Source organism: Zophobas morio, unplaced genomic scaffold (genome assembly GCF_036711695.1).
Source record: "Zophobas morio isolate AGI-343-1 ecotype UQ-CSIRO unplaced genomic scaffold, CSIRO_AGI_Zmor_V1 ptg000005l, whole genome shotgun sequence".
In the NCBI taxonomy this organism is placed as follows: Eukaryota; Metazoa; Arthropoda; class Insecta; order Coleoptera; family Tenebrionidae; genus Zophobas; species Zophobas morio.
In genome coordinates this window covers 98,555-341,177 of record NW_026972110.1, presented here as the reverse complement: position 1 = coordinate 341,177, position 242,623 = coordinate 98,555, and the positions used below count along the sequence as shown (strand labels likewise).

Genomic DNA, 242,623 nt, shown 5'->3' with positions numbered 1-242,623 from the left:
ACAATAGTCCTTATGTACTGCGCCCCAAACCTACTGTGCCCAAACCATCACTTTCGGGCGCGCTATTTAAATTTGAGTGAAACTTTCGTAGCGCGGCTATTTGATTACCAGGGATATTACCAATCGTAAGACTATACCAAAATTGGTATATGGTTCTTCCAAAAATACTAGATTCCTGATAAATGGAAAAAGACAAGATTAAAAAAATTACAATTATTAAGTTTATTCGAAAAATGATTGTATTATATCTAACATTTTTTGGTACTTTTGTAATGTTTACATCCTGATTAATAGTAAATTGTCCTAATACTGTTATCATCACCTGACATGTAACAACTCAATATATGGATAAAAAAACATTAAATTACTCAAAATGCTTGTATTAACTTTTCTTATCCTTTAAAACTGTAAAATGTGCATATACAACTCAAACTGTACAATTTTATAGCGAGGATAATAATAAAAGCACCCTCTAGCTCATTAGACGATTGTTTATTACAACCCAACGTTGAAATTCAAGGAGGACACTTTAAGGGGTATAAATACAGTTATAATATTGAATGTTACCTTTTCATTGCCAAGATAACTTTAGTTCTGTGAGGGTGTTAATAAATTTATTTTTATCCTGATGTTATTAATAGTTATTTACATCACACTTTATATATGCAGCACAACCCAACTGGTAATTGTACTATTGATTTAGCAACATTTTGTGGGGGCTAGCAAGTCCCACAAAATTGTGCAACATGTAATATTTGTATATAGTCTGTATTTATTGACTTCCAACCACTATCACCCTGAAACTTTCTCTTCGTCCACCTGCATGTCGTAAAACGTATCTTTTGTTAACCCTTCCCAATAATTCTTATCCTTCGAAGATTTCGAGTATACTTTCGAATAACCCTTTCGACACAACCGTTTCACTGCTCTCTACCGACCCGTCTTTTCATTTTCAAAATCACAAACTCTAACACTCTTCCCTTATCTACTAAACCAACAACATAAAAAATAAATACATCACGAACGCAAGTCCTGTTTTAATCATCTGATCACACAACAAATCTTATCTGCTAATGAAGATATAACCAATTTAAGTGAGAGGTACAACATCGCCGCCATAATTAATAATTCCCAACCACCTCATAATGCCCTAAAAATAGATAAGATAGAGTACAAAGAGTTTGATTTATCTGAACAAAATATCTTACGATAAATATGTGGATACTCAGTGGATGCATGCGAGAACGCTAGACGAGAGACAAGTTTGAATTGGGCGCAATTTGTTGCCTTAAACGCAACCAGCAATTCTTCTTTAAATCTACCTGACGCGCTGGGATAGACGACTACCGGACGTGGGTCATAAAAACATCGTAAGCCGATAATCAGGAATAATGATAATTTATGACAGGCGGCCCACAATATACCTTCAGCACAGAATAATCATTTCTCGTATTCTTTTGACATATTAATTTTAATATTCGAGATAATTATTTTATTATTCAAACACAATTTAGACACTGTAGAGCAAACGAGGCTTATCAAGCCCGTCTACTAGTTTATTCGACTAAATGTATTATAGTTGGATTCATGTATCTTTTGACACACGTGATCGAAGTATCATACAAGCTCAGACAGCACCTACCATAAGAATCTTTGTTTTAAGGATTACAAAAACGAAGAGCCAGACAAATAGTATGTCTACCGAAATTAGGCCAAATTACGCTCTATATACGTCAGTTATTCTCTTTCACAAAGTTCCTTGAATTAGAAAAAGATGAAATACGTAATAAATGCGTCCACATAGTGCGATAGGCACAGATGTAGTCAATCTAGTGACTGATAATAATTCATCGATTTTTCAAAAATTTTTCCAAAATTAATGATTACCAAAATTAGTTTTTGAGAATTTGTTGAAAGCAATATTTTGAAATTTGTTAAATATAAATCGTGTTTATTAAAACTAGCCTATGTAACCAACATTACACATCGATAATGATTGTGCCTATATAAATTATGTTTAAATTTAGTTCTCATAGATGGAGATCCATTATCCATTACTCTAGAGACCCTAAATCTGATTTAGGGTCTCTACATTACTCCCAATTTACGTCATTTAACATAAACGGACACATGATACGGACATTTTACCGACGCGGCGGGTCGGATACACTGAAAGCAGTGGCTATGTATTTATATCTATATATACAGTTTCCGACAAAAAATTTCAAACATCACTTTTCTGTCATGTCAAAAATTTTAATATAGTCTATGCTTTATTGTCATTATGTCGGACAGCTGGAATGTCAAACTTTCAAAATACCTAAACATCTAAAGATTGCTTTACACTATCTGACGACTGAATGACATTGACGTCTGAAATTTTTTGGCGGCAACTGTATACAGAGTGTCTCAGAAATAAGTACATTAATTTTAATCAGTTATAGAGCTCATTGAACTCAACAACTTTTTTTAGTAGAGTTTTGTCAAGAACTTTTTAATTATCAAGTTAAAAATTGTTAAAGTTATACCCCAATTAAGGTTACCCGCCCATGGATTCTCAGTTACCCATGGTCACTAATAATTATTATAATTAATAATTTATGGTCAAAAACAGTTACTAGGATACGTATTTTCCTAATCTTGGTCAATGTGACAAACATTTAGAGAGAAACTGAAAATCCTGCTCCCTAATGGCGTACGAAATTTCAACGGCCCAAATGTGGGTGTTGAACACCTTCCCTCGTGTAACCGACCTCATCAGTTGATGGTATAAGAGATACAAAATTTGCTTGTTCGTTTGTTTTTCTATTAACCCACTCACAAAAGTTTTGCCTACGTGGTAAGTCTGTTAGTTTCAATAACTGAACTTTCTGGTCCTGAAAGGGGTACATTTGTTCTCTGAGTATCCTCCAAATACTACTCTCCGATACATCACACTAGACAGTGATACGTGCTAGTGCTCGGTCGAGCTTCAACACTCTTCAAAACAGCCTCTTCAATATTAGCAATTCTATTACTACGTAACTTACCCCGATCCTGAGGTGCAGGTTTAAAAGATCCGTACTCTCGAAAATGCTGCAACGTTCTTAAAAGTGCGCACATTTGGCAGACGACGATTTGGGAGGTTTTCTGAAAAAATTCGTTGGGCGCGAGTGCCGTTTCCCCGAGCTTCACCGTACGTTAAAACCAGAGATTTCTTAGTAACCTAGATACGGCTATGGGCAGCAGAGAGTGGAACAACATGTATGAAAATAGTGTCGACATATTTTCAGTTCTCTGTCTTTCTCTTACTCGTTGTAATGTGCACTACATACTAGTGTTATCTTCGTCTAATTCTAGCGACTGTTAACATTGGTTGATAATTTGGCGCACTGATTTAAAATGGTATAAATGAGAATCATAACTCGAGTTTTTTAACAAGTGGCAAACGAAAAGTTTCTAAGCAATCTCCAAAATGATTTGTAATGTTAAGATTAAAATATTACAAGGACAAGATCGTTGGAATAAATTTGACTGTCGACTTCCCTTTTTTCGTACTTTTTCTTTATCATTCACACCGGCGAAACTCTTGAAAAATGACATAATACAATTTTCTTATAGTCAAAAGTTTTTGTTGCCACGAACGTTTCTAACATAAATAGAGAATCGTATTGTATTTATTTGCATGCACAATGTTGAGAGCTTAAAACGAAAAAGAAAAAAGACGTACAGCTGTGGTATAAATTTATTAACATTATTATTAAATATTGGTGATTTAATGTAATCTTAGTTACTCATTATTAAATAAAATGTATTTTACTAATTTACTTCTTATTTTCGCCTGTTTTGAAGCAAAATTTACCAGTTTTGCTTCGTGTTGCAAGCGAACTTTTAAATTAATAATTTTAAATTTGCGCTATTGCCTTCATCAATTGTATTTTGTGATTATCTAGTAATCCCTGAGAAATGCACTGATTGTTCATGTCGGGATTATTAAAAATCTTTGTAATATTTTTGCGAAACAAAAGAATTATTAGATGTTTCTTTGCATACAACACACACTCTGTAACCCATTTTTAGAAATTCTATGCAGTTTAAACTTATAACCGTAATATAAATCTTATAACCTAAGAAATCTCTTAGAACAAACTAACAAACACACAAACACCGGCCATTGTATGAATTAAGAACCGACTTGCGCTAGCAGAATTTAAGGGTTTACTGCGCAAAATCGTAAATTGCTAGGTTTAAACAAAGACCTACAAAATCATACTCCTGCGTTCCCATGCTGTAAAAGAAGATGGAAAGCAAAACGCATAGTGTACATGTTGGCCAAGAACGTATGTTCGCTTTTGCATAGGATCACCGTATCTAGGTTACTAAGAAATCTCTGGAACAAACTAACAAACACACAAACACCGGCCATTGTATGAATTAAGAACCGACTTGCGCTAGCAGAATTTAAGGGTTTACTGCGCAAAATCGTAAATTGCTAGGTTTAAACAAAGACCTACAAAATCATACTCCTGCGTTCCCATGCTGTAAAAGAAGATGGAAAGCAAAACGCATAGTGTACATGTTGGCCAAGAACGTATGTTCGCTTTTGCATAGGATCACCGTATCTAGGTTACTAAGAAATCTCTGGTTAAAACGATATCGGTGCATTCCAAATTTGAAAACAAAGCCATTTCAACACATTTCGTCTATAAATTAGAAATCTGTGCCACACAAACTTTAAAGAGACAACGTTTAATAAAAACATTGACATTAAAATGATTGTCAGTGTCAAAACGGTTGCTACGGTACCTTCTTCATTGTTGTAGTGTTGCTATTATTTAAGTTATTATTTAAGGTGAACATAGACGGCTCGTGAATATATGGGTGGGAAAATTCGAAATTCGACTTGAGTTTTCGAAAAAATGCTAGATAAAAAAGTTGTTCCGTTTCACGAGTTCTGTTACTGGTTAAAATTAATGTACTTATTTCTGAGACACCCTGTATATATATGTTACAGTCAAAATGTTCATTCCGTCAATGTATACACTGACTAGCCAATGTATGCATTGATTGATTTGCTCAGTAAATGTGTTCACAATGGACGATGTGTAAGCTTACTGTTGACTGTCAAATATTTATTTAGGTTAGAAACATCTAAAGGTTGCTTTACATTATCTGACGACTGAATGACATTGACGTCTGAAATAATATATATGTTACAGTCAAAGCGTACATTTCAGCGAATGTATACACTGACTAGTCAATGTGTACATTGACGTACGGTTTTAGCCAAAGTATTCACTGCGCATGGAAATGGATACTTTTACTAGTAAATATGTATTGTAGTGGCCTACTTTGTATTTAAATTTTGAAGAAAAGCGCGCCCAACCGACGTCGGCGACGAAGACGCTGTGTAAGCAAGGAGGTGGGGAGATTGTGGCGTGGACGGCGCGAAGAGCCGGTGGCGGCAGTGAGTTTTTTAACACCCATCAGACAAGAGGTGGTATTTACAATTTAGTACCGAGCGCTTTCTGTCTGTGTTTTATTGTTTCAGTTTATCAATTGTGTTTTCACCCCGATTGTCACCTGGACTTTTCCCCCTTGTCGTTGGAGCCGCCAACCACCGCTGCCGTCTTCCGTGGGGCTGAGAATCGCTTCTTTGCTCGCGGAGGGAGGAACGTTTTGGGGCGGTAAGAACGCTGGGCGTGTGGTCGAATTGGACAGGTATGTGCTTATTTTAATTATCTTTCTTTGGATGCAAGCTGGTGCTCTTGAGTGCATGGTTCTTTAGTTGAACATTGTTGCGAGATTATTCTAACGCGAATCTCCGCTTCTTTATGTACCCGGTGCGAACCACCCAGAATGCCGTTTTGGTGTGGAAATCGCCGAGCTACGACCCGGGGCCCGCTGTAGAAGATCTCCAGACGTTCGTCGCACGTAATCGTCGTTTTCTTAGTTTTGTTTTCAGTATCAGTAAATCGTTGTCGCAGGGCTTTTCAGGCAATTCATTAGTTAGGATGCAATTCAATTTCATTAATTTTATATCTAAGGTTTTTGGATGGTGTAAGGATCCAATTCGAATTTTTAAATTTCAAACGAATTCCGCGCGCACAAGAAACGGTTGGTGAGAAGAAGAGGTTGGCAATCAACCACACCAAGAGAGAGGCATGCGCAAATGTTAGGGTGGTTTTGTTTTCTGGTAAAATGAGTCACTTCCCTCTGATCGCTTCGAACAAACGGTCGACTTCCTTCGAGCGCTTCGAGCAACAGGTTGTATTTTTATCTGTGAGTTATTCTGTGCCTTTTGCTGTTGTTTTTGCGTTTCCAGTGTTGATCCGTTCCATTGGGAAACCTAGCAGCCCCCGTTGAGCCATTGGGTGTTCCTGATTTCTCATCGTTCTTACGACGAGGTTTTGTGTTCCTGTTGGCGGTAAGCCGTGTCGAAATCTTCGCATCTTTGGAGAGGTATGTTTTGACCCCATGTTTTGGACTGGATCCTGTTTCGCGGCGAGTTTTCAAGCCCCGCCGGTGCTTCTGACCTCGTGACACAGCGACGCGTGCGCTTTTTTTCCACTAATCTCGTTTTTTTATCTTTCATTTAAAATCCATCGCAGTAGGGCTTTACAGGAAGTGATTTTTATTTCGGGCCATGCTTTATTTAGCTATATTTGTGAAATCTGTATTTTGGATGGCGGCAAACGAGTTGTTATTTTCACCGTTCTTTGTTCAGGCAGCGGCCATTTTGAAGCGTCCATTTCTTTCTTTTAATCGAGCACATGTTTTAACTGAATCTACTGAACAAAATAACAACATTGTGGGTCATGGGGGGACGTGCCTTTCAGGCGCGGATACAGGATTTCGTTCAGGGGGGGGCAATTTTTGTGTGATTTTACCTATCTACCAGAAATTCGTTCTAAACAAAAAAATTTATAAAACTTTAGCTAGTATACTCTTTTTCACATAACATGGGTGACATTTGGTTCTTTTCATTGCACGTATAGTGTACAGTAGAACCTCGATAATCCTAATTCCTAATTGGGAAAAAGGTGTGTTCGGATTAACGATTTGTTCGGATCAGCAATTTTCCCAAAAATCTGAAAGGGAATTGAATAACAACTTCATACACAACTGAAAACAAACTTCAAGAGATAAACCTAAATTTTATTAAACAAAAATTAAATAATTCTTAAGCAACAATGGATAATAGATACATTCTAAAAAAATATTACTCCGTGACCATAAACACGCTATCTTTTTGGAATAAACACCCCGGGATCTATACCCTGAAATTTTTCAGAATTTTTAGATGAATTTTTCAAAAATAAAATTTTCCATTATGTATTCGTATTATCTCCATTATGCAAATTTCGACCAATTCTCGACGATTTTCGAAATTTAACTAAATATATTTTCTTGTAGATTTTGGACCTCAGAAGTCACTGCTGGCTTCATTTCTTCGATAACTTAAACCTTTTTTCCAGAATCGTCCAGTTGAAATATCGCAATTTTAAAAAAATTCGAAAAATTCGAATTTTCCGAAAATATTGCTCCGTTACCATAAATATGGTATATTTTTGGAATCAGCACGTCGGGATATATATCCCTGAATTTTTTCAGAATTTTTAGGAAAACTTTTCAAAAATGAAATTTTTCTCATGCAAATTTCGACCCATTTTCGACGATTTTCGAAATTTAACCAAATACTTTCTCTTGTAGATTTCGGGTCTCCGATAACTTCATCCGTTTCTCCAGAATTAGTTAATTAATTCAGTGCTTTGAAATATCGAAATTTTTAAAAATTTCAAAATATTCCATATAACAAATGCAGAAAGACCTTGCGTCATTTTTGGAAGTAGGTAGATCATGTTTTCAAGTTCAGTTCGGATTGCAGAGTTTTTGTTCGGATTAAAGAGGCATCGACTTCAAATAGCCTCTGTTCGGATTACTGGATGTTGAGACAATCGTGAGTTCGGATTGTAAAGGTTGTACTGTATTTACAAAATGAAATATGATTTCAAAATTTTGAAATTGGTCAAAATAAAGTACCTCGGTCGTGTGTCAGGGGGGGGCAATTGCACCCATTGCCCCCCCCCTGGATCCGCACCTGGTGCCTTTATTCTTTGGATTTAGCACATCGTTTATACAACGCCACAGGATTCATCGTATTTTTGCATCGCATATTTTCGACGCCTATTATTTGGAATGACGAATTCGTCCAACGCCATTTTGCAACTGCCGCTTGTCTGCCATGTTTGTTTATGTGTTTTGTTTGGGGAAATGTATGTGTAATAATGGCCCACAATGCAGCTAAATAATTTCACGTTTGAATTTTAACCAATAACTTGACTGGACACGAATTAATATTAATCACATGTAAATCTGTTAACTTTACAATCTTTCACCTCATGCAATTTGTCTTTGTCTCACAGTTTTAGCTTCAGTAATTTTCTTTGCTGTATAATTTGAAGTGAACGTAAATTTCCATGCTCTGCAGTTCTGACCTAACATGATATTTAATTTGTACAAGCTTATTTCACACCAGATCTTGTTTTTTTAAATCTTTGCTAAGTTTTGCTCATGTAAATATTTTGTTGATGAATGTCTCTGTCCTGCAAATTATCTGATGTCCAAATTTAATCTCAATTAAGAATTATTTGTTGTTGAATTTTCGTAAGAGTGTGTGGCGAATTTAAATGTTGTTTATTGCTCTTTGCTGAAACTTTAACACTTGTTCGGTTGTCATTTAATATTAGAGTCATAGAGATTGAACATTTAAATGAAATTAAGGTAAATAACACATAACTCGTAGTGTACGTGGGCCGCGCGACTCCTTCTCAAACTGACGGGATTAATCGCGTCACCTGCACAAGTCCGCGGGTTTTGTATAGCTTCAGGGGGCGATCGCGGGTTTTTAACGCTGTCGGCTTCTGTCCATAGCCGGGACCCCACTACGGATCTGCGATCGTAACCGCCTCGTTTCGCAGGGCACGTTCGTAATGGAGAGATGCGTGTGAGCAGGCGTTGGTGTAGATAGAATCACCGTCGTGGGGGAGAACAGTGACGATCAGGAGTCCCAACCTCTACCTGCGCTACAACGCCCCCTCTGGGTATTTTGCTGTGCTCGTAAATGAAATTGATATATTTTGTTCTATATTTTGTTCGATCGCCACACTCTCATAATGATTCGGGTTCTGCCATCCAATTTACATATGTGTAGGTCTTGTGTTTGTTCGGTTTTCATATGTGTATGTCTGTCAATTCGCGAGTGTTTTTCTTTCACATATCTTAAGGTGTTTGACATGTAATATGTCGGTGAATAAAACCCCAGGGGGTTTTGGGGAATGAAGACCGATGACACCTTGGCCCTGCGGACTCGCCAGAAGGGCAAATTGAGCCGTTGTCGTTCTTCGTTTCTTTTTCCCCCTTAGGAAGGCTTTTGACCAACCTAATTTTGTCTATTATTTCTTGCGCTCTCGACAGTGTATGCACTTGTATGAAAGAACGTCTTCCCGCCATTTTTTTCAAAAAAAAAACAAAAAAAAACACACAACGTAGGTTCCCATTTGTTAGACAATCACAGCCAAGGCCAAACTTTGAATTTTTGAATTTTTCGCGGGCCTTTCAAACTGTTTCGAGGTCAAATTTTAAGGCGGGAAGTTTGGGTTATCACAATGGTTTTTCCCCAGTTGTCACTTTTTTCCAAATTTTCATGTTCGGACAATTTCAAATCAAAATTTAATCGTTAAGAGAGTGAGGGGGCGGGGCGAGCGTGCAGGTGGCCCGCTCAAGATTATCAATGTTTCGGCTAGACGTTTTTAATGGGCGCTAATCTGGAAAATCCGCGCTCCCAGATCATTTTTGCATTAGTCAGCAGAGAAATGTCGATTGACCTCAATAATTATTACTCAATTAGTAACGGAAAGCTGGACCACTGTTTTATGTTTATGACTTATGTGTTACCATGTGAATTCTATATTTACCATTTTGAAAAGCACACATTCAAAGCGCAATGTGTACCAAACGTTATATTTTATTGTGATGTTTTGACATGTTTGTATGTATTTTTGTCGACATTATTTTATGTGCAGTTTTCCGTTTCATTCACATTTTAACGAATTAATTCTCGATTGGGTAAAAGTTTTTAGCAAATGTGGCGTACTTAAACTTTGTTGCAATATCCACAATTTTAGTTTGGGTTTGATAGTTCGTCAAGTTTCAAAATTATTAAAACTCAAATTTGTCTAATTAGAAAATGTACGGGGTTGTTTAGCGAGAGCGGGGAGCGGCCTAAATTCAAATTGATGATTTTTCTTTCATTCGTATGACTGTTTATTCGCAATACCAAATGCCGCCAACACGGGATATGCGGAGGGTGTCTTGCTGGTAAAGGAAACTTTAGTGGTGGGAGCCAGTGCCGTGTGTCCCGCGGTGGATGGAGTAAAGTTACGGGATAATACTTGCCGCCGTTGCCTCGGGCGCCGGCGAACACAGGATGGAGATAGCGTGACGTTTGAGGTGGCACAGTGGCTTGGTTGTACGTAGCTGGTTAGAGCGAAAAGACAGTTAAAAGACAAGGTCTAGAACCGCTAGCGCTACACACCCCCTGTTTTGAAATTTATTGAATTAAATTATATTTTTGTTATCTGCTGACTAAAAAAAGAAAGAATTTCTAACACGCCACAATGACAGCTGTGGCAATGCCATCCAATTACTTTAGCTAGAGCTTTCGCGAACTGTTGTTTTTTTTTTCATTGTATGTCACTGTTAGGATTTTGGAAATATTATAACTAAATTTATAACTGTTTTCATAAAAGATGGAGGGGTTTTGCAGCTGGGAAAATATGCTCATCAAGTTTATTTCACAGCTTTTGTCCTCTCTCTTAAGAGGAACCAATTTTCCGCCAATTGTTTTGTTATATGTGTAAACTTAAATATTTCATTTCAGTTCAAATCTCTTTTTACAAAAATTGAATAAAAGATGTTCCTTTTCAGCGCTGACTTTGACTTCCTACACTCTTCCCGCTCCGCATTGCGCTAATTTGTATCCGAACGCATTCCGCCATTCAAAACACAACGTAGGGTCCCCATTTTGTTGACGATCACAGTTCATGGCCACTTTTCGAATTTTTCGCGGGTTTTCAAATTTTGTGCGCATGTCTCAAATTTTGGCGGAATGTTTGGGTTATTACAGTATACATTCACTAGACAGTGTATGCATTTACTGCAGTCTGTTAGTCAAAGCTTCAATAAAAAGAAATACTTAAATATCACAATTGAGGAGCTCAGAGAAATAGTACAAGTGCCATTTTTATTAAAAATGAGTTAAGTGCTGAACAGTATATTCACTAATGCTTATGGAGAAATAGAAATAACATAAAAAGTTAAACTTTCTATGTTGTTCTCTAAACCTGTACAGATAAGATAGGATAAATGAAAAAACTTCCCGGAATTACTCCCACATATAGCTAGTTTTTTTTTTAAGTTTGCAGATGATAATAAATTAATAAAAGAAAGGGTTAGCATGTCGAAATTGATAACGAAGAAGACAACAAACTTTGTTTTTATTGCAGTTTTATCCATTGTAGATAATATTAAACTAACACTTAATATGTACTACACACCACACAAAAACAATAAATCACAAATACCGCTAAAACATCAGTAGGTACAATGTGAGGTTATGTCACCATGTATTATTTGGTGCATACTTTGACTAAGCGGGAACCGTTAATGTATACATTGACTAGTTAAAGCTTACACATCGTCCATTGTGAACACATTTACTGAGCAAATCAGTCAATGCATACATTGGCTAGTCAGTGTATACATTGACGGAATGAACATTTTGACTGTAACATATATATACAGTTGCCGCCAAAAAATTTCAGACGTCAATGTCATTCAGTCGGCAGATAGTGTAAAGCAACCTTCAGATGTTTAGGTATTTTGAAAGTTTGACATTCCAGCTGTCCGAAATAATGACAATAAAGCATAGACTACATTAAAATTTTTGACATGACAGAAAAGTGATGTTTGAAATTTTTTGTCGGAAACTGTATATATATTATTTTTCAAAATGGGCGCGAAGGTCAAGGACACGCAAAACCCAAAAATTTACTCTTAACTGTGTAGTTTAGTATTTTTTTACACCTCCTTATTTTACTTTATCGACAACGCAATAGTGACTGATCTGTCAGTTAAGACATCAAGAACCGCATTACATTTGAATCGTTTCTATGAGCGCGTTCTATCGCAATATTTATGATAGATTATGTTCTTACGGAGTGGAGAAGTTAGAAGAACAACTTAAAAGCACCCAGGAGAGATCCTAAAAGAACAGATTTATAAATATGTCTAGGGTAAATGCTATGGCAGTGACGAGAGCAAGAGGAATTATCCATCTATTTTTCAATATTCCTACCACTGTCAGTAGTTTCCAATTGAACTGGCGTGAGGACAGTGTAAACTATATTACAATAAACATATTTGGGAACACGGTGTTGTACAGTAGGTGCAGACAAATGGCAAAATATTATTAGGCATTGTGAACGGCTGATCAGGGATGATTGGAAGCGTTTAATGGGATAGTGCGCCATATGAAGACATACCCCCCAATCATAATTTCTCTCGATTCTGATTCTGAATCAGAATGTTTTTCTAGTAACTTGTCAACTTGTCACTTTTTCATTTGGCATTTAATGTCAACAACAATCAGCATTAAGCCCTCAATGCAAACGGCTCTAAAATCCTTGCTATGTACAGCAGCAGTGTTGAAACATGAGAGTGAAAGCAATATAAATTCTGTGTTTTCTGTTATATAACATATTATTTAGTTACATTTTCTTTTGTTTACAATATTATAGACGAGTACAACACAGATGTACAACAAAACGTGTTGTTTACTGTAACGTCCGCGACCCTACAGTTTTGCGAGGGTTGTGATCTCCGCTAACTACACTGGTAAGTTGTCGACCTTGAAATTTGCTTAAATTTTGAAAAATAATATAAAGTCGCGATCTTTTCTATAGAACCACTCCCTAGTGTAAATTTTCAAAATTTGTTTGGTGTAAGTGACCTTGACGGGTTTCTGGGGGAAAACATATGTGTCAAAAATTTGACAGATTAGATGGCCCCATTGTCAATGTGGATATTTTATTTTAATAAATAGATGAACAGAACATACAGTCTGCACGGGATACAGTGCGGCATAGCTGAGGGCAACCGAAATATTCGTGTTGTGCTATACAACCGCGTTCGGCGTAAAGTACTAGATGACAGGGCTACCAACTTGACTTTTTATCGAGTGGTTCCGTAGAAATGACCGCTACTATATATTATATCTATACTCACTGCTGAAAGTCTATCTTTCTATCAAGGAGGTCGTGAATTTCGATATTCGGCCATGGCTTTGTCAATCCAACTATCAACGCAGGCGACGCCATGAATATTTGAACGCACTCCTGGTAGTGACGCAAGAAATCGATTTTATTTACATCCTCCTGTCATCTGTCATTTATCATTTAACTGTCACTCTTAACCCTCTTTAATTTTTGTGTTCGGTATACGGGTTGCCAGCTTCGCATAAGTTACCGGAAAAATAGAAAAGGGTCGTAACGGTAACAAGAAAAAAACCTGTACTTAACACCACTATCATAACCGTTATTTATTACGTTATTATAGAAGGTAGTAAAAAAGTTGTTTGTGTTTAAATTTAAATTAGTTGTGTCGTAATTTGTGCCCTTTTGATCATGCTGCGGAATGATGCAATTTCTTACCAAGTTTGAATTCGTGGAGCGCTCGTAATAGGCAGTCGATGTTTTAACAGCAAAATAATGCAACATGCACACAAACACTTGTATAATTTAGGAAAAAAATTCAAGAATTGCTGAAGAACTTTGTCATTGGTGAGTATGTTTCTTAAAATACAGTAAATGTAATGTGGGTTTAGAAGTTAGGGACACAGTCGCATAGTGTATTTATGTATGTATCAAGTTTGACAAGTAGATTTTACAGTTTTATTTTAAGGTGTTAGTTTAGAGCGGCATTTTCATTAACAGTACTTTTTCCTTAAGATGCAGTCTCACCTCGAGGTGGCCCTCTTAGGGCACAACTCTAATCTAAATACTTCTACCAATGTAGATGATGATGAAAACAATTACCATGATGAAGATGGAGACGACATAGAAGATTATATTGACGAGGTCTATTTTTGTTCCCTTGCACAAATAATGATTATACATCATTCAATAATGTAGTGAAAATTCACGTATGGAGTAGGCATTTGATTTAATTGAAATGTGAAAATAATACAGTAATAACTTACATATTAATTTTCTCATTATACGTCAGTTGGTAGGTGTTAATATTAACAATACTGTATAGCTATCTTGTCAACAATTCGTTCGTTTAGAATTACAGTGTAGTAAACGCCATTTTTTAAGAAATTGAGATTCTTCACTTTACAGTTTGTTTTAAACTTGAATATGTAAAAACTACTATTTTTTCGTATTATTTTGAATTTATTTAATTATTAGAAGAAGAAATACGAAGTCGTATCTTGTCAACTCAATATGTTTCGGAATAACAAAGTCGTATGTGCGTTTTCATTTGAAATTGTAATACCAAAATATAGCATTACACTTTTATTCAAATAGTAAAATATAACAACGCGCCAACAAAAAATCCCAAGTAAAGAAAAAACATTAAAAAAAATAAAATCTCAGTTCTGATGATTTTTTTTTATTCATCGTAAGCCGAGGGGCGGAGCTTAATTGTTAAATGCTTATTTTTCTATGAGAAATAACCATGTGAAATATGTTCTTAAGTAATCGTAACGTTTCCAAATTTTCAGGGCAGTTTCAAAATTAAATTGCAAGATCTTGTAATTTTGATTTTTTTCAAAAATCTGGATGTCTAGGATAAAAATTTAACAGGGGTTTATAAACAACATGTGCAGGAGTATCTTATGTTATAAAATTTAAATAATATTTACTGCTGTAAATTTTGAAAATGACCTTGTAATCTATTTCGAATTTTTTTTTGAAAGCGATAAGAGGAAAAGGTTGGCAACGAAAAAAAACCCCAGCACAAAGGGTGACATGAGCCGAAGAGTGGGTGGAAGTGGACAGCGGTCATTTTTGCCTCCCTCGTGTTGTTCAAAGAATATTATGTATATTAAGAAAAAAAAAAAACAAAACATAAATGATAAAAAACGTAGCAGTTTTTTAAATAAAAAATAAAGTGCGTAAAACCCGAGCGGATTTTTAGCGAAAACTATAACTCGATGTGCTTTTAAAAAATATCGAGGTGAATTTGCGCCATTTTTCGTTTTCTGTTAAAATTTTACTTTTAGTTATTGTAAAAAAACTGCAAATCATTTAGGGCAAATTTTGGTAAGTTAGGCAACCCAAAATATTAGCTGAGGCGGTAAGCTGTAATTTATGGCCCACACAGTAGAGCACCTTTTAAATACCTAAAGCTTATTTGACCACCCCTTGAAGTATGTACGTTGGCTCCGACCGTACGAAAGGGAGAGATACATTTTATGATACCAAAGAATTTTCAAGCAGAAATTTATAGATATAGATAGCAAAAAGGTGTAATCGTTTTGCGTTTTGTGAGTTTGGTAAACAGAGTGCTGACATCCCTGCCTCTATACACTGCATTTAAATATTAAACAATCACAGGAAAATATCATCATCAATAAAATCATATTAATAAAATAAAAATAATAACAAAAAAAGCAAAGACCCCTTCAAAGCATAAAACTCAACATTTTACACTTATTGCCAAAAAAAACTTGGCATTTTTCTATAAATTTTTTTCAATATATTTCGGAGTTGCTGATTTCGACTCCACCGCGAGTCAATAATTTCTGGTAGCATGGCATTTAAATAAAATTTTTCTAATTCATTTGCCATATGTTTATACCAGAAGTCATCATTTCTTTCAATCAAAAAATATTCTAAATCTACGTTAGTGTAGATGATAAAATAACACCATTTTCTTTTAGTTATATGCAGTTGACCCTGCACCTGATACATATAGTTATGGTTAGGGTTCAAAATAATTTTATTATCTGCATTTATTGTACAATAATTAATGATTTTATTTTTAATAGCTTCTTTAGTATTTTTATCGCAAACCGCATATGAAGATTTAATCTCTGCAAGCCATCTGGAGAAGTTCTTAAAAATTTCTTTTCGTTATCTGTAAATAATCCACAGGAGACAACTTTTCTTCATTCTCAATACCAAACTGTATAGACTTGGGCAATTTTTTCATTAAAGTTTTATCGGAATGCACAATACTTTTAACGGTATTTGCGGTGTTAATTCCGTCTCTCATTTTGTCCTTTCTTTACTCCATTCACATTCAATAGCGTTTACGTTACTCTGTGACAGCTTTATTAATAAATCCGATTTTTTTCTTTCATACACTTCGGGTAATATATCTGCAGTTTTCGTTTGTTCATCGTCGACGATATTATTTTTGCTGGAATTCGCACTTCGGATACGCAACTTTTTAATAGAGATTTTAATTTTATGAATCGTTTTTATTTTTTTTTTAATTTTTTTTTTCGCAAACGCCTTCGTATACTACATTGGTCTCCTCAAAAATTTTTTTGAATAACGGAATTAGGAACGTACGCTTATTATTATAACTTATTGCCGCAGCAAAGCATCGCCCTTGATACGATGGTTAAACGCTAACTCTTAAAATTTGGCAAATCATCTCCACCACCAATGGATGACGTCATCTCCAAAATTAATAATACAAAGTTTTTAAAATTTTATAAAATAAGATACTCCTGCACTTGTGGTGTGTAAATCCGTGTAGAATTTTCACCCTAGACATCTAGAATTTTTGGAAAAAATTTTAACATATCCGGGTTCTCATAAAAAAATAAAATTCGCATAAGCAAGTTTTATAATTTTTCGAAAAAGCTGGGTTTGTTTTATTGTATTTCAGACGCGAGAGAAGTTCTGTCGAAATAACCTTCCACCAATTTGCTTCATTCAAAATACATTCCCAGAGTTAACTAGGTATAGTGGCCGTCAAATGTTACCGAATGGTGCCTGGGGCGCGGTCGTGCTGCCACTTATTGAAGTGATTAGGATGGTTGTAATTTTTATTACTCTCCACTGTTTGGGTACAGCATATTTCTTATTTGAGTAGTAACTGAATGATACGCGGCATTCGGCCCAAATTTATGGCATCTATAAGCTGTGGTTGGGGGTTTATTGAGGGCTTGAGGCGTTCAGCTTATTGTGACGGCCACTTTATGTACCTACCTAAATTTCTAAGATTTTGGGTTGAAAAATTCCAAGATTACTAAGAAATTCTCACAAAAACGTATCTCCCTACCTACAATAAAATATTTTTGGAAATTTAATTTTACTTTTCTACCTAAAGACTGAACGAAAAAAATTGGCCACATAAAAATAATAATACAAAATAGCATTTTGTCGTATAAATTGAAAAATTTTCATAACTACAAAATATTAAATTGCTGCCCCAATTAGGTAAGCAGTTTAGCCCGTTGCTTACGCGGGTCAGCATAATAAGTTAGAATATAATTTAGGTACGATTTTAAAAGTTCAAAATCTCGAAATACTGTTCGGTGTACATACGACAGTGTAATTCTAAACGAACGAATTGTAACAGGAATTTTTATTACTTGAATACAATGTATGTATTATTGAATGCGGCCAAAAATTTTATAAATTCTTATCATTGTTTGTTGAGCAGATATTTTAGAAACTGCAGAAAAGAGTAACAGTAATAATTTATTTATACATAACCCAATGCTTGGTATAATTATGTCATTTAAAGGAATACATAAATATAAAACCAGCTACTTCAGAACATATAACTCACAAACACACATACTTGTATAACTATATACTTAACTCTTACCACCTTTGTCTGTAATCGAAAAAGCTGATGCAATATGCTAGTATGGCCCCACAATAGTAATCACTATACCAGATGTGATTCACATAATGCAAAATAAATATTACGCAAATAGATGTCAGGCATTTGAATGTTTAGGTTTCTCAATATGACTTTTCTGAAGAAAATGTCAGGCAATGGAATTGGTAGAATTTTCAAATTTTGGCGAATCCATGGCGACTTCACGAACATTTTTGGGAGCCGGAAACTTATCGATCGATAAGTTCCCTGCATGAACCAATGATACCAAAGTTCTAAAGCGCAATTTTCCCGCATGAACCAACCAAAAAAATAGATATTTTTATTAATGAATGCAATAACAATGGTGAAACAACAAATTTTCTTTATTGTAATAATCTATATTAATAAAAATGAATCGCCGAAATGTATGTACGCCCATAACTTGAGAACGGCTGCACCGAATCGGACGATTCTTTTTTTTACGTGTTCCTTATCGTCAGGAGAAGGTTTATATGTAAGAAAATTTAGCAAAAATGAGACCGGTTAAAGATAAAAAAAAAATTAAAATTTTGCACGGGAATCGCCATTTCGCATCAATTTGAATAGTTGGCCATTCCTGGCGGACCTGTCGCCTGACTGACGTGTCACACAAAACTATTTCTTCCGTGCGATTGTGAAAAGTATTATTGCATTTCAAGTCATTGTTTGTTTCTTCGTAACAAAAAACGTCGTTTATTTCAAGAAAAGTGTTCGTTAAAGTGAATTCAGTTACGCATTGCCAAAGTTTCTCATTAATTTTGATCTGCCATTCTATTTACCTTTGTTCACTTTGTTGGTTTCGACAAAACCTCAAACTTTACCGTTATTCGAGAATTTGATTTGAAGTTTTCAGTATTTTAAAATTCTCAAGACAAAATTTACAGATTAGATTGACTGCGAAAATAATTCTGTGTCGTTTTATGAAGTTCATTACAACGCCGAGAAGACGACAAGCTGACATAGGTCCACGAAGTCAATCAAATGTGCGACGAACTACTTCAGGTGCAAACCGCAATAATTTATTTCATGGGTAATTCGGATACGGAAGTTGATCAGCGTTGTGCTCATAATCAACATAATCAAACATTGAAGCGAGACATTGGGTGGTATGAATAAAAGTGAGTATACTATCCTCAAACATATTTGGCGTTTATGACTTCACACCAATTTGACTCCCATTATAATTCAATAAGCCGTCACAACCGGATGTCTTAAACCCGCTCATCGATACCTACCTGAAAAGACCTTTTCTGGTAAAAGCACAGGCCAGGACTGAGTTTTGCATTTACCGACAACTGCACCTTTCGAGTTTTTTATTTTAAGTAAAAACAAAGTAACTTTGTACTCAATCATTTTTTATTACAGCACAACTATTTACTTATTAACTACTACTGCTTATTTATTGATCGAAATAGTCACTGTCATCATCACTCGACTCTTCTAAATTAATAATTAACGGTGTTATCAACCGTGCCCTGTACTGGTCTTCTTCTTTTGTGGAATGTCGTACACAATTGGCCCACATTTCGGCAGTTATTTTGGAAGCTTCTTCCCTAATTATGTCAATTGTTGCACTACTAAATTTTGGTGCCGTATTATTCCTTCTTATATTATTTTTCATTTGCGACCAGATTAGTTCGATGGGGTTAAATATACAATGGTACGGCGGAAGTCTAATCACCCTAAATCCACGATCTCGCGCCATAGCATCTATTTTATATTGTTTCTCAAATTTTCGAGTGTGTGACACTTCTAATAATTGTGTCTTTGTGTAATTTTCTTCAAAGTATAAATCATGTTCTGTAAGGAAATTTTGAAATTTGAAAATTTTAACAAACAAAATTACTCTGAGTCCGGTCCTTCGCGTCTCGACCGTCCCTGGCACGTCGAAAAGGTCTTTTCAGGTAGGTATCGGTGAGCGGGTTTAAGACATCCGGTTGTGACGGTCTATTGAATTATAATGGGAGTCAAATTGGTGTGAAGTCATAAACGCCAAATATGTTTGAGGATAGTATACATACTCATATTCGAAGTACAAAGTACCTAGAAAGAGTAATAATCTTATATACCTGAGCATCTACTCTATGTACTGAGTACCTACTTGGAAACATTGTATCTCCCCGGACACAAATTGAACATCTACCTACGCGTTTTGTGAGCATTTAATCTAAAAATGAGCATCGGCGTGGCTAATGACTGAACTGTCTGTAAAGCAGCTTAGAAAACGAGTAGGATCGTTGTAAAAGTGATTTTGACTAAACATGGATACTTTCATGAACGTGGAGCGTCGTCAAAAGGTGCATTCAGTTTGAAAAACACATTAGCAGCGGGAATATCGAAAACTTTTCAGGTAATTAACTTTTATTTATGCATAAATTGTGCAGTACGTTTTTTCTAACACTGGCCATAGAGATTCCCATCTCAAGGTGTCTACCCCATACTGACTTATATTTTGGTGGCCCGATTTTTGCCTTGATGGTTGAACACTGTCACTGTTTTCCTTTTTTGTTGTATCGAGATGCTACTTGAGCATCAACTGGTACCTATTGAAGTATTAGCATCATCTAGAAAAACTAGAAACATTTGGATTTGATATTCGAGTAGATGCTTCGTATTTCGAGTATGAGCATCTACTCAGTTTTATTTATACCAACCATTGTCAAACAACTGATCGAATGTTTTTTCGATAGAACTTCCTTCGCACCAAAAGTATAATGTAACATATTCATATTGTATCTCCAAAATTATCTGCGAAAATCGAGTGAGCCGTCCCATCAATTTTTAATGAATAACAATTTACCATGCTTACAATAACTTTAAAACGTCTGCAAGATCTCAAAGTATTCATTTCTGCAACTCTTGAGTTATTTAATAAAATAAATTGTCTGATCCATACATTTTTTTAAGTCACTGTAAAAGCAAATCTAAAAAATTGGTCTAAAGAGTTTAGACAGTACTTCCCTCGCTGTCGGAAACGTGACGACTGCATGTCTATTATGTTTTTTTTGCAGTGGATTTCAAAGCATTCGGTTTTGTAGTTCCTGAGTAAACCAATAAAATAAATTTACGCATTCATTATTTTCTTGAGTCACTCGGTATATGCAAATTCAAAAAATGTGAATGGAATGATAAATTACAAGTAGGTACAGACTTATCATATTTTGTATATTCTAGATAGGATTTATTCGGCAAACTTTTGAACTGACGTCATCAGTTTTTTGGAGAAGATAACCACATATATTTTGACTAAAAATTTATTATGCTCTTTATAACCTTAAAACATTTGCAAGATTTCAAAACATTCGGTTCTGTAGTTCCTGATTAAATCAATAAAATAAATTTACGCAATCATTGATTTTTTTGGGTCACCTTGTATATGCAAATCCAAAAAATATGAATGGAATGATAAATCACAAGAAGAGACTCATCATATTTTGTACATTTTAGATAGGATTTATTCAGCGAAATTTTGTGGTGACGTCATAAATTTTTTAGGGGGGATGAGCAAATACATTTTGATCTAAAACTTACCATGCTTATGACAACTTTAAAGAATCATCAAGATTTCAAAGCATTCGGTTTTGTAGTTCCTGAATAAATCAATAAAATAAATTTACGCATTCATTAATTTTTTTGGCGTCAGCCTGTATAAGCAAATCCAAAAAAATTTTAATAGAATGCTAAATCACAAGTATAAACTCTTCATATTTTAGACATTTTAGATGGGCTTTATTCGGCAAAATTTCGAGCTGACGTCATCAATTTTTTGAAGAGGATAAGCAAATATATTTTGACTAAACATTTATTATGCTCTTTATAACCTTAAAACATCTGCAAGATTTCAAAGCATTCGGTTTTGTTTTTCCTGATTAACTTAATAAAATAAATTCACGCATTCATTAATTTTTTTGAGTCACTCTGTATATGGAAATCGAAAAAATTTGAATGGAATGATAAATGACAAGAAGAAACTCACCATATTTTGTACATTTTAGGTAGAATTTATTCAACAAAATTTTGTGGTGACGTCATAAATTTTTTTAGGGGGGACGACCAAATACATTTTGATAAAAAATTTACCATGCTTATGATAATTTTAAAACATCTTTAAGATTTCAAAGCATTCGGTTTTGTAATTCCTGAATAAATCTGTAAAATACATTTACGCATGCATTAATTTTTTTGAGTCACCCTGTATATGCAAATCCAAAAAATATTAATGGAGTGATATATCACAAGTACATACTCATCATATTTTGCACATTTTAGATAGGATTTATTCGGTAAACTTTTGAACTGATGTCATCAACTTTTTGGAGGGGATAACCAAATATATTTTGACTAAAGATTTATGATGCTCTTTATAGCCTTAAAACATCTGCAACATTTCAAGACATTCAAGTTAGCAGATTCAAAATTAAATTTCAAAATGTTGTTTTATAATTTTGATTTTTTTCCAAAAATCTGGACGTTTCGGGTAAAAACTCAATTCGGAGTCGTAAACCACATGTGTAGGACTATGTTATTTTATACAATTTAAAACCGATTTACTATGTACAATTTTGAAGTGACGTCATCGCATTAGTGGTGGGGATGATTAGACAAATTTTGGTTAGCGTTTTACCATCTACATGATATTCCTAATATAAGTACAAAATTTCACAACAATCGGTCCAGTACTTTCGGACAGACAAACGGAAATGGGAAACCTATTTCTTCGTCTTCTAGGGATCATGAAAGATCGAGAAAAGGTATAAGTAGAGAGTTGGCCGACGGACTCGATTACAATACTTTGCTTACTCTCGGGAAGTAAAAATATGAATGCAATGATAAATTACGAATATATACTGATGATATTTTGCACATTTTAGATAGGATTTATTCGGCAAAATTTTGAGATGAATTCATCAAGTTTTTGGGGTTGATAAACAGATATATTTTGAAAAGCTACCATGCTTACAGTAACTTCAAAACGTCTGCAATATTTCAAAATATTCAGTTTTGCAATTCTTGATTCAGTCAATAAAATAAATTGACCCAGTGATTAATTGTTTTGGGACACCCCGTTTAAGCAAAACTAAAAAAATATTAATGCAGTGATAAATCACAAGAAAAAACTCATCATATTTTGCACATTTCAGATTGGATTTATTCAGCAAAATTTTCAGGTGACGTCATCAATTTTTTAGGGAGAATGAATAAATACATTTTAATAAAAAAATTGCCATGCTTATGATAACATGAAAGCATCTCCAAGATTTCAGAGCATTCGGTTTTGCAGTTCCTGATTAAATCAATAAAATTAATTCACCCATTCATTAATTTTTTTGAGTCACCCTATATAAGCAAATCTAAAAAATATGAATGGAATAATAAATCACAAGTATAGACTCATCATATTTTGGACATTTTAGATAGGATTCATTTGGCAAATTTTGGGCTGACGTCATCAATTTTTTGGAGAGGATAAGTAAATATATTCTGAAGAAAAATTTATTATGCTTATCATGTGTTTAAAACATCTGCAAGTTTTCAAAGCATTCGGTTTTGCAGATTCAAAATTAAATTGTAGGTGAAACGAAGTTCACCGGGTCAGCTAGTTATTTGTAAAAGTGCAATTTTCATAAACAGTTCTTGATTCGTTGTTCATTTCACTTAGCATATTAACATCGACTTCTGTTGATTGTCGCGTTTTATCAGCTATAGCCGCATGGTGCATCGAGTTTAATTGCAGGTAGAATTTTATAGAAGACACACTGTCGTGTCCATTCATTTTCGTAATTTGATGTTCCCCAATTTCATCCGCAGCCAAATGTGAAATTGCAGCTGATCGATGTGAACGATTCGTAATTTTCCTTTTTAAAAGTCCGGGTCAATTTCTTTCGCTGTCTGAGACGTCTATTTTGAGATTTCGTTTTTTCTAATGAGCAGTTTTTAAGAAAACGGAACAGATTCTTTTTGAGTGAGCTTATTGGGTAAAAACTACCGGACTGATTGTATTTTATACGTATGTTAGGAATAACGTGTAGTAGGTAAAACGCTAACCAAAATTTGCCGAATCACACTATCAATGTCATGACATCTCAAAAATGTTTATAATACATTTTATAAAATAGGATACACTTGAATACAAATTCGCAAAATCAAATTTTTTAATTTTTCAAAGAAGCGGGATTTGTGGCATTGCACTTTGGGGGCGAGGGATGTCCTGTCGAAATAACTTTCGACCAATTTTTTTTATTTTATCGTTATTCGCAGAATTTAGATATTAAAAAAAAAAGTGATACAACACGTTTACAATGTTCTTTTGCTGCTGCCGTATCAGCACAGTCACTGCACGCCACTGTATTTTATACAATTTAAAACCCATTTACTATGTGGAATTTTGAAGTGACGTCATCACATTATTGGTGGTGGTGTTTAGACAAATTTTGGTTAACGTTTTATCATCTACATGTTATTCCTAATATAAATACAAAATTTGACAACAATCAGCCAAGTACTTTCGCAAATTGACCCTTTTCCTGTAAGATCGTAAAACTTTCATAGTGACTTTCCGTGCGCCCGCATCTTCAGAACCACGTTGGCATTCCGGTAGCAGAGCAAAGGCCTGTCACAACAAACCGTTTTGACAGAATGCAGCCGGAGACAATCGGACTTCGCTTGCGCGATATTGTCTCACTCTATATCATTAGAATGTATACAATGTCTACTCACTTTGCTTACACCAAAAGGGTCAATTATCTATCTAATAAAAATCCGGGGCGGCATCGGCAGACAGACGGACAGATCGACACACGTACAGACAGACAGACAGACAGACAGACAAACAAACAAACAGACGGAAACGGGAGATCTATTTCTTCGTACTCTAGGGATCATGAAAGGTCGAGAAAATCTAAAAGCAGAGAGTCGATCGACGGACTCGATTACAATACTTCCTTTGCTTACGCTCGGGAAGTAAAAAGGTGATATAAGTAATCCTGCTAATTTCCGCTCTATGTAACTTTTACCTGTTTTTTCGAAGGTCCTTGAAAAAGTACCATTCTTACAGCTAAACAACTACTTAGAAAACAATCAATTGCTTAATACAAGTCCGTCAGGGTTTCGAAAAGAACTGTCAACAGTGATGCTGCACTGAAATTATAAAATTTAATAACATCATGTTGTGAAGCTGAAGAATCAAGAATTGTGATTTTTGTAGATCTATCCACACTTACGATAGTGTGTCTCACAATTTTATGATTAAAAAGTTGCCCGCATATAATGTTACCAAAAAAATTGTATTTTCTTAAAATCATATTTAGAAAACTGAAAACAAATTATAAAATTTGACAATACTTTTTCAGAATTTTTACCAATAAATCAAGAGTTCCCCAAGATTTTTTTAATTTTTGTTAATGAGTAATGACATATCAGTCTCTACACATTCAAATTCAGTACTGTAGTTAGTTCCCCAAGATTTTTTTAATTTTTGTTAATGACATACCAGTCTCTATAAATTCAAATTCAATACTGTATTTAGATGATACAAGTCCACTAAATAGAACAAAATCCACCACAACAACGTTGAAAACCATTGAGACAGCAGAATCGGAAGCTTAGAACAGTTCGCAGCTAACAACCTTCACCTAAATGTGACAAGTTGTTTGAAAAGCATTAAAATCTCAGGTAACTTCCATAACGCTACAAATTTTTTGGGTTTCCATCTTAATTCAAAGCTTTTCTGGTATATTCATGGAGAAGAAAACAGTTCAAAAAATTGGCCGACAGTTGTTTCGACATAACTTCCCTCGCTCCTAAAGTACAATAAAACATCATTGATTAAATACATACAGATATGTATTTAATCAATGATGTTTGGAGCGAACAGGCCGAAGGCCGCCGAATAAGAGATGGAAGACCAATATTTGGCAGTCAAACGCCGGCGAATAGCTTGGACAATGCTTGGACCCCAATCGCGCGCATAGGCAAGACCGATAACAGCAACAGTACTGTTTTTAAATCTACCACTCGATAGACGGCGACGAAAAATAGATTGAATAAATCTCATAGTAAGCATTAAGATAATTTACAACGTTGCCAAATGAGCCTAACACTTTGCCGTTATTTCTAGTCAATTAGATTTTATTTCGTTTAGAAGTTTCTGATAAATAAATGGGATTATTATAATGAATAAATAATACAAACAAATTATTACTTGTTGTTTTAAATATCGTTAGTGCTATTGAAAACGTAAAAATAAATATAAATAACACATTGGAATTTTTTTTACGCTTTCTTGAGCTCGCTTTTGTTACTAATAAATACAAAGGAAAATGACTTTAAATACGTTTTCTCAAAATTTACTATGTTTTTTTAGAAAACTTATTAAAATAGAGACAAGCAGATTAGACTAAAGGCAAAACATATGCATTAATATATGTTTTAAACAACGGGTCAAATATGCCGCCTAAACTCGAAAATAAGTCATTTTCTTCCACATTTTATGATGTTAAGTACAATTATATCGATAACTCGTTGCTGAAAATTTATTGAATTTTTTTTCACGTCACTTAGAAATTAGTTTAATTTGAATGAGTTCGTCTTCTTAAAACACAGGACTAAAATTGCTAATTAATCCATAATCGAATAAAATGTTCTGAATATTATAATTCTTATTTTATCGTTATTATGTATAAAGACGTGCGTATTCTTCACATTTTCGAGGACATGGGGTGACACGTTCTTAATTTGACCAATAAAAAATTTGGGACGACGTCATCAACATAGACAATACTAGTCATAGCACAAAAGAAAAATCTATATCAACTTAGATTGGTGCAGTGTAATACTAAAAATAGCAGTATTGTATTCCCAAAATTTTCTGAGAAAATGGAGTGAGCCGTTCCTGATTTAATCCATAAAATAACGTGACTCATTCATTAATTATTTTGACCCACCTGTTTAAGCAAAACTAGAAAATATGAATACAATAATAAATCACAAGTAAAAACTCATATTTTGCACATTTTGGGCAGAATTTATTATTCGGCAAAATTTTGAGGTGACGTCATCAATTTTTAGGAGGGAAAAAACAGGTATGTTTTGATTGATAATTTACCAGGCCTGCAACAACTTTAACACGTCTGCAAGATTTCAAAGTATTGATTTATTCAATAAAATAAGTTGACTGATTGACTATAAGAACTTTAAAAACTTTTAATGCAATGATAAATCACAAGTATAGACTTTGGATATTGTGCACATTTTGGACAGGATTTACTCGGCAAAATTTTAAGATGACGTCATCAATTTTTTGGGAGGAGATAAATGAATAAATTTTGCTTAATGATTTACCATGAGTACGATATCATTAAAATAAAGGATGTTTCAAAATGATTTTCATCTAGTCAGCTTTGAAATCGCTACAACTCCTATCTGCAACTATGTATATCATTCCATTAATATTTTTTGCATTTAAATATAGAGGGTGACTCAAAAAAATTATTGAATGCGTAAATGTATTTTATTGATTTACTCAGGAACTACAAAACCGAATGCTTGAAGTCTTGGACATGTTTTACAGTTATCATAATTATGGTAAATTTTTGGTCAAAATGTATTTGCTCAACCCCTTAATCATCCCAAAAAGTTGCTGAATAAATCCTATCTAAAATGTACAAAATATGATGAGTCTACTTGTGATTTAACATTCCATTAATATTTTTTGGATTTGCGTATACAGGTTGACTCAAAAAAAATATATATCATTGTATTTCAGGAGCGAGGGAAGTTTTGTCGAAACAACTTTCGACTAATTTTTTGAGTTTATTTTCTTGATTATATGAGCAGAAAAAGTATAGTATCAAACTCGTGAGAAATTGGTCATTCCACTAGGTATCTCAACTGCTATCGTCCAATTAGAAAGCGACAATCTCATTTCTCCATCGTTGTCCATCGTTGTTATGGTCCGTTGCTATGAAAACAATTTGACAGTTGATAGTTGTTTAGATTCGAGAATAAGTGCTCATTCACAATGGGCACAAAGCATAAACATGTCCTAAGCATAGTGTTTCGGCTAGCTTAAATTAGTTTTTTTTATACATCTAACCCTCCAATTATGTTTACGACCGTGCCTCCGGTCCAGCCAGACGTTCGGGATCACCACGTCTGTGACCCTCACACGTGTGTGGGAAAAGGGGATGAAAGTGCCAAAGGAACCACCAGCGGCATTCAGTAGCATTTCGATCTCCAAATCGATCAGTTCGATAAAACACCCCTGCGTGTCCTTTCGTGTCGCAATTGACTTTCTTCGTACTCGTTATCGCTTAGTGCCTATACGGTACTCATTTCGTCGCCTGTCGCTACTCATCACCTTCTTCGTTACATCGCTCACAGTCGCATCACCAGGTAAGTCGTAACTTATTGGAGGCAATTATTTTTCTTATTTAATAAATTTTCGCGAACATTTTTTGGTCCTTCGAGCCGGATTTATTCCGCAAAAATTTCGAATTGCAAACCCACCAAGTTACGCCCATCGATCGTTATCGCCATCGTCATTAGTTACCGTTTGTTTTGCTAACATACTCTTCGTTTTATCGCCTATCGTTTTTCGTTTTATCGCCTACTGTTTTTCGTTTCGTCGTCTATCGTTTTTCGTTTTATCGCCCATCGTTTTTCGTTTTATCGTTTTTTCGTTTTATCGCCTATCGTTTTTCGTTTTATCGCCCATCGTTTTTCGTTTTATCGCTTATCGTTTTTTTTCGTTTTATCGCCTATCGTTTTTCGTTTTATCGCCTATCGTTTTTCGTTTTATCGCCCATCGTTTTGTCGCTTTATCGTTTTACCCTTTCGCGTTACTCGTTTTTGTTATTTGCACTTTATCGTATATTCTCGCTCATTGAACAATTATGGCCACTATGGATAAAGTCGTGATTAGTGCTAGGCAAATTTTAAAACGGCTCAAAATCGTAGCCAATGTCGAATTCGAGAATTTCTCCTGTCCGGAGTCACAAGCCAACATTATCGCCGCCTTTGGATTTGCGGAAGAACTTCGATCCGATTCGCGCCGTTTATTTTCGAATTATCTTGTGGACGCAAAAGAGAATGAATTGCTCGAAGAAATCGAAAATTTGCAAATTGAGATCGACAGCGTTTTTTTGAAGTTAAAAGCATCGTATGTGAGAGTTCAACAAGTTTTAGAAACTGCTAAAGCTGCGCCGGTGCTAAACACCACAGTAGTTTCGGCTCCCACTTCGATGCATTCGAATATTAAATTAGCACCAATTAATTTGATGAGATTTGACGGAAACCTAAAAACGTGGCCGACTTTTCGTGATTTGTACAAAGTCTCGGTCCATGCAAATCCCAGTTATTCGGATATTGAAAAATTTCACGTGTTAATAACACACCTCTCGGGCGAACCGTTGTCCATCGCTAAATCGCTCCCGATAAGTGAGGCAAATTATTCCATTATTTATAATACTTTAATATGTCGATACGAAGATAAGCGATTACAAATCACCACATACTGGCGGACTATCGCGAACGCTAGTAAAGTGAATTCTGACTCTCCCCAAGCTCTTCGGGCGCTAGTGAATTGTTTCACCGAGAATTTGGCAGCGCTAAACCAAATACGGGACTCACTTATCGACGGTAATGACAACCTGGGGGAAGACCCATTTCGGAACTCGTTAGATTTTTGGGACTTTACCCTATTTAATTGGCTTTTACAAAAAATTGATCCATCTACTCGAAAACGCTTCGAAATTGAAAACAGTACCACAGAGCTGCCGACATTCGATATGCTGAAGGAGTTTGTGTTGCGCCAATGTAGGGCTCTGGAGGTAGACGGATCCACCCATCATGTACAAAAAACATTCCCGCGGACAGCGCAATTTGAAACTTTTCGCCGTGGAGCTCCTCATGTCTTCCCTACTTCGGCGGAACGGCTAGAAGGGGTTTGTTGGATGTGTAAAGGTGGGCATTCAATAAATCAGTGCCCCAATTTCTTACAAAAATCTCCCCAAGAACGTTATGATATTGTCAAAGACAAGAAAATCTGCCTCAATTGCTTAAGATCTGTCCATTTGCTGAAGGATTGCCCGTCGAAGAATGTATGTCGAAAATGCCACGTTCGACATCATACGTTATTACATTTTGAGCCCGCGAGACGCACAAACAGTTTCGTGCAATTGACAAATAACACGTCTACAAGCCAACCATCATCATCATCGAACTTATGACTAGCTGGGTTTACCTCAGTCCACACGTCGCTGCCTTTGATGTCCCGTAACGTACTACTTGCGACACTGTTAGTAGGAATTTATGATAACCTGGGTGAATTACATCTACTTCGTGCTGTACTGGATAGTGGTAGTCAAGCATCTTTTATCACCGAAAAATGTCAGCGCCGACTCGGACTCTCCTCAGTGTCAACCTCGATGCCAATAATCGGTTTGAACGGCATGTCTTCCCAATCATCTAAGGTGACAGCTTGCACAGCTCGGCCACATTTTAAAGAAACCCCACAAATTACATTTGACGCCATTATAGTTCCAAAAATCTGTGATCAATTGCCATCAATTTCTTCGTCAGTAAGTACGTGGAAACATATTGAAAATTTGCAATTAGCTGACCCAAACTTTCACAAGTCGTCAAGCGTCGAGATACTTCTCGGCGCGGATATCTTCGCCAAAATATTTGTTGGTAATAAGCGAAGCGGCAATCCATATGATCCATACGCCTTCCAAACAAGTTTCGGTTGGATCATTTTGGGCAATTGCAAGAGTCCAAACATTGGCCCACAGCATTCGTTATTCTCTTCGATCGCGCCTTCACCTTCTTTATTAGACACAATTATACGGCGAGTTGGGGAAGTCGAGGAAGTACCTGACGTTCAAACGCAATCTTCAGAGGACGTACAGTGCGAAGAACATTTCATGAACAACTATCAGCGTACCGAGTCGGGCCGGTTTGTGGTAGCGCTACCGTTCAAAGGTCCTGAGCCACAGTTTACAAATTCGCGGGAAGTTGCGGAGAGACGGTTCCTCAATCTGGAACGACGCTTAATTCGAGATCCTGCGCTACATGCAAGCTACAAGGACTTCATGCGGGATTATTTGGAAACTGGACATATGGAGATACTCACTGTATCTCCTCCAGCCCGAAACGAGCAAGCCAAAGTGTTTTATATTCCGCACCATTGCGTCATAAAGCCAGAAAGTACGTCGACGAAGTTGAGAGTCGTGTTCGACGCCTCAGCCGCAACTTCCACGGAAACCTCGTTAAACTCAACATTATTAACTGGCCCAAAATTGCAGAAAGATATTTTTAATTTGTTGCTGGAAGTTCGCCTTCATCGGTTTGTTATCACAATAGATATAAAAGACACCGAAAAATCAGCAAAAATTGAACAAATCCTAGTGGTTATTGACACTATTTTTTTTAAACTCAAAGCGAAGCATATTCTTATCACGAGGTTTGTAGATGTCGGCAAATCATCGTCGGTACCTCACAGTAGATCGCCGATTCTCGATCAGCCGGATATTGAACTCACGTCAGTTAATTCGGTCGAAGATTGTGCTGGTCGCGAACACATGGCCCTCGAAGTTAATGATACTTCGACAGGGTCAACTCCACAAAGGGCGGCTTCTGTGGTAAAGCCATTCGACACGCCTAATGGGGGCGTACCAGAGGCTTTATTTATAATTGCCGAGAAACGGGTAAAGACACCAACAGCTCTTGAACTAACATCCCCGTACAACTCGGTTTACGCTGATATTTCTGTTCCTGCAGAATTTAATACCACTCTTGTCGCGAGTTCTTTCGTACTCACTCAGGACAGTAAATTTGAAGTATCATTTAATACGAAGAAGTGTCAACGAAAACTGAATCTCGACCCAGTAAAATCGCGTGACCAAATCAATGGGCCCAACGGGTTGAGGGTCAAAACTAGCAGTATGAAAGCGTGCCTCGTGCAGCCATATTTCCGCGAAACACCAAATCCTTGTCCGTTGTCCACAATTGCTAGGTGGTGGATCAAAGCAGTACTTCGTCGGTGGAAATGTTTTGTAGCTATTCGCGTCGCGGAAATTAAAAATTTGCTACTTAGTAGTCTCATCGACATTGGTATACCCTACCCTATGGTGGGCGGATTCCCACCTAGTTGCTCCCAGAAGATAAATGTATATTCCACAATTGTTTGGTGGTGGATCGAAGCAGTACATCGTCGGTGTCACGCAAATTCAAAATTTACTATCTCGTATTATTCCTATCGATGGTACTCCACCATGCCCTATGGTGGGCGGGGCCTACCTAGTTGCTTCCAGAAAATTTATATGTTTCTTATTCGCAAGTCCAGCATCTATTTAGTTTAGTTACCTTCCTTTTTTTGTCGTAGATTAATACTATAGTTAGCTAGAGCTTAATTCATAGATTTAGAAATTTCATTTAACACATCGCGCAGTAGACGCTTAACCTTACTGCGATATATCTTCACATTAGTTATAGTTGTTGTCTTTTTGTTTTTTCCTTTCCTCGTAGATTAGTTATATAAGTACATAGTTAACTGTAAGTGATAGATTAAAAAAAATATCGCTAAGGCGTATTTTGGTGGGCGGTATGTTTCGGCTAGCTTAAATTAGTTTTTTTTATACATCTAACCCTCCAATTATGTTTACGACCGTGCCTCCGGTCCAGCCAGACGTTCGGGATCACCACGTCTGTGACCCTCACACGTGTGTGGGAAAAGGGGATGAAAGTGCCAAAGGAACCACCAGCGGCATTCAGTAGCATTTCGATCTCCAAATCGATCAGTTCGATAAAACACCCCTGCGTGTCCTTTCGTGTCGCAATTGACTTTCTTCGTACTCGTTATCGCTTAGTGCCTATACGGTACTCATTTCGTCGCCTGTCGCTACTCATCCCCTTCTTCGTTACATCGCTCACAGTCGCATCACCAGGTAAGTCGTAACTTATTGGAGGCAATTATTTTTCTTATTTAATAAATTTTCGCGAACACATAGCATCATTGTGAAGCTTAGAGCACTAAACAAAAATTTTTATGCATTAATGCTTATGACATCCTTATGCTTTATGCAGTGGCGGCTCCTCGGGGTGGTTGTTTACGATACGAAGTAAAATATTGATTTTTTCTTTTTTAAATTATTTTATATGTATATACAAATAATTATCGTCATAACATCATTTAAGCCAACGGATTTTCTTCATTACATCCCGCAGTTTCCGCAACTGAGAAGTTTCAGTTGCAAAAGAGTGCGTCAGATCTCGGCGTTATACGGTTCATGTGAGGATGGGCTAGTCCACCCTGGGGTCGACTCTCGAACTCGTTCGCAAAGATGCAAGTACGAATAGATGCGCATGCCAAGATGCTATTCGAAACGAAAATCCGTCTTCTTGAACGAGATTCAATGCGAATAGCAACTCGATGCGCATACGAAGGCCTCTGTTCGAGTGAGGATATGGGAACAGCGGCAAAATACAGAGGATATTTAAATGCGATGGTTGGCAGAACTCACGGGAGGTGAGTTTGAATCCAAGAAGGACTATTTTAATCTATTACCTTCAAATTTATTAAGCACCAAAACACGTATTAGCAGGATTGGCTCGATTTAAATTATTGCTTTAAAGTATTGTTGTTTTTTTTAAGTTTTCTTTACAGTTTGGAATATGCAATGCATATTACAGCCCTTTTAATGCAAATTTATATCAAAATAAGTTGAACTTTAACTAGAATACAATATTTCCAACAAAATGGAACGATAATAATTCTTTTAAATTGTATTTTAAAGCTTACAGGAGTAAATATTATAAATAACACTATCAATTCCTTTTTTGCAATGTAAATTACAATAAATTCTCTTTATTGTTCAAAACTAAGAAGTACGACTCAAGGATGACATTAAGTCGGATACTTACTATTTTAATTAGGATTTTAATCCCAAATAATTGACAGACTAAAAAAACATAAAAAAATCGTGATTAAAAAAAATGTTGATTTTAGAATTTTATGCAACCCTACGTGTTTAATACAAATTCTTGTGATTTTTTTACAATGATGCAGATTCAAACTTAATGATGTTTATTTTTGAGTGGGACCACCGCAGCCAGCAGGTATTTGCATATTAATACCTTTATTACTGCGTGTACTCTCCTAGTTTATAGAAAATTCTTAGCGTTTGGTTACCCGATGTTTATTCAGGTATACTTATGCATACCATTACAACCCTTTTGTACAGTAAAGCAGTAGCGGCTCGCGACTATTTGAGTCCGTGAGGCTCATCCAAGATGGTTATTGGGGTACCGCCGAATACTATTTAATATATAGGTATTCCTACATTATTATAATTTGTCGCGATCAATTGAGGCTTTTAACAATTAAAGTAACTAATAATAAATTAATTCGGAACTGTTGTTGAAAACTTAATTTTTGTATATTAAATCTATACGTCTATCTTTTAATGTGGCATATTTATTTATGATTTCGTCATAAAAGTCAGGTCTTCTGCTCAATTCATTTACTAAGCATTTTTCTATTGACATTAGTGCGAGTCCAGATAAACGTTCTTGTGACATGGTGCTTCTTAAATAAGTTTTAATACGTTTTAGACAGGAAAAATTTCTTTCTGCAACTACGCTGGTTGCTGGAATTGTTACTATTAAAGATAGTTTATTAACTTCAGGAAAAACGTCTTCGAACTCTTTATTAATAATATTTAAATTACGTTGTATATCACTATTTTGGAATTGATCATCATAATATATATTTGATAATTCATTTAATAAACGATCTTTTTGAAAAATTTTTGGATAAGTTTTCATTAATGAGTTCAGTGCTTCATACGGAAACTCGTTGCGATAATCAGTATATTTGGCAGAATCCACAAGAGTCAAAAATTCTAATTTATTTAGGTCTGTAAATCGCACGTCTAACTGAAATGTGATACAATCTAAAATTTCATAAAATAAAATGCGGTAAGTTATAATTAACTCTGCTTCATCAGTTACTTTCCCACGTTTGTTTGGAATACCAGTCCTCAACTTAGCACACTCAAAAATTGTTGTAAAAGTTATCTCGTTCCTCAGTGATTTAATGGGTGAAACAGCCATATTTATCTGAGAAAAACAGTATTTCACATCTAAAACTTTTTTCTGCAGAATTCTGAACAAGGGATCAGTTATTATAAAAATGTTATTATAAATTACAGTAAAAATAGCAAAATCAAAGTCCTCAAAACATTTCAAGAAACCCTGAGCCTTTGTAATAGACTCTATTCCAGAGGACTTGTCATTAACAATCGTTTCAAAAACAACCTTAAGCTTATCCCACTCTTGATGAACCAAGTTAACAACTTTTGAACGTGTACACCAACGGGTTTCATTAGCCTGCGGTATACTTCTTTTTAAAATGTTATTTAAAGTAAATGTTCTTTTTGGAGATTGATTAAAAAAAGCCGGAATACCTAAAACTGTTGCAAAAAAAATTCTAGCTTTGGAAATTCCATTAGTCCCTTGCTGCAACACTAAATTTAATCTATGGGCCGCACAGTGAGTAAACAAAGCCGAAGGAACCAGAGATTTAATTTTACTTTGGAGACCGTTTAATTCACCCGACATCACACTAGCTCCATCATAACATTGAGCAATTAATTTATTTTCAAAATCAAATGGTTTCAAAACGTTTATTAACAGTTCAAATAAAGCATTGGCCGCCCGGTCAGCACTTACATCATGGAATCCTAAAAACCTGTAATTGTCGTCGTCGTATTACTAACGGAAACGGGTTTTAGTAAAGATTTATTTACAACAATACCAACTACAAAGTGATAATACAGCCCAAGGTTGTAGGTGTATATCCACGTGGAGGTCTTGAAGAGAAGGGGACGTCTGCACACGAAGAGTAGTCGGAGAAGAAGAGAGTTTTTTTGTTCTACGTTTCGGCCATGGCGTTTCCTGTTTGGGCTTGCGCGTTGTAACTGCCAATCCGGTGGCTGCATTCTGTGTGTATAACTGGTTGCCTACTTCCAGGCGGCCACAGTAGTCCCCTCCCAGTGACTATGTTTCGTAGTCGCGGAATTTCACTGGTGGCCTGGCTGTTCTTCCTGACCTTGTGGTGGTGCTCGTCGACGCAGGTGTTGTGGGGACCTGTTGCGTTGGGGGCTGCACATGAGGCGGAGTGCAGGACTCTGCCGATATGAAAGCCGGTTTTACTCGGTTCAGGCTCACTGTGGTTTCCCTTCCATTCATGCTTGTGACTATCACCTTGTCTCTACGTCGCAATACGTGGTGTGGTCCGGTGTATGGTGGTTGTAACGGCTTCCTGACTGAGTCATCTCTGAGGAAGATGTGGGAACAGTCAGACAGCTCTGGGTGGACAAAAGTCTTGTGACGGCCATGGTGGGTTGCTGGTCTTGGTCGGACGTTGCGCATGTGGAGCCTCAACTTGTCGACGAAATTGTTGGGGTCGACTTCTGGCTCGTCGTTTGCGAAGAAAAATTCCCCCGGGATTCGTAGTTGCGTGCCGTAAGTCAGCTCGGCTGGGGAACACTGAAGGTCATCCTTGATTGTTGTCCTTAAACCTAACAGCACCGTAGGGAGGATGTCGTACCAGTCACTGGTCTCGTGGCACATGATGGCGGCTTTGATCGTTCTGTGCCACCTCTCGATCATCCCGTTGCACTGTGGTCGGTATGGCGTGGTTCGGCAACGTTTAGTGCCCAAAAGGTCTGTGAGGGCAGACATCAGTGTGGCCTCGAACTGCCGGCCTTGGTCAGTTGTAATACGGTGGGGGCAACCAAACCGCGCAACCCAGGTTGCGTAAAAGGTTTTCGCCACCGTCTCCGCCGTCATGTCCGTCATTGGAATTACTTCTGGCCATCGGGTAAACCTGTCTGTCATCGTGAGGCAGTACCGGTGTTCCTGTGATGGTGGTAATGGCCCAACGATGTCCATGTGTACATGTTCGAATCGGCATTCTGTAAGCTCAAAATGTTTTAGGGGTGTTCTAGTATGCCTACTCACCTTTGACCGCTGGCAAGGAAGGCATTCGCGCGCCCATTTTTTTATGTTCCGTTCCATGTATGGCCACACGAAACTTTTATGTACCGCCTTGAATGTGGCTTTGCCGCCTGGGTGTGATTTAGAATGTACCATGTCAAATACCCTTTTTCGTAAGTGGAGGGGTATGTAGGGGCGAATTCTCCCTGTGGCCGTGTCGCACCAGATCGCTGTATCCGAATTCATGGGTGTGAGATTCTGTAGCTTCAAACCGGTACTGGAGTTCAGCAGGTTTCTCAACTCCAGGTCTTGTTCTTGGGCGGAGGCGAGTTCGTCCGGGTCGATCACTGCTGCCGTGTGAACTTCGCTGATTCGGGATAATGCGTCCGCCACCATGTTGTTTTCGCCCGGAATGTGTTCTATCTCAGTAGTGAACTGACTGATGAAGTCGAGTTGGCGTAGCTGCCTCGGGGAAGCTTTCTCTGAGTTCTGTTTCGCGATTAGCCGAATGGGTGGATTCATCATGTCCACGAAATGACAGTTCTTGTTTTCAGTGGCGGCTCGTGACTTTTTCTGTTGGGGGGGCAAAATTAATACACAGTATTATGCTAAATTTAAAATTTATGCTAGGTAAAAATTATTGTTTCTTTTTATTAAAAATTTAGAAAAATGTCAAGTTAGAGGTCCGTTAGCCAGAAATTATTGATTGAAAATTGATAATTGAAAATCGATAATTTCTGTTTACCATCTGGAACCACGAGGAGGTGGACCTAATTCCAGACTTCCCCAACGGTGATGGGGCGAACTCAAAGTTCCTTTTAAATTTGTTGCCATAAGAAATATAAATAAAATTTTGTTAATCGCGTGTCCAGTAGATGCAATAGGTATCCCCCACTTTAAATTATTTTCAATTTTTTTAATTAATGTTTCTATATATAAAATCCATACGTCTTTCTTTGTTACGAACAAAATGTTCTATAACTAGTTCATTGAAATTCGTGGTTTCTTGCACTAGTTTTTTTTCTATTGAACACATTGCCAAGGCACACAATCTTTCTTGACACATTGTATTTCGTAAAAATGTCTTTATACGTTTTAACGTCGAAAAACATCGTTCGCATTCACTTGTCACCATCGGTAATGTGCAAATAATTTTCAATAATTTTTTTGTTTCTGAAAATACGTCTAATAAATTGTTTTCATACATAAACTTCAAGAATGTTAAGGCACCATTTGCTGTCGAAAAATCGGGATGATTATAAATAACGTTTAACTCATTTTTTAACACATTAAAATTTAAATCATATTTTGTAGCACATAATTCAACTTCTTTTGATGGAAAATTTAGTTGAAAATATGAAAATAAGCTAGTCTGAAACAAATTTGCTGCTGTAATATAATCTGCTTCTAAAAATCGATCATTTATACTAAATTTAATATTGTCACAAATTTCTTTAGCAATTGCAATTTTATTATCATTAAAACGAGACCGCTTTTTTGAAGATTCACCCTCTTCGTTTTCTTCTCGGTAATAATCGTAGTCGATAGAATCTGTTACATGTTGTATGGCAAGTTTAAAAGAAGTAATGTTTTTCTGAAGTTTAATTAAGTCCATTTCGCGAATTTGAAGTTGGTTGAAAAGTATCTCGGTACTAGGCATGATTCTGTGAAAGAAGTATAACCAAAAATTAAAATCGTAATCTTCTAATGTTTTCCGTAAACTACTTGCCTTGGCAATTGTTAATTTATCACTATTTTTATCTTCCATTATAATTTGAAAGCAGTTAATCAAATCATTTTTAAAACTATGTACAGTATTAACTATTCGTGACTTAAAGTTCCATCTAGTCGGATAATTTCTTGGTAATCTTTTAGAAACGATATTATCAAGTATTTTTATACGTTTAGGAGATCTTGAAAAAAACGAGGAAAATGATTCTAAATTTGAAAAAAAAATTCTTACTTGGCTGTGTGCTGATGCCGCCTTTTCTATAATTAAATTCAACTGGTGAGCATAGCAGTGAATAAACTGAGCTTTAGGGTAATGTTCCTTGATTTTTGCTTGTACCCCATTTTGTCTTCCACTCATAACCGAAGCACCATCATAAGACTGAGATATGAGTTTCTTTGGATTTTGATTGATTTCAAGTTTTTCGAGCTCATTTAAAATAATACTAGAAATACAATCAGCTGTGTGATCTGTTGGATTAATGAATCCTAAAAATCTTTCAAATATTTTACCTTTCAATTCATATCTAACGACAAAAACCAGCTGCGACTGTGAAGCTACATCTGTAGTTTCATCAGCTAAAATAGATATATAGTCCGCTTCCAAAATTTCATCTTTGATTAAATTAATACAAACAGCATAAATTGAATCAAGTAGTTCGTTTTGTATGGTTTTTGAAAGACCCATAAAAACGCGATTGTTCGTTTTTTCTATATGAGATTTTAATGTAGTGTCAAGCTCTGCCATTAAATTAATTAAACCTCTGAAAATTCCCGGATTTGCAGAATCATGCGTTTCATCATGCCCCCTTAAAGCCAACTCAAAGACTCCACAAAATTTTATACCGTCAATCAGTTTACTTAAAATGTATCTATTCTGTTTTACCTGATCATTATGTTTCTCGACGTTCTCTCTATAAGCACTATTTAACTGATTTCTTATGTCTACTTTACCTAAGACTGCGAACGATACGTTGAGATTTAAGTGTTTTTTACTCGAGCGATGCTTTTTTACTTTTTCTCCCAAATGTTTTAAATCCGTGATTCCGGTTTCAGTCCAAGCTTTATCAACATCTCCGTTATTCATAAGGGTACATACAAAACAGAAAAGGGCGTTTTTCGCGTTGCAACCACATAACCACCACTCACTTTGATACATAGTCTTATTAAATTTTCGATGCACGAGTTTGTCTTTAACTTTAGACGACACAGCAATGTCCAAATCGGGTCTTGGCGGTCCAACGTTTTTTATTAATAGTTTTTCATCATGGCTTAATTTATTTTCAGATTGTAGCCGCAAAATTCTCTCAATCGAATTCATATTGATATTATTGACAACTCTACAACACAGTTTTTTAAGTTTCTTAAAATCACTGCAAACGCACAGAAAACTAAAACTGACGAAGTTAGCAAATTTCACTCGACCGTTTTGTTTCAAAATCGATGACTAAATCGATAAAAGTGTATGCAATCGTATATGCATTTAAGTACTTAAGTTGCAGTACATAATTAAGACGAAGCGATTACTATGCCCTGCCGAGATGTTGCAATATCGTGCATTTGTGCATATAATCGCGAAGATTGCCAAGTACGGGTCAATGAAAATATTCACAATTTGGCAACATGCAGGACGGGCAAAGGTGTATGATACCCCGCCGAGATGATGCCAGATTGTGTTCTGAACATAGGCAACTCGTAGGTTTCCTAATTAAATGCATTTTGATAATTAATAGCGCGAAATTCTCAGATTTAAAAATGTGCTTTCATTTTGGTGGGGCATTGCCCGTTTGCCCTTCCTGCACCAGCCGCCACTGCTTGTTTTCCTAATAGCAAAGTTACATCAATTAGGTAAGTTAGCAGCTGCCGATTTTTCCTAACGTTTTCGTTGTATAAAATTTTATTTATGCTTGCATGTTCTTGCAAAGCATCGGATATTGTCGACGTGTTTCGTTCCACGCGCTTAAGGCCCATACAAATTTTTAATGTGCTCTTTGGAATCATTATGCAGCTTTGTACTTCGCGAGATGTTTTTTAAATCAAAATAACCAGTGGTATTCCATACATTTTTAACATTACCTAATAATAAACAAGGCCAACAGTACAGTCTGTTAGTGCATCTACTACCGCAAAACCACTTGTGGCTTTCGTACCATGAAAGCTGAAATGTTCGGCAACAGGTACGTTTTTGAGTTGCGTTTTTCTCTGGACAATTAATTTCGATCTTATGCGTGGGCCGATACTGTAAAATTTCCCGTTTCTCACTTTCACTTCGCCTTGAAAAAGGCGTTTCGAGCAGAGACATAACAATGTCGCATGGGGGATTCATTTCAAACTAAACGAATAGTATACACTGGAAAGATCCTACCTTTGGTTTAAATGCCTTGACTTTGGACAACCTGTATCTACCTGAGTACACCGTTCACCTGTGTAAACCTGTTAGTTCGAAAATAGCGACCAACACAGAACACACGCACAGCACCGTAAAATAAGCGGGAGAATGCTTTAGAATCTTGCAAAGATGCAACTTGCTCGTGATAATCACGAATGGTTTTAGAACTGACGATGGAGTGGCCGAACATTTCCGAACAAGTTTTGTCTTGTTTTTAAGCTCAAAGACGACAGCCTCATTTCAGCATACTAAAACATATCTGCGCTTGCGTCACCAATGTACGCTGCATGCTAAAATAAAGGTAGAACTGAACCGCAAAATTCTGAGCCTCTCGTATCAATAATTTCGAATTTGCGGGACAAAAATCAGTGAAAAATATATATTTTTTTGTACAATACGTGACTTTATTAATATTACGAAGCTGTATCTGAATTTTGGATACTGATAATTATGATGTCTTGTTGCCTCACCTGGCGAGCCGCCTCTGCAGTAAAGGATCTTTCAGAATTCATTTTAGTTTTTATTTTTGAAACAACTGCACGTATATTTGAAATGTTCGCAGTGGCTAGTCAGAGTCACCTAAAAATTATTGTTACAACCATAATAAGAACGTGTTAATGTATTATTAGAAATTACCCAAAATATCGCAATAGTCCGTTGTTTCTTCATACATATTTCATTCTCTATGATGCCGTCAAAGTGCTAACACGTGTCTAAGTTCGCTCTGCTAAATATAAGTTCTCGATTCTTGTGGTAAAAAATGGGTGGTCCACGCAAAAATGATAACAGTGACATAGCTGAATCTGTCAAAGCAGTGTGTGAGAAAATTCTTAGTGCTGATGAGTTTTTGGACAAGCTTGTTAATGCAATAGTTCGTAAATTGGAGAACACTTGGAAGCAAGAAAAGCAAGAGTATTAAGCGAAGGTGGACTTATTGCACTCTGAACTTTGTGAAGCTAAGAATAAAATTGTGGATCTCGAGCAGCAACATCGATTGCCTTTTCTTCGTTTTTATGGACTTCCATTGAGTGAGGATGATAGTAGTGATCTTCAGGAGGCTGTAAAAGTTTGCAAAAAAATACACTCTTTGGTTGTTGAGTTGGATATCGATTATGTTTACCGAGGACGTAAATCTAAAAAGGGTGAACAGCCACTTATTGTGAAATTTGCTAGGTCTAAAATTAGAAATGCCATATTTTATAACAAATCAAAGCTGAAGGGATCATTGATTGTGGTTAAAGAAGATCTTGTACCGGCCAAAAACAAACTTCTGTTGGAAGCTGAAAATGAATTTGGAAGGGGCAGGGCCTGGACTAACCAAGGAAGGATAATGGTGCGTGATGGTGATCAGGTGAAAATTTTCCACAAGTCCGAACGTTTACCGCAGGTCAAGTCATAAGCAGGCATGGGCGTACCTTTTCGTTAAGCCATTAATCTAGGTATCAAGAAACACAACTTTTTGTTCGCTTTTTATCTTATTTTTAATACCATTTCTTTTGTAGTTATAGCGTGCAGGAAAATTGGATGTACCTTATATGAAATTTAATAAAAGTAAACTCGAATTTGGCCATCTAAATATTAGATCATTAACGGCACATTTTTATGACTTTGAACACTTTTTATTAAATAAAAATTATGATCTTATAGGAATCACAGAGACGTGGCTTGATCCCAGTCAACCGGATTTGCATCTTCAAATTCCAGGGTATAGATTTTTGCATTGTGACAGAGATGGTCGGGGTGGAGGTGTTGGTATTTATCTTAAATCATCTTTTCAATATTCTGTTATTGACGTTAATTACGGTTATGAACAATTATGGATTAATGTTAATATTGAACATCTAAAGGTTGCGTTTGGAGTAATTTATAAACCACCTAGCAAAAATTCGCTTAATTTTTTACAGAACTTTGAATCCACCTTGATTGAACTTGTTCCCGTAACTGATAAAATAATTTGTGTCGGAGATTTTAATATTGATTTATTACATTGTGATAGTAGAGATTCGATTTGTTTTAATGATATTTTAGAAAGTTTAAATCTTAAACAAATTATTTCAGAACCAACCAGAGTTACTAAACATTCGTCCACCTTGTTAGATGTAATTGTAGTACCAGAAATGTTTGAGGTATTGGATGAAGGAGTTCTAGCAGTACCTGAGATGAGTGATCATGAACATGTTTTTTGTAGACTAAAACTTGAGGTAAGCATTCAACCAGTAAAATATAAAATAATTAGGGAATTTCATAAAATGGATATTGATTGGTTTGAATCTGATCTAAGATCAATCCCTTGGCGCAATATTTATGAAGTAGACTCAATAGACAGAAAAATTTCATTTATTAATGACAATTTAAATATTTTATTCAACATACATGCTCCTCAAAAGGTCATACGTATAACTAGGCGATATGCACCATGGCTTACAGATACTCTTCGTGCAATAATGAAAGACAGAGATCTGCAATTAAAAAAATTTAAAATAACCAAAGATAACTGCGACTGGTAATTATATAAATCTTTTAGAAACCAGATTACAGCTATGATACGTAGAGAAAAAAAAATACTATTCAAAACTATTAGGTAAAAAGAATCCAAAAGATAAATGGCGCCTTCTAAAAGAACTAACCTCCAACTATAATAGAAGCAAGTGTGAGTTACCTGCTGATTTGTCTGATGTTAATTTGATTAATAATTACTTCACTGACTCTATACCGAAAATTGAACCTGATAACAGCCTCTTATCTTTTTATAATTCTAATGTGAAAATCCGTGCTAGGTTCAGTTTTTGCTTGGTGAGTGAAATAGATATCTTAAAAATAATTTCCAATATTAAAAGCAGTGCAACTGGAACAGATGGAATTAATATTACAATGATTCGACTTTGCTTACCTTACTTACTTCCATTTATTACTCATATTATTAATTTTTGCTTAAAGAATTCTGGTTTTCCCTCATCTTAGAAAGAAGCAATTGTGCATCCAATAAATAAAATAACCAATCCTGTATCATTAAATCAGTTGCGACCGATTAGTATTTTGCCTACTTTGTCTAAAATTCTTGAAAAAGTCATGGTTTTTCAAATGGAGCGACATTTATATCACAATAGAATTATACCCATCAACTAATCAGGCTTTAGGTCAGGATATGGTTGTCAGACACCGTTAACTAAGATTACTGATGATATTATTTCTGCATGTGACGTCAACAAGGTTACTGTACTTATACTTTTAGATTATTCCAAAGCATTCGATACTCTAAATCACAAACTCCTATGTGCTGTCTTACACCACGTTGGATTTGATGCATTCGCTTGTAAACTCGTGCAGAACTATCTCAGTGGTAGATGTCAGAAGGTTGTTTACCGAAATAATGTTTCAAATTCTATTAATATACATACTGGTGTTCCTCAAGGATCAATTTTAGGACCCTTATTGTTTTTAGTATATACATTTAATTTTCCATCTCTCTTCTTGTCTTGTGAACAACATTACTATGCTGATGACACACAATTGTACTTGTCCTGTCCTTTAAATGAAAGCCATCAAGCTGTTGCTGCTATTAATTATGATCTAGAAAACCTCTTTGACTATTCTTCCAAGAGTGGTTTAATCGTCAATTTCAATAAATCCATGATAACAGTTTTTGGTAATAAATGCGATAGACTTGCATTTGTCGAAGCTTATGAGGGCAAAATTAAAATATGTAACAAGCCACTGCCATTCAAAAGCAAAGTAAAAAATTTAGGATTATTTTTGGATGCTGAACTGAGATTTTCACACCATATCAATAAATGTCTTCAAAAGGCATTCATCAATTTAAAATTAATATATCACAACAGACATATTTTAGAGAAAAAAACGAAATCTTTATTATGTGAAGCTTTGGTGTTATCTCATTTGAATTTCTGCGACTCTATTTACGGTCCATGCCTTACTTACTATAACGCTTTACGAGTTCAGAAATTACAAAATTCATGTTTAAGACTTATCTATGGTATCAAAAAATTTGATCATATTAGTCCTACACTACAGCTTAATGGGTGGTTGAATATGAAAAACCGACGATATATTCACTCTGCTTGCTTCCATCGAAATATTATCTTGTATAAATCTCCGCCATATTTATTCTCTTAAAATACGATTTCGCACTGATGTTCATAATATTAATGTTCGGTTCCGAGGTAAATTGACTCCTCCTACTCATAGGTCTCAGTTATATAAAAGGACCTTTTCCTATAACATCTACTCTGTTATGAATAATTTACCCATTGATTATACATTAAATGCATGCAAATTCAAAAAACAGTTATTTAAAATCATCTTAGATGACCAGATTGAAAAATAAGGTACTGTAAAATTTTATTCTTATTAAATATTGTTATTGATTAATTTTATTTTTTGTATTTACTTAGGTGCTTGGTTTTATATATATATATTTTCCTTCTTTTTTTTTTCTTTTCTTTCGTATCAATGAGAAATCTGAGGTTAGGTGGAAGAACAGAGTTACATTTTGAATGTCTCTCTGAACCTCGCCTTAAAGGATATTATGTTTTTTATGTGTAGAATACTATTAATTTGAATAAAGACCATATTATTATTATTAATATTATTATTATATGTAGCTATTATGTGTACTACACAGAAATCGGCGGTTTCAATTTAAAATTTTTAAATTTGCATCACAAATATCAAAATTGTAAATGAAATTATAAAATTCCCACAATCAAATTGATACATTACAATTAGTGCATCTACCTACTCGTAACTTGGCGTTCGTATACGCTCGAACATTTGGGTATACCAACGTTCGAGAATACCGAATCTTCAAAACCGTTCGGAAGTTGGCCACTTGCGTATGTGGAACTTATTCGAACGAGTTCGAGAATCGACCCCCTGGAATGTATTATACTTATAACATAAATAATATCGATGAAGCTTGTAAATACTTCTATGATGAACTGGATAAGATAATTTAATTTAATTTAATTTATTTACTTTACGGGATACCCCCTATATTACACATAAAGTATTTATCCAATGAGTGCTAAGAAATTCTTACATTGAAATATAAATAATATAGATAAGAATTAATTAAAAAAATAAATACATAAAAAGAGATTATTAAAAAAAAAAATATTAAATAAAAATAAAAATACTAATATAATATTAAAACAGCTTAGAAGTCTTCAGTTGGCTTTTAAAACGATTTCTTGATGTCCCAAACAATTCCACTTCATCACTATATGTATTTGCCAATCTTGACAATCTAGCAATAGGAGAAAAAAAACCATAATTTGTTTTATGAAAATCCACCTTAAATACGGGATGGTTACGAGTAGATCTTGAAGGACAACGTAACTTGAACTTTTCCAAAAGTGAGGAACAATCTATTTCACCTGAAATCAAATTATGTAAAAATAGTAGATCATTTTTCGTTCTTCTCAGTTCCAACGAATCCAACTTCAATACTTTCCTAAGTTCTTGATAATTATATTGATAACCCTGATGCCCAATCCCTAACTTAGATGAACAGATGCGCAAAAATTTATTTTGCACACCCTCCAACGTTTTAATATGGGCAGTTTCACAAATTTGTCAACTTCACACCAACAAAATTAATTGCAAATTTATACAATTAAATTTACTTCCACCACTGGAGTAAATATTCATTAGTTTCATACTAGTATCGATTTTTGAAAAGATTTTGAAATTATTTAATTTTTGAGTGCTTTTTATAAGATGACCGAATACTTAATTATTCTCATATTACATGGTGACTTCGTAATTTAAACAAAAATAATTATTACGCTTTATAATCAAGACAAATTGTAATCTTGCTCTTAATAATGAGTGTCAGGTGTTACTTTACCCGAATTTAATCAATACAATTTGGGGTAGTTATTACAAAAGGAATAAAATAAATACACTTACTGAAAGCGTTTACGTCCGACACCAAAAAAATACAAAATATCTTTGCCACATGTAAATTTGAAATAATAATTAATCAGTTTATCGGATATAATGCAACCTTTAGATGATACAACTCTTGAGATAATTAAGTTCAAGTATACTCTGACGGTCTTTAGTAAAATAGTAGTGTCGGACGTAAAATATTTCTATTTCTAAACTTCGAAAGTCTCGTCACGCAGAACATAGAAACCTACGCAAGCCTAGGCGGGTTTGAAATTATTTTTTTGATGTATCTAGGTTTCGAATTTGTGTTGTATTGAGAGTGTTTGTGTCATTACCGTGTATTTTTGAAATTGTTGCATACGCGTGTTAAATAATGGCGTTAACAAATCAGCAAAAAATGGCAAGAAGAAGGGCAAAATTAAACAGCAATCCTGAATTGAAAAAAGCATACCTGGAAAAGGACAGATTAAGGAAAATTGAGTACCGGACCAAGCGTAATCAAAAAATGACAGCATACCAGCTAAAACAATTTAAATTAAAGGAATGCGAAAGAATGAAAAACTGGTATAAAATGAAGAAGCAAAAAAGTAAAGAAAATGTAGAGTCTAGTTCTTCTACTGAACAATTATTATCAACCGTCTACAAAAGTCGACAAGCATTGGGAAAAGCTTTAAAAAAGGTAACTAATAATTTGCCAAAGTCAACTGAAAGACGTAAGGAAGTGATTTGTCAGTTGGCTTTACAGTACAAAATAGATGTTAACGACGGTCCGCCTATTTCCCCGTTACAAAAGGACAATCATTCAGATATTGTGAAAAACTTTTACGAACAAGACGAAGTCAGTTGGCAAGCTCCTGGAAAAAAAGATAAAGTTGTATATAAAGAAAATGGGAAAAAGGTGGAAAAACAAGCAAGATATTTATTGTCGTCATTAAAAGAAACGTACTCACATTTTCAGACTGTACATTCAGATATAAAGATAGGATTTACAAAGTTTACTCTTTTACGACCAAAACACTGCAAACTCTTCCGATCTCTTCCACATACGGTATGTGTTTGTATATACCATCCATGGGCAACCTACGGCCCGCGGGCCGAATGCGGCCCGCCGACCGGAAACTTCCGGCCCGCCAAAGATTTTTTGATTGGTGTAACTTTGACTCGCAATGTGTACAATTCAATTCCTCAATTAAAATTAACGTTTTCAAATTTACAAATTACATTTTCAATTAAAAAAAAAACTAAGTTTGAGAAGATAAATTCTAATAATAATTCTTATTGAAACATAGCCATGTGAATTTTTTGCAAGTCGTAAAAGGCCCCCCGACAAAACAACTGTTTCACGCATAGCAGGGTAGGGTAAGGTGAAATCAAAAACAATTCGAAGAAATGTGTTTTGTTAACCAAATGATTGCAAAACATTCAAAACCATTTTCTGAAGGAGAATTTGTTAAACAGTGTCTAACTTCTGTGGCTCACATTCTTTGTCCGGACAAAGAGAAGAAATTTGCTGAAGTCAGTTTAACTAGAAGAACCGTGACTAGAAGGATTGAAATGATGGGTGAAAACATTAAATTTAACTTGGCTGAAATCTTCAAAAAAGGTGTTGCATTTTCCATAGCACTCGATGATAGTACTGACATAACGGACACAGCACAATTAGCTATATATTTTTGTTCGTGTTGTTGACGAAAACTTTGTCATAACGGAAGAGTTGCTAGCACTTGAACCAATGAAGGATACGATGACAGGCGAAGACATTTTTCAAAAGGTGGTAAAAGTTTTCAACTAAATACAATGCGAAAAATTAAGTGGAGTATCTCCAGACGGTGCTCGTGCAATGGGAAGTGTAGTACCAAGAATTGCATCTGGATTGCGTGATAGAAATGTAAATATAGAGACTTTTTTTGCATTTAATTGTATTATACATCAAGAAAATCTATGCGCAAAATCAATTAAATTTCGTAATGTAATGGAGGAGAATTTTTGGAAGATCTTGAGTCAGAATGTGGAGACGTTCTTTATTATACCGAAGTACACTGGCTAAGTAGAGGGAAGATGTTACAGCGCTTCTACAATTTGAAAGGTGAAACCCAAATTTTCATGGAAATGAAAGGGGTCAATTCGTCAGTTAACGGACGAGGTATGGCTCTCCGAACTTGCATTTTTAGTTGCCGTTACCGGGTACTTAAATTATCTTAATGGAAATTGACAAAAAAGGGGACAATTTATACATGAAATGTTCGGACACATCAAGTTGTTCCGAACTAAACTTCACCTATGGGAAACTCAATTACGTGCAGAAAATACTTACCATTTTCCTATATTTGCTAATTACAAAAATTTTGATTCTGCCACTTTGGCAAATGAACTAAACGTATTAAAAAAAGAATTTTCAAGGCGCTTCCAGGATTTCAGTAAACATGAAGAATATTTTCATATATTTTTTAATCCTTTTGGCGTGGACGTAGAAATCATGCCAGAAAGCCATCTTTAATAGAGATATGATTTTGATTGATTTTTATCAAAAATACTTTTCCAAAGATAAATACCCAAATTTTAAAGTTTTTGTGTGTAAAATAATGTATTTCTTTGGTAGTACATATTGCTGTGAACAGTTTTTTACTCAAATGAACTATACAAAATCCAAAAATCGATCGAGAATCACGTACCAAAATTTAGAACACACCTTACGAATTACGTCGACTTCTCTTAGTGCTGATATTGACGGGATGATAAAAAACATTCAATAGCAGAAATCCCACTAGTATACTTGAATAACTATTTTTAATAATTTCACATCACTATGTGATCACATATATTATGTTGAAGTGTCTTTTTGAATAAAAATTTGTTTTAATTTTATAGTGTATTTGTATTTTATTGTTTACAGTACGTTTCTCCTATATTAAGGGTGCTATTATTTTTATTATAATATATAAAAATTATTATGTATTATTATTTATTTGGTGGCCCGCGGTTGCCCGATATTTTTTCCGTTAGGCCCGTCATACAGAAAAGGTTGCCCATGGATGGTATATACCACGAAAATATCAAACTTTTACTCGATACACTTGCAAAGTGCACAGATCTAAAAACAAATACTGGAGAATTTATTTCTCAAATCGTTTGCGACGATTCTTCGAAAGATTGTATGTTACAACTCTGTGATTTATGCCATAATAAAATAGATGCGTTTACTCCAACTGAAGAAATAGTGCTAGAGTACTGTCAGTGGCAAAGTATCAATGGACGCACAGACAAAGTCAATTTATCTGAAACATCTTTACAAATATTTCAAAAACTGAAGACTAAACTGAAACAGTTTTTCTGGCACACATTTATTAAACGACACCAATCGAAAATTTTCGAAAATTTGAAGAACATTGTGAACGTCAAAGAAATTGTAGTGCAAGTAGATTTTTCGGAAAATGCAACACTTTTACATCAAAATGAAATCCAGTCTGCACATTGGAATCACAAGCAGGCAACTTTATTCACAGCTTACGCCTGGATTTCTCAAAATCTTGGGAAAAGTTTCGTCGTCGTTTCTGATGACTTGGAACACACCAAACTACGTGTTTTTATTTACTTGGAAAAAATTATTTCAACTTTAAAAACAAATCATTCAGAAATTAGAACAGTTAACATTTTCTCTGATGGGGCAACGTCACAGTTCAAACAACGATTCATGTTTTCCGCTCTACACATTTTTGAAGAAAAGTATGATATCGTTCTGAAGTGGAACTTCTTCGCAACGTCCCATGGCAAAGGTGTTGTGGATGGTATTGGAGGCACGGTGAAAAGAAGTGTTTGGAACTATGTGAAAAGTGGACAGGCGGTCGCAACAAACGCAGAACAATTTGCAACGATTGCGCGAATGAGGAACGTAAATGTATCCATTTTTTACATTTCGGCACGAGATATTAAGAATTACCATCGTGCACAAGAATTGGAAAATATATGGAAAACGGCAAAGTCTATTACTGGTTGTCAATCTCTTCATTTTGTGCAGCCTTGTGGAAAAGGCGATTTGCTCATAAGTGAGTTGTCTGGTGATACTCCTCGGGGAGTAAAAATAAATGTTTAGTCCTATTAGTTTGTTTTCAATAAGAATTAAATGTTGTTCTAGTTAAATATACCTTTAAACCATTTTATTTGCATAATTTTATTTGATAAGTTTACGTCCGACACCATAAATTTACGTCCGACACCAAACTTAAATTATTTTAAAATATAAAAATTAAATTGTTAACTATGGTTTGACGTTATAGGTGTATTCTAAACATATCATTTCATAGTATGATTTCTCTCAATACTTCGAATATTTCCAAAATTCGCAGAAAATTACGTTCATACAACTCACTGTTTGGTTATGGTTTTGTGTGAATACGTCCGACACCAAAATGTGTAAGATTCTCGCTTAAACATGTGGGAACTATTTGCTGCAAATATATTATTTTTATAATCTATGATGTCTTATTAGATGTTTCATTAACAATAATAATATCAAAATTATTATGAATTGATGCAGGAGGCTTTTACATTGTATTTTGTGTTCCAAATTTTACGTCCGACACCATGAAATTGCCCATATCTATTTGGTAAAAAGGAAACCAAACGGTACAGTTATATTCTAAAATGGAACGAACCAAAGATATATACGCCAATTTAAACGTATCAATTGGAAACTCTTTTAGATGTCTATTAATAAACCCAAGGATTTTGTAAGATTTGCATGAAACAAGTTGAACATGTTCAGTAAATGTTAGTTTTTGGTCCATCATCACACCAAGATCTTTTATCTTCGAAACTCGTGACACTTTGTGATGAAATAACGAATACTGATAATCAACTGCAGTTGTATTTCTGGAAAAAGATATAATGAAACACTTCTTTGTATTAACCTCCATCAAATTTGTCTCACACCATACACCAACCTTTTCAATATCCTCTTGGAGAAGTACAGTCTTCGTAAGACCTTATGTCTTTATATATTTTGAGGTCGTCCGCAAATAAAAGTATATTAGAATTCCGTACTACTTGATTAATATCATTTATAAAAAGCAAAAATAACAAAGGACCACAATGTGACCCTTGTGGAACACCCGAAGGAACAAGGATCTGTTTAGATATAAAATTACCGAATTTAATATACTGAATGCGATCCCTAACAAAACTACCGATCCAGCTAATCAACCTGCTATCCAAATTCATTTTCTCCAGTTTATACATCAAGATATTGTGATTGACTCTGTCAAATACTTTGGACAGGTCACCATAAAAGGAGTCAACTTGAGAATCGTTTTCAAAAGAGTTTATTATAAAATCTTGATATTCTAATAAATTTGTTAAAGACGAACGCCCTTCAATAAATCCATGTTGAAATGATGATAACGATTGTTTAGCTATATATCTAAGCTGCTGAGTAATTAAGAAATCTAATAATTTAGGTAAAGCTGACTGAATGCACACCCCCCGATAATTAGTAACCTCAGAACGATCCCCTGATTTGTATATGGGTGTAACATAACTATTCTTCCAATAAGAAGGGAAAACCCCTGAAGATAGAGTTAAATTGAAGATGTATTGAATGGGTTTACTTAATGAGTACACACATTGTTTTATGAAATAAGCTGGTATGCCATCAGGTCCACAATTAAAGGAACTTTTAAGATCCACAATAGCACTAAATACTTCACCTAATGAAAAAAGATGACTATTAAATTCTGAATTGGAGTTTATTGAATACGACATGTCAAAATTTGGATTATGATTCTGGCTGTATACAGATGAAAAAAAATCAGCGAACAAGTTAACCGTAGTAGCTGCACTATTACTTGTTACATCATTGTATTTCATAGTAATTGGTAGATTAAAATTCTTTCTTTTTCCATTAATAAATTTCCAAAAAGCTGAAGAATTGCAATGCATTTCATTATTTATTTTGCTTATGTAGCTATTATAACACTGCTTAGTCAATATTTTGCACTGTGACCTTAAATTGGAAAATGTGTTATAATCTTCAAACTGACCATCCTGTTTGAATTTTTTATGAGCCTGCTTTTTTGCTATAATTATGTTTTTTAATTCAGGGGAAAACCATTTAGGAAAAGTAGAACTTCTATATCTTTTTACTGGTATGAATTCACTAATAATGGTATATAGATATTGGTAAAATAAATGTATGCAGTGGTCGACGTCTTTTTGATTAAATAACTTTTCCCAATTTATTTCAAGTAAAGAGATATTAATTGCGGAATAATTTGCTACACGAAAATCATAAAAGAATGAATCATCATTTAGATAAATGATATTATTAAAGATATTATTAAGATTAATTTGGTATCCATTATGATGAATTGAATTATTAAGAAGATTATCCACTGAGTAAGATACTGAAGTATTTACGATATTTGAAAAAAACAGATCTAGGAAAACGCCCATACTGTTCGAGAAGTTATTAGCTTGATACATATTCATAAAAGAGAAACATTCAGCTATCGGGATCGCTTTATAATTAGGATGACATGCTACCGTTAAAGAATCTTCAACAAAATCCCATGTAGCTTCCGGTAGATTGAAGCCACCACATATGATGAACTTGGAATTTAAGTTTTTCTGATACACATTACTTAAGGTTAAACACAAATTTTTGTAAACAAGAATATCAGAATCTGGAGGAATGTATGTAGCACCAATAATGAAATTATTTCCAAAACCATCGACCACTTTAACCAAAATCAATTCATAAAGATTGGAGTGAGATAATAATAAGGAACAATTAAAATTATTTCTGACACCCACCAGGACACCACCATCTCTTTTTTTACCAGTTATTTCAACATTTCTATCGGCTCTAAATAAAATATACTCATTTGAGCAAATTTCCGAATCTGATACATCTGTAGATAACCATGTTTCTATTAATATAAATATGTCATATATGGAAGTAATTAAATTAGTATTGAATTCTTTTAACTTAGTTTTCATCCCACCAACATTGTGAAAATAAAGAGTAAGAGGGTAATTATTTAGTTTTTCTAACACTGACATTTTAAATCGCTTCTAAGATTCATTCAAGCTCGACCAAAAAGGTATCTATAAACCCACTGTTCTTTATAAAGTACGTCGTCAATGGTAACGTCCTTTATCTAATACTATTAAACGAGCAAAGTTTGTATATATATATATATACAGGGTGTCTCAGAAATAAGTACATTAATTTTAATCAGTTATAGAGCTCATTGAACTCAACAACTTTTTTTAGTAGAGTTTTGTCAAGAACTTTTTAATTATCAAGTTAAAAATTGTTAAAGGTATATCCCAATTAAGGTTACCCGCCCGTGGATCCTCAGTCACCCATGGACACTAATAATTATTATAATTAATAATTTATGGTCAAAAACAGTTACTAGGATACGTATTTTCTTAATCTTGTCAATGTGACAAACATTTAGAGAGAATTTGAAAATTCAGCTCCCTAATGGCGTACGGAATTTCATCGGCCCAAATGTGGGTGTTGAACACCTTCCCTCGTGTAACCGACCTCATCAGTTGATGGTATAAGAGATACAAAATTTGCTTGTCCGTTTATTTTTCTATTAACCCACTCACAAAAGTCTTGCCTACGTGGTAAGTCTGTTAGTTTCAATAACTGTAGTTTCTGGTCCTGAAAGGGGTACATTTGTTCTCTGAGTATCCTCCAAATACTACTCTCCGATACATCACACTAGACAGTGATACGTGCTAGTGCCCGGTCGAGCTTCGACACTCTTCAAAACAGCCTCTTCAATATTAGCAATATTACTACGTAACTTATCCCGATCCTGAAGTGCAGGTTTAAAAGATCCGTACTCTCGAAAATGCTCCAACGTTCTTAAAACTGCGCACATTTGGTAGACGACGATTTGGGAGGTTTTCTGAAAAAATTCGTTGGGCGCGAGTGCCGTTTCCCCGAGCTTCACCGTACGTTAAAACGATATCGGTGCATTCCAGATTTGAAAACAAAGGCATTTCAACACATTTCGTCTATAAATTAGAAATCTGTGCCAAACAAACTTTAAAGAGACAACCTTTAATAAAAAGATTGACATAAAAGTGATTGTCACTGTCAAAACGGTTGCTAGGGTACCTTCTTCATTGTTGGAGTGTTGTTATTATTTAAGTTATTATTTAAGATGAACATAGACGGCTCGTGAATATATGGGTGGGAAAATTCGAAAATCGACTTTGAGTTTTCGAAAAAATGCTAGATAAAAAATTTGTTCCGTTTCGCGAGTTCTGTTACTGGTTAAAATTAATGTACTTATTTCTGAGACACCCTGTATATACAGGGTGACTGCGAAATAAGTGCAAATATTTTAACCACGGCATCCCCCACCCTAGTAGAGTCGAAATATAGAAAAAACAAATTAAAAATCGAATGGGGCAAAACCCCCATGAACCACCCTCGATTCGAAGGCACTGAGCCACTTTGTAAATAGAGTTGGAAAAACGTTCGAATAAAAACGACCTAAACACTTTCAGTTTCAATTAAAAGTAAAACCGACTTTTTGCTGCTTATCATTCGTTCATTCATTTATTCATTCATCGTTAAAGGTCAGTGCGAAAATTTTTTGGTAATGCTTCATGATGATCAACTTTTGATTCTGACGGATGTTTGGTCCTTGCCACAACGATTTTGCATTGTTTATTGGAACAAAAATAAGAGCAACTTAAAATGTTACTACCTTTTTATAAGAAATGTTGAAAATGTTGTCCTTGACTAGCCATACAGGCGTCAGAGCGTCGCAAGATGTTTGTTGATAGGTAAAAAAGACCGGAGTAGCGGCTGCCACTTTCACTTGTTGTTGAAGCTCTTCGATAATTTCTGGACACTGTTGATTTTCACAAACTAACTGTTTCATCCAACCGATACACATTTATCGAAAACCGTCTCTTGCAATCGTACTTGTTGACGAGCATGTGGAGTTTGATCGGACAAAAAGTGAGTTACACAACGTGGACAATCAGCGGGCTCCAAACCCTGTACTTTGTCAACATGGTATGGTTGTGGCCGTATTCTTTTAATGTAGGATGCACTACAAGCTGTGAAAATCAAACTTCTTCTTTCTGTCCTATCACGGCCACGATCGTGAGTTTGAGGTTGAAGGTACCATGATCTCGAAGATGCTGTACCACTGATGCACCAATTACCATATCGACACAATCTGCATGGGAAAACTCCACCATAAACCGATTACACCGACCGCTCGATGCTAACTGGCCCTTTTCGTATTTTTCACGTTGCGATTAAAAAAGTGCCTGATAAAGTCACTTTTTTGGTTCTTAATCCGACTCACTCTGTTCCATTCATTGTAGTAATTATGTAGGTCACAAAACACTCCAGCGCGTACAACAATTTACATTTAATTTCAAATATTTTTTTCTAGACACTGCTACTACTTAGGACTGTGAATTTTACCCAGTGACATAATCATATTGTGAGCTATTCCCCATTTTTTTTTTGCATGTATTTCGCAATCACCTTGTATATAAAATGGGTTTCTCGAAAACGGCTCTAACGATTTCGATGAAATTTACAGGTTAGGGGTTTTTTGGGTCAAAAAATCGATTGATCATAGTTTTAACTTCTGAAAATTACAGCTTCATGCATTTTCAGCAATTTTCAGGCAGTGAATTATATTTGTTGCTAGGCAACTTCAGATGACACTACACGAACACGAGATTGTTTTATAAGAGAAGTTTGGGTGACAGTCTGACAGTACGTTTGACGTACCTTTTTATCTTCAATTGTACGTACCGAAACATACTCCACTGTATAGAGGACGTTAAAATTCACCTTCTGAAGTGAGAAAATTTACCGAAAACTGAACAGTGAGCGGATAAAAGGCACACGAAAGTGCGTTGAATTGAGATTATTTTGTCAAGCATTCATTTCAGAGGTTCCCCGGTCGGAGTCAATGTGTGATCGTTTTTCGGGATGGGACCGTGTTATTTGAGTTTTTGGGCTCAACGTTTCGCACACTTTCGTAAGTGGCATCTTCGGGAGCAGGGTTGAGATTGAGAAATTAGGAACAACGCAAAAGAGCGTAACTCAGTATGATAACCACACCAGAGGCGAAACTCTTCTGGCAGTAAGAATGTAGTTGTGACCTTTTTCTAGAGTCGAGAGAGAGAACTAAGAAAAAAAAAGAACGACAGAGAGAAAACTTGGGTAACAAATGAGATTGTAATAAATGTCAAACAATAATTTCAGTTTTCTGCTCTTTAATCTCTACATGTCACTTATCACTGTTTAAAACAAAGACTGCTTATGGAATTTCTTTTTTAATGTGTATTTTTAATTAGCGCGTCTACTTCAAAATGCATACTATACGCATATTTATCTGTCCTAATCTGATCTAATACTACCAAACGAGCCGAGTGAAGCTCGGTCAACCAGATATTACTATTTAAAGTACGCTGCTTCATTTTTCGTAACATTTTATTGAATACAAAACTACAATTATTAAAATATAAATTTCCATTACTCTTGAAGGGTGAATTCTTGTTGTTGATGTTGGTTGTCTCTGCTACTTTCGAAGGCGGAATCCAGCTTTGTACATCTAATCTGGTTGCTGAGCTCTACATTGGAATCGTCGCTACTACAGTTTAAAAAATTTAAAAATGCTAAATGTATAGGTGATATATGATAGATGAGCATAAACCCAGCCTAAAACTGGTACTTACGCTTGCATCAAGGAAAGTCCGAATAACGTCTTCCGTCACTTCTTTTACACCTTTTTCTGACGTCCACTGATTAAAAGCCACGTACACCTTCTCATAAGCGTTTTTTGATTTTGCGGGTAATAATTTGGTGCGTAATTCATTGGCTTTTTCTAATATTCCGATTGAAAGGCGTTCACACATTTTAACGAACAAAATTTTTTTTCAAAATTTGTTGATACTATTACCATGACTACTACCCACGGCAGTCTCAAGAAACATTTTGCCTCACTAAAAATCTCCCGATAAAATATTAATAACAGACGATTTCGGATCAAATAAGCTTCAGTGTTAGAAAAAATATTGAATATAACACGGTGTTTTATAGTTGAAAGGACTCGGTCCCATTAAAACCTCGCTCCCTTCGGTCGCTCGGATTTAAACTGGGACCGCGTCCTTTAAAGCACCTATAAAACACCTAGTTATCTTAATAGCTATTTTTTTGTTAGATTTTGAAATAATCTTAGGTTCCCCACGAATGTACCTTATGGCTAAATTTTGTTCCCCATTACTTAATCTAGTTTGTAATTCTTGGCGAACCATTTTATATTTTTCTCTTTGCAGGATGGTTTGGTCATAGTTTAATTTAATATCATTTGGCGCCTTTCTTCTATCTTTTAAAACTTCCATTGCTTCATTAGCATTTTTAAATATTAGTTTTAATGGTCTGGGTTTAGAGTTCTGCTTGGCTGTACCCAATCTTATTGACTTAAATTCATATAATGGCAAATTCATGCTGTTTAATATATTTGAAACAGACTCCTTATCTTTATTTATCCTGGTGTTTAAATCATCACTTTGAAATTCAGAAAGATTGTACACTATAACATTTTTAGAACGGTGTAACCGATCATTTATCTCAGCAAAGATCTCCTCCTCGCTCGTTATTTTATTGCTAGTGTTTGCTTTAATATTAGATTTTAATTCATTAATTTGGGTTTGTAAGCTGTTAACCAGTGCTACCAATTGAGGAATAAGGGTTATAGCGCCGTCACATTTTTTACAATAGAATCGCATTCTTCGATTTTTGAGTTCAAATGCCCTTATTTCAGTTTCTGTTAATTCAGCGCACTCTTTACAGAGGGACTGTTTACATGCATCACAGTTGAAGGTTTTACCAGTTTTTTTACAATGATAACAAGACGACATTCTAGAAAGATTATAGATATAAGTGCGTGATGGAGAACTTTTTTATATATTGATTATTAGAAATTTACTGTTTTTAATATTTTGTTAATTAGGAGTCTATACTATAGAGTACTATTTTTATAACTGTGCCTTACGGCAGAAAGACCTCTTAATAACAATCTGTGAAAATACCAAACATCAATTCTTAATCTTTACCACTTAAAACCAGATCCAACGCACTGCGAAGTTAATGAACACCCGAGCACTCCGCACACCTTTAGAGAATTGCACCATATGTACCATTAGTGCAGCCTAGAATGTCTACTTTTCCCAAGTGGTATTCTAAAGAATTAGTTAACATGATAAATAAAAAGAAAAACACTTTAGGAAAATGCTTAAGAAAACCAAATACGATTATTCTGGAGACAGGCCAACAAACTTCGCAGAGATATCAAGTTGATGATGAAAAGAGATTACAGCAGATATATTGAAGTTGTTGAACGCAGTATTCGCACTGATCCATGTAAATTTTGGTCATATATTAATCTAAAGAAAAACTCGTCTAGAATCCCTAGAAGAATGACCTAGGGAGATCAAGGGTGAGATTTTGTTTCTATAACGATAAAATATCGGTACCGATAAAATCTCGTCGTCTTTTTCTTTCGCATCTGAAATTTATATTTTCGTCCTTATCATTTATCGCTTCGTTTTCGCTTCGTATCGTATCTGTAGAAACAGAATCCCACCCCAAGAACTACTATCGCCAGTAGAAATCGTCAATGGTTTTGCTAAACATTTTGGGAATGTATACATCTCAAATTCGTTATGCCATGTTAAAGAAAATGATACGCCCTCTAATAGTAAGGAATGTGTTGTGACGTATGACAGTCAGAACGTAACCACCTGTGATATAAAGAATTCAACGTATGATAACAAATGTTCTATTGCCTATGGATGTGTTTTGCACTTGTTTAAAGTGTCTTCCAAAGATGTATTCAAGGATGTCAGAAAATTTAAGGCGAACTTTACAGCGGGACCCGAGAGAACTCCGTCATTTTTGGTTAAGGACACCATCTTTTGTTTAATTGAGCCACTCTGCTATCTTTATAACTTACCTAATAATACGCAGTTCGACTTTTCCTGGATGTTGGAAATAAGGAAAAATCACAAATTTTAGACCTATCGCTATTATAAACAATTTTGCCAAGATTTTTGATAGTATTCTAGCCGATGCCTTGCGTAGTCAAACATCATCTTTAATTATTGACGAACAACACGGTTTCATCAAAGGAAAATCTACCTGTACGAACCTCTGCGAATTTATTCAGTTCATATCGGATGCAATGAACAAATTTTTGCAGGTTGATGTAATTTTTACAGACCTTTCGAAGGCTTTCGATGTTGTGAATATAGTTACTCTGCGAAAAGTTCAATCATTTTGGTTTATGTAATGGTCTGATTACACTTTTTAAGTCTTTGCTTACCGATACTAATCAATATGTGGAATATAGAGGATGTAAATCTGCACATTTTGCTACAGCTAGTGGGGTCACTCAGGGATCCACACTGAGTCCATTATCATTTACTCCTTTTGTAGATCATGTAACAAAGTATGTAGACAGTACAATTTTTCTTTATGCGGATAACTTGAAAATAGAGTAATTAAAGACATTAATGACTGAGTTGCACTAGAGGGAGATATAAATAATTTTACACTTATAGTGGACAGAACAAATTAAAAGTTAACCATAAAAAGTGTTTTTCAATGACTTTTACAGCCAAACAAAATCCAATTACTTATGACTATACTGTAAATGGTGTTGTAATAAAGAACTGTACCGAAATTCGTGACTTAGGTGTTATTCTGGACTCGTCATTGTCGTTTGTTCCACGCGTGAATAAAATTTGTAACGATGCCAACAAATCATTAGGACTAATAAAAAAAAAATACGTCTAGTTTTAAAAATGTAGATTGCTTTATTACCTTGTTTAATTCATTGGTTAGGCCTAAATTAGAATAATGTTCTAATGTGTGTTATCCTTTTTATCAAATTCATATTGCCGATTTGGAAAAAATATAGCGCAAATTTTGCAAATTTCTTTACTTTAAAATATATGGAGTTTATCCTTGCCAGGGTTATCCAAATACAAAGCTGCTACAGGAATTTAATTTGTACACCTTAAGATCTAGAAGAAATTATGCCGCACTTATATTTTTATATAAGATCCTTAATGGAATCATTAACTCTCCGTCATTATTGAACTATGTTAAATTGAGTGTGCCGCAGATTAGTTTAAGACGGTTTCCATTATTTTATTGTGAAGTTGCATGTACTAATCAACACATGTATTCTCCAATGTTTAATCTGTTCAAAACATACAATGAACTTAGTAAGGGACATACTGATCTCGATATATTTGGTAATAATTTTAGTACATTTTAAAATAATTGTAAACGCTTAATCTTAAAATTTTAAATCATACATACAGGGCATTACACGAATGAGTACGAGCCTGCAAGAATTAAAAATGCAACCCAAAATACAAATTCAAAACTTACTTGGATGCCTTTTTTAAATTTCAAATAGCGCTAAACATACTTATCCGGGCGTTAGAAATTTGTCACTGTTTGTCAGTATTTGAAATTTATTCAGATAACGATAAAACGGATCTATCATTTATGGGGATTGTAAAAAGAACGCTTTTTTGGCAGCTAGAATGTATGTAAAAGCTTATCTGCAGAGAAAAGCATCTACCAACAAAATCTTTAAAAAGCTGTAAATCTCGTTTCGGAACAGTGACCACCAATTAAAAAACTTAAGGCGGAGAACAGCTACCGGCCCAGAAAATGAGTTTGCTGTCTTAGGAATGGTGGAAAATGACCCTCAAAAAACAGTGACAGCCGCAGTACGTGTTAGTGTAGCCTCTGTTAACAGAATTTTGAAATTCAACAAATTTAATCCCTACCTGACTTGACCTGACCTAGTGTAAGAATTAATGCCCGCAGATTATAGACAACGATCAGCTCTTTGCAATTTTTTGATGTTAATAAAAATCTTTTTGAAATTTCAAATCAATTGACGTTTTTTGTCAAAAATTAATAAAAGTCAAAATTGCCCACTATGTCTATTTTTGAAAAAAGAATTGATATAATTTAAAAAAATATCCATGTAAGCTTGGACGGTGTATTGTGGGTTGCAATTCAAATTCAGTCAGGCTCGTACTCATTCGTGTAATACCCTGTATAGTGATTCGGCGACTGTTAACTTACTATTTAATTAATTACTTATTCATTTAGTTTTTATTTGTCTATAACTACATACTATTTAAGAGATATTGATTAAGTTGTCATGATGTATATACATAGTTAAAAACTAACTGTTATGTTATACTTTACTCTGTGAGAAATCCTTTTTGTTTATATTATAATATTATATGTAATAATGGCAACACGACTACTATATGGCCACTTATATCAAAGATGTGGCGTTTTTCAGTTATTTACGTTTTAAGAAATGCAAATAATCTGATTTTATAATCTTGTAACGTTTACAACCATGTCTTTTTTTCCAATTAAGAATTTCTGATGTTAACAAAACTTGATATAACAGTACCAACTCATATAATGAGAAAAAATAATTATTCTTACCGACCTTTAGGTTTAGTTTATGTTATTTAGTGCTAAAAATTTAAACCAAATCAACTAATCTCCACACGCGATTTATCACTTTTATGGAATGACTTATGCAAAAAGACCTAATAATAATTGTTTTTGCTTGGATTCTTTTTTGCGTATGTGTTTTATTTTAGTATGCATGATAGATAATTGTTTAGATTTAGTAGCGATCTTATTGTTAATATTGTAAATATAATATATCATGACTGTAGGATGTAGAAGGGGACAATGGTTCCCGTTGTGGAAAACAATCTGTTGCGAGTTCTGCAACTCCTCGCACTGTAACACTTCAAATGTTATTGTCAGCTGATATCTTACAACCCGGTAACGGAACTATGACTATAGAATATTTGGTACGTCACTTATTAAATCATTTAAAATAATACATTTATTATTCCAGGGACAGAGATTTGTGGGAGACTTGTTAGAAGACGGTAAGATACGAAGTCAAGAAACTGACATTGTTTTTGCGTCACCGAGTGCATGGGCTATTGCGTGTAAAAGGTTTATCAATCCAGATAAAAAATCCGGATGCGGCTGGGCTTCTGTTAAATATCGTGGAAGAAAATTGGATGCTTATAAAAACATATGGTACAGAAAAAAGAAAGAAAAACGAAGCCAAGAAATTGACAGTGTGGTAGAATTTTCCACTACGATACAGAAAAATTTACAAATAAACATGCAGTACCACAGGGTTATTGTGAAACATAATACCATAGCTAACCGGACTTTGACACAGTAAGTTGAAAAAGATTACTTCTTTCTACTTTAAATAGAATAATGATTTCAGTTCATAGCAATATACGATGTAAAGGTTTGTCTAGACTTTTCAGCATACAATATGTTGTACTAAAATTTGTGGTATTATGGAATTATGTATCCACAACTATCTGTAATACATTTCTTTTGTATAGTTATCATAATGTCGTAAACGCCACTTTTGGTTATCCTATTTTTGATTTTCATATGTATGAAGATCAAAATAGTACATTAAAAAACAAGTTTCATAAGACGGTATTTTAGTGTACGAATTCCAAAATTAGAAAACGAATCGGTAGACGAGTTTTCTAAAGGATGGGTGCTCTAAAACGTCTCGATCAAACCTGTGTTTTATACTATTTTTTCTACTTCCTACTTTTTTCCGTTTTAAAATAAACATTAGAATTTTGGGGAATTTTAGGAAATTTTATCGTAATTGGTACGACCCATGCCAGATTGTGACACTGGAAGTTTAAATTTTCACATCAATGCATATATTATTGTTAACAATGAAGGCGTCGTCTTCGTTGATTCGCTATCGAAGTCTTTCTAATTGGTTACAATCCTCCCACTTAACCAGGAACCTGTAATCCCTTTTGTCACCGCTGAAACAAAGCTTGATGTGTCTGAATTAATAATGATACCTAAACGTCCGAAAAGTACTGCTCTGCGTCTGCTTTTATATGTTTGCTAGCATGGAATTAAAATCGTCCTATTTAGTCTTTGTAAATAGTGTACCACCACCGTCGTCTTCGTTGATTTATTAAAATCTCCAAACCCTTAAAACTGAGACATGGTGGTGCTTACATTAGGAGGTAAGGGAATCGGTAATGCTGGCTGAATATGTGACTATTTGATACTATTTGACATAATTTGCATAACCACCGGTAATGTAACGACTTAGTAATGTTACCGAGCGTAATGCAATGTATACTGTTTACAGTGAATAAATAAGATTATTTGAATTCCATGCTATCAAACATATAAAAGAAGACACAGACCAGTACTTTCGGACTTTTTGGTAATGTTATTACTTCAGACACATCCATGGAGGTAATATCACAGGTGGAAGCGTTCCTCATTTAAGCCTCCGTTAGTCGCGCGTAAGTCCAGTGGACCGACATGGTTTTGATTTGTTCATATTTCAGAATTCCAGTGTGATAGCTACCTGTACTGTTATGACATCCCAGAAGGATGCATTTACATTTATTTACCAAAACCATTACCTTGGACCTATTACATTTTTCAAGTAACAAGTGATTAAGCGGATCAGGTACATATTTTCGGTCCATTAGACCAGTGCTCCCAACCATCTGATGTTTATTCTGCTCAGTGCCGGTTAGTTATGGACCACGTTACGATTGTATTTGTGCCTTATTTAATTTTTGTTTATATTCTGATTTGTTTGTAAAACTGAAAAAATTGGTCTAAAGAGTTTAGACAGTACTTCCCTCGCTGTCGGAAACGTGACGACTGCATGCCTATTATGTTTTTTTTCGCAGTAGATTTCAAAGCATTCGGTTTTGTAGTTCCTGAGTAAACCAATAAAATAAATTTACGCATTCATTAATTTTTTTGAGTCACCCTGTATATGCAAATCCAAAAAAAAATCAATGGAGTGATAAATCACAAGTACAGACTCATCATATTTTGTATATTCTAGATAGGATTTATTCGGCAAACTTTTGAGCTGACGTCATCAGTTTTTTGGAGAAGATAACAAGATATATTTTGACTAAAAATTTATTATACTCTTTATAACCTTAAAACATCTGCAAGATTTCAAAACATTCGGTTCTGTAGTTCTTGATTAAATCAATAAAATATATTTACGCATTCATTAATTTTTTTGGGTCACCTGTATATGCAAATCCAAAAAATATGAATGGAATTATAAATCACAAGAAGGGACTCATCACATTTTGTATATTCTAGATAGGGTTTATTCGGCACACTTTTGAGCTAACGTCATCAAGTTTTTGGAGGCGTTCACCAAATATATTTTGACTAAAGATTTATGGTGCTCTTTATAGCCTTAAAACATCTGCAACATTTCAAAACATTCGGGTTAGCAGATTCAAAATTAAATATCAAAATGTTGTTTTATAATTTTGATTTTTTTTCCAAAAATCTGGACGTTTCGGGTAAAAACTCAATTCGGAGTCGTAAACTACATGTGTAGGACTATGTTATTTTATACAATTTAAAACCCATTTACTATGTACAATTTTGAAGTGACGTCATCGCATTAGTGGTGGGTATGATTAGACAAATTTTGGTTAGCGTTTTACCATCTACATGATATTCCTAATACATATAAGTACAAAATTTCACAACAATCGGTCCAGTACTTTCGGAGATTATCTGTCTAATAAAAATCCGGGACGGCAGACAGACGGACAGACGAACAGACAGACGGAAATGGGAGACCTATTTCTTCGTCTTCTAGGGGTCATGAAAAATCGAGAAAACGTAAAAGTAGAGAGTCGGCCGACGGACTCGATTACAATACTTCCTTTGCTTACGCTCGGGAAGTAAAAATTGGTTGCTTCCAGTTGGCATTATAGTTTGACAGCTTTTGTGAGGGCCTATCACTTTTTGTTGCTTTTACTTCCCGAGCGTAAGCAAAGGAAGTATTGTAATCGAGTCCGTCGGCCGACTCTCTACTTTTACGTTTTCTCGATCTTTCATGACCCCTAGAAGACGAAGAAATAGGTCTCCCATTTCCGTCTGTCTGTCCGTCTGTCCGTCCGTCTGTCCGTCTGTCTGCCGTCCCGGATTTTTATTAGACAGATAATCTCCGAAAGTACTAGACCGATTGTTGTGAAATTTTGTACTTATATTAGGAATATCATCTAGATGGTAAAACGCTAACCAAAATTTGTCTAATCATCCCCACCACTAATGCGATGACGTCACTTCAAAATTGTACATAGTAAATGGGTCTTAAATGGTATAAAATAACATAGTCCTACACATGTAGTTTACGACCCCGAATTGAGTTTTTACCCGAAACGTCCAGATTTTTGGAAAAAAAAATCAAAATTATAAAACAACATTTTGCAATTTAATTTTGAATCTGCTAACCCGAATGTTTTGAAATGTTGCAGATGTTTTAAGGCTCTAAAGAGCATCATAAATCTTGAGTCAAAATATATTTGGTTATCCCCTCCAAAAACTTGATGACGTCACCCTAAAATTTGGTGAATAAATCCTATCTAAAATATGAAAAATATGATGAGTCTGTACTTGTGATTTATCATTCCAATCATATTTTTTGGATTTGCATATACAGGGTGACTCAAAAAAATTAATGAATGCATGAATTTATTTTACTGATTTACTCACAAAACCGAATGCTTTGAAATCTTGAAGATGTTTTAAAATTATCATAAGCATGGTAAATTTTTGATCAAAATGTATTTGGTCGTCCCTCCTAAAAAATTTATGACGTCACCACAAAATTTTGCTGAATAAATCCTATCTAAAATGTACAAAATATGGTGAGTCGCTTCTTGTGATTTATCATTCCATTCAAATTTTTTCGATTTGGAATTACAGCATCGAATGCTTTGAAATCTTGGAGATGTTTTAAAGTTACCATAAGCATGGTAAATTTTTTATCAAAATGTATTTGCTCTTCCCCCCTAAAAAATTGATGACGTCACTCTAAAATTTTGCTGAATAAATCCTATCTAAAATGTACAAAATATGATGAGTCTGTACTTGTGACTTATCATTCCAATCATATCTTTTGGATTTGCATATACAGGGTGACTCAAAAAAATTAATGAATGCGTCAATTTATTTTATTGATTTAATCAGGAATTACAGAACCGAATGCTGTGAAATCTTGGAGATATTTTAAAGTTATCATAAGCATGGTAAATTTTTTATCAAAATTTATTTGTTCATCCCCCCTAAAAAAATTGATGACGTCACTCTAAAATTTGGTGAATAAATCCTATCTAAAATATGAAAAATATGATGAGTCTGTACTTGCGATTTATCATTCCAATCATATTTTTTGGATTTGCGTATACAGGGTGACTCAAAAAAATTAATGAATGCATGAATTTATTTTATTGGTTTAATCAGGATTTACAGAACCGAATGCTTTGATATCTTGGAGATGTTTTAAAGTTATTATAAGCATGGTAAATTTTTTATCAAAATGTATTTGCTCATCCCCCTTAAAAAATTGATGACGTCACCCCAAAATTTTGCTGAATAAATCCTATCTAAAATGTACAAAATATGATGAGTCTGTACTTGTGATTTATCATTCCATTCATATTTTTGGATTTGCATATGCAGGGTGACTCAAAAAAATTAATGAATGCGTGAATTTATTTTATCGATTTAATCAGGAATTACAAAACCGAATGCTTTGAAATCTTGGAGATATTTTAAAGTTATTATAAACATGGTAAACTTTTGTTCAAAATGTATTTGTTCATCCCTCCTAAAAAAATTGATGACGTCACCCTTAAATTTTGCTGAATAAATCCTATCTAAATTGCAAAAAATATGATGAGTTTGTACTTGTGATTTATCATTCCATTCATATTTTTTAGATTTTCTTAAGAGGTGGCTCAAAAAAATTAATGAAGTCAATTTATTTTATTGATTAAATTAAAGGCAACACTTATTATTAGTATTACATTGGACCAACCCAATTTGGTAGACACAAAATTTTTTAAAGTAAAAACTCGGTTGAAACATAAGGGTAGCACGCTTATTTACATCGACTTTAACATTACAGACGTGCATTTGTTTTGTGCGCTGTCTAGGTTCCGCGAATGTGGAATAGACATGTTTATAATCAACCAATTGTGAATTCCACCGTCAAAAATTAAAATAAAACCCAATGTTTTATATAATAAGCGGAAGTCGAAGCAATAAAACCGATGGTCGTTTTGTTTACAGTTTCTCTGTTTGACTTTCACGTATACTGTTACGCTTGTCATCTTAAATTAAGAATATTTATACATAAACGATTTTCAGTTGCCTCTCATATTACACTGATATTACTAAACAGCGGATTTCTGTCGGGCGACGTCACGATTATAGGTGGGGACGCGCTGGATCGCCGGATTTAATCGGTACTAATTCCATAAATATAATTAACGATTTATTAATCAAACGGCTAAGTAAATGAGAACGGGAATTAACAGCAGAGTGCAACGAAACAGTGTTATTCTAATCTCAAATAAACGAAGTGCAGTCCGTAACCGCAATGAATTCGCATCCCGTACGAGCCGTACCGAGTTTGCGCTTGCCTAGCCCGACAGTGAGTAAATTGTTTCGTTATTTTATTGATTATAACAAATCAATATTCAAACGACCCAATTCATTTTCCCGAAAATTTGGAATACAATAATTTTATTCTTAGTATTACACTACATCTATCCCAACTGATATTTGTCCTTGCAAAAATGTTGATGACGTCATCGCATCTTTTTTTTAAATTCCCACTACAGAAATGTAATGAGAAAAAAACACAATAAGCATGCAGTCGTCAAGTTTCCGACAGCGAGGGAAGTACTGTCTAAACTCTTTAGACCAATTTTTTATCTATATCAATTCTATTGGATAAATAGATTTCGTCAAATGATAAGATGCATAATTTTTCTGATTCTTTTAACTGATGTGATTGCGTTTTCATTAAATTCATAACTTCTTTTAAAATACCTTTATCAAGAGTTAATGATGACGCCCACTTTCGCAGGGTAGAAAGAGCAGGTAAAGGATATCCATTGCTAACGATAAGTCTTTGAGCTCACACTCCGCAAGTATATTGCTGAAGCGATGTCATCGCCAGACCATCGTAGGATTCAAAACGCGTTTCAGTTGACCGGGTGTCAAACATTTTTTGAGTTTTGCTTCCATATTTATACGCTCTTTTTCCATTTCCTCTACTTGTATTATTAAGTCGTTCTTTTCTTTACGGGGTTCATTAATTTCTTGCTTTAAATGCAAAATTTCTTGTTTTTCTGATTCATTCCTAAAATATACATTGAGTAGGATGTCATTTTTATTATAGCATTTAAACAAACAAACCCTGTTTCACACGAATTTGCTACAAGTGCGCCCATCCTTAAACTAATACTTCCCGTAAATTGTAAACTCGATATATTCAGTTCCTTTTAGCGATTGAGACGATGTGGCCGAAGTAAAAGTCACCGTTTCTGGTAAATTATTGTCAGTATCATTTTTAACTTTTCTTCGTTTAAGCCGTTGTGACCTCTCAGAATCGGATGATGATGCTTTTTTTTTGTTTTTGGGAGATATAAGGTAGGAACCGCGTCAGATTTAAGATTTCTAGTATTTTTAGGCAATCCCATTAATTTCTACTTAATTGTCAAGTCTTCAAAACATTTTGGTTCAAAATGAATTGAACAAATACAAGCTAAAAAAATTACGAATGATTTCACTCCAAAATATTTGTCATGCAATAAAAAATATATATTTACCATTTTAAAAATTCATTTTATGTTGCCGCTTGCAGGCGTTCACCCATTGTTTTAAAAATTGAGGGTTTTTAGGGAATTTAAAATATTTTGTTCCGTTTATTTTTGTTTTTCTGTTGCAGTTATTACAGTTAAATACAGCACAACTAGGCATGCTGATCACTGAATTCAAACTGATTTTCTGCAGGGCAAATTCGTTATTTGTATTACAGCTTTTAAGAGAATGAATGGGGATGACAGTGGTCAAACAGGCAATTTTTATGTTTCCGGTGGTGCACATGTGCGGTTATATCCTCATAAAGTAAAGTCAAGTGTCCGTTTAGACATTTGTATTTGTGAAAAGATAAAAAAAAAGAAAATGCCAAGAATAAGACCTACACTATATTCGCTTAGGTATGAGAAACGGTCGAGCTGCATCGAAGTGACGTCACATGCGCTAAGTCTGTCAAATTTGGTTCAGAACGTAACATACCGGTGAAAGTGTATCGTGATTTTGGTTATAAATGTGTTCACAGCTAGCAAATAGTAACAGAATGTGACCTTTACCTATTCGTGACCCTTACCGCTAACATCGATTAAATATATATGCACTTAATTAAAGCCTTTAACTTGCAACATGTTAATTTTTGTATCGTGTATCCAGCCTCTTGACAAGCGCTTTCGAGTACGCCACTGAAACAACCAGTTCTCGGAGGAGCTGGAAGAGCCATTTATGATCCCATTCGAAAGCGCGGTATCAGGCGCTTTTTCAAACTATCTTTCCTCCTCTACCTACTACCTCCATGGACACATCAAACTTTGCTTTAGCACAGTGAAAAAAGGGATTACAGGTTGATGTAACTCCCCAAGGCAGTGAAATCTTTTGATATTTTCTCTTTTGACAACTCGGACGATTGCAACCAATTTGAGAGACTGTAATCAACGAAGTCGACGACTGCCACATTACGATCGATGACATTACTACATCGTTACATTATTGGTGGTTATCCGAAATGTCATATTATGTCAAATAGTGTCAAGTACGGTCCTCGTTATTTCGCTATTAAAGTCTCTTCTATACCTTAAAATTGACATATGGTGGCGCTTACTTCGGGAGGGAAACGAATCTGTAATGCTGCTTGAATGTCTGACTGTTTGACACAATTTTGACATATTGGATAACCACCGTCATAGCAGGGAGAATATAATTCATGTATCACGTGACCCCATTTCTTCCAAAAGAATTTATTCTTGCCCTTAGTTACATGTCTATCACAGCGATAATAATTTGATTACCTTATTGTGGTCTGTTGGTACCTAAATTTAAAAACTGTCAAATCGACAAATTTTAGAATTTTATAAATTTGTTTGTGTATTATGGCTTGCCAACGTTGGGGGCAAGCTCAAAACGACGAAATCAATTCTATTATCAAAAAATTAGTTCATTCGTTATATTCTCATATCGAATATAACTCGTGATATCATTAATAATAATCGAAGATATGGTTCGTGCAACTGAAGCAGCACTTTCAACTCGTGCTTCGCACTCGTTGAATCTGCAGCTCGGTTTCATTCGAAATATTATCAATTATAATCATATCACTTGTTATATTATAACTGATAATATAACAACGTACTAATATCACCAAGAGTAATATGGTGGTATACTAGTCCCGTCAAAATAGACATTTTAAATAACAAAAACTCCAACAGAGCTGAATTTTGGTAGTGCTAAAGGTCTTTTTTTTTATTTTTCTCGAAAACGGTAAGTTTTATCAAAAATATACGCCAGACAAAAGTTGTAGATCATAAAATTATCTACAAAAATGATCCCTATACTTTTTTTCCTAAGAATCACCATTCCTAAGATATCGCTGTTCTAAAAGTTGAAAGTTTCTTTTAATAAATTTTCAATAAATGGAACAATGGCGAAAGACAACTTAAAAAAAAATCGAAATTTTGAAAACATTTTCAAAATACTTTGATACAAAAAAATGTAATCCACAGAAGACGCTTTTTTCTTGTGAAAAGTAAGGAAAGAAAAATAAACGAGAAGAGAACAACGGAAAAACATAAGTACGAGTATATGTATATTCAGAAATTTTTAGATTGGTTAAAATATCATTAATAAAGCGGAAAAGCTTCTTGTTTGCGAAATAAATTTTTAAAAATGAGAACCATCCGACAACATAATTTTCAAAATTTTGAAATTATCAAAAGTGGAATAATTGTTCTATAGAAAATGTTCTGCAATTTTGAATCTGGACTTTTTTCGACAGACCTTGAAGAAATCGGCACAAGGAAAAATAATGATATTTTAAAATAAATAAATATAAATAATATAAAATGATACAATAAATAAAATAACATGATATGTATTTTAAAAAATCGTGATAATTTCGGGCAAAAAAATATGTATACTAATCCCAAAAATTTTAATATTTACAATTTTGGGTACAAAAAATTTCTAGTGGAGAAAATGATACGGAAACTTTTTCGGAATTTTCTAACAGTTTTTCGATGCGTTTTAAAAAAATCGTTGTTGTACTAAATGTGGCTGTAGAAGAGTAAGGTTGTTGTGTTCACCAGCATGCACTAATTGCCAAGGCCAGTCTTGCTCGAATGTTCAATTGAATCCAATAGACGAAGATTCATGTGATATCAATGAAAAGACAGCTGATTCATCTCCAATTGAACAATTTATGAACATCCAACAAGAAGAAGAGGAAGAAGAAGACATGACTCTGTCTGAGTTTTTGTTATTTGATCACTATTTTAATGTCTATTTTGACCGGACTATACTAGGTATTTGCGGTAAGTAAATAGGATGATTTGGATTCCATGCTATCAAATATGTACGGAGTGCCGCATCCAAGTTTAAACGTAGGGATTTAATATGGGGAATTGCTTTTTATTTCATAATATTTCCCCAAATCACTTTAACGCTATTATTGAGCGATGCATTTGTCGAGTAAATAGCCTTCATTTATCGGCTAGTATCTTTTCAAATTGTTGCATGGCGCAACGGAACTGGCTTTTACGTGAGGAGTTTATATTGTGACAAAAACATCACTGAGATTCTACTGGTGCCAATCAAAAAGGTTTTGTTACACCATTCCACATCAAACTAGGAATTCTTAAAAATTGCATAACAGTATTGAACCAAGAAGGAAATGCAGTCAACGATTTGTGTCGTTATTTTTCACGGTTAAGTGGGATGAAAAGAAATGAAGGTGGATGTCTGAATCTGAATGTTGAAATATTGATCGTTGATGAGGGACGAACGATTTGAAAACGCACTCATTAACATGGAGCTTGCAGCATGGGATTGTGTGAAAGCGGTTATTAACAAATGTTAGCAGAATACATCGATCCAAAAATTGACGCAACTAATTGAAGCACTGTTTTTCACAGTTTAAATATTCAAAAATAATTAAAAATTCATGTTTTGTACAACAATTCTCCGAACAATCATTAAATCAATGCGATGATCATGGCAAGCGTTTTCATCAAGTGACGACGGTGAGGTTTGAATATTGGTATAGAAGGTACAAAAAAAAGTTTTTTTTTTGCAAAGAAAAAGATCAAAAATCGACTGAATCGATTCAATTTTTTTGCAATATTTTGTAGTCGATGTATATGTCTAGTCGATCGATTTCTATGGATTTAAATTGAATAAATGGTCAAAAAATAATAAAACTATCTTTCTTTGGGAGTTTTTGGTCCTGAAATTTTTAAAATGAAATTTCTCGAAAACCCAAGCTAAGCTTTAACGATTAGCGCCCCCGGACGCCCAGTTTGTTGCAAGAAAAAAACTCGCCAATTCGAGCACAGTGATGTATTATTAACTTTCTATTAAAACAGTTTAAAAAATTCGAATATGAGCTAATTCCCTACTTCACTTTCATGATTGGAAAGTAATATGTATATGTGAGTTTCAAAACTAAAACACAAAAAGTTGTAATCCTTGTGTAGTTATAAATGTGAATTTTCGAATTTTTCAATGCTTGGTGGGTTACTTAATTTAAATTAGGAAATTTTTGTTTAAAAACAACTTAAAACTGTTGTGAATAAATATGTAGCATGCAGACCTTAGAAAAATTTCGTTCCTTTCTCGCGAAATAGTCTTTACTCTCGAAAGGGATGAAAAACTTTCCACCTCGGTATGTAATGTACTATTACAACTGCAAATATGACATGTTTCTTGCAAAGAATAGTACGATTACTAAACCCAAAAGAACACCGTTTTTAATGAAACTTTCAACATTTTTACTTCCCGAGCGTAAGCAAGCAAGTATTGTAATCGAGTCCGTTGGCCGACTCTCTACTTTTGCACTTTCTCGATCTTTCATGACCCCTAGAAGACGAAAAAATAGGTCTCCCCTTTCCGTCTGTCTGCCGTCCTGGATTTTTATTAGACAGATAATCTCCGAAAGTAGTGGACCGATTGTTATCAAATTTTGTATTTATATTAGGTATAACATGTAGATGGTAAAACGCCAACCAAAATTTGTCTGATCATCCCCACCACTAATGTGATGACGTCACTTCAAAATTGTACATAGTATTTGGGTTTTAATTTGTATCAAATAACATAGTCTTACACATGTAGTTTATGACTCCGAATTGAGATTTTACCCGAAACGTCCAGATTTTTGGAAAAAAAATCAAAATTAGGAGACAATATTTTGATATTTAATTTGAAATCTACAAAACCAAATGCTTTGAAATCTTGCAGATAGTTTACAGTTATGATAAGCATGATACAATTTTAATCACAGTATATTTAGTTATCCCCTCCAAAAAATTGAGGACGTCACCCTAAAATTTTGCTGAATAAATCCTATCTAAAATGTACAAAATATGATGAGTCTCTTCTTGTGATTTATCAATCCATTCATATTTTTTGGATATGCATATACGGGGTGACCCAAAAAATTAATGAATGGGTAAATTTATTTCATTGATTTAATCAGAAACTACAGAACCAAATGCTTTGAAATCTTGCAAATGTTTTAAGGTTATAAAGAGCATAATAAATTTTTAGTAAAAATATAATATATTTGCTTATCCCCTCCAAAAAATTGATGACGTCAGCTCAAAGGTTTGCCGAATAATCCTATCTAAAATGTACAAAATATGATGAGTCTCTTCTTGTAATTTATCATTCGATTCATATTTTTTAGATTTGGATATACAGGGTGACTCAAAAAATTTAATGAATGCGCAAATTTATTTTATTGATTTAATCAAGAACAATAAAACCGAATGCTTTGAAATTTAATGCGAAAAAAAAACATAATAGGCTTGCAGTCGTCATGTTTCCGACAGCGAGGGAAGTACTGTCTAAACTCTTTGGACCAATTTTTTAAAGTGTATTACTAATAATATATGACGGAAATATTATGATTCATTTCTGTTTCAGTGATGCCAATACATTAGTTGAGTGCATTCCATTTTCGAATTTGGGGAAAATTCAACCATTTTTGGTATCGCTGTCTACAAATGCGGCATTGTTAATGGATTTTCATTGTCATTTAACAAAGTCGGAAGTATGTGGTTATCTTGCTGGCCATTGGGATGTTAACAATCATAGTAAGTATTTACTGAATATTTTATGTTATTCTTGTTTCAATTGTGGGTTAAGATGGAGATTAAGTTCTTGAAACAGTAATTACAGAAAACAAAACTTGAGCTTTATTCGTAAAACACAGAACATAACATGCCATACGCAGTCTTACATTCTATTAGCAAGCGCGCTAAACATTCTCAACACTCCCGCTGTTTTAGTGCCTGCAACAATTTATTTATTAACCACGCTAAGTTTTGAACGCAAATAAGTGAATCTATCCTTAGTTAACGCTTTGGTGAACATATCTGATATTGTTCTTCTGTGGGAACATATACAATTTCAGTTTCTTCTTCGAAAACTTTTTCTCGCAAAAAATGATGCCTAACATCGATATGTTTAGTACGTTTGTGATACTCAGGATTTTTAGCTAATAGAATTGTACTTTGGTTACTAGTTGAATTTAATACATTAAATTCAGAACAGTACCTCACATCACGGATTAGGTTTTTCAGTCAGATTGCCTCTTTTGTTGCTGTCATGGCGGCTACATATTCAGATTCGGTTGTACTTAAGGCAACAACTTTTTGCCTTTGTGATACTCATGTTTCATTATCTACTAACAAAGTGTAGTGTGGATCGGCAGGAACAGTCAGACCTTTAGCATCGTTCATTCAAATTTATCAATAATTTTACATGTGTAAGCATACTGCTGTATAAACATTTTCTTTTTAATGTTGTCACGTTTAATTTCTACACCTACTAAACAAGGTTGATTGCCAATAGTAATGTCAAAAGTCTGTTTCATTGACTTAAGACTTTTACACAAAATTGGACTTGACTTCGACACAATAGGTCCATCATCAACAAATAATGCGAGTAGAGCACTTTCATTGTCAATAGTTCCACGAAACACACAAGGATCCGCATCACTTTCTATAAAACTAAAGTCCTTAAGAAAGTTAATAAACCTTTGGTTTGCTTGCTTCAGCCCGTACAATGATTTCTTTAATTTGCAGACTAGTGAAAGATCGATTTCCAGCCCTTTTGGCGGTTCCATAAAAATCTCTTTTTTGAGCTTTCCATGTAAAAAGGCTGTTCAAACATCAGACTGTGTCATTTCAAGGTCTTCATGGGCCACAGTTGCAAGAAATACACGAAGAGAGTCATAGCGTATGACCGGCGAAAATGTTTCCGTGTATTTGATCCCATATTGGTGCCTAAAATTTCTAGCCGTCTAGTCGTGCCTTGAACCTACGAATTTTCCTTGTCGTCTCCCACACAATTTTGAATACCCAATTTGAATCGATAGGATTTTGATTTTTCCACCTCGGAACAACAAGTGTGATGATCTTCATGAGCTTTAAGCGCCTCATCAATAGTTATCTTCAAGTGCTTTCGTACAAGACAAGAGACTGCATCCCTGTAACAACTTGGAGCATCGTATAAAATCAAATTCATACCTTGCTGGTTTTCGAAGAGTAGTACAGTCTCGTAGACACCTTCCCTCAACTTGAATTGACTGATGTACTTCTTCATCTTTCCTGTCCCTGGATAGCTGCTGTTCGATGTTAACTTCTGCCTCATCATCATCACTGTCTACTTCATGGATAGGTGGTTGTTGTATTGTATGAATCTTAAATTCCATGTTCGCATTTTCATCTACAATTGGTAGTAACGTACTGTCTTGATTGCTCTCATTGAACATGACATCTCGTGACACAAACACTGCTCGCTTTTCTGGATCATAAAGCCGATAGTTTGAAGAGTCTCCTTGATACCCGACAAAGATTGTTTTCTTGGCTTTGGCATCCGGTTTATTTCGAAGTTGTTTTGGCACATGAGGATAACCATCGCAATACAAATATGTTCTACCCGATGCGCTTTGCCCAGCTGACACGGCTCACAAAAAAACTCTTCTTTCTTCGTTATCCGCAGTCCGTCTCTTTTTATGCTATTCATTGACATACCCAAAACATGTACTTCTTCATTCATTCGAACGGTTATGTGGAATATATACCGTAAAACGAAAAGTTTACTTCATTTAGACAGAGTCAAAATTCTTAGGAAGGAAATAAGAATGTAAAGCCACATAGAATAATATAAGATTTGTTGAAAACGGCGAAAAACTCAATCAAACATGATGCTAAAAAGTTGTGGTCCTCTGTAAAAGCCAAACGAAAATCGCCTATCATACCAGCAGAATTGACCTTTGTGTCAACTTCGCAAGATATTGTCAACGCTTTTACGACTAATTTTGCGAGTGTTTTCTGTGACAATAGTGTATTTGCCTGTGATATAGTTGAATTCATGTATCTTTTGACACACGTGACCGAAGTATCATACAAGCTCAGACAGCACCTACCATAAGAATCTTTGTTTTAAGGATTACAAAAACGAAGAGCCAGACAAATAGTATGTCTACCGAAATTAGGCCAAATTACGCTCTACGTCAGTTATTCTCTTCCACAAAGTTCCTTGAATTAGAAAAAGATAAAATACGTAATAAATGCGTCCACATACCCAGGCAACATGATGTCGTCTTTTTCACGTGAATAAATGGTCATCAATTACGTCATAGTGACCAAAGATTTCACGTGATATTGACGTACCAATGACGGTCAAATGTCTCGTCCAGATGACGTCATTTTCTGACGAACTATTGACGTGATGTACTGACGTCTTAGAGTCGTCATTTTGTAACGAACTATTGACGTGATGTACTGACGTCTTATAGACGGCATTTATTGTCCATTTTAAGACGTTTTTTATATTTTGATTTTTAGAAAAAAATATGCAATAAATAAAACGCTGAAATACTTTTATATTTTTATGTTATTTACCTTAAATAAAATATTATAATTCGTTATAATCACCAGGTAAACCCCAAAACAAAATATGTATTAATTAAAGTTAAAACAAATTAGTGTAAAAAAATTAAATTTACTACAATTCTGTACAACCAACACTGACAACTTCAATAAACAAATAAAAAAATATATGTCAATTAAACAAATTAATGATAAACTACTTTTAAGAACACAAACAAATCTACATACAGGTAATTACGAGTCAAATTACTATAAACAAAAAAAAGGATAATATACAATATATAATCAAAAATAAACGTTGCAATAAAATATGTTTTAAAAACACAAAGAAATCTATTTAGTTACAAAGAATATTATAAGAAAACTATAATAAATTATAAATCAGTCTTAAAAACACAAACAAATCTATTTACAAAAAATATATATAAAAAAAAAATTAGAATAAAGGGAAAAGACAGTTGAATCGCATTGTTGAAGTTACTTGCTTTGAAAATACACTGTAAAACTTTCTAATTCACGACGACTTGACTGTCCTCAACACACAAAAAAGTACCGTTAAGAATTAATTATGTTTTAACAATCATATTAATAACCTAACTTTTTTAAGTTTGCCTTAATTTATTGCACTGAAAAGAAAAACCCATTAGAGTGCGTGGATTAATGGAAATGCAATTATTTTTTCGTCTATGGGCAATAATAGCCAAATTATTAAATTTAAGGGATTACAGCTTAAGCAGAAGACAAATTCTGCATTTTAAAAATGCTAAATTTACTGGAATCTAACGGATAATCGTAAAATGGTTGCATTGACAAAAACGTATATATATATAGCCTATCAGGAAAATCTCGTTGTCAATACTTTTTACAATGAAGCGAAATGTGCAATGTATAGTAAGTTATCAAAAATATCATAGTACCTATTACAGGCATCTACCTGTATATAATATCCAATATTATGTGTTGCATTTCCGGAAGCGGCCACTGACCCTTTTGGGTATCTTTACCTGTTTTTGTAAATAGCACTGTAACAGTAGTACTTCTGTAACCGTCCTATATTAAACATCAAAACCGAACGCTGTCCATTATTTCAATTATAACAAACAAAGGTCCTTCGAGCAATATCAAGGTACAATTCGGAAAACCATACATGGTCGTATGAACCGGATTACAAAAAACGTTGGTACTACGATTCGGATTGTACGAAACATTGGCACTTCAAGCCGGAACATTGGTCCCTCGAGCCGGAACAATTATGTTATATGTATATATGAATTCATTGTATTTTTTTAACTTACAAAGAAATCTGCTTATTCTAATAGGCAAAGATAATCTTGTAATTCGTCAAAATTTGTTTAGGTGTGGTCTTGGCGGCATAACTTCTATTTTTGTTTTCTTTTTCAGTTGTCAGATTTGATGACGTTTCCATGTTGGAGATTTTTTCACTCGTTTCCTTTAGCATTTCTTTCGTTTCGCACATGTGTTTTGTATTTGTTTCAAATCTAGAATAAAACTATGTTCATTAGCATTAGTACATAAATAATTGCAGTAATATACCTTTTTTTTATGGCGCCTCATTTTCAAAAACAATCACCGTAAGTTCTTCATAATCAGTGGGAGTATCTTCAGTGATTAATGGTGGTCTTTCTTAAAAAAACTGCTTTTGTTATCTACGTACTGTTATCAAAAATAACAGAAACATGTAAAAATTAAAATGATTACTTTATTAGATATTAACTTACCTAGTGTAAATAAGTATAACCCACACTGTACAGAAATTTTCACAAAACTGCGTTAAAAATGAAGTGAGTAACGGATACACGAGAAAGTTTCGGCAGTTGAGAACCAACTGGAAATATTGGGATGCTTCACTGTGAAGTGCAATAAACATAAATACCGAAAAAAGGGACAGTCCGAATGCACGCCTCAAACATCTGATGTATTGTATGGTAAATACGGAAGTTGAGCATTATTTTTTCATTAGATGAAATAAATTTAATAAAACTAAATATTAAATCACTCTCTAATTTTTTTGGTAACCATCATCACTTTATAAACGTCTTTATAAAATCAAAATTCGACGAAGGAATTCTTCAAAACCTTGTCCCGTTTTAGGGACAATGGACAAAGAATTTTTATGACTTTGTTTGTGTCGTGGGGTCTTTTCACTATTATACGCTCAACCCCGGAAGTTCTATTTATAATTTGCCAAGCAGGTACTTACAAAATAACACTTCCAGAGTATAAACAAGTTTTCAGAAAGAATTATTTGATTAGAAATTATTAGATGAAAAAACTTGTCTTTGGTGTATTTCTAATAAAGCCGTTGTTTTTTTTTTATCTAAAGATAATTAAGCATTATGAAGGCCACTTTTTAAAGAATACGACGATCCACATCTAACTGATCATATAATCTATAAAAAAATGACCAAGAAAGGACGGCTTTTGACGTCATTAATTGACGTCAGAAGTAAGTCATAAAAATCTCGTCATTATCACGTGATTTTTTGGGCGAATGACGTCGCCGACGAGTTATGACCAAAAATTGACGTGAATTAGACGACAGTCTGCTGCTTGGGTAGTGCGACAGGCACTGATGTAGTCAATCTAGTGACTGATAATAATTCATCGATTTTTCATCAAACGTCACTGTCATTTTTGGTTTTACTCAGAGTGGTTAATCGCAGTTTTTTGTTGTTCTATTCAAGTTTTCTATTCAGTTCTTCGTACAGTTCGTTGGTTGTTAGGATTCTTGTTTCGTTGTCCTATTTTTTATGTTTTGTTATCTTATTTCTTGTTCGTGTTTGGTCTACAACATGACGGGCCAACGTTTGAGTTCCCGTGCCCAGGACATCGTGTCCAACTTTATGGAGTATTTTGCTCTTGAGAAGGAAAACGGTGGTCCTTTAATCTCATTAAATGGTACAGAACGAGTAAGTAAGTAAAAACCACTTGAAGGTTCATGGTTAATAATTTCGCTCAAAGGACCCTATACGATAAGGCCTAGTTTTCGGCCCAGGAAAAAAACAACACATTTTTAGAATAGATACTAGCAGTTGGGAAGGGTTATTTAAATTAGAAAATAGAGCATGTACAGACTGTCTCGTGATTTTAATTCACAAGAAAATAGCATAATATTCTGCAATGTTAAAATATCTGCATGTAATGGTGATGAAATGAAAAAAAGTGCGGTGCGATAAGTTGTACTCGATATTTGGGTCTTAATTTGAGGATTAAATTCATTCTTGAACTCCAAAAAGATAATATTGAAAGTTAATTTAATAAATGCACAGAACCCAGAAGAATTCCTTCAGACTTTTTAACAGTTTTTAGACTGCTTGAAAATACAGGAATTTAAAGACGTTATGATTACTGATATGCCTAGTAAGTGATGTTAAAACAACAAGAAACAATACAAACCTGAGCTGCCCCCCTTGATTGCTGTTATTGACACTTTTTTATTAACATCTTCTGGTAAAGTTTTAACACTGTTGCTTTTTTACTTCAACCAAGCTCATTTGTTTTGAATATGGTTTATTCTGAGAAAGATTAATTTATTTCTTGTATTTGTTAACATATATATATATATATATATATATATATATTAAATAAATAAATTAATATCTGAAAACTTACGTTTGTTGACTTTTCCATAAATTCATCAGGATTGGTTTTCAGTAGATAAAATTGTAATAAGGATTTACTTTAAGTCTTTAATTGCCATTAATTGAAGCTGATAAGGTAGATTTTGGGTGTTGGTGTATATATGTTGAAGGATAAATTGTAAAACACAGAGTGTGTAGATTATTTAGCATTTTCTTACTTTACACTGACGCTTTTATTGTGTTGTAAACAATAAACACAAGATTTTATTGTCATATCTACATTTTTCTGTACCTATGCAAAATTAGAAACATTTTGAATTCTCATTTTGTTCAGTTTTATAAATACCTACGTCAAAGCTGAATATTACGTAACATCTTTAGCTTTTTGACACGAAGAAACAGCTAAAATGTTCAACTTGGCCTGAGGATGTTACTGTTTTTATAAATATTAAGTAAAAAGTAGAAATATGTACTTCAAAAGTACAGTGGAGTTTTGATTTGCCTTATTAAAAACAAAGTTGGAGATTTCAATTCGATCAAAACTGGAACCCATAAAATAGTAAACACAGTGTTACTAACAGTCGTGACCCATGTTTTAACGTTTTGTATTTGTTCGGTACGGCCTTTATTAGTTCCACGGCAGGACGAATCCGTACCCAGCTTAAGTAAAGTCCCTAGATATATATCTAGGAACTTTAAGGCTCAAGGTACTCACTCCACCCAGCCACCTACTGGATGGAGGGCGCTATCTCCAGTATACAGGACAGGCATGATTGGAAAGGGTACCGTACGCGACAGCGATATGGGCGCGACGATTCAAATATATATTTGTGACTTGTATTTACATACTTATTATTAATGTACTGATTATGATAAGAAAATCCACTCTTTTATTTACGATTACGATGGCGTGAAGCTACATTTGGTCCTACGAGTCGAATCACGGCGCAACATTTTGTTCTTTTGAGTCGCATCACGGCGCGATGCTACATTGTGGTCCTTCGAGCCGGATCATTCAACGCCACAATCTTGAAATATATTTTTTACTCCAGTATTAAAACCTACAAATCCAATATTTTATACCCACCATATGACTTACATTTTTATTTGTAAGAATTTACTTTATCGTGGTACTGATTAACTAAGATTTTAAAATACCAAGAGAGCAATAAAACACAATCAAAGATAGCCGGGATTTTTGAAGATTTGTTTTTAGTAGAATATTCAACACATTACCATCAATTTAAATGTTTGAATTGAAAATGCAAGGATTACAGACAAACAGTCAAAAATCCATGCCTGTTTTTGATCGTGTTTTATTTAAAGTATGGTACAAAATGAGATACATACATACATATATAGGTATTTGCCATCTTCGACACAATCTTTCCATACAAAAAACCAGTGTTTGTGTTTCATTATAAATAATGAAATGACATAATAATTATGCTTGTTTTTACAAAACATAATATTTCATTCCTTTTCTGTGATGTAAAAATTTTGCATTCATTTACACATTTAAATAGTTCAAATCTACACTCTCTAAAACAAGAATTAAGCCTAAGAACGTTTTTTTCTGTAGCAAACGTTAAAGAGTGCTTTATTATATTCAAAACTGCAAGTATAAATAAAACAACACTTTAGCAACGGTAGATAAAGTACTTCAATTTTTCTTTACGTCAAATACATAATTATTTTCTATTAAAAGTTAGTTTTACAATTAATGTTTCCAGAAACATACCTAGTTATATTTTTGAAATAGATGTGTTTCCGTATTGCCATAATCCCACAGATGTATTCGTACCGTGTTTTTCTCCCCTATTAAAGATTTACCTGAGAAAAACGACGATTCTCATAGTTCAGTGTCGTCAAAGTAGGTAATTCCGAGTTAATTAAATACAATAATAAAAAATGAGTTTGATTTCAATGTACTTATTTAATAATACAAAATAACACAGCACAAATTAAACACACACAGAAAAAGCACAATTAAAAATCTTTTTAAAAATGGTGGTATACAGTAACGTTAAATGTGCTAGCGTACACCCTCATTTCATTTGTGGCTGCGGTTCTACTTTGCTCCCGATCTAAGTATTCTCTCCTGCCTCTGTTTCCTCCCCTGCCCTTGTAACCTTATCTATTTCTGCATATATCCCTCGTTGCACCCCTGCCATTTCCTCACCCCTTCCAGCTTCCTTGTTTCTGTTTCCTCTCCGTCGATAGTACTCCCTACCTCTGTAACCTTCTAAACTTCCCTCACTAACTTCTTGCCTCTTTCTCTGACTGCCGTCTTTTTTGGGTATAGGTACTATCCTTTTTTATCCTTTGGCAATTTTTCTGCCGAATAAGTAGTAATGGTTGGTTATTCGAAAACATGTATTTATTTATTAGTAAAACATATTGTTTTTTTCGCATCCATTTCAATAGTAAGTACTAAGATAAATAAATAATTGACATATATTTAATTGTTACGAAAATGCGTCATGGCAAAGTAAATTATACCTGTTGGCTTTGTTGCTTAGTTTATCCATTTTATCAACTTCAATACCGTGTATTCCTGGAATAATAATAATTTGCTGGGTCAGTATTTAAATAGATGTGATTTTTGGTTATTATACAGCCTGACTGGGGTTTATTGTGACAGATTTTAAGGGGTGCTAGTTTGCATTATTTTGAGTAAAAAACCTTAATAACATTTACAGCTCAGACTTATTCCAAAAGAGTTATAGAATACACAAATTTCATAGCCCATCGGTTGGAAACCGCTGGAATTCACCTGATATATTGAAATTTTTACAGTTGTTTTATTAGAAACCATGACAATAAATTCAATAATAAAATAATACTCCTGTTTGACAATTTGTCAAAGCATCTGTGAACATGTTTTAATAAATTTAAGATGGATGTCAATGGGTATTCACTTAGAGAATTAGCGGACATTCATTTAATTTATGGAGAGGCACGCGGAGTAGCCCGTGTGGCAGTGCGTTTGTATGGCACTCGTTTCCCTCACCGACGGTTACCCTCAAGAAGAATGTTTCAAGATCTGCACCAGCGACTCCAAGAGACGGGTTCCTTGTTACCTAGAAGAGTCGAACGAGGTCCACAACTCCCTCAGCGAATTGTCAACATTGAAGAAGAGGTGTTGGATGCTGTACATGATGACCCTGGAATTAGTACAAGATGCCTTGCCAAACGATTTAATGTCTCTCAATGGACCATTTGGAGAACACTACGAGAACAGTTATTATATCCATACCACGTTCAGCGTGTAAAAGCTCTATCTCCAGCTGATTATCAACCCCGTTTTGCATTTTGTAGTTGGTTTCTACGAAAGGTAGAAGAAAATCCCGACTTTCCTCGTATTATTTTGGCATCAGACGAGGCAGGATTTACGCGTCGGGGAATTTTTAATTATCACAACGTTCACGTTTGGGCAGATGAAAATCCGCATGCCATAAGACAAACCCGTTTTCAGCAGGAGTTTTCAATTAATCTATGGGCCGGTATTGTAAACAATTATCTTATAGGACCTTTTGAACTACCCCCGCGGTTAACGGGTGCCATTTATTGGCGAAGAAGAAATTTACAAGAATTGTTGGAAGAAGTGCCGCTACATATCCGGGAAAGTATGTGGTTTCTACATGATGGGGCGCCACCTCATTTTAGCCGTCTGGTACGGCAGTTTTTAAATGTTCAATTCCCTGAAAGGTGGATCGGGCGAGGCGGGGCTCAGCGTTGGCCTGCCAGATCTCCCGATTTGAATCCACTAGATTTTTTCTTTTGGGGCCACATGAAGTCGTTGGTTTATACAGAATAGATCAGAACAGAAGATCACCTCAGACAACGAATCTATGAAGCCACCAATATCATTCGCGGGGACCCGGAAATGCTCCAACGAGTGCAGCAGCAATAGATTCGTCGTGCCAATGCTTGTGTGAGAATGAATGGAGCTCATTTTGAGCATTTGCTTTAATAAGGTGTTTAAAAATAAATAAAATTACTAACAATAGTATTTAATTTTCTCAACTTGGTAAAATTTATTATTACATAGTGCAGTGGTTCTCAAACGGTGGAGACACATAAAGTTCTGACTTAACCATAGGTTTTAGACCAAAATGTTATTAGACTTTAAGAATCAAAATAATGCATATTGTAACCCTTTAAAATCTGGCACAATATACCCCAGTCACCCTGTATATTTAGGTATCGTATCCGTGAGCGCCAATCGTCGTTGCTGGACGCATGGTTGGAATGGCTACAAGAGTTGAGTTCAGCTTGTTCAAGAGTAATTCATCTCTAAGAGCCGTTTGACACGGGACTAATTTTCGTACTAAATTGCTTGTATACAAGAATTTAGAACTGGTTCTAATTTCTCGCATACAATTTAGTACTAAAATTAGTCCCGGCTCTAAGACAGTTTAAAGTATAAATTGTACAGTGTTGATAAAAAATCTTTGAAAGTACTTACCAGTTATTTTTCTTTTCTTAATTAATAATCGTTGTTTGGTTATGAACATTGTTACGGCAACGTAACATAAACACCTGATCTTTCTCACAAAAATGACTGTCGCGATATTCTTCGCGATAATCATAAATGTAGTAGACTTTATATTAGAATAAAGTAATTAAGTACATATTTATAAAAAATTATATGACAAACAACTATGTTACAATTTTAAAATACATAGCTTTCTTTTGATGCCAAATGTGAATCTAAATTATCAAGTCACGCAGAAAATCAAAACAATAAAAATCGTCTTAACAGACACTGTGACTTAAGATAATTTTGAAAATTTTGATGTAGTCTATGCCTTATTGCCATTTCGACATTTGAAGTTTAAAAGAATTATCTTGTCGCATCTAGTGTCAGTATTCTCGCCGTGACAAAAATGCAAAAAAAAGTTACAATACTAGTGAAGGTGTTTTACACTTTGTGACAATGGAATGGCATTGACCGGTCCAGCATTTTCTGTTCGTGTCGCTAAACTACTCACTACCAAATGTTTTTTTCAATAACTAAACGTACGTCAAAAAATAAGTCCTGATAAAGTCAACCCACAATGAAAAAACCAAGAAAAAAATGACTTCTATATTGTAATGGAATACTAGTAATTTCACCTTTTTTAGGTTATTAGTCTACTAATTGTCAGCAAAGCTGACATTTGAATTTTAAACCTCAACAGATAATATATATTTCCCCGCCAACAGTTTGGGTTAATGATAATTATTGCCGATAATCACCGTAAGTTAGGATTGAGCAGTGAGTGCGCTTGTGCGTAATATCTTTTCTTTTGTTTTCTTGAAAACAATCTTAACAACGTTAAACTCAACGTGATTTGATATGTCAGAATGTTAAGTGACATAATGTTTACTAAAATAAATTACTAAAATCCATGTTTACGATTCAAAATCTATAATTACATTGTGGGTATATACGAAAACAAACTGCCAAGTAGTTTTTTTCATTGTGCGTCGACTATATTTTATCGTTCTAGTTCCTAAGTAGATTAGTTGAATGTCTAAAATATTAGTAAAACATAAGTTATACATATTTTTTCTAGTTGTTCAGTAGATTGAGAAAGATAATTTTAAAAACGAAACTTTGCAACTTTGCAACAACGCTGCCAAAATAACTAAGGACAACTTATTAGCTTATTACAAAATTGAGGACTCGCTTTGGAGATCCAGAGAGCGGTATATCAAAAATTAGCTAACCTGAAAGTGAGGTTTGGATGATTGTAGCATCATAAAACATTACACAAATCAAAAATTAAAAAACATTGAGAATTCGCCTTCTCTTCTTTTGGAGATTCAGATAGTGGTTTATCAGAAATTAACCGTCCTGAAAGTAATAACTGCAAAATCGCAGAGCGATAAAACTTCAAATATTCCCGCGGCAATGCAGAACAAATTATTAAAAAACCTAGAAATCGCCCTCTCTTGTTTTGGGGATCCAGAGAGTGGTAATTTTAAATTAAGGTCTTAGAAAATAATGAGTGCACACTCGCAGCATCATGGAACTTAATACAAATCTTCATTAGACAATTCAGCAGAAATTATAAAAAAATTGAAAATTCGTCCTCTTTTGTGATATATCAGAAGTGAGTCGTCCTGAAAGTAACGAGTGCATTTGCGGAACATTATAAAACTTTATATAAATATTGTCGAGGCAATTAAGAATAAAAAATCTAAAAAATGAGAGTTTTTCCTCTCTTGTTGGAAATCCAGAAAGTGGTATATTTCACATCAGGCGTCATGAAAGTAACGACTGCATCATCGCAGTGTAATAATATAATAAAACTTGAGACAAATGTTCCTTATAAAATATTAAAAAAGAGGGCATAAACCCTCTCCTGTTTTGGAGATCTAGAAAGTGGTAATTTCGAATTAGTCTCTTCATTTGGTCCTGAATTGCCTCCAGAACATTTGTGAAAATTTTTATGATGCTACGATTATGCAATTTCTGTTATTCCACTCTCTTTCTTCAAAGCACAAGAAGGCGAATTCTCAATTTTTTAGTATTTCGTCTTGAATTGCCTCGGCAACACTTGTGCAAAGTTTCATGATGCTGCGAGTATGCAGTAATTGTTTTCTGAGAGACTAATTCGGAATTACCACCACTTGGATCTCCAAAACAAGAGAAAGCGAATTTTCAATTTTTCAGTATTTTGTTCCGAATTGCCTCGGGAACATTTATGCAAAGTTTCATGATGCTGCGATTATGCAGTCGTTAACTGCAGGACGACTAATTTCTGATATTCCACTCTGTGTATCTTCAAAGCAAAAGATAGCGAATTCCCAATTTTTTAATATCTTGTCTTGAATTACCCAAAGAACGCTTGTGCAAACTTTCATGATGCTGCGAGTATGCAGTCATTGTATTCTGAAAGACTAATTCGGATTTACCACCTTCTGTAACTGCAAAACAATAGAAAGCGAATTCACAATTTTTCAATATTTTATCCTGAATTACTTTGGAAACATTTGTGCAAAGTTGCGATGATGCCGTCGTTAATTTCAAGACGACTAATTTCTGTTATTCCACTCTCTTTAATTCCAAAACAAGAGAGCGAATTCTCAATTTTTGAAATTTCGTCTTGAATTGCTTCCGAAGCCATTTTGTAAAATTTTTTTAGGCTGCGAGTATGCAATATCGTGTTCTGAGAAACAAATTCAGAATTACCACCCTCCGGATCTCTAAAACAAGAGAGGGCTAATCCTCAGTTTTTCAATATGTTACTGTAAACTGTCGCCCGACGACGCATTAGGGAACAAGGACTTGGAAACCATACAGTATAGAGATTGGGTTTGTTTTACAACAACTCCTGTAGGCTGAAGAGTGTTGGAGTTATTTTCTAAACGACAAATCTTTCAATCTTGCTAAATGGCAAATTAAAAGTATAGAGGCCTCGAAACATACGATGTATTCTTCAAACATGTCAACAAAGCGAAACATCTGTCACCATGTGGGCATGGATTTCTGTAGGGTCATGTTACACGTGCCAGAAAAATAGAATATTATGACTGTTGTTTTCTAAATACCTACCTGTGCTGCATGTAATAAAGTTTTTTGAGTTTTTTTTATAATTTGAAATTGTTTTCTGTTTGGTCTTGCATTGATTTCTAATCCGAGAACCAGGTATGATAGCAGGCTTAATTATCAGCAGATAATAATTAGCTTCGTTGGAGTGCATGTTTGTTAGAAGGAGTTATTTAAAGCGAAAATTTAGCTACTAAATTTAGGCCGTGTCGTACCTGTTTTACTTTAATTTTTCAACTTCTCAGAAGTGCTATGAAAGACAAATGTAAATTAGTTTGCCCCTTTATGTCAAAATGACAAAAAAAGGTTAGAAAGATCTAAGGGCTAATTTAGAGTTTTTTTCTGTCAAAGAAATTGGGTGGACTAAATTCACTGTCCACGACCATACGAGCCGTACCGAGTTTGGCCTTGCCTAGCCCGACAGAAATCCGCTCTCTAATAATCACATTCACAGACGAAGGATTTCGTAAATTATTTAAAACATTTGTTAGATTCCCTAAGCATTCCGAGTTACGAAAAAAACAGATTATTGCTACAAAAAGAGGGAATTTTATATTTATTGATTATTGTTTTAGTTATTTGTACGTGGATTTAGAAAATAGATTTTTGTAGAAAATTCCACACAATTTAATATGTTTAATTTAATTAGGCACCCTGTCACTTTTATCGAAAATGTAATTACTTTTATCCTAAAAATTTCAGAATTACCAATGAACATACACTACAAGACTTGTTAACTTGTAGAAGATTATTGTATTAAGTTACTAACTGAATTCGTAATATATTGTAGATTCTGTATACATTTCATTTTATTAAAAGACTACCTCCACCACTTAACACGATTTTTGTTGTTTTACATTACACATAATTTTAATATAAACTGTAAAAGTATAGTTTTCATTAACAGACGTTTGTTATAATTGATTGTTTGAACAAATTCGTAAGAAAACGTATTAATTCCCGTTCAAATGAAGCGTTTCTTGCCACCCAGCACGTTGTTACGACCCTGTTTTCTGATGTTTTAACAGACACTTTTGCCGACTTACCCAGAGAGGAGGGAGGGCTCTTTGTTGTAAATATTATGGGCGCCACCAGTATTGTTGAAATAGATTCAGGGCCAGGACCAACAACTACTGGAAAATGTCCCGACCCAATTCCTACTTTAATCAGTTACTAGTTAACAATCGAAATTGCGAGGAACAAATAATTAAAACGAATTAACAATTAAAATCGCGGTCCCAAAACACTTTAAGGGAACCCACGAAGTTAAAGCTTTAACTTTTACAATTTACAACTCAACTACAATAACTCAATAACTACTAACTACACTTCAGGAAAAAAAAAACTAATAACTCTCGAAGAAAAGGGAAAAGGGGGAGTCTCAAGGCTTATCTGACGAAGGTGGGTGTCGACAGGAGGTCTTCCTACAAGCCACAAGATAGGTATCGACAGGCTATCGCACCCCGGAGACGGAGTCTTGGCTCGGGCGAAGATAGGGGTATCGCCGGTCTAACGCACTTCGAAGACGGGATCTTGTCTCAGCGAAGGTAGAGGTGTCGCCGGTCTAAGGTACCCCGGAAGCGTAAACCTGGCTCGGCCAAAGAAAGACGACGGTACCCAAAAAAAAACCCTGCGTGACGAAAATGGTCAACACCCCAGAAGGAGATATTGAGCTTCATACCTGCTTCGGAGGGTTTCAGCGTACCAAAGGACCCAGTTCAGTTGTACACTTGACTTATCTGTTGTTTTTTTTTTATTATTTGAAAGTCCCGGTTCAATGTCAAGGAAACCGCCCTTACTTGGAATCCCCGGCACCACGATAAGCCGACTGATGTAACAACGTGATACGTGGTCAGCCGTCCTTTCCCCACTGATGCATAACGGCTCTAGCTATTTCTTTCTTATGTTGATTACATTCGCTCGCGTATGGAAACGTATACAAGGCTCCATCCACTCCTTTATTAGATCAATGGTTTTAACACATTTGTCATTGTTATAGATTTTAGTGGATGTTTGCAAAGACCAGATACGCGAACGTGTGGGAAGTGTATTAACCACACATTTTGTTTAAAAACCAGTATTTTTTGTTTTTCTTGAAATTGTATGAAATTGAAACTCGTCAGCCAATGTACTGCAGTATAGTAAACCTCTCGCGCCTCACTCCTCTCACCCGGGAGATGTTGGTCACACTTTGGTATATGGAAGGTACACGGCATACTCTCTCTATATATTTACACCAGTACACCATGATATAATAATTCTTTAGGTATGATACTCGTGCGGCTCAAAATTAAACCAGCTCGCGCAGTGACGTCACTCGGTGAGTAGAACTAGTGGAATTCAGCATAAAAGCACGAAGAATCGCTAATATTTTTTAATTTTATTCGTATAATTCGTGTATTTAAAAAAAATGTGTTGTACAATCTCTATATTATAATATAATAATTATAGTGCTGCATTAAACAACCTGAAAACTAAATTTACGTCAATGACCTGAATTAAATTGTAAAAACGATTTAACGGAGTTTGATACGTATTTCTATTGTGTGTAACAAATTAAAATTTCGCGTTTAATATTATTTTTCGTGTACTCAATAGGAAAGTGCGGCTTTAATGTGGAGATAATTATAAAAAAAGTGCTATTTTTCTGGTTAGTAGCGCACAGGTTATCTGAAAATGCCAAGATCTTCAGAATTATCCATTTTTTGCTTTCTTAGGTTTTTATTATTGACTAGCTGACCCGGTGAACTTCGTTTCACCTACAACTTAATTTTGAATCTGCAAAACCGAATGCTTTGAAAACTTGCAGATGTTTTAAACATATGATAAGCATAATAAATTTTTATTCAAAATATATTTACTTATCCTCTCCAAAAAATTGATGCCGTCAGCCCAAAATTTGCCAAATGAATCCTATCTAAAATGTCCAAAGTAGGATGAGTCTATACTTGTGATTTATTATTCCATTCATATTTTTTAGATTTGCTTATATAGGGTGACTCAAAAAAATTAATGAATGGGTGAATTAATTTTATTGATTTAATCAGGAACTGCAAAACCAAATGTTCTGAAATCTTGGAGATGCTTTAATGTTATCATAAGCATGGTAATTTTTTGATTAAAATGTATTTGTTCATTCTCCCTAAAAAATTGATGACGTCACCTGAAAATTTTGCTGAATAAATCCTATCTGAAATGTGCAAAATATGATTAGTTTTTACTTGTGATTTATCACTGCATTAATATTTTTTTAGTTTTGCTTAAACGGGGTGTCCCAAAACAATTAATCACTGGGTCAATTTATTTTATTGACTGAATCAAGAATTGCAAAACTGAATATTTTGAAATATCGTAGACGTTTCGAAGTTACTGTAAGCATGGTAGCTTTTCAAAATATATCTGTTTATCAAGCCCAAAAACTTGATGACGTCATCTCAAAATTTTGCCGAATAAATCCTATCTAAAATGTGCAAAATATCATCAGTATGTATTCGTAATTTATCATTGCATTCATATTTTTACTTCCCGAGCGTAAGCAAAGGAAGTATTGTAATCGAATCCGTCGGCCAACTCTCTACTTTTACGTTTTCTCGATCTTTCATGATCCCTAGAAGACGAAGAAATAGGTCTCCCATTTCCGTCTGTCTGTCCGTCTGTCCGTCTGTCTGCCATCCCGGATTTTTATTAGACAGATAATCTCCGAAAGTACTGGACCGATTGTTGTGAAATTTTGTACTTATATTAGGAATATCATGTAGATGGTAAAACCACAGCATAGATAACAATCAGTAGGGACAGCTCGTGTCGGCGCCTTTGTTCTTTCTGACCCGAATTTTAAGCCGTCATGGATGGTCGTTGCCTAAACTATTCCTAGATGTCGCCACCCAATTTAAAAAGTATCACTTCATTTAAAATTTCAAAAATTGATTCGTGTACGCAATATTGCAAACTGTGTAGTTTGCTCAAATCGTATAATCATGAATCGCAATAAGAAAAAAAAGTCGATATTTAAATTATAAACACGATGATTTGTTACAGTTTTTATTTTATTACTTATACAGTCATAAATGTTAATCCGGAAATGGTACACTTTGTAATGGACCGTAGGTAAAGGAGTATTTTATGAGGACTAAATATTTTTCGAGAATAGACTCTTTTAGTTATTAAAGAAAGTATCCATATTATTTATATATGTAGAAAGCTAAAAAAAAGTAGAGAAATAAACAGACAGGCATGATAATGTAATTATGGTAATTACTTTATACAAGAATAAATATAAAAATAAGAACAGCACCTGTTAAATTGTTTAATAATTTCAAAAATTTTACGAAAAAAACGCATTTTACCTAACAGCTTAACCCGTAAGCGTAATATCATATAAAGTAAAATTTTTATTTAAAAAAAAATATTACAAAAAAAAATACATATTTGTCGACTCGCATAAAGTGCAGGTAATTGGTATGGGTCGACGCAGGTAAGAATAATTAAGGAATTCATGAAACCGGAAGTCCATAGGGATTAAGCGAAAAAAGATATTTGACAAAATGTACGGCTTGGGTCATTTTTACCCACGCGCGACTGCTTATGGGTTAAGCAACGTCTCAAAATAAAACTCAAGATTGTGTAGGTCAAAAAAAAAAATATATATACATGATGAATAAAAAAATTGTTTATTGAGTGAAGGTCTGCTTATATAATTTTTTGTTACGTGTAGTTTGTTTCTTATTACTTTTATATTAAATTTTACAACAACGGAATCATATATAATAAATTTTTTATATTTATTTCATAACCACCGTTGTTGTTCGTTTGCGACGACTTTTTAAACAAAAAGTGTGTTATGTTTACTATCTTTTCCAAGAATTCCAAACACGAGGGAGAGAATAAGGCAGGCGCACAACAGGGATCCTGTATGAAAATTCATCGGACGAAGATTTTTACCTTTTATTGTGAAAATTACATTTTTATACTATTTGTACAATTCTACTGGAAAAGCAGTCTTAAACAAGCAAAACCGGCAAAAATATTGTAACAAAACTGCCAAATTTCAAATATTTTAGACGTCAGTTGGGCGCCCTCATTCGGTCATAAAGCGAACGACCACCAACGAAAACGGGTCACGAAAAACGGCGAGCCGTCCCTACTGATTGTTATCTATGCTGTGGTAAAACGCTAACCAAAATTTGTCTAATCATCCCCACCACTAATGCGATGACGTCACTTCAAAATTGTACATAGTAAATCGGTTTTAAATCGTATCAAATAACATAGTGTTTTACGACTCCGAATTGAGTTTCTACCCGAAACGTCCAGATTTTTGGAAAAAAATCAAAATTATTAAACAACATTTTGAAATTTAATTTTGAATCTGCTAACCTGAATGTTTTGAAATGTTGCAGATGTTTTAAGGCTATAAAGAGCATCATTATTATTATTATTATTATTATTGATTACAGTGTCCAACGGGTAATAACCCAATTACATAATAAATACATAAATCTTTAGTCAAAATATATTTGGTTATCCCCTTCAAAAACTTGATGACGTTAGTTCAAAAGTTTGCCGAATAAATTCTATCTAGAATGTGCAAAATGTGATGAGTATGTACTTGTGATATATCACTCCATTAATATTTTTTGGATTTGCATATACAGGGTGACTCAAAAAAATTAATGAATGAGTAAATGTATTTTACTGATTTACTCAGGAATTACAAAACCAATTACAAAGATGTTTTAAGGTTATAAAGAGCATAATAAATGTTTAGTCAAAATATATTTGCTTATCCCCTCAAAAAAATTGATGACGTCAGCTCGAAAGTTTGCCGACTAAATCCTATCTAAACTGTACAAAATATGATGAGTCTGTACTCGTTAGTTATCACTCCATTCATATTTTTGGGATTTGTATATACAGGGTGACTCAAAAAAATTAATGAATGCGTAAATTTATTTTATTGATTTACTCAGGAACTACAAAACCGAATGCTTTGAAATCCACTGCGAAAAAAAAACAATAGACATGCAGTCGTCACGTTTCTGACAGCGAGGGAAGTACTGTCTAAACTCTTTAGACCAATTTTTTAGATTTGCCTTTACAGTGACTTAAAAAAATATATGGATCAGTCAATTTATTTTATTGAATAACTCAAGAGTTGCAGAAATGAATACTTTGAGATCTTGCAGACGTTTTAAAGTTATTGTAAGCATGGTAAATTGTTAATCATTAAAAATTGATGGGACGGCTCACTCGATTTTCGCAGATAATTTTGGAGATACAATACAGTTATTTTTAGTATTAATTACACTGCACCAATCCAAGGTGATATACGTGTTGTTCGTAAATGTTGATTAGGTCATCACAAAATTGTGTGAAGAAAAGACTCAACTCGAAAATGCTGAATATGTTACATTATACTTTTGGTGCGAAGGAAGTTCTATCGAAAAAACGTTCGATCAGTTGTTTGACAATGGTTGATATAAATAAAACTCAGTAGATACTCATACTCGAAATACGAAGTATGTACTCGAATATCAAATCAAAATATTTCTAGTTTTTCTAGATGATGCTAATACTTCAGTAGGTAACAGTTGATGCTCAAGTAGCATCTCGATACAACAAAAAAGGAAAACAGTGACAGTCTTCAACCATCAAGGCAAAAATCGGGTCACCAAAATATAAGTCAGTATGGGGTAGACACCTCGAGATGGGAATCTCTATGGACAGTGTTAGAAAAAACGTACTGCACAATTTATGCATAAATAAAAGTTAATTACCTGAAAAGCTTTCGATATTCCCCCCGCTAATATGTTTTTCAAACTGAATGCACCTTTTGACGACGCTCCACGTTCATGAAAGTATCCATGTTTAGTCAAAATTCACTTTTACAACGATCCTACTCGTTTTCTAAGCTGCTTTACAGACAGTTCAGTCATTTGCCATGCCGATGCTCATTTTTAGATTAAATGCTCACAAAACGCGTAGGTAGATGTTCAATTTGTGCCCGGGGAGATACAATGATTCCAAGTAGGTACTCAGTACATAGAGTAGATGCTTAGGTATATAAGATTATTACTATTTCTAGGTACTTCGTACTTCGAATATGAGCATCTACTCACTTTTCAATGTTTGATTATGTTGATTATGAGCACAACGCTGATCAACTTCCGTATCCGAATTACCCATGAAATAAATCATTGCGATTTGTACCTGAGGTAGTTCGTCTCACATTTCATTGACTTCGTGGACCTATGTCAGCTTGTCGTCTTCTCGGTATTGTAATGAACTTCATAAAACGACACAGAATTATTTTCACAGTCAATCAAATCTGTAAATTTTGTCTTGAGAATTTTAAAATATCGAAAATTTCAAATTAAATCCTCGGATAACGGTAAAGGTTGAGGTTTTGTCGAAACCAACAAAGTGAATATACGTAAATAGAATGGCAGATCAAAATTAATAAGAAACTTTCGCAATGCGTAACTAAATTCACTTTAACCAACACTTTTCTTGAAATAAACGACGTTTTTTGTTACGAAAAAACAAACAACGACTTGAAATGCAATAATACTTTTCACAATCGCACGGAAGAAATAGTTTTGTGTAACACGTCAGTCAGGCGACAGCTCCGTCAGGCATGGCCAACTACTCAAATTCTTCGGAAGTGGCGATTCCCGTGCAAAATTTTTAAATTTTTTTTTATCTTTTAGCCGTCTAATTTTTTATAAATTTTCTTGCATATAAACCTTCTCCAGACGATAAGGAACACGTAAAAAAAAAGAATCGTCCGATTCGGTGTGGCCGTTCTCAAGTTATGGGCGTACATACATTTCGGCGATTCATTTTTATTAATATAGACTAGCTGACCCGGTGAACTTCGTTTCACCTGCAATTTAATTTTGAATCTGCAAAACCGAATGCTTTGAAAACTTGCAGATGTTTTAAACATATGATAAGCATAATAAGTTTTTGTTCAAAATATTTTTACTTATCCTCTCCAAAAAATTGATGACGTCAGCCCAAAATTTGCCAAATGAATCCTATCTAAAATGTCCAAAATAGGATGAGTCTATACTTGTGATTTATTATTCCATTCATATTTTTTAGATTTGCTTATATAGGGTGACTCAAAAAAATTAATGAATGGGTGAATTAATTTTATTGATTTAATCAGGAACTGCAAAACCGAATGTTCTGAAATCTTGGAGAAGCTTTAATGTTATCATAAGCATGGTAATTTTTTGATCAAAATGTATTTGTTCATTCTCCCTAAAAAATTGATGACGTCACCGGAAAATTTTGCTGAATAAATCCTATCTGAAATGTGCAAAATATGATGAGTTTTTACTTGTGATTTATCACTGCATTAATATTTTTTTAGTTTTGCTTAAACGGGGTGTCCCAAAACAATTAATCACTGGGTCAATTTATTTTATTGACTGAATCAAGAATTGCAAAACTGAATATTTTGAAATATCGCAAACGTTTTGAAGTTACTGTAAGCATGGTAGCTTTTCAAAATATATATGTTTATCAAGCCCAAAAACTTGATGACGTGATCTCAAAATTTTGCCGAATAAATCCTATCTAAAATGTGCAAAATATCATCAGTATATATTCGTAATTTATCGTTGCATTCATATTTTTACTTCCCGAGCGTAAGCAAAGGAAGTATTGTAATCGAATCCGTCGGCCGACTCTCTACTTTTACCTTTTCTCGATCTTTCATGATCCCTAGAAGACGAAGAAATAGGTCTCCCATTTCCGTTTGTCTGTCCGTCTGTCTGCCATCCCGGATTTTTATTAGACAGATAATCTCCGAAAGTACTCGACCGATTGTTGTGAAATTTTGTACTTATATTAGGAATATCATGTAGATGGTAAAACGCTAACCAAAATTTGTCTAATCATCCCCACCACTAATGCGATGACGTCACTTCAAAATTGTACATAGTAAATCGGTTTTAAATCGTATCAAATAACATAGTGTTTTACGACTCCGAATTGAGTTTCTACCCGAAACGTCCAGATTTTTGGAAAAAAATTAAAATTATTAAACAACATTTTGAAATTTAATTTTGAATCTGCTAACCTGAATGTTTTGAAATGTTGCAGATGTTTTAGGGCTATAAAGAGCATCATAAATCTTTAGTCAAAATATATTTGGTTATCCCCTCCAAAAACTTGATGACGTTAGTTCAAAAGTTTGCCGAATAAATCCTATCTAGAATGTGCAAAATATGATGAGTATGTACTTGTGATATATCACTCCATTAATATTTTTTGGATTTGCATATACAGGGTGACTCAAAAAAATTAATGAATGAGTAAATGTATTTTACTGATTTACTCAGGAATTACAAAACCGAATGCTTTGAAATCTTAAAGATGTTTTAAAATTATCATAAGCACTGTAAATTTTTTATCAAAATGTATTTGGTCGTCCTCCCTAAAAAAATTTATGACGTCACCACAAAATTTTGTTGAATAAATTCTACCTAAAATGTACAAAATATGGTGAGTTTCTTCTTGTGATTTATCATTCCATTCAAATTTTTTCATTTTCCATATACAGGGTGAATCAAAAAAATTAATGAATGCGTGAATTTATTTTATTGAGTTAATCAGGAACAACAAAACCGAATGCTTTGAAATCTTGCAGATGTTTTAAGGTTATAAAGAGCATAATAAATGTTTAGTCAAAACATATTTGCTTATCCCCTCAAAAGAATTGATGACGTCAGCTCGAAAGTTTGCCGACTAAATCCTATCTAAACTGTACAAAATATGATGAGTCTGTACTTGTTAGTTATCACTCCATTCAAATTTTTGGGATTTGTATATACAGGGTGACTCAAAAAAATTAATGAATGCGTAAATTTATTTTATTGATTTACTCAGGAACTACAAAACCGAATGCTTTGAAATCTTGATGATTCTTTAAAGTTGTCATAAGCCTGGTAAGTTTTTGATCAAAATGTATTTGCTCATCTCCCCTAAAAAAATTATGACATCACCACAAAATTTCGCTGAATAAATCCTATCTAAAATGTACAAAATATGATGAGTCTCTCCTAGTGATTTATCATTCCATTCATATTTTTTGGATTTGCATATACAGGGTGACCCAAAAAAATTAATGAATGCGTAAATATATTTTATTGGTTTAATCAGGAACTACAGAATCGAATGTTTTGAAATCTTGCAAATGTTTTAAGGTTATAAAAAGCATAATAAATTTTTAGTCAAAATATATGTGGTTATCTTCTCCAAAAAACTGATGACGTCAGCTCAAAAGTTTGCCGAATAAATCCTATCTAGAATATACAAAATATGATGAGCCTGTATTTGTAATTTATCATTCTATTCACATTTTTTGAATTTGCATAGACCGAGTGACTCAAAAAAATAATGAATGCGTAAATTTATTTTATTGGTTTACGCAGGAACTACAAAACCGAATGCTTTGAAATCCACTGCGAAAAAAAGAAAAAACATAATAGACATGCAGTCGTCACGTTTCTGACAGCGAGGGAACTACTGTCTAAACTCTTTAGAGCAATTTTTTAGATTTGCCTTTACAGTGACTTAAAAAAATATATGGATGTCAATTTATTTTATTGAATAACTCAAGAGTTGCAGAAATGAATACTTTGAGACCTTGAAGACGTTTTAAAGTTATTGTAAGCATGGTAAATTGTTAATCATTAAAAATTGATGGGACGGCTCACTCGATTTTCGCAGATAATTTTGGAGATACAATACAGTTATTTTTAGTATTAATTACACTGCACCAATCCAAGGTGATATACGTGTTGTTCGTAAATGTTGATTGGGTCATCACAAAATTGTGTGAAGAAAAGACTCAACTCGAAAATGCTGAATATGTTACATTATACTTTTGGTGCGAAGGAAGTTCTATCGAAAAAACGTTCGATCAGTTGTTTGACAATGGTTGATATAAATAAAACTCAGTAGATACTCATACTCGAAATACGAAGTATCTACTCGAATATCAAATCAAAATATTTCTAGTTTTTCTAGATGATGCTAATACTTCAGTAGGTAACAGTTGATGCTCAAGTATCATCTCGATACAACAAAAAAGGAAAACAGTGACAGTGTTCAAGCATCAAGGCAAAAATCGGGTCACCAAAATATAAGTCAGTATGGGGTAGACACCTTGAGATGGGAATCTCAATGGCCAGTGTTAGAAAAAACGTACTGCACAATTTATGCATAAATAAAAGTTAATTACTTGAAAAATTTTCGCTATTCCCGCTCCTAACGTGTTCTTCAAACTGAATGCACTTTTTGGCGACGTTCCACGTTCATGAAAGTCCCCATATTTAGTCAAAACTCACCCTTACAACGATCCTGCTCGTTTTCTAAGCTGCTTTACAGACAGCTCAGTTATTTGCCACGCCGATGCTCATTTTTAGATTAAATGCTCACAAAACGCGTAGATATTCAATTTGTGTCCGGGGAGATACAATGTTTCCAAATAGATACTCAGTACATAGAGTAGATGCTCAGGTATATAAGATTATTACTCTTTCTAGGTACTTTGTACTTCGAATATGAGTATCTACTCACTTTTATTCATACAACCCAATGTCTCGCTTCAATGTTTGATTATGTTGATTATGAGCACGACGCTGATCAACTTCCGTATCCGAATTACCCATGAAATAAATCATTGCGATTTGTACCTGAGGTAGTTCGTCGCACATTTCATTGACTTCGTGGACCTATGTCAGCTTGTCGTCTTCTCGGCGTTGTAATGAACTTCATAAAACGACACAGAATTATTTTCGCAGTCAATCAAATCTGTAAATTTTGTCTTGAGAATTTTAAAATACTGAAAACTTCAAATCAAATCCTCGAATAACGGTAAAGTTTGAGGTTTTGTCGAAACCAACAAAGTGAACATAGGTAAATAGAATGGCAGATCAAAATTAATAAGAAACTTTCGCAATGCGTAACTGAATTCACTTTAACGAACACTTTTCTTGAAATAAACGACGTTTTTTGTTACGAAAAAACAAACAACGACTTGAATTGCAATAATACTTTTCACCATCGCACGGAAGAAATAGTTTTGTGTGACACGTCAGTCAGGCGACATGTCCGTCAGGAATGGCCAACTATTCAAATTCATTGGAAGTGGCGATTCCCGTGCAAAATTTTTAAAAATTTTTTATCTTTAACCGGTCTCATTTTTCATAAATATTCTTACATATAAACCTTCTCCTGACGATAAGGAACACGTAAAAAAAAGAATCGTCCGATTCGGTGCAGTCGTTCTCAAGTTATGGGCGTACATACATTTCGGCGATTCATTTTTATGAATATAGACTAGCTGACCCGGTGAACTTCGTTTCACCTACAATTTAATTTTGAATCTGCAAAACCGAATGCTTTGAAAACTTGCAGATGTTTTAAACATATGATAAGCATAATAAATTTTTGTTCAAAATATTTTTACTTATCTTCTCCAAAAAATTGATGACGTCAGCCCAAAATTTGCCAAATGAATCCTATCTAAAATGTCCAAAATAGGATGAGTCTATACTTGTGATTTATTATTCCATTCATATTTTTTAGATTTGCTCAAAAAAATTAATGAATGGGTGAATTAATTTTATTGATTTAATCAGGAATTGCAAAACCGAATGTTCTGAAATCTTGGAGATGCTTTATTGTTATCATAAGCATGGTAATTTTTTGATTAAAATGTATTTGTTCATTCTCCCTAAAAAATTGATGACGTCACCGGAAAATTTTGCTGAATAAATCCTATCTGAAACGTGCAAAATATGATGAGTTTTTACTTGTGATTTATCACTGCATTAATATTTTTTTAGTTTTGCTTAAACGGGGTGTCCCAAAACATTATTTAATCACTGGGTCAATTTATTTTATTGACTGAATCAAGAATTGCAAAACTGCATATTTTGAAATATTGCAGACGTTTTGAAGTTACTGTAAGCATGGTAGCTTTTCAAAATATATCTGTTTATCAAGCCCAAAAACTTGATGACGTCATCTCAAAATTTTGCCGAATAAACCCTATCTAAAATGTGCAAAATATCATCAGTATATATTTGTAATTTATCATTGCATTCATATTTTTACTTCCCGAGCGTAAGCAAAGGAAGTATTGTAATCGAGTCCGTCGGCCGACTCTCTACTTTTACCTTTTCTCGATCTTTCATGATCCCTAGAAGACGAAGAAATAGGTCTCCCATTTCCGTCTGTCTGTCCGTCTGTCCGTCTATCCGTCTATCTGCCATCCCGGATTTTTATTGGACAGATAATCTCCGAAAGTACTGGACCGATTGTTGTAAAATTTTGTACTTATATTAGGAATATCATGTAGATGGTAAAACACTAACCAAAATTTGTCTAATCATCCCTACCACTAATGCGATGACGTCACTTTAAAATTGTACATAGTAAATCGGTTTTAAATTGTATAAAATAACATAGTGTTTTACGACTCCGAATTGAGTTTCTACCCGAAACGTCCAGATTTTTGGAAAAAAAATCAAAATTATAAAACAACGTTTTGAAATTTAATTTTGAATCTGCTAACCTGAATGTTTTGAAATGTTGCAAAATATATTTGGTTATCCCCTCCAAAAACTTGATGACGTCAGTTCAAAAGTTTGGCGAATAAATCCTATCTAGAATGTGCAAAATAGGATGAGTATGTACTTGTGATATATCACTCCATTAATATTTTTAGGATTTGCATATACACGGTGACTCAAAAAAATTAATGAATGAGTAAATGTATTTTACTGATTTACTCAGGAATTACAAAACCGAATGCTTTGAAATCTTAAAGATGTTTTAAAATTATCATAAACATGGTAAATTTTTTATCAAAATGTATTTGGTCGTCCCCCCTAAAAAAATGTATGACGTCACCACAAAATTTTGTTGAAGAAATTCTACCTAAAATGTACAAAATATGGTGAGTTTCTTCTTGTGATTTATCATTCCATTCATATTTTTTGGATTTGCATATACAGGGTGACCCAAAGAAATTAATGAATGCGTAAATATATTTTATTGTTTTAATCAGGAACTACAGAATCGAATGTTTTGAAATCTTGCAAATGTTTTAAGGTTATAAAGAGCATAATAAATTTTTAGTCAAAATATATGTGGTTATCTTCTCCAAAAAATTGATGACGTCAGCTCAAAAGTTTGCCGAATAAATCCTATCTAGAATATACAAAATATGATGAGTCTGTACTTGTAATTTATCATTCCATTCACATTTTTTGAATTTGCATATACCGAGTGACTCAAAAAAATAATTAATGCGTAAATTTATTTTATTGGTTTACTCAGGAACTACAAAACCGAATGCTTTGAAATCCACTGCGAAAAAAAAAACTTAATAGACATGTAGTCGTCACGTTTCCGACAGCGAGGGAAGTACTGTCTAAACTCTTTGGACCAATTTTTTAGATTTGCTTTTACAGTGACTTAAAAAAATATATGGATCAATCAATTTATTTTATTGAATAACTCAAGAGTTGCAGAAATGAATACTTTGAGATCTTGCAGACGTTTTAAAGTTATTGTAAGCATGGTAAATTGTTAATCATTAAAAATTGATGGGACGGCTCACTCGATTTTCGCAGATAATTTTGGAGATACAATACAGTTATTTTTAGTATTAGTTACACTGCACCAATCCAAGGTGATATACGTGTTGATTATAAATGTTGATTTGGTCATCAGAAAATTGTGTGAAGGAAAGACGCAACTCGAAAATGCTGAATATGTTACATTATACTTTTGGTGCGAAGGAAGTTCTATCGAAAAAACGTTCGATCAGTTGTTTGACAATGGTTGATATAAATAAAACTCAGTGGATACTCATACTCGAAATACGAAGTATCTACTCGAATATCAAACCAAAATATTTCTAGTTTTTCTAGATGATGCAAATAGGTATATAACACTTGATGCTCAAGTAGCATCTCGATACAACAAAAAAGGAAAACAGTGTTCAACCATCAAGGCAAAAATCGGGTCACCAAAATATAAGTTAGTATGGGGTAGACACCTTGAGATGGGAATCTCTATAGCCAGTGAAAGAAAAAACGCACTGCACAATTTATGCATAAATAAAAGTTAATTACCTGAAAAGTTTTCGATATTCCCGCTCCTAACGTGTTCTTCAAACTGAATGCACTTTTTGGCGACGTTCCACGTTCATGAAAGTCCCCATATTTAGTCAAAACTCACTCTTACAACGATCCTACTCGTTTTCTAAACTGCTTTACAGACAGCTCAGTCATTTGCCACGCCGATGCTCATTTTTAGATTAAATGCTCACAAAACGCGTAGATGTTCAATTTGTGTCCGGGGAGATACAATGTTTCCAAGTAAGTACTCAGTACATAGAGTAGATGCTCAGGTATATAAGATTATTACTCTTTCTAGGTATTTCGTACCTCGAATATGAGTATCTACTCACTTTTATTCATACCACCCAATGTCTCGCTTCAATGTTTGATGATGTTGATTATGAGCACAACGCTGATCAACTTCCGTATCCGAATTACCCATGAAATAAATCATTGCGATTTGCACCTGAGGTAGTTCGTCGCATATTTGATTGACTTCGTGGACCTATGTCAGCTTGTCGTCTTCTCGGCATTGTAATGAACTTCATAAAACGACACAGAATTATTTTCACATTTTCAATCAAATCCGTAAATTTTGTCTTGAGAATTTTAAAATATTGAAAATTTCAAATTAAATCCTCGCATAACGGTAAAGTTTGAGGTTTTGTCGAAACCAACAAAGTGAAGATACGTAAATAGAATGGCAGATCAAAATTAATAAGAAAATTTCGCAATGCGTAACTAAATTCACTTTAACCAACACTTTTTTTTTAAATAAACGACGTTTTTTGTTACGAAAAAACAAACAACGATTTGAAATGCAATAATACTTTTCACAATCGCAGGGAAGAAATAGTTTTGTATGACACGTCAGTCAGGCGACAGGTTCCGTCAGGACGCCAACTATTCAAATTGATACGAAATGGCGATTCCCATACAAAATTTTAAATTTTTTTTTTGGCCTCCTGACATGTAAACGTCAAATTAACATTCAAATGACATCTTCGGAAACATCAAATTTACAGTCATCCTGGATGTTTACCACCCGGCGTGCGTAAAAATTGCCCAAATTGTCCGCTCTTCCTAGACGTTTATAAATAAAAATCTCTTTACACAACGAAAATATAATGATTAAAACACCAAATACATAAGTTATTTATTGTTGAACAGCAATGTATCATATAATTTCGAATATTTTTTAGTTCAAACGGAGCTACGCCATCTTGTATATTTTTGTGCACCAGTTACAGATCACTGTAATTGACATATTCATTGACAGTTATGTTTGTTTTATTTCTGACTTTATGTGAAATTTAATAAAAAATATAAATAATTTTTAAAAATTGTCGGCCAAAAAGTTTAATACAAATCTTGTGCGTTAACCATTTTACAGCGCTCAATCATTAAAGCACTCCGGCTTCGCCGTCGTGCTTCAAATTTATTTCGCGCTGTAAAATGTAAGTTACCACACGCGAATGTAAATAACTATTTTTATCTTTTAGCCGTCTCGTTTTTTTTAAACATCAACAAGGTCGTTTTTTAATTTAAAATTTGTTACTATGGTTTCGATTAGTATAAACAACAATTTTAAAAATCAGTTTCCATTTTGACCGCTGTCGATTTAGATTTGATCTGGCTTGATTTCGAGTTCATTTTCTTTCCGCGACTATTAGTGAGTGATTTATTTGCTTAAAATATCAATCATGAGTGATTCCGAAAGCGAAAATGTTGAAGTCGAACACGCATGGAATTTAAAATAAAAAAAATCTTGAATGCATGATTACTTACCGTTCAGCTGAACAGTAAGTAATTTACTTACCGTTCGCCTCTTAGTTGTTAGTCGTAGCAACCCGTAAACTGAACTTACTTGTATGGAAACCTATACGGTAAATGATCGAAAAAGCGATGGTCGTACAAAAACAAAACATTCACACACGTTTGACATGCCGCGTAACAGTGACTTTACGCACCAAATATCAATTTACCGTCGCTTTACCGCCTTTGGGTGCCAAAGTAACTCAATATGCATTAGCCCGTAGAAGCTCTAATAAAAAAAGTTCTGTACAAATAATAAAAGAAAACATACTAGAACACTTACTTTACATCATGTTTTGTTCAATCAAAACTTTTGAATTAGAAAAAATGAATTATTTAAAAAAAAATCACATGGCGCCATCTCGTGGCTGTCGGTATTATAGATTCCTTTAGTAAACGTCAAGTCCCGAAACTGTCACGTCATTTCTTGCCATTTCGGAAAATATTTTTAAAATGAAATATTTTTTAAAATAAACTCAATGTCGGGGAAAAAATTGAATACAATTTTCGTGCGTTAGGCATTTTGCAGGTTTCGGTCCCATGCCACCCTCCGCTTCGCGTCGGGTGGCAAATTAGGACCTCAACCTGCAAAATGTTACCTACCGTACTCATAATGTAAATAACTATTTATGGTGGTTACCGCTCCCGTAAAGACAAAGAGAACGCCCATTCCGTTTCTTGGAGGTGTTACCAAAAGGGATGCAAAGGGAGATTGATAGTGTTAGAAAATTCAAATGAACCAACTCCAACAACGGCTCATAGTCACGGCTCAGATCCGGCGAAGAGAGAAGTCGGAAGGGTGAGAATTGGCAGAAACTTCTAATTTAAAACCAAGGCAGATAATTCAAAGGTCCATCGGAGGTACTTCCGAAGAAGCCGCAGTCCTCTTACCGACATACGACTCTTCCCGAAAATCGATTCAAAGAATTCGAAATAAAAATACGAGGAACTCTGGTAATTTTACCTGCCGGGAGGAAGTCATAATTGAAGAGCACCACAGGATTTCGGAGAGATGAAAATTTTCTTCTCTTACACACAGGCTTGGGAGATAACCAAAGAATTCTTGTTTTTGGCACCAGAACGAATTTGGACATATTAAAGGAGTTTCGCCACTGGGCGATCGACGGTACATTCAAGACCTCGCCTCCGTTATTTCAACAATTATTTACCGTGCACGCAATAATAGAGGGAAAAGCGATTCCTATGATATTCGGTCTATTGCCCAACAAGCAAGAACAAACTTACATGAAATTTTTTGAAAGCATACTGGAAGTGGAACCAAACTTGGGCCCAGAAACAGTTTTGGTGGACTTCGAAATAGCATCTTTGAATACAGTCAGAATGTGTTTCGGGCGAGCAAGAACCATCGGCCTTTTTTTTCATCTAAGCCAAAATTTATGACGAAAAATTCAGCAAACCCATCTAACGGACTTTTATAAAAACAACAGCGAAGTCAGAGTAGGATGTAAAATGTTGCTTGCTCTCGCATTTGTACCTGAAAGGGACGTGTAGTTTGCGTTGGAGATTATCTGTGAAATTTTCCTCATGAACTGCTACCTTTAGTAGAATATGGGGAGAAAACTTACGTCGGGCAACGAATGCATAATTTGAGGCCTAGGTACGATATCAACATCTGGAATCTGTTTGATCGAATGTCAACTGACCTACCAAGGTCGAACAACTCGTTAGAAGCTTGCCACAACTCTTTCAAACACTCTTTGGATTGCCAACACTCTCAAATCTATAAGCTTATTAGATAGTTAAAAAGGGAACAAAGTTCTACAGAGATGCATATGGCGAGGTACAGATCTGGAATAAAAGATCGAGAATCGGCCAACTGTAAATATGTTCAGCTGAGAAAGCGGCTGGAAGTATTGGTTTCGGAGTACTCATTTGCAAATGTTGAAAACTACTTGAAATCTGTGGCGTTAAACTTGTCGCTATAATCGTTTATTATTTGTTTAATTTTTGAGTAGTCTGTTTCTAGTTCTGAATTAAAGTTGAGTTGATTTTGTGTAGTTTATTCACAACCGATCTATTATGAGGCCATAGTATTACCGTTTTGAGACGTCTTATTGGACTAGTAATAGTTATGTATTATACAAGTAACAAAATAAGCCAGTATAGGTGAGTGAGTATGTATGACACGAGCACGATAGTGCGTATTATACAAGTGACAAAAATAAACCAGTATAGGTGAGTGAGTATGTATGGCACGAGCACGATAGTGCGAGTGTTATACTGACTCACGAGCCTATACTGGCATTTTTGTCATGTGTATAATATTAAATTTTCTCTTATACCTGCTTATATTCTTTAATTTCCTACATAAAATTTCAATATATTCGGAATAAAAATATGTAGTTGGCGACAGTTACTATGACAGCACTGTAAATAAACAATTGTGGAATTAAAAAAAACTGTCATCAAGTTTTATCAAAGAAAAAATGGAAATTCCGGAAGAAATCCGTAAAAAGGCATTAAGTGTGCTGCAGAATTTGCTTCCTGATACTACCAAAGAGCTATACGATCGTGAATATCAATTGTTTAAGCAATGGCTGAGGGACAGGTCAACCGACGTTGTTTGTGAGGAAGTGTTATTGGCGTATTTTGCAGACCAGGTTAAGGTTTTTAATTTTTCTTTGTACTTTTGTTAATAGTAAAATTGTTCTGACAGGCGGAAAGATACTAGTCATCTACCCTATGGTCCCAATACTTTAGGTTGAAAGGAAGCTTGAAAGCTTATGATAATGTAAACATTAGCAGTTATTGTCGGCTGACAGCGTTCTTAAAAAAGAAGCATGTTGGTTATGAAGCCAAGAAGTCAAAAGTGCTTAGGAGAGAGGAAATATTGAAATCCTTGAAAGAAGCTCCTGACGAAAAATTTCTCATGATGAAGGTACATACAGGCTTTTATGTTTTAAAACTATAACGAATATTCGAGAAGAAGGAAATGTCCTAGTTGTTATACTTCCGCATACGAAAATTCACCAGAAGCGTGTATTTACGGTTTTGTCCGAAAGCTGTGTAAATGGTGTAGAGTTATATAGAAAATATGCGGCTCTCCGACCATCGAAAGTCACACATCCCTATGTATTTTTAGGAATGCGCAATGGAAAATGTACAGTACAGCGAGTAGGCAACAATACACGGGTCATTGTTTAAGACGATCTTCAGCAACTATTTTGGCGGACCAGGGAGCTGACATGACCACGCTTAAAGGGTTTGGTGGATGGTCCTCTGATAAAGTTGCAACAGGCTACGTGGAAGATTCTTTAGAGCAGAAGATAAAAATGGCCCGAAAAATACTAATAGATTCTTCTGTCAGTGCGTCTTCATGTGATGTTGTGGAAAATGGTGTGGAAACGGCGACGAAGGAGAACCACTCCGTTGAACTTCAAGGACCATCGACTGGTTCTGCACCAGTTTTTGAATTTCATAAATGCGTTGTACATTTTCATGATAAATAGTGGTTTATTAGTAAATTCGTAAAGCAATGAAATACTGGTCTCTTAGCAATCAGTATCTCATTCGATAAGATACTGAAACAAATAACTTATTCGATGATATATTGATGTATTTTAGCAATGCCAAACAATGCTAATAATAGACTGAATATAAGCAGGTATAAGAGAAAGGTAATTTTTAACATTTACGTCAATATTCACATTAATATTCACATCAGGACATCATGCTCGCTTGTCTACCCTTTTCTGACGTGTTTTATATGCCTAGTAATAATAAGACAATACATAATACAATTAAAATGATTAATTGTCGCAGATTATTTAGTCGCATGCTAATTTGACCTAGCGCCCTTTAGACTCAAAATGATATTGTCCTACGCCATTTTTTACAGCGCTTTTTGTCTCGGCGCTTTTTTGTCGCAGCTTTTTAATCGTGCGCTATTTTGTCCAATGCTGTTTTTTGGCAGACCTGCACTTGACAGTACAGCCGACCACAAAAATCCCTATATTAATAGGCAAACATCATCGACTTGGCAACAATGTATGGCTTATGACGTCACGCCCAAAAGTGCGCGTGATTTCAAAATTAATTTTTAATAATTTATTGCCGCACTATAAATAATCACATACACTTTTTACGAGTTCTGCTGAATCATTTTCTGGCTTTACTCAAAAAGATGCAAGATGCCTATTGTCAAACTTTGCAAAACTATTTGAATGTATCTTATCTAACATTATATATTCTCATGTTATAAACTATATAGTACAAGAACAACATGGTTTTGTCAAAGGAAGATCGACTGTCACAAATCTATATGAATTTACTCAGTTTATGTCTACTGCTTTAGATGATGGTTTGCAGGTAGATGTGCTATACACGGATTTGACAAAAGCGTCATCAAAATTGATTGAGAGAGTTGGTACTCCCTGTTTTTGTCGTGAAGTTTGTCAACCTTATGACAGATTTTTTTAAGGTTATATGGCAATGAATTCAGTGGCGTCACAAAAGAACTGGGGGTTGATTGTCGAACTCACCTGAATCAGTTGCGAATACGAAAGTTACCTTCTTGGAAAGTTGCGAACGGTTTTAACGTTGGTACGAATCGCCTTGGTCGATGCGCACCCTATGCCTTATTGCTACTTGCATCCTTGAGAATAAATTCCAGAAATGAACGGATCTAAAATTCGTAACTTGAAATCTGACAACTAATATAAAAAAAAAAAAACGAAAAAAGACTCCACTGAGTTTTGAAATTTGAAAATTGAAACTTCAGATCTGACAGCTAATATTTTTATACAACTTAATAAACCAAATTATTCAAGTTCAGGTTTACCAACTCTCTCAATCAATTTTGATGACTCTGTATATGGATTTTGTGATAGTATAAGTATTACTCATATTAAAATCAATGATTATGGGAAGAAGGCAGTTCGTTGAGTATGCTGGATTTAAGTCTTTTGAGTTTATTGTAAATAGTGGGGCTGTTCAAAGCTCTAACTTGGGTCCTTTGCTGTTTGCAATTTTCTTCAATGATGTTGTAAAACAACTGCAAATGTTTCATATACGCAGACGACCTAAAGATGGTTAACATCATAAGATCTAATTGCAGTAAACACGCCCGAGTACTGTGTTGAAGTGCTTTATTTCCTAACCTACAACACAGCATAGATATCAATCAGTAGAGACGGCTCGCCGTTTTTCGTGACCCGTTTTCGTGGGTGGTCGTTCGCTTTATGACCGAATGAGGGCGCCCAACTGACGTCTAAAATATTTGAAATTTGGCAGTTTTGTTACAATATTTTTGCCGGTTTTGCTTGTTTAAGACTGCTTTTCCAGTGGAATTGTACAAATAGTATAAAAATGTAATTTTCACAATAAAAGGTAAAATCTTTGTCCGATGAATTTTCATACAGGATCCCTGTTGTGCGCCTTATTCTCTCCCTCGTCTTTGGAATTCTTGGAAAAGATAGTAAACATAACACACTTTTTGTTTAAAAAGTCGTCGCAAACGAACAACAACGGTGGTTATGAAATAAATATAAAAAATTTATTATATATGATTCCGTTGTTGTGGTAAAATTAAATATAAAAATAATAAGAAACAAACTACACGTAACAAAAAATTATATAAGCAGACCTTCACTCAATAAACAATTTTTTTATTCATCATGTATATATATATTTTTTTTGACCTACACAATCTTGAGTTTTATTTTGAGACGTTGCTTAACCCATAAGCAGTCGCACGTGGGTAAAAATGACCCAAGCCGTACATTTTGTCAAATATCTTTTTTCGCTTAATGCCTATGGACTTCCGGTTTCATGAATTCCTTAATTATTCTTACCTGCGTCGACCCATACCAATTACCTGCACTTTATGCGAGTCGACAAATATGTATTTTTTTTTGTAATATTTTTTTTTTAAATAAAAATTTTACTTTATATGATATTACGTTTACGGGTTAAGTTGTTAGGTAAAATGCGTTTTTTTCGTAAAATTTTTGAAATTATTAAACAATTTAACAGGTGCTGTTCTTATTTTTATATTTATTCTTGTATAAAGTAATTACCATAATTACATTATCATGCCTGTCTGTTTATTTCTCTTTGCCAGCATTAACTTTTTTCCTTTTTGTAATTTAATTTTTATTTTATTTATTTATTTTTTCTTAAAAACCTCTTTCTTTTTAGATGTATTTATTACATTATTTTTACAATGATAATTAAACCTCAAGTATTCAGGGAAAGAATGTGCGAATTGTCAAATTGTATAAGTACCTAATAAAATAAAAACTGTAACAAATCATCGTGTTTATAATTTAAATATCGACTTTTTTTTCTTATTGCGATTCACGATTATACGATTTGAGCAAACTACACAGTTTGCAATATTGCGTACACGAATCAATTTTTGAAATTGTAAATGAAGTGATACTTTTTACATCACCAACTCCATCGATCTCTCGAGATAAGGCCGTTTCAATTTTGTAAAAAGTTGTTCCCGCAAAGGAGGCCGCGGTGAACATACGACTGCACCATCTCCATAGCTCTACGTGAACTATCATTTTCAAATGTAAATTTGACTTTTTCAAATTCATTTGATATTTCCACGATGGGACGAAAATGTTTTGTTTGCGGAAATGCAGAAAAACCATTTTTTAGCATTCCAAATGATGTTAATGTGCGAAACAAATGGATGGAGTCGTTAAAATTAGTATTGTGGTTTGTAAAATGGAAAAAATGTAACAACTCGTTAAAACATTATTGTAGATTCGAGTAAAATAAGTGATTACACAGTGTTATGTTCCAACCATTTTGGAAGAGACTGTTTCGATGCCAAAGCAAAACGAATGCGCCTTTGCAAAAACGCAGTTCCCACTTTTAACGTAGATAAAAACAAATTTCCGTTGGCAACATACACTTTACTATAGCCTTATATATTTCAGATTACTGATTCTACTAACATCCTACCAGGTCCAAAGCCGACTGTAGTTTTAGAACAACAAAATTCTAATCAAATTTCACAAATGCAGTCTGATGAAAACAAAGAGTTTCAGGATCTCAAATATCAATGTAAGGTATTAAAGTTACAGCTTAAGAGAATGCAGGCAAAATATTCGCAATGTCTATCAAAAGTAAATCATTTGGAAGAACAGGTCACTACATTAAAAACATTAAACATTGAAATCTTTATTTATTTTAGACATTCTAAAAAATTATAATAAAAAAATACCAAGATGGTCAGAAATTACCGTCCGTATGTGTACAGTATGGAGATTCTGCAGCCCTAAAGGCTATAAATTTTGTCATAACAATTTGATTAAACTACCCTCCAAAGCCACCATTTCAAGGTACATAGGTGATTACCAGGGGCAAAATGAACTAATTAAGAAACGTTTATGTACAGAGATAGCACAACTATCTCAACCAATAGAAAGAGTCTGCTCTTTAATTCTAGATGACATGTCAATCACTGAAAAACTACATTATAGCCGATCAGAAGATAGAATTTATGGTCTTGACACATCAAAACCTGAAAAAACAATTGGTGAAAAACCTAAAGTAGCAAACAAAATGCTTTGTTTTGTGATACACGGATTGTCCACAAGGTATACCATACCTACAGGTTACTTCTTCCATTCTACGTTGACGGCAGATGAGTTATATTCACTGACTAAGAATGTGTTACAATTTGTAACAGATTGTGGATTTATTGTTCTGAGACTTGTTACAGATAACGCATCAATAAATGTTGCCCTGTTCAAAAAATTTGGTGATGACTCTCTAAAAAATTGCATTAATCATCCTATTTTAGAACAACTTCCATTATTCTTGAGTTTTGATTTCTGTCATGCCATAAAAAATACCAGAAATTTGTTTTTAGATCATAATTTATTTTCTTCAGAAGGCATGATTTCGTCAGGTTATCTCAAACAACTTTATGAATTACAGAAGGATATGCCTGTAAAACCTGTAAAATACCTACGAAAAAACATTTATTCCCATCAAATTTCGAAAAGATGAACGTACTAAGAGCAATTCAAGTATTTCATCCTACAGTTACTTCATCACTAAGATTTTTAAAAGATTCAGGTGACAGTAATTTCTCAGGAGTCTCCAGCACTGTAAACTTTATGGAAATGATGTATAATTTTTTTCAAGTGCATAATGTATCAAACAAACAACATTATATTCATTCTTTAGACAGCAGCGTTGCTCCGTTTATAAATGTTGATGATGAACGTCTCCATTGGTTAAATATCACGTTTCCAAATTATATTGAAGACATCCAGAACTGTTCAGCGCGGATTGGTTTAAAGGGACTTAGTAAAGAGACTGCCCATGCACTTCAGTTCACCTCTAAAAGTACTTACTTATGCATCAAGTTTTTGCTTACCCAAGCAGGATTTTATTACGTGTTGACACGTTCATTTAGTTCTGATGCTATAGAAGCTACATTTTCCCATATCAGATTGAGAGGTGGTTCGCAGGATCAAACAGATGCCAGGGCAGCGGAATATGCACTACGGCAAATTCTCCGTTGCGGAATTGTAAAAGTTTCTGCATCGTCAAATCCAGCAGAAAAAAGTGGTTATGTTAGTAGATCTACTATTTCAACTTTGGAAAAAAGAAATGAAGAAAACAGTGACGAAATTGACGAGGAGATACTCTTACCCATCATTATAAGAGATGAAATCTACCACTTGAGTGAATATTTCATACCTGCAAATAATATTATGTCTGCATCTGTTGCATTTTTGTCCGGATATATTATCAAGAAGGTAGAACAAAAATTTGCTTGTGATGAATGTAGCAGACAATTTTTATCCACAACAACACCAGGACCGCTTTTAAAATTAATTACTTATCAAAATCTAGGCGGACTAATAAGCCCTAACGAGCGTTTTGTTGGCGTTATTTATAAATTAACATCAACAATTCAAAATTTAGTACCTTGCCTGAAAGGGGAAAATATTTGCAAAAAATTAATTGACTGGATACATCCTCACCTTCTTAAAAACACTATATTCTCCTGCACTGAACACAGAGATGCAGTTTGCAGATTTATTATAACTACAGCTGCAAAACCTGTACTCGATAATATTTGTTTAAGAACAACGGATTCGTTAAAGAGATTAGGTTTGAAAAATAAACCTTCGAGCCGAAAAGTGTTAAAATTATAACCAGCAATTTTGGTTTAATTATTATTGTTATTTATGTGTAGAAACAAAATAAAAATTATGCTTTGTTTTTCTAAAATATTTCTTCACAACTCTAATAAACTAACGCTGTCAACCTCTGTTGTCAACACGCTGTCAGTTTAGCAGTTTACTTTAAGTATATAGTAATGTAACCGTTTGGTGGCGACACTATATGTCCATCAAACGGGAACATTTTTATCAATGGAAAATGAAAAATTGAAACGGCCTTATCTCGAGAGATTGATGGAGTTGGCGATGCTTTTTAAATTGGGTGGCGACATCTAGGAATAGTTTAGGCAACGACCACCCATGACGGCTTAAAATTCGGGTCAGAAAGAACAAAGGCGCCGACACGAGCTGTCTCTACTGATTGATATCTATGCTGTGGAATTACTTCTGAAAATTATTTTTACGCAACCCAAAATACTAATACCCTGTACCACTTGATATTATCTAAATTTAAAATGAAATGCCTAATCCATGATTGCTTTGACTTTGACGTTAATTAATTTTTAACATTTTTTTTCATCGTTGACTCGCCTCTAGAGCCCCATTGGATCGACGACATACAGTCAGATCAATCTGGGCTATACTGAAGCCGTAAGTGCTCTACCAATGTTGTTCGCCGCTAATGTGCATGTGTTAATTCGCCATCTCTGCGTCACCTAGAGCCTCTTTGAAGTGCAAATCTGCAACCTCTGGACTTCTTCAGCCATCCATTTACAAAAAAGCCCAACATTTTCAACAGATTAGTAGTTAAATTATTTACTTACCTGTTTGAGTTTGTGTTGTAACCTTTGAATAAAATGCCGTAAAAGGAATTTTTAGAAATAATTTTCTCGTGATTAATCGGTTGTAAAAGATCAAGAGGCACACTGACAAATTTATTAGCGGCGCCGGAGGAGATTTCCGACTGGCTGCGGTACCACCATGGACACTCGCGTAACCTCATTTTCCACAATTGTCAAAATGAGATTGCCAAACTCACAGCAATCATGAATTAAGCATTTCATTTTAAATTCAGTTAGTATCAAATGGTACATGGTATTCGTATTTTGGGTTGCGTAAAAATAATTTTCAGAAGTAATTCTCTCGTGACTAACCCTGTATATGTGTTCTTACAAAAATGTTGGTGTCATTATCACAAAATTTTCTGAAGTACAAATTCATTTTAAACATATGCGTAGCAGGCTTCTTTGGATTTATTTTCACATTAAATATGTGCCATGTATATAATTAATGTTAAATATGTTAATTTGGTTATTTCAACTTATGGGGGTTCTCATAAAAAGTAAAATTAGCGCAATCAAATTTTATAAATTTTGGAAATGCTGGATATGTTTTATTCTACTTCAGGGGCGAGGGAAATTCTGTCGAAACAACCTTCGACCAATTTTTAAAAACAACCTCCATGTAATCCCCAAATCATTAAAATCAATTTTAAAGAAAATTCATTATAGTTATCTAGGTTTCAACAAATTCATTAATAATAATAATAATAATAATAATAATCTTTATTTGCCCAACAGATTAGAAAATCCAATTACAGGACAAAAAAAAACAAAAATTATAATGCATCGTAATTGACCCTTTTTCTGTAAGCAAAGTGAGTAGACATTATATAAATTCCAATGATACAGAGGGAGACAACATCGCGCAGGCGAAGTCAGATTTTTGGAGCGCCAAGTTAAAATTAACCAATGAGCGACAGATTACGCATGTATAGCTGGTTGCATTCTGTCAAAGCGGTTTGTTGTCACAGGCCTTTGCTCTGCTGCTGGAGTGCCGGATACGTAGTTTTGAAGATGCGTGCGCACGGAAAGTCACTATGGAAGTTTTACGATCTTACAGGAAAAGGGTCAATACACACAATGTAACGATGTATGCACCCTATGGATAATAAAACATAACAAAAAATAAAATTCAAAGAAAAGAAAGATCAAAGTAAACTAAATAAATAATAATACTAATAATAATAATATTAAATATAAGATTAACTCAAGTTACATTATTCATTATTACTGAAAAAGTAGCTAGCTGCATGCAATATGTCAGATAGCAATGAAAAGTTAAGATCAGAAACCAAGGAAATTTGATTAAATAAATTCGACTTTACATAGATTGGTGACTTAATTAACACATTTGTTTTAGTTACTTGTAACCGAAACGTTAAGTTGGATCTAGTACTTACTCGAGGTATGTGAAAATCAAACAGTGAAATGAGATGTGCACAATCTATTTTTCCGTGCAATCTTACGTCTAAACTCTAACGTCTTAAAATCAAATTTTGACAGAAGGGTAGCGTGATCGAAGCCTCTTTGCGGATAGATACTGAAAGCCTTAAAATACAGAAATTTCAAAAATTTTCGTTGTACTCTTTCCAATGCGTTTTTTTGACAATAGTAATACGGCGTCCAAACAATACAACAATATTCTAATTTAGATCTGACATAAGAGTAGTATACTTGTTTAAGAGTTTCGATATCATCAAATACTTTACAACTGCTTATTACAAAACCCAGCATTTTTAAAGAAGAAGTAGTGATATGTGCGATATGGTCATCAAAAGTGAAACTACTGTCAAATATAACTCCTAGATCTTTAACGACGTTACATCGGATTAAAGATGTGTTACAGATACTGTAATCAAATGAACAATATTCTTTTTGCGGGTGTAACTAACCACATGACATTTACTTATGTTGAGCGGCAACTTATTTTTGACACACCAGGTTACAATCTTCACTAAAACATTTTGCAGTAAAATGCAGTCTGTAATAGATGTAACTTTGGAAGAAATCTTGAGGTCATCAGCAAACAATAGGAGGTGTATCAAAAGATTAGGTCTCAAAATATCTGTAATGTCATTGATGAAAAGTATAAATAATAACGGACGGATGTTACACCCTGTTCGGGCACGCCTGAACAGGGTGTAACATCATAAGATTTAAAACCGTTGTATGTGACGTATTGTTTCCGGTTGCTTAATTAAATATGACCTAAATAATAAAAAAAAGAGTTTGCAACAGAAGTTCATGGTTAATCTTATCAAAAGCTTTTGAGAAGTCCGTATAAATTACGTCTACTTGCCCTTGATTGTCGAACACATTTGCCACGTACTGGGTAAAGCAAGAAAGATTTGTTGCTGTAGATCTTTTGTCCATGAACCTATGTTGTTGTGGAGATACAAACTGTTTAATTTGATTATAAATGCAGTTATATAGTCTTTTCGCAAAATTATTGAGAACGGAAATTGGGCGGTAGTTAGAAATTAATGATAGATTGCCTGTTTTTAGCACTGGACAAATTTTGGCAATTTTCCAGGTATTTGGAAAAGTGTTAGCAAATAGTGCTAAGTTAAATAAGATGTGAAGAGGTTTGAGCAAAGTATATCTGCAATCATTAATTAGATACCTTGGTATTTGATCTGGACCCGCTGTTGGTTTATTTTTTAAACTTTTTAATGCTGATATAATTTCATCGAACGTTATATTAGAAACAACCACATGTTGGGGAGAATGGTTCAGCTCAGGGGACACGTTGGCTGAGATAGTATCAGGCACAGCATATACACTCTTAAAATATGAAGCAAAACTGTTCACTATACATATCATCAGGAGTTTCATGCGAACTATGTTTTTCATCGGTTACTACCTTTGAAATTCTAGTACTTCCCTTTTTGCTTTGAATATACTCCAAATTTTTTTTTTGGATCAACTGAAATGTTATGTTGCACATTATCAATATAAATCCGATAGGCTGCAGACATTTGAGCCTTAATTAGCGATCTTAAATCTTTGAACTTTTGTAACTGGAATGCATCACCGCTTTTTTTATATCTTTCATAACATTTAAATTTATTTTTTATGTTAATTATTATTTCTTTGCTGTACCATGGAGGATATGAACGAGAAAAGCATTTGTTTCTATAGCATGGGACATATAGGTCGAATACAGCATATACCTTATTATAAAAAGCATCACCAGCTTCATTGACGTCAGTGCATTTTTCTAACTCAGACCAATCAAGATTCAAAATAGCATTATAGAGCTTTGGAAAGTTTGCTTTTCTAAAGTTATACACTTTGGATTTAGAAGTACAAGGAAAGTTATTATTAATTGGTTTAACTAATGTAAACTCAATCAGCAAAGAGGGATGATGACCGTCTTCAGTAAGCAATGGACTGCACCCTCGTGACACATTACACTGAAAATCACTAATAACTAAATCCAAGCAACGGTTATTGTTATTAGTAACAGTATTAAATTGATCATAATTACAATAATGTAGAAAGTTAACAATTACCTCCGATTTCGACTCTTTTTTTGTGCTGTTGATAAAATTTGGTACATTGAAGTCGCCTAAAAGCAATATATTTTTTTATCAAGTACAAAAGACTCAAAAAGTTAAAAAAATGACTCGAGATCATACAGTGAAATATCAGGGGGATTCCAGGTAAGGGCGGTTTCCTTGGCATTGAACGGGGACATTCAAATAAAAAAAAAAAACAACAGATAAGTCAAGTGTACAACTGAACTGGGTCCTTTGGTACGCTGAAACCCTCGGAAGCAGGTATGAAGCTCAATATCTCCTTCTGGGGTGTTGACCATTTTCGTCACAATTGGTGCGAAGGAATTTCTGTCGAAATAACGTTCGACCAATCTTTTGGCAATGGTTGGTTTGAATAAAACTAAATAGATGCTTATACTCCAAATACGAAGTATCTACTCGAATATCAAATCAAAATGTTTCTAGTTTTTCTAGATGATGCTAATACTTCAGTAGGTACCATCAGTTGATGCTCAAGTAGCATCCCGATACAACAAAAAAGGAAAACAGTGGCATTATTCAACCATCAAGGAAAAAATCAAGTCACCAAAATATAAGTTAGTATGAGGTAAACAACTTGAGATGGGAATCTCTATGGCCCGTGTTAGAAAAAACGCACTGCACAATTTATGCATAAATAAAAGTTAATTACCTGAAAAGTTTTCGATATTCCCTATCCTAGTGTGTTCTTCGAGCTGAATACACCTTTTGACGACGTTCCACGTTCATGAAAGTCGCCATGTTTAGTCAAAATTCACTCTTTCAACCATCCTACTCGTTTTCTAAGCTGCTTCACAACCAGGTCACACATTTGTCACGCCGATGCTCATTTTTAGATTAAATGCTCACAAAACGCGTAGATGCTCAATTTGTGTCCGGGGAGATACAATGTTTCCAAGTAGGTACTTAGTATGTAGAATAGATCAGCAGGTATATAAGAGTAATACTGAAGTAGGTACTTCGAACTTCGAATATGAGCATCTACTCAGTTTTATTCATACCACCTACAGCCACTAGAAATACCATGGCCGACTAATATAAAGATAATGGCCTGTCCAAGAGGTACCATACGTGTTGCCATCTATTAATAATTACACTTAATAATTTAGCAAAATTTTAATTTGACTTGAAATTATGAGGCTTCAAAACGTGTAATGGTGGTTTGTTTCGGTACGAATGCCTTTGTGCCTTTCAAAAAATGTTAATAATTCTTTTGTCGTTTTTGAATTATTAATAGATGGCAGCACGTATGGTATCTCTTGGACAGGCCATAATCTTTATACTAGTCGGCCATGGAAATACATAGTATCGTCATCCATTGTTGTACGAGTGGAGCAAATGCAGTTGGTAACACAAAAAATTCCCCTGATTTGGAACCAAATTTTGTCAGCAAAGTTGACAGCGCGTAAACCATTGTTGTCACGTGGTCTTGGCGTGCACATTATTCTTCTTTAAAGTCAATTAATTGTCAATTAATATAACTAATAATTATTGGATAAGATTTTATTGATTAAATTTTATATTTTATTAATATTTATCTAATCAACATAAAACCATTTTAAAATTCGCGGTCTGTCAAATGGTGTCAATAATTTTTGTTTTTGTTAAGTCAGGTTTGCTCCACGGTGACGATACTATGTGTTTTCTAGGGGCTATAATACCACCCATAATGTCTCGCTTCATTGTTTGATTATGAGCACAACGCTGATCAACTTTCGTATCCGAATTACCCATGAAATAAATCAGTGAGGGTTGCACGTAAGGCAGCTCGTCACATATTTGATTGACTTCGAGGACCTATGTCAGCTTGTCTTCTCCTCGGCATTGTAATGAACTTCATAAAACGACATAGAATTATTTTCAAAGTCAATCAAATCTGTAAATTTTCTCTTGAGAGTTGTAATATTGAAAACCTCAAGTTTGTAATAACCCAAACATTCCGCCAAAATTGAGACATGCGTACAAAATTTGAAAACACGCGAAAATCTAAAAGTGGCCATGAACTGTGATCGCCATCAAATGGAGGAACCCTACGTTGTGTTTTGAATGGCGAAATGCGTTCTGATGCAAGTGGTGAACCGCAAAGGTGGCAGAGTGACCTTGAAACTAACAACACAAAAATATGGCGGGAATAATTTTATTAAGTTCTTTCCTTTTTGTTGTTGTTTTTTTTTTTATTATTTCTACTTACAAAAATCTCGTTCTTTTCAAGTGTAAAAATTACAAATTTGGATCACATAAACACAGCTTGTTTTTAAAAGTATACAATGCTCTATTTTGCAAATTCATCTCTAAGGGCAATGGAAAGCAATGCCCAAATTATTATGGTGGCATATTTTGATTAGAAACGATTTAACTGTCATTGAACTGTTTCTTTGCACTACAAGCTACGTACAACCAAGCCGCGATACCCCCAGAAACGCCACGCTATCTCCATGCTGTGTTCGTTGGCGCCTAAGGCAGCTGCTTCAAGTAGTATCCCGTAACTTTACTCCATCCACCGCGTGACACACGACACTGGCTACCTCCAGTAAAGTTTCCTTTACCAGTAGACCACCCTCCGCATATCTCGTGTTGGCGGCATCCGATATTGCGAATAAACAGTCATATGGATGACAGGAAAAGTTGGTCAATCTTGACTTGGCCCGAACTCGCAAACCGAATTCAATTGAACAAAATTAATGAAGCAAGAGTACATCCTGAATCGAATTCCCCAACACATAAATACATAAAACACATGTTCAATATGGTCAAAACATAAAATATCATTCGGTTTGTTTGTACATCGTTCTGAGAGGTACTTTCGAAAATCAATGTTCCAAATTTGGAATCATAAAACACATAAAACATACCAAAAAATCAGCATAAAATCCCATTTGCCCTTTCGAATCCACGACGACATTTATTTCGCCAAAGCGACTCAATCTTTAAAATTTAAATCTTGTATACTGCCCACAACTATGTTAGAATTCCTGACGGGAATCTATTTAAATTGAAATCATAATTTAAGAAGAACCATCCATTCCCTGAGATATTTCACAATTTAAAATATTATAAAATATTGCATTTAAACATTTCTGGTATAATATTGTTGTTTTTTTTTCGTCACACAAGAAAATAAAATGTATAATTCCCAGCAACTTCGTGAAATTAAATAACAATTTTATCGCTTTTACCAAGTCCGAGCGCGGTCCGGGAATTCCAACCAGCTGCCCAGTCAACGCTAGTCTAAACAACAATGATGCAATGTGTCGAATTGCAGAATGGTCCGACGCTGTCGTCGCAACACGTGAGATCGGCGAATTATCAATTAAAAATCATATTAAACTTTACTTACACATGGGAGTAACGATCGTGTGATTGGTGATTTCAATTTATAGTAGAAATATTGTTCCTATATACAAATTTAGCCGCCCAAACTTAGACACCACTTTTCACCCCATTTGGGGTCGAATCTCCGAAAATGCTTAAATACGTGTTTCATTATTTGTGTTGGAGACAAGTAATAACAATGTGATAACCCAAACTTCCCGCCTCTAAATTTGACATTGAAACAGTTTGAAAGGCCCGCGAAAAATTCAAAAATTCAAAGTTTGGCCTTGGCTATGATCGTCTAACAAATGAGAACCTACGTTGTGTTTTTTTTGTTTGATTTTGAAAAATGGCGGGAAGAAGTTCTTTCATACAAGTGCATACACTGTCGAGAGCGCAAGAAATAATAGACAAAATTAGGTTGGTCCAAAAGCCTTCCTAAGGGGGAAAAGGAAACGAAGAACGACAGACGCTCAATTTGCCCTTCTGGCGAGTCCGCAGGGCCAAGGCGCCATCGGTCTTCATTCCCCAAAACCCCCTGGGGTTTTATTCACCGACATATTACATGTCAAACACCTTAAGATATATGAACGAAGAACACTCGCGAATTGACAGACGTACACATATGAAAACCGAACAAACACAAGACCTACACATATGTAAATTGGATGGCAGAACCCGAATCATGAGAGTGTGGCGATCGAACAAAATATATAACAAAATATACCAATTTCATTTACGAGCACAGAAAATACCCAGAGGGGGCGTTGTAGCGCAAGTAGAGGTTGGGACTCCTGAACGTCACTGTTCTCCCCCACGACGGTGATTCTATCTACACCAAAGCCTGCTCACACGCACATCTCCATTACGAACGTGCCCTGCGAAACGAGGCGGTTACGATCGCAGATCCGTAGTTGGGTCCCGGCTATCACGAAACCGGCAGCGTTAAAAACCCGTGATCGCCCCCTGAAGCTATACAAACCCGCGGACTTGTGCAGGTGACGCGATTGATCCCGTCAGTTTGAGAAGGAGTCGCGCGCCCCACGTACACTACGAGTTATGTGTTATTTACCTTTAATTTCACTTAAATGTTCAATTTCTATGACTCTAATATTAAATGACAACCGAACAAGTGTTAAAGTTTCAACAAAGAGCAATACACAACATTTAAATTCGCCATACACTCTTACGGAAATTCAACAACAAATAATTCTTAATTGAGATCAAATTTGGACATCAGATAATTTACATGATAGATACATTCACAAAAAAAAACATTTACAAGATCAAAACTTAGCAAAGATTTATAAAACAAAGATCTGGTGTGACATAAACTTGTGCAAATAAAATATCATGTAAGGTCAAAACTGCAGAGCATGGAAATTTACGTTCAATTCAAATTATACAACAAGGAAAATTACTGAGTCTAAAATTGTGAGATAAAGAAAAATTGCATGAGGTGAAACATTGCAGAGTTAACAAATTTACATGAGGTTAATAATAATTCGTGTCCAGTCAAGTTATTGGTTAAAATTCAAAACGTGAAATTATTCAGCTACATTGTGGGCCATTATTATACATACATTTCCCCAAACAAAACACATAAACAAAAAACATGGCAGACAATCTGCAGGTGCAAAATGGCGTTGGACGAATTCGTCATTCCAAATAATAGGCGTCGAAAATATGCGATGCAAATACGATGAATCCTGTGGCGTTGTATAAATAAAAGGAATAAAAGGCACGTCCCCCCATGACCCACAATGTTGTTAATTTGTTCAATATGTTCAACAGTTAAAACATGTGCTCGGTTAAAAAAGAAACAAAATGGACGCTTCAAAATGGCTGCTGCCTGAACAAAGAACGGTGAAAATAACAACTCGTTTGCCGCCATCCAAAATACAGATTTCACAAATATAGCTAAATAAAGCATGGCCCGAACTAAAAATCACTTCCTGTAAAGCCCTACTACGACGGATTTTAAATGAAAGATAAAAAAACGAGATTAGTGAAAAAAAAACGCACGCGTCGATGAGTCACGAGGTCAGAAGCGCCGTCGGGACTTGAAACTCGTCGCGAAACAGGACCCAGTCCAAAACATGTGTTCAAAACATACCTCTCCAAAGATGCGAAGATTTCGACACGGCTTACCGCCAAAAGGAACACAAAAACCTCGTTGTAAGAACGATGAGAAATCAGGAACACCCAATGGCTCAACGGGGGCTGCTAGGTTTTCCAATGGAACAGCGTCGACACTGAAAAATAAAAAAAAACAACAGCAAAGGCACAGAATAACTCACAGTTATAAATACGACCTGTTGCTCGAAGCGCTCGAAAGGAAGTGGTGTGTCTTCTCGAAGCGGTCAAACGGAAGTCGTCTATTTGTTCGAAGCGGTCAGAGCGAAGTGAATCCTTTTACAAGAAACAAAACCACCCTCGCCCTTTTTGCGCATGTCTCTTTCTTGGTGTGGTTGATTGCCAACCTTCTCTTCTTCTTACCAACCGTTTCTTGTGCGCGCGAAATTCATTTGAAATTTAAAAATTCGAATTGAATCCTTACAACAAGTTTCACGTAAAAATTTAAATTTACAATAGAAATATTCCTACACAAATCTAGCCACCATATTTCACCTCCTTAGGGGTTGAATCTTGAAAAATGCTTAAATACGTACTTTATTATTTGTGCTGAAGAGCATTAATACCAAGTTTTAAGTAAACATCATCACAAAAATATTTTTCTCATACAAACTTAGCCACACTCTTTTTTACCCCCTTAGGGGTTGAATCTCGGAAAATGTTTAAATACGTGGTTCATTATTTGTGTCGAAGCGCATTAATACCAAGTTTCACGTAAAACTTTAAATATACAATAGAAATATTTTCCCATACAAAGTTAGCCTCCACATTTCACCCCCTTAGGGGTTGAATTTTAGAAAATGCTTAGAGACGGGTTTCATTATTTGTGTTGAAGAACATTAACACCAAGTTTCACGTGCAAATTTCAATTGATAGTAGAAATATAGTTCCTACACAAACTTAGACACCACTTTTCACCCCTTTAGGGGTCGAATCTCCGAAAATGCTTAAATACGTATTTCCTTATTTGTATTGAAGAGGATTAAAATGTACCAGGTTTCACGTAACGATGTAAATTTTACAGTAGACATTTTGGTCCTGTACAAATTTTATCATCCCTTTTCACCCTCTTAGGGGATGAATTTCGAGAGAGCCCGTCTTAAACGATGTCTCCAGTATAAAATGAACATTCTCTCCAAATTTCAACTTTCTAGCATTAGTGGTTTGGGCTGGGCGTTGATAGGTCAGTCGGGACATTCCCTTTTATATTTAAAGACTAGCTTTTCGCCCGCGGCTTCGCTCGGGTAGACGATTCGTTGAAGACCATTATTACCAAGCTTCAAGCAAAAAAATGTATTGAAGGACATTAATACAAAGTTTCCAGTAAAACTTGACATAAAAATATTTTTCCTTATACAAACTTTGCCACCCTCTTATATACAAGGTGATTGCGAAATACATGCAAAAAAAAATGGGGAATAGCGCACAATATGATTATGTCACTGGGTAAAATTCACGGTCCTAAGTAGTAGCAGTGTCTAGAAAAAATTGTTTGAAATTAAATGTAAATTGTTGTACGCGCCGCTGGACTGTTTTGTGACCTACATCATTACTATAATGAATGGAACAGAGCGAGTCGGATTGAGAACCAAAAAAGTGATTTTATCAGGCACTTTTTTAATCGCAACGTGAAAAACACGAAAAGGGCCAGTTAGCATCGAGCGGTCGGTGAAATCGGTTTATGGTGGAGTTTTCCCATGCAGATTGTGTCGATATGGTAATTGGTGCGCGAACATCAGTGGTACAGCAACTCCGAGATCATGGTACCGTCAACTTCAAACTCACGATCGTGGCCGTGATAGGACAGAAAGAAGAAGTTGGATTTTCACAGCTTGTAGTGCATCCTACATTAAAAGAATACGGCCACATCCATACCATGTTGACAAAGTACAGCGTTTGGAGCCCGCTGATTGTCCACCTTGTGTAACTCACTTTTTGTCCGATCAAACTCCACATGCTCGTCAACAAGTACGATTGCAAGAGACGGTTTTCGATAAATGTGTATCGGTTGGATGAAACAGTTCGTTTGTGAAAATCAACAGTGTCCAGAAATTATCGAAGAGCTTCAACAACAAGTGAAAGTGGCAGCCGCTACTCAACAAACATCTTGCGACGCTCTGACGCCTGTATGACCAGTCAAGGATAACATTTTCAACATTTCTTATAAAAAGGTAGTAACATTTTAAGTTGCTCTTATTTTTGTTCTAATAAACAATGCAAAATCGTTGTGGCAAGAGCCAAACATCCGTCAGAATCAAAAGTTGATCATCATGAAGCATTACCAAAAAATGTTCGCACTGACCTTTAATGATGAATGAATAAATGAATGAACGAATGATAAGCAGCAAAAAGTCGGTTTTACTTTTAATTGAAACTGAAAGTGTTTAGGTCGTTTTTATTCGAACGTTTTTCCAACTCTGTTTAGAAGGTGGCTCAGTGCCTTCGTATCGAGGGTGGTTCATGGGGGTTTTGCCCCATTCGATTTTTAATTTGTTTTTTCTATATTTCGACTTTACTAGGGTGGGGGATGCCGTGGTTAAAATATTTGCACTTATTTCGCAGTCACCCTGTATACGTATTTCTTTATTTGTGTTGAAGAGTATTAATCCATGTTCCATGTAAAAATTTATAGTACAAATATTTTCCCATACAAACTTCGTCACCACGTTTCATCCCCTTTGGGGTTGAATCTCGGAAAATGCTTAAATACGTGTTTCATTAATTGTGTTGAAGATCATTAATACCAAGTTTCACGTAAAAAGTTAAATTTACAATAGAAATATTTTTCCTATACAAAGTTAGCCACCACTTTTCATCCCCTTAGGGGTTGAATCTCTGAAAATGCTTAAATACGTGTTTCATTATTTGTCTTGAAGAGCATTAATACCAAGTTTCACGTGAAAATTTAAATTTACAGTACAAATATTTTTCCCATACAAATTAAGCCAGTAGTTCTCACCCCTTTAGGGGTTGAATCTCGGAAAATGCTTAAATACGGGTTTCATTATTTGTGTTGGATACAATTAATACCAAGTTTCACGTAAAAATTTAAATTTACAATACAAATATTTGTCCCACACAAATAAAGCCTCCACTTTTCACCCCCTTAGGGGTTGAATCTAGAAAAATTCTTAAATGCGTGTTTCATTATTTGTATTGAAGAGTATTAATACTAAGTTTTACGTAAAAATTTAAATATACAACAAAAATATTCTCCCATACAAACTTAGCCTCCACATTTCACCCCTTAGGGGTTTAATCTTAGAAAATGCTTAAATAGGGGTTTCATCATTTGTGTTGAAGAGCATTAATGCCAAGTTTTACGTAAAAATTTCAATCTATAGTAGAAATATTATTCTTATACAAACTTAGCCGCCCAAACTTAGACACCACTTTTCACCCCCAAAAAATGCTTAAATACGTGTTTAGTTATTTGTATTGAAGAGCATTAATACCAAGTTTTAAGTAGACATTACCATAAAAATATTTTTCCCATATGCACCCCTTTTCACCCTCTTAGGGGTCGAATCTAAGAAAATACTGAAATACGTCTTTCATTATTTGTGTGGAGACCATTGATACCAAGTTTCACGTAAAAATTTAAATTAACAGTAGAAGTATTAGTCTATACACATTTTACCACCCCTTTTCACCCCCTTAGGAGATGAATTTCGAGAAATCCCTTCTTCAACGATGCCTCCAGTATAAAATGAACATCCTCTCCAAATTTCAACTTTCTAGCTTTAGCGGTTTGAGCTAGGCGTTGATAGGTCAGTCGGCACATTGCCTTTTATATACAGTGCATCTTTTTTAAAAGTGGCCATAGGGATTCCTATGTTAAATTTTAGACCCCATGTTAACTTTTATTAGGGTGGAAACTTAGAGATGATTTTTGCGGAGAAAATAGCCTTAGGGTTCTACTTTAATTTTCACTGCCACTTTTTGCTGTAATTCCTTAATTTGTGCTTTAAAAAATAAAAATTATTTTGATTAAAAATGTTTGGTACATCATAGACGGTTTTGACTTATCATTTTAACTTGCCATCTTTGCCAGCTAAATTTTGATTTAATCATTAAATACCGTCATTGCAGTTTTTAGAAAAGAAACGGAATGATGGAATTCAAACATAAATGAAGATAATAAAAGATAATTTCACTAAAAATGGTTTTTTAATGTCCACGATCGAAAAACCTGTCTTTATAAATCTGCCGTAAAATTTTCAAAATGTGCTCTTGCCGGGTATGGAACGATGTGGGAATGCTGCAGCAAAATTTTGCGCAGTTTCTCTGTGTCGATAAGGCTTTAATGTATCCATCAATGACCATTCCTTCTTTTTCTTTAATTGTGTGCTGCATCATGTTGACGAATTTCGGTCACTAAAAAGCAGTAATCGAACGAGTAATCAAAATTTAGAAACGTCAGGTTTACATGGCTGCCTACAACATTAGCGACAAAAGTATCCAAATATTTTAATTTTTTTAAAGGAATATCGTATAATTTAAAATACGACTTTTTAATAAAATCGACAAAAGACAACCCAAATTACATCCAGTAAAAATTTCAGCTCTGAATCTTTACTCAAACATAAGTTAACATTGGGTACAAAATTTAACATGGGAATCCATATGGCCACTTTTAAAAAAGATGCACTGTATAAAGATTATGCATTATTATTTAAGCACAAATTTCATTACCACAAAAAAGGTTATACTGAGTCGACCTTAAACGACAGACATATGCTGTCGGGGAATTTTTTTTTAGAACTTTTAGAGGGGAACAATTTCATCGTACATGATTTTTACGTAACTTTAACCGTTTCAGCAGCATAAGCAACGGAAGTTGTCAAAGGAGGAATAATTTTCCCGTTTTGCCGATATTTTTCATTGCTACGTCGCTCCTATTGATCGTAGCGTGATGTTATATAGCCTATATGTATATACGATAAATGGACTATCCAACATAAAAAGATTTTTTGAATTCGAACCAGTAGTTTCTGAGATTAGCGCGTTCAACCAAACAAACTATTCAACTTTATAATATAAGAATAGATTACATTGTATTTATTTTTCTTTTTAATTGCGGTCCAGGTTCATTAATTCTGACTTCTTCATTCTCATTTTTTGATTCGTCACTGCTCCTGAGAATCTGGGACTCCATTCCTTCAAATTTGTCGTCACTTCCGGTCCCGATATAAATAAACCTTTTATAACTTTTCACATGATTCACCATTTCAGAATTCACAAAGAACACAGCATTTTAATCCAGATTGTCAACAGCTACATGTTCTGCTGCAAGCTTTTTTGCATTTACATTAAATTATTTTTAATTTTTAGCGCAGAGGTGTTGGTTTCTCTGTCTTTGTTACAGGAAGAAGCCCATTGGTTCTGAACACCAATCTTCTAAACTAATTTGAATTCCATACCATTTTTGGACTTGATACGTCGTAAATGCATAATATCGCGCAGCACCAATTGTAGGTGGCAAACAATAAGCAAGTTTAAATTTACTTTGTGTTGTTGATTTTTATGAAAAGTTGGTAATGAACTTCTTCCAAGGTTTCCTTGTTCATGCTACCTGGTGTATGGTTACAAAGTCACTAGAAAGCAAGCCGATATATTCAGGTCAGATCAGGTCATTTTTATATTTGAAAATGCCAAGGAAATTATGGAGCTTCCTATATTTTTTTGAGAAGCGTATAAAATCACACAGCCAATAAATGCATGAAGAAAGAGACTATTCTTTACTGCTTCTTTGTGTTTTAAACAACAGTGGCGGCTCGTCAGATGAAGCAAGTGAGGCGGCACCTCACAGCATATATCTTAAGAACAGATTGACTTAATTTGTAATTAAAAAAGAGCTTTCAATGCATTTTTAGTTGCAAAAATATGTTGAAATGGCAAATATGTAGATGATTTTTTATTTTTTACGCTTTCTGCTGATATTTTCGGTTGAATACCGTACGATTTATGCCCCTAGTTCTTTAACTGAAGCGGCCAGAACGTCAGTTCACTTGAACCAACGAAGCCCAATCATAGACATGTCCATGGCTCAGCTCCTATACTCCTATATCTGCGTTCGCTCGGAACTGAGGCGATATCTTCGGTGCTTCTCGGCCATTTTCGGCGTTAAACCATTTTCCCATTTATTTTACAGAACGGAAGGGCTGCGGGGTGCGTGGGTAATTAGCATGAAGGTGAGTAAAAGCCCACGTGTTGATGTTTCGTGTTTTTGTCTCTTTCATAGGTACAGGTGAGTGAAAAATGAATCCCGAGTACCATATTGTCATGTTCCTTCTTGAAACACGGTTTTTACAGCGAACCGAGCTAGAACGTCGGCAAATTTTGCTAAATATCGAACAGTCAAAACCGTTGATTCATTTAACTTCCATTGATGAGCGACAGAATCGTCAGTACTCCTGGTCTTTTAAATCAACTTGGTACGGAACATATAAATGGCTCTGCCGTAATATTTGTACGACGTCCCGGGATATAACGATTCAAATAATTTCATTCGAAGTGCAAAGTTACATGAAAGTTCCAAAGTACACATTAAAAATTTCATGGGCCTAAAACTTTTAGAAAGGAACACAACGACTATTCCCGAATCCCTCCAAGAAAGCGTTAGTTTAAACAAAATTTTGACTTTTAAAAACATTGTTGATTAAGTGTGTTATGGGCGTTATGGGTGTTATTATTAATATTATTATTGTTAATATTATTAGGACCTACCACTGAGCCGGAAATGACCGATATTCGGGCAAGACTTCTATCATTACTAACTAGTAAGACCCTAAGACCAAGTAATATGCATTAATCACATTAATTTAATTAATTTGATTATTAATATTATTATTAATGTTATTATTGTCAAACTTCTATCATCGCCTCACCACATCAGACAGTCACGAGCCGCCACTGTTAAACAAGGAAATCAATCAAAGCCTTAGCCAATGGTGAAAACATCATCAAATATTAAATAATCAAATGGGAAATAGCTGTATTAATAGTCTTGTACATCAGCCTCTTCAGTTTGTTTAACATTGGAGCGTAGTGAAATAATAAATGGGGTAAAAGGTTTACTGTCTTTTATTGTACACACAATAAGTGAGAATTATCCAAGAGAACCATCACACTCCCATACAAACTTTCATCCCTGATTTTACGCCCTTGGGGGTGGAATTTCTCAAACGCCTTTCTTAATGAGTACTTACATTACAAAAAAAACCCACTGTCAGTCAATCAGTCTGGAGAAACACTGTTTATATTATGTATAAATTATTAGTTTGAAATTGGCTATGGTTGTGCTTTTTCTTGGTTTTATTTGTATTTAACGTTTTTAAACTCACATGTAAGTATATCATTGTTTTGAATAAAGGTGCATTACGTTACCAAAATGTCATGACTGAGCTTCTTGGGTATTGTGGAACCATATTTTCAACGTGTTATAATTGATTGGGTACCTTGTGATCTTTGCTCGAAAAAATCTGTATATATATTTTTTCAGACCTACATGTTACTCATGCTTTTCCGTGCCGAAACACCAAGTCTGATAGAAGGAATGCGCAAGAAGTAGAAGCAGAAATTTCACGATCAATTGATAAAGAAAAGATTACCCTCGTTGGCTGGTATCACTCCCACCCATTTGCAGCAGCAGCACCAACACTTCGAGATGTAGATGCTCAGTTGGATTATCAAATACGAATGAAAGGGAGTTCTGATAATAACTATATGCCATGTATTGGAATGATAATTTGTAATTCAGTTGTTTTTGTTATTGATGTTTCAATAACTGCGAATCGTTTTAGCACCCTACAGCTACGAAAACAATTCTTTGGAATCCAGCATTATATCATACTGGGTCATACCGCCTCCTGAAACAAAACCAAATGAGTATGGGCGTCCAATGTTGATGTCTTACAGCGTTATACAAGATTCATTGATAACAACAAATGTAAAAGAAGAAATTAAAAGATGCGTTGAATATTATAAAAAAGAAAGAGATTTTATTAATTTTAATGAAAGATATTTAAATAACAACTTGTATATAGACAAATTAAAAAATACACTCTTATCGAAATTTCCCCGCGATGAAAACGAAACTGTTCTGTGGTGTTTTATCAAAGATGCTGTGGGTCATCATACTGAAGAAAATGATTGTTTGTTGTCTATTCCATCAATTTCCAAGTCACCTTTATTACCAAATCTTAATTCATCCTTAAGCTCAAATCTAATATTACAAAGTGATATTTCGAATATTTTATTTAATTCTGGGAAGTTTCCCACAGCGAGCAGCTTATTAGGACTTCCTGACCCAATGGCACATAGTACTTTGGCTGCAAATAATATATTTTTGTCGACTAATCTTTTTAAAATGCAAGAATTATTAAAACCACTATCATCTAATAACAACACAATGCAAACTAAAATGAAATCTGATCTAAAGCGTTGCACGTCACTAAAAATCCCTACAGATATTAAAGGCAAATCCGAATTTGCAGTTGACTTACTGAATTTGAAAAATAAGTTAGATTTTATTGCCCCTGATTTAAATTTGTCAAAATCAGATTTTTCTGTATCTGATTTGAATTCAAAAACCGTAAAACAAGAATTGTACATTGCTGATAGCAATATTAGTTTAAACAGAAATACTGACTTAGGAGAACGTTCTTTGAAAATACCTAAAAGCGATTTTAACACAATAGATCTAAGTATATGTAAAAACTCGAATGAAGTGAAAGAAACTGCAACGGATTTAACCATTCCTTCAGATAACAGGAATGAAGCAAATGTAGATACACCATTAAATTTGACAATTGAATATTAACTACACCTGATTATTTAAATGGCTTAAACAAATGTGTATATTGCAGATAGCGAACAAAACAATTTGACAATGCATATTAGATTTCGCGACGATGTTGTCAGTTGTAAATAATGCAGCGCTTTTGTAAAGAAGCATGCACATAAATTATGCACATATTTCATGGGATATTTATGCGTATTGTGTATTGTTTAAAATATCGTTAGTGTTTAAAAATGTATGCATCAGAGACAAAAATTTATTGTTTTCAAAGCAATATCCCTTCCTTTTAGTAATAACAACTTTAGACAAAAATCTATAATTTTACTTCTGATCAACTTCAGTAATTAAAAAAAATGTTGCTTTGAACTTTAAAACACGTGTAGATTACAAAGAAATATGTATCTATTTTTTAATTCAGGGACACCAATGCACTAAAAATTATCTTGTTAAAATTAGAATTTTTTGGCTGTATGTAGATATTATTGCTGAAAAAGAAGAGAAAACTTCAAGTAGCTTTTGAAATATTATGTTGGGAAGAAAGAGAAAAATGTAAGTCTAGAAATTTTAACAAGTAAAATACCAACAATAGATGCAGAATGACTAAAACTAGAAGAAGTTGTGCAAATTCATCTTTCGCTTTTAGAACAAAAATCGTTATTTTGAATAACTCATACAAAATGCAGTACTTACAGGTTTTATACATTAGATACCAATGTGGCTAAACTGAACAGTAGGTTATAGTGTACATATTTCTGAGCTCATGTTGCATGTTAATAATTAGTTGAATGTATCACATTCTTGACATTTCAATAACTTTTAAAGAATAAAAATTGTAAAGTAGGTATTAATTTTCGCTGTTAAGTAAGTAAAATATGTATTCAAATGTTTAGGTTCATTACAGTTTTAAGCGTGTATGATTTTGATAAATTCTTAATAAAGGTATGCGCATATTCCTATAAAACACTTTACGGATTAATGCGTTGGATTCCAGTAATTGTTCTATATTTTTCACTTTCCGAGCTTAAGCTAAGAAGTATTATGAGTTATGGGATAACTTTCATATTCTCTCGATGTGTCATATTCATGAGTACAAAAACATCGATCTTCCCGTTTCTATTTGTCTGTTATCTTCCCACGCAAAAGCTCTAAATAAGGGGCAGCGCGATAAGTGTTACCAACAGTAATCTGAACAAAAAATTCGACGTCACCACCTTTGAATATTATCTTTACAAACCTCAGGAAGTGAAAGCCACTAGTGCAAAGTTGTGTCTGTAAAGAATATTAGCATCAGTGGCCAAGAATGAACACTAACAAAATTATTGTTTTGAGCGTAGCCCGGTTCCTTGGAAATATATAGTAGTAGAATCATAAATTGTGCTTAGGAAGAAGGAAGCAGCAATCCTTAAAATGCCTTTTTTTTCTTTTATTTTTTTATCTTTCATGGTAACTCAAATAACTATACATAATCGTAGTCATTAATTTTATCGCTTACAGCAGATCTCGGCGAAAAATATATTTTTCCAGTGACGGCGTAATGTAGTTTGCACTAGGCATTCGACAGCCTAGTGCTTCGATTGATGTTTCAGTGTATGTTTATTTACTTTACAAGGTAATACTCAATCGATTTTTCGTAATTATTGTTTTTAGAAATTTAAACAGCGGCACGGATATACAGTCCAACCTGTCCACAACGGACACCCATGGGGAATCTCGAAGTGTCCGCTGTCAAGAGGTTTCAAGACACGAACTAAAGAAAGCAGTACCTTTTAACATGCACATATATGTACTTTATTCAATATTTTATTGTTTATTGCTACATACATATTATTTCTTTGTTATAGGAGGTAAGCGCTGAATATTCTCGGCCTGATATACCTTATTTGCGATTGCTCGTCGGGAAATTTGTACAACTCATAAAACCCTAGAGGGTCCCCGTAGTATGTGTGTACAATTTCAAGCTTCACTGCCCATTAGTTTTGACACAATTGAGGAGTATAGTTTGAAAAATGATGGACTTATCAGACCTGTTTAAAATTGAACATCGAGCGGTAATAAAATTCTTAGCAAAAGAAGGAATTGCTTCGGAGGATATTAAGGACAGGATGGTTTTTGTGTTTGATGAAGCTTATTGTAGTGGCCAACTTTGTATTCAAATTTTAAAGGAAAGCGCGCCCAACCGACGACGGCGAGGAAGACGCTGTGTAAGCAAGGAGATGGGGAGATCGTGCCGTGGACGGCGCGAAGAGTTGGTGGCGGCAGTTTTTTAACACCAACCAGACGAAAGGTTGTATTGCAATTTTGGTCCGAGCGCTTTCTGTCTGTTTTTATTGTTTTAGTGTTTTATTCATTATGTTTTCACCCCGCTTTTCAATTGGACTTTTTCCCCTTGCCGTTGGAGCCGCCAACCACCGCTGCCGTCTTCCGTGGGGCTGAGAATCGCTTCTTCGCTCGCAGAGGTAGGAACGTTTGGGGCGGTAAGAACGCTGGGCGTTTGGTTGAATTGGACAGGTATGTGCTTATTGTAATTTTCTTTCTTTGGATGCGAGCTGGTGCTCTTGAGTGCATGGTTCTTTCGCTGAACATTGTTGCGACATTATTCTAACGGGAATCTCCGCTTCTCTATGTACCCGGTGCGAACTACCCAGAATGCCGTTTGGGTGTGGAAATCGCCGAGCCACGACCCGGCGACCCGCTGTAGAAAATCTCCAAACGTCCGTTGCAACGTAATCGTCGTTTTCTTAGTTTTGTTTTTCAGTAACAAAACAATAAATCGTTGTCGCAGGGCTTTTCAGGCAATTCATTAGTTAGGATGCAATTCAATGCAAGCGCTAGTCTGGTAAATCCGCGCTCAGTTCATTTTTGCATTAGTGAGCAGAGAAATGTCGATTGACCTAAATAATTATTACTCACATTATTAACGGAAATCTGGACCATTGTTTTATGTTATGATTTATGTGTTACCATTTGAATTCTATATTTACAATTTTGAAAAGCACACGTTCAAAGTGCAATGTGTACCAACCATTTTATTTTTAAGACCCACCACTGACCCGGAAATGACCGGCATTCAGGCAAGACTTCTATCATTACGGGTACTAAGACCAAGTAATGATATGCATTGATTAGATTAACAGAACAACTTTCGAGATTCTAGAATTACAGCATACAAATTAGTCTGCTATTATTCTCTAATCTCACCCCATCCCCAAAAATCTAGCGTAACTACCGACCATTTATCCGCGCATCACTTGGAAAGTGACCTACACTACTCTGACCTACTGGTGCTAATCTAATCTGACTGACATGATCAGACTGTTCAAGAAACTTACGAACAATATGACATGTTCCTAACAAAACAGCTTTTTGAATTTTGATAATTATTGAATCATTCAAATGCAAAGACTTTAAATTCTCAACTAAGCTATTTGGAACTACACCTACATTAGAGATAACTAGGGGTAGAATTGAAATTTTTTTAAGATTCAACATGGATTTCATTTCTATCGATAATTGTAGATATTTTGAAATCTTGGTGTGCTATGTTTGAATAATGTTATTTGTGTTAGGAACAGCAATGTCAATGAGAATGGCTTCGTTCGTGTGTTTTTTGATAAGTATGATGTCTGGTCTGTTAGCTGTAATGTTTAAGTCTATAAGTATTGTGCGATCCCAGTATAATTTGTATTTGTTATTTTCAAGGAACGGAGATGGAATGTAAGTGTAATAAGGTGTCGTATCTTCGATTAAGTTCATAAGTGTTGCTAATTCTTTGTGGATGATTTTGGCGACGTTGTCGTGTCTAGCTTTGTAGTCAGTTTGTGCTAGGATGCTGCAGGAAGAGATTATGTGTTGGATCGTTTCAGGTTTTGCTTTGCAGAGGCGACAGCAGTCGTTTCTTATGTTCGGATCTTTGATGATGTATTTTCTGTAATTCTTGGTATTGATTACTTGGTCTTGAATAGCAAACACAAATCCTTCTATTTCGGCATACAAACTTGATTTTTTTAACCAAATCAATGACATTTTCTTATTGACATGAGTTTCTTCTAAGTCTTTGTAGAATTTTCCATGTAGTTGTTTTTGTTTTAGCCCACTTATTATTTTGTCTATTGTGTGGGGGGTGTGGATTTCTTCGGTGTTCGACAGATTTAAGGGTGTGTGGTTCAAATCTGCTCTTGTGATGGTGCGAAACATTTCATTTCTTTCCGCTCGTTTCAAGAAATACTTCTTCAAATTTGAGATTTGTCTCTGATATAAGTTTTCTAGGTTCTGGAAACCCCTTCCTCCATTCTGTCTTGGTAATGAGAATCTTTCAATCGACGATTTTGGATGATGCCTTCTATACTGTGTGAAGATTTTCCTAGTTGCGATGTTTAAATTTTCAAGATCAGTTTTGGACCATTTAATGACTCCAAAAGAATATGTTAGCAGTGGAACGCAGAATGTATTTACTGCTTTCATTAAATTGTTTCCATTTAACTGTGTCTTTAATATTAATTTTAATCTCGCTAGGTATTGATCTTTCAACTGTGTTTTCGTTTTGGTATGATTGATGTGGGAGGATTGACAGAAACCCAGATATTTGTGTGTATCGTTTCGTTCTTGGGCTTCGATTATTTTCTTATTCTGGGTTATATGTGGTACTTGGTGTTGGACGCCTTTTCTGATTGCTTGGGTCTTACATTTGTTAATAACAAAAGACATACCAATATCACCGGAAAATTGTTCAGTCAGATTTAATAGGTTTGTTAACTGATTTTGTGTACTTGCATATATTTTTATGTCATCCATATATAGCAAGTGACTTATTCTCTTATCTCTTTGTTTGTTAATTCTTATATTGAACCCATAATTGGAGCTGTTCAGGATATCGGAGAGGGGATTTATTGCTAAGCAGAACCATAACGGACTAAAAGAATCGCCTGGAAAAGTTCCTCTTCGGATCATTATTGGGTCTGATTGAATTGTTTGTTCATTTAAGGTTATTTGGAGGGTGGTCTTCCAAAATTCCATGGAACATTTGAGAAAAGTGCAGATTTTAGTATCAATTTTGTATAATTCCAGAATTTTGCATAGCCAGGAATGAGGGACAGAATCGTAATCTTTCTTATAATCAATAAAAGCAGTATATATGTTTCGGTTTTCTTTTCTAGCTTGTTCACAGATGATGGAATCTATGATTAATTGCTCTTTGCAACCAAAGGATCCTTGAATACATCCTTTCTGTACTTCATTAATGATGTCAGAGTTAAAACAGTGTTGTTGGTTTTTTTGTGTAATGCATGAGGTTAATATTTTATAGATTGTCGGTAAACATGTGATAGGTCTGTATTTTGATGGATTTTTTGTGTCGTTATCTTTAGGTTTTAGGTATGTTACACCATGACATAAGAATGTTGGAAAGAAGGATGGGCCAAGAAGGAACTGATTTAAGTGATGTAGTAAATGAATATGTACACAATTTAATTTTTTTATCCAAAAATTATGGATTTTGTCTGGTCCTGGTGATTTCCAGTTGTGTGTCTTATTGATGGTATTTATTAATTCGGCAAGTGTTATCTGATGATCATTCATTGGTGTAACTGTGGATAGTTTATGGGATATATGAGGAATCCATTTGGCAGATTGGTTAAATTCAAATTCTTGAGACCAAAGTTTTGACCAAAATGTTGTTACATCCTGTGAACTTGGAAGTTCACCTGATAATAATTGAGTTTTGCTTGAATTAGTTAAATTTTGATAAAATAGTTTTTCGTTGTTTAAAAATTTAGTGTTATGAATTTTTCTGAGATGTGATTGTTTGTATCTTTTAAGTCGTTTGCTATATAAGGAAAGTTTTTGTAATAAGGTATCTTTAATTTGGGATAGTTTTGTGTTGTACTCATCGTAATCAGTTTGATGAAAATTATTGTTGGTCAGTATCGAATGCATACATGTCATGATATGTGGTCTTTTAACTCCTCTAAGGTACTGTGTTATTTGACCTAGTTGTTTTCTAATGTTATTAATTTTATAATTTAATCGTGTTTCCCAATGAGGGGTGGAAGGTATACGATTGGTGTTTGTATTTATTATGTTATCTTTACATGTGTTAATTTGAATACAAGTTAAAGCTGCACAGTAGATAATTGTATGAAGTTTTTCAAAAGAGATCGAGTTTGTGAGATATTTTGGTAAAATGAAGGAGTTCATTATTTCTACAATTGCCAGAAACTTTTTAGAATAACACTGGCGGGGAAGTGAATGTCTATCATTTGGTTTTAATTTAGAACATGTTTCGAAAGTTAATTTAAATTGGTCTTCAATTTCATTTTGGAAATTAATGTGAAATTTAAAATTGTTGTTTACAGTTTTGATTAATGTGTCTTCGTTGTTGTAGTACGTGTTTTGTAGATTATCTGTGATGTTAATTTGGTTTTGGATTGTTCTTGATAAATTGTTAAGTGATTTGTCAGTTAATGTCTGGGATCTGTTTGATAGTGTGTTGGTAATTTGTGTTATGGTTGTGTGCACGCGGGGTGCCGTGACTTAACTTTGCGCGAAGGACCGAGAATAACTGAGAAGTACCACTAACCTGGAGTATTTTGCTGGCGGTGACAGGGGCCCTGGTTCTTGGTAGCCTGATGTTGAGAAGTACAACGAGGAACACGCGAGAGGAAAAACCGTTCACTCATGCACCTTTTACGTTCAGTAGCGTACTACTTCCGCTCACTCGCGCGTGCGCCGGAATGGAGCACTTACTGTTCGAACATATCCGCCCACCAATTTTAACAAAATTTAACGAAAAATTAAACGAAAATTAAAGAGAGTTCTTTATGCACATTATGAGAGCTCACTCAATTCTCCATTGAGAATTGGGTTGGGAGAATCACGAGCTTGTTTACCGGACGCGTATATAAACCGGTCGAGGTTTTCACTGTGGCCACACGGACGACTCCATCGGTTCCAGGATGTACCTCTTGTACGCGTCCTAACGGCCATGAAAGGGGGGTAGTTTCTGCGCCATACAATGCGACAATGGCGCCGGGTTGAATGTTTGGTTGATCCTTATTCCACTTCTGACGTTGGAGTTGAGTATGGAGATACTCCGTAGACCACCTCTTCCAGAACCGCTGATACAGCTGGGAGAGTAGTTGCCACCGACAGGTCCAATTCAAGTTGTCCTCCAAGGGAGCTTCAGGAGGTTGCAATAAAGGTCTGCCGACTAAGAAATGTCCAGGGCTTAGGTAATCTACAGCGTCTTCTGGGTTAGAGGTGACGGCACATAAGGGACGGCTGTTCAATACAGCCTCAATCTTACAAAATAGCGTGCTGTACTCTTCGAAAGTTAAGAGAGAGGTGCCGATTGATCGATATAAGAGACTCTTTGCGGATTTGATCGCAGCCTCCCATAGGCCGCCAAAATTGGGGGCGGCTGGAGGGTTAAAATGCCATTTTATCTCCAAAGAAGTTAAGGAACTCGTTATCTCAGAGGAGTGCGAACGTAGAAACTGACTCACCTCCCTCAGGTGTCGAGCGGCGCCGAGAAAGTTACGTCCGCAATCAGAGTATATGTCAGAGGGTAGACCACGGCGTGCGGTGAATCTGTTGAGCGAGGCTAAAAAGGCTTTCGTGGAGAGTTCCGAGACCATTTCTAAATGGACCGCTTTCGTAGACATACATATGAATAAACAGAGATACCCTTTGTATGTGTGGGCCTTACGTCGACGACTTTCCCTGACCGTGAAGGGTCCGGCAAAGTCAATGCCAACAGAGGAAAACGGTTTGCTAGGTTGAACTCGAGCTGGTGGTAGATCAGCCATGAAGGGAAATACAGGTTTCGATTTAAACTTAAAACAGCGAATGCAGCGAAAAATGCGCTGCCGTAGGAGGGATCGAATCGATATTATCCAGAACTTCTGCTGTATAAGCGTCTGCACGCTTCTAGGTCCAGCGTGGCAAGCGTACAGATGATAGTAGTCGCAAATTAAAGCCGAGAGATGAGCTTTCTGAGGTAAAAGCAGAGGGTGTTTCGCATCTAGGGGAAGGGCGGAGTGTCGTAGCCGTCCGCCCACCCTAACTACACCCATTGCATCCAAGAATGGGAACAGCTTCCTTAATGGAGTTGTGGTGTGACCTTTGGAACGCAACTCTTCTATAAGCAGAGGAAAATGGTTTTGCTGTGTGAGACGCACAAGCGATAAGGTCGAGTATCGCATCTCTTCGCTTGAGAGTGGACCCTTCATCTCGGGACATCTTATTCGGAGTAGCCATCGGCGAATAAATGCGAAAGCGCGTTGTAGTCTACTAAATGAAGAAAATCGTGACACAACTTCATACAGAGGATTTTCTGGGTCGGCTTGGATGCGCAAAACTATAGGATCGTTTTTACGCTCAGGGAGCTCTTCGGGTGCGACATAATTATCGCCTCTTACGGGCCACTTGGACGGCGGATTCTGCATAAAATCTGGTCCATTCCACCAGGAATGACAATCCATGATCTCTTCGGGAAATAATCCTCGAGACGCAAAGTCGGCTGAATTTTGATTCGACACTGTGTGTGCCCATTGGTGAAGAGATGTATGTTCTAATATGCGAACTACACGATTGGCCACGTAGGTTTTGAGAAGATGAGGAGAGGTGTGAAGCCATGCAAGGACAATCTGAGAATCGGTATAGAGATGAACATTTTCAAATCTTACGGCTTTAAGAGATTTAATCACATCACGAAGTAGTCTAGATAATAACAACGCTCCACAGAGTTCCAATCGAGGAATAGTCAATGTCTTGAGGGGTGCCACTTTGTTCTTGGCCTTCAAAAGATAATTGCTACAAGTGCTACTGGAATCATACGCATGTAAATAGATGCAAGCGGAGTATCCTTTAGAGGAAGCGTCCGAGAATCCCACCAAGAGCAAACGTGGCAAACTTTGGAGAATGTACCGAGGAATTTTAAGTGCGCGTAGACACCGCATTTGAGAAGAAAACCTTCCCCAAGCCTCCGCTAGGGAAGGCGGCAGGATATCATCATAGCCCACTTTAGAGATCCATATCTGTTGCAGAAAATGCTTAGCCCAAAATACAATTGGAGATAACCACCCCATGGGATCAAAGATTCGAGCGATATAAGAAAGAACAGTGCGCTTGGTAACTTGAGAATCAAATTCTTGTACATAATAGGTGAAAGTATCAGACCGAGGATCCCACCGTAATCCAAGAATCTTAATAGAAGGATCGTCACTTGAGAAATTCAACGGAGATTCACGATGCTGTTCTGGAACATGATCTAGAGCAATTGGATCATTACTAGCCCATTTTCTCAGCTGGAAACCGCCACGATTGAGTAGGTTTGCGAGTTGTAACTGTAGCGACTTCGCTTCCTCAACTGTAGAGGCACCATGCGCAATATCGTCCACATAGGTGCTTTCTGTGATAGCTTGTACTGCCAATGGGAACTCATGCCCTTCGTCCTCGACGAGCTGGAGAAGGACACGTTGAGCAAGATATGCTGATGGTGCTAAACCATATGTCACTGTTTTTAACTCATACTCCTGCACATTAGAAGCGGGATCTGGCCTCCAGAATATGTGCTGGAGATAACGTTGCTTTGGATTCAACCAAATCTGTCTATACATCTGTTGAATATCCGCTGTGACTGCTATAGCATGAAGGCGAAAATTCATGAGAATGTGGCTCAAATCCTTTTGTAGCTTAGGACCGGGCAGAAGTTGCTGATTAAGCGTTGTCCCGTTTGAGTCAGAGGAGGATCCGTTAAACACAACTCGCACTTTGGTAGTTGAACTAGTTTCCTTTTGAACACAATGATGAGGCATTACGTACATGGAAGGTTGTGCGGCTAGTTGCATATGTCCGAGATCGCGGTATTCTTGGAGAAAAGTAATATAAGCAGCGTTGAGTTGGGGACGCCGAGACATTCGAGCTTCCATTTTGAGATAAGCGTTCAGAGTTGTCTCTCGGTTGCTGAGAAGCGGCGAGCGCTGTTTACGGACTGGCATTGATACCACATATCTGCCTGAGCGATCGCGATAGTGCGTGTCCTTGAAATGAGCTTGACAAAAGCCATCTTCAGGATTGGAGACTGAAAGGTTATCAGCGAGAGTCTCAGTTTCCCAAAACTTACGAACGGTATCATCAAGAGAATCGTTGCATGTGAGAAGAGAACACAAGGGGGAATTTGTTGAAGATGAAATCGAGCCTATAATTATCCATCCAAAGATTGTGTCAATGGCAGAGGGTTGTCCTTGAATAACATTAGGCTGCGTATTACATAAAATGTGAGGATATAGATCTGCTCCAATTAAGAATTCAACTCGAGCAGCTTGATGGAAGTTTTCATCAGCTAACGTTAGATGACTGAACTGATCCTTAATGTGAGAAGGTAACGTCTGACTAGGAAATTTATTAGGAATATCCGAAAGTACAACAGCGTGAACGTTTACGACATCAGCACGAGTTCTAGAGCGTAGAGTGGTACGAATGAGACCTTGAGTTCGGACAGGAAAACTGGCGATGCCAGTAACTTCAATGGGAGATCTGCTTCTTTTTAATCCCAAATGTTGCGCCGTTGATGAAGTAATCACTGATACTTGAGAGCCGGGATCAACCACAGCTCTTATCTTGTGATAATCTCCATTACAGTCTTGGATCTGGGCTGTCACAGTCACTAGTAAAACAGTGTTGCGCTCCGCTGAGGTCTTGCACGAAAACACAACGGGAGATTTTCTTTCCTCTACAGAGGGAGAAGTACTAGTTTCGGAGGTATCCACCTTGGACTCCTGGTGTAACACGGAGTGATGCTTGTTGCTGTGACAAATACGACAAGTTTTACGAGATTGACATTCATTTCGATTATGAGCACCCAAACAGTTGAAGCATCGTCTCAATCTCTTCAACGTATCATATTTCTGTTCATTTGTTTTCTGGAGAAATTCGCTGCATGCCGGAAAGGGATGTGAACCTTTGCAGAGCACGCACGGGACAGAGCACGTAGAGGAGGCATCGGATTTGGCATTTGTCATGAGTGAAGCACGGAATGACTTAACTGATAGAGATTTACATTTCGGTGATTTGGTGTCCTGAGAGAGAAGTTCGTACGTTCGATTCTGATCCGTTATGAAATCAATTAACGCCTGATAGCTGGGAACGGAATTTGAACTTTGCCTATTCTCAAAAGCTTTTCTAGATACAGGATCCAAATTTGCAAACGATAATTGAAACAGCAAAAAATCACCAAGGTCTTGAAGATTCAAAGCCTTAAGAGCATTAATGGAATTCGAATGAATATTCAAAAAATGTCTCAAACTGCTAGAACTTGGGGATGATAAAGGAGTAAAACCTAGAATTTGATTGACGTAGTGACTCGCCAACCGTCTTTTATTCTGGTAGCGAAGTTGCAATGCCTCATACGCCAGTGCGTAATTTTCGGGGGTTAAATGAAAATTGGCAATGACTGTTAATGCGTCATCTCGCAGATAAGAGCGCAAATACTGGAATTTTTCAGCTTCTGATAACGCATCGTTTTTGTGGACAACCGAATCGAACAGTGAGAAAAACGCCGACCACTCTTCGATGCGACCGGTGAACGTAGGGATATTTATTCTGGGCAAATGCTGGTTGCTGTTGGCGACCGAATTACTGCTGGTTTGCTGCGGAGGTTGTGTCTTCACCAGGTCTAAATAACGACCACGTGTGTTAAATACTAAATCATCGAAAGCTGTTTGCACCTTACAGACTTCGAGAGCATGGCGATTATCCAATAAATCTGCATTTAGCTGAATAATTGCATTCTGAGTCTTATCCATTTCTATCTCAATAACCTCTAGTTTTTCGTACCGAGGCTTGAACTGAAGAGCTGTATCAACGGTGGTTCTCTTCACGGAGTCATAACAGTTTTGAACTTGAGCAAATAACTTTTCCCGTGTAGATTTCAGTACGGCGAGCTTCTTAATTTGAGATTGCAACAATTCTTCGTTAGTCATTGCGGCGATACGCGATAAAGCGTCGATCGAGAAACCGATAAACCGACAAATTTGAGGTTATGATCCGGCTTCGATTAGGACCAAATGTGCACGCGGGGTGCCGTGACTTAACTTTGCGCGAAGGACCGAGAATAACTGAGAAGTACCACTAACCTGGAGTATCCTGCTGGCGGTGACAGGGGCCCCTGGTTCTTGGTAGCCTGATGTTGAGAAGTACAACGAGGAACACGCGAGAGGAAAAACCGTTCACTCATGCACCTTTTACGTTCAGTAGCGTACTACTTCCGCTCACTCGCGCGTGCGCCGGAATGGAGCACTTACTGTTCGAACAGGTTGTGAACTTATTTTGAGGTGTTTTGTTTAATAAATCTTTATAGTCTAAGAGCCAGTGGCCGGCTACCTGTATGTAATTGACCAGACCTCGAATTTTGTACAGAGAGTCTCCTCGATCCAACATACAAGGACTGAGGACTCACTAAGCCCAGCGCGGCTGGCGTAGCTGGAGCTCAGGTACGCCAGGTTTAAAAAATAACTAATTTTAAATGCATTTGACCATGTCTGCCATTTGGAAATTTTAAAATATATGTTTATTTTTATTAAAAAATAACCATGGCAGACCATTATCACGCGTCTAACATCGTGGCAGACAATTTTGAAAGTGCAAAAAAATATAAAATTTTGACCAAGTGTGCCATTAATATATTTTGTTGATTGTAGTCTTAAAATATTATAGTTATCACGGCAGACGTTTTTATTGAGTACCTATACACTTCAGCAGATAACAAAATTTTAACTACTACCCGAGCAGATATATAAAAATGACGCATTATATCTTACATTTATTTCATCTGCTTGAAATTAAATTTATTGTTGTTTTTAAAAATTGATATTTCTGTAGGAATTCACGTATCGTATCCGATAACTCCTGTACCTCTAGCTTTATGTCATTTAAATGGGAGTATTTGTAAAACTGTCAAATCTGTACTTGCTAAATGTCTGGAACCAAATATTAATCAGGAACAGCTTTGGATTTATAATAAGGCACACTAGGCACTGGCCTAAGTGCCTGGCTGGAGGGGCCCCAAAACCTTTGGAAATGTATAATCAAAATAAAAAATTGCAACATTTTATTATCTTAGTACTCATTGACAAATTTTTAATTGTTCGGGTAATTCTTTGTGGTAGGTCACCGCTGCTGACACAGGAAATCACATGTGCAGAGGCGGCCAGTTTGCGAGCAAATCAGTACGGAATACTGAACCTTATAGAACCCGTCTCCTTATGCTAACAAAGGTTGGTTTGCCGTACAAACCGTGTGCAAGACCATAAAGTAGTTTCCGAAATTCCTGAGAATTTAAATTGGAGATTTTCTAAACAGATCATTTAAGAAACGATATATTTCAGCATCGTACAGTAGCAGATTTAGTAGCTTTCGGCGCTTCGCAATTTGTGCAGTAGCATTACAGTTTGATTTTTATTTTAGTACCTTTGTACTGTAAATGTTATTGTTGTCAGTGGTATTTAGAAAAGGTAAGTTTTCAGTTCTTGTAATTTTCATAAAAGTGAACGCCATTTCATTTTTTATTGAAGAATTTTTTATGTTTAAAATGAAATTAAAATTCGTAAATTATTAATAAATTTAGAAAGGCCCTTTGACATTGCCAGAAATTAAAAAAAAAATGTCAAATTGCTGTTAATTTTTTTTCTGTTATACAAATAGTGTATAATTTTTTTCGGCTTCGACAGGCGGGTAGAATCTTACGAAATCTGCTATTCAAAATGACAACATATTGAAGAGACTTTCGGGCACCCGTTGGGAGACTCATGCTGTGCAACTTCAGCAATCTTGGAAACGTTTAATAAGATATTAAATACTTTAGACTATATATTTACAAGTATAAACTTGCAAATGAAGGTAGATTCTTGTTCAATAAAATTAATAAAGGCGTTATGCAAACACTCCCTTATTCCTGGGGAGGGTTGGGGGCACCACCAGTCTTTGGTGCCTAGGGCATTAGAATAGTTAAATTCGGGCCTGATCAGGAACCACCTTACAATACAGATGTATTTTTAATTGATGGGTTTTTCATTCTTCATTCTATGAAAGAAGTACCAAAAACATTAGAAAATATTTCCAAAAAATTTTTGCAGATGATAACAAAATATCCAGCACGAAGAATCGACGTAATTTTCGACCAATATTTGCATCCATCTATAAAAGACAATGAAAGAAGTCTACGACATGACGCATCGTTAATTGATTTCACATTTTCTGGGCCTGACCAGGTACGACCATCAGATTTTACAAAGGAAATAAAAAATACGAAATTTAAAGAAGCTGTCATTGATTTCTTTATTATACATTGGTGTAGTGATGAACTGGTATCATTTGTTGGTAATCAACTGATACATTTGAACTTTCGAAACTGTCATTCTTATCGAACTGTTAATGATATTATACAATCAAATATCAATTTTTAAAAACAACAATAAATTTAATTTCAAGCAGATGAAATAAATGTAAGATATAATGCGTCATTTTTATATATCTGCTCGGGTAGTAGTTAAGATTTCTGAAGTGTATATGTACTCAATAAAAACGTCTGCCGTGATAAATATAATATTTTAAGACTACAATCAACAAAATATATTGATGGCACACTTGGTCAAAATTAGTTTGAAAATTTTATATTTTTTTGCACTTTCAGAATTGTCTGCCACGATGGTAGACGCGTGATAATGGTCTGCCATGGGTATTTTTTAATAAAAATAAACATATATTTTAAAATTTCCAAATGGCAGACATGGTCAAATGCATTTAAAATTAGTCATTTTTTGATACCTGGCGTACATACCTGAGCTCCAGCTACGCCAGCCGCGCTGGGCTTAGTGAGTCCTCAGTCCTTGTATGTTGGATCGAGGAGACTCTTCACTCTTTGTACAAAATTCGAGGTCTGGTCAATTACATACAGGTAGCCGGCCACTGGCTCTTATTAGACTATTAGTAAATGTGTCAGTCGGTGTATGTGGTGTATTTGATAGACTACTGTTACTATTTTGTGGTATAATTGGGATCTTATTTTGAGATGTTATTTTTGACAAATTGGTGACAGATGTGTCAGTCAGTAATGTATTTGGTGGTGTGTTGTTGATATCTTCAGCAAGTGGATTAATGGTTTTGGAAAGTTCATTTTTTAATTGTTCTAGAGTAAGTTGAGGTATGTAGTTATTTTTAACTATAGCTCTACGTTGATCTGCTAAATTTTGAATGGTAACTGGAAAATTTGGGTACTCACGGCTGAAGGCTTCGTGTAGAGCTGTACGATAATTACTTACATCGGTTTCATTGTTTGTAATTTTATAATATAAGCGCATAATATATAAATTCATGTCTAGAGACCATTTTTTACGCTTTTTTGGTTCCTCTCGTCTTCTAATGGTCTGAGGCTGATTTGTCTGAGAAACATTAGAGACTAATATGCTGTTAATTGTTCTTGTGGTAGTATTTCCCGAGGTGATGCCACTTGCTCCATCGACCTCTTCGGAGACTGCAGTAATAGTTGTTCGTCGGATTTCGAGTTGAACATTCTCCGTTGTAGGCGAAACAATTTGGTTTTGACTCATTTTTTAGTTGGAAATGTCAGCGTTTACAGTTGATTATGAAAAAAGGAAATTAAATGCAAATATCGAGTTAAATAGGTGGTTTTAATAGTAAATAATAATAATAATATGATTTATTTGCCCAACAGAAAATACATTCCATTTACAGGACAAAAAAATATTAAACAATAATGCAACTGGCAACATATACATAAATAGATGAAAATAACTGTTAATTTTAACTCTATACTAACAATAAACTTACGCTAAACTTAAACTAAAATTGTGCCTATATTATACTAATTGCTATACACAACTGTATAGCACTGTATAACTGTAATACAGTACCTTGCACTATTATGAGTCCTTTTGAGTGAAATAAAGGTATTGAATTCAGTTTTATCCAAAGATTCCGCCTTGTTAAGAAATTTATGAATAACCAAAGGTCACTTTTTTTAATTTTTTTTTATTTTTTTATTTAATTGTTGTGTTTTTTTTTTTGACATGTTTTATGTATTTTTGTCGACAGTATTTTATGTGAAGTTTTCGGTTTCATTCACATTTTAACGAATTATTCTCGATCGGGTAAAAGTTCGTGACAAATGTGGCGTACTTAAACTTTGTTGCAATATCCACCATTTTAGTTTTAAATTTGTCTAATCAGAAAATGTTCGGGGTTGTTTGGCGAGAGCGAGGAGCGACTCAAATTCAAATAGTTTTTTATTCTGCATCAGAAAATGTCAAAAAAATCTGGGTGTTCCATCAAAAGAAAAAGTAGGCGACCGTGTGTATCAAACCCAAAGCGATAAAAAAAGGAAAAATATTGTAATCAAATCGCCATGTTTAACTACATATCCACACCAATTTTCCAAAAAAAATATTTTCAAATAACAAAGTCATTCAATTTTATTTTATTTTATACTTTATACTAACCTGTGTATTTGTAGCCACAGGCAGGATAATTTTTTCAAGTTAGCGTTAAAGTTGGTTCCATACTGAAATTAAAATTTGTATGTAATATATGTAATATATGAAAACAACTTTCCTTTTTTAATTGTACAGGCATCAAGAAGCGGCTGTTGCGTACCCTTGGCCGAAAGCTCAGGAAATGATGCGATCAGCCCGAAAAAGATCAGTCCCAGATGTTCCGATGAGTCTTGAGGGCTTAAGGAACATACTGCTCTTCCAGAGTTTTGGAGAAAAATTTCAGTGTCATGACGGACAAAGAATTTGCAAAGCCATTATTAACAACGGCAATGGGACAAGCGTTGTTTTATATTGCAGCAGTGTTATAAATGACATGTTGTCCCATGAAAACACCGAAATTGCTCGACATGCTGAAATACATGCTGATGGAACATTTAAGGTAGTTCCATCGGTACCTCAGGCCCGGCAACTGTTCGTAATCCATGTGATGTTCCAAAACCATGTAAGTTAAAAAATATATACTAACAACTTTTATATCTATTAAGATTGATCTATACAGGGTGAATCACTAAGCGTGTGGTCTTTGATATCTCATTAATTATTACAGATAGAAAAAAAGACCAAAATTTTACGGTTCTTTGAGCATTATAGATACTGTAACATTATTTCAAATTGTTCTATTTTTAAGACGTATCACACAACTTATTTTTTTACTGAAATACCTTATTAGCTTCTGCCTAGGCCTTATATCTATAGTTTATATTTGAAACTTCTGTGCAACGTTGCCACGTTTTTATAATTTTCTTGAAATTTTTTGATAATGGAAGAGTTCACAAGCAAATCGTAATACAGTTATTAAAATCTATGTTACAATATTTTGAGGAAGGATAAATAAAGGTATGTGCTTTATTACTATTTTCAAATATAGAGATTTAATTTTTTTTAAATAGAACATCCTATATTTTATTACTATGTCTACTCTATTTTTTGTTCTCATTCTTCTAATATGCCGACTGCCTCTTAAAAGAGTAAAAAATCAGAGTAATTATCAACATTAAATATAGAAAATGCCTAATAAAAAAAAAAAAAATGAAGAAACTGAAAATTCGATATTTGAAAATTGTAATAGGTACTTATTTTTTATAAACACTTATTATATGAATATTTCATTTAATTTATACCACAACAAGCGCGTATTTTTATTTGTCCCCTCACAAAATACTGTAATATATATTTTAAAAATATTGCGATCTTTTTTGTGAACACTTCAAATGCCAAAAAATTTTAATAAAATCAAAATACCATGTTATTTTGCTTCACAGAAATTACAAAAATAAAGTATAGTTGTAAAGACTAAAAAGAGGTCAAGCAAAATATGTACGGTGTTTAGTTATAAACAATAAATCTGTGTTAGGCCTTAAAAACAACACTCTGTATAGTTAGAAATAACTTTAGTGTATAGTCCTTAAAGGACTGTACACTTTTTTCTATTTCCATTAATTATTGAGATATCGACGAAGGCGCGCTTATTAACTGACCTGTATAGATGTATATACTGCTGCACTTGCTATTTATGTGTAAAATGATTTCTACACTTATACGAGTAGATATATGTTTTAATTCTCAAAAATTAAATCAATTTGTAGTCGGTCCCTGTGTGTTTCGCTTTAATGGAAAAGCGGAGTAAGTTAGCATACAAAGAAGTCATCACACATTTCAAAGAAAATGTAGCACCAACTTTAGTACCAGCTACTATTATTACTGACTATGAGCAACCTTTACAAAGTGCTTTTGAGGAAGTGTACGGAATGTCAGCTACAGGGTGTTTTTTCCATTACTCTCAGGTAAATATATAAAATTTAAGAGTATTTTCAAAACAATTATCTTGCTATGCTTAAGCAATAAGTGATTTAGCGTAACATAGAAAACTTAATAGTTGTACAATAAAAGTACTAAAATATTTCAAATGTGAATTTCAGTTAAAACAAATGAACTACAATTTTAAAAATTCGGTACAAATTACACAGCATTCAATTAAGTACAATCTAAAATTTATTATTTTTTTCCTATCACTTTAATTATTTTGATTTACTTCGGAATTTTGGTATTGGCCCAACAATACTTCAACGGTTTTAACTCTTGTCCCCTTTAGTACCAATCTGATTATTCTATGCGCAAAAATTGGCTTCCCAAAATAGGTAAAAAAAATACCATAATGAGTTACAACGATATAACTTATTCTGCGACAGTATAATAGTATACAGTAATGTTCCACCGTTTTGACATACAATTTGCATTGTAATGGAGGACAATTATTTTAGGCGGAATGGAAGTATATGCGAAAACACAACTATCTTGTGGTTATTAACACGAACCAGGATGCCCGTTGTGTTTTAAAAATGTTAATGGTGTTACCACTACTACCAGCTGCAGAAATTGAGGAAGGACTCACGGACATAAAATATTTTGCAAGGGCCCGACAAATTAATTTGTCACGCCTAATTCAATACGTCAAAAGGTAAGATACGTACTGACATAGAACTTATATGCGTGTACCTCCTATGAAAATGAGATATTTCTTAACCATATTTTGCTTACTTATTTTTTTCTGATAACAGTTTAAGCTCCAATCAAATAAAACTGTAAAAATAAATAATAACTGTCTCTTAATAAAATAAACAATTTGCTATGTTAAGTAATTGATAACGAATCTTCAATTTTGTTATCATATCTGAAATTTTTATACATTTGTGTGATGTTTATACAGATATTAGGTACGAAGGATTTATTAAAAATGTTTAAATTTAAATTAAAATACTTAGTATCGGTTTTCTTTAAAACTAAATACTAAAGCATAATTTTACCTACTACATTTGTTCATAAGTATTTATATAATTCACGGTCAAAATAACGGAACTCAATAATTATTCATGTTTAATTTTTTTAATTTTAAATAAGTCCATTTATTATTCATGTTGTTGCTCTTGACTACACTCAGTCCATTCAATACTCAAATTATAAAATGTATATTTTTAAGATTCTGGATGAGAAGGATCGGCGTGGACAGGATATCAGTATCTGGGCTTCCAAGAAGAACAAACAATAATATCGAATGTTTTCACAACCGGCTCAAAGACAAATTTAAGAAAGCTCATCCAAACATTTGGAAATTTTTAGGCATGTATATTTTCTATTTATGGTAAATACCTTGAGATCGAAAATAAAACAAGAGTTACTCTTTTAATAGTACTGTAAACAATTTTGTGGGCCCTTCCCATTAAAAAAAAAATACAGTTAAATTTTGTTCTTATTTCTATCAGTATCATAAAATTTGCCAACGATATTTCTCCAAGACCCGGTTTCTAGAAAACGAATTAAAGTTAATTCGCGATTAACTTTTAATTGAGGTCCGTTGCTAAGCAACGTGCATGTTTTAAACAATTACGAGTTCATATTCTACATTTTAATCATTTGTTAAATTAATCGAGTATTAAATATTTAATTCGCTTTCTATAAAACGGCCCTTAATGTTTTCTTCGAACGATTCCATTGTTTAAATAACGATCATAAAAATATTAAAAAATCATTTTGACGTTTCAAATATCAGAAATCAATACTGCAAAAACCGATAATAACCGATCAATTAACTTTGTACAGATTTTTAGTGGTCACACCCATAGGTGACATCACCTATGGGTGTGACCACATCATTGCATCATTCTTGTCAGCTGATAGCTCTATCAATGTCAAAAAACACTTGTAGCAAAGATATATATCTTAACAAAATTTTAATTACGTAAATATTATATTGACATTGATCTACGTCAAACGTAACGTCGCACCAGCCAGAGCTCGACAAGCAACTCTAACTGTAATTAATTCATTTTATTTTTGATCGCATGGTATTATCTGTTAGTTGACTTCTTTTAAAAGTTAATAAAATTACTCCTTTTATTAATCGGAATCGCTCTACTATCTAGTAATGTAAAATTCTATTTGCAGAATATGTGTGTACAGTAATTAAGAGTACACATATTTTAATAAGGCAAATAAATCAAGGACAGAAAATTACAAGAAGCAAAAAGTGCAAATTTATAGCTGCAGATGCAGCTATCAAAGATGCCCAGCGGCAGTTCTCTAATAGAGAAATTAGCCGCATCCAGTTTCTAAAAATCTGCTCCCACAGCGTAGAGGGAACAGAAGGAAGACTACGTCACTGGGCCCTCTACGTTGAAGGTGATGAAGATTTATCCAGCGAAGGTATGCAATGTGCATTTCTATACACAAAATGAAATAATTACAAGAAAGTGTTTTTTTTTTTAGAAAATGGTCCCTTAGTGCCGTCGTCTGAGGAAGATGAATCTCCTTCTTATTCACCTCTCCAGTCCCCTGAACCTTCTTCAAACCAATCAATTCATTCTCCATCGATTTCCCCATTACGTCTATCACCTTTCGATTCACCTTCTGCTTCTAGATCGAATTCTCCTTTACCTTCCACGTCTAGAGGTCAGACGACGAGATTTCAACTATCTTCCGACGACGAAGACGATATCACAAGTAAATTTTCTTAGGTTTTTTTACCAGTGTACTATTGTTGTGTTGTCTTGTACATCTGTTCTGATTATTTTTAATAAAACGATTTGGAAAATGTGAAATATCAAATTAACACATCAACAGTATTAGCCCTGCGGGCAGTGCAACATATAGTGTTTCTATGCTTTCTGTTTGCTAACAGAAAGACTTTACAATGATAAACCGTGTTTTTTTTTGTTTTGAGTTGTAATTACGTTAAATTTTTAGATGAATCTGGTGTATGCGCAGTATGTTGGCAAAAGACTGCAAGTTTTATATTTTGGGACTGCAGGCATGTGGCAGCCTGCGAAGTGTGTGTCTCTCAGTATACTGTGTCTGATGATGAAAGTACAGCAACAAGATGTCCAGTCTGTCGGAGGAGAATTTCTGTTCTTCCAAAAAGAGTTTTTTTTTTTTAATAAGTAGTTTCTTTATATTGTTTGTCATATTTATTTTACTAATACTAGTTTACGAGTATTTTATTTCTGTATTTGTTTTTTTTTTCATAAAATATATTTCATTTTACAATGATATCTTGTTTTCATTTATGTAGCACATTTGGTGCATATGATTCAACAAATTATAACTAAGAATATTCATTTGAAGTTATAACAGGTATAATACCGTAAGCTTAGCCGTAAGCACATGTTAACTACATAATTAATTTACAGATAAATTACTATAGCACTTACAAATAATAAAATTCGACTTAGAAACAGTTACAAATGTCATATTGCTTACAAATTATAAAATGTCACAAACACGTAAAGTAAGTTAAAAATGTTCTATAATAAATTCAAGTAAATATTTAATGGTCTGGGGATTATTACACGGAGATGTTTCGTAGACATACCTATATTGGTACATACTACAATCGTTATAAAGAATGTGTGTTTTAATTATATACACTGAGCGGCAAAAAAATCGGCCAGACTTAAATACTTATTTCGCAACCCAACTTTAAAAATTATATTTTAATTAGTGATTGTTTTCATTTGTCTCTTTTTTAGCTAATTGGTACGTCCTGTGTAAACGGTGAATAGTTTTTTAAATAAAATAACAATCACTAAGTAGTTAAATTAACTTTTAAAACGATTTTGCGAAATATATCAGGGCGACCTCTTTTTTTTGTCGGTCAGTAAGTATTTAACACATTAATACACTTAGGTATCGGTACCAGTAAAAAAAATGGAAGTGATGGTAGATGCCATATTGTACCAAAACTTATATTTACTAATTAAATATGTATTTATTAGTGGTTTATTAAATATTTCAGGTTTATTTTTGTTCTAAGAACTGAGAATTATTAATCTTTTCTTAACACCTGTATAGGATTCATGTTATTTACAGCCGAGTAGTGATTATTTTATTACCAGGTGTAGTGACAATTTAATTATAATTTTTATTATGTTTACATCTACAATAATAACACTAACACCACTTTATTTCTATGCAATTTTCTGATGTACGATTATATTAACGCCTAGTTTTGGTGTTTAAAAAGGGGGTGTAGATTTTTACTAAATTACTGAGGTTCCCGTAATATACGGTACATATAACGGGTGTACAATAAAAAATATATTTGCAGTAGGCGCTGGAACGAAAACTTCACAATTGTGGTAACAGGGCAAATAATATCGAAGCGTAAGTAGGCAACCAAATATACTTCAGAGCATGGATGGGTACATCACTACCATCTTAAATACAAAAAAAGTGACATTTGACGGATTTTGACGTTCTGGATTTCCTAACCCTAACGTTCGTATCGCCTTTTTGCAGTTTAGTTGTTATTTCATCTTTTGCTTTGTTTGTGTGATAAAAATCAGTTCTTTTCAGAACTAGCGTGTGAGTTTTGCGTTTAAAGTCATTTTTTAACAAGAATGGCTTTTTCTGAACGACACAAAATATTCATGGTAATGTCGTACTACCGAAACGGTGTAAAAGAAGATGGAACTTGGCAATATTCAGTTGGATTATGTATGGAAGAGTTTCGAGAAGAATTCCCTGATTTTGCCGTAGAGTATACGCAGTTTCGACAAACTTTAAATGTCTCGTTAAAAAATTTTCAAGAAAATGGATCTGTGACACGAAAACCTGGAAGTGGCCGTCCAAAAAAACGAACTCCAGAACTAATTGAAGAAGCGAGAGAAGTAATGGAAGAAACCCCGGGTACTTCTATCCGTCATTTATCACAACAACTTGGTTTGTCTGTTGGCACCTGTAACACTCTTCTAAAAAAGGATCTTCATTTGTTTCCTTATCGTCTCACATCTGTACATGAATTACATCCAACAGACTTTCCTCAAAGAGTTCAATACTGTGAATGGTTTCTGAATACTCTGGATATGGGCGACCACCTTGAAAAAACGTTTTTCACCGATGAAGCATACTTTCATCTTAGTGGCTATGTAAACTCACAAAACACAAGAATGTGGACTTCAGAAAATCCACACTTTTTCATTGAGTCGCCCCAATATCCCCAGAAAGTTGGTGTTTGGGCTGCAATTAGCCAACGCAGAATAATTGGTCCAATTTTTTTTGACGGTAAAGAGGTTTTTAGTATTTTAACAACAAAATAATGATATTTTCATTTCAGGAAACATAAATGCTGCAAGATACCGTGACGAAATTTTAAGTGTATTCTTAAATCAGCTGGATGATGAAGAATTAGTGTATGGTTACTTTCAGCAGGACGGTGCCACTGCTCATACAACTGGAGCTACAATAGGTTTTTTGTCTGAATTTTATGAAAATAGGATTATTAGTCGCAATACACCAAATAACTGGCCGCCTAGATCATGTGATCTCACTCCTTGTGACTTCTTCTTGTGGCCACATATAAAAAATTCAATTTATACAACACCCATAAATGACTTGGAAGAATTACGGAATAGGATAACACACAAAATTAATGATATTAATAATAGTGCAAGTGTTTTAGAAAATGTGGCAAATGCAGTAAGGCGAAGGGCTAGGTTGTGTCTACAAGAAGGGGGTTCTCACTTCCAGCATTTGTTGTAATGTAATTCAAAATGTAACATTTATCAGGCCTTACATAATGTTCGACAGAATTATGCAGAATGCTTTCATATTGTTGTTACAGAAGATTTCAATAAAGTGTCGTAGACTTATCTTTTCTTTTACCTTCTTAAGAAACAAAGTGTTGTAATGAACTGATCTTTTCAATAACCAGTATGATTTGCATACTTGCATTTATTTTTATATTTCAAAAGTAAATCGTCAAAATAAAACACTAGTCACTTGTTTTCTTTTGTAATTATTGTGGCCGGTGAGAAGAGAAATGAATGAAGTGGACTGTAATTATTGTTTTATTGTACACAACACTGGACAGTAACAGTCCACACAACTAGTCTGTTATCGAAGGACTAACAAACTAAAAAATGTTCAAGTGCGGTAAAGGCAGATGTGAAAGGGTATGGTCCGCCCAACCCTTTGGTCTTCGACTATGGTACGAGCCGCCGATAAGAAATGCCGCACTAAAAGACCGCCGCCGCCCCTTGACAGAGGGGGACCTCCAGCAAAGAGTGCCATCAACAAAAGCGCGGGTCGCCCCAAAGAGTGCTGCCGGTTGTACAGGCCGTACCAGTAATTATTTATTAATTTTATTTGAATAATTTGCGTCAAGCAGATTTGCATTAAAGTGAGAAAATGTTTTCTAACCAAACATTATTTGCCGCTAAATGTCATTCTCAATGACCTTCAGTTTTTACGTGACTCTTTCTACACTTTAAAAAAGCCGCAAACAATTGAATTTTCAGCGCCTGCTCCAAATATATTTTTTATTGTACACCCGTTATTATGAATTATGCTAGACTTAAATAACAGTTGAAATGAATCTCTGATAAAGAAAACATTTGTGGGTTTCGTTTCATCTTCCTTGAAGGTCGTTACCGTTACCCAGGGTGCATTCCACCCACCCAGTGCTTCACTATTGTATTCGCTACACGACGGGATTGGCTGATTACCACCCACTCCTTTTTCCATTTTTGGCCCACTCGGTCCGGGAACTTTTCGACAGCTGGAGCGACGCATGTTAAAACTTTTTGATCTGTAAACTTTCCATTTTCAGACATTTCAATTTTTTTACATTCTATCCGATGAACTTTCTAATAAATGTTATTTTGCGGAAATACATTTATGGCACAATCCCATTCTACCACAATACTTTTTAGTAAAATTTTATTTAGACAAATATTTTTCGTCCCTACACGGGCCCCCAAATTCAAATTGATGATTTTTCTTTCATTCGTATGGCTGTTTTTCTCGCAATACCGGATGCCACCAACACGGGATATGCGGAGGGTGTCTTGCTGGTAAAGGAATAGCATAGTTACGGGATAATACTCGCAGCCGCTGCTTCAAACGCCAGCGAATACCATGATACAATAAATACCAGGTATGATATTGCGCAGGTACGGAGTGGGAGAGTGACGTCACTCAGAGAGTAAACACAGGCATTTCGCGCGTATTTTGCGACGTTTTTCGGTATTCCACGTGCCTTTTAGAAAGTTAGGGGGTGCACGTTATTTTATAATGGTTTTATAAAGTTACAATGATGCCTTGTGCCGTTTTTGGGTGTAATAGCGGTAATCAATCAAAACATTTTCGGAACGACATAAAATTTTATTCATTTCCAAGGGACAATGTTACAAGACAATTATTATGGGTTATTTCTTGTTGTCGTTCGGACTCTTTTACAGTAAAAAATGCAAGAGTGTGTTTGCAGCATTTTAGTGAAAACGATTTTGAACGAAATTTGCAATACGAACTTTTGAATTATCTCCCTAAAAAAGGTTTAAAGAAACTAAAGTCTGGAACTGTGCCTTCGTTATGTCTTCCTAAAAGCAAAACAATCAAACTTAATAACAATATGGGGTATAAAATTTAACATGGGGATCCCTATGGCCACTTTTAAAAATGATGCACACACACGGTTCAATAGTAGGTACATTGTATTTATTTTTAGTAGTTATTAAAAATTCTTATTTTTAAGTTCAGATTATGTGGTAAAATGTTGTTTTTGTCAATTGTGTCGAAACCATTTTTTGTTCTGTTAATAATAGATTGTTTTACAAGTAGTAAAAAGTGGTTGTTTTAATGGAAGGTTTAATTATCGAAGGGAGCGAAAAAGAAAAAACACATTTTTCTTATGTGTTGAACATGTTATTTTTTCGTGTACTCAGTTTTTCAAAGTTTAAAACGGAATTTCTAAAGTAGATTTCAATTTACCATAATTATTATGTTTGTGTTAAATGTAAACAATTACCATAACAACAAGTATGTTCATGATTGATAATCAAATAAAAACGTAAAAAAGCAAAAAATGGCTCATTCTGAAGATCTTGGCATTTTCAGATAATCTGCAGAAGCCATTGCGAATGTGGTGCCCGTAAAATACTAGGAAAAGTATGAAAGGTGTAACAAATACTTTGATGAATGATTGAGAAGAACAAAAAATTCAAATAAAGCGGACGAGACATCAGTTATGCTGAATGGTTGGAAAAGTGTTACTAAAGAGAAAAATTGGTCTAAAGAGTTTAGACAGTACTTCCCTCGCTGTCGGAAACTTGACGACTGCATGCCTATTGTGTTTTTTTTCTCATTACATTTTTGTAGTGGGAATTTAAAAAAAAATTGCGATGACGTCATCAACATTTTTGCAAGGACACGTATATCAGTTGGGATAGATGTAGTGTAATACTAAGAATAAAATTATTATATTCTCAAATTTTCGGGAAAATGAATTGGGTCGTTTGAATATTGATTTGTAATAATCAATAAAATAACTAAACAATTTACTCACGTATACCTACGTATCAGAGGCAACTGAAAATCGTGTATGTATAAACATTGTTAATTTAAGATGACAGGCGTAACAGCATACGTGAGAGCCAAACACAGAAACTGTAAACAAAACGACCGTCGGTTTTATTGCTTCGACTTCCGCTTATTATATAAAACATTGGGTTTTATTTTAATTCTTGACGGTGAAATTCACAATTGGTTGATTATAAACATGTCTATTTCACATTCGCGGAATCAAGTGAACGCATAAAACAAATGCAGGTCTGTAATGTTAAAGTCGATGTAAATAAGCGTGCTACCCTTATGTTTCAACCGAGTTTTTCCTTTAACAAATTTTGTGTCTACCAAATTGGGTTGGTTGGGGTGTGATACTAATAATAAGTGTTGCCTTTAATTTAATCAATAAAATAAATTGACTTCATTAATTTTTTTGAACCACCTCTTAAGAAAATCTAAAAAATATGAATGGAATGATAAATCACAAGTACAAACTCATCATATTTTTTGCATTTTAGATAGGATTTATTCAGCAAAATTTAAGGGTGACGTCATCAATTTTTTTAGGAGGGATGAACAAATACATTTTGAACAAAAGTTTACCATGCTTATAATAACTTTAAAATATTCCCAAGATTTCAAAGCATTCGGTTTTGTAATTCCTGATTAAATCGATAAAATAAATTCACGCCTTCATTAATTTTTTTGAGTCACCCTGCATATGCAAATCCAAAAATATGAATGGAATGATAAATCACAAGTACAGACTCATCATATTTTGTACATTTTAGATACGATTTATTCGGAAAACTTTTGAGCTGACGTCATCAGTTTTTTGTAGAAGATAACCAAATATATTTTGACTAAAAATTTATTATGCTCTTTATAACCTTAAAACATCTGCAAGATTTCAAAGCATTCGGTTGTGTAGTTCCTGATTAAATCAATAAAATAAATTTACGCATTCATTAATTTTTTTGAGTCACTCTGTATATGCAAATCCAAAAAATATGAATGGAGTGATAAATGACAAGTACAGGCTCATCATATTTTGTACATTTTAGATATGATTTATTCGGCAAACTTTCGAGCTGACGTCATCAAGTTTTTGGAGGGGATAAGCAAATATATTTTGACTAAACATTTATTATGCTCTTTATGACCTTAAAACATCTGCAAGATTTCAGAGCATTCGGTTTTGTAGTTCCTGATTAAATCAATAAAATATATTTACGCATTCATTAATTATTTTGAGTCACCCTGTATATGCAAATCCAAAAAATATTAATGGAGTGATAGTTCACAAGTACAGACTCATCATATTTTGTACATTTTAGATATGATTTATTCCACAAACTTTTGAGCTGACGTCATCAAGTTTTTGGAGGGGATAAGCAAATATTTTTTGACTAAAGATTTATGATGCTCTTTATAGCCTTAAAACATCTGCAACATTTCAAAGCATTCTGGTTAGCAGATTAAAAATTAAATTTCAAAATGTTGTTTTATAATTTTGATTTTTTTTCCAAAAATCTGGACATTTCGGGTGAAAAGTCGATTCAGAGTTGTAAACTACATGTGTAGGACTATGTTATTTTATACAATTGAAAACCCATTTACTATGTACAATTTTGAAGTGACGTCATCGCTTTAGTGGTGGGGATGATTCGACAAATTTTGGTTAGCGTTTTACCATCTACATGATATTCTTAATATAAGTACAAAATTTCACAACAATCGGTCGAGTACTTTCGGAGATTATCTGTCTAATAAAAATCCGTGACCACAGACGGACAGACGGACAGACGGACAGACGGACAGACGGACGGACAGACGGACAGACGGACAGACGGACAGACGGACAGACGGACAGACGGACAGACAGACGGAAATGGGAGACCTATTTCTTCGTCTTCTAGGGGTCATGAAAGATCGAGAAAACGTAAAAGTAGAGAGTCGGCCGACGGACTCGATTACAATACTTCCTTTGCTTACGCTCGGGAAGTAAAAATAGCACATTTTATAATTATCTCCAAATTAAAGGCGCATTTTTACTTCCCGAGCGTAAGCAAAGGAAGTATTGTAATCGAGTCCGTCGGCCGACTCTCTACTTTTACGTTTTCTCGATCTTTCATGACCCCTAGAAGACGAAGAAATAGGTCTCCCATTTCCGTCTGTCTGTCCGTCTGTCCGTCCGTCTGTCCGTCTGTTGTCCCGGATTTTTTTTATTAGACAGATAATCTCCGAAAGTACTCGACCGATTGTTGTGAAATTTTGTACTTATATTAAGAATATCATGTAGATGGTAAAACGCTAACCAAAATTTGTCTAATCATCCCCACCACTAATGCGATGACGTCACTTCAAAATTGTACATAGTAAATGGGTTTTCAATTGTATAAAATAACATAGTCCTACACATGTAGTTTACAACTCTGAATCGACTTTTCACCCGAAACGTCCAGATTTTTGGAAAAAAAATCAAAATTATAAAACAACATTTTGAAATTTAATTTTTAATCTGCTAACCAGAATGCTTTGAAATGTTGCAGATGTTTTAAGGCTATAAAGAGCATCATAAATCTTTAGTCAAAAAATATTTGCTTATCCCCTCCAAAAACTTGATGACGTCAGCTCAAAAGTTTGTGGAATAAATCATATCTAAAATGTACAAAATATGATGAGTCTGTACTTGTGATCTATCACTCCATTCATATTTTTTGGATTTGCATATACAGGGTGATTCAAGAAAATAAATGAAAGCGTAAATTTATTTTACTGATTTACTCAGGAACTACAAAACCGAATGCTTCGAAATCTTGAAGATATTTTAAAATTATCATAAGCATGGTAAATTTTTGATCAAAACGTATTTGGTCGTCCCCCCTAAAAAATTTATGACGTCACCACAAAATTTTGGTGAATAAATCCTATCTAACATGTACAAAATATGGTGAGTCTCTTCTTGTGATTTATCATTCCATTCAAATTTTTTCGATTTGCATATACAGGGTGACTCAAAAAAAGTAATGAATGCGTAAATTTATTTTATTGATTTAATCAGGAACTACAAAACCGAATGCTTTGAAATCTTGCAGATGTTTTAAGGTTATAAAGAGCATAATGAATTTTTTGTCAAAATATATTTGGTTATCTTCTACAAAAAACTGATGACGTCAGCTCAAAAGTTTGCCGAATAAATCGTATCTAAAATGTACAAAATATGATGAGTCTGTACTTGTGATTTATCATTCCATTAATATTTTTGGATTTGCATATTCATGGTTACTCAAAAAAATTAATGAAGGCGTGAATTTATTTTATCGATTTACTCAGGAACTACAAAACCGAATTCTTTGAAATCCACTGCGAAAAAAAAACATAATAGGCATGCAGTCGTCACGTTTCCGACAGCGAGGGAAGTACTGTCTAAACTCTTTAGACCAATTTTTCTATTGAGTACACGAAAAATAATATTAAACGCGAAATTTTAATTTGTCGCACACGATAAAAATGCCTATCAAACTCCCTTAAATTCGTTTTTACAATTTAATTCAGACAGATACGTAAATTTATTTTTCCGGTCATTTTATGCAGCGTTATAAATACATATAATATAGAGGTTGTACATACAACACACTTTTTTAAATACATAAAGAATTATAACAGTAAAAATTAAAAATATTGGCGATTCTTCGTGCTTTTATGTTGAAATTCCAATAGTGCTACTCTCTGAGTGACGTCATGCGCGAACTGGTCTCATTTTGAGCCGCACGAGTATCATATCTTGAGAATTATTGTATCATGAGCGAATACAGCATGGAGATAGCGTGACGTTTGTGGTGGCACAGTGTCTTGGTTGTACGCAGCTGGTTAGGACGAAAAGACAGTCAAAAGACAAGGTCTAGAACCGCTAGCGCTACACACCACCTGTTTCCAAATTTATTGAATTAAATTGTGTTTCTGTTATCTGCTGACTGAAAAAGAAAGAATTTCCAACACGCCACTATGACAACTGTGGCATTGCCATCCAACTACTTTAGCTAGAGCTTTCGCGAACTTGCTTGTTTTCATTGTATGTCACTGTAGGATTTTGAAAATATTATAAATGAATTTATAATTGTTTTCATAAAAAATGGAGGGGTTTTGCAGCTGGGAAAATATGCTCGTCAAGTTTATTTCGTAGCTTTTGTCCTCTCTCAAAAGAGGAACCAACTTTCGGCCAATTGTTACTTCCCGAGCGTAAGCAAAGGAAGTATTGTAATCGAGTCCGTCGGCCGACTCTCTACTTTTACGTTTTCTCGATCTTTCATGACCCCTAGAAGACGAAGAAATAGGTCTCCCATTTCCGTCCGTCCGTCTGTCCGTCTGTCCGTCCGTCTGTCCGTCTGCCGTTCCGGATTTTTATTAGACAGATAATCTCCGAAAGTACTCGACCGATTGTTGTGAAATTTTGTACTTATATTAAGAATATCATGTAGATGGTAAAACGCTAACCAAAATTTGTCTAATCATCCCCACCACTAATGCGATGACGTCACTTCAAAATTGTACATAGTAAATGGGTTTTCAATTGTATAAAATAACATAGTCCTACACATGTAGTTTACAACTCCGAATCGACTTTTCACCCGAAACGTCCAGATTTTTGGAAAAAAATCAAAATTATAAAACAACATTTTGAAATTTAATTTTTAGTCTGCTAACCAGAATGCTTTGAAATGTTGCAGATGTTTTAAGGCTATAAAGAGCATCATAAATCTTTAGTCAAAAAATATTTGCTTATCCCCTCCAAAAACTTGATGACGTCAGCTTAAAAGTTTGTGGAATAAATCATATCTAAAATATACAAAATATGATGAGTCTGTACTTGTGATCTATCACTCCATTCATATTTTTTGGATTTGCATATACAGGGTGACTCAGAAATATTAATGAATGCGTAAATTTATTTTACTGATTTACTCAGAAACTACAAAACCGAATGCTTTGAAATCTTGCAGATGTTTTAAGGTCATAAAGAGCATAATAAATGTTTAGTCAAAATATATTTGCTTATCCCCTCCAAAAAATTGATGACGTCAGCTCGAAAGTTTGCCGAATAAATCCTATCTAAACTGTAAAAATATGATGAGTCTGTACTTGTAATTTATCACTCCATTCATATTTTTTGGATTTGCATATACAGAGTGACTCAAAAAAATTAATGAATGCGTAAATATATTTTATTGATTTAATCAGGAACTACAAAACGGAATGCTCTGACATCTTGCAGATGTTTTAAGGTTATAAAGAGCATAATAAATGTTTAGTCAAAATATATTTGCTTATCCCCTCCAAAAACTTGATGACGTCAGCTCGAAAATTTGTCGAATAAATCATATCTAAAATGTACAAAATATGATGAGTCTGTACTTGTCATTTATCACTCCATTCATATTTTTTAAATATTACATTTCAGTTCTAATCACTTTTTACCAAAATTGAATAAAAGACGTTCTCGTTCAGCGCTGACTTTGACTTCCTATACTCCTCCTGCTCCGCATTGCGCCAATTTGTATCCAAACACATTCCGCCATTTCAAAACAACGTAAGGGTTCCTCCACTTGATGACGATCACAGTTCATGGCCACTTTTTCGAACTTTTCGCGGGTTTTCAAATTTTGTGCGCATGTCTCAATTTTGACGGAATGTGTTGGGGACAGATATTTTTATTTCGATTTTTTCGAAATGTATCTAGATAACAGATACAAGAAAACAGACACTTTTTGAAGCTTTGGGGAATAAAATAACTGAAAACATGTTTATGTATTTTTTTATGTATTCTTTAATGAATTTTTTACTTCCCGAGCGTAAGCAAAGGAAGTATTGTAATCGAGTCCGTCGGCCGACTCTCTACTTTTACGTTTTCTCGATCTTTCATGACCCCTAGAAGACGAAGAAATAGGTCTCCCATTTCCGTCTGTCTGTTCGTCTGTCCGTCTGTCTGTCCGTCTGTCTGTCCGTCTGTCCGTCTGTCTGCCGTCCCGGATTTTTATTAGACAGATAATCTCTGAAAGTACTGGACCGATTGTTGTGAAATTTTGTGCTTATATTACGAATATCATGTAGATGGTAAAACGCTAACCAAAATTTGTCAAATCATCCCCACCACTAATGCGATGACGTCACTTCAAAATTGTACATAGTAAATGGGTTTTAAATTGTATAAAATAACATAGTCCTACACATGCAGTTTACGACTCCGAATTGAGTTTTTACCCGAAACGTCCAGATTTTTGAAAAAAAATGAAAATTATAAAACAACATTTTGCAATTTAATTTTGAGTCTGCCGAATGTTTTGAAATGTTGCAGATGTTTTAAGGCTATAAAAGCATCATAAATCTTTAGTCCAAATATATTTGGTTATCCCCTCCAAAAACTTGATGACGTCAGCTGAAAAGTTTGCTGAATAAATCCGATCTAAAATGTACAAAATATGATGAGTCTGTACTACTCACTCCATTCATATTTTTTGGATTTGCATATACAGGGTGACTCAAAAAATTAATGAATGCGTAAATTTATTTTACTGATTTACTCAGGAACTACAAAATCGAATGCTTGGAAATCTTGAAGATGTTTTAGAATTATCAAAAGTATGGTAAATTTTTGATCAAAATGTATTTGGTCGTCCCCCCTAAAAAATTTATGACGTCACCAAAAAATTTGTTGAATAAATCCTATCTAAAATGTACAAAATGTGGTGAGTCTCTTCTTGTGATTTATCATTCCATTCAAATTTTTTCGATTTGCATATACAGGCTGACTCAAAAAAATTAATGAATGCGTAAATTTATTTTATTGATTTAATCAGGAACTACAAAACCGAATGCTTTGAAATCTTGCAGATGTTTTAAGGTTATAAAGAGCATAATAAATTTTTAGTCAAAATATATTTGGTTATCTTCTACAAAAAACTGATGACGTCAGCTCAAAAGTTTGCCGAATAAATCGTATCTAAAATGTACAAAATATGATGAGTCTGTACTTGTGATTTATCATTCCATTCATATTTTTGGATTTGCGTATGCAGGGTGACTCAAAAAAATTAATGAATGCGTAAATTTATTTTATTGATTTACTCAGGAACTACAAAACCGAAAGCTTTGAAATCTTGAGGATGTTTTAGAGTTATCATAAGCATCGTAAGTTTCTGATCAAAATGTATTTAGTCGTCCCCCCCTAAAAAATTTATGACGTCACCACAAAATTTTGCTCAATAAATCCTATCCAAAATGTACAAAAAATGATGAGTCTCTTCTTGTGATTTATCATTCCTTCATATTTTTTGGATTTGCATATACAGGGTGACCCAAAAAAATTAATGGATGCGTAAATGTATTTTATTGATTTACTCAGGAATTACAAAACCGAATGCTTTGAAATCTACTGCGAAAAAAAACATATTAGGCATGCAGTCGTAACGTTTCCGAGAGCGAGGGAAGTACTGTCTAATTTCTTTAGACCAATTTTTAAAATTAACAACATTTCGAACGTATTGTCACGTAAATTATTTCTTCTTGGTGTCAGAATTTGGTTTCCGCTACTAAACACCCGTTCTGCCATGTGTAGAAGAAGGGATTGTGGTATTAAATTTAAAAAATAAACATTTTACTGTACCATACTTATTCAAGACTGAAAAATCTTTTCTTTTTTCCTGCAAATAGGCCATCGCTTTGCTGTTTGATGTGTCGCAAATTGTGCAATATTTATTACGTACGCTTATAAAGAATATTTTTTTTGTTTTTATTCCCATACTACAGTGTCCAAATTGTGTTTGAGTATATCTAATAATTATCTCCAGCATTAAAATTAATATTTCAAAAGAATACGGGAAATGATTATTCTGTGCTGAAGGTCTGTTGTCGGCAACCTGTCATAAATTATTATTCTTCAATATCGTCTTACGATGTTTTTATGACCATGTCCGGTCTATCCCGGTGCGGCATTTTAGGAAGAATTGCTGGTTCCGTTTAAGGCAAAATAAGTATAATTTCTTAGAAAGGTATTTAAACCCCTTACAGGATCAAAGCCTGCCTGGCAGGCCGGAATCACCAGAGTGCAACTTTAAATTCTCAGATTTTTGTTGAAACTCATTTTATTTTAATCTCGTTTCACGATTTCTGAGAATATATCACGATAAATTATTCTATCGAGAGTTGTAAAAATATTAATTTTATTGCCCAAGATAATTACACTTAAACATAATCGGCACATTCTAAGGCAAAACGGACCTGCCAAGCCCGCCTCGCGTTAGGTCCAACAATGAAAAAGTGAAGAAGTGACACATGTAGCAACAGGAAAAGCTGCTACATTTGTCTGAAAAATAAAGATATAAAACAGTAACAAATATGCGATTTATGCGAGAGAAATGTATGTATTGAACATTCGATTAGTCGATTACAAAACTAATTTGTGCTAATTGAAAAAATTAATCATTATATAACACGCAATTATTATTTTCTAAAAATAATAACATACCTTAAACAAATATTTTTACTATTAAAATTACTCTTATTTAATAACACAAATACAACCAGCGGGCCTACCGGACCCGGGTTGCTCAGGTCCACAGATAAAATTAATTGCCTCGACAAGGGTAAAACGCAGTGAATAGTGAATTGTGGTTTATGGTTTTTAAAATACCATCTTACCATGGCTTAGATTTATTACCCATCAGGATTATATTTAAAGATCTATAAGTACAGTACCTGTCACAATAAGCTGAACGCCTCAAGCGCAACCCCTAACCACAGCTTATAGATGCCATAAATTTGGGCCGAATGCCGCGTATCATTTAGTTAGTACTTAAATAAGAGATATGCTGTGCCCAAACAATGGAGAATAATAAAAATTACAACCATTCTAATCACTTCAATGAGTAGCAGCACGACCGCGCCCCAGGCAGCATTCGGTCTAATTTGACGGCCACAATACTGAAGGCTACAATGTAGGAAATGATGGTATTTAAAATATGAAAATTTCTGTTATAGAACACTATTAGTGGACCTCTTACCTCTATTTTTGTTTATGTGACCAAAATTACCAACATGAAGTATCAAAAATTACTACTAGTATAACTCAACTAATAACTACTGAAAAAAATTGGTCTAAAGAGTTTAGACAGTACTTCCCTCGCTGTCGGGGACGTGACGGCTGCATGCCTAATATGTTTTTTTTTCGCAGTAAAAAAACTGCGTACTACGTTCACAGATGTACAAATACTTACCAGTTTAGAGCAGGCGCGACAAAACACAGTTCTTTCTTGAAGAATAAGTTCAGGAAAAGGTTTAATCCATAAATTAATTTGAATTATCTGCGACATTTTGACACACCTGTATCGCTTTAAATGCTTTCAATGCAAATTCACGATGAAAAATAATAGGATAACGTTCCTTCGACCACCACAAAATGTGCCATTAATACACTGAAGTAACAAACAAAAATCTTGGGAATGAACGTATTTCCAAAAGTAATTAGGGCGGAATTTACCTGGAAGGATGGCTTAACACCCAATGGTTTCTCCAAACTGCTATAAAACTCAAACCTTTCTTAGTTATTTGAAGCTGAGGACAATATTTGCAATATGATTAATGAAATTTCGTCTTTTAGTCCGGTCAAATTAGACCAAAAAATTGGGGTGAAATTACATAAAGTCGCAACAAGCTGAATTTTGGTACAATTGTTCAAAATACAATTATAAAGAAAACCTGAAAGTTCCCCATCATTCCCGTGTATGGAAAAAATTTTATTCAAGGTCAAATGTCAAAAAAATGAGTTTTTCGCGATTTTCAACAAAACGGTAAGTTTTATCATAAAAATACTTCAGACTAAAATTATAGATCATAAAATTATCTATAAAAAATGTATTTCTACTTTTTTTCCTACGAGCCACCGTTTCCGAGATATAGCGTTGCAAAAAGTTGTAACAGTTGTAATCGTCATAACATGCATGAGTACGCCACGTATATTCATCTCTAGAGTTGTACTACCTATACTAAATTATATAGTATAGGGTAAAATATTTTTCTGTCGGTCATTGTAACTTGCACTTAAAATATAAAATATATACATTAGCTATAACTATAAGAATATCAATATTGTGTGCGTGGCTAGGGTCTTATACCTGCTGTAATAAATAAAATACCATGAGTTCTCTCAACATCTTCATCTTCTGATATTTTATTTGATGAACTTATGACAGTTCCGACCAGTCAACAGAAATTTCTTTCAAATACTCACAACAAGTCTCGATTCATGTCAATGTTGAAAGAAAAGTTGACTGCTGAAAATATACTGGTAAAACAAGCCAATAACGATGCTGATGTACTGATTGTTGAAACAGCAATAGAGCAATTTAATTCGACACATACAATTATTGTTGTTGGTCAAGATGTAGATTTGCTCGTATTGCTCACTGCTCGAACTCCAACTGAAAAAACTATTTTCTTTTTAAAACCAGGAAAAGCTCAACATCAATCGGAAATATATACTTCTAAAAGTTTATCTTCTTTTGCAAAGTGTCAAAATCACATACTATCTCTACATGCAATAACTGGCTGGGATACGACATCTGCATTTTATAAGAGGGGTAAAAGGACAGTTTTCAAAATGTTTGAAAAACAAGATTTAGTTGAATGTGCTGAAGTTTTTCAAAACTGTAATTCAACTCAACATGAGATCATCACAAGTGGCGTTCGCTTTCTTCTTTCGATGTACGGAGCTCCTAAAAAACTACCTGCTTGGATAACAATCGGTATGCATGTTTCGTCAAAAATACCAAAAACAAAAAACAGGTACAGTTAGCTTGTCTTCCTTCAACCTCGGCTGCTGCTCACCAACATCTTCTTCGGGTACATTACCAAGTTCAAGTGTGGCTTGGTTATCAGGAAGACCCAACAGACTGGGGTTGGAAGCTAGTTAACAATGAATTGGAACCAGTTCCAACTTTGCTTCCACCTGCGCCGGAAAAATTGCTAAACGCAATTTTGTGCAACTGCAAAAAGGGATGCAGTGCGAGATGTGATTGCAAAAAAGTGGGACTGTTCTGTTTTCTAGCGTGTAGAAGTTGCCAAGGCAAGTCATGCTCTAATGTTGAATCACCAACAATTGATGATTCATTCGACGTCAACGAGCTGACTTGCGATACATCGTTACTGACTGAATTTACTTGCACCCAAAACGAGGATGAAGCAGAAGAAGAAGAACAAGGAGAAAATCAAGAAGAAGAACATCGCTTTTTTTTTGTTAATATCCATTATTTACAATAGTTTCAATTAAACTGGATCATTACTGACTTGTGGAGTAGGCCTACTGGGGAAACCACGTTAAAAAAACGCGCTAAGTTCATTACCTCATAGGTGGCGTGGAAACGTGTGCATTTTATGACGATTACAACTTTTTACACCGCTATATCTCGGAAACGGTGGCTCGTAGGAAAAAAAGTATAAATACATTTTTTATAGATAATTTTATGATCTATAATTTTAATCTGAAGTATTTTTATGATAAAACTTACCGTATTGCTGAAAATCGCGAAAAACTCATTTTTTTGACATTTGACCTTGAATAAAATTTTTTCCATACACGGGAATGATGGGGAACTTTCAGGTTTTGTTTATAATTGTATTTTGAACAATTGTACCAAAATTCAGCTTGTTGCGAATTTATCTAGCACCGGACTATTTCTAGATAAATGCCGATAGAATGAGTTTTTTTTTCAAATTAGTACAAAAATTGATAAAAATGCAAAATATGCACCTGTTACGTGAAATATGCAGCAGAAGGCAAATATGTAATATTATTAATAATAATAATAATGATGAAAACAGCCATAGCACGTCGCGATTTCATAAGAAATCGTGGCATACAACGTCGATATTATTACGCGGGATTTTGTACTTATGGGTCATGTTTGAAATTAGTAAAAAGTCGATAATTTTAGCCAAGAGCTCGAATTTTCTTGGTTTGAATCTGTACTAAATAAAATCTTATTCAAAACAACGTGGTGTAGTTTGTCCAATAACTTTCAGATGGCGCATTAAATTAATTTTTATACGATTCAAAGAAATCATCTTACCGCGTCGATTTTAGAAAAAAAATACTCTGATGGTTGTGAGATTACCTTATGTTCTTATGTATTTTCGCTAATGTCGAAGAAAAAAAAATGTTTATATAAGTCAAACACCTCATCCCACTTCGTCATAAGACATCGCTAAGCGATCCTGTAGGAGTATGTCTTAAGAACTGATTTACAAAGTACGAGGCTTACTTCCACAAGGAATACTTTTTTACATTGTTGCCCCATATTTTAGTTTATTTCAAAGCCAGTACGCCTATGTAAAACGTGTTGAAAGAGAGCTAACACAATTTGAACCTTCATTGCTTATCGAGGTCTTGCTAATGTAAGATTTACTGAACAAAATCTACAGATGCCGTCGTTTCAATGGATCTATCTAGTGTCCCTAGATTTTAGAATTATTTTAGAAATCTAGAGACACTAGATCTATCTACTGAATAGTCGTAAAAGATACACCCTAATATAGCATGCGCAGTCACCATGTGTAAAGTTACCGCGTAATTCAAAAGTCTGACAATGAACGAGACAGGCAGCGTTCTCGGATATAACGTGGCAGATCGTGTAGGTGTGCTGTAGTTGTTTGTTTACGTTCATCATGTCAAAGAAATGCAAGACAAACCGATATGACTCAGTTGCCTCTCGAGGATGCCGATCGCCACCAAGCGTTTTAAATTGCACGATGTTGATTCTCTGTTTTAAAAATTGCGGTAAAGATGTTATACGCAAACCTCTGTCTCTTACTAACATGCAGTAATCCTCGGTCTGCTCGTGTTTACGACTATTCAGTAGATAGGTCCATTAATGTCCTGCAATCCCCAAGCCAATGTTAGTGTCTTCCAAAAATTTCAAAGAAATCCGTTATTAACAATTATTTTCTTAGATAAATTGTAAAACTTAATGATAGAAATTATTTTTTTTTTCAAGGAAAACCCATATGCGTAAAGTTACAAAACTAGTGCATTATAAAACCATAGCCAAGGCAGCATATCATGCTGCAAATTACAAGTGGGATTTACTTAACAACATTTTAAGATGACTACGGCTCATGGTTGTGAGATTACTGTATGCACCTCAGCTTATGTAACAGAAAAATATATTTTTTATAAATAAATCAAACACCTCATCGCACTTCGTCATAAGACGTCGCTTAGAGATCCTGTAGGAGTATGTCTTAAGAGCTGATTTACAAACCACGATGCCTACCTCACACGAGCAACACCTTGTTGCATTGTTATCTAATATTTTAGTTTATTTGAAACCCAGTCCGCCTATGCCATTTTGGCATTGAGGCTTAACTCACAAAAGATCTTTCTAGATAACATAAAACAATATTTCTTAAATATATAGGTTAATATATCCAATTGACGGTAGCATCGTTACATATGTATCAGTGTTTAAAAACGCGGAAATTTATAATTACATGATATTGATAATTTAAAGTTAAATTTAAAAAAATTAGTAACAAGTTTTCAAAAATATAAAGTTTTGAAATTTAATTTTGTTTCCTAGGATTAAAGGAACTCCCATGCGTAAATTTTACTATTTGTTAGTTATATGAGGCACGTGGAACAAAAACACGAACAACAGTTAACACATTTATTATACAAACACAAGTAAATATACATTACGGTGAACTTGGACACACGCGCGCGGATAACCGACCAGCCATTAGTGTGACGTTCGTCTTCGTCATGGCTAGTTCATCGCTGGCGCAGTCGCGCAGACTACCGCCGAACACGCGCTCCATCTATGTTTCCTAACTCTTCCCCTCGTGTTCAAGGGTCGCGAGTAACCGCACTTTAGTCCTCTAGCCTAGAACACTCAAACCGCTAGCCCGCACGCACTCGACATGTTTCGCTCTCGACAGTCCTTTGGTCAGGAAATCCGCCACTTGTTCTTCAGTACACACGTAGTCCAACTTCAACACGTTGTCTCTTAGGGTCTCGCGCAGAAAGTGATGACGGGTGTCAATATGTTTACTACGCGCGTGGAAAACCGTGTTTTCCGCTAGTTTCAGCGCACTTTTATTGTCGCAACGAACAGTAACGTCAGAAAGAGTCCCGAACGCTAGCTCTTGCAAAAGTCGCTTTAAGTGCATTGCTTCTTTCACGCACTCGGATAGAGGCATGTACTCGGCCTCCGTCGAAGAGAGAGCCACAGTCCTCTGTTTCTTGGCATCCCACGAGACCGGGCTACCATTCAGAAGAAACACATATCCAGTGAAAGATCTTCTATCGTCGGGACAGTTACACCAATCTGCATCCAGCAATCCTGTTAACGGACTCAGTTTCGATCCGAAAGTCAGTCCCAATTTGGAGGTCCCCTTCAGGTAGCGGAGAACTCTTTTCGCAGCTTTCCAGTGTTCCTCCCCAAAAGAGTTATTGAACTGACCCAATCTGCTTACCGCAAAAGCAATGTCCGGTCTGGTTGTTGTTGATAAATAGGTCAGTGCACCCACCAATTCTCGGTATGGAAGCTTGAGATCTTCTTCGCTTTGATTGTCTTTCTTAAAATGCTTTGAGCCTATGTCGACGGGTGTGGCAACAGGCTTACATTCGGACATGCCAAACCTGTTCAGGATGTTGTCAAGGTGACATTTCTGAGTTATTACCACCCAACCTCCTCTCTGCACGAATTCGACTCCCAGGCAATATTTGGCGTCGCCTAAGTCCACGATGTCGAACTCTTTTGTGAGAGCTCTATTTATGTCGCCAATCGTGCGTTGGTGTTTTGATGCGATTAAGATGTCGTCCACGTACACCCCAATCACGACTAAATCTTCCCCTTTACCGATATGATACAACAGGGATCTGAAACTGTCGGTCGTGCGCCCAAATTTCGCAACACCTCGTCCAATCTGCGGTTCCAACTTCTTCCTGTTTGACGTAATCCGTATAAGGCCTTCTTCAGGAGACAGACCTTGTTCCCCTTACGGTATGTCTTTAGCATCTTGTCGGCCTTTTGTTTAACCGCACTATCGCAATCGGACTCCAGGATGTCAGCTAATATGCCTTCGAAATTCTTGGGCACCTCCATGTACACCGCCTCCTCAAGTTCACCATTTAGGTACGCAGTAGCAACGTCGAATTGCCTGATACGCATTCCGTAACGAGCCGCTAAGGAGGCCATGACCCTGATTGATGAGAAACGGGCAACCGGGGCAAATGTTTGGGTAAAGTGGACACCAGGGCGTTGGCTAAAGCCCTGTGCTACCAGGCGAGCTTTTCTTCTCTCGAGTGTCCCATCTGATTTCAACTTATTTCGTAGGACGAGTCGACTGCCGATGGTTTCCTGTCCTCGGGGACGACGACGAGCACCCAGGTATCATTTATCAGAACGGATGCCATTTCAGACACGATGGCGTCGCGCCATTCATCCGCGTCTGCACCGTTCAAAACTTCCTTCATCGAAATTTCAGAAAATAACCCGACTTCGTTCAATTCGATGACATTCGATTCGGGCCTCGGCACTTGATTGAATTCCCTCCTGGGTCGTCCCCTCTCTCTAGTTCTGACGATCTTAGGGTGACCAGGTCCTCGTTGTGTCTGGGGCTGCACCTGAGGTGGTTCGTCGCCGTCGTCGTCGATCGGGATCGGTTCATCTCGCGTCACTTCCTCGATTTCCGCATTAATGGAGGTGGGCTTTCTAGTATGGGATCTGCGCCTAAATTCTCGTCGACTTCGTCAGGAATCTCTCGCTCCTCGCGAGCAGGAAATCTGATATCGACAAATTTCTTCGTGTAGTTCACTTCCTCGCAACATCTATCGACTTCAATTTCGCGGGGTTCGTTCGAAGAATCTTCTAAAAACTTCACGTCTCTGCTGATGATGACTTTGTGTTTCTTAAGAGACCAAATGCGATACCCCTTGTGAGAGTCGTCCTATCCCAGAAAAATTCCCTCTTCTCCTCGGGGAGAACATTTTCTGTTATCCGGTTCGCGATTCAGGTAATAGACTTTTGACCCAAATACCCTAAAGTTCGAGATGTTCGGCACCTTACCGGTCCACACGTCGAATGGGGTTTTGTCATCTAGACTTTTCGTCGGCAGCCTGTTTCTAACATAGTTCGCGGTGTTAACCGCCTCTGCCCAGAATGAGTCAGGCAACCTGGCATCCAAGAGAAGACATCTTGCCGTTTCCAACAGTGTCCGGTTATTCCTCTCCGCGACTCCATTCTGTTCCGTGTTGTAAGGAACGGTCAACCTTCTGGTGATGCCTTTGGACTTCAGGTAAGCATCGAATTGGCCCCCCGTATATTCGCCTCCGTTATCGGACTGAAGGCACTTAACTGTCCTGCCCTTTTGATTTTCCATCAGCGTGATGAAATCCTTAGTCGCTTGAAGTGCGTCGCTTTTGTATCTTAGGAAACGAACTTCTGTCCATCTCGACTTGTCATTGATGAACTCGATAAAGTACCTGGCCTTGTCTAGAGATTCGGTTCGCATGGGCCCGCAAATATCAGTGTGTACCATATCCAACACCTCTGTGTTCCGATTCGATTTTTTGGGAAACTGGGTCCTTATCATCTTCCCCTGAAGAAATGTCACGCATTCGAAGTTGCCACTGTTAGGTTTTAAGCGAACTCCGCGTACGACATTTTGCGAAACGGCACTCGCGTGTCCCGATCGCTTATGCAACAGCTCAAGCGATATGACGTCATCGCTGTCGATCGGTTTCGAGAATGCTACGCGAGCATCGTGCTCGTCCTCGCTTACAAAGAATAAATCCCCGACCCTTTTGGCAACAAGGTGTATTTTACCTTTTGAGTCCGCAATTGTTGCCTCGTTTTTCCGAAAATTCACGCTGAAGCCCCGATCCGCGATTCTGCTCACCGGAAGAAGATTCGTCCGTAGATCAGGCACGAATAATGTCTCGTCAAGTGTCACCACAGTCTCTTTGCCGCGCACATTTGATTTGAACCGCACTAGTCCTTCGCCAGAAATGTCCGTTGTAGAGTTGTTAGCGAGATTTAAAGTTCCGCAATTACGTTCGTTAAGTTTTTCGAAACTTCGCGCGTCACAACACAAGTGCGCCGTCGCGCCACTGTCCAGGCACCATCTAGCGTCAGCAGGAGGAAAGGTTAACTTGTCCTTCGAAGCATTTAGACAGATATTTGCGAATTTCGTCCTGTCATTTTTGTTGTGGCTCCAACATTCCGCCGCTTTATGACCCTTCTTCTTACACTTTGCGGCGAATCTCTTTCTAGTCTCTCTGTTTTGCGCCATTCGTGCTGCCCCCATCTACCCTGTCCTTGTTTCGCCGTCTCTGGTTTTTGGCCATCATTGCGTCAGAGGAGTTCTGTCGACCATTGCTGCCGCGCATGCTGTTCTTGCGCGCGTCACTCTCTTCCATAATTTTAATACGCAGAATCTCGGGGCTGGGGAGTTCATCCCGCGATTCAATCGCGCATCAGAACATTTCGAAGTTCGCGTGCAAGCTGTATAACAATAGAATTGCTAAAAGATTGGGATTTATTGTGATCTCCATATCGCCATGCTTGTCCACTGTATCACAAAATTAGCGCAAATGCTCGCGCACGTCGCCGTTTTCAGGCATCTTACACAAAATTAAATTTTTCAAGAGGGTGGCTTTCCTGGCTGGTCCCTTGGATTGATATATGTCCTCCAGTCTTAACCAAATCTCCCTAGACGTACCGCAGTTTTTTATCTGCTTTAACTCCGGCGGACTAATAGATAATCTGCCCATTGACGTAATTCCAGGCGTCTCCTTTAATCAGTACAGCTTCCATCTGCAACTTCCACGTGTCGAAGTTGTCCTTCCCCAAAGCTTCAATTCTGACCGCACCTGATGCCATTTTGTTTATTCACCGCACAGATAATTTCGAGAATAGAGAAAAGAACCCGCAAGTACTCGCGCTACGTTAACACGGCACATGAAATTCGAATGTTCGACTTAAAACCACGTGTTAGTCCTCAATGGCCGACGCGCACAGCTTCCGGTTCACCGTTTCGTTTTTTAATTCGCTCACGTGGTTTCTCTGGGCCCATAACCTGTTAGTTATATGAGGCACGTGGAACGAAAACACGAAAATATAAATAAATCAAACACCTCATCGCACTTCGTCATAAGACGTCGCTTAGAGATCCTGTAGGAGTATGTCTTAAGAGCTGATTTACAAACCACGATGCCTACCTCACACGAGCAACACCTTGTTGCATTGTTATCTAATATTTTAGTTTATTTGAAACCCAGTCCGCCTATGCCATTTTGGCATTGAGGCTTAACTCACAAAAGATCTTTCTAGATAACATAAAACAATATTTCTTAAATATATAGGTTAATATATCCAATTGACGGTAGGATCGTTACATATGTATCAGTGTTTAAAAACGCGGAAATTTATAATTACATGATATTGATAATTTAAAGTTAAATTTAAAAAAATTAGTAACAAGTTTTCAAAAATATAAAGTTTTGAAATTTAATTTTGTTTCCTAGGATTAAAGGAACTCCCATGCGTAAATTTTACTATTTGTTAGTTATATGAAGCACGTGGAACAAAAACACGAACAACAGTTAACACATGTATTATACAAACACAAGTAAATATAGATTACGGTGAACTTGGACACACGCGCGCGGACAACCGACCAGCCATTAGTGTGACGTTCGACTTCGTCATGGCTACGTCATTGCTGGTGCAGTCGCGCAGACTACCGCCGAACACGCGCTCCATCTATGTTTCCTAACACTATTCTTCTTTGTACATATTAAACATATATAATATAAGTTTTAGAAGATCACGTCTCTTGGTTGTGAAATTTTTGTATGTACCTCCGCTTATGTAGCAGAAAAATATATTTTTTTCACTAGCAGCCATGAAGCATGCAAATGTCGACTCATTTAGAGGTAGCAAATTCAACTTTTGCGACCACGGGTTAAAAAAGAAGATTGAGGTTATGTACGCAATACTTGATGTGATTATTTCTTAAAAAATGAATAAATGTGTGCTACTAACATTACTTGAGTATACGCATGGTAGTTGTAGACGGTAGAAGATAAAATGATTAATTCAGCGACAAGTGTAAACGGTTTACTCTGTGTTGAAGATTTAGATTAAGTTTGATTAGAAATCCAAACAAAATCATGTTGCGTCAAAAAATTGAACGTTTATTTTTTCAATTTATTGTCTTATGGTTTCTACTAGTGAAAAAAATAGTACATTACCCACGGTTACAAAGCCGCTTCTAGATCTCGCGCTTCAGAGCCCTCGACGCTGCGCGTCTCGGGTTCTAATTTGCGCTCGGTCTAGAATGCTTGGCTTTGCAACCTTGGCTAATAATATACTATTTTTATAAATAAATCAAATACCTCATCGCACTTCCTCATAAGACGTCGCTTAGGGATCCTGTAGGAGTAAGTTTTAAGAGCTGATTTACAAAATACAACGCTTACCTCACACAAGTTACACCTTGTTGCATGGTTATTGGATATTTTAGTTTATTTCAAACCCAGTCCGCCTATGCCATTTTGGCATGGAGGCTTAACTTACAAAAGATCTTTCTAGATAACCTAAACCAATATTTCTTAAAATATATGTGTCAATATTCCAATTAACTCAAGCAACGCTATATATGTATCAGTGTTCAAAAACGCTGAAATTCATAATTACGTGATAATTCACACTTAAATTTGAAAACATTAGTAGCAAATATTCAAAAATATAATATTTGGAAATTTAATTTTGTTTTATGAAAACGAAGAAGCTACCTAGTATCAAAAAGCACTCTTGTGCGTAAATTTTATTATTCTTCTTTGCACATATTAACCATATATAAGTTTAACTATGGAGACTTCAATTGAAAAAAAGTTTCATATCTAGCAATTATTTTATTTTGTATTTTTTATTTCTTCTTTCTTTAAAAGTTCTACTGCAGCACACTTAGAGAAATGTTTACCTCAGACGATTTATTCCTTTTTGGTTTGCCGGTATAATATAATGCATTTTGTTCTAACAATTCTTGCAAATTGAAATTCAGATGGTGACGCAATACGTGTAGAAAGAAAGCTAACAGAATTTGAACCATAATTGTTTATCGAGGTTCTGCTTACATAAGATTTGCTTAACAAAATTTACAGATGCCGTCATCAATTTTTTGAAAAGGGATGAATAAATAAATTTTAATCAATGTGGTCCTGTAATTCTCAAGCAAATGTTAGTGTCTTGCCAAAATTTCAAAGAAATCCGCTATTAAAAAATAATTGAGATTAAAATTATTGTATTTTTTCCACGAACAACCATATGCGCAAAGTTAAAAAATAGTGCATAGTGAACAAAGCAACATATGCTGCAAATTCCAAGTGAGATTTAATTCACAACATTTTTAGATGACTACGTCTCATGGTTGTGAGGTTTCTGTATGTACCTCCGCTTATGTAGCAAAAAAATATATTTTTTATAAATAAATTCAATACCTCATCGGACTTTGTCATAAGACGTCGCTTAGGGATCCTGTAGGAGTATGTCATAAGAGCTGATTTACAAAGTACGACGCTTACCTCATACAAGAAACACCTTGTTGCATTGTTATCTGATATTTTGGTTTATTCGAAACTCAGTCCGCCTATGCCATTTTGGCATGGAGGCTTAACCTACAAAAGATCTTTCTATAAAACCTAAAACTATATTTTTTAAAATAGATATGTTTATATTCCAATTAACTGTAGCATCGTTACATATGTATCAGTGTTTAAAAACGCTGAAATTTATAATTACGTGATAAGTCAAAGTTAAATTTAAAAAAATTAGTAGACTTGAATTGAACAAAAGTTTCATGTCTAGCAATTACTTACTTTACTTTAAATTTTTTATTTCTTTTTTCATTAAAATTTCTAGTGCAGCACACTTAGAGAAATGTTTACTTCAGACAATTTATCGTCTTTCAGTTCGTCGGTACTGTATAAAGCATGTTATTTTGATAATTTTTGAAAACTGAAATTCAGTTCTGTTATTGACGCACTACGTGTAGAAAGGAAGCTAACATAATTTGAACTATAATTGTTAATAGAGGTTCTGTTTAAATAAGATTTGCTTAACAAAATTTACAGAGGCCGTTGGCAATTTTTTTGAAAAGGGATGAATAAATAAATTTTTCCGGTGATCGTTTATTAATCAGGAGATTAATGTATGGTTTATGTACGAAAATGATTTATTAATAAGGGATATTAATGCATGATTTTAGGCAACCAGATATACACCTACATACCTAAAATATCGTATTTCTGAATGTCAAAAATTTTCTGAATCAAGATTCAAAATGAAAATTGCATAGAAATGGATTTTTTAACGCCTCCGGAAGTAGAAAATACAAATTGGCTTCACTAAATTTACTTCCAGAAAGAAGCAAAGTGCTTTACCAAAAAATCTATGGTGAGTCTCTTGCATGGTGCACCGGAAAGTACGTTGTAAGGTATCCGGAATCCACATTACTCGCATCGTTCTCCGAAATTTCCGAAAAAGGCTTAATAGCACGCATGTGGCCAAAGTATGCTATGCATCGGTCCACTTTAAGCATTCATCATGATTTGGAGATATCTAAATCTAATAAATTAATGTTTATTCATAAAAATTTTCAGTTGTATGTTTGGTTGCATAACTCATATTTTGAATTTTCAGTAATTTGATAAAATTTCGATCATCGAAAAAGCATTGTCACCAACACGTTTGTCGCGTTAAAATATCGCGATTATTAATAAACTTGTTGGTTAAATAGCTATTAATCAATGTCCTGTAATTCTCAAGCCAATGTTAATGTCTTGCCAAAATTTCAAAGAAATCCGTTATTAATTATTTTCTTAGATAAATTGTAAAATTTAATGATAAGAATTATTGTATTTTTTTACGAACAACCCATATGTGCAAAGTTACAAAAATAGTGCATTATAAAACCATAGGCAAAGCAGCATATCATGTTGCTAATTCCAAGTGGGATTTACTTAACAACATTTTTAAATGACTACGTCTTATGGTTGTGAGATTACCTTATGTACCTTCGCTTATGTAGCAGGAAAATATATATTTTTTAAATAAATTAAACACCTCAACACAGTTCGTCATAAGGCGTCGCTTAGGGATCCCTTAGAAGTGTCTTAAGAGCTGATTTACAAAGTACGACGCTTACCTCACAAGGCACACCTTATGTGGCACTATTATCCACAAACCGGGGTGATTGTAAGTCAACAATTATCACCCAGTAAGTAGGATTTTACCGGGCTTCTTTTGTTAATGAACAAGCTGTCCCCTTCTTTTTACCAGTAAGCGTTGAATCTAGGGGTGTCCTTGTCTTTCAGTATAGGACAAACGAATTGAAGCAAGAAAACCGTAGTGCACTTTCAGCAGGTTTGTATGATATAGTGATTTACTCAATGCTTAAACAGTGACGATAAAAATGTCGAAACACTGCATTTACATGTACAAGAGAAGCTGAAATAGCATTTGTTTTAAAGGTAACCTATTTCTTTATTCTTTACAATTAGTCAAACAAAACGAATCGCTTGCTCCATTGTAGCAGTGATTTTTGAGAATTATCACCTTTCAAGCGACCGACGGTTGAGAAACCCTGGAGTCTGTCAATGTTTGGGGCAGTTTATGGCTTAAGCGAACGGAGTTCTGAAATAGACTAGATCAGTGTTTTGCGGGTTCGGTTTTTTTGAGCAATGTTGCAAAATTTTATTAGTTTACATTTAAAGTGATTTTACAATAATATATGTTTGCTATGGTCGAAGGATAGCTCCGAGAAATACATAGTACCGTCATCCATTGTTGTACGAGTGGAGCAAATGCAGTTGGTAACGCAAAAAAATTCCTTAGTTTGGGACCAATTTTTGTCAGCAGAGGGTTGACAGCGCGTAAATCGTTATGGTCACGTGGTCTTTGCGTGCACGTTATTCTTATTTAAAGTCAATTAATATAACTAATAATTAATTAAATAAGATTTCATTGATTGTATTTAATTAATATTTATATAATCAACACATTTTTTGAATTTTATTCAAATTAACAATCCAAATTTTGTATGTAAACTACAAACTCTTTAAATCTAACATAAAATCATTTTAAATTACGCGGTCTGTCAAATGGTGTCAATAATTTTTGTTTTTGCTAAGTTTCCGCCAGGTTTGCTCCACGGTGACGATACCAGAGAATATAGAGAAGTGCCATAGTTTAAATCAAATGACGGTTGAGGACTTCTCAATTTATGTTGGTAGCAGTGTTTGCTTCTAACTAGGAACAAAAGTAGCTTGGAGAAATGTCATAATATTTTTAACGACGCGTTTTATTTTCGACAAATTGACACTAGATTTACCAGAATATTATAAGCTGCTTACTGTTTCCTTCACTTTCATTCATGTCACACGAATTACAATTATAGTGAAGCAAGGTTTTTATTGGCATCGACTATTTAAATTTGACGCTTGCCTTTGGCGGTTGAGGACTTCAATGTCAATAAGGGTGGTTTTACAAAATCAGCCTCTATGTTGCCTCTCTATGTTCTCTGACGATACTATGTGTATTCTAGGGGCTATAGGTCGAAGGAATGTTGTCTTGAACTGAAGATATCTTAAATCAGTTTATGGATTAAACCTTTTCCTGAATTTATTCTTCAAGAAGGCACGACATCATTTTTGGAAAAATGGCGTTAGGTATTAAGAGCGTAAATTTCTTTCTATAACGTCTTTTAGTGTGTTTAATTTTTTGTTTAATTGTTCTGAAGAAGGTTTAAAATAAAAAAACCAAAACGTCGTCCAATAAAAAGTAAGTGTAGAAAAAAAAATTAACCTGTCAACTACTCGTAAATCCTCTATAAATGTTATTTATGTAGTTATTTTTTCTAATACAATTTAGGCTCAATAAACCTGTCTTTGTAATTTGTAAATAAATTGAGTTCTGCTTATTGTTTTCTTTTTATTTTGGAGCATATGCATCTTCATATCTCTGCATATGTTAATGCATTTATTGTATATTTGCATAAATTTGATGCAACGTGCACTAATGCTTATCCATCACTAACAATTCAAGCTGATTTGGTACAGAGGTCATAATGAAGATCAATACATTTAAAATATAGTAAATTTTATTCATCTTCGAAACTGACAGAAAAACAAAAATCATTTCACGTCTGTTTAGCTGAAAAAGATGATTAATAAGTTTCTTCAGTTCATGCGACTTATACCTACTTGCCTACAAACCATATGACTGGTTTAGTCGTTTGCTTTACGACGGCGCTTTTCGCCTTGTATCCACATGTACATACCAGATACAGCACGGTCTTTAAATATGTCACGATATTTCATTTTAACTTTTTCAATCATCCTCATTGGGGGATATGGTTTATCTGGATCGATGTAATTCGCAAATTCTTTCAACATAATTTCCTTCTCATTTTTAGTCCAGGTCTTTTTAATTCTAACATGTCGTTGTCTAGTTGGAGTTACCACCATTTGCTTATTACTTGCTTTACAGGCTGACATTCTCTTTTTTGGCGTTGTGCCTCCACTATTTACTACCGAATAGTCGTACTTTTTTTTTGAAGACCCTTTTCTTTGTGGGGTTACAACTAATTGGTTGTCTTTTGCTTTGAATGGTAGATTCTTCTTGGGAGTTAATATTGCTGTCCTTACTACTAAGAATATGGGTGATAAAAAGATTAAACGTTGTCGTTAACTTATAATACCTTTATTGCACATGACCTCTTCAATGCCATCGGTGTACTCAGGGTTTTCTGTACCTATAACAAGTAGATTAACAATTTTTTGAAGTTGTTTCGTCATCAGGGAGGCGAAAATGTAATGGAGAGAGTACTAGCCCAAAAACATGGTTTCGCACCGAAACCTTCATGTGCAATAGAAGGTAGCTGAATATCGTTACCGTTTTCTCAGGCGTGTGTAAAATTTTGGTGTCGTAAATACTTCTGTTCGAATCTACCGGAAGTACCTACTGGCAACGAAAAATTGACACCATTAAACCTACAGAAGTCAGTAAAATTAATTTGCCATAATAGGTTTCTTATTGCTTATGTTAATGTGTCAAAAATATCAAAGTGTTGGTGACGACAGCGCGTGCGTAGTGCCAGAAATTTTGGCCTATGTGACTCACACGCATTTTGTAAGGCAAAAGTAAATTCGCGCATGTAATCCGGAAAACGTCATTCTGTAAAATCTATTTGTTATAGTTATAAGAATTCCATAGTCTTGTAAAACCGTAACAAATAATACTTGTCAAACGTTACTATTTTTATCTCACTTTCTCTCATTGCGGTTGAGATGATACGTATTGCCAACATTTTAGGGGCGGTCCTAAAAATCTACCGGAAGGTGCGTACAAAGCAGAAGCTGTCAAACAAGAGGTACTGTTTTGTTGAACTTGAAAGGAGATGTTTAATGAAACAGATGAAATGTAAATGATAATTAAGTTAGTGTTATGTTTAATTTTCAGAGTAGCTTACTAATGGGAAAACCCATTAAGATTGTGCAACTGTACGGTGGAAACTGTTTATTCGATTTTGCATTTTGCCTGCAATAAAATATAACTGTTTGAGAACCTGTTTCAAATTTCGGGTTTTACTCCGACAGACGGAGCTATGTGTTTTCTCTCTCGCACATCTGCTTAAGTTAAAATGAAATAGCGTTTTGTTATTCTTGTTCCTCACAGCATAACCCAAAGTACCGGTGGTGGAAAAAAGAGAGAATAAGTTTTACGATATCCTGGAAAAATTATGACAGGTCTCCTCTGTGGCTAGGCCTACAGTAATAAGTGACGCTATTTTTACATATGCCATTCGCTGTGGATGGGTGTTTCAAATTTTGATAATTTCGTCAAGAAAAAAAATACCACACCAACTTCACAGAAGCCGACAGGGAGTGGGACCTTCCGTTTCTCTCTGATAGCAAAGACTCCAAAATATTCTCTTTCCCTCCGCAATTAACTTTTGTTCTTTTTCTGGTTACTGTTTAAGAGAACTTAGCTCAGTCGGAATTTATTGACAATAAAATCCTTTAAATATTGGTAGTCTTTGTCTTAATGTGACGTTTCATCAATTCAAAATTCGATAATTTATTCTTCACAAACTTTACTATTCCGACATCTTGGTCTAATTCAGGCCTTTAATATTGTTAATCGACCTACATTGTCAATTTATATAAAACAGAGTAACACGTTTATATCACCAATTTAAAAATGACAAATATCATCTGAAGCGAAAAATTGACATAGTTAATAAATCACTTATTAGTTCTAACACCGTGTGTTCTAAGCGTATCACTGTTCTGCTGTGGAAAAGTTTTCGATGTCTGTTATTTTAAAAAGTTAATGTTAACAGTGGCAACGAAATTGAAGCAAAGCAAATCTGTTGAAATGTGTGCAAAATAATCAAATGTCACTGTCACAGAACCCAGGCTAGCACTTTTTAGATGTCTAATACTGGAAAGACATTATGATTTCATTTTTCAATCGTTATTTAATTTTGATTTGATAATTATTTACTAATAGGACTGGATAACATAGTGTTCCTTAGTCAATAACCAACACCTACTTAACTTTAATTAAGACCCGTCAAGACATAAACTTAGAATAAGCATATTGTTTTTGCCATTTCTATTGAAACACCGTCTGCTGATTTTGTTTAAAATTTAGCAATTGGTGACAGCTTTCGGTTGATTGACGACGGCTTTTAGTTAGAAAATTGTCTGAATATGAACGTTGCCAAATTTACGATTAACAAGTGGTGTTTCAATAGAAATGACAAAGATTTATGGTTATTTATACCTACCATTCACTGCAACGACGCCGGTGCTGCTTTGTTGAGTGTTCTCACTGGATGGAGAAACTATAATAGAATAATATGGTTTGGAATTATTACATGGGTAACAGTAATTTATTTACACGTACTAGTTAAATCTTCTTCTAAACCACTATGGACCTCAGTACCAATTTTATCAAATGGCATTTCATCTAAGTCAATGTCGTCTACATCCGGAATTACTTGTACATGATCCATTTCGGGAATTTCCACAGGAATTTCATCTATTTTCATCCCTTTGTATAGGTTCACATCTTCTCCGGTAGCAGCCGACAAGAATCGCGACATCTTGGTGACGTAAATATTAATTTCTGGCATCCGGTAGTTTGCTTGATGTACAGCATCTGTATGTCCCATAAATTTTGCCAGATTTGAAAGATCATTATGATCCATAGATAACATTTGAGATGTTGTGGCAACTTGCTTCCTCAAATAGGTGGCAGTTAATCTTTCAGGATGATCTGCTCCACATCGGTTTGCAAATTTTTTTAAGCAAAAAGATGCGTCCAAATGTTTTCTTTTGGAAGAAACAGATGGAAACAAAAATATATTGTCGTCTGAAATTCTAGCTTCCTTTCTATACCGACTGTATAATATCAATTGTCTGAAATATAAAAATAAGGCGAATGTATGGAAATATTCAACTGAATTCATTACTTCTCTTGAACACTATCAATTAGCACTTGCAGACGCCGACTCCTTTTTCCAGCCGCTTTCATTATACTATATCTATCGCAAAGGTAAACTTCCACGGGATTCATATTTTTTTTATCTTCGTCTGTAACTTTTCTTCTTTCGTTAAATAACTGAAGTAGAAATTCCGACGTTTCCCATACCCTTCGCCTATTAAATACTAAAATTTGTATCATTAAAACTTCTCCTAATCCTCTCCATGCAGTGTAAATAAATCCTTGTTCCATAAGTTCGTTGTAATGACATTCAGAAACCTCTTTCAAATAATTCACAAACTTTCTTATGTCATCAATCGTAGGTAATTCAACATTTTTCATTATGGAGTTTTTGCAAGCATTTGCATATGCTGTTTTGCTAATGTACGTATTGAAAAATTCCGTATGTATAAATTTAAAATTCTTCAAATTAATTATTTTTTCATGCGTTGGTGGTAACTCAGCATCGCAGTGTAATTTTCTTAGAGTCCGAATGGCTTTATTTATTAAATGATTGTATTGTACAGCAGACGACGGTTTAAGAAATTTAAAAGATTCATCCAGACCACAAATATTATAAATAGCTTGCATCAGCGTTCTATATTTTGTAGGTTCTAAACAATCCATAAATTCGGTTACTGTCGGATTCAAGAACTGCATTTCTGTAAAAAGCTGAGCAAGCTGCCGTATGTTGGACCTCGAATTAGCCGTTCTTTGTGGGTTACCTTTATGTGCCAATGCAAAATGTCTTGCCATTAATAAAAGAAGTGTGTCTTCACGTATGGTTTTCCCTATTTGATCGTGTTTTAGTGGTATTAGAAATTCTTCTAGAAGTTTATCTTCAACATACCCTGAAGATATATCCACGCGTTTCTTTGTTAAAGCTTCAAACAGAACTCTCTGCCGATTAGGTTTTCTCCCTGTACAGGCTCTATTATGTCGGCTATAGTTTTTTCTCCCAACAAGTGCCCCACAGGAAGGGCACTGCACAAAATCGATTACGTGTGAGACTTTTGGTTTTCTCACCGGAATTCTTTTTGATAATTGAACCATATCATTGTATAACTGATCTCCTTGTAGTCTAAGATCTCTTAGTAATGCTTTGCGTTCTTTGCTTTTTGGTGGCAAAATACATATCTTTTGCATTTCTTTGCGGTCACCGTGAACGTTGATTAAATGCCTCCCTATAGAAGTTACTAATATTTTGCAAAATACACAATGATGACTTCTACTTTTAATTTTAGGTGGAATATCTTTAGACTCAATAAAGCTTTTTATTCCCTCATTTGTAAGGCTATTTGGTAGAGACGTGAAACACATTTCTGTTAGGAAAATATCATTTAAGATGGGGAGTTTCACTTCTCGTCCATAGAGGGTTTGTATGGGCAGACATTTTGACACGTTTAAGGTGAAACTAGATGTTCCTGAACGAGATACAGAACACATCGGTTGATTTAATTCTTCCACTTGAAAATCTATGCATAGATAGGCATAGTTAGCAGAAAATTAGGTTGACAAAAAGTATAGTACTTACCACACACATGATCTCTCGAAACAGAGCTCTTTTTTACATAACCCATAAGGAAACGTGTCAACCTTGAACCAACAAAAAGAACGCCACTGTAAACTCCTCTGTGCAGAGGTTTTAAAATTTTCAATTCAACGTCACTATTAGTGAAAAAAGAGATAACTGAAAAAAAAATTGATGTTTCGATTGCTTCTTGGGAAGGAGAAGAAATTGTTTGTTCTTCAAACTGTGAGTTCGATGATTCTTGAATTAAGTCTGACGTAGAAGAAGTAGAAGGTATTTGTTTTTGTGCGATTAATGGTTGCGATGTTATTATTGATTCTTCCCCTGCTTCTTCACCTTCTTCTTCACCTTCTTCTTCACGCACAAATAATTTTCTTCTCACCTTCCTCACGTTAATATCATTTTCTTCAGTTTTTTCTGTGATTTCTTTTGAAATATTGGAAATTAGATTTTGTTTTGTACCAGCATCTATTTTAGGCGGTACAGTTTTCGATACATCGATACTTCGTCCTGGTAGATCGCATCGAGTTAAAAGAATCTTCAATTTTTTCATTGTATCGTTTAATGAAATCTAAAAAAACAGACATTTTAAGTCACTAGCATAAAAACACCCATAACAAACTCCTAAGTTATTTTATAGTCTTTGAGTTTACTATTTATATCTGAATTATATGTCTGTTTAAGTTTAGTCTAAATTTTTATTTGTTTAAAAATGTATTGCAATTTTGCGTAAATAAATCAAATCTAATCTAATTTATAAAAAGGTTTTACATAACCTAAGCGATTTAATATAAAAAATATAAATATATATTTTGAAATTTTTTACGGAAGTATGAAAACATTTCGTACGAAATTTTTTAATGAGATTCAATAAATAATTTTATTTAGTACTTTAAGAAAAATATTAAACGCAACTATTTAAGCACATATTAAAAAAATACAATTTTCAAATTTGAGGCCCCATAATATGAGAATGTGAGCGGCAGGAATTTTTTCAATATATTTTTTTATTTAAGTACAAATTATTTCAACCAAGGTATCAGCGACTTGGTCCGCCATTTTGTCAGCACCATGTTATATACAGAATATTCAAAAATGGTCGCCCTAATTGATCACTACGTGAATCAGTACATAAAAACTAAGCACTATCATAAGTTCTCTTAGTTCACTATGGCTCCGTTTCAAAGATATAGTCCCTTAAATGGGGCAGTTTAATGCCATTTTTCTCGGTTCCTATTACACCTTGAAAATAGAAATTAGGAAGCAATTTATTCTCTAAGAAGTACGTTTCATTTACGTGTGAAAATCTTCTAAACTGTTAAGAAGAAGCAACTTTAGCACATCTAAAAGAAATGCAAAAAATGTAAAAAACGATTTTGCAACATCAAGGTGCAACAAAGAGATCTTCTATGGTTGCCGAACAATGAACAGAAAAATAATGATAATCAAAAATATATAAATAAAGTGATAAGGACATATGACAAATGTGAATGGTTGTTATACACTTGTTTCGACTTGTAGTTTCATGATTTGATCAGTTAGCGGGAACTTTTTGAACACCCTGTATATATATATATATGTATATTTCTTATATATCTTTTGAATTGAATTGAATTGTAAGATATTATACAAAACTGTTTTAGGTATGGAGTTATTTTAGCATAAACTTTGCAGCTTTAAAACTTCAACAAAATCCGACTTCTTCGCGCGGAAACATTTTCAACAATCATCCAAATTTTTACAGTGCGTTAAACCTTTCGTAAGCAGACTATTCTTTTATGAATTTAAACACAAGCATATTCTTATTTTCCAAAAAGCTCCTACTAAACACGGCTGCTATATAGTATAGTACATAGCAGGATCAGCTCTTGCCTATATCTTAGGAATCGACATTACATATGCTACTATTTTTACAAGTGTCGTCCAATGTTTCCTTTAAAAGCAGAATGTGTTATATTAACTTACTTACCTTTACATAGACAACTAAAACGTGCCCATCACTTCACAAGAACACTGTAAGACTCTTTAACTGACTATACAATAGCAGTCAGACGCTTTCTGTCTCCAGAATTGCGGAGTGGTGGACCCGACAAGAACCGGTTCATCGTTGTTTTTTCTTTTTCTTTTCTGGTTGCCATCAGAAATATCCCATTTGCTGAGAAAATCTCAACAACAAACAGCACATCATTTACGTAGAAAAAAAATATTGAAACGTGAATTGTATTCTTAGGCTATTTTTACTTACAAAAAGTAATAATATAGTAAGAATGAAAATAAAAGAAATTAATAGATATTAGGTTACATGAAAAATCAAACAATTTATTTTTTAATGTGATGTTATTATTTACAGTTTTTAAATAAAATAAAGTAGGTTAGTTTAAATATCTTCACAGTGGATCTTCTTTAACTATTGGATGTATCTGGACATATTGACATATTGACATTCGTTTTGACGAATGTCCAATTTTATGATTACTTTGAGTTTTAAAACACGTATAAACCGAAGATAAAGGTCTCCTGTTCCCGTCTGGTCTGTCTGTTGTCTGTCCGCTCAGAGCAATCGCTCTGGTAGTTTCGAAGATTGTCTGACACATACCAGCGGACGACAGACAGACAGACACACAGACGGATGGATGGAAACGGAAAGCATCTTTATTTCTTTCGTATTCTACGCACTGTGAAACGCAAGGAAAACACGAAATCAGCCAGCTATTCGTGAAATCGACGTTATTACCCATGTCTTAGCTTACAATAAGGGAGTCAAAATAAAGATGATGTATCTATCTTATCAATTTGTATAGAACCACTATGCGTAGAGTCGAAAAGAACGATCGATTATTAAACCACACGCAAAAGAGAATTTCGTGGTGCACATTTCAAAAGAAATTTACAAAATATCTAAGAAATCGATTACAAATTTTCTACGATTAATTGTTGACCTTGAATCTTCTAACTTTAATTTTTTTAAAACAACCGCAATTCGTAAAGTCGAAAAGAGCGACGGATTTTAAACTACACGCAAATGAGGATTTCGTGGTGCACATTTCAAGTGAGAATTATTTGAGAAAACGTTGAATTGACTTGATCTGTTTTTGGGAGGGGATGAGTTGATAAATCTTGGTTAAATTCTTATAATCCTTGCATTCATGCTTGAGTCCTTACAACATTTCTAAGAAATGGCTTACAAATTTTCCTCGATTATTAATTGACCTTGAATCGTCTAACTTTAATTTTTTTAAAACAACCGCAATACGTAAACTCAAAAAGACTTTATTCTTAAACTACACGCAAATTAGGATTTCGTGGTGCACATTTCAAGTGAGAATTATTTGAGAAAACGTTGAATTAACATGACCTGTGTTTGGGAGGGGATGAGTTGATAAATCTTGGTTAAATTCTTATCATCCTTACATTCATGCTGGAGTCCTTACAAAATTTCTAAGAAATCGCTTACAAATTTTCCACGATTAATTGTTGACCTTGAAACTTCAAACTTTAATTTTTTTAAACAATCGCAATGCGTAAACTCGAAAAGAGCGACGGATTCATTAACTACAAGCAAATGAGGATTTCGTGCTGCACATTTCAAGTGAGAATTATTTGAGAAAACGTTGAATTGACATGATCTGTTTTTGGGAGGAGATGAGTTGATAAATCTTGGTTAATAATTCTCGCATTAATGATAGAGTCCTTACAAAATTTCTAAGAAATCGCTTACAAATTTTCCACGATTAATTGTTGACCTTGAATCTTCTAACTTTAATTTTTTTAAAACAATCGCAATGCGTAAACTCGAAAAGAGCAACGGATTCATAAACTACAAGCAAATGAGGATTTCGTGCTGCACATACCAAGCGAGAATTATTTGAGAAAACGTTGAATTGACATGATCTGTTTTTGGGAGGGGATGAGTTGATAAATCTTGGTTAAATTCTTATAATCCTTGCATTCATGCTAGAGTCCTTACAAAATTTCTAAGAAATCGCTCACAAATTTTCCACGATTAATTGTTGACCTTGAATCTTCTAACTTTAATTTTTTTAAAACAAACGCAATGCGTAAACTCAAAAAGAGTTTATTCTTAAACTACACGCAAATTAGGATTTCGTGGTGCACATTTCAAGTGAGAATTATTTGAGAAAACGTTGAATTGACATTATCTGTTTTTGGGAGGGGATGAGTTGATAAATCTTGGTTAAATTCTTATAATCCTTGCATTCAAGCTAGAGTCCTTACAAAATTTCTAAGAAATTGTTCACAAATTTTCCACGATTAATTGTTGACCTTGAATCTATTTCTTTAAAACAACTGCAACGCGTAAACTCGAAAAGAGCGATGAATTCTTAAACTACACGCAAATGAGGATTTCTTGGTGCACTATTCAAGTGAGAATTATTTGAGAAAATGTTAAATTGACACGATCTGTTTTTGGGAGGGGATGAGTTGATAAATTTTTGACAAATTCTTATACTCCTTGCATTGAAGCTAGAGTCCTTTCAAAATTTCTAAGAAATCGCTTACAATTTTTCCACGATTAATTGTTGACCTTGAATCGTCTTACTTTAATTTTTTTAAAACAACCGCAATGTGTAAACTCAAAAAGAGTTTATTCTTAAACTACACGCAAATTAGGATTTCGTGGTCCACATTTCAAGTGAGAATTATTTGAGAAAACGTTGAATTGACATGATCTGTTTTTGGGAGGGGATGAGTTGATAAATCTTGGTTATATCCTTATAATCCTTGCATTCATGCTTGAGTCCTTACAAAATTTCTAGGAAATCGCTTACAATTTTTCCACGATTAATTGTTGACCTTGAATCGTCTAACTTTAATTTCTTTAAAACAACCGCAATGCGTAAACTCAAAAAGAGATTATTCTTAAACTACACGCAAATTATGATTTCGTCGTGCACATTTCAAGTGAGAATTATTTGAGAAAACGTTGAATTAACATGATCTGTTTTTGGGAGGGGATGAGTTGATAAATCTTTGTTAAATTCTTATACTCCTTGCATTCATCCTAGAATCCTTACAAAATTTCTAAGAAATCCCTTACAAATTTTCCACGATAAATTGTTGACCTTGAATCTTCTAACTTTAATTTTTTTAGAACAACTCCAATGCGTAAAGTCAAAAACAGCGATGAATTCTTAAACTAGTCGCAAATGAGGATTTCTTCGTGCAGTATTCAAGTGAGAATTACTTGAGAAAATGTTAAATTGACACGATCTGTTTTTGGGAGGGGATGAGTTGATAAATTTTGGACAAATTCTTATACTCCTTGCGTTCAAGCTAGAGTCCTTACAAAATTTCTAAGAAATCGCTCACAAATTTTCCACGATTAATTGTTGACCTTGAATCTTCTAACTTTAATTTCTTTAAAACAACTGCAATGCGTAAACTCGAAAAGAGCGATGAATTCTTAAACTACACGCAAATGAGGATTCCTTGGTGCACTATTCAAGTGAGAATTATTTGAGAAAATGTTAAATTGACACGATCTGTTTTTGGGAGGGTAAGAGTTGATAAATTTTGGACAAATTCTTATACTCCTTGCGATCAAGCTAGAGTCCTTACAAAATTTCTAAGAAACCGCTCAAAAATTTTCCACGATTAATTGTTGACCTTGAATCTTCTAACTTTAATTTCTTTAAAACAACTGCAATGCGTAAATTCGAAAAGAGCGATGAATTCTTTAACTACACGCAAATGAAAATTTCTTCGTGCACTATTCAAGTGAGAATTACTTGAGAAAATGTTAAATTGACACGATCTGTTTTTGGGAGGGGATGAAATGATAAATTTTGGACAAATTCTTATACTCCTTGCGATCAAGCTAGAGTCCTTACAAAATTTCTAAGAAATCGCTCACAAATTTTCCACGATTAATTGTTGACCTTGAATCTTCTAACTTTAATTTCTTTAAAACAACTGCAAAGCGTAAACTCGAAAAGAGCGATGAATTCTTAAACTACACGCAAATGAGGATTTCTTGGTGCACTATTCAAGTGAGAATTATTTGAGAAAACGTTGAATTGACATGATCTGTTTTTGGGAGGGGATGAGTTGATAAATCTTGGTTATATCCTTATAATCCTTGCATTCATGCTTGAGTTCTTACAAAATTTCTAGGAAATCGCTTACAAATTTTCCACGATTAATTGTTGACCTTGAATCGTCTTCCTCTAATTGTCTTAAAACAACCGCAATGCGTAAACTCAAAAAGAGTTTATTCTTAAACTACACGCAAATTAGGATTTCGTGGTGCACATTTCAAGTGAGAATTATTTGAGAAAACGTTGAATTGACATGATCTGTTTTTGGGAGGGGATGAGTTGATAAATCTTGGTTATATCCTTATAATCCTTGCATTCATGTTTGAGTCCTTACAAAATTTCTAGGAAATCGCTTACAATTTTTCCACGATTAATTGTTGACCTTGAATCGTCTAACTTTAATTTCTTTAAAACAACCGCAATGCGTAAACTCAAAAAGAGTTTATTCTTAAACTACACGCAAATAATGATTTCGTCGTGCACATTTCAAGTGAGAATTATTTGAGAAAACGTTGAATTGACATGATCTGTTTTTGGGAGGGGATGAGTTGATAAATCTTTGTTAAATTCTTATACTCCTTGCATTCATGCTAGAATCCTTACAAAATTTCTAAGAAATCCCTTACAAATTTTCCACGATAAATTGTTGACCTTGAATCTTCTAACTTTAATTTTTTTAGAACAACTCCAATGCGTAAAGTCAAAAACAGCGATGAATTCTTAAACTAGTCGCAAATGAGGATTTCTTCGTGCAGTATTCAAGTGAGAATTACTTGAGAAAATGTTAAATTGACACGATCTGTTTTTGGGAGGGGATGAGTTGATAAATTTTGGACAAACTCTTATACTCCTTGCGTTCAAGCTAGAGTCCTTACAAAATTTCTAAGAAATCGCTCACAAATTTTCCACGATTAATTGTTGACCTTGAATCTTCTAACTTTAATTTCTTTAAAACAACTGCAATGCGTAAACTCGAAAAGAGCGATGAATTCTTAAACTACACGCAAATGAGGATTTCTTGGTGCACTATTCAAGTGAGAATTATTTGAGAAAATGTTAAATTGACACGATCTGTTTTTGGGAGGGGATGAGTTGATAAATTTTGGACAAATTCTTATACTCCTTGCGTTCAAGCTAGAGTCCTTACAAAATTTCTAAGAAATCGTTCACAAATTTTCCACGATTAATTGTTGACCTTGAATCTTCTAACTTTAATTTCTTTAAAACAACTGCAACGCGTAAACTCGAAAAGAGCGATGAATTCTTAAACTACACGCAAATGAGGATTTCTTGGTGCACTATTCAAGTGAGAATTATTTGAGAAAATGTTAAATTGACACGATCTGTTTTTGGGAGGGGATGAGTTGATAAATTTTGGACAAATTCTTATACTCCTTGCGTTCAAGCTAGAGTCCTTACAAAATTTCTAAGAAATCGTTCACAAATTTTCCACGATTAATTGTTGACCTTGAATCTTCTAACTTTAATTTCTTTAAAACAACTGCAACGCGTAAACTCGAAAAGAGCGATGAATTCTTAAACTACACGCAAATGAGGATTTCTTGGTGCACTATTCAAGTGAGAATTATTTGAGAAAATGTTAAATTGACACGATCTGTTTTTGGGAGGGGATGAGTTGATAAATTTTTGACAAATTCTTATACTCCTTGCATTCAAGCTAGAGTCCTTTAAAAATTTCTAAGAAATCGCTTACAATTTTTCCACGATTAATTGTTGACCTTGAATGGTCTAACTTTAATTTTTTTAAAACAACCGCAATGCGTAAACTCAAAAAGAGTTTATTCTTAAACTACACGCAAATTAGGATTTCGTGGTGCACGTTTCATGTGAGAATTATTTGAGAAAACGTTGAATTGACATGATCTGTTTTTGAGAGGGGATGAGTTGATAAATCTTGGTTATATCCTTATAATCCTTGCATTCATGCTAGAGTCCTTACAAAATTTCTAGGAAATCGCTTACAATTTTTCCACGATTAATTGTTGACCTTGAATCGTCTTACTTTAATTTTTTTAAAACAACCGCAATGTGTAAACTCAAAAAGAGTTTATTCTTAAACTACACGCAAATTAGGATTTCGTGGTCCACATTTCAAGTGAGAATTATTTGAGAAAACGTTGAATTGACATGATCTGTTTTTGGGAGGGGATGAGTTGATAAATCTTGGTTATATCCTTATAATCCTTGCATTCATGCTTGAGTCCTTACAAAATTTCTAGGAAATCGCTTACAATTTTTCCACGATTAATTGTTGACCTTGAATCGTCTAACTTTAATTTCTTTAAAACAACCGCAATGCGTAAACTCAAAAAGAGTTTATTCTTAAACTACTCGCAAATTATGATTTCGTCGTGCACATTTGAAGTGAGAATTATTTGAGGAAACGTTGAATTGACATGATCTGTTTTTGGGAGGGGATGAGTTGATAAATCTTTGTTAAATTCTTATACTCCTTGCATTCATGCTAGAATCCTTACAAAATTTCTAAGAAATCCCTTACAAATTTTCCACGATAAATTGTTGACCTTGAATCTTCTAACTTTAATTTCTTTAAAACAACTGCAAAGCGTAAACTCGAAAAGAGCGATGAATTCTTAAACTACACGCAAATGAGGATTTCTTGGTGCACTATTCAAGTGAGAATTATTTGAGAAAACGTTGAATTGACATGATCTGTTTTTGGGAGGGGATGAGTTGATAAATCTTGGTTATGTCCTTATAATCCTTGCATTCATGCTTGAGTCCTAACAAAATTTCTAGGAAATCGCTTACAAATTTTCCACGATTATTTGTTGACCTTGAATCGTCTTCCTCTAATTGTCTTAAAACAACCGCAATGCGTAAACTCAAAAAGAGTTTATTCTTAAACTACACGCAAATTAGGATTTCGTGGTGCACATTTCAAGTGAGAATTATTTGAGAAAACGTTGAATTGACATGATCTGTTTTTGGGAGGGGATGAGTTGATAAATCTTGGTTATATCCTTATAATCCTTGCATTCATGTTTGAGTCCTTACAAAATTTCTAGGAAATCGCTTACAATTTTTCCACGATTAATTGTTGACCTTGAATCTTCTAACTTTAATTTCTTTAAAACAACTGCAAAGCGTAAACTCGAAAAGAGTGATGAATTCTTAAACTAGTCGCAAATGAGGATTTCTTCGTGCAGTATTCAAGTGAGAATTACTTGAGAAAATGTTAAATTGACACGATCTGTTTTTGGGAGGGGATGAAATGATAAATTTTGGACAAATTCTTATACTTCTTGCGATCAAGCTAGAGTCCTTACAAAATTTCTAAGAAATCGCTCACAAATTTTCCACGATTAATTGTTGACCTTGAATCTTCTAACTTTAATTTCTTTAAAACAACTGCAAAGCCTAAAAACTCGAAAAGAGCGATGAATTCTTAAACTACACGCAAATGAAGATTTCTTCGTGCACTATTCAAGTGAGAATTACTTGAGAAAATGTTAAATTGACACGATCTGTTTTTGGGAGGGGATGAAATGATAAATTTTGGACAAATTCTTATACTCCTTGCGATCAAGCTAGAGTCCTTACAAAATTTCTAAGAAATCGCTCACAAATTTTCCACGATTAATTGTTGACCTTGAATCTTCTAACTTTAATTTCTTTAAAACAACTGCAAAGCGTAAACTCAAAAGAGCGATGAATTCTTAAACTACACGCAAATGAGGATTTCTTGGTGCACTATTCAAGTGAGAATTATTTGAGAAAACGTTGAATTGACATGATCTGTTTTTGGGAGGGGATGAGTTGATAAATCTTGGTTATATCCTTATAATCCTTGCATTCATGCTTGAGTTCTTACAAAATTTCTAGGAAATCGCTTACAAATTTTCCACGATTATTTGTTGACCTTGAATCGTCTTCCTCTAATTGTCTTAAAACAACCGCAATGCGTAAACTCAAAAAGAGTTTATTCTTAAACTACACGCAAATTAGGATTTCGTGGTGCACATTTCAAGTGAGAATTATTTGAGAAAACGTTGAATTGACATGATCTGTTTTTGGGAGGGGATGAGTTGATAAATCTTGGTTATATCCTTATAATCCTTGCATTCATGTTTGAGTCCTTACAAAATTTCTAGGAAATCGCTTACAATTTTTCCACGATTAATTGTTGACCTTGAATCGTCTAACTTTAATTTCTTTAAAACAACCGCAATGCGTAAACTCAAAAAGAGTTTATTCTTAAACTACACGCAAATAATGATTTCGTCGTGCACATTTCAAGTGAGAATTATTTGAGAAAACGTTGAATTTACATGATCTGTTTTTGGGAGGGGATGAGTTGATAAATCTTTGTTAAATTCTTATACTCCTTGCATTCATGCTAGAATCCTTACAAAATTTCTAAGAAATCCCTTACAAATTTTCCACGATAAATTGTTGACCTTGAATCTTCTAACTTTAATTTTTTTAGAACAACTCCAATGCGTAAAGTCAAAAACAGCGATGAATTCTTAAACTAGTCGCAAATGAGGATTTCTTCGTGCAGTATTCAAGTGAGAATTACTTGAGAAAATGTTAAATTGACACGATCTGTTTTTGGGAGGGGATGAGTTGATAAATTTTGGACAAACTCTTATACTCCTTGCGTTCAAGCTAGAGTCCTTACAAAATTTCTAAGAAACCGCTCACAAATTTTCCACGATTAATTGTTGACCTTGAATCTTCTAACTTTAATTTCTTTAAAACAACTGCAAAGCGTAAACTCGAAAAGAGCGATGAATTCTTAAACTAGTCGCAAATGAGGATTTCTTCGTGCAGTATTCATGTGAGAATTACTTGAGAAAATGTTAAATTGACACGATCTGTTTTTGGGAGGGGATGAAATGATAAATTTTGGACAAATTCTTATACTCCTTGCGATCAAGCTAGAGTCCTTACAAAATTTCTAAGAAATCGCTCACAAATTTTCCACGATTAATTGTTGACCTTGAATCTTCTAACTTTAATTTCTTTAAAACAACTGCAAAGCGTAAACTCGAAAATTGCGATGAATTCTTAAACTACACGCAAATGAGGATTTCTTGGTGCACTATTCAAGTGAGAATTATTTGAGAAAAAGTTAAATTGACACGATCTGTTTTTGGGAGGGTAAGAGTTGATAAATTTTGGACAAATTCTTATACTCCTTGCGATCAAGCTAGAGTCCTTACAAAATTTCTAAGAAACCGCTCACAAATTTTCCACGATTAATTGTTGACCTTGAATCTTCTAACTTTAATTTCTTTAAAACAACTGCAAAGCGTAAACTCGAAAAGAGCGATGAATTCTTAAACTAGTCGCAAATGAGGATTTCTTCGTGCAGTATTCAAGTGAGAATTACTTGAGAAAATGTTAAATTGACACGATCTGTTTTTGGGAGGGGATGAAATGATAAATTTTGGACAAATTCTTATACTCCTTGCGATCAAGCTAGAGTCCTTACAAAATTTCTAAGAAATCGCTCACAAATTTTCCACGATTAATTGTTGACCTTGAATCTTCTAACTTTAATTTCTTTAAAACAACTGCAAAGCGTAAACTCGAAAAGAGCGATGAATTCTTAAACCACACGCAAATGAGGATTTCTTGGTGCACTATTCAAGTGAGAATTATTTGAGAAAACGTTGAATTGACCTGATCTGTTTTTGGGAGGGGATGAGTTGATAAATCTTGGTTTTATCCTTATAATCCTTGCATTCATGCTTGAGTCCTTACAAAATTTCTAGGAAATCGCTTACAAATTTTCCACGATTAATTGTTGACCTTGAATCGTCTTCCTCTAATTGTTTTAAAACAACCGCAATACGTAAACTCAAAAAGAGTTTATTCTTAAACTACACGCAAATTAGGATTTCGTGGTGCACATTTCAAGTGAGAATTATTTGAGAAAACGTTGAATTGACATGATCTGTTTTTGGGAGGGGATGAGTTGATAAATCTTGGTTATATCCTTATAATCCTTGCATTCATGTTTGAGTCCTTACAAAATTTCTATGAAATCACTTACAATTTTTCCACGATTAATTGTTGACCTTGAATCGTCTAACTTTAATTTCTTTAAAACAACCGCAATGCGTAAACTCAAAAAGAGTTTATTCTTAAACTACACGCAAATAATGATTTCGTCGTGCACATTTCAAATGAGAATTATTTGAGAAAACGTTGAATTGACATGATCTGTTTTTGGGAGGGGATGAGTTGATAAATCTTTGTTAAATTCTTATACTCCTTGCATTCATGCTAGAATCCTGACAAAATTTCTAAGAAATTCCTTACAAATTTTCCACGATTAATTGTTGACCTTGAATCTTCTAACTTTAATTTTTTTAGAACAACTCCAATGCGAAAAGTCGAAAACAGCGATGAATTCTTAAACTAGACGCAAATGGGGATTTCTTGGTGCACTATTCAAGTGAGAATTACTTGAGTAAATGTTAAATTGACACGATCTGTTTTTGGGAGGGGATGAGTTGATAAATTTTGGACAAATTCTTATACTCCTTGCGTTCAAGCTAGAGTCCTTACAAAATTTCTAAGAAATCGCTCACAAATTTTCCACGATTAATTGTTGACCTTGAGTCTTCTAACTTTAATTTCTTTGAAACAACTGCAATGCGTAAACTCGAAAAGAGCGATGAATTCTTAAACTACACGCAAATGAGGATTTCTTGGTGCACTATTCAAGTGAGAATTATTTGAGAAAATGTTAAATTGACACGATCTGTTTTTGGGAGGGGATGAGTTGATAAATTTTGGACAAATTCTTATACTCCTTGCATTCATGCTAGAATCCTTACAAAATTTCTAAGAAATCGAATACAAATTTTCCACGATTAATTGTTGACCTTGAATCGTCTAACTTTAATTTTTTTAAAACAACCGCTATGCGTAAACTCAAAAAGGGTTTATTCTTAAACGACACGCAAATTAGGATTTCGTGGTGCACATTTCAAGTGAGAATTATTTGAGAAAACGTTGAATTGACATGATATTTTTTTGGGAGGGGATGAGTTGAAAAATTTTGGTTAAATTCTTATAAATCTTGCATTCATGCTAGAATCCTTACAAAATTTCTAAGAAATCGCTTACAAATTTTCCACGATTAATTGTTTACCTTGAATCGTTTAACTTTAATTTTTTTAAAAATAACCGCAAATCGTAAACTCAAAAAGAGTTTATTCTTAAACTACACGCAAATGAGAAGTTCGTGGTGCACATTTCAAGTGAGAATTATTTGAGAAAACGTTGAATCGACATGATCTGTTTTTGAGAGGGGATGACTTGATAAATCTTTATTAATTTCTTATAATCCTTGCATTCATGCTAGAGTCCTTACAAAATTTCTAAGAAATCGCTTACAAATTTTCCACGGTTAATTGTTGACCTTGAATCGTCTAACTTTCATTTTTTTAAAACAACCGCTATGCGTAAACTCAAAAATAGTTTATTCTTAAACGACACGCAAATTAGGATTTCGTGGTGCACATTTCAAGTGAGAATTATTTGAGAAAACGTTGAATTGACATGATCTTTTTTTGGGAGGGGATGACTTGATAAATCTTTATTAAATTCTTATAATCCTTGCATTCATGCTAGAGTCCTTACAAAATTTCTAAGAAATCGCTAACAAATTTTCCACGATTAATTGTTGACCTTGAATCTTCTAACTTTAATTTTTTTAAAACAACCGCAATGCGTAAACTCGAAAAGAGCAACGGATTATTAAACTACAACCAAAGGAGCATTCCGTTGTCCACATTTCAGGTGTGAATTAATTGAGGAAACGATGAGTAGACATGATCTGTTTTTTGTAGAGGATGAGTAGATAAATCTCTGTTAATTTTTGTATAATCACTGCATTCATGCTAGTGTCCATACAAAATTTCTAAGAAATCGGTTATATTCTTTGGACGATGGTTTGTTGACCTTAATTTTTCAAGAGTCGAAAAGAACGATAGATTAATAAGCCACATGCGAAAGTGTATTCGTCGGCAGAATGTTTTAGCTTAGGCTCATCTCGGCATCCTTTCGGCGCACCAGGCGTAGACGTCTGAAGATTTTAGACAAACACGTAAACGCAATTGTCGATGCGTGAAAAATTCTTTTGCCTGGGCCTAATCAGGTTCAGGTGAATTCACAAAAAACCCAACAAAATCTCATGCCAGCTGTTTTTTAAAAAGAAATATGTGAAAGAAATTTCAAGTTTCGTTAAAAAGAACCATAATTTTTTTCAGATAATAACAAAAACGACGAAGGAGTAAAATACAAAAAAGGATTAAAATATTAATAAATCTATAAAAATAACTGAGGCGTTTAAATAAAAAAATAATGTAAATAAATAAATAAATGAATTAATAAAAAAAGTAAAAAAAGAAAATTGATCACACTTTGGTAAATATTTTTCACAAATTCTAAGATCGTTAAACTGACGTATTGTTGCTGTAAAAATACATCTCGATCAATTGTAAGATTAGTCGTTTCACAAGTAACTACAATGTTCGACCGTCAAAGTGTAATTCCAATTCAATACCCCTTGGCGCCATCTAGAGAGAAATCATGTCTCAAAAGCGTGGTTTGCAATTTTGAAACTTACGTGTTTCGAGATTTTAGCACGTCGACGTTGTAAGAGCTAATTTTCGACGTCCTATGACTCTTTTAGGGGGCGATCTTACATCGATTTAGCGACGTTGGAGCGACGCGCTATACCGCTCGTTAATGGCCAAATGACGCTCTAAAGACATATTCATCATTATAATATTAATAATAATATTAATAATAATAATAAGGCTTTATTCCTAACAGGTTTACGACCAATAACAAGGAAAACTAAAACTTAGGCTCAAATCAACCGTAGACAGTAAATAAATAACATGCTAATTCCAAAATCAGTGAACTTAAGTATAACATAAGGCATTATTAATAATAAAAGCTCCCACAAAACTACAAAATATAAATCTTACTACTTACTAATACAAAAAAGGATTTGATTATAACCGATAGCGAGTCGTAATGTATATCGCAGTGAGTAGATATTTCATTAAACTTATTACACTTAACAACTACTGGAGATTTACGTAATACGTTTGTCTTATATGGTGGACTATAAAAAGTTTGAGGTTTCTGAAGAATTTTAACAATTTTCTTGTATCTACGAACGCTAGAATGCATAAAATTGACCCAAACGTCTCCTTTTCCTAATCTGAGACGGTTCTGCATGCTTTAAGTGTGTTTCGTCGCTCAGAATCATCAAAAAATGTTGAAATATAGTTCATATTTAATAAAAATCGACAAAAATACTGTTTCTGGCTGGAATTTGATGGTTTCGTTGCTCTTTCCGAGCCCGTTGGGTTTCTGATTGGCTTAAGACAACAAGAAAACACTTCAAACGTGACGTTTCTGAAGAATTTTAACAATTTTCTTGTATCTACGAACGCCAGAACGCATAAAATTGACCCAAACGTCTCCTTTTCCTAATCTGAGACGATTCTGCATGCTTTAAGTGTGTTTCGTCGCTCAGAATCATGAAAAAATGTTGAAATATAGTTCATATTTAATAAAAATCGACAAAAATACTGTTTCTAGCCAAAATTTGACGATTTCGTTGCTCTTTCCGAGCCCGTAATGTTTCTGATTGGCTTAAAACTACAAGAAAACACTTCAAAAGTGACGTTTCTGAAGAATTTTAACAATTTTCTTGTATCTACGAACGCCAGAATGCATAAAATTGACCCAAACGTCTCCTTTTCCTAATCTGAGACGATTCTGCATGCTTTAAGTGTGTTTCGTCGCTCAGAATCATCAAAAAATGTTGTATTATAGTTCAAATTTAATAAAAATCGACAAAAATACTGTTTCTAGCTAAAATTTGATGGTTTCGTTGCTCTTTCCGAGCCCGTAATGTTTCTGATTGGCTTAAAACTACAAGAAAACACTTCAAAAGTGACGTTTCTGAAGAATTTTAACAATTTTCTTGTATCTACGATCGCCAGAATGCATAAAATTGACCCAAACTTTTCCTTTTCCTAATCTGAGACGATTCTGCATGCTTTAAGTGTGTTTCGTCGCTCAGAATCATCAAAAAAATGTTGAAATATAGTTCATATTTAATAAAAATCGACAAAAATACTGTTTCTAGCTAAAATTTGATGGTTTCGTTGCTGTTTCCGAGCCCGTTGGGTTTCTGATTGGCTTGAAACTACAAGAAAACACTTCAAAAGTGACGTTTCTGAAGAATTTTAACAATTTTCTTGTATCTACGAACGCCAGAATGCATAAAATTGACCCAAACGTCTCCTTTTCCTAATCTGAGACGATTCTGCATGCTTTAAGTGTGTTTCGTCGCTCAGAATCATCAAAAAATGTTGAAATACAGTTCATATTTAATAAAAATCAACAAAAATACTGTTTCTAGCTAAAATTTGATGGTTTCGTTGCTCTTTCCGAGCCCGTGGTTTTTCTGATTGGCTTAAAACTACAAGAAAACACTTCAAAAGTGACGTTTCTGAAGAATTTTAACAATTTTCTTGTCTCCACGAAGGCCAGAATGCATAAAATTGACCCAAACGTCTCCTTTTCTTAATCTGAGACGATACTGCAGGCTTTAAGTGTGTTTCATCATTCAGAATCATCAAAAATGTTGAAATATAGTTCATATTTAATAAAAATCGACAAAAATACTGTTTCTAGCTAAAATTTGATGGTTTCGTTGCTCTTTCTCTTTAACAAATTTTGTGTCTACCAAATTGGGTTGGTTGGGGTGTGATACTAATAATAAGTGTTGCCTTTAATTTAATCAATAAAATAAATTGACTTCATTAATTTTTTTGAACCACCTCTTAACAAAATCTAAAAAATATGAATGGAATGATAAATCACAAGTACAAACTCATCATATTTTTTGCATTTTAGATAGGATTTATTCAGCAAAATTTAAGGGTGACGTCATCAATTTTTTTAGGAGGGATGAACAAATACATTTTGAACAAAAGTTTACCATGCTTATAATAACTTTAAAATATTCCCAAGATTTCAAAGCATTCGGTTTTGTAATTAGTGATTAAGTCGATAAAATAAAATAAATTCACGCCTTCATTAATTTTTTTGAGTCACCCTGCATATGCAAATCCAAAAATATGAATGGAATGATAAATCACAAGTACAGACTCATCATATTTTGTACATTTTAGATACGATTTATTCGGCAAACTTTTGAGCTGACGTCATCAGTTTTGTGTAGAAGATAACCAAATATATTTTGACTAAAAATTTATTATGCTCTTTATAACCTTAAAACATCTGCAAGATTTCAAAGCATTCGGTTTTGTAGTTCCTGATTAAATCAATAAAATAAATTTACGCATTCATTAATTTTTTTGAGTCACCCAGTATATGTAAATCGAAAAAATTTGAATGGAATGATAAATCACAAGAAGAGACTCACCATATTTTGTACATTTTAGATAGGATTTATCCAGCAAAATTTTGTGGTGACGTCATAAATTTTTTAGGGGGGACGACCAAATACATTTTGATCAAAAATTTACCATGCTTATGATAATTTTAAAATATCTTCAAGATTTCGAAGCATTCGGTTTTGTAGTTCCTGAGTAAATCAGTAAAATAAATTTACGCTTTCATTTATTTTCTTGAATCACCCTGTATATGCAAATCCAAAAAATATGAATGGAGTGATAAATGACAAGCACAGGCTCATCATATTTTGTACATTTTAGATATGATTTATTCGGCAAACTTTCGAGCTGACGTCATCAAGTTTTTGGAGGGGATAAGCAAATATATTTTGACTAAACATTTATTATGCTCTTTATGACCTTAAAACATCTGCAAGATTTCAGAGCATTCGGTTTTGTAGTTCCTGATTAAATCAATAAAATATATTTACGCATTCATTAATTTTTTTGAGTCACCCTGTATATGCAAATCCAAAAAATATGAATGGAGTGATAGATCACAAGTACAGACTCATCATATTTTGTACATTTTAGATATGATTTATTCCACAAACTTTTGAGCTGACGTCATCAAGTTTTTGGAGGGGATAAGCAAATATTTTTTGACTAAAGATTTATGATGCTCTTTATAGCCTTAAGACATCTGCAACTTTTCAAAGCATTCTGGTTGGCAGATTAAAAATTAAATTTCAAAATGTTGTTTTATAATTTTGATTTTTTTTCCAAAAATCTGGACGTTTCGGGTGAAAAGTCGATTCAGAGTTGTAAACTACAAAGTACAAAATTTCACAACAATCGGTCGAGTACTTTCGGAGATTATCTGTCTAATAAAAATCCGGGACGGTAGACGGACAGACGGACAGACGGACGGACAGACGGACGGACAGACGGACGGACAGACGGACAGACAGACGGAAATGGGAGACCTATTTCTTCGTCTTCTAGGGGTCATGAAAGATCGAGAAAACGTAAAAGTAGAGAGTCGGCCGACGGACTCGATTACAATACTTCCTTTGCTTACGCTCGGGAAGTAAAAATCGACAAAAATACTGTTTCTAGGTAAAATTTGATGGTTTCGTTGCTTTTTGCGAGTCTGTTGGGTTTCTGATTGGCTTAAAACTACAAGAAAACACTTCAAAAGTGACGTTTCTGAAGAATTTTAACAATTTTCTTGCATCTACAAACGCCAGAATGCATAAAATAGACCCAAACGTCTCCTTTTCCTAATCTGAGGCGATTCTGCATACTTTAAGTGTGTTTCGTCGCTCAGAACCATCAAAAAATGTTGGAATATAGTTCATATTCAATAAAAATCGACAAAAATACAGTTTCTAGCCAAAATTTGATGGTTTCGTTGCTCTTTCCGAGCCCTTAGGGTTTCTGATTGGCTCAAAATTACAAGAAAAGACTTCCAAAGTGACGTTTCTGAAGAATTTTAACAATTTTCTTGTATCCACGAACGCCAGAATGCATAAAATTGACCCAAACGTCTCCTTTTCCTAATCTGAGACGATTCTGCATTCTTTAAGTGTGTTTGCTGGCTCAGAACCATCAAAAAATGTTGAAATACAGTTCAAATTCAATAAAAATCGACAAAAATACAGTTTCTAGCTAAAATTTGATGGTTTCGTTGCTCTTTCCGAGCCCGTAGGGTATCTGAGTGGCTTAAAAGTACAAGAAAACACTTCAAAAGTGACGTTTCTGAAGAATTTTGACAATTTTCTTGTATCTACGAACGCCAGAATGCACAAAATTGACCTAAACGTCTCCTTTTCCTAATCTGAGACGATTCTGCATGCTTTAAGTGTGTTTGGTGGCTCAGAACCATCAAAAAATATTGAAATATAGTTCAAATTCAATAAAAATCGACAAAAATACAGTTTATAGCTAAAATTTGATGGTTTCGTTGCTCTTTCCGAGCCCTTTGGGTTTCTGATTGGCTCAAAATTACAAGAAAACACTTCAAAAGTGACGTTTCTGAAGAATTTTAACAATTTTCTTGTATCTACGAACGCCAGAATGCATAAAATTGACCTAAACGTCTCCTTTTCCTAATCTGAGACGATTCTGAATGCTTTAAGTGTGTTTGGTGGCTCAGAACCATCAAAAATGTTGAAACATAGTTCAAATTCAATAAAAATCGACAAAAATACAGTTTCTAGCTAAGATTTGATGGTTTCGTTGCTCTTTCCGAGCCCGTAGGGTATCTGAGTGGCTTAAAAGTACAAAAAAACACTTCAAAAGTGACGTTTCTGAAGAATATTTACAATTTTCTTGTATCTACGAACGCCAGAATGCATAAAATTGACCTAAACGTCTCCTTTTCATAATCTGAGACGATTCTGCATGCTTTAAGTGTGTTTGGTGGCCCAGAACCATAAAAAAATATTGAAATATAGTTCAAATTCAATTAAAATCGACAAAAATACAGTTTATAGCCAAAATTTGATGATTTCGTTGCTCTTTCCGAGCCCGTCGGGTTTCTGATTGGCTCAAAATTACAAGAAAACACTTCAAAAATGACGTTTCTGAAGAATTTTAACAATTTTCTTGTATCTACGAACGCCAGAAAGCATAAAATTGACCTAAACGTCTCCTTTTCCTAATCTGAGACGATTCTGCATGTTTTAAGTGTGTTTGGTGGCTCAGAACCATCAAAAAATGTTGAAATATAGTTCATATTCAATAAAAATCGACCAAAATACAGTTTCTAGCTAAAATTTGATGGTTTCGTTGCTCTTTCCGAGACCGTTGGGTTTCTGATTGGCATAAAACTACAAGAAAACACTTCAAAAGTGACGTTTCTGTAGAATTATAACAATTTTCTTGTATCTACGAACGCCAGAATGCATAAAATTGACCTAAACGTCTCCTTTTTCCAATCTGAGACGATTCTGCAAGCTTTAAGTGTGTTTCGTCGCTCAGGACCATCAAAAAATGTTGGAATATAGTTCATATTCAATAAAAATCGACAAAAATACAGTTTCTAACCAAAATTTGATGCTTTCGTTGCTCTTTCCGAGCCCTTAGGGTTTCTGATTGGCTTAAAATTACAAGAAAACACTTCAAAAGTGACGTTTCTGAAGAATTTTAACAATTTTCTTGTATCTACGAACGCCAGAATGCATAAATTTGACCCAAACGTCTCCTTTTCCTAATCTGAGACGATTCTGCATGGTTTAAGTGTGTTTGGTGGCTCACAACCATCAAAAAATGTTGAAATATAGTTCATATTCAATAAAAATCGACAAAAATACAGTTTCTAACCTAAATTTGATGGTTTCGTTGCTCTTTCCGAGCCCTTAGCGTTTCTGATTGGCTTAAAATTATAAGAAAACACTTCAAAAGTGACGTTTCTGAAGAATTTTAACAATTTTCTTGTATCTACGAACGCCAGAATGCATAAACTTAAACCAAACGTCTCCTTTTCCTAATCTGAGACGATTCTGCATGCTTTATGTGTGTTTGGTGGCTCACAACCATTAAAAAATGTTGAAATATAGTTCAAATTCAATAAAAATCAACAAAAATACAGTTTCTAGCTAAAATTTGATGGTTTCGTTGCTCTTTCCGAGACCGTTGGGTTTCTGATTGGCATAAAACTACAAGAAAACACTTCAAAAGTGACGTTTCTGTAGAATTATAACAATTTTCTTGTATCTACGAACGCCAGAATGCATAAAATTGACCTAAACGTCTCCTTTTTCCAATCTGAGACGATTCTGCAAGCTTTAAGTGTGTTTCGTCGCTCAGGACCATCAAAAAATGTTGGAATATAGTTCATATTCAATAAAAATCGACAAAAATACAGTTTCTAACCAAAATTTGATGCTTTCGTTGCTCTTTCCGAGCCCTTAGGGTTTCTGATTGGCTTAAAATTACAAGAAAACACTTCAAAAGTGACGTTTCTGAAGAATTTTAACAATTTTCTTGTATCTACGAACGCCAGAATGCATAAATTTGACCCAAACGTCTCCTTTTCCTAATCTGAGACGATTCTGCATGGTTTAAGTGTGTTTGGTGGCTCACAACCATCAAAAAATGTTGGAATATAGTTTATATTCAATAAAAATCGACAAAAATACAGTTTCTAACCAAAATTTGATGGTTTCGTTGCTCTTTCCGAGCCCGCAGGTTATCTGAGTGGCTTAAAAGTACAAGAAAACACTTCAAAAGTGACGTTTCTGAAGAATTTTAACAATTTTCTTGTATCTAAGAACGCCAGAATGCATGAAGTCGACCCAAACGTCTCCTTTTCCTAATCTGAGATGATTGAGCATGGTTTAAGTGTGTTTGGTGGCTCACAACCATCAAAAAATGTTGAAATATTGTTCAAATTCAATAAAAATCGACAAAAACACAGTTTCTAGCTAAAATTTAATGGTTTCGTTGCTCTTTCCGAGCCCGTTGGGTATCTGAGTGGCTTAAAAGTACAAGAAAACACTACAAATGTGACGTTTCTGAAGAATTTTAACAATTTTCTTGTATCTACGAACGCCAGAATGCAGAAAATTGACCTAAACGTCTCCTTTTCCTAATCTGAGACGATTCTGCATGCTTTAAGTGTGTTTGCTGGCTCAGAACCATCAAAAAATTTTGAAATATAGTTCAAATTCAATAAAAATCGACAAAAATACAGTTTCTAGCTAAAATTTGATGGTTTCGTTGCTCTTTCCGAGCCCGTAGGGTATCTGAGTGGCTTAAAAGAACAAGAAAACATTTCAAAAGTGACGTTCCTGAAGAATTTTAACAATTTTCTTGTATCGACGAACGCCAGAATGCATAAAATTGACCTAAACGTCTCCTTTTCCTAATCTGAGACGATTCTGCATGCTTTAAGTGTGTTTGGTGCCTCACAACCATTAAAAAATGTTGAAATATAGTTCAAATTCAATAAAAATCGACAAAAATACAGTTTCTAACTAAAATTTGATGGTTTCGTTGCTCTTTCCGAGCCCGTTGGGTATCTGAGTGGCTTAAAAGTACAAGAGAACACTTCAAAAGTGACGTTTCTGAAAAATTTTAACAATTTTCTTGTATCTACGAACGCCAGAATGCATAAAATTTACCCAGACGTTTTCTTTTCCTAATTTGAGACGATTCTGCATGCTTTAAGTGTGTTTCGTCGCTCAGAACCATCAAAAAATGTTGAAATATAGTTCATATTCAATAAAAATCGACCAAAATACAGTTTCCATCTAAAATTTGATGGTTTCGTTGCTCTTTCCGAGCCCGTTGGGTTTCTGATTGGCATAAAACAACAAGAAAACACTTCAAAAGTGACGTTTCTGTAGAATTATAACAATTTTCTTGTATCTACGAACGCCAGAATGCATAAAATTGATCTAAACGTCTCCTTTTCCTAATCAGAGGCGATTCAGCATGCTTTAAGTGTGTTTGGTGGCTCACAACCATTAAAAAATGTTGAAATATAGTTCAAATTCAATAAAAATCAACAAAAATACAGTTTCTAACTAAAATTTGATGGTTTCGTTGCTCTTTCCGAGCCCGTTGGGTATCTGAGTGGCTTAAAAGTACAAGAAAACACTTCAAATGTGACGTTTCTGAAGAATTTTAACAATTTTCTTGTATCTACGAACGCCAGAATGCATAAAATTGACCTAAACGTCTCCTTTTCCTAATCTGAGACGATTCTGCATGCTTTAAGTGTGTTTGCTGGCTCAGAACCATCAAAAAATGTTGAAATATAGTTCAAATTCAATAAAAATCGAAAAAAATACAGTTTCTAACTAAAATTTGATGGTTTCGTTGCTCTTTCCGAGCCCGTTGGGTGTCTGAGTGGCTTAAAAGTACAAGAAAATACTTCAAATGTGACGTTTCTGAAGAATTTTAACAATTTTCTTGTATCTACGAACGCCAGAATGCATATAATTGACCTAAACGTCTCCTTTTCCTAATCTGAGACGATTCTGCATGCTTTAAGTGTGTTTGCTGGCTCAGAACCATAAAAAAATGTTGAAATAAAGTTCAAATTCAATAAAAATCGACAAAAATACAGTTTCTAGCTAAAATTTGATGGTTTCGTTGCTCTTTCCGAGCCCGTAGCGTATCTGAGTGGCTTAAAAGTACAAGAAAACACTTCAATAGTGACGTTTCTGAAGAAGTTTAACAATTTTCTTGTATCTACGAACGCCAGAATGCATAAAATTGACCTAAACGTCTCCTTTTCCAAATCTGAGACGATTCTGCATGCTTTAAGTGTGTTTGGTGGCTCAGAACCATCAAAAAATGTTGAAATATAGTTCAAATTCAATAAAAATCGACAAAAATACAGTTTCTAGCTAAAATTTGATGATTTCGTTGCTCTTTCCGAGCCCGTTGGGTATCTGAGTGGCTTAAAAGTACAAGAAAACATTTCAAAAGTGACGTTTCTGAAGAATTTTAACAATTTTCTTGTATCTACGAACGCCAGAATGCATAAAATTGACCTAAACGTCTCCTTTTCCTAATCTGAGACGATTCTGCATGTTTTAAGTGTGTTTGGTGGCTCAGAACCATCAAAAAATGTTGAAATATAGTTCATATTCAATAAAAATCGACCAAAATACAGTTTCTAGCTAAAATTTGATGGTTTCGTTGCTCTTTCCGAGCCCGTTGGGTTTCTGATTGGCATTAAACTACAAGAAAACACTTCAAGAGTGACGTTTCTGTAGAATTTTAACAATTTTCTTGTATCTACGAACGCCAGAATGCATAAAATTGACCCAAACGTCTCCTTTTCCTAATCAGAGGCGATTCTGCATGCTTTAAGTGTGTTTCGTCGCTCAGAACCATCAAAAAATGTTGGAATATAGTTCATATTCAATAAAAATCGACAAAAATACAGTTTCTAGCCAAGATTTGATGGTTTCGTTGCTCTTTACGAGCACTTAGGGTTTCTGATTGGCTCAAAATTACAAGAAAACACTTCAAAAGTGACGTTTCTGAAGAATTTTAACAATTTTCTTGTATCTACGAACGCCAGAATGCATAAAATTGACCCAAACGTCTCCTTTTCCTAATCTGAGACGATTCTGCCTGCTTTAAGTGTGTTTGGTGGCTCAGAACCATCAAAAAATGTTGAAATATAGTTCAAATTCAATAAAAATCGACAAAAATACAGTTTCTAGCTAAAATTTGATGGTTTCGTTGCTCTTTCCGAGCCCGTTGGGTATCTGAGTGGCTCAAAAGTACAAGAAAACACTTCAAATGTGACGTTTCTGAAGAATTTTAACAATTTTCTTGCATCTACGAACGCCAGAATGCATAATATTGACCTAAACGTCTCCTTTTCCTAATCTGAGACGATTCTGCATGCTTTAAGTGTGTTTGTAGGCTCAGAACCATCAAAAAATGTTGAAATATAGTTCAAATTCAATAAAAATCGACAAAAATACAGTTTCTAGCTAAAATTTGATGGTTTCGTTGCTCTTTCCGAGCCCGTAGTGTATCTGAGTGGCTTAAAAGTACAAGAAAACACTTCAAAAGTGACGTTTCTGTAGAATTTTAACAATTTTCTTGTATCTACGAACGCCAGAATGCATAAAATTGACCTAAACGTCTCCTTTTCCTAATCTGAGACGATTCTGCATGCTTTAAGGGTGTTTGGTGGCTCAGAACCATAAAAAAATGTTGAAAAATAGTTCAAATTCAACAATAATCGACAAAAATACAGTTTCTAGCTAAAATTTGATGGTTTCGTTGCTCTTTCGGAGCACTTAGGGTTTCTGATTGGCTCAAAATTACAAGAAAACACTTCAAAAGTGACGTTTCTGAAGAATTTTAACAATTTTCTTGTATCTACGAACGCCAGAATGCATAAAATTGACCCAAACGTCTCCTTTTCCTAATCTGAGACGATTCTGCATGCTTTAAGTGTGTTTGGTGGCTCAGAACCATCAAAAAATGTTGAAATATAGTTCATTTTCAATAAAAATCGACCAAAATACAGTTTCTAGCTAAAATTTGATGGTTTCGTTGCTCTTTCCGAGCCCGTAGGGTATCTGAGTGGCTTAAAAGTACAAGAGAACACTTCAAAAGTGACGTTTCTGAAAACTTTTAACAATTTTCTTGTATCTACGAACGCCAGAATGCATAAAATTGACCCAGACGTTTCCTTTTCCTAATTTGAGACGATTCTGCATGCTTTAAGTGTGTTTCGTCGCTCAGAACCATCAAAAAATGTTGAAATATAGTTCATTTTCAATAAAAATCGACCAAAATACAGTTTCTAGCAAAAATTTGATGGTTTCGTTGCTCTTTCCGAGCCCGTTGGGTTTCTGATTGGCATAAAACTACAAGAAAACACTTCAAAAGTGACGTTTCTGAAGAACATTAACAATTTTCTTGTATCTACGAACGCCAGAATGCATAAAATTGACCTAAACGTCTCCTTTTCCTAATCTGAGACGATTCTGCATGCTTAAAGTGTGTTTGGTGGCTCAGAACCATCAAAAAATGTTGAAATATAGTTCAAATTCAATAAAAATCGACAAAAATACAGTTTCTAGCTAAAATTTGATGGTTTCGTTGCTCTTTCCGAGCCCGTGGGGTATCTGAGTGGCTTAAAAGTACAAGAAAACACTTCAAAAGTTACGTTTCTGAAGAATTTTAACAATTTTCTTGTATCGACGAACGCCAGAATGTATAAAATTGACCTAAACGTCTCCTTTTCCTAATCTGATACGATTCTGCATGCTTTAAGTGCGTTTGGTGGCTCAGAACCATCAAAAAATGTTGCAACATAGTTCAAATTCAATAAAAATCGATAAAAATACAGTTTCTAGCTAAAATTTGATGGTTTCGTTGCTCTTTCCGAGTCCTTAGGGTTTCTGATTGGCTCAAAATTACAAGAAAACACTACAAAAGTGACGTTTCTGAAGAATTTTAACAATTTTCTTGTATCTACGAACGCCAGAATGCATAAAATTGACCTAAACGTCTCCTTTTCCTAATTTGAGACGATTCTGCATGTTTTAAGTGTGTTTGGTGGCTCAGAACCGTCAAAAAATGTTGAAATATAGTTGATATTCAATAAAAATCGACCAAAATACAGTTTCTAGCTAAAATTTGATGGTTTCGTTGCTCTTTCCGAGCCCGTGGGGTATCTGAGTGGCTTAAAAGTACAAGAAAACACTTCAAAAGTTACGTTTCTGAAGAATTTTAACAATTTTCTTGTATCGACGAACGCCAGAATGCATAAAATTGACCTAAACGTCTCCTTTTCCTAATCTGATACGATTCTGCATGCTTTAAGTGCGTTTGGTGGCTCAGAACCATCAAAAAATGTTGAAACATAGTTCAAATTCAATAAAAATCGATAAAAATACAGTTTCTAGCTAAAATTTGATGGTTTCGTTGCTCTTTCCGAGTCCTTAGGGTTTCTGATTGGCTCAAAATTACAAGAAAACACTACAAAAGTGACGTTTCTGAAGAATTTTAACAATTTTCTTGTATCTACGAACGCCAGAATGCATAAAATTGACCCAAACGTCTCCTTTTCCTAATCTGAGACGATTCTGCATGCTTTAAGTGTGTTTGGTGGCTCAGAACCATCAAAAAATGTTGAAATATAGTTCAAATTCAATAAAAATCGACAAAAATACAGTTTCTAGCTAAAATTTGATGGTTTCGTTGCTCTTTCCGAGCCCGTGGGGTATCTGAGTGGCTTAAAAGTACAAGAAAACACTTCAAAAGTTACGTTTCTGAAGAATTTTAACAATTTTCTTGTATCTACGAACGCCAGAATGCATAAAATTGACCCAGACGTTTCCTTTTCCTAATTTGAGACGATTCTGCATGCTTTAAGTGTGTTTCGTCGCTCAGAACCATCAAAAAATGTTGAAATATAGTTCATTTTCAATAAAAATCGACCAAAATACAGTTTCTAGCAAAAATTTGATGGTTTCGTTGCTCTTTCCGAGCCCGTTGGGTTTCTGATTGGCATAAAACTACAAGAAAACACTTCAAAAGTGACGTTTCTGAAGAACATTAACAATTTTCTTGTATCTACGAACGCCAGAATGCATAAAATTGACCTAAACGTCTCCTTTTCCTAATCTGAGACGATTCTGCATGCTTAAAGTGTGTTTGGTGGCTCAGAACCATCAAAAAATGTTGAAATATAGTTCAAATTCAATAAAAATCGACAAAAATACAGTTTCTAGCTAAAATTTGATGGTTTCGTTGCTCTTTCCGAGCCCGTGGGGTATCTGAGTGGCTTAAAAGTACAAGAAAACACTTCAAAAGTTACGTTTCTGAAGAATTTTAACAATTTTCTTGTATCGACGAACGCCAGAATGCATAAAATTGACCTAAACGTCTCCTTTTCCTAATCTGATACGATTCTGCATGCTTTAAGTGCGTTTGGTGGCTCAGAACCATCAAAAAATGTTGAAACATAGTTCAAATTCAATAAAAATCGATAAAAATACAGTTTCTAGCTAAAATTTGATGGTTTCGTTGCTCTTTCCGAGTCCTTAGGGTTTCTGATTGGCTCATAATTACAAGAAAACACTACAAAAGTGACGTTTCTGAAGAATTTTAACAATTTTCTTGTATCTACGAACGCCAGAATGCATAAAATTGACCTAAACGTCTCCTTTTCCTAATTTGAGACGATTCTGCATGTTTTAAGTGTGTTTGGTGGCTCAGAACCGTCAAAAAATGTTGAAATATAGTTCATATTCAATAAAAATCGACCAAAATACAGTTTCTAGCTAAAATTTGATGGTTTCGTTGCTCTTTCCGAGCCCGTTGGGAATCTGAATGGCTTAAAAGTACAAGAAAACACTTCAAATGTGACGTTTCTGAAGAATTTTAACAATTTTCTTGCATCTACGAACGCCAGAATGCATAATATTGACCTAAACGTCTCCTTTTCCTAATCTGAGACGATTCTGCATGCTTTAAGTGTGTTTGCTGGCTCAGAACCATCAAAAAATGTTGAAATATAGTTCAAATTCAATAAAAGTCGACAAAAATACAGTTTCTAGCTAAAATTTGATGGTTTCGTTGCTCTTTCCGAGCCCGTAGTGTATCTGAGTGGCTTAAAAGTACAAGAAAACACTTCAAAAGTGACGTTTCTGAAGAATTTTAACAATTTTCTTGTATCTACGAACGCCAGAATGCATAAAATTGACCTAAACGTCTCCTTTTATTATTATTATTATTATTATTATATGTTAGTATGCTCTACAGGTTGAAACCCAATTACAGAACATACACACAACATGCCATCATTAAGTAGGTTTATAAATTTTGTACATCAATTAGTCTTAATTGTTTAGGATTTGTACTAAAAAGATCTACAGTCCTTTGTGCAGAATTACCCAATCTCAACATGTTATACATAGGTGAAAAACGTAAAAAATCGGTTCGAGGTGTGGACATGTAGAACACATTGTGCACTCTGGTTGCAAGAAAACGTTTATTAATATGGAATTCAATTTGATATAACAGATCTGAACAGTTTATTTTAAAATTCAAAATTTTATATAAGAAGAAGACATTGGTAATTTTATATCTATCAGATAAACTTAGAATAGAAGATCTTTCCAGTAACTTTGATTGTTCAACTCCTGAAGGAGGATATACACGATCTTCTCTGAAGCAAATATATTTTAAAAAACGTCTTTGAACTTTTTCCAACATATTTACATATTTCTTTTGATAAGGAAACCAAACAATATTTGCATATTCGATTATACTCCTAATGCACGTCCTATATATATGCAACAATGTTGTTATATTATTAAAATCTTTCGTATTCCTTACAATGCAACCATACACTGCATATGCTTTTTTGCAGATTTTAAGCATGTGATCCGTAAAGCTTAATTTGCTATCAAATGTCACACCAAGATCTTCAACAGTTACTGGTCTGTCTAATATTAAATTATCAACTGCATAGTCGTACAGAATATTGCTCACTTTGTTGCTGAATGTCTTAGCTACACATTTCTTACCGTTCAGAAGTAAGCTGTTCTTTTTTCCCCAAGCAACAACTCTGTTGATGTTGTTTTGCAATTCTATGCAGTCATCTACACCTCTAATGACCGAAAATAGTTTCATGTCATCAGCATACAACAAGCATGGCACAGTCAAAACTTGAGTAATGTCATTAATAAATATATTAAAGAGCAGCGGACCCAACACAGACCCCTGCGGAACGCCCGAAAAAGCTGTAAATTCTTCCGAAAAGTAACCATGTACACAAACAGAAAGACCACGACCTGTTAAATAAGAACCAAGAAAATACAAGAAATCTTGAGAACAACCCAATTTACCAAGTTTTTCAATAAGTACCTTGTGTTGGAGCCTGTCAAACGCTTTTGAGAAGTCTGTGTATATAGTGTCAATCTGTAAACGTGAATCTAAATTTTTTGAAACAAACTGCGTAAACATACACAAATTAGTAACAGTAGACCTGCCCTCAAAAAAACCATGTTGACACTCAGATAAATGGTTCTTTACATTATATAGAATACAGTCAAAAATTAGATATTCAAAAATTTTTGAAAAATTATTAAGTAAGGAAACCGGTCTGTAATTTTCAATTATTGTAGGATCATCTTTTTTGAAAATAGGTAAGATCATGGCTGATTTCCACAAATTTGGAAATGTCTTCAGTTTTAACGCCAAATTGAATAACGTCATCAAAGGTTCACTAAAATTCGAAGCGCATTCTCTAATTAAGATAGCTGGAACCCCATCATGGCCTACAGTGTACTTAGGTTTTAATCTTAAAATGGCTTTCACAACATTCTGTTCTGACACCATATTTAAAGACCAGCAGGACAGAGAATCAAAATCATATCTGAAATTAGAGTTATTATTATTCGAACAATAGGCTGACTTAAAATGAGCTGCAAAAGATTTCGCAATCGATTCAGGTCCATCAACACACTCTCCTTTGTAAGTCATACTAACAGGAATACCCGTCCCTTTCTTTTTCAACTTAATAAATTGCCAGAACTTATTACAATCCTTTGAGATATTATTTTCTAGGTTTAACACATATTGTTTATATAGCTTCAAGGTTTCTCTTTTAATATCTCTCCTTAAGACTTTAAATTGTTCATAAACTGAAAAATCATTTTGAGTTTTATACTCATGCCACAACTTAAATTTTTTCTTAATTTTATTAATAAGCTGATTCGAAAACCAAGGAGGATATTCTCTTTTACAATGATGGCGTCTTGGAATTATCAAATCAAATATCTCATACAGCTTATTATAAAATAAGGAACATGCTAAATTCACATCATTGCATTCACTTAAGAAAGACCAGTCTACCTTAGTAAGCTCATCTTTTAGAGAGTTCATCTCAACTTTGTAAAAGTTATAATTATAGATTCTAGATTTAGGTGTTATATATTTACATTTAGCTTTACATAAATCATTGACTGTAATTAGTAATGGGGGATGGTGATCATCAGTTGAAACAATATAGTCTTCACAATTTGATACTAAGCAAGGTACATTAGACAACACTAAATCAAGTAGTCTATTTTTTATATTAAGAATAGAATTATATTGTTTCAGTTTTAAGCTTTCCATTAGAAGCATTATGGGAACTATCGGACCTGAAATATGACCTGAATTATAGTTAAGATGAAAATCAGGAATATTAAAGTCTCCAATAAATATTACATTGGATCCATAAATAAACTGAAATGAATGTATCACATCAGCAAAAGTAGAAAAATGATCAGAACTTACATCGGGAGGAAAATAAATTGAAAAAATAAACACCGATTTTCCAGCGATAGAAAGTTCTACACCTACAATATCAATTTTACCCAAAAGTTTCATAATGTCATCATTTATATTAATTGGTTTAACAGATAAGGAGGATTTAACGGCTAATAAAACACCTCCACCCCTAGACAAATTCAGTGATTTAAAATTCCTATCCTTCCGAAACACCACAAAGTTAGAAGAAAAAAGTTCACTATTTTGAAATTCTTGGTGAAGCCAAGTTTCAGATAATGCAATAACATCAAAATTAGACAATAAAACATTATTATAAAACTCAACAGTTTTAGAGTTTAACCCACGGACATTTTGATAGTATATTAACAGTGGGGAGTTATGATTTACCTGTTTAAAATCACTGTTCCTTACAAAAGGAGATAGTCACTGCTTAAAAAGGATGTCCTTTTTAAACTTTTCAACCGCTTTTATAAAAACAGGACACAAAACATCCCATGCCGCATGGTTGGGGTCAACATCTAAATTCTCTTTCTCTATTGCAGTCAAACAATTAACACATTTCAAATGCTCAGCAGTACAATCCCTAACAGCATGATCATTCATCGCACACCTAGGACAAGATTTAAGGCTTTTACAACTTTTGGAACTGTGATGATAGCCATTGCAATTAAAACATCTTAAGATTTGTACCGCATCGAAAACAGAACAGTGATCATATCCTATAAACAGTCCCCCAGCATTCATAAGAAAATCATAAGATTTTCTGTCCAATTGCACCAGAACCTGATAAATTTTAGGATTTTTCTTCGTGGGCCATAATTTAATAAAAGTACATTCAGACGCTAAATTAATGTCAGTAGAATTGTTTCTAACCGCGTGCTCTACATACTCAACAATTTCATTTTCTTTGTAAATTTGATTTAAGCCCACAATTTTCACACGAGGCTGAACACCTTTCAGTTCACGTATTTCATAATTATCAGAAAGTTTCTCCTTTGCTGCTTTTTTAAAGCGAAGATTTTCCTCCCTTGACGAAAAACCCACTACCACGCCCCCATCCTTGACCGACTTAACTTTGGACAGAGATAACTGCATATCCACTGTACTAATATTTTCTTTGACATCAATTTTCGTTTTGACAGCCGTTTGTTCAGATTTAGGTTTGATTAATATAGCTGGCTGAGTATTGTTACTCAATATATCTGAATAGGAAGGAACAGTAACTTGGGGATCATTATTTTTATCAACTGCTGTTCTGATAAAATTAGATTTTAAATCTTCAAACACCTTATCAAGATTTTTTAACATTTCAGAATATTTCTGTTGTAATAAGTCCATTAGACCTACCTGGTCAATAGAAAAACATCTGCGGCAGCAATCCGTGCACTTCGAAAACAACCCTGGACACGAAATTATCTTTTAATGAAGATCAGCAGGCACATCAACACATGAAGTGTGAAACCGCTTATCACAAGTACCACTACATGTTATAAATGCAGCCCTATCAATATCTATCACCGCCAGACATTTACCACAAGGAAACAGCATTGTGAAATTTAATTAAAAGTTTATAAACACAAATCAGCTGATTATTGCGCACGCAGGCGCCGACGCCCCTGGTGAGCAGCACCAGAAATAAATTTGTAAATAAAGAAAAATTCTCAAAAATAATAAAACTTAAAAAAACACTAAACGATTACCAAACAGCTCAAAAAGACTGTGTGAGCCTTTCAGCTAACGTTAGCAACAAAACCCACTGATGTATTTAAATAACTAAAGCAAAATAAACACTACAATCGACCACGAAACCTAGAGCACAGTTACACCTAATCTGAGACGATTCTGCATGCTTTAAGGGTGTTTGGTGGCTCAGAACCATCAAAAAATGTTGAAAAATAGTTCAAATTCAACAATAATCGACAAAAATACAGTTTCTAGCTAAAATTTGATGGTTTCGTTGCTCTTTCCGAGCCCATTGGGTATCTGAGTGGCTTAAAAGTACAAGAAAACACTTCAAAAGTGAAGTTTCTGAAGAATTTTGTCAATTTTCTTGTATCTACGAACGTCAGAATGCATAAAATTGACCTAAACGTCTCCTTTTCCTAATCTGAGACGATTCTGCATGCTTTAAGTGTGTTTGGTGGCTCAGAACCATCAAAAAATGTTGAAATATAGTTCAAATTCAATAAAAATCGACCAAAATACAGTGTCTAGCTAAAATTTGATGGTTTCGTTGCTCTTTCCGAGTCCTTAGGGTTTCTGATTGGCTCAAAATTACAAGAAAACACTACAAAAGTGACGTTTCTGAAGAATTTTAACAATTTTCTTGTATCTACGAACGCCAGAATGCATAAAATTGACCTAAACGTCTCCTTTTCCTAATCTGAGACGATTCTGCATGTTTTAAGTGTGTTTGGTGGCTCAGAACCATCAAAAAATGTTGAAATATAGTTCATATTCAATAAAAATCGACCAAAATACAGTTTCTAGCTAAAATTTGATGGTTTCGTTGCTCTTTCCGAGCCCGTTGGGTTTCTGATTGGCATAAAACTACAAGAAAACACTTCAAAAGTGACGTTTCTGTAGAATTTTAACAATTTTCTTGTATCTACGAACGCCAGAATGCATAAAATTGACCCAAACGTCTCCTTTTCCTAATCTGAGGCGATTCTGCATGCTTTAAGTGTGTTTCGTCGCTCAGAACCATCAAAAAATGTTGGAATATAGTTTATATTCAATAAAAATCGACAAAAATACAGTTTCTAGCCAAGATTTGATGGTTTCGTTGCTCTTTCCGAGCACTTAGGGTTTCTGATTGGCTCAAAATTACAAGAAAACACTTCAAAAGTGACGTTTCTGAAGAATTTTAACAATTTTCTTGTATCTACGAAGGCCAGAATGCATAAAATTGACCCAAACGTCTCCTTTTCCTAATCTGAGACGATTCTGCATGCTTTAAGTGTGTTTGGTGGCTCAGAACCATCAAAAAATGTTGAAATATAGTTCAAATTCAATAAAAATCGACAAAAATACAGTTTCTACTAAAATTTGATGGTTTCGTTGCTCTTTCCGAGCCCGTAGGGTATCTGAGTGGCTTAAAAGTACAAGAGAACACTTCAAAAGTGACGTTTCTGAAAAATTTTAACAATTTTCTTGTATCTACGAACGCCAGAATGCATAAAATTGACCCAGACGTTTCCTTTTCCTAATTTGAGACGATTCTGCATGCTTTAAGTGTGTTTCGTCGCTCAGAACCATCAAAAAATGTTGAAATATAGTTCATTTTCAATATAAATCGACCAAAATACAGTTTCTAGCTAAAATTTGATGGTTTCGTTGCTCTTTCCGAGCCCGTTGGGTTTCTGATTGGCATAAAACTACAAGAAAACACTTCAAAAGTGACGTTTCTGAAGAACATTATCAATTTTCTTGTATCTACGAACGCCAAAATGCATAAAATTGACCTAAACGTCTCCTTTTCCTAATCTGAGACGATTCTGCATGCTTAAAGTGTGTTTGGTGGCTCAGAACCATCAAAAAATGTTGAAATATAGTTCAAATTCAATAAAAATCGACAAAAATACAGTTTCTAGCTAAAATTTGATGGTTTCGTTGCACTTTCCGAGCCCGTGGGGTATCTGAGTGGCTTAAAAGTACAAGAAAACACTTCAAAAGTTACGTTTCTGAAGAATTTTAACAATTTTCTTGTATTGACGAACGCCAGAATGCATAAAATTGACCTAAACGTCTCCTTTTCCTAATCTGATACGATTCTGCATGCTTTAAGTGCGTTTGGTGGCTCAGAACCATCAAAAAATGCTGAAACATAGTTCAAATTCAATAAAAATCGGTAAAAATACAGTTTCTAGCTAAAATTTGATGGTTTCGTTGCTCTTTCCGAGTCCTTAGGGTTACTGATTGGCTAAAATTACAAGTAAACACTACAAAAGTGACGTTTCTGAAGAATTTTAACAATTTTCTTGTATCTACGAACGCCAGAATGTATAAAATTGACCTAAACGTCTCCTTTTCCTAATCTGAGACGATTCTGCATGTTTTAAGTGTGTTTGGTGGCTCAGAACCATAAAAAAATTTTGAAATATAGTTCATATTCAATAAAATTCGACCAAAATACAGTTTCTAGCTAAAATTTGATGGTTTCGTTGCTCTTTCCGAGCCCGTTGGGTATCTGAGTGGCTTAAAAGTACAAGAAAACACTTCAAAAGTGACGTTTCTGTAGAATTTTAACAAATTTCTTGTATCTACGAACGCCAGAATGCATAAAATTGACCCAAACGTCTCCTTTTCCTAATCTGAGGCGATTCTGCATGCTTTAAGTGTGTTTCGTCGCTGAGAACCATCAAAAAATGTTGGAATATAGTTCATATTCAATAAAAATCGACAAAAATACAATTTCTAGCCAAGATTTGATGGTTTCGTTGCTCTTTCCGAGCACTTAGGGTTTCTGATTGGCTCAAAATTACAAGAAAACACATCAAAAGTGACGTTTCTGAAGAATTTTAACAATTTTCTTGTATCTACGAACGCCAGAATGCATAAAATTGACCCAAACGTCTCCTTTTCCTAATCTGAGACGATTCTGCATGCTTTAAGTGTGTTTGGTGGCTCAGAACCATCAAAAAATGTTGAAATATAGTTCAAATTCAATAAAAATCGACAAAAATACAGTTTCTAGCTAAAATTTGATGGTTTCGTTGCTCTTTCCGAGCCCGTTTGATATCTGAGTGGCTTAAAAGTACAAGAAAACACTTCAAATGTGACGTTTCTGAAGAATTTTAACAATTTTCTTGTATCTACGAACGCCAGAATGCATAAAATTGACCCGAACGTCTCCTTTTCCTAATCTGAGACGATTCTGCATGCTTTAAGTGTGTTTGCTGGCTCAGAACCATCAAAAAATGTTGAAATATAGTTCAAATTCAATAAAAATCGACAAAAATACAGTTTCTAGCTAAAATTTGATGGTTTCGTTGCTCTTTCCGAGCCCGTAGTGTATCTGAGTGGCTTAAAAGTACAAGAAAACACTTCAAAAGTGACGTTTCTGAAGAATTTTAACAATTTTCTTGTATCTACGAACGCCAGAATGCATAAAATTGACCTAAACGTCTCCTTTTCCTAATATGAGACGATTCTGCATGCTTTAAGGGTGTTTGGTGGCTCAGAACAATCAAAAAATGTTGAAAAATAGTTCAAATTCAACAATAATCGACAAAAATACAGTTTCTAGCTAAAATTTGATGGTTTCGTTGCTCTTTCCGAGCCCATAGGGTATCTGAGTGGCTTAAAAGTACAAGAAAACACTTCAAAAGTGACGTTTCTGAAGAATTTTGTCAATTTTCTTGTATCTACGAACGTCAGAATGCATAAAATTGACCTAAACGTCTCCTTTTCCTAATCTAAGACGATTCTGCATGCTTTATGTGTGTTTGGTGGCTCAGAACCATCAAAAAATGTTGAAATATAGTTCAAATTCAATAAAAATCGACCAAAATACAGTTTCTAGCTAAAATTTGATGGTTTCGTTGCTCTTTCCGAGTCCTTAGGGTTTCTGATTGGCTCAAAATTACAAGAAAACGCTACAAAAGTGACGTTTCTGAAGAATTTTAACAATTTTCTTGTATCTACGAACGCCAGAATGCATAAAATTGACCTAAACGTCTCCTTTTCCTAATCTGAGACGATTCTGCATGTTTTAAGTGTGTTTGGTGGCTCAGAACCATCAAAAAATGTTGAAATATAGTTCATATTCAATAAAAATCGACCAAAATACAGTTTCTAGCTAAAATTTGATAGTTTCGTTGCTCTTTCCGAGCCCGTTGGGTTTCTGATTGGCATAAAACTACAAGAAAACACTTCAAAAGTGACGTTTCTGTAGAATTTTAACAATTTTCTTGTATTGACGAACGCCAGAATGCATAAAATTGACCTAAACGTCTCCTTTTCCTAATCTGATACGATTCTGCATGCTTTAAGTGCGTTTGGTGGCTCAGAACCATCAAAAAATGCTGAAACATAGTTTGTTCAGTCTACCTGAACAGGGGTTTGGGCGTAGCCAATTTGTCCACCCTACTCCCACCCGTTTTAGGGTAGTTTACCTAATTTTTATTATTTCATGCTCTCGGGGAGTCGTCGAGAAGTATCGTGAGGGTAAAGACGTGCCTACCCGAGAGACCGGCAATTTATAATTTTTGTGCGATTAAATAAACCGTGTAACTACGAGTAAAAGGTGATTTTATTTCGCGCATAACATTTTGGTCCTTCGAGCCGGATTTCTCGCGGAATTAGTGGTACTGTTCTCGCCTGTATCGTCGATAAAAGCTTCACGTCCAAGACACTCTTGAGCATCGTGGCATCCAACGACGACAGCATCCCCAGAACTTCTGCAACAGCTTCACGTCCAAGGCAATCTTGAGCATCGTGACATCCAACGACGACATCCACAAATCGTACACGACTTCGGTAACAGCTTCACGTCCAAGGCAATCTTGAGCATCGTGACATCCGAAGACGACAACATCGCCAGACTGTAGAGAACTTCTTCAGCAGCTTCACGTCCAGGGCAATCCTGAGCATCGTGACATCTGACGACAACCAGTTTAAATATTAAGCGGAGCGTAGACGACTTCTTCAGCAGCTTCACGTCCAAGGCAATCTTGAGCATCGTGACATCTGACGACGACACATCGCCAGACTGTAGAGGACTTCTTCAGCAGCTTCAAGTCCAAGACGACTTCGCCAGCAGCTTCACGTCCAAGGCAATCTTGAGCATCGTGACATCTGACGACAACAGCATCGCCAGACCGTAGACGACTTCTTCGGCAGCTTCACGTCCAAGGCAATCTTGAGCATCGTGACATCTGACGACAACAACATCGCCAGACCGTAGACGACTTCTTCGGCAGCTTCACGTCCAGGGCAATCCTGAGCATCGTGACATCTGACGACAACCAGTAAGTGCAGTTCATTCCTTTTTTTCATTAGTCCTGTATTTTGTATCAGGGTCAAGTAGATTATCGTTGGATCATTAGTGAACAATGACTACTGAACAACTTTCTGGTTTAAATATTAAGCGCAAAGCGCAAAAACGCAAATTAACCATGGCTCAAAACTTCATAAACGATTTAAAGTCATCTAAAGAAAGTACATCCTGTTTGTCAATAATACAAGAATATTTGACTAGAACCAGGTCAATTTATGACCAATTTTTCGACATTCAAAGTCAAATTGAGAAATTGGAAATTATTTTAAAACAAACATCTACCGCAGATCAAGGTATCACTTTTGACAAGGAATTTCATATCGTTGTATGCGAATTAAAAGCATTGGAAGCCAAATATTCAGCCAAATCTGCAAAAAAATATGATATTCCTATCGTTCAAAATAGCGCTGTTAATGTAAAACGGCCAGAATTAACATTTAGAGTAGCAGCAAAATCAACAAATAAAAACAAGAAAACAAATTTTAATATCAATTTAAACAGATCGGTAATGTGCCCATATTGTTCCGATCCTCATAATTTATTTTGTTGCGCAAAATTCATTAACCTAATGGTTACAGATAGGTTAAAGATCGTGAGCTCCAAAAAACTATGTTCTAATTGTTTTCAGAACAGTCATAAAGTTACGGAATGTAAATCATCGTATGTCTGTAAAATTTGTAAAGGACATCACAATACGTTGTTGCATGTAGACAATCCCGAGCCGAACGAAATACCAAGTACTAGTAGTGACAATAATCAAGTCGAATCAGATCAATCCATTGTTCTTAAGGCAAATTCTCAACAAGTTTATTTTAGTAAAGTACTTCCAACAGCCCAAGTACAAATTTATGGTAAATTTGGAAATAAACATCAAGCGCGGCCACTGTTTGATAACGGCTCCGAATTAAATTTTATTTCAGAGCGAAAATTATTAAACCTTAAATCACAACCGAACGTTTTATCAATCGCTAGTGTCAACCGTTGTAATACTAATGCCTCACAATTAGCAAGTATTAAAATTATTCCTAATTACCAACATTATGATTTGAACCTTTCATGTGTTATTTTGCCACAGATCTCGGAATTTTTACCATCCACGTCATTTTCAATCGCTAATTTAGAGTTTCCGCACCACATAAAATTAGCAGATCCCGCATTTCATGTCAAAGGGACGATAGATTTATTGTTAGGTGCTCAAGCCTTCTTCGAAATTTTAGAGCCTAATCGGAGATGTTTGAATAAGAACTTTATTTTACAGGAAACTAAATTCGGTTGGGTAGTGGTTAATGCTCATGGAGATAATCCGGGGGTTGTAAAACAGGGTTCTTGTTATTATACCCAACCCGTCCTTGAACAAATGGTTGGAAAGTTTTGGCAATTAGACGAATTTAAAACTTCCGTAAAACCTCAATCGGCCGACGAAATCCTATGCGAAAAGAAATTTATGAAGGGTCATAAACGCTTAGAAATGGGAAGGTATTCGGTACCACTTCCGTTCAAGGCGGAAAACCCAAACTTAGGTACTTCTCGGGAAGGGGCCATAAAACGTTTTAAATCTTTAGAATGCAAAATCCGAAAGGACGAGAATTTTAAATTATCCTTTTCGGCAGTAATTACAAACTATTTACAACCAGGTCATGCGGAACAAGTACCTGAAGACGAAATTGATAATCCACGTAGTTATTATTTACCACACCACGGTGTTCTTAAAGAAAGTACCACGAGACAATTACGTATTTTATTTGACATATCATTTAGATCATATAATTATAAAAGCTTAAATGACGAGTTATTAATTGGTCCAAAAATCCATTCGTTTTTATATCAAATGTTATTACGTGAAAATATCACACATTCGAATGATCTTAAGGTACTAACAAATATTATTTTCGAAATTGAAGAACGACGTCAGACCGTCTATTCAAAGGCAGTAGTACACAATAAGGGTCAATCACCATCAGATTTATTATTAAGGTACTCATCATTTTCAAAATTAATAAACGTAGCCTTTTGTTTACGATTTTACAACAGAGTCAAATATAGACAAACTGTAAATAGCGCACTAACTGTAAAGGAAATTGAAAATAGTCGCAACGTTATTATTAAAATAGTCCAACAGGAATCATTTCCTGAGGAATTCAAGTGTCTCATAAAAGGTAATGCCTTACCAAAATCTACTCCTTTAATCAAATTAAACCCCTTTCTAGACGATAATTTACTAATTCGAGAAGGGAGGGGTCGTGGAAAAAAGTCTATAAAGGCTTATATTTGTTTGTTTGTTTGTTTTGCCACCAAGGCAGTTCACCTTGAATTAGTCACCGACTGTACTTCGTTAGCCTTTATTGGAGCCTTCAAAAGATTTATGTCTCGAAGAGGAAAACCTTCAAATATTTATTCCGATAACGCAACAAATTTTAAGGGAGCCAATCGCGAATTACGAGTCATACATTTCGATGTTATTAAATCTGATGCCTTTCGTAAATTTATTAATGATTGCGCGGGTAATAATGTTAATTGGCGTTTTATCCCACCTCGCTCACCACACGTTGGTGGAATTTGGGAAGCAGGCATTAAGTCCATGAAATACCATCTAAAACGAGTTATAGGGCAGTCATTGTTCACATATGAGGAAATGTATACCTATTTGACATTGATCGAGGCGTGTCTTAACTCACGACCTATAACTCCATTATCCTCAAATCCCGACGATCTATCCGCACTTACCCCTGGCCACTTTCTGATCGGTACTGCACTTACGTCACCTGCCGAACCTGATGTAAGCGACATCAACATTCACCGACTGGGTCAATGGGAAAAGATCCAGCAGTTACGACAACATTTCTGGAAAAGGTGGTCCAGGGAGTATTTGGTCGAGCTTCAACAACGATCGAAGTGGGCAACTTCCGTCCGATCGGCCACTGTGGGCGACATCGTCATCGTGCACGAGGATAACGTGCCCCCGTTGTGTTGGTGTCTCGGTCGAGTCGAAATCATACATCCCGGTCGTGATGGTAAAATAAGGACTGTGTCAGTGCGAACCAGAAACGGGATAGTGCAAAGATCAGTGCGGAAATTAAGCCCGTTACCAATTTAATGCGCAATTGGGCTATAGATGCGTATATATATCTCATTTTATTATTGGACTCTTGTTAATTTCAATTTAATTCCTGTTATATGATCTTAGTTGACATGTATTCTTTTATTTAGGCATTTTTTGTTTCTTTATTATTATGTACTATTTATCACAATAAGTAGGTCATCCTTGAAGTTAGTACTTCAACGGGGGGACTATGTTCAGTCTACCTGAACAGGGGTTTGGGCGTAGCCAATTTGTCCACCCTACTCCCACCCGTTTTAGGGTAGTTTACCTAATTTTTATTATTTCATGCTCTCGGGGAGTCGTCGAGAAGTATCGTGAGGGTAAAGACGTGCCTACCCGAGAGACCGGCAATTTATAATTTTTGTGCGATTAAATAAACCGTGTAACTACGAGTAAAAGGTGATTTTATTTCGCGCATAACATAGTTCAAATTCAATAAAAATCGGTAAAAATACAGTTTCTAGCTAAAATTTGATGGTTTCGTTGCTCTTTCCGAGTCCTTAGGGTTACTGATTGGCTAAAATTACAAGTAAACACTACAAAAGTGACGTTTCTGAAGAATTTTAACAATTTTCTTGTATCTACGAACGCCAGAATGCATAAAATTGACCTAAACGTCTCCTTTTCCTAATCTGAGACGATTCTGCATGTTTTAAGTGTGTTTGGTGGCTCAGAACCATAAAAAAATTTTGAAATATAGTTCATATTCAATAAAATTCGACCAAAATACAGTTTCTAGCTAAAATTTGATGGTTTCGTTGCTCTTTCCGAACCCGTTGGGTATCTGAGTGGCTTAAAAGTACAAGAAAACACTTGAAAAGTGACGTTTCTGAAGAATTTGAACAATTTGCCGGTATCTACGAACGCCAGAATGCACAAAATTGACCTAAACGTCCCCTTTTCCTAATCTGAGACGATTCTGCATGCTTTAAGTGTGTTTGGTGGTTCAGAACCATCAAAAAATGTTGAAACATAGTTCAAATTCAATAAAAATCGACAAAAATACAGTTTCTAGCTAAAATTTGATGGTTTCGTTGCTCTTTCCGAGCCCGTTTGGTATCTGAGTGGCTTAAAAGTACAAGAAAACACTTCAAATGTGACGTTTCTGAAGAATTTTAACAATTTTCTTGCATCTACGAACGCCAGAATGCATAATATTGACCTAAACGTCTCCTTTTCCTAATCTGAGACGATTCTGCATGCTTTAAGTGTGTTTGCTGGCTCAGAACCATCAAAAAATGTTGAAATATAGTTCATATTCAATAAAAATCGACCAAAATACAGTTTCTAGCTAAAATTTGATGGTTTCGTTGCTCTTTCCGAGCCCGTTGGGTTTCTGATTGGCATAAAACTACAAGAAAACACTTCAAAAGTGACGTTTCTGTAGAATTTTAACAAATTTCTTGTATCTACGAACGCCAGAATGCATAAAATTGACCCAAACGTCTCCTTTTCCTAATCTGAGGCGATTCTGCATGCTTTAAGTGTGTTTCGTCGCTTAGAACCATCAAAAAATGTTGGAATATAGTTCATATTCAATAAAAATCGACAAAAATACAGTTTCTAGCCAAGATTTGATGGTTTCGTTGCTCTTTCCGAGCACTTAGGGTTTCTGATTGGCTCAAAATTACAAGAAAACACATCAAAAGTGACGTTTCTGAAGAATTTTAACAATTTTCTTGTATCTACGAACGCCAGAATGCATAAAATTGACCCAAACGTCTCCTTTTCCTAATCTGAGACGATTCTGCATGCTTTAAGTGTGTTTGGTGGCTCAGAACCATCAAAAAATGTTGAAATATAGTTCAAATTCAATAAAAATCGACAAAAATACAGTTTCTAGCTAAAATTTGATGGTTTCGTAGCTCTTTCCGAGCCCGTTTGGTATCTGAGTGGCTTAAAAGTACAAGAAAACACTTCAAATGTGACGTTTCTGAAGAATTTTAACAATTTTCTTGTATCTACGAACGCCAGAATGCATAAAATTGACCCGAACGTCTCCTTTTCCTAATCTGAGACGATTCTGCATGCTTTAAGTGTGTTTGCTGGCTCAGAACCATCAAAAAATGTTGAAATATAGTTCAAATTCAATAAAAATCGACAAAAATACAGTTTCTAGCTAAAATTTGATGGTTTCGTTGCTCTTTCCGAGCTCGTAGTGTATCTGAGTGGCTTAAAAGTACAAGAAAACACTTCAAAAGTGACGTTTCTGAAGAATTTTAACAATTTTCTTGTATCTACGAACGCCAGAATGCATAAAATTGACCTAAACGTCTCCTTTTCCTAATATGAGACGATTCTGCATGCTTTAAGGGTGTTTGGTGGCTCAGAACAATCAAAAAATGTTGAAAAATAGTTCAAATTCAACAATAATCGACAAAAATACAGTTTCTAGCTAAAATTTGATGGTTTCGTTGCTCTTTCCGAGCCCATAGGGTATCTGAGTGGCTTAAAAGTACAAGAAAACACTTCAAAAGTGACGTTTCTGAAGAATTTTGTCAATTTTCTTGTATCTACGAACGTCAGAATGCATAAAATTGACCTAAACGTCTCCTTTTCCTAATCTAAGACGATTCTGCATGCTTTATGTGTGTTTGGTGGCTCAGAACCATCAAAAAATGTTGAAATATAGTTCAAATTCAATAAAAATCGACCAAAATACAGTTTCTAGCTAAAATTTGATGGTTTCGTTGCTCTTTCCGAGTCCTTAGGGTTTCTGATTGGCTCAAAATTACAAGAAAACGCTACAAAAGTGACGTTTCTGAAGAATTTTAACAATTTTCTTGTATCTACGAACGCCAGAATGCATAAAATTGACCTAAACGTCTCCTTTTCCTAATCTGAGACGATTCTGCATGTTTTAAGTGTGTTTGGTGGCTCAGAACCATCAAAAAATGTTGAAATATAGTTCATATTCAATAAAAATCGACCAAAATACAGTTTCTAGCTAAAATTTGATAGTTTCGTTGCTCTTTCCGAGCCCGTTGGGTTTCTGATTGGCATAAAACTACAAGAAAACACTTCAAAAGTGACGTTTCTGTAGAATTTTAACAATTTTCTTGTATCTACGAACGCCAGAATGCATAAAATTGACCCAAACGTCTCCTTTTCCTAATCTGAGACGATTCTGCATGCTTTAAGTGTGTTTGGTGGCTCAGAACCATCAAAAAATGTTGAAATATAGTTCAAATGCAATAAAAATCGACAAAATACAGTTTCTAGCTAAAATTTGATGGTTTCGTTGCTCTTTCCGAGCCCGTTGGGTATCTGAGTGGTTTAAAAGTACAAGAGAACACTTCAAAAGTGACGTTTCTGAAAAATTTTAACAATTTTCTTGTATCTACGAACGCCAGAATGCATAAAATTGACCTAAACGTCTCCTTTTCCTAATCTGAGACGATTCTGCATGCTTAAAGTGTGTTTGGTGGCTCAGAACCATCAAAAAATGTTGAAATATAGTTCAAATTCAATAAAAATCGACAAAAATACAGTTTCTAGCTAAAATTTGATGGTTTCGTTGCACTTTCCGAGACCGTGGGGTATCTGAGTGGCTTAAAAGTACAAGAAAACACTTCAAAAGTTACGTTTCTGAAGAATTTTAACAATTTTCTTGTATTGACGAACGCCAGAATGCATAAAATTGACCTAAACGTCTCCTTTTCCTAATCTGATACGATTCTGCATGCTTTAAGTGCGTTTGGTGGCTCAGAACCATCAAAAAATGCTGAAACATAGTTCAAATTCAATAAAAATCGGTAAAAATACAGTTTCTAGCTAAAATTTGATGGTTTCGTTGCTCTTTCCGAGTCCTTAGGGTTACTGATTGGCTAAAATTACAAGTAAACACTACAAAAGTGACGTTTCTGAAGAATTTTAACAATTTTCTTGTATCTACGAACGCCAGAATGCATAAAATTGACCTAAACGTCTCCTTTTCCTAATCTGAGACGATTCTGCATGTTTTAAGTGTGTTTGGTGGCTCAGAACCATAAAAAAATTTTGAAATATAGTTCATATTCAATAAAATTCGACCAAAATACAGTTTCTAGCTAAAATTTGATGGTTTCGTTGCTCTTTCCGAGCCCGTTGGGTATCTGAGTGGCTTAAAAGTACAAGAAAACACTTGAAAAGTGACGTTTCTGAAGAATTTGAACAATTTGCCTGTATCTACGAACGCCAGAATGCACAAAATTGACCTAAACGTCTCCTTTTCCTAATCTGAGACGATTCTGCATGCTTTAAGTGTGTTTGGTGGTTCAGAACCATCAAAAAATGTTGAAACATAGTTCAAATTCAATAAAAATCGACAAAAATACAGTTTCTAGCTAAAATTTGATGGTTTCGTTGCTCTTTCCGAGCCCGTTTGGTATCTGAGTGGCTTAAAAGTACAAGAAAACACTTCAAATGTGACGTTTCTGAAGAATTTTAACAATTTTCTTGCATCTACGAACGCCAGAATGCATAATATTGATCTAAACGTCTCCTTTTCCTAATCTGAGACGATTCTGCATGCTTTAAGTGTGTTTGCTGGCTCAGAACCATCAAAAAATGTTGAAATATAGTTCATATTCAATAAAAATCGACCAAAATACAGTTTCTAGCTAAAATTTGATGGTTTCGTTGCTCTTTCCGAGTCCTTAGGGTTTCTGATTGGCTAAAATTACAAGTAAACACTACAAAAGTGACGTTTCTGAAGAATTTTAACAATTTTCTTGTATCTACGAACGCCAGAATGCATAAAATTGACCTAAACGTCTCCTTTTCCTAATCTGAGACGATTCTGCATGTTTTAAGTGTGTTTGGTGGCTCAGAACCATAAAAAAATTTTGAAATATAGTTCATATTCAATAAAATTCGACCAAAATACAGTTTCTAGCTAAAATTTGATGGTTTCGTTACTCTTTCCGAGCCCGTTGGGTATCTGAGTGGCTTAAAAGTACAAGAAAACACTTGAAAAGTGACGTTTCTGAAGAATTTGAACAATTTTCCTGTATCTACGAACGCCAGAATGCACAAAATTGACCTAAACGTCTCCTTTTCCTAATCTGAGACGATTCTGCATGCTTTAAGTGTGTTTGGTGGTTCAGAACCATCAAAAAATGTTGAAATATAGTTCAAATTCAATAAAAATCGACAAAAATACAGATTCTAGCTAAAATTTGATGGTTTCGTTGCTCTTTCCGAGTCCTTAGGGTTTCTGATTGGCTAAAATTACAAGTAAACACTACAAAAGTGACGTTTCTGAAGAATTTTAACAATTTTCTTGCATCTACGAACGCCAGAATGCATAATATTGACCTAAACGTCTCCTTTTCCTAATCTGAGACGATTCTGCATGCTTTAAGTGTGTTTGCTGGCTCAGAACCATCAAAAAATGTTGAAATATAGTTCATATTCAATAAAAATCGACCAAAATACAGTTTCTAGCTAAAATTTGATGGTTTCGTTGCTCTTTCCGAGCCCGTTTGGTATCTGAGTGGCTTAAAAGTACAAGAAAACACTTCAAATGTGACGTTTCTGAAGAATTTTAACAATTTTCTTGTATCTACGAACGCCAGAATGCATAAAATTGACCCGAACGTCTCCTTTTCCTAATCTGAGACGATTCTGCATGCTTTAAGTGTGTTTGCTGGCTCAGAACCATCAAAAAATGTTGAAATATAGTTCAAATTCAATAAAAATCGACAAAAATACAGTTTCTAGCTAAAATTTGATGGTTTCGTTGCTCTTTCCGAGCCCATAGGGTATCTGAGTGGCTTAAAAGTACAAGAAAACACTTCAAAAGTGACGTTTCTGAAGAATTTTGTCAATTTTCTTGTATCTACGAACGTCAGAATGCATAAAATTGACCTAAACGTCTCCTTTTCCTAATCTAAGACGATTCTGCATGCTTTAAGTGTGTTTGGTGGCTCAGAACCATCAAAAAATGTTGAAATATAGTTCAAATTCAATAAAAATCGACCAAAATACAGTTTCTAGCTAAAATTTGATGGTTTCGTTGCTCTTTCCGAGTCCTTAGGGTTTCTGATTGGCTCAAAATTACAAGAAAACGCTACAAAAGTGACGTTTCTGAAGAATTTTAACAATTTTCTTGTATCTACGAACGCCAGAATGCATAAAATTGACCTAAACGTCTCCTTTTCCTAATCTGAGACGATTCTGCATGTTTTAAGTGTGTTTGGTGGCTCAGAACCATCAAAAAATGTTGAAATATAGTTCATATTCAATAAAAATCGACCAAAATACAGTTTCTAGCTAAAATTTGATAGTTTCGTTGCTCTTTCCGAGCCCGTTGGGTTTCTGATTGGCATAAAACTACAAGAAAACACTTCAAAAGTGAAGTTTCTGTAGAATTTTAAGAATTTTCTTGTATCTACGAACGCCAGAATGCATAAAATTGACCCAAACGTCTCCTTTTCCTAATCTTAGGCGATTCTGCATGCTTTAAGTGTGTTTCGTCGCTCAGAACCATCAAAAAATGTTGGAATATAGTTCATATTCAATAAAAATCGACAAAAATACAGTTTCTAGCCAAGATTTGATGGTTTCGTTGCCCTTTCCGAGCACTTAGGGTTTCTGATTGGCTCAAAATTACAAGAAAACACTTCAAAAGTGACGTTTCTGAAGAATTTTAACAATTTTCTTGTATCTACGAACGCCAGAATGCATAAAATTGACCCAAACGTCTCCTTTTCCTAATCTGAGACGATTCTGCATGCTTTAAGTGTGTTTGCTGGCTCAGAACCATCAAAAAATGTTGAAATATAGTTCAAATTCAATAAAAATCGACAAAAATACAGTTTCTAGCTAAAATTTGATGGTTTCGTTGCTCTTTCCGAGCCCGTTTGGTATCTGAGTGGCTTAAAAGTACAAGAAAACACTTCAAATGTGACGTTTCTGAAGAATTTTAACAATTTTCTTGTATCTACGAACGCCAGAATGCATAAAATTGACCCGAACGTCTCCTTTTCCTAATCTGAGACGATTCTGCATGCTTTAAGTGTGTTTGCTGGCTCAGAACCATCAAAAAATGTTGAAATATAGTTCAAATTCAATAAAAATCGACAAAAATACAGTTTCTAGCTAAAATTTGATGGTTTCGTTGCTCTTTCCGAGCCCGTAGTGTATCTGAGTGGCTTAAAAGTACAAGAAAACACTTCAAAAGTGACGTTTCTGAAGAATTTTAACAATTTTCTTGTATCTACGAACGCCAGAATGCATAAAATTGACCTAAACGTCTCCTTTTCCTAATATGAGACGATTCTGCATGCTTTAAGGGTGTTTGGTGGCTCAGAACAATCAAAAAATGTTGAAAAATAGTTCAAATTCAACAATAATCGACAAAAATACAGTTTCTAGCTAAAATTTGATGGTTTCGTTGCTCTTTCCGAGCCCATAGGGTATCTGAGTGGCTTAAAAGTACAAGAAAACACTTCAAAAGTGACGTTTCTGAAGAATTTTGTCAATTTTCTTGTATCTACGAACGTCAGAATGCATAAAATTGACCTAAACGTCTCCCTTTCCTAATCTGAGACGATTCTGCATGCTTTAAGTGTGTTTGGTGGCTCAGAACCATCAAAAAATGTTGAAATATAGTTCAAATTCAATAAAAATCGACCAAAATACAGTTTCTAGCTAAAATTTGATGGTTTCGTTGCTCTTTCCGAGTCCTTAGGGTTTCTGATTGGTTCAAAATTACAAGAAAACACTACAAAAGTGACGTTTCTGAAGAATTTTAACAATTTTCTTGTATCTACGAACGCCAGAATGCATAAAATTGACCTAAACGTCTCCTTTTCCTAATCTGAGACGATTCTGCATGTTTTAAGTGTGTTTGGTGGCTCAGAACCATCAAAAAATGTTGAAATATAGTTCATATTCAATAAAAATCGACCAAAATACAGTTTCTAGCTAAAATTTGATAGTTTCGTTGCTCTTTCCGAGCCCGTTGGGTTTCTGATTGGCATAAAACTACAAGAAAACACTTCAAAAGTGACGTTTCTGTAGAATTTTAACAATTTTCTTGTATCTACGAACGCCAGAATGCATAAAATTGACCCAAACGTCTCCTTTTCGTAATCTTAGGCGATTCTGCATGCTTTAAGTGTGTTTCGTCGCTCAGAACCATCAAAAAATGTTGGAATATAGTTCATATTCAATAAAAATCGACAAAAATACAGTTTCTAGCCAAGATTTGATGGTTTCGTGGCTCTTTCCGAGCACTTAGGGTTTCTGATTGGCTCAAAATTACAAGAAAACACTTCAAAAGTGACGTTTCTGAAGAATTTTAACAATTTTCTTGTATCTACGAACGCCAGAATGCATAAAATTGACCCAAACGTCTCCTTTTCCTAATCTGAGACGATTCTGCATGCTTTAAGTGTGTTTGGTGGCTCAGAACCATCAAAAAATGTTGAAATATAGTTCAAATGCAATAAAAATCGACAAAATACAGTTTCTAGCTAAAATTTGATGGTTTCGTTGCTCTTTCCGAGCCCGTAGGGTATCTGAGTGGCTTAAAATTACAAGAGAACACTTCAAAAGTGACGTTTCTGAAAAATTTTAACAATTTTCTTGTATCTACGAACGCCAGAATGCATAAAATTGACCCAGACGTTTCCTTTTCCTAATTTGAGACGATTCTGCATGCTTTAAGTGTGTTTCGTCGCTCAGAACCATCAAAAAATGTTGAAATATAGTTCATTTTCAATAAAAATCGACCAAAATACAGTTTCTAGCTAAAATTTGATGGTTTCGTTGCTCTCTCCGAGCCCGTTGGGATTCTGATTGGCATAAAACTACAAGAAAACACTTCAAAAGTGACGTTTCTGAAGAATATTAACAATTTTCTTGTATCGACGAACGCCAGAATGCATAAAATTGACCTAAAAGTCTCCTTTTCCTAATCTGATACGATTCTGCATTCTTTAAGTGCGTTTGGTGGCTCAGAACCATCAAAAAATGTTGAAACATAGTTCAAATTCAATAAAAATCGATAAAAATACAGTTTCTAGCTAAAATTTGATGGTTTCGTTGCTCTTTCCGAGCCCGTTGGGTTTCTGAGTGGCTTAAAATTACAAGAAAACACTTCAAAAGTGACGTTTCTGAAGAATTTTAACAATTTTCTTGTATCGACGAACGCCAGAATGCATAAAATTGACCTAAACGTCTCCTTTTCCTAATCTGAGACGATTCTGCATGCTTTAAGTGCGTTTGGTGGCTCAGAACCATCAAAAAATGTTGAAATATAGTTCAAATTCAATAAAAGTCGACAAAAATACAGTTTCTAGCTAAAATTTGATGGTTTCGTTGCTCTTTCCGAGCACGTGGGGTATCTGAGTGGCTTAAAAGTACAAGAAAACACTTGAAAAGTGACGTTTCTGAAGAATTTGAACAATTTTCCTGTATCTACGAACGCCAGAATGCACAAAATTGACCTAAACGTCTCCTTTTCCTAATCTGAGACGATTCTGCATTCTTTAAGTGCGTTTGGTGGCTCAGAACCATCAAAAAATGTTGAAATATAGTTCAAATTCAATAAAAAACGACAAAAATACAGTTTCTAGCCAAAATTTGATGGTTTCGTTGCTCTTTCCGAGCCCGTTGGGTATCTGAGTGGCTTAAAAGTACAAGAAAACACTTCAAAAGTGACGTTTCTGTAGAATTTTAACAATTTTCTTGTATCTACGAACGCCAGAATGCATAAAATTGACCTAAACGTCTCCTTTTCCTAATCTGAGACGATTCTGCATGCTTTAAGTGTGTTTGGTGGCTCAGAACCATCAAAAAATGTTGAAGTATAGTTCAAATTCAATAAAAATCGACAAAAATACAGTTTCTAGCTAAAATTTGATGGTTTCGTTTCTCTTTCCGAGCCCGTAGGGTATCTGAGTGGCTTAAAAATACAAGAAAACACTTCAAAAGTGACGTTTCTGAAGAATTTTAACAATTTTCTTGTATCTACGAACGCCAGAATGCATAAAATTTACTAAACGTCTCCTTTTAATAATCTGAGACGACTCTGCATGCTTTAAGTGTGTTTGGTGGCTCAGAACCATAAAAAAATGTTGAAATATAGTTCAAATTCAATAAAAATCGACAAAAACACAGTTTCTAGCTAAAATTTGATGGTTTCGTTGCTGTTTCCGAGCCCATTGGGTATCTGAGTGGCTTAAAAGTACAAGAAAACGCTTCAAAAGTGACGTTTCTGAAGAATTTTTACAATTTTCTTGTATCTACGAACGCCAGAATGCATAAAATTGACATAAACGTCTCCTTTTCCTAATCTGAGACGATTCTGCATGCTTTAAGTGTGTTTGGTGGCTCAGAACTATCAAAAAATGTTGAAATATGTTAAAATTGTGTTATTTTGGTACCAATTCTCCTGGTTAAAGTCATCTAGTGATTTTACTCTCTGTATGTTTTAATAGCGGCATCTGTCATTGTAGATATATACAAGTAAATCCTGTTCTAGAATGTTCCTTCGTTTTTCATTGTTCAAATATAGTCAGTCAAAATTTGTAGTTCAACGAAGTGTTTTATTTGCCCTAGTTTAACAGGTTATGGGGACCCAGGTTTTAACCAGTAAAGTTGGCAAAAAACGCTGTGAACTCGTCGGATTGAACTAACGAAAGTAATATGGCTGTGAATTATATGTCTGCGGTGCCAAAGTTGCTTGGCAGAGAAAACTATGAAGATTGGGCATTTTCTGTGGAAAATGTGTTTATTCTGGAAGGTTTGTCCAAGTGCATTAGTGGTACTGAAACGGATGCAGACAAGGTTTTGAAGGCAAAGGCAAAGTTGGTATTGACACTTGATCCTTCTTTATTTGTGCATGTGAAAGAGGCCCAAACGGCTAGCGAAATATGGACGACACTAAAGAAACTTTATGATGACACCGGCTTTACGAGAAGAATAGGACTCCTCCGGGCTCTGATCTCACTGCGGTTAGAAAACTGTGATTCGATGGAATCCTACGTGAACCAAGTAGTCGAAACTGCTCAAAGATTACGTAGAACAGGTTTTAAAATTGACGACGAATGGATCGGGTCCCTGCTTTTGGCGGGCTTGCCAGAAAAGTTTGCACCGATGATAATGGCCATCGAACATTCGGGCATAGAAGTAAAAACGGACATCATCAAAACGAAGTTGCTAGATATGCAGGTAGATGGCAGCAATGGTCAAAACGCTG

At 34.8% G+C, this 242,623-nt stretch overlaps 4 protein-coding genes and 1 long non-coding RNA gene across 7 annotated transcripts; 3 read left to right on the top strand and 2 right to left on the bottom strand.

Annotated features, from left to right (window-relative positions):
- Window positions 1–13,496: 13,496 nt before the first annotated feature.
- LOC135120900 (MPN domain-containing protein CG4751-like) lies at window positions 13,497–135,002 on the top strand. Of its 2 annotated transcripts, XM_064045230.1 has the most exons (7): window positions 13,497–13,880; window positions 14,049–14,177; window positions 62,747–62,887; window positions 62,935–63,272; window positions 75,171–75,340; window positions 132,710–132,958; window positions 133,011–135,002. In XM_064045230.1, exons 2-7 carry the CDS (start codon window positions 14,049–14,051, stop codon window positions 134,027–134,029), a joined length of 2,046 nt encoding a protein of 681 aa, XP_063901300.1. In that variant the 5' UTR covers window positions 13,497–13,880; the 3' UTR covers window positions 134,030–135,002. The 2 variants fall into 2 exon arrangements, with proteins under 2 accessions (XP_063901300.1, XP_063901306.1); XM_064045236.1 differs by lacking the exon at window positions 14,049–14,177.
- LOC135120890 (uncharacterized) lies at window positions 113,463–115,532 on the bottom strand. 2 transcript variants are annotated; one of them, XR_010278782.1, is made up of 5 exons: window positions 115,236–115,532; window positions 114,901–115,184; window positions 114,256–114,843; window positions 113,846–114,207; window positions 113,463–113,758 (listed from the first exon to the last, which is right to left on the bottom strand). It is a non-coding gene; the product is annotated as an uncharacterized LOC135120890 (long non-coding RNA). The 2 variants fall into 2 exon arrangements; XR_010278779.1 differs by having other exon boundaries at window positions 114,901–115,532.
- A 2,080-nt stretch (window positions 135,003–137,082) lies between the features above and the next one.
- LOC135120914 (uncharacterized) lies at window positions 137,083–155,616 on the top strand. The gene is made up of 8 exons (XM_064045245.1): window positions 137,083–137,100; window positions 150,649–151,015; window positions 152,160–152,357; window positions 152,835–153,031; window positions 153,551–153,690; window positions 154,516–154,773; window positions 154,837–155,070; window positions 155,314–155,616. The coding sequence occupies exons 2-8, from the start codon at window positions 150,695–150,697 to the stop codon at window positions 155,502–155,504; spliced, it is 1,539 nt and encodes a 512-aa protein (XP_063901315.1). The 5' UTR covers window positions 137,083–137,100; window positions 150,649–150,694; the 3' UTR covers window positions 155,505–155,616.
- Window positions 155,617–156,653: 1,037 nt separating this feature from the next.
- Window positions 156,654–158,216, top strand: LOC135146072 (uncharacterized). The gene is made up of 2 exons (XM_064078233.1): window positions 156,654–157,629; window positions 157,682–158,216. Exons 1-2 carry the CDS (start codon window positions 156,966–156,968, stop codon window positions 158,104–158,106), a joined length of 1,089 nt encoding a protein of 362 aa, XP_063934303.1. The 5' UTR covers window positions 156,654–156,965; the 3' UTR covers window positions 158,107–158,216.
- Window positions 158,217–185,234: 27,018 nt separating this feature from the next.
- LOC135120616 (uncharacterized) lies at window positions 185,235–189,836 on the bottom strand. The gene is made up of 7 exons (XM_064044950.1): window positions 189,749–189,836; window positions 189,543–189,700; window positions 188,506–189,500; window positions 187,938–188,452; window positions 187,819–187,875; window positions 185,725–185,778; window positions 185,235–185,673 (listed from the first exon to the last, which is right to left on the bottom strand). The coding sequence occupies exons 1-7, from the start codon at window positions 189,834–189,836 to the stop codon at window positions 185,252–185,254; spliced, it is 2,289 nt and encodes a 762-aa protein (XP_063901020.1). The 3' UTR covers window positions 185,235–185,251.
- Between the last annotated feature and the right edge of the window lie 52,787 nt (window positions 189,837–242,623).

Excerpts from the sequence above, each read along its gene's own strand:
- LOC135120900 (XM_064045230.1), top strand. The coding sequence starts at position 14,049 with ATGCAGTCTCACCTCGAGGTGGCCCTCTTAGGGCACAACTCTAATCTA. Across the intron at positions 14,178-62,746 it reads TAGAAGATTATATTGACGAG|GATGTAGAAGGGGACAATGG; the intron begins GTCTATTTTTGT and ends TCATGACTGTAG. Across the intron at positions 75,341-132,709 it reads TTGGGATGTTAACAATCATA|ACCTACATGTTACTCATGCT; the intron begins GTAAGTATTTAC and ends ATATTTTTTCAG.
- LOC135146072 (XM_064078233.1), top strand. The coding sequence starts at position 156,966 with ATGGCTTTTTCTGAACGACACAAAATATTCATGGTAATGTCGTACTAC. Across the intron at positions 157,630-157,681 it reads TGGTCCAATTTTTTTTGACG|GAAACATAAATGCTGCAAGA; the intron begins GTAAAGAGGTTT and ends TTTTCATTTCAG.
- LOC135120914 (XM_064045245.1), top strand. The coding sequence starts at position 150,695 with ATGATGCGATCAGCCCGAAAAAGATCAGTCCCAGATGTTCCGATGAGT. Across the intron at positions 152,358-152,834 it reads GTTTTTTCCATTACTCTCAG|GCGGAATGGAAGTATATGCG; the intron begins GTAAATATATAA and ends CAATTATTTTAG. Across the intron at positions 153,032-153,550 it reads CTAATTCAATACGTCAAAAG|ATTCTGGATGAGAAGGATCG; the intron begins GTAAGATACGTA and ends TATATTTTTAAG.
- LOC135120616 (XM_064044950.1), bottom strand. The coding sequence starts at position 189,836 with ATGTGTTTCACGTCTCTACCAAATAGCCTTACAAATGAGGGAATAAAA. Across the intron at positions 189,701-189,748 it reads TATTCCACCTAAAATTAAAA|GGAGGCATTTAATCAACGTT; the intron begins GTAGAAGTCATC and ends TAACTTCTATAG. Across the intron at positions 185,779-187,818 it reads CGGCGTCGTTGCAGTGAATG|GTACAGAAAACCCTGAGTAC; the intron begins GTAGGTATAAAT and ends TACTTGTTATAG.